This window comes from Paralichthys olivaceus, chromosome 12, assembly GCF_024713975.1.
Source record: "Paralichthys olivaceus isolate ysfri-2021 chromosome 12, ASM2471397v2, whole genome shotgun sequence".
Taxonomy (NCBI): Eukaryota; Metazoa; Chordata; class Actinopteri; order Pleuronectiformes; family Paralichthyidae; genus Paralichthys; species Paralichthys olivaceus.
In genome coordinates, this window is record NC_091104.1 from 11,473,846 (window position 1) to 11,695,691 (window position 221,846).

Consider the following 221,846-nt stretch of genomic DNA (forward strand, 5'->3'; position numbering starts at 1 on the left):
AGGGCTCCACCCCCTGATTGCCACTTTGCAGACTCTGGCTCCAAATGTGCACGATCAGGGATATGTTTGCTGTATTTCTGGATAGTGGGAGAAAGCGGAGAAGCGTCCATTTGTATATACATTCTGTGGTCTGATCCAAAATATTGAATGACATGGTTTAGTGGCCATATTACATATGCTCCTATGTCCATCACTATAAACAGCACTAATGTCCTCTATGAGTCAATTAAGAGTTTATTGTCTAAAACAGGTTTTATGTCCCTCACACAAACATCTGTAAAACATAGACAGGAGAGTGTGTGAGGCAGCTTGTCATGTGCATGTTGGAAATGTAGTGAGGGGACGGGGCATCAAGGCTTATGGATGCTGCAAATAACAATATGGTCATAGCGTTGACTTTAACAGCATGTTAATTAGGAGAAACGTTTAGTCAATAATGCTGCTGTAAACATAATTGAGTAGATTCCCTCCCTGGAGTCCCGAGTCTGTTGATTTCAGTCTCAGTTTCCTCAGTTCTTACAGATGGTGCTACATGATGCACAAATGCTCTGTTGGTTTTTTGATTCAGTTGCACGATGTACAGGTGAAAAGATTGGTATTCCCACCAGTTGATAATCAATGAAGAGGAAACTTCATTGCATCGCAGAGTCAAGTCATTTCCCTGAAGTATTATAGGAATAAAATGTATGTATAGGTTCAAATGTTTATCAAATGTTTAAAAAAAGCAGCAGCTAGACGTTGTGTTTTACTCCAGGGTCATTTTTCACATCAAATCTTGTAATCCCACAAAATAACTTTGTTGATTCAACTATTTTCTTTTTTCATCAAAGAGTCAGTAAAGAGTGTTACTCTTCTGACAGATATTCTGATTAGGTGCAGTTTGTTCAGGTGTAAAAAGGCAGGGCACTTTCAGCATAAACACACAAGCACACAACTGTCAGTTTGGAAATGCTGCTAAATTCTGATTGGTGCACTGAAGTATATGGCACCTTTTTCCAACTTCAAACCACTGAGAAGAGGGAAAAACAAAACACAAATACACTGAATTTCTTTTGGAGAAAAACTTTTGGTATTAAAATTTGTTTCATGCAGAGTCTGACTGAGGGAAATATGTTTAAAACCAAAGTATAAATTAATTTGTGATTGACTCACACTGACCTGTGACTGTAATTTCCTGAATTGTCTCTACAAGATGAAATTAATTTCATTTAAACAGTCAGTTGATAGTTTAAAGAAATACCCAGCAGATTTGTGAAAGTTGTGGGAAGACATGTTAAATGTGAGCTGCAGACACCTTCACCTCCTCCACACCTCTGCCATTACTTTCTCAGTCTTACTCTCCACACACACACACACACGCACACACACACACACACACACACACACACACACACACACACACACACCTCCCTCTGGCTCTTTTTTTGCTCAGGTTGGAATCTCTCCTCTTCGCTCGCCCTTTCTGTCACACACACACACATTTTCTGTCATGGGATCAGCTTGTGATCCAAACCCCTCTCCTGTTCTCTTCAGCTACATAAATGCCACATACTGTTGGAGTCCTAAACAGTATTTTTAGACTGGCAAAGATAGGGCCGATAATGATGCCAGCCATCAACAGTACCATTACATAACAAGGAGGGAAGAGAAAGGGGGAGCAACCTCATGGCACTTTTTCCGTGTCTGGCAGGCTCACTTCAGGACATGTTGGAGCTTATAAACACTGAGCTGTGATACTGTACGTCATGTGGTGCATCCATACTTGTTGTCGGAAGAAATGCAGTGTGAAAAATGATGTTTCTACAACCTGTCACATGCTCTGTTGTCTGGCAACAGAACCCAACTTTTTAGTTGTTGCCTATCTTTTCTTTTCACAAATCAGTTTTAAAGAAATGTTTTGTTGAATATAACACTTGAAAAGCTGCTGCAGAAGATTCCCAAATCAATTTTAAAGAACTTGGAAAGCAAGTCTTGCCGTAGCTGTTTACCCCCGACACTTTATAGTGAGGATTTTAGTGCTGCTGTCCATTCAACCAATCACCTGTAGCCTGTCTTTGCCACGGAAAACATCAGACTGGTGCCGCTTTTTCTTCTGGACCCCGTTTACTTTTCCTCCATCTTCAAGATGTTTCGGAACAGAAATAGAATCAGATCAAGTTTTCTGAGTGTTGCTCAGACAGAGAGTAAAAGAGACAGAAAACCACTGACTAAAACCATCTGAGGTTCAGCAGCTGTCTGTGTCGTTGTAGGGACAATAACTTAGCAGAACGTCTTGCTCTATGTATTAATGAAGTTTAATTTGAACCATTTGATTTATAGAAGATAGTTGTGATGGTTTGCTAGAGGCAAAATGAACGGATCAAGAACATTATGACGATTCATCCTCAGCTAAACATGCAGGATGGGAACTGTCATTGCAATCCACCGAGCAGCTGTTGAAATATTTCACTCCAAACCACAATTTGTTGTTGTTGCCATAAGAATAGTCAGGGGATCAGCAGAGTCAGTTGGGCTGAACCTCTGGAGAACATGAACGTCTGTACAAACTTAATGGCAATGTAACCCAGTAGGTTTCATCATATTTCAGTCTGGACCAAAGCAGTGGTCAGAAAGACCAACATATATTCAACCTAACAAATAATTTGCATCAAGTGTTTTGTGTTTTTTAAGGTTTTATTTCGCAAACTGTTTCTAACACACTATTGCAAACACACAAAGTCACTCACAGCAGCAACATAAGGGATTTCCAGAGACCGGGTGCGCTACGGCTTTATCATCACACACTGCTTCCACGTCAACGCTGGAGCTAGGGCTTGACTGAGGCAATGCTTCACAGTAACTTGCTTTAATCCACATGACGCACTGTCTGCCAAAGGAGGTATGTGGAATTCCAGCAGAAAAAAATGCCCTAAACAAAGGAGAAGCATTTACAACAGAGTGTTGTGAGTGCAGAACCAGGTTAGTGCATAGCCTGTGGGGACAACACTGGTGATATGAGCCTGAGGAGTGAACCCTGATATCCTGTCAAGTTACGAGTTTGGATAAAAATAGAGGAAAAAGCACAACAAACATTAAAAATGATAGACTACACAATAAAATGCAAGTAGAGGAAGAGTTAATCAGAGAGAATTGAGTAGAGCAGACCTGACACTTCCAATCTGACACATTAGGATGCTGACAAACAAGTCAAGTATAATGCAAGGATTGATTGCTGTGAGTTTCTCTCCAAATGAAGCCTCTTACCTAGTAGGTAATTAGGAAGTGAGCAGATGCTGGTATTGAGCGCTCTGAGTGCCGGAGAGAGGCAGTAATTGTTTTCTGTTGATTACATGGCCTTTTGACAGAAAAATGGGCCACTGAAGTAAGGACCACAACCTTGGTAGAGTAGACCTACCACTACATGGTGTTACAACAAATACAGAAGCAAGTGGAAGCGTGGGGAAGTGGATGAAAATCCAATCAAAGGCCTGAAACTGTTCTTTGGCTTCACCTTCAAACGCAGGATTGTATTCATGGTGAAACGGTTATAGCCCCTAGAAGATGAGGACAGTGTTTGTTAGTTGAAATTTTAAATAATAACATATGGCAATGAGACAACCATGTGAAAGGAGTTGCCCACAGTGATGAACTTATGAATCATCACCTCAATCTGCAGCAAACAAAAATTCAAAATTACTAACACTATTAAACTTCTAAAGAAAACCTCATAGAAGCATTTTGATTAAAATAAGCTTGGCAGAGCTGTCGTCACATATTCATTGTACAAATTAAAGTCATTGCTGAAGATGTGTTGTCCCTGTTGTCCTGTAGCAGAACCTTCAGTTTCCCTTCCCATTGACTGACATCAATAAGGAAGATTCAGTCTAATTTACTTCTATTGAACACTGGCGCCATCTCCTGGTTACATTAACACTCCCTTCACCACATGCTGTGTGGGAGGTCAGAACCTAATATCTGCTCCAACAAGCTGTAGCAACAAAGTAGCCTATGTCATTGTTCATGTGATGACACGGAACAAAAGATTTGTGGTGAGCACCGACAAAGTTTCCCCCAAACTTCATTCCAGAGGTCACGAGTTCGTCTCTGTGACGTAGTTTCAACGTCAACACAACGGCAAAGGCCTTAATTTACATTTGGTAATCTAGCAGATTAAGAGGGATAGCTCAAAGATAAATAGGGCTGCCCCCGGTTCTCTTTCTACAGTTGAACTCCTCTTGGCTGTACTGAATGTTGCCCTGACAACCTTATGTCACTGTGTCAGAGTTACAATATCCCTCTGTCTCCGCTCCGCTCATCTGTTCGGTCGATTACGTCTCGATGGATCGTCTCTCTGGAGATGTTTGTGTTTTGCTGTTCAGTGTGTAAATGTAATCTTGTTTTTGTTGCTGCTAAGTTTGTAAAAAAACTATATCCTCCAATACACTCTCTCTCTTTCTCTCACACACACACTAGCAAACTCTTTATTAAAAATAGTTAAAGGTTATACACCGCATGCATTCATGTGACTGACTGATGTTTTTAAAATATCTCTTACTTTGATGATATTTAAAATAAGCCTGTTGAAGTGTTTTAATATATTTTAACTGTGTTGTTTAACTCATACAAAGTTTGACAAAGTTCAGTCCGACACTGTAACTGCAGAAAATGTGTGACTTATACATACATGCATGTCAGACCAAGAATCTTCTCTGTATACAGTTCTATGTTGTTATAAACTCATATTATTATTCAAGTTAGGACAACTACAGCTCATTGATGAAATCCTTTAATTCACCACTGTGAACATCAATTTTATATATAAAAGTTAACATTAAAACTGTGGTACAAGGATACACATATATTATGTGGACTTTTCCCCGTACTGGAATAAAAGCTGGTTTCAACAGTCCACATTAAAGAAAAAACTCGTTAAAGTTAACCAAGACTTAACATTTTACATATCCTTGTTATTTATAAACTGGTTTGTCAAAATGTATGTGTGTGTGTGTCTGTGTGTGTGTGTGTGTGTGTGTGTGTGTGTGTGTGTGTGTGTGTGTGTGTGTGTGTGTGTGTGTGTGTGTGTGTCTGTGTTTTCCCTCTTGACCCTGTCGTGCTCATGTTTGTGTACCTGACAGACTAAGAGGCCCAGACAGTTTTACTGGAATGCCTATCAGTGGGCAGCTGTCTTGTTAAATACTCTCCAGAGATTTGGTTTCACCGGACGTACAGGAGAAACGTCTTTTGGCTCAAAAGCCGCCACTACAGTTTGATTTGTTGCCTTTTAAATGGAGCAGTTGAGTCATGATAATTAATCTGACTCATGCTCTCCTGCTGTTTGGAGGAAACAAAAGTATCCACATCCCACCAGTCATTGTACAGGAAACAATACGATTCACTTAGTTTTTGAAGAACGACGGTTGTGCAGAACTTTCACAGAGTCTCTCAAGCTTCAGTCCACGCTGGAGGAATATTCTTGCAGCGGGGAGAAACTCAGAGAAACCACAGATATGTTGAGAGCTGGGCTGTGGCCTCCGTCCTGCAGCAGATCCTCCTCCCCCTCGTCTGGAAGCTGTTGAGTTCTTCTCCAGATGTGACCGCCTGATCTTTTTAATGATACACTGGCCCAGGCAGAGCGTGACAGAAATGGGGACCGAAAACAACACAAACAAGGCTGCAGGAGAAGCGGGGGGTGGTGAGACAAGCTCGCTCATGTGCTTGAATTTTTATGTACAAGATATAATGAGCAATTCAACTTTCACCTATAAGTGGGGTTTATTGCACCTATGGAGAGGGAAAGGAAACTGCAGGATATGATTATGCTGTTATTGCACAAACAGGAGGATGTGCCTGTTACTCTGAGTTTTCCAAGATGATACCATCTTCGAAGTGAATTAAAGAGAGACTGGAGATATTGGTAGTGAAATGGTTAAGATCAGAGAGACACACATGTATAACTGCAAATGTGGGTTGTTGCAAAACAGCTATTTTTGTAGTTTCACATAAACATTTGCAGCTTTAGAATGTCAAGGGGCGGAATCCTCGTCTTTTCCTCTTTGATGAAATAACATCTACGAATGTTCTCTAAAATTCAGCCAGTAAAGCAGGAATGTTCTTGAGACATCTGGATCTTGCGGGCTGATCCCCCCCCCCCCTCTTCACAGTTGGAAACTTGCCGGTTGTTCAACCAGCAGGTGTCTTTGACTTGGTCATCCTCCAGAGAGAACAGGTTGCACAGCTGTCTGCCGCACACACAAATGTTTGCACACACACAAGCGAGGGAGAGAGGGGCCAAAGACCTGCTTAATGAACAATGGCAAACAAGGTCTTCGCTCGAGTTGGACTCTGGGTTTTCTTGTGGGGACAGCTCTGGCAGGGAGATGCCCCCGCTCTGTCTTTTGTACGTGCAAGTGGACCAAACAAAAGCTTATTGAGGAATCTCTGGGAAGCCCGGGCTGTTGGAAAGGAATGCCCCCTCTGTCTTGTGACTCAGTGCTTCAGTCTTAATCAGTCACCAGAGGGGCTGGTGAGCTGGGGGCCTCTCGGGCCCTGGCGGGCGGACAGGAACTCACTCACTCTTGACCTCTCTTGGCACAATAAAAATTTGTTAGCTGTGCACAGACGGGCAAAAGGCTGGTGATTGTTGCTGATAAATCAAACTAACTGCTCCTATTAGCCTTTTCATCCTCATACTGTCTAAATCCTTATGTAACCTCTTTGTCAGGTCAGGAAATGGCTACGTATCAGTTTTCTTTTTCTTCAAACAGAAATCATTTAAACTCGGCGGCACACGAGAGACTCAACAGTCCAGCTTCTACAGAGAGAGTTGCTTTTGTTCTGCAGAAATAATGGAAACATAAAGGGTGAGTGTTTCCCACTATATGAAGGCGGAGCTTTTTCCCCAAGGTCCTGAGCCAAACTGGTGTTATGTAACTGATTCACTGCTTCTCACCCTGACGTTGAATTACTCCAAAGTTTACAGCCAGTCAGAGCATGGGATAATATCATCAGAGCTCAGTTCTGCAGATGAGGAGGAGAGGAGTTTAGGGAAATTGGCATTAAGAGCAGATTTTCAGCCAAAGATCTGTCTCACAAATTGAAAACTGACCTTAAACACTGCCAAGGATCAAGTTCTTGTTGGTTAATATTCAACTCTGGCAGATTTCTCACTGCGCCTGAAGGGGGATTTGGAAATGGCACTTTAGATTTTGGGAGCAGTCAGACACACTGAACATGGGCAGCGGTCCGAGCCGAGGGAAGAAGGTCGCTCCTGCTTGTATGAGCGAGGTGAACGTGACCAAAACTACCGCCGGGGTCCCGTCACCCAAACAGGACAGCCGCATATTCAAACCCCTGAAGATCCACGCGGTTTTACGCAACGCGCGCAACAGTGCGCAACCGGACTGCCACAGCCAGGGGCCCGACTCCGACTTCTCCGGGGAAGACGATGACATCGACGCAGAGCTGGACACGGTTCTCGCGGACTATGAGGAGCGAGAGACGATCCCCGTTAAGAAACAACCTCCCAAGAAGACTTTTATGAAATCCAAAACATACGGACTGTGCCACTTCGGCCGGGAGGACACCGAGGACGAAGTCAGCGCGGCTCCTCGGCTCAGCGCTTCGGGAAGAGACGAGGAGCCACGTGGCTCCCGCGGAGGATCCGAAGATGTAAACAAGAGGAGCAATGATGCCTTCACACACTTAAAACACCACACAGTGTGCACCAGTCAGCATCATGTAAGGACTTTCATTTTCTAGTATTTTATTCTATTTATTATTGGATTACGCACAACTTCTACGATTTTTAACCCAGTTCGTTGTAGATCAAAAAAGGAGGATCGTTTTAAATTCCTGGATAAATGATCAGATTGTTTTCTTTTGTCTCTGGTTTGTGTCAGTCCTCGTCCTCTTCCTCCTCACGGGGCTTCTTGACAAGAGGGTCTCTGCTGGACTCAGTGCCCACATCAGAAAAACAATCGTAAGTAGACAACTCTGATCAATAATGGATTGATTGAGCTCAGTGGAGTAGTAAAAACCGAGCAGGGCCCAGATCGAGTTTAACTCAGAGGGATCCAAATACCAAGTCTTTGTTGTCAGTGCAGATCAGATTAGTCAGACGTCTGCAAACAGGACAGAGACAAACACGAGTTGGAGCTAAGTGTGAAAACTGGAAGCACGACTGTGAAATATGAATTTATAAAACCTAGGGCGTAGATTTCATACCACAGGCCTTTACTCCACTATGCCTTTCTTTGCAACAGCGCAGAATCACCATTTGATTGTTTAAATGTGGTTTTTACTCGATAAATGAGGCCATGTGTGGTTTAAAAGATAACAAATGTCATTTTAGTTTTCCTGTCCTTATCCGGCCTCTTGTTGACATGCTTCCAAACTCTCCCCAGGACTTTTGGCAGCTGCCACAGCTCCTCTCTCACCATGCCAGTCATCCTGTACGATGGATCTGAAGAGGAGCTGATGGACACTATTGAGCGAGAGTTTAGTTGACCCCCAGCTGAGGAGCTACTGTACCGAGGATTATGTCTTTATATGGGATACATCGGTTTGAGAGAGGGAACCAGGGTTGATTCAGACAAACTCACTGCGTCACAGGGAAGGTTACACTTCACTGTATTCATGCAGGGCTTCCTGGGTAAATTTGACGCACGCAGCTGAACCCCCCCACACCTTTGAATTTACACAAGTCTTACTTAACAACAAGAGACAGTGTAATTCCAGAGTTAATACAACAGCAGCCTGAACACATGCCAGGAGGTTTTTCCTCTCAGACACCAGAGCTGTTGACTGACAGAGGCCTGCTTGGTTTGTTGTCTGCAGTGGTGAGGTTTCACCTTCTCAGTCCCGCCGGCCTCCCACAGAGCATGCACCTTATTACTTAACCTTACTTTAACTTGTCTGTTAATAGGTGAAGGAGTGAACGCAGACATTTTTCTATTCGCTCAAACTGCACTTCTGCACATTTGAGCACATTCTTAAGGACCTTATATATGCAAAGATAACATTTTCCACCAGCAGCAAAGTTTAGGGTTATATTTTTTCATGAGTGGCAGCGACCCATGCAAAGGTATGAGCCGACATTGTTTATTTAAGGTTTCCTTCCTGACCACAGTTCCTGCTTTTCTCCACCCTAAAGAAGAAGGAATGTGTGGCAACACAGAGACTCTGAGTCAGACTCAGTTTGACACATTGAAGCATAAAGGCCTGCTGCCCCCCAGTGGTGGAACACGACCGAGGTTGACATGCATGAAAGATTCTGTAAAATCTTCATCATCAACATGTCACTGTTTAAGGAAATAGGAATTTCAACCAGGAGAATTTTGTAATTTTTGGTTTATATTGCAATAAAAAATTTACTAGATCATGTGATCGTGGTGGAGAGAAACTGTGTGTGTGTGACAACGTGTCCAACCAGGAAAAAGCAGCTTTTTTAAAATGTTCTTTTGAATGTAAGGCAGCGTAAAGTCTCTAAAGTTGACCTATGCCATTGTGTGTGTGTGTGTGTTGTGTGTGTGTGTTGTGTGTGTGTGTCCTTTCCAAAAATGCACATCAGACAAAAGAATTCTTTCCACTGTGTTATTTGATCATACAGTCATCACATGAACACCATAAAATATATTAACACCATAAAATATTTTAAAATACTGCCCCGCAGTGTGAGATAGATATTCTCACTGAAGGGAGAACCATACATACATAAAAATTGCATTGATATTGCATTGTTGTTGGCATTTAGGTACAAGTTGTTCACTTAGGTACGTTTTTGCTTCTTTGAAGGTCTGTAGAACGACATCCTCCTCTTCACTGCTGCGAGGAGTTTAGGAGGCAGGAGCGGAAACTGGTTTCTGAGCATTTCATGGTCCTTCACGTTCTTTGCAATGAAGTCTTCACAAATCCTGTCAAAAGATTTAACAAAAACAGACGTCATTATTACATCATTAGATTATTTTTAACATGAGCTATAAATAAAGCACTATTTCTGTCGGGAGACTCATGTTATTAATTGAACTTGTATGTGACAAGTCAGAGAGTCTTACTCTGTTTACTACTTTGTTTCGTTTTTCTGGTGTAAGTAAAAATGTCTTTTTCATGAAAGAAAAAATACAGAAAATAATTACCTGAATAGAGGATACGGCTGCATCTGGAAAACGAGTGCATCATTGCAGTGACCCTAAAGCAAAATATAAGGTTATGAGGTTTGATCTGCAATTACAGAGACTATGAATATTAAACACAAACTGCATAACATGTGCATGCAAAACGTTTATTTTTCTGTTAACATAGTTTTGTGCCTGTGTTCATGTGTCAGGACAGAAAGGACAAAACAGCAACTCCCATGTCAGGATGATTTTCAACGAGTTTTTAAAATTTATTTCACATCTATTATTTACTTAAGGTTCAGTTGTTTGTCTCTCAGTGATACTAACAGTGTCAACAAGGAGGATGTAGTCACAACTTCCACCAAACACAATGACGTCAGAGTCTTTCCCTGGACACGCTGTGTGCCACAACCTAGAGTCGGAGAAAACAGAAAAGACACAAACTTAACATCTGCTCATATTCTTACAAAAACATTATGTTAGCATCTGTCAACAAGTGATAAATATACCAGACAACACATTCATAAATGCACCATGGCAACAGAGTAGTGATGTGTTGCTACCTTGGCTTATCCTTATAGGGATGTTCCACTTCTCTCCATGTTTTTGTTTCAACATCAAGCAGCCACCCGTCACCTGATGGAGGAAAATGTGTTTTCTTTAACAAAAATCATAAAACTTAGAAAAAAACACTTATGTGCGTTTTCTTACTCATTGGTTTGCAGTCTGAGCTGAGACCTCCGAACAGGAACAAGGTGCTGTCTGATACTGCTGTGAGTGTATGCCACGATCTGCCCACCGGAGCCGCGGACATCGGATTTCTGGAAAACATGTTTTACACAACGCGGTCAAAGAAAAACGTATTACATACCACACATTTATAAACATTGAATTTTAATAGCTCCTCACTGTCTAAAAAAAAATATGTCTAATGAATATGGAATAGTTTCCTTGGTCTCTCATACACACACTCACATTTCTGACCAGGTCCATGATTCAAAGTCCAGACAGTGAATGTCAGTTGTTCTGGTTTCCTGTATTTAAACAAGGTACAGTTATGAATGGCAGACTTTGACTGGTGTTCTGTGTGTATTAATGACTGAATGCAGCGTGTCGAGATCTCACCATGACTCTGCCTCCACACACGTATCCTCTGTGACCAGCGGTGGCGCAGGCGTGGGCAGCCCTGGGGGCGGGAGCACGGCCCTGCCACACAAAAACTGTCATTATAAATCTTGTAGCGTATTTCTATTTTCTATAAAATACATAAATGTTGCTAAACCAAATCATTGTATAGAAGCATGTGACCTTACATGGGTTTGTGGTTCACTCCAGCTGGCTTGCCTGGGGTCAAATATATGAACCTCATTGTTCCATCCCCAGAAAACATCCTCCACCTGACAACAACAAGAGAGTCACATGATCAGAGAGAGAACAATTGGATTTCTAACATTTTATTATTGACGCCAATAAAACAAAAAAATTTTACCCATGCTGCTTCATCTACAATGAAGCTTCTGTTCCTGCTGTCGACATCACTCAGGAGTTTGTGACCATATCCTCCAAAGTAGATTAACCTGGATTATGAGAAAAGAAAGGTCATCAGAAGTTGATTAGAACTGAAATAAACAACGAATACATAAATAAAAATACACAACTTGAACCAAAAAACATAGATAGTAAATAAAAATTGAAAAATATGAGAAAGAAAATATTGAAAAGCAAAAGACTAAGCTCCCCAAACGTTACATGTATCAAACTGTGAAGTGTGTGAGGTATTGACATGTTACCGATTATAAGTTAGTTCATGAACATTACAGTTGTATTTTCTAACAGTACTGGAATCACTGATCGTCCTCGCACTGCTCACCGTCCTTCATAAACCCAGCAGGACAATTTGTCTCGAGGGGACGGAGCAGAGCCTGTCTCGTGTACGGTCTTCTTCCACCTGTATTTACCGTCCGTCAGGTTGACACAGTAGAGCTGTTGGAAGGCAAACACTGGTCACTTCCTCATGTAAACCTTTTACAGAAGCTGTGACCTCTGGATGACTGAAGCGCTGATGTACATTTGTTTCTGTTTTTGCAGTGAGGAATTTCTACTGTCTGAGGCATGAGTCCATTTTTATGGTCCGAAAAAATTGGAGGCTAGAATTTAAATATGCAAACTGATAGAATTTTATAGAAAATAGAAGTGATGTCTTGAATCGAGGGGTCCAGCCTCACCTCATTGGTCTGTCTGTTGTCATCACACCCTCCAAATATGTACATGTGTCCGTTCAGGGAGCAGCCGCAACTCCCAGACATGGAGGGAGGCACGTCACCTGTCATATGAAACACTCGCCTTCAGAAACAAGAGCAGAGACAAAACAATATATGAGACGCAAAACTTAACTTCACGTGTTTCATCCAACAGTTTCTAACAATAGAGGCGACAGCAGAACGCTCTGATGCTGAGTCTTTTCTTACCAGACACCTTGTTGTAAGTCATACTCCCAGATTTCATCGCTGGGTAGGAAAACTTCATCCTCAGCAATTGACTGTAGAGAATGAAATGTGTCTATTAGAATTAAATATGTATGTACTGACAGCAGATCATGTCTTAAATCGTTTTATTGCAATGTAGATTCAGTTATTGGTTATATCTTTGATATGAAATGAAATACAAATGCTAAATTCAAAACCATGCAAAAATCTATATACTGTACAGATTTTCTTGAAACTTGTCAGGATAAGGAAGTCTTCAAGGAACAACCAGAAACTTTTAGAGCTGATTCTATGAAGGGGGCAGATCCAGGATTGTTTTCTTTCACATTCTGATATAAGGTATATTTTTAAACATCTTTGTGAATTTCTCACAAAACAATGCTGTGATCAGGCATATTTCAAGAGCTAATACCTATGAGCAGGTGAAATGAGGAGCAAAACCAGATAATAACTCTCTTTATCGACTCTTGTTGTATTTATTTGCTGGTTAAGGATGTCCTCAGTTCTCAATGAGCCTCATTAAATAAAGTCTGTGTATGGTCTGTGTATGGTCTGTCTGTCTGTCTGTCTGTCTGTCTGTCTGTCTGTGTATGGTCTGTGTATGGTCTGTCTGTCTGTCTGTCTGTCTGTGTATTGTCTGTGTATGGTCTGTCTGTCTGTCTGTCTGTCTGTCTGTCTGTGTTTGGTCTGTCTGTCTGTCTGTGTTTGGTCTGTCTGTCTGTCTGTCTGTGTTTGGTCTGTCTGTCTGTCTGTCTGTCTGTGTATTGTCTGTGTATGGTCTGTCTGTCTGTCTGTCTGTCTGTCTGTGTTTGGTCTGTCTGTCTGTCTGTGTATGGTCTGTGTATGGTCTGTCTGTCTGTCTGTCTGTCTGTCTGTCTGTCTGTCTGTGTTTGGTCTGTCTGTCTGTGTATGGTCTGTCTGTCTGTCCGTTTCGTTATTGTCTGTCTGTGTGTTTTTCTCACCACGTAGCCCCCCCACACATACAGCAGGTTGTCCTCCACCACAGCCGTATGTCCGCTCCTCTCTCGGGCCACCAGCTCGGAGCAGTGGGTCTCGAACTCTGGATCCATGACTGTAAGAAGAAAAGAGAAGACGGAGACGTGTCCTCGAGGTTGAGATGATCCAGAAGAAACTAAACATGTCACATGTGAAATCCAACATGCATGTAGTTGGGGGTTAGTGTTCCTGCTGCATGTTTTTCAGTCTGTGTTCGTATCGTGACGCTGATCTGAGGTTTCAACACTGAAACATTTGTGCAGAAATCAAACCAAACCAAACCCACTCACAGACCACAGGACGATGCTCAGTCCCTCCGAGCTTCTTCCTATGTTGTGAAAACTAAAACGTCCATTTGACGTGAAACCAGCAGGACGTCGCTCCTCCTGACGTGAAGCTGCCGAAGTGACCCGAAAATACACTTCCGGTTCTTTATGTTTCAAAATAAAACCCCACTGAATGCTGTGTTTATTAACAGCATGAGTCATAAGCGTTGGTGTCAATTTAAATATGATTAGGCTAAATAGTTCAGTTAAATTAGATATATTAAACAATCGTGAAAAACCCCATATGTTTTTGTTTGTTTTAACACAGTCTGTGGGGAATGGTCAAACATCAGTCAGGTCTGTACATGAGGGAACAGCTGTTTGGTTTTCACCACGTGGTGTTCACACAAATGGTCAAACTACAGACTCTATTTATTTAAAAATAGTCATCTTATATGTGTGTTTCCTTTTGGTTTGGTACCTCTTTCTCTCATTATGGCTTTTTGGCTGTAAAATGTAACGTTATATTAAATCAGACCAGCATCATGGCTGTAAAGTAACCTTTTTATTTTAGGTACATGCTCTTCACACAAAATGGAAAGTGTCTTGTTATAATATGGTTCATTATCATGTAGTTACACTCAGTGACCACTGTATTAGTTACACCTTTTCAATCTAATGCAAACTAATCCAGCCCTGACATCAACTTTATAAACCAAGTTGGGTTTTAGTCAGAATTGTGTAAATTAATTGATATGTTTATTATTAAGGTGGTGTTGTGCTGGACTTCATTATATTGAGTGTATATTATATACTACATATTTAATACAGGTCAACATTTGTATGATGTCTTTATTAATAGACTGAAACTGTGTGTTTGTTCTAAAATTTAAAAAGAATTGACAAAATGAAATACATTGGCTGAGGTTTAAATAATTAGGTCCAATGATGGCACATACTAATCAGTTCTTTCGGTGTCAAATACACAGTAGTGTAAAACACTGGTTAAAATGGATAAGAGTACTTGTATGAAGTGTATTGTTCCAGCTCAAGAGAGCATTGTCTATACAATAGTCTACAACTGGGAACAGCATGATACACACAGGGACAAACAGGAAACTGCAGGACTGGATCGACTTGTCAGGGGACCCAGGGTCAATAAAAACCTGGTTGTACCTTCAAGAGCCTCTGACCATTTGTAACTGCAGACTGGGTTTCATGTTCATTCCAACTTCCCTTTAACTTCAGTGCATCCAGCAGATTACACAAGGCAGTTCAATCTTTTTGTCCACAAACAAACAAGTATGGCAGAATTAAAATCCTTGGTTCTTTGTGTGTGTTAGTTTGAGGTAAATTTAAAAAACACATTTATTAAGAAAAAAAAAACCTAATGAACATATCATATCTTATCAGATTCTTTATTTATAATCATACTGTTTATTTATTTATTAAATTAAATTTTACTTTAAAGTGCTATGTATGTATAAATTAGATGATAACGAGGATTAATATTGTTGCTGTTTTTCCTCGAGTCTTCAGCGGAAGTGATGAAATACATGCGGAAGTAGCCATTTAGCGCCAAAGCTTGAGTCGGACATAGAGACACAAACAGAAATGGATGTTGCTCGGAAAATAAAGACCAAAGTGTCCGCTGGCTTCAAGATGCGGGGACTCATGCTGCGACCGTATGTATTATAGTAATGTTTAAATGTTGTTTAAAGGTATTACACTGAAAGTTAAAGCTGGAAGAACGCGGGGCGATACTTTGTGATCTTCTGTTGTGTTCCAGTGAAGACAAGGACTTGACACTTAACTGTGTTAAATTAAACGAGTTTCAACCCCTGATCTTTAAAGTAGCTCCCATCAATTTCACCTCAGCTAACACAGAAGCTGATTTGAGCATTTTCACTTCAACGTCAGATGGTTTCAATGGTGGAAGAGGACGATTAACTTCTTAGTGTCACTATATTAAATGCAAGTAAATACAGATAAAGACATGAACATCACAATATACTTCAGCAGAATTATACATATTCTATAACTGCATTATAAGCAGTGTTATGTCTCCATCAACTTAATGTAAATAACTGTATCTCCTGTCACCTGTTTCAGTACACGTGTATTTTTTACAGAAGCAAACACACATTTTCTTGAAGTGTTGTAATAGTCTGTAGTTTTTTAGCATCAGTCAAAAGAACTAATAACATGTCCATGTTTTCTTGCACCAGTGACGCCAGCAAATACTTCGTCGAGGTGCTGGAGTCCGTCGATCCTTCTGAGCTGGATGATGTTATTGAAAGGGTCCTGGATGCAGTGGAGAAGCAGCCATGTATGTACAGTAAAGTAATACAGTCTCCACAGATCACAGTGTGTTTAATGCTGCAGTACGTGTGCACAATATGTGATCGTGTGTTTTAACTGCAGTGTTCATGTTGTGACTACAGTGTGTGTTTCCCAACAGTGTCCTCTAGTATGATAGAACGGCCTGTGGTGGAAATTGCCGTGCAGGACTGCACTCAGTCTTGTGATGAAAACATGTAAGTGGGGCAACAACCAATTAATGTTTCATGTGGTATATTATTTGATGTCTATATTTTCAATGATTTTATTCTGGTGTAAGTTACAGTATGTTGTCAATCAAAATAGTAGTCGTATGCTCTAATATCCACTTTTAAAAATGAATCTGAAAACATGCATAAATGTGGCACATTAAGTGTTTTATGTAACCATCACATAACGTACGTTTCAGTCTCTTGACTAATAATTATTTGTAGTCGTGTAATCACCTTTATTGGGCTGTAGAGAAAATCTTATGATACTGTCTTCCAGAGATAATGTCTTCAACATCATTGGAGCCTTCCATGTGCCCAGATACATTTACAATGTGGAGCGGAAGAAATTTGTACCGTGAGTAAAGGGGCAGCTTCTGTCATTTTTTAAATATTACTCCAAGCGAAGTTTTAAAAGCTTTATCATCTTTTTTTATTCTGTTCTTCCATTCAGTATCAGTATGACCAGACATCCAACCCCCAGTCTATGTGGCGTGGCCAAAGACAAAGCTGAACTCTTCAGGGAGCGCTACACAATATTACAACAGGTCAGTGATGATGGGCTTCCCTGGCTGCTCTCGCTGCTATTTACAATCTGTGCAGTTTGTATGTTGTATTAAATAAGACATATTTTTTGTAGCGTACACATCGGCACGAGCTCTTCACCCCACCTGCGATCGGAGCTGCTGTTGAGGAGGGTCAAAACAAATTTCAGGTATCAAATAATCATCATTTTAATCATCATCCTCACTTTTGAGGGAAAATAATTCCACTTACAGGTTGTTTTGCTGTGATTTGTCTTTAGCTGAAGACAATTGAAGCATTGCTCGGTAGCACAGCTAAACTCGGAGAGGTGATTGTACTTGGGATGATCACACAACTGAAAGAGGTGAGTTAGATAAGTTTATACATTTCTGTTTAAGTTCACACAGAGAAAAATGTCTTTAACTTCTTCTAGCTCCTTGATGAAATTCTGAATTTTCCTGTCTGTCCGATCTTTAAAAAAATTGAGTGTCTAAAATATTTTTTAGGGTAAATTCTACCTGGAGGACCCAAGTGGAACAGTGCAGCTGGACATGTCCAAAGCAATATCCTTTAACCTGGTTGTTTCAGCCTGTCAATAATAACTGGTTTATATTCTCTTTTTATTTGTGGCTTTTAAAATGGATGAATTCCTTAATGACATTCTCACCAGTTTCATAATGGCCTGTACACAGAATCCTGCTTTGTGCTGGCAGAGGGTAAGAAAACTACTCCTTGTTATTTAAGACAAAATATGCATTTAGATGAAAACAATGAAATGTCATGTGACGTATCTTATTAGACGTTTTTTGCCTTTTCTTGGTGAAGGTTGGTACGAGGACTCGGTTTTCCACATCAATGGTTTTGGGTTTCCGCCAACAGAGCCATCATCAGCCACAAGGTCAGTGGGTTTGAAGATAAGTGTTGAGGCAAACTCTCATTGGAGGTTGAAGTAGTGAGCGGTCTGTGGGGATTGATCCAGTCTCATGTTAGATAACGGGGTGAGTCAGAGGCTGTGAAGTAATTTGATTTCTGTTGTTTGGTTTGCAGTGAAATTGTCTCTGAAGTATTTGATCCTTTGTTCCTGTTGTAAACCAGTGGCTTAACCTAGCAAATATCTTTCAATAGCTGAGTATGGAAACTGTCTTTAGTTACAGTATGATGATTTCATTAAATAAATTATTTGTATTTCAAGTTTAGTATTAGGTTGGATAGTTCAATATCTTAAGGTGAATCCTGCAATGACACATGAGTTTGTTGTTGTTCTCTCATCACATGATCCTTGCTTCATCTCCAGGGCGTACTATGGCAACATTAACTTCTTCGGGGGTCCATCCACCACATCGGTGAAGGCTTCTGCCAAGCTGAAGCAGCTGGAGGAGGAGAATGAGGATGCCATGTTGGTAATTGTTTCTGACGTGTGGCTGGACAGCGTTGAAGTGATGGAAAAGCTCAACCTCATGTTCTCAGGTCTGCTATTGCACCATAGTCATAAACTTCTGAGAATACATCCATGAGAAGCCAGTCGCATTAATATTTACTTTGTTTATTTCAGGCTATGCGGCAATGCCTCCTACATGTTTTATTTTGTGTGGGAACTTTTCTTCTGCTCCATATGGAAAAACACAGATCAAGTCACTCAAAGGTGAAACTCACCACTCATAATCTATTGTACTTATTAAGATCTGTTTGTGTAAATAAGGGAAACATTACCACGTTTCATAATTTCATTATTTTTCTATTTTTAGAGTCACTGAAAGCTCTCGCTGATACCATATGTTCCTACCCCAGCATTCACAGCAGGTAAGATGAGATTTGTACTCTGTTGTATTGTTAACTATTCTAGTTTCCAAACGTTTGACTGAAGTCTGTTCATCCTAAACCTGCAGAAGTCGCTTTGTGTTTGTTCCTGGTCCTGAAGACCCTGGTCCAGGCACCATCCTGCCCAGGTAAACACAGACATCTGGTATTTGACATGATGATGTGAGACGTGTACATTATTTTGGGATAAATGTGAATACCATGAATTTGTTTCCCACAGGCCTCCCTTGGCAGACCACATCACAGACGAGTTCAAAGAGAGGGTGCCGTTTTCAGTGTTCACGACTAACCCATGCAGGTGAAACCAATATGTGACTATTATCACATGTGGACATGTTGTCTGATCAGGGTTTGAATTGTTGAAGACAATCAGTCATTTTACAAGTAACATACTTTGATATGTAAGGCCTTTACGAGAAATGTTCCTCATTGTCATGTTGTGTTTTTCCTGTCAGGATCCAGTACTGCAGCCAGGAGATCGTCATTATCAGAGAAGACCTGGTCAATAAGATGTGCAGGAACTGTGTGAGGTTGCCCAACAACAACCTTGACATTCCAAACCATGTGAGTTTCAGCTTCTCAAACAGATCTCTTCTTACTTAGTGACATTTCTGACTTGTACACACACACAGGGACAAATATAAGTCTTATTTCCCTTCATACACAGTGTTCAAAAGTCAGCAATTCTCTCTAAGTGTTCTCGGAGCAATGAGTGGTTGCTGCAAAGATTTCCGAACACGTCAGTTCTTGTCGTTTATATGAATTGTGATTCTTTTTCCTCTCTCTTTAGTTTGTTAAGACCATCCTATCTCAGGGTCACCTGACTCCACTGCCTCTGTATGTCAGTCCTGTGTTCTGGGCGTATGACTATTCCCTGCGTGTCTATCCGGTCCCTGACGTCATCGTCTTCGCAGACAAATACGACCCCTTCAGCATCACTAACACAGACTGCCTCTGCGTCAACCCGGTATGAAACAAATGTACTTTAAATGAGTTTAGCGGATAGATTGTTTTTTTTACAAGTGTTAGTGATTTAATTTATATAATTTTGTTCCTACAGCCAATAAGCCTCACTTACATGTTTTGATACCAATGTGTGATTTTGACAGGGCTCATTCCCGAGAAGTGGCTTCACATTTAAGGTGTACTACCCATCCAACAAAACCGTTGAGGACAGGTACGTTCTCCTTAAATTTAAATTTTCACATCATTCACTACAGATAACTGTGTTTTCAACATTCACTAATGTACTCACTTATCTGTTACAGCAAACTTCAAGGGCTCTAAAGAAAATCATGGATCCACAAGTGCTGCTGTTTTCATTCGTCTTTGTACATTGTCTTTGTATGATACTGTGTGTTTAAATGGACTAGTAATAACCCATTGGTTTTTTTTAAGCGTGTATGATTTCTGTATGTATGTGTATCGTCATGCAAAATAAAGATTTTACTCTTGATACTGAAAACGGTGACATCTTTCTGTTGGCACAACAATCGGCTCTGATTTGAAAATGCACTTTATCAGAAGGTTTACACATACAAGGAATTTGGTGTGCTTGAGCTGAGCTAAATATAGAAATAGAAAACCGTGTAGAAATATAAAGACCTATGCACTTTATTGGCCACAAAAAAATTGTTTTGACAGCATTGTGCAATTTGCTCAAGGTAGACTGGATTTTTTGGGGACAGAATTACACTCAGAATAAAGTTTTTGTGAAATAAGGATATTATTAATTCAAATTCTTGACATCTGCAAGAAATGGGGTATTTCTCTTTCCAAACTTGATAATGAAGTTAAGTTTACCTTTCAGCTTAAGAAGACTTTTATTTTATAACTGTTTGGGATTCTTTATGGATTATTTAAGTGTATGTGGCACACAGACACGTGTACGTGCAAAAGTTCAGGTTTTATTGTTTACAACCACCAGGCAGGAAGTGGAAATTGGTGCGTACCGCTTTAAATTTGACCTTATCAAGATGGCGGATGTGACAAGTCTCCAGTTTCCGGTCGTGCCCCCAGAATTCTTGTGATGACCTCACACGAATGGCGAACTACTTTTGAATTTTGCAGCAAACAAACATCTGACGAGTTGAAATAACGACAGGTACGAACGTGTTTTCCTCGTGGCTTCACGTCCACGTCTGTGATCCGAGTCACCGACGTGTCGAGTGGGAATTCACGCGTCTTCCTCCGAGTCGCTGTTTTGTTTACAAGTTTGCAAAAGCTCTGGAGCTAGTGGGCACATTCACTTATGCTAGCTCGGGGAGAAGCTAAGTGATTCAAGGCTTTATAATCAGATATATTTGCGTTGCTAAATCTTCAGTTCGCTTCTTTTAGATGCAGATGCTAAGCTAACCGCAGGAACAGTTCAGTAAGCAAACTAGATCAGCAGTAATCGTGCTGCGAGCTATGCTAACGTGTCTGGGCCTGAATTCACTGAAACGAAAGTGAAGTGGACTGAAGTGTTTTAGGTTTCACTCCATGAGAATCTGCTCATCACAGAGACATAAACAATACTGTGCTAATGTGTCCTGTTGTCTTAGCTGGGACCGTCACTTCCGGTGTTTTGAATGTTGTTATGTTAGCCTGTTTTTAGTTTATTGCTAAAACGAATCTTCTACTAAATAAATCCCATCAGCACTAACTTCATGATTTCTCGGCCTCTCTCTGCCTGGACAGGCAGGAGGAGACAGGAGAGAGTGACATGGCAGAGATGGAGGAAGACGTTGGGGATCTGCCAGCCAGGGAGGATGACAACGATTCAGACAGAGATGAAGATGACAGGCTGTTCGCTTGGATGGTCAATGACGACATGGATGAGGACGAGGAGGAGGAGGAGGAGGAAGACGAGGTGGAGGAGGAGGTGGAGGACGAACAGCCCTTAGACACAGAGGCGTCTGAGTCGTTTGAGCTGGACACACCGGCTGAGCGCAGTGGTCACATAGCAGTTGTGGACAGAAATGTCATGTACGTGTGGGGTGGATACAAGGTGAGACCTGTCCTAAAACTCCACTCCATTACATTTATTTATTCAAGTCTCACATATGTCTGTAAAAACATGTTTTAAACCTTATTTTCAAATACCCCCCCCATAGAATGCCCAAAACCATGGATTCTTTGACTTGTATCTGCCGAGAAGTGAAATCTGGACGTACAACATGGAGTCAGGTGTATGGTGAGTATTAACATATACATTGCATATTACTACCGTAGTTTATCAGCACTGAATTTAGACTTGAAGGAGTCAAACTTAACAAAACAACTTATGTTCACAGGACAAAGCATGTAGCTGGAGGTAACCTACACACGTCCATGTCAGGCAGCTGCGGGGTGTGTGTCGATGGAGTCCTCTACCTGTTTGGGGGTCATCATGCCAGGGGAAACACAAACAGGGTACAACAGTTTGTGTGTTTTTTTTCAAAGATCTGCGTCATGCTTGCTCATCAGAGCCTGAAACATGTCAGTCACTGTTTCTTCATAGATCTACCGCCTGCCCCTGAGAGCTCCCAGTCTTGTGTGGGAGGAAATGGCCGATCTTAAAGGCTTCCCTCCGTCGTCCAAGGACAAGTTAGGCTGCTGGGTTCAGAAGAACAGGTGAAGGAGGACTGCGTTTTTTTTCTTCTCAGGGTTCTGATGTGAAACATGGTGATAAACAGCTTATTCAAATTGCAATATTCAAGTTCCAGGTATTAATGTTACGGAGGGATGAATCTTAGAAAGTTGCTCCCAGATCCCCAGCAGGAAACTTCAAGATCCTTGTTTTGCTCCATTTTAATTACACGGCTAATTACAACATTGGTGAGGAAATGAAAGCTTAGACACAAAATATTATTTTAAATGTGTTTTACTAAAGAAAGGAAAATCTTCAAGCCTCCACTAGAAGTAGATCAGCAGGAGGGCCAGGACACATCAGATTGGTCTCCGTGTCTTTTTGCCACAAAAATTCAGAAATAGGTGAAATTCCTGACATGCTTCAAAACCTGTTCTTGTGCCCAGCGGGTCTTTTTTGAAGTGATATTTTACACTCGGTTGTTCATTGCTTTAACAGGCTCATATTCTTTGGGGGCTATGGCTACGTCGTACAGGGACCTCATCGAGGGACGTTTGAATACGATGAATCGTCTTCTCTCGTGGTTTGTAGAAACTTTAGATACTTGTCCCACTGAACAATGAACATTGTTTAATTTGTGTATATCCTGAAATTCTGTAAAACACAAAGAACATTTCCAATATTCACCTGTGTATGTTTGCTGCAGTGGGACAGCCCCGGGCGAGGTTGGAACAATCACATTCATATCTTGGACCTGGAGACATCGACATGGAGTCAGCCCATAACCACGGTAAAGAACATACCAGCAGCGTTACACACCATGGTTCAGGTCGTGACCCCTCCACATTCACTTTTTTTATTATTTCAGAAATATGTGACATCCTTTGAGTATTTACCAGAGCAAAATATTTGACATGATTCTTTTCCTCTCCTGCCTGATGTAGGGGAACACTCCATCACCCAGAGCAGCTCATGCCTGTGCCACAGTTGGGAACAGAGGTTATGTGTTCGGGGGAAGATTCAAGGTAATTAATCTCCGTCAACAACACAATATTGTTTTCAGGGGTCACAGGTTTACATGTTTGCCAAATGCAACACATGGATATATTTGTCATCCAATCATAACTTATTTTCTTTGTTTAACAGAACTACCGACTAAACGACCTGTACTACATTGATCTGGACACGTGGGAGTGGCATGAAATGTGAGTGCTGTCCATCACTGTATCTGCTGTGATTTGTGTCTGGCACCTGAAGAGTCATGTTTCAGGTGGTGTTGTTGTTTCCAGTCAACTCAGCTCCCATTTGATGGTCTGATAATTCACGTTCAAGTGTAAATAATTAGCTTGAATTTGAAAAAAGGTTTTTATTACAAGCTCATGGGACCTGCAGGTTTGTCCAGTTGTAATAAACTTGACTTTGAATTATAAAGAGAGTCTGCAGGGGAATCATACAGAAGAGTATTTGAGGGAAAAAATAAGGAGGAAGATTGTTTTTCCTTTTGCACTTGAGAATAAAGTGGAAAATTGTTAATTTGGCATTGTACTTGTCAAGAAAAATCGAAACATTTGTGTAATGTAGTTTGACTTAATACTCTTAAAATAACACTTTGACTTTATTCTTGAAAAACAAAACTTCCTCTTTTTACTCTTATGCTTAGCCCTAATACTCATAATTGGCCTATTATTGTGTGTTATAACCACAGACTGTAGGTAACTAGGTTATAACTCATCCTCTACCTTCCAGGATTCTCTCAATTCTCTCAATCTTGTTCAAATATTCCCGACTGACTCCCCTGTCCGTCCTGCAGGAACGTTCCCCAGCAGTGTCCCGTGGGCCGGTCCTGGCACTCCTTCACTCCTGTGTCATCGGACCACATCTTCCTATTCGGAGGCTTCACCACAGAGAGAGAGACACTGAGTAAAATCTCACTCTTGACTTTCAGTAGGGAGATAATAATGATTTCCTGAAAACGATGCCTGATCTCACTGAGCCGCTCATCTCTTGATTTTCAGGTGACGCTTGGCTGTACTCTGTGAGCAAGAACGAATGGAAGCCTTTCAAACACAATCACGCACAAAGTCCCAGGTGATGACCTCCTCTTGACTGCATTCATGTGGTTGTGTGTTTGTGAGAATGTGAAGTACTGAATGTATATTGTGTTTGTTTCAGGCTGTGGCACACGGCATGCTCAGGTCCTGATGGGGAGGTGTTTGTGTTTGGAGGTTGTGCCAACAACCTGTTGTCTCATCACAGAGCTGTAAGCAATTTACTCTTCAAATAACTCTGTTTATTCACGTTTTGTCCTTCTAACCTCTTGATTTTCACTCGACAGGCTCACAGCAACGAGCTACTGGTTTTCAATGTTCAACCCAAATCGCTAGTTGGGTGAGTTCGTACAGAACAAAAACAATACTCTACAACATTTTAAATATCTGAAACTGATCATTGTTTCTTGCTCACATGCACATCTTACCCCCCCTCAGGTTCTGTATGGAGGCCATTCTGCAGCACAGGGAGCGTTTATCTAGTTACTGGGACTGTCTGCCTAAACCCATCCTGCACAGCCTCAAACAGAGAATGGCACGCGTCAACACACTGGGCTCTTAGAGGAAGAGGAGGCTGACAATCGAATCCAGAGCATTACAAGAGGAAGTGTATGTATGTATGGAAGAGATGCTTGTTTCTTTCAAAGCAGGTAGTCCTACCTGAACATTAGTTTAATGTGTGTTTGGATACTTGCGTACATGAAACTAAATCTTAAAGCAATAGTGAGCAGCTGTGGACTTGCACACTAAGGTTTCACAGGTCTGAGCTTCTTCTGTTTATTGTCCTGTAACTCTCATGAAGCCAGTAGAACCGTCACTGGAGGAGCAGAGCTGGTGACGTTCAGTGCAGCATGAACTGTTCTGTTTTCTGTGGTCGTCAACATTTCATCACTTCAACAAGAGGCTAAATATTGACTTAATATTCTGTCCATATTATTACATAAGTGTCTCTACTACTGTAGTGGATGAGTAAATGTTAAAAAAGATCATCCCATTGTAGCCAACCACTACAACGACCATTTTTATACAGAGGTGTTGGTGTTGAATATTAAGAAAAATCATGTTTTTATTTTGAAATAATGTTTTTAGCCTGATTGAGATTTTTGAGGGTGATACTGATATTTGGGAGAGAAAAAAATCCAATATTTTGGCGGACATAGATTTGAAAAGATGAGCAATGATTCCCAAGATTCTAACAAAGAAATTTAACTACAGCTTGTTTGACCATAAACATGATTATAAATAACTAATTAAAAAGAAAGAGCAAATAAATCAAACTTGAATTAAGAAATATCATCAATATAAAATATAAACATCTTTTCTGCATTCAGTTAAACTAAAGTTTTCATCTAACAAACGCAGATACTGATGTGTCTATAAGGCTCATATTGGCCAAATGATAAGTCAGTCAGGCTTTGTAGTAGAAGATAATTTTATCTAATAATACGGACAGAAGACGACTCATGTTTGAATGTTTTCAGAAAGATCACTGGGAGAAAGAGTAAAATGCATTGTTCTGACAGAGTGAAGAAAAATATAGTTTGTAAGAGGCAGAACTTCAGCTTTGGTTCAGAAACGTTCTCCTGAAAGTCAACGTGCATGTTGCAGTTCACCCGAGAACCTGATTCTTTATATAAACAACACAGCCGGTCCAATTTTAAAACAGTGACTTTCACTGGTCTTTCTCTGAAGCCAATTAAAAAGGCTCCATTGTCTAAACACTACTTTCTGTGGCGCAAACAATGAAACAGTTTTGCTTTGAGTATTTTTTTTTTTTTTTTTTTTTGAAAGGTCTGTTTCTTAAATGATTCCTAAAACTAATGTCTGGCACAGTGTTCAGTACTTACAGACCTAAAACTACTGCTTTGTGCAACACAAGCTCATCTACTCTGGGTGTTAACTTTTAGTTTCTATTTGTATATACAGCTATTTATAAAATTGTGAGGAAGTGTATTGGTTCTGTGTTCTGAAAATGGCTTTCCAAAGCCTGTCAATCAAGTGGCTCCTGTAGCGTTGAATCTTATTAAAATCAATAACTTAAATACTGAACGTACAGTGGATGTTTCGCCACGTTGCACTGAAATGCCTCTTGTCAGTAGGGCTGTGTATTCGCCCAGTTTGCACAATGTTCCCTTTGTGTGTGTGTGTGTTTTTTTTTTATTGTAGGTTTAAATGAAGAGTGTTAACTTTGTATTCAAAGAAATAAACACAAAAGGTTGGTTTCTGTTACTCATCTTTGTTAATTTACAGGTTTTCATTTCAAACATTGTTGGGCAACAAATACAATCAATTTAAAAAATAAAATTATTCATATTGAAACAAGGTCACTGCAGATTTTAACCAGTAAACCCTCACACTGATGATGTCGGCAGAGTTTTACTGAAATAAGTCAAAGTGTGAAGTTCTGTGTCGATGAAATACTTGAAACCTCATCACGTCTGTTCACCTCTCATTTCTTCTTAGCAGCCAACAGGTTTGGAGCAGACACTTTAACTTTCCCAGGCATGTTCCTGAAGAGGTCCGAGTCCTGCAGCACAGAAGGATTGAGTTTGAATTGCAAGAAAGCTAAAGCGACTATGATTAATACTGAAACCGATGACTAGTGATAATTAACACAAAGCACTATTGCTGCAGAAAAAAGACTCACTATGGATGACTATCAGTGTGCCACAATGCTTATGTGCATTTTTTTAAATCTTTGTCTTGCCTCAGCCTCGTCGATAAAGTTTTTTCAGACTTTGTTTTTCGAAACAGATGCTCCTTGCCCTTGTTTTGCCTTTCCTGGTTGACTATACAGCATTACCATTAATACATTTATTTCTATAAAAACACGCAGCTTCACAGAGCTCAAGGTGATGACATATACAACCTTTTTTGTTTTAAAGTCAAAATCTAAAAGATATAATATATAAAACAAGCTAATCCAGATACTGCATGTTTATCGTTCTTAATAAATCGCTTATTTGATTTGTCTAATTGCTGTAAATCAACTCTTGATGTAACTAAGCATGAGTTCAACCTTACAAATGAATCTGGAGTTACTTTAAACAGATCACTAAAACACAGTGGCCGTTTTTACCTTGACACTGCGGAACAGGTCCTTTTCTCTGGTTGAGGCCTCTTTGGCTTTCATGAAGCTCAGAACAGCCGTACGTGCAGCTGGTCCGAAGAAAATAGCACAACTGTTATTTCTACAAGCACAAGTTCACTCGAAAAGTACAGAGAATAGATCATCACTTGTTACCTTTTCCTTTCTTCTGAGAACCTGGTGTCAGTTTAACCTTGTGTCTGTGGAAAACAAATTCAAGTTAGCTGGTGCGCTCTTCACACTGCTACACGCTCAAAGGTTTCATTGCACATACTTGTAGTTGGAGAGGGCGGTGTACGGCGCACAGACGGGGACAGCAAACAGCAGCACGTCCTCAGGATGGGGCTGCCCTGACAGAGAGGTGAGCAGAGTCTCTGCTTCCTGGGAAAACAGAAATAAAGGATTGAAAGTAACCGAGGATGTTGGAAAAAGAATAAATGTCTTTCTGATAAAGACTCGATTTATCTGCTGTTACGGTTTTACTTAAAGAACCCACCTCAGCTCCAGGGTTGTCCTGGTCTGCCTCATCCTCCTGAAAGAAAGGACAGCATAGATATGAAGATGCACTAAAATACAGATGCAACAGGGAGCACAAAGCTGGCAGATGAAGTCCACTCAGCAAAGACCAGCAACAATTTTATACATGACATTTTATACGAAATCCAAACTGAAAAGCGACGGAGGCACAATTTCAAAATGTGTCTCTGGCAGGTAACGTGTACAGGTCAGTGTGCAGCGCTGTCATCTACCTTGTCTTCCTGTTCAGCAGGACCTCCCTCCTCTCCGCGCTGCCTGTCGTCCCCGCCCTCCTCTCCTCCCGCCTGCTCTGGTTTCTTTGCAGCCGTTTCCGTGTTACGAGGTTTCTGAGGTTGTTTCGGAGGCGGCGGTTTCTTTATGGGTTCGTCTTTACCTTTCCCCTTCTTTCCTTTCTTCCCTTTATCCTTCTCCTCCTTAGCAGAACCGGCGGACTAAAGGAGGGAGGATGTTACATTGTACAACTCAAAACTGCAACAATGAAAATTCAGCAGGTGTTGTCATGGCAATGTCAGCGAGTACAGTAACAACTGTGTTTCTCATCCTCACCCCAAGCAGCTGCATCATCAGCTCCCTGTCCTCCTCATCCTGGTCTTTGTACTTTTCTTTTATCTTCTTCAGTTTGTTCTGAAGGAGCAACACACACACACACACACACACACACACACACACACACACACACACACACACACACACACACACACACACACACACACACACACACACACACACACACACACACACACACACACACACACACACACACACACACCAAAATAAAACAGGAATCAGATGAGGTTCCAGATTCATCCATCAAATAATAAAAATGTCGACAGATCAAACAAGTTTCCCTCAACAATAAAAAAACTAAATACACAACATCCTCATCAGAATACTTAATACTTTACTGGATAACTCAGATGTTGAAGCATCATTTCATGCACACTGATGTTCACGATCAACAATTCTTAATAAATTTCATGTAGGTTTTGTTCTGGCTAGAGTTGTATTTTCTAAACTCATGCCATCATTTAATGGTTTCAAGCTAAATTTAACCACGAGCTCAACAAAGAAAACAGACTTCTCTCTTTCTCACCTTCTGACCTCTCTTCAGCGGCGGCTGTGAGGGGCCTCCTGCAGCTTTGGGCCCCTGGTCGGCTGCTGATCCACCATGTGGAGTGTCGGTCTTCTCCTCGACATCACAACCCTCTTGTTTCTGTTTCTTCTTCTTCTCTTCTCTGTGGGTGAAGTCACAAACAGAACTTGACTGCTAAAGACAGACATCAAAAAAAAAAGATATTCATCCATTTCCCAGGCTCCTGCTCGAAAATGACTTCCCGAAATGAATAATGTATAGCTCTGCAACTACAGGGTCTATATGAATAATCTTGGTATCTATATGTAGGTAACACTTGTGAGATGTTAGCGCCAGTAAAGATGTTAATGGGTCAGATTAAATAAAGGATGCAAAATAAACGAAAGAGAAACAGAAATATACAATTTTAGAGTGTATATCCTGAAATCATCATGTCTCATACTTTAAGTGGTTTGTAAAATTCTCTTTCTACAGTAAACTTGTCAGTAATTCTACATCTTTATGTTGAAAATGTCAGATTCATCCATTAACTCACCTCCTCTGCTTGGCCGTCACGTGTTTCTTCACCTGTGAGTCCACCTCAGCCTGAGTAGAAGTGAATGATTTAATGACAAGCAGTTTACAAATGTATCTGACTTTGATGGAATTGCTTAAAATGTCACAGACGATTTACCTGAGAGGTTGTTTCCTTTTTGAAGCCAGGGTTCTGAACACTTCTAGAAATAAGGAGGGATTGAATTTAATCTTGTAGAAAGTAGAAAGCGGAGAAAGGCGTTTTTACTTCAAACGTGGGTGAAGTTACCTGCTGGGCTGCAAGTGAGTGAGGGAGATGGTCGTATCCGGAAAGCTGAATTCCTCCCCCTCTCCGTCCTCCGTCTCCTTTTCCATCCCCTCTTCATCATCCCTGCCTTCCTCCTCTTCCTCCACGTCTGCTTCTCCCTCCTCCTTTTTCACCTCCTTGTTCCCTCCGTCTCTTTCCTCCCCCTGATCTTCGTTGCTGCTGTCGTCACCTGCAAAAGGCAACAGAAATTTAGTTTCAAAACTATTGATCGTCATCTTTACAAACATGAGTCATCTTGTGTCCTCCCACCTATCAGCTCCTCCCCCTCCTCTAACAGCTCGGCAGTTCTGGACGTGACTTCCTCCATATCTTCCTCTACAGTTTTCACCTTTCTCTCCCCTTTGTGCCGAAACACGCTCTGTTCATCCACCTGCAACAATTAAACATTATTATTAGAGGAGGAAAAAGAGTTTAAATGTTCAAGCTCTGGAAAGTTTTTACCTTGAAGAGGAATCCGAAGCCCATGATCAGGTACGAAGGAGGCAGAAAGTTTTTCTTCCCTGGAGAGAAACATAACAAAAGATAAGTTCTCATAACAGTTCTCCTTCTTTTGTTCTGATGCCAAATAAAAATCATGTGCTTTACATTATACCTCTGATCATGAAGCTTCCAGTGGTCAGGTATTCTCCAGAGGGAGCTGTCTTAGACACCTGAATTATCAAAATATATATTTATGTTAGACATAACTCTCCTGATTAAAAAAGTATAATGTCACATTTTAATTATTTTGCTGCTTTTAGTGGTTTTTTATTTCCTTATGTTTGACGACACACAAGTTAAACCTGCTGAGTTCTTGGCAGCAGGTACCGTTAATCAGCAATGATTTTAGTGGGTCGCCATTTTGATTTGTATATACAGAGTTTCTGCAGGTGTCAACTACTCACACATAACTGAAGATCGGGTGAGGTGGAGAACAAACCTTGTAACGCCACGTTATCTCACAACTACAGGCTGAGACAGTGAGTATCCGAAGTCTTTCCCCAAGTCGAGAGTGTGCAGAGATAAATCAGTTATCAGTTCCACATTGGGCTAGTTTGTATTTTTATTACAGCGTGCAGATAGAACTAGAACACACAGATTATACAAACTACATGCTGGAAAACATTTCTCTTAAAAAAAATGTTTGAAGTACAGCGACAGTGGCGTTAAATTAACTTAAATTAACATAATCAACCTACCTTAACATATTAAAGACCTGGTACTTAATATTTAAGTGTATCTAAGACTTCAGTTTAAAATTTAGATGAAATATTTGACTTTTCTAGACTTTTAAAGACCCTGCAGAAACCCTGTGTAGAACATGTCTAGACATGTAAACGTGCACCACCAAAGATTAAGTAAAATCAATTGTACTTAATAATAATGATCACATCATGTAAAATACACAATTCCCAATGTTTTATCAAATTGTAAAAACTGGTGTCTGAGAAATGAAACTGAACAGAAAAAGAGAAAGATCCCATGAACTCTAAAAATCAGTATTCAGTAACATACAAAACCAGTATAAAGATGAAGAAGTGCCCAGTTTAAGAGTCTAATACTGATGACTAACCTGATGATGATGGACCCACCAAGCGCTGGTGATGATCTTTGCGTCCCAGGCAGCACTGTAGCACACGGACATAGTTCCGGCCTCTGTCAGGGTGCGAGGAGGGATGGGATCACCTGAAGTGGACAAATAAAAAGTAGTACAATGAACTAACATCACAAAACAGGACAAATTAAGTCGAACAGTGGAGAGAAAGGAAAAGAAAACCACGTGTATATGTACCTGAAGTGTTTTTGATAACACAGCTCGTCGCTCCGTGGAGGTCAGCATGAACGTAGATATCACCTGACAAAGTAAAAACACACATTATGAGCTGAACCAGCTCAGTTTACATTTTTTTTAAATCTTTTTAAAAAAGTGTTAGAGCTTGTGTGTGGGAGTTTCTCCATTACCGGCCCGGAGGTAGCGTTTGACGATCATCTCGTTTTGCTGCTGGTCCCTTCCTGCGATGATGAGGTAATTCTCTGAGCTGATGAACCAGAGGAACTTCTCAAACCTGCCACAAGGGGAAAGGGCACCAGTACTTAGAACACACGCTGAATCAAAACAAAGTCAGGATATGTTTCCAACACGTGGTGAAGTGGGACTCACCAGTAGACTTTCCTGGCCTTCTGAATGGTGGTCACTGTCTGGACCTCCTTCAAGGTTTGCTGGGTTTTTTTCTCTGCAGATTTCATGGCCTGAAATGATTTCATCAGTCAATTTTTAATCAAAGTGCAAAAGCATCCAACTTCTGTCTTGTGCTAATGGATTATCTTTAGAATTATCGTTGCCAAGATCATAAACTATGTTCACAAATATTTAAACAGAAATCACAGCTTTCTCACCTTGCCCACTGCCTCCATGGTTTTCTGTTCTTTCTTTTCAGCAGTGCGTTTGTAGTCATAGTACCTAAGAAAAGCACAAGGACACAATCCATCAACTGTAAAACCAAACGCAGCTCTCCTCATATACTGTCTAATTCTATGTTTAAAGTTAACATGTACATTTACCGTTTGGCATTGGCATACGCCGACAGGCCGAGATCCACGTCCACCAACATGGGCTTGTTCTTCTGCAGCTTCTTACTCTGTCCTTTGTCTTTGTTCTTGTTTTTCTTCCCTTTCTCCTCCACCACCTTGATCTTCTCTTCCTCTTCCTGGTCTTCCTCAGAAATATATGGATTCCTAAAGGGAAAAGTACACATGAGCCAAACGGTGTCGGCAGAATGGTTGTTCTAATGTTTCTGTATGAGCGATGGTCTCACTTCAAAAGCATAGTGATATGGTTGGTCTGCAGCTTCAGCTCCTTGATGGCACATGCCACCGGGTCTCCAGCATCCTGCGCTTCCTTGACGATAGTGCCGATCTCAGTCCAGTCCACCTGATTGGCCAATGCACTGCGCACCACCTGCAGCGCCCTCTCCACCACGGGCAGGTTCATCTCCACCAGTTCCCCTTTCACTCTGTCCACCTCCTGCAACATCGGATAATGAAGAGCAGGAGTTGTTACGTGCAACATTGGTTTATGGCAGAAAAAGGTAAAAGCTGCATGTTGCTAACCTGCGCTTGGTGCAAAGCCTCCAGCCTCTGCTCGTGGTCTCTTTTCACATTTTCCAACTTCTTCATAGCCTGTTTCTCCTGGTGTAAGGCCTTCATGTCGATCTTCTGGCTCTCCATCTTAGAGAAGAACTCATCCACTGCCTGAGTGAGAGCATCACACAGGATTTATATCACATTCTTGCAAAAAGTCTTTAACTGTATTTAAATTGCGGAAAAAATAAGCAGTGATGCAACTTTTCACCTTGTCAAACGTGTCAAACTCCAAGTAATGGCTCTTTGAATGCTGGGCAAAGAGGAATGGATGGAATTCATCATATCTGTTAACAGAAAACATCATCATATATTAATAAACCATATGATAAATAACCAAACAAAACGGCATGTATAATATTAATCTATTTTATGGACAGGACGTACGTGAGCAGTTCCTCGCTGGGTTTGTCGGGAGTTAAGCTTGGCTTCTTCTCACTCTTTTGAACGATGTAACCCTGGATTTAAACAAAAAGGAACTTGTGAATGTACCACATTTATAACTGGATCTCAAATGCACTGTTGCCACTAAATAAAGATTATTTACTTTGCCGCTGAAGTTCTTAGTTTTTTCCATGTAGGTTTCTGCAACCTGCAGGGCCCCCAGGATTTTCGGTGCAACTGAAAAGCAGACAGAAAACATTAACAGCCATTATCAAAGAAAATCTCAAATAGCAAACTTGTCTCCAGCTGCTCCACTTTACCTTCGGCAACGTCAACTTTGTTGTCAACTTTGACGGAGCCCAGCAGTCCCACTTCTATCAAGCTGTGTTCTATCAGAGTGGCTCCGTAAGCTGGAGAGGTGATTGGAAAAGAGACAAAACACAGTTCAGTGTAGGATCTCACTTAGTAGAGCACATACCATCACAGAGTCATACCAATACTATGATCATCTACTTCTTATAGTAGTAATATAAAACCAAAAAACTAAATGACAATGTAATAAATATTTACTCTTAGCTATGAGTATCTGGTGTTGGTAATAGTATTATATCAATATCCTATGTTAGATTGTTTAAGATGATTCCTGAATCCACCCCTTAATCCACATCCGCCCCAAAATTGAATGGCTTCTTCTCTGGCCCAGGTCTCATTCCTCCATTGGTGAAAATCAGTTTAATGGTTCCTGCGTATTCCTGCTAACAAACAAATAAATAAACAGATGCAGGTGACAGAGTACTTTCTGCCTGGTTACTTACGAAGGTGAGGATTCAGGACCTTTTTCACTTGCTCCCCATGTGTTGCATTGCTGAGAATTTCACTGAGTCTACATTAAAAAAAAACAAAAAACAATATATATCACAGAAACAGTAATGATTAATGTTCACTGAAGTCAACAGGCAGGTGTAAAAATGTGGTTACCGCTCCAGACTGATGAGAGGTTCAGGAGGCCTGGCATTCTCCACAGGGTACCGCTCTCTCACAGCAATCTTTACATCTTCTGCGTCCGCAGTGCGAAAGCGCAGCAGGTTCAGGATGGTGTACTCGTTGTCAGCTAGTATGACATTTCCCTGAAAATGGATACAGACAGGTCTACGTTGAACTTATACACAAACAAGTAGCATCTGAAAAGAAAAACCCAAAGGGGGATATTCTAACCCTGTCGTATAGTTCAACAATCAGGTGGTAGGCGGCTTCATCTGAACCAAACTGGAGGTCCACGATCCTGTCGATGCCGAGCTGCTTAACGTGGGTCAGCCGACGTGTCTTCAGGTGCTTTCGGCACTAAAGAGAAAAAGAAAGTTGCTTTAACTTTCAACTTCATCACAACAACCAACCAATAAATATATAAATGAGTTTCAATCTTTAAAAATCAGTGATTGCAAACAACCAGTAGCCTTAACACTGACATGTATAAATCAATTTGTGTAGGGATGAAATTAACATATCAAACTCTGTGATGTTCAGTACAGATAACAACAATGTTAAAAGATCATTTAATATAAGAGTATTAAAAGGGTATTAGTTATTTGTTCATAGTGATACTTTAGACAACAGTTACTCTTTAATAATCAATACACAAAACATCAATCAGATCTTTAGTGGAAGTTCCAGGATCTAAGTTCTTACTTTCATTGCAAAGCCTGAAGGCATCATGTTCTTGGGCCATTCGAAGTCTGTCGAGTGAATCCGAGTCCCAGATTCAATGAGAAGAACCGCTTTGCTCTCAGGCCTGAACCAAAAACATGACACATGGTTACACACTGACTGATACACTGTTTACTGGTTAGAGTGTTGTTGTTATTATTAGCAGTAGCGCTAGATGTAGAGGCCAATATGAGGAAACTTTGGAGACAACTTTTCAAACAGTGCTCACTTCTGCAGCCGGATGAGATACGTCTTGTTGTCGATGTCATACACGTTGTTTACTCTCATGCCGATGTAGCTGTGAAGGAAGAGGAAACAGTGAATGAATGAATGGATCAACACATGCAAACAAATCAGCGATAGCATTAGCACAGCCAGAGGTTAGCACAGCCAGCTGGAGGAACAGAAACCCTACTTGGTGTTGATCTCGGCAATCACCGCTCTGATGTCCACGGTGGTGAACCTCGTCTTCATGGTGACTTTAAGGAGAGGCTACAAACACTAAAGAAAAAAGAAAGAAATGGGAACGCTGAGTGTAAACGATCACATCTCTACTGCAGCAACATCAGCACTGAGGGGCAACATGCAGGAGGGGAGTGCGCATGCGCGGAAATGACAAGCCCTACGGAAGCCGACGTGGAGCAGAAACACACATGCACACACAATGCAACACCAGGGAATACAGTGCACAGATTGAGTGGTTGTGTGCAGTGAGAGGAAGAGGAGCAGTGACTTCATCCACACATCGATCCGCCCCATGTTACGTCACTCAGAAACCATCGTGCACTCATGATGCGCTACTCAAACTGGCTGATCGGCGTGAAACACAGGGCGAGCCTCCGAAATGCGTGTAAAGCAGCCGCGCACACGGACTGTGGGAACAGAGGGAGTCACGTGGAGGCGAGGATCAACAACCCGCAGCAAACCGTCCACATCTGGAGGAAAGGTACCAAACATCTGGGCCTGCGGCGATTCAAATGTGCTTGACGGACATGTTTTATTTTCAGGGCGTATCCAGCTGCATTGTTGTCGTTGAATGTGATTATTCTTCTGCGTTTCTCGGGTTTTTTTGAGGAGAACAACTGAGAGTCTCCAGTTTCCTCCTCAGGTCAGAGCGCAGGGCGAAGGCGTGCTCCGTTACCAAGGCGACTGTCAGCTAACAGGGCACGCTAGCGAGGCTAAGCTAGCAGCCGTGCCACAGCGGTTTACCGACGTGTCCGGACGCTGCGACGCTTAAATAAGAGTTCGATTTTCCAGCGGAAGATTCAAACGTGTCGCCCAGATGCTGTGGATCATCTCTGCACACGCGGCGGCTGAGAATCCGAGGAATGAAGCGTAAGTCGAGAGTGGACGGCGGAGCGGGGACGAGACTTTTGACAGGAGGTCGCTGATGTTTCTCTCACCAGGGTCCAGTCACTTTGCTCGCTGGTTTTAGCTTCAAACGAGCCTCGTTGTGTCTCCGAGCAGATAATAAGTGTTTTTTAAATCTAAATATCTTTCATGATCTTGTTTTCTATCCATCGTCTCTCTGATTTAGGCCTTTTTTTGACGCATTTTATTGGTTGGTGTAATTGAAAATGGTGACCGTAATGATTTTTGACAGTTTAACCAGTTTAACCCAGACATCGGTTTATAAATAATATTTAACTTTACATTAATTCTACATTCATCAATTAATCGATCAGTCGAAACACAATGGATTGATCGATTCTAGAGCTGCAATGATTTGTGGGATAAACAATGAGTCCATCGACAGAAAAATAATTGTAAACTTCAAGTAAATAAAAACTAAGTCAAATATTTTCTGATTCCAGCTTATAAAGTATGAGGACTTGCTGCTTTGAAACTGGAGAAGTTTCAAATATTTTACACAAAGGAATGAATTAAAAACTGAAAAACAAAACAGATTGAGTTATTTCTATATCTTGCAGTGTAAACAATTAATTGAGAAAGTTATAAGAAGACTAATGAATCCCAGAAAATCTTAAATACTTATCTGTAAAAATGATCATGCAGCTTTTATGTCCAGTGGAGTTTTGTATTATACATGCAGCACATGATTTCCCTCTAGATTATCCAGATTTATCTTTATTTGATATATTTAATTTCTACTGATCTTCATTAGCAATATGACAGAGATGTGTTTTTGACCAATGTTCCATTTGATCGGTCCATGTCTTTGTTTATGATCCTTCTGCAGGCTACAAAACAATCAAGAAAATCGGAGAGGGCACTTTTTCAGAGGTGTTAAAAACCCAGAGCCTGAAAGATGGGAAGTTCTACGCATGCAAAACCATGAAGCAGACGATTAACAGGTAAATATTCAGCCCCACACTGATGTCCTGTACACAAGCATCAGCGGAGCAGTTTTCCTATGGACCCTTGAAACTTGAGTCAGCGGTTTCACACCAGCTTTGACTTAAGTGCCCTATTAGATGTCAGCCAACTCTGCTTTTGACCTTGTAGTGATGAGGTAACAATGGATGTCAGTACTTGAAATGTGAGTTAGGTGCACACACTGTAGTGAAATAATGCTGCTGTCAAATGAAGCTGGGCTGAACACTTCAACAGCTTTAGACCACTTCCCTCAAACTAATCACACAAAATCCTAGATATAGAAAGCATATATTGTTATACTGTGTCGTGACATGTGTAAATCTGGTCTGCTCTCTGTTGTTAAGTCTGGAACAGGCTCACAACCTGCGGGAGGTCCAGGCGATGAAGAGACTGAGCCCGCATGCAAATATCATCCAGCTACATGAGCTGATTTTGTGAGTGCTGGAGTGTTTTTAATTGACTGTGCTGCTTCAAGCTAGTGTGGTGTCTTTACTCTAATTCAATGTTTCAGCGACAAAGAAACTGGGACAGTGTCTTTGATTTGTGAGCTGATGGAGATGAACATCTATGAGTATATACTGGGTAAGTCTTGTGTCAAGTAGAGCTTGAAGATGTGATGATTTGAGAAGAATTATGGGCTGATACTGATTCTTTATTCTTTGCAGGGAGACACACTCCACTGCCGGACCACACAGTAAAGAATTACATGTACCAGTTGTGCAAGTCCCTTGAACACATGCACAGGTGATTATAAAGATATAACTTATTTTACTAGTAGACTCAGTAGAGTGCATACCTCGGCCCAGGCCCAGTAGTCATCAAGATCTATAAATGATTCTCTTTTTTACTGGGTTATTTGGGAAATTCAAATAAGTCGTTTTTGAGTAATAATGCAAACAAACAAGCAAACCAACCAACAAAGAAAAAAATAGACAGGGTCGTATACATAACCTCTTTGGTGGAGGTAATTAATAAACATTAAAAAAAATTCTACATCATATAATTTGACTTTCTTCCCTTTGTCTTTGTTACAGCTGTGGGATCTTTCACAGAGACGTGAAGCCAGAAAACATTTTCATCAAAGTGAGCTCCGTCATTATCATACATTTGCTTTACAAACATCTAACTGTGAATTTTCTTAGCCACATTTCTGAAAATTCTTGTTTAACTTGCAGCAAAATGTCCTGAAGCTCGGGGACTTTGGCTCCTGTCGGAGTGTGTACTCCAAGCCGCCGCACACAGAGTACATCTCCACGCGCTGGTACAGAGCTCCAGAGTGCCTCCTCACTGACGGATACTACAGCCTGAAGATGGACATCTGGAGCGCTGGCTGTGTTTTCTTCGAGATCATGAGGTATCATTTGTAAAATTTAAACAGGCACCATAAAGACGTTATGCATCAGTCATTTTAAAGTTGTTCTTTTTAATCTTGTCCACCACCACAAACAAATGTCAAACAAACACATGAGGCTCTCAGGTTGATGTACTGCATACCTGTGTTTTCAGCTTGAATCCACTCTTCCCTGGAGCAAATGAGTTGGACCAAGTCACCAAGATCCACGACGTGCTGGGAACGCCAGATCAAGCTCTTCTCCAAAAGTTCAAGCAGTAGGTTTTCCTTCAGATAATGTTGTTTGTTGAGTTTGTCTTGCGACTGCAGCAGGACACATAGAATCTGAACTTGAAAAAGAAGAATTCTCATGGTCTCTTCTTGTCTGGCAGATCAAAAGCGATGCACTTCAACTTCCCTCCCAAAAAAGGCACCGGTATCTCACGATTGATCCCCAACTGCCCAGCGCCGGCTCTGTCACTGCTCTATCAGATGCTCGCCTATGACCCCAATGAACGCATCTCTGCAGAAACAGCCCTGCGGCACACATATTTCAGAGAAATCAGGTAGTGTGATAGTTTGTGGTGTTCACACAGACAGAAAACACTACTTCAATTTTAAATCATTTATATTCAAGTAAATTTGACTTTGTTTGCTGTTTTCTTTTCTCCCAGGCTGGCAGAGAAGAACGCCGACTCTCTCCACAGAGTTTCTGCGGCTATCGATGGAGTAGAGAGTAGTGGGACACACAGCTCCATAGAGCACATATGGCGCCCGACCAAATTTGGCAAACAGCTGAGGGGAAGACATGTACGACAAACACCGTTAATGAGTGTAAGTTCAAACTCTACTCACCAAATTTAGCCTTGTTAAACACATCTTCAGTGAAACGTACAAGAGCCATGAGTCCAGATCAGTGAGAATTCAGTTTCTTCCATGCACTGTTTTCTCTCTCCCATAGAACAACATGAAACATGTAGCAGAGCCCCTCATCAAACGCAACATCCCTCATTACACCACAGAGTTGCCCAAGCTCAACGTGGTCGTCCCGCGGCCACAGATCCCCTTCCCCGTCTCCACCATGCCTGCGTTCACCGTCACTCACCGAGGCACACTGCCAGCCCTCACCTCTAAGAAGTGCCAGTCACAGTTGGCCAAGGTAAACGCAGGAGCACAACACAGACATCAGGCTTTTTCATTTATGAATCATTCACATCAGAGCAAGGGCACCGAAGAAATTCAAATACAGCTGACAGGTTCGTTTTTACATATCAGAAGATAAATCCCGATGTTGTATAAAGGAAAAGGGAAGGATGCATGGTTAATATAGACAAACAAGCGCCTTGTAATGTTTTCGAAGACGGCCTTGAGTTTGCATTCATCCTGCGTTTTCTCTCTCTGCAGCCCCGGGATGAGTCACACCACGCAGCTTTGAAGACCCACTACATGCCACCTCTGGACAGGAAACACAGAGGCTACTGAGCCAAAACACGTCAGCTTCAGATTTAAACTCTGAGCCTCTTACTGTACTGAGAAAACAGAGGACGGGCCTGATGTTGAGATGTGTGAAGCGACGCAAAGATGTGTGAGAAGGATATGCAATGAAGAAGAATGCAGAGTCTTTCAACTTACCAATAACAACTGCGACACCCAACAGTTCAGTGTGATCTCTACACAGACAGTAATAGATTCTGTCATATTATGTTGGACTGAGGACGGGTTCGTTTAGTTTGACTTAGTCAGGTGATACATTTTTACGACAGTGGAGACTTCAGTCTGAGCCTGTTACACAAGCTGAGCAATAAGATATTTGATAACAAGTCAAGGAACTTAAATGGTGCAACATGATCAACTTCAAAAATAATAGTAGTTTTAAAAAGGTGTCCCGCCGTTTGGATCTGCTCCAGTTGTTATTTCATAACTTTTAAACACAAACTATTAGATAAGCATATTATGTCCAAAGTAAGTCACTTAAATGTAAAGTCTCTACAATCTGTAGAAGTATTTCTCACCTTCTGCTGTGACAAACCTAAAATACTCTCAGACTTTGAAGGAAGCATAAAAAAATTAAATTACACACAGCAGCTTTAATCAATAAGCTGTGAGTCAAAGTTGTCAAGCAATGAAACATGAGGAAGTCCAGGGGCAGGGATGAAAACGTGTCACAGGTAAAATATAAGGTCATATATATTGGAAGAGAGTCCTTCCAGTAACAATGAATCAGTTCCTCCAGAGAAACTGATTAAAGCGGCAGAAGTCTTCCTGTGCAAAAGTAAACAGCAAAAACATTCACAGTAAGTGCTTCACAATGATTCTACACTATCAGAAGTAATTTAAGGCACATTTTGTCACCCAGCTGTAAATAAAATAAAAAAAACAATGCAAACCACAAAAAAAAACACAATTGGAAGTTAATAACTAAATAATTACTTTTTAGATCAGGACATGAAAACTGTATTTGTTACAGGCTTTTAGAAAGAAACATAACATTGCAGGTTGTGATTTAAAAAAAAGCCCAAATCAGATTTTTTTTTTTGCTATGTTCAGAATGTAGCTTCACTAATCCCCTCGTACCCCCTCACTTACAACAATGTGGCTTTAAAAAGCTGTGAGCTCATAAATAATGAACCGTGACAAAATCTGCACTTTATTGTGATGGATTATCACAGTAAAAAGAAGAAGGAATCAAGTATTGTTTGTATGTTGTTATTAACCTAAAATAATTAATAATTTAATCTCTGACGTGTCTGAAACAACTCGACACACACGTGCTGAAATTAATGAAGTGTGATTATTTTGTAATGTTTAATAAAGAGGGAAATGTAAAATGAATTCCTGAATGTCTTTAATGTTTGAACTCTTCACTGCGTCTACGATGACTGGTTAAAGCACACAAATACAGTAATGTTGTTACTCCTCCATTCACGTGGCTAAAATCCTTCTGAGACATGTCGGAGGATATCGAGCTCCATGTTTTCTTCTAAAAATATTTTTTTGACTGAGTCTTTTGAGATTCTACCATTTTCTGTGAAGCTTCCTGAGTCTTCCGTACTTGACAGCTCATTCTTCATGACCTCGTAAGCTGTTTTCACGCCAGAGGCATTACAGCTTTGTTGTGTCAACACAGTAAATGTGGGTGGAAAAAAAAAAGAACAGTAAACCGTGTATTCAAGATTATTTTAATATTATTATGTATACTTTAGGCTTTAGAAATATAACTATCAATGACAAAACTTCCACTGCCGTAATGGTAGTTTGCTTAGGCCCCCATCAGATCAATTTATTACAATATACACATTATGATACAGAGCAGATTTGAATCTGAAATAATATTAAAATAAATGCTAAATAGATAAAGGTTTTAATATGTTTTTTTTTTTTTTAAATCATTTTCTTCACCTACTGTATTAGCCATCAGTGAGTTCTGAGCACACCCAAAAATGTAAAGCCATTTTCTCTTCTAATAAACTAATTTAAGTGCAAACAATTTTTTTTCTTTAAAAAGACTATGATTGCAGCATCAAGCTTTATAGATTCAGATTTCAAGACTGAGGATGTTAAAGCCGAGTGTGACAAGGCGATCCTCAACCCTCTCTCTCTTTTTTTGTTCCATTAGAGAAGTTATAAAAACAAACAATGAAATAACTAACAAAATCAGTGCAAAGTCATCGATGGGGAGATTCTACTCGAGAGAAGACAGAAGTGGAGAGTGAATGTGGATGGATGCAAAATTTTCAGATGCTCACGCACTTGGTCATAAAAGGATAGTTCACTCAAAGCCCATCGGAGTCGGTAACCTCCCCTGAGCCACGACCGGGCTACGTCACAAGGTTAACACCGATCATGAAAATGAAATGAACTATCCCTTTAATCTCAAGCCACAGTTTGTCTGGTTTGCATCTAGCAAAAGCCAAGCCTGAATTCCAGAGGGGACAACAGTCCGATGAGATGTGACGTGAAAGAAATACATTTTTTTTAAAAGAATCTAAAATGTGTTAAAACTCCAGGAAAAAAAGTACATAGTGAGTAGTCCACAAATGCAGCACTTTTTCTTACTTCAATCCTCTAGGTCAAGTGAGCGATTAACAAAAAACAAACAAACAGAAAAGCCATAAACAAAAAAATCGGGAGGTAGGAGGGGTGTAAAAGAAAAGGAAAACTTGCAATGCTTGCAGGGTGAAGAGCAGCATCAGACTCTGGGTTGCAGGGTTCTTTAGCAGCAGAAATATTGTGGCTATACTACTGTTCCACTGGGAGAGCTGGCTTGGTTTTGGGATGACAATAAACCCTGGAAAAAGGAAAACAAGGAGATTTGCATTGGGAAAGTTCACATACTGTAGCAAAAAAACTAAAAGGAAATAAAAGAAAAAAACCAAGCAACAAATAGCTCTTTAAAAAAAGGAAATCAGCCTCTAGCCTCCCCATCACAGTCCCCTGCGCTTGATTAAAAGGCTGTGCACAGCAGTCAAAGTGGATGCAGAGTGTACGCTGGAGGACTAACGCTGTTTCTGAGAGGTTTGCTTGATCAAGGCACTTCTCTTGGACTCGTGATTGGACCATTGACTTGTTTTTTAACGTCCTAGTCTGAGGATATTTTCAAGCACATATGGACTAAAGTCAGCTATTACAGTTTTATCGCTTTCCTCCTCTTCAGCACCAAATCCCTATATAACACATCAAATATAAAATAAAGTTTGTTTGAATCTCTTTCCGATTGTTCAATACTCATCACACTCATTTTTCTGCCAGGACTGACCTCAAACACTGCCTCTTCCACTTCCCCTGTTTGTGTTTCGTATTCACTGATCAGCAACAGCATCACAACTGGTTTTAATGTTGTGGTTTATCTTTGTGGAAAATAACTTAAACTACAAAAAAAAGTTTAAATCCCATTACTGATGATTTTTTTTTTTAAACAAGTCCAATATTCAGAGGAAACTTTAAATATATGAAGAATTCTAAACATAGTTTGTTTTTTTGTTTTACCAGCAGCTCTTCTGGTTCAGGAAGCCGGGGATCATGGGTATACCCCCCCTTCAGTTGTGTTTCAGTGGGTCTACATCATCATCACATTGATAGACTTTGTTTTGTTCTCTCTACATAAAAAAACACTTCATTGCTCAGACATGGAGCCCAACATCATGGTCACTGTGTGGCTGCAGACGGCTGTTGCTTTAAAACCAGTTTCAATGTTGTGGCTGAACATTTTTTACCCCAAACTGAGTGTGAGGTTATTTTTCACTGTATTTGCTCCATTTTTTTCCCAAGACGACATTAAAAACAATACTTTAGTCCAAAAGTCCCACAAGTGAGTGTGATCCTGATCCATAGACATCAGCCTGAAAAAGACTGGGCCGCACACTGTTTATCATGGTGTTGTTCTTAATTTCACTTCGGACACATTTGCTGAATGCTCCGAGCGTCTGTTTACGTCCGACTGGTTAAAAGTAACCCCCTCACTGGACTAATCAACCTTCACACTGCTGGTTGGGTTCAAAATGTTGACTACTGTGTGTCTGGTTCTGTCAAAAGCTCTTAAAACACAGACAAAAGCAAACACTATTCAGGGATGTATACACATTAAGGTGTAAGCATGCGAGTGACTGCAGAGATTCTGAGGGCAAAGTAGTAATTTGCATAAAAGCTGAAACATGAGAGTGGAGGCAGATGACTTCTCGGCTGTGCTGCTATGCATCGTGGAATGATTATGATGAACCAATGAACACGCTTCTTATGGATTTACATATTTCTCCTCTCAGCTCTACACAGGAAGTCTTTCTTATCAGAATGTATTAAATAACCAGACTTTAAATTTGTCGTAGCGTTGGTTATATCTTAAAGTTAGAAATAACAGGCCTTTAACTGGAAAGCAGCTGAACACTAAAGTGTGATATGTTATTCGCCTGCCTGCAGAGACTCACATTCTGACTATAAAAGCTAAAAATGCTCTTCCAAATGTTTATTTTAAGCTTTGAGAAGACGTCTTGACTTTTAGTTACAGCCCATCAATTGGTTTTTGGACGGCTAAAGATTGACAAACAACATCACTTCTAATTCTTCCACATTTTCCTACATTAAAAAGAACTTACCACTTTGCCTGGCCTCGCCCATGTGCAAATAAATCCCTCCTGACAAGCAGTCACTAAACAGTCCTCTAAAAATATGAGTACAGTCAGTCTCTCGTGTGCTATCTTTTTACAGATGAGGGGCTCGAGGAGGGGCACGTCCTCCATGCGCGGGCACAGCAGAGTGCCCAGAGTCTTAGCAGGGTCCGTTTTGGTTTTTGTCAGCAGGTTGAGCTTGTCGCTGCTCTTACTGCTGATGTGACCCATGCTGTGGTTGCGTTTGTGGTCCTTCTCTTGGTGTCGCTCCTTCCTATCGTGGAGTGACAGTGTGGCAAACTTGCTCACACCCGTGGCGATCGCACTGTCCATAATTCCGCTGCCGATTCCACCACCGCTGCCGGCCTTGTTGGTATTGTTTGTCGTCGTCGTTGTCGTGGTGGCGGCCGAATGGGGTAGGCTATTGGAGCGTGGTAATGCAGTTGAGAGAGAGTTAATGCCAGGAGTATTGGCACCACTGTTGTTTCCATTAGTAGTGTTACTAGAGGTGTTAGTGATTATTGTCGCGCCCGCAGGAGGAGGGCTGGTTGCATTCATCACGTTAGTATGTGTCCGTGTCCGTGAGAGCGGAAGATGCGGGAAAAGGATATCCTCAGTGAGGTCCCATAGGCACAGCTGAGTGTCCTGGCCCACTGAGCCAAACCGGTATGTCACACTAACAGGCCGGCTGTCCGTGGAGTTGCGCTTGGAGAGACGAGACTGCGTGCTGTTGGCCCGGTCTCGTCCAAAATGGATCATCTGATCCTGGAAGTCCTCATCACTGCCACTGAACTCCATTGGGTCACTCTCTTCCACGCTGGTGGTGTAATGATCAAACGCCACCACACTCACCCACGACTTGTGCCCATGACCTCGGGCGATGACTCTACAGTCCAAGAACGACCACACAGTCACTAGATCGTCCTCCCCACCTGCAACTATGTACTTTCCATCAGGGCTCCAGCACACACACAACAAGCCACCGAAGTAGCTCTTCATGGTGCCGTGAAGCTCAACAGCGTCAAAGTTGAAAACCCGTAGGAAGCCGTCTTGGCTTACACAGGCCAGGAACTTCCCGTCTGGAGAGAAGGCAAACTCATTCAGAGCTCCCTCGCCCACTGTCCATTTGAGGAGAGGGTTCCGCGTGGATTTACTCTTACACGTGTGTACAGAGTAGTTCTCCCCCTGTTTGAGCAGCTGGTAGTGCGGTGCTGTGGTGCCACAGGTATGCTCCACGTTGTACAGGTACATATTTCCACTGGCGTGAGACACGAGGAACAGGCTCTCGGAGCCCGGCACCCATTTCACACATGTGACTCTGGACTTGTCTATTAGTCTCTGGCAGGAGAGAGGGAAGGTGGAAGTGTCAGGGGCAGAAAGGAGGGAGAGAACAGAGGGAGAGAACAGAGGGAGAGGGAATGACAATGTCAGTAAAGTGCTGCTCAGGTAAAACACAGTAGTAGCTTTAGAAAATTCTCTGAAAACATGGAACCTTTTGTCAACATAAGAACAAGAACAAATAGAAATTACCTTTGAGTTCAAGAGGAAGTAAAACAACAATCAATTAGTTGGGAAATTAAACGTCTCTATTGATGAGCACCTTGTAATAAACACTGTACACAAAACTCCACCGTCCGTCCTTCAGACACCCACCTCCTCGTTGAAGAGCTTGCTCGTCTCCTTCTTGATGGGGTCAATGAGCTGTACCTGTCCCGCTGAGAAACCCACCAGGAGGGACACGCTCTCTGCCGTCGCCGTGAGGTGGTTGAAGTCATGGCAGGTGGGCTGCGTTCCCTTGTAGATGCGCTTGTCGATGGGCTTGCTCAGGTCAGCAGCCTGACAAGAAATAGGCGTGAAAACACACACGGGTTGAGTGTTTCAATCCTTGAAAACTAAAAACAAGTATGTGCACTTTGTTGCATGACGAAGGCTTTCACATGACTGTGCAATCATGTGTTTTTCCTGTGCTTATCTTAAAACATCATAACACTGAATTTATAGCAGCTGAGCTATCGTTATTTACTTAAACTGAGTGGTAAGAAGTGTGAGAAATAACTCAGAGTAAAAGACTTAGCAACAGATCAAAGTGCACAGATATATTTTTTCCTCTGTTGATGGTTATGTGCCCACCATCTTGTTACGGTGCAGAATTAGTTTTTAACATCAGGAAACAGGATTTTACAGCTGTGAACTAGACAACCTGAATATAAACCACAGAGAATCAGTAGTTCCCCCTGTTAATGAGTTACAGCTCAGACTGCTGGTAGAACGGAAAATTCTATGAGTGGAAGAAGATGATTCAGTGGTTGCTCCTCTGCTGGTAGATGTGACTCTGAGTTGTTTATGTCTCACCTCGGAGACACAAAATGTCAAAGCCTTTCCAAAAGGTTCAAATAAAACTGCTCTTGCACCTTTTTATAGCCAGGATGGTATCGATATTATCTCCTGAAGTCATAAATAACAAGCCTGTGATGACGATGGTGAAGACTCTTTTTCAGTAAGAAAGTTGTGGACGTACACAAAAAAGAAATAGCAGCAACATCACAAGCTGTATGAGTCAGCCCTACTATTCTTTAAGCTTTAAACCTGCAGCTATCTCCGGCAAAACACACGTCAGAGAAACGAAACAGCCAATCCACCCAAGGAATCAATAAAATGATGGATTGAGAATAAAATGTATAACCTTCCATTTTCTGTCAAGCTGCTGATCGACATGTCTGAGGTTATTTCCACGCTCTGCTTTGTGGCAGTTCAGGATTTGAATCCAGCTGTTGATGTGATCTCACACATGACAGCCACATGTTTCTGTGTCAGCTGCTTCCAGTTTGTGGCTCAAACCAGTGGAGGCAGTGACAGAAGCCACGATTTTAATCCAAGTTAACATGTGTCAGAGGCAGTTTTCTATCAGGACACTCCAACAAGGCACCTGGACACTGGAGGCAACTCATCATAACAAGTTCTCATGTGATTCCTCCACCTTCTGTTTAACTAGGAAACCATCAGACTGTCATGAGTCACGAGTTAGTGGATGACGTGTTGGTGACACAACAGCCACGCAGAGATGACACTGAAAATGGTGGAGTTACACCTCGTTCCCAACAAGCAGAGCAAGTTAGCTCAGGTCGATCAGACACGCTAGGAGCTAACTGTCGTTAAATGAAGGTGGTGACGTTAGCAGTTAGCCTGTTAGCCCAACGACTGTCCGAGCACCACTGGATCTCCATAACCGTGATGTGTCCACACCTGTCAGTCAAAGGGCGTCGACAGGTGTCAGATTCCACCATCACAGCAGCACCCACAGCCCCGACAGCTTCAGTTCAATCAAAATGTCAACTGCACCCGGAAGAGCCTCACGACCCAGCCGAACTCAAACACTGTTGACGGGGGCGAGGGAGCGGACTTTAGCCGCTGGCCTCGGAGTAGCCGCTGGCTTGCTAGCGTTAGCAAGTAGCGCTGGTTAGCTTACACCCTAGCTTCGAGCTAACAAGCTAATTTGAAAGTCAAGCACCGGCCAGAGTCGCTCAACGCGGCCGACTGTACCCCGGACACCCGGACTAGCAGCCGGTGTGCCCCGACATGTATCACGGATCCCCCGCTGACATTAGCACGCTACCTTCCGGACGCCTTTGTAGATGTAGAAGTAGAGCTCTCGGCCCACATTGAAGCAGATCCGGTCGCCGTTGCCCGACTGGTCGTTGACGTTGACGAAGGAGACCTTGACGGGGTTGGAGCCCTGCGAGTTGAAAGGCACCCGGTTCGGGCGGCTGTATTCGGAGTGCGTGAGGAGCTTGTAGACGCCTTCCCGGGTGGTGAACTGAGTTTTGATCTCGTTCATCTCCTTCCCTCCTCCCTCCGCCGCCATCTTTGAAATTAACATTCACCCCCCCTCCAGGCCGGATCTTACGCACGGACGGAGGGGGAGCGTGGAACCGAGAGGCCGGTGCTCCTCTGCCTGTCTCCCGGTCCCCCCCTACGGTTCACCGGGGAAGTGGTGGAGGTGGAGGAGGCTGTAATGAACTGTCACAACTTTACTTTACTCTAAGATCAAAATGAATCAGTAATAATAATAATAATATATTATTATTAAAATCCCTGACTCAAGCTGAACCAAGTTACAAAAATAAAGCAACGAGGTCACTGCAGGTCAATGAGAATTCTATTTTATTTTGTAATTGTTTGTATTTATTTCCAACATGTCAATTAAAGAAAGAGAAATTATACAAACAAGTGAAAAATATAAACAGAAACAAGTATTATTTACAAACTGATGAGGAAAACAAATGAAACGCTTAATGATTGAATCTACATAATGGAAAAGGAGTACAAACTTCTCCAAGCAACATTAATCAATAATTATTTTGTACTTAATCCAGCTTCCTATACATCTTTATGTATGTATATATGTACCTTTACCTATATTGCATATAATGCAATATAAATAATACAAAATAAGGATATAAATATATTTTATTTTGAAAAAGGAAACACCCGACGTTTTATTTTGTTAAAATGTCTGAATGAGTGTTTTCCAGCTCGTGCTCTCACCTGTGGGAACACATGGTCTCCCATCAGGCACCTGGAGGTAAACGAACACACAACCACGACTTTATTCACACTCAGTGTTTGATTTCACTTAATTCAAACTTGAAGTCCCATGTGCTAAATGTCCTGACATGCAGAAGACAACTCTCACTTCCAGGTGGGTATCAGGTCCTTTTTAGTTTAGAGTGATTCCAAACTAAAGTTAAATGTTGAAACATGAGCTGTGAGATATTTATTTTATTGGGATTTTGCTACTGCTTGAGTATAATTTGATTTAACACCGTCTGTGTAACATTCTTCAACAAAACATCCACCTGCAGTTTGTGTTTTTGCGGCGTTTGAATGTGCTCAGATGCTTTTTCATTGCAGATCACACTGAGAGACACGCGCCCAACAACATGGAGCAACTTGCTTTCAAATACATGGTGAGATTAGTTCAGCTCAAGTCAGAGAATCATGTCAGAGACTGATCTGAATCATTTAACCCACATGCATGTGCACTGTAGTGACCTGTGTTTCCTGTCAGGACATGTGCAAAGTGGAGTCCAGCACTGACACTGACTCAGAAATCAGTCCCAGATGGTCGGACACCAGCACCATGGTATGGTCCGGATTTTTATTCGGTTGAGAACAAGTGGGGACGTGGCGATGTATATTTTAAATGGCTTAAAAAGATGTTAAGCCCAGTTTCAGATGAAACATTCTACATTGTATGTCTCAAGCAAATGTCTTTTGAAATGGGGTCATATTTTATTTCCCTCCCCAGAGACTGATCCTGTATATCTGTTACCTCCAACATTGCAACAGAAAAGTACTGAGCTTTTGCATTTGAAAATGAACTCAGTAGAGAACAACAGTCTCCTTAAATTCAATCAAGCTGCAGCAAATCCCTCACATTCATAAGTATCAGGTCCCCATCCATTTTCCAGGTGAAGCGGTGATAGTGTCCAAAAACACCACATCTCACTCTGTAAAAGAAAGTGAAAAAAATCCCTGGACACTAAAGTTTAATATCTTCTTTCCTGACCCACACCACATCCTTCCACCAAGTTTCATGGTGATCCATTCTGTTGTTTTTGTGCCACCTTGCTCACAAACAAACAAACAAACCAATAATCGTTGACGTCCTCCTTGAACAGGGACTTGTGAGCAGTGCACCGGAGAGTGGAACATTGCGTCGGACACTGAAGCCTGCTGCAAGACATGGCTGCTCTTCTTTGGTAATTCAATTCACTTTTATTTGCATGGCGCTGAATCACATACATTAATTACCTCAAGGTTCTTTATAGTAAGGTGATTTAGACCTCAAGGAGCAAACGCTTTGTGACTGTGGAGCAAAGAAAAGTACATGTTTCACAGGAAGAAACCAGAACTGGACTCAGTGTGGGGCGGCCATCTGCCTCGATTGGTTGGGGTGAGGAGAAAAATGGGGGAGAGAGAGGAGAGGTGGAGTGAAGGAGAGAGAAAGACCAGGAGCACTTGTCAGACAGTTTGTTAAAATGACAACATTAGTTTAATTAATATTATAACACTCCTTTCATGAATCAAAAATCTGGCTGCTCTCCTACGTGTTCATGTAAATGTCTGTGTGCTTATAATTGTAGTTTTTGGACCCGTATGACGGCAGCTCTGAGGATTCAGATGAGTCACACTTCGATGCTGGTGTCTCCAGGCGAACACGGCAGCAGGGAGGAGGAGGAGGTGGGCGTCGGTTCTTGGGCCGCAGCAGGAGATTTATCCTTCACCACCCTGCTCCTGTTGCCCTCAGAGATGTGATGAAAGATGGGACGAGAGATCCCGTGGATGTCCAGATGAAATGTGGGAGTGACTCTGAGCTGTGGGTCTATGAGCTCGACACTCTGCCCTCCCACGGCGACAAGGACGTCTGTGGAAATCTTGTAGCAAACGATTTCACAGCATGCGCCCAAACCATGGATATCGAGTTGCAACTTCATGATTCAGGCCTGCTCGCTTCGAGATCCTCAACTCCTCACACACCAGGACCCCTCACCCCAGCGGGAGGGGGCTCATCCTGGATGCTGGACAGCTCCTCGGAGAGATCTCCCAGCCCCTGTGACCTCAGATCTCTTTACAAGAGAAAGCTCGGCCCCCCTGGAGCTGAAGTGGCACAAAGGAAGAGGCAGTGTGTCGTCAACATGGAGGAGGAAGAGGCGGGGGACTCTGCATCCGAACCATGTTAGACCCCTCTGATGACGGACTGACAGAATGATGTTCTTGTTATATTAAACACTTTAAAATGAGGTGTATGGTGGAATGACATACTGTAAATAGTTCATTTAAAATGCATTTGGAGTTCTACCTTGAGTAATTGCAAAATTACTCAGGCGATAAGTCTCTTTTTGAACATGTTTTTGTTTGGTTAGGAGGAATTACCATAGTGACCTGATCCTAATGACAGACCCGACATACATGACGCACCCTGTCAATGAAGACACATTCAGTATGAGCCCCTCCTGATTTGGAGGACATTCAGCAATAACAGCTCCTCCGAAATGTTGTCAAAGATGTGCTCAAAAACCTGGATAAGCATTTCTGACAACTTCATTCTGAGAGGGAAGCTGAACTAAATGAGAACGCATCACATTCACAAATTGTTTTAACACCATTTCTGTCATTTTGGCTGTGTGTGTGTGGTTTCTTTCTGGAAAATAAATTGTTCATGTCAGTTCTCTTGCAGACAAGAGTCTTATAAATTTCTACAGCCAACCTCAGACTCTAAATAACTCTTAGAAATCAACATCCATAAAAAGCTACAACTTCATTAGTCCTATTCAGTGTTGATGAACATAGTGTGATGTTTGTTGTAGACAAAATCTTATTTCCTGTTATTAGATGTGTTGTCAATCAAGTGTTGGGACCTCCTCTCCAATTTCATCCTGACCAACAGGTGGCAGCAACACATTGACATTGAAGTCAAGCTTCAACAGTGGAGCCTCCAGAAAGTTCAAAAAATATTTAAATAATACAAATTGAAAGAATTCTACAATCATAACAAAAACAGTGTCAAACAGGAACTAGCATTTGTTAAGTTAGAAGATCTTTTCTGTTAATTTGGTTGCATTCTCCTGTTGACTGGAAAAGTGCATTTGTGGTAGTCGTAAAAAAAATAAACATCTTTTCTTCAAATGTATCATAAGGTCAATGGGTATTTACAAGATGTACAGAATATATAAATAGGACAACAATGTGATTCCCCATAGAAAAGTGTTTTGAAGAGATGCGAAGACCTAAATCCCTTATTACCATTATAAGTAATGACAGTAAATATTAAAAATGACACTGAAGTCGTCATTGCAGTTCATCTTCCTTCCATTGTGGCTTTATTCAATCTAAAAACATACAGCTTCCTTCATAAAACAACTTTTTCCCTTCAACTCTTTTTCCACATTTCATTTTCCTCATCATTTTCCATCTGTCAACATTCCCTCGACCTTCTGAGACACTTTCCAAAAACATTAAGAATGAGTACATGTGTGTTACTGCTCCACAAATATCTAACTACATTTTATACTGACTAAACTACTTTATAAATGGTGGTTAATAGGTACGTGATTAAGTGTACTTAATAAGCAAGACTCTCTGGTCTTAAGGAACGACTTGTGTTGTTTACTCGGTGCACAGGATAGCGACTCCGCGCTCATAGAAACTATGAGGATCCTCCTTGGTGGCGATGTCGAAGTCAACGGTGAAGATGAGATCAGACCTGGTGAAGTTCAGGTAAACGGGCAGAGTCACCTGTGGTGGGAGGAAGGAAAACAATTAGATGGACAGCAAAACATGTTTTTCAAAATGCTTTAAGAATATACACTTCATAGAAACATGAGTTGTGTGTCTATATTCATACCATGTGTCTCTTCTCAGTGCTGCACTGCTTGATCCAGCGGAGCTGAGTGAGAGGCAGCTCGGTGGAGATGGTGTTGGACAGAGACAGCTTGTTGTTGGCACAGGTAGCTCCCTGCAGTTTCAGACCTGAGAGAAACAGTGAGCATGTTAGACATTAAAAATAATAGAATAATACGACTCATCTTGTGGTGACAATCTGGATTCTTATTTTAAGTAAGTATTTATAGGAGCTTTCCTTCCTTTAGTTACCTCCGCCAAGGAGAATGTCCTGTTTTTCCAGCATGATTACACAAAAAACTACTTCACAGATTTTCTGGATTATTGATGGGAGTGTGGGACATGGGCCCCTTCAATTTTTAGGCAGTTCCAGGACCCCCCCCCCACTACATTTAACATTGTGAGATAGGCCAGTGCTCTACTGAGTGCCATCTACTTTCATAGGTATTTATGAAGAAAATCTGGACCCTTAACAGCAGTGTAAAATGTGGTATCACTTTGAGCTTTGTTATTCTGACCTTTGATGCCGAAGCTGCAGGCGTCCAGTGGAGTGCCCTGGGCAGTGGTGACATTCACCTCGAGACACAGCTCTTCCAGAGACCAGCTGTTTGCCTGAGCCACATACTGGCGGGTTGCGGTGATGTAAGCCTCTGGTACAAACAGGCTGCCGAGGCACACGTGGATGTTCTGGTGAAACAGAGACGGAAAGAGAACGGGAATATAACAGTACAGTAAGTGCCTCTGTCAGTTTTCCAGAATCTATCACACTATTTTAAGATCCTGTGGATGAACAGTTAACCAAACTACCTTCAGCTCCTTTGCACCCCCACTGGCAGCTCCCTGGGAGATGTGCTGCAGCTGTTTGATCCTCTCACTGAAGTCGGCCACCCACTGGATCACAGTCATGGCAGTTGGGACTGTGTAGCGACACCAGCTGCGAGGGAGGATTCCTACAGAGACAGACAAACAGATATTTTCACATTTGTTATTCACTCAAAGCAAAATCTGTCCAGGAATAGCTCACCTGTTAAGACAAAGAGAGAACATAAGAAATTGTAATTGTGCAGATATATCCCCATTCGATTACATTTTTTAAATATGTTAAATCTATTTAAAAACATAAACAAAGAGGAGTAACCTTTAACAAGGTCGCTGATGAGCGTGCGCAGGTCGTTGGTCTGCTTCTTCTTGCCCTCGCACACTTGCACCACATCGGACAGATCCTGACGGACCTCCTGCAGCATCTTGCAGCCCATCTTCACCTCACGCTCAAAGAACCTGAACAGTGGGTCCTGGTGGTTGTGGTGGATGAAGAAGATAATTCATCAAATACAGTGGAACTCGTGACACACAAGGCCGAGTAAGTAACTAAACCTGTCGTTACCTCGTTAGTCAAGCACAAAAAATCTTAAACACAACACCGAACATAAGTTATTTTCAATGATGTTGCGCAGCAGCTTGCTTATTTTAGGTTTGTCTCTAGAAGTCTGTTCCCCAACCAACATTCCTGTTATTTCAGCCATTACCTTGATGTTCTCTACTGTGCGTTTGAGCAGATTGACTGTTTGCGGCATGAGCTGCAGCCAGTTGCAGGCAGTGGTGTGAAGGGTCCTCATCCAGGCCGGCTGGGTGTCAGATGTGGATGTGGTGCGCTCCTTCTTCTCCGTCTCATAGGCAAGGTCATCCTCATCCTCCAACATCTGCATTTTCAGCATCTTACCCATCATGTCAGTGCCTGCGCAGCCCGGCAGAGGGAGCATGTGAGCGGGGAGGGAGGTGGAAAAACAAGGCCATGGTGGGAGGTAGGAGGAGAAGAAATTAATTGTGGTACAAAGAAACATGAAGCTTACCAAGAAAAAGAAATAGTGTCAGAAAAAGAAATTAGGACTACACTGGGTCGGATTAAACACACAAGGAATAAGGCAGCATTTCCAACAAACACATAAATCCCAAATGCAGAAATAACCGCATTCATGACTGGACCTGTAAAAGAAATGAATGTAACTAATGTAGGGAGTCAGGTTTTGAGGGAGAAACTAAGGGACGGGAGTGACGATAGGGGAGGGAGGTACAAATGGAAGGAGGAGTGTGTTGGAGGTGTGGAAATCAATCTGACAGGAATGGAGGATTTGACGAGGAGCAAAGGGGAGGTGGAGATGTGTGGCAGGTTTGAATCCTGACATGGTGGTGGGATGGGAATGGTATCTTAGCAAAGCGACATGATGGCTGTGAAATACAGCTGCTGGAGGGTGAGGACACGCACACCCTTCCTTTGGGCAGAGCACCTTCTAAAGCATGATGGCTGTGAGCTACAGCTAAACTGAAATGCAGGACTATGACACACAAAACTACAACTAGGGGATACTTGTGAAACCCTATAAAGCTAACTAGTGAAGTTAACTTATGAGAAGATGAGAGATTAGCGGGAGAAGAACCCTGAACATTTTCTTTGCCACCACAAACAGTGTTCTGCCCAAAGCAGATGTGAATATGAGATCTTGACCATTTCACTGCACCGTGACAGCCTGTCAAAGTAAGAGTTAAAACACTAGAACAGAGAGAGGGAGAGATAGTTAATGGTTCATCTGTCCAACAGACTGAGGAAGAAGAGTGGTGATGTGCTGTGTTTCGCTTGCTGTGACAAAACACAACAGTACAGACGATGAAGAAGGCCAGCTGCAGCTTCATACCCTGTGTGGTGAGCAGGACCTTCTCAGCATTGCTAGGCAACCCAAGCCAAGATGGAGTTTGAGTGTCGGGAAGCATCTCAACCCAGTGCATGAACTCCTCACGCCTGAAACAAATCAACAAGACATGAAACTTTACTGGTTAAGTTCATCTGAATGTGTCTTTAAATCGAACAAAAGTTCAAATAAAACTCACCGAATGCCATCGGGCATCTTGATATCCTTGTGTCCGTCAACCTTGAGAGCCAGTTTGAACTCGCTGTCGAAGCTTCCCTTGGTGAAGATGCGATCCAGGAAGGTGATGAGCAGGCGCTGATCGAACTCGTTGTCGATTCGTCCGCCATAGATGGACTGAGCCATCAGGGTTTTCAGAGCCGCCCAGGGGATCTTGTCTGGTGCGATGTTCTGACGACCCTGTGTGTTTGGAAGGTGGATGGAGTTTTACATCAATGAGTCAAAACTTGTAGATCAGTGATTTGATTATTTTGGTCAATCAGGCAGTAAGTAAAACATGAATTCATGGATTGTTGATGCAAGTTTCCATTGACAGCAAAAAAAATTTTATGCGGACAAATTTAAAGCAGTTTGTATAATAACCTTAGCAGTGTCGTCCAGCCAGGTGTCAACGGTGTCACAGGCAGAGCGGAGGTCAGACTCTCCGAACTCGTATTTTTTGGACCATCCCAGAGGTGCATAGCGCAGACGCTCCTGAATGACTGCGTGGAACCAAGCCAGCAGAAAGTACAGACGTGCACGCTCATTGGGAGCCTGAAGAAACATAACAAGTTATTTAGGTAGTAAATGTAGAGGAAGCATGTAGGTGATTGGCGATTTAACTTATAAACTGTGAGACTATTTCTATTCACCTTGCACATGCGAGCCACAGGGATGCTGCTGAAAGTCCTGAGCATGTTGGCCTTTACACCAGGAGGAGGCTCAAACACAAAGATCCGACCTGCACGGAGCAGATTCACAGGCACCTGGCAGGAAAACAAAGTGATGACAATTAAACAAAGGTCAAAGAACAAGGAGTTTGGGATAGAGCTACATCAGCACAGACATTATACAATTTTTAAAATATTTTTATGAGTGATTTACCTTGGGGTTGATCTCCATAGTCAGGAAAAGCCTGAAGCTGGCATGAGGCTGCATAGAGTGGAGCTTCTTCTCCAGCTGCATCAGCCACCCAGGGGCAAGATGAACGTTCTCCAACATCACCCACCTGCAGGATGAAAACAGACAGGACATAAGTACAACAAAATGTGTGTTCAGTGGTCACCCTTACAAATACACATCAACAACACAACTCACCTGCCAGACTTGACAGCTGTGTTGATATCTCTGTCGGCCTTGTTGAAGCCCTCAGCAGAACCTATGCGCAGGAGAAAAACAAAACATTTTCGTCACTTATGCCTTTGACTTAGGAAACACCAAAAATCTGAGCTGATTCCTTCCTTACCAATAGAGATGGAAGTGATTTGTTTGTTCTGCTCAGCAGCGAGATCTCTGACCAGCCCGCTGGCATCATAACCTGGTACAGAGCACATCAACACTGGGGTGCTGGGCTTCACCTACAGACACAAGAAAAACTACGTCAGCGACATGCAACAGCAAAGGTCCCTTGACAAAAAATGATCAAAAGAAATATTTGACGTTACCTCACTGTCCACGATATTACCCAGGTCAAGAGGCTGCTCGATGATGTTCATGAATGTCTCTCCCAGAACCTTTGAGACGAAGATGTGGGACATGGCCAACAGACGGTCAGGGCGGAAGGACTCAATCAGTAGCAGCTGATGCACTGCCTGGCCAATGTTGGCTGAAACGGAAGATAAGACACGTCAAACAACAGCATGTTACGTATTCTTAAAACTATTTAAATTCCACACCAGTTTGTCATTAAAGATATAACTGTATATACTTACTGGACTGCTTCTCCTCTGACCACAGATAAGGAACTGCCAGCTCTGGAGTGTTGCTCTCAATCCACATGAAGAATTGCTGAAATAGCAACACAAAGCGATAATGATCACTGATGCAGCTCATATTAAAAAAAAAGTAATTTATTAGCAGGTTTGATCAGATTATCAGTGAGCTCAGATTTTGTGTAATTGGACCAACGGATCTGTAAATACTCACATCATCAGCCTCAACTTTGGCCACCAAGTCTTTGAATGCTGGCAGGCGGCTGAGACGGACCATGGCCTCACTCTGCTCAGTGGTCAAACCCTTCACCTTGGGCAGTGACATGCCCGTCAGAACAATCTCCTTACTGCGCAGGAAGTGCTGGAACTCTGTATCATATGATGGCTCACTGAAAGAGATAGGTTTCAAATGGTTCAGATTTGTGCTTGTGGATGTTAACTGAAACTTCAGCTTTAATTTTGTTATAGGTTTTGCAATAATTTTGGTGTATTACCTGGTAATGCCCTTCAGGCTGATCTTACCCAGCAGCATGGCAAAGGTAATGTGGTCGTGGTGCAGCATACCTCTGGCTACCCTGTTAAATGCCACCTACATTCAAGAAAACAGACAAATTGATGTCCATTGTATTCACATCACCAAAGAGAATGGGCCTCTTGTTTTTAAAACGAGTGGTTCAAACCTGGAAGAGGTCCTTGGTGATGACAGCGAGTCTCTGTGAGTGGTCACTGATGTTCTTGAGGTTGGCGTTCTCATACAGCACTGTGTGGTATGTGTCCAGGAAAAAGTGAAGAGAGTACTGGTACAGGAAGTGCATCTGGAGCAAGACAGTTAAAAAACAGTTAGCTTGATATTGAGATATGTTTGCAGATGAATGATACTGAAACAAGTTGAGATGTATCCAGACCTGGTTGAGAGCCTCCATGGTGAAGTAGATGCTGCTGCAGGCAGACGACAGAGACAGGTACTGCTGTGACACAGCCTCCACCTCTGCCATGACGATGTCTGTCTCCTCCACCTTTCTCGTCACCTCGGCCGCCTCCTTTTTCAAGTTCTCCAGTGTGGTGATGATAGTGTCATCATCAAGGATACGGCCCTTGACCTCATTGAGGGCCTGCAGCAGGGATTTTTCCAGCTGACGCAGGCGAAGCTGGAACTCGCCTAAAAGAGAGAGGAGTCATTTGGTATTCTGATTTCAGTCCAATCTTTTACCACAGAGACTCAAGTTGGAATTATCATCATCAATCTAAGGCTTAATAATCATCATCCCCAGATTTGTCTCGTCAATGTGTTGGAGCCTCTACCCCTTGGTGTCTCACCTTGCAGTTTGAGGAGGTCAGAGCGTTTCTCATCCACATCAGGCCTCTCAGCCTTTAGGACCTCGTTGAGACACTGGCTCTGGAGGCTGCTGCGTGTCACCGTGAAGTTGACAAATGTCACACGAGAACACAAGTCTGGTGCGAACTCCACCTGCATACAAAAGAAACACCACATTAAAAAACTGAACAACAAGAAAGTGTCCTAAATTTATGGACGAGTGTCTGATAAGTTTAAATAATGTACAAAGGAAAGCTGAATGTTATTCTACTCACAGTTGGGTCTCTTGTGGAAAGGAAGATGACAAATGAAGGTGACAGATCGATGTCCTGGTCTCCAAGCGTTATGAGGACACGTCCTCCAGTTCTGCGGACCTCTCTGTTCAGCACTGGGTTCAGGATAGGGTCGTAGCTTTCTACATCCTACAGGGCAAAAAAACAGTGAATAACCAAATCCAGGTGACAGCAATCGAATAAAGAGTGCTCAATAAATGCAATTCTGTGTTAAGCAACTGCTCTTACCTGGACCAGCAGTGGGTTTCCAAAACGCAAGGCGCTCTCCAGGTTCTTCCTGAAGGCATCATCCAGGAAACTGGTTCTGGTGATCTTGCGATCTTTGTACTCATTCATAATGAACTCTGTGGCTTGGCCTGATGGGTCGATGATGAGCGGGTACCTAAAAAAAACAATGGTATAGAATAATCAGCCAATTAGAAATAAGAAACACTGAAGACAACATTACAATTCCAGAAAATGAAGATACTGACCTGTTGAAGCGCTTAAGCATGATGGCATTCTCAGTGCACAGGTCGTCAGCTGGGAGGGAGTTGGCCTGCCAACGTAGCCTCTCGTCGGCATTCGACAGGTACTCAGTTCTAGCGATATCTGTACGGAACTGTGGTAGACATTTAGAAAACCTGGAGTTAGGAACCTTATATTAGATTACAGGAAATGCAAAAATTTGTGATTGTGGCTGGTTGTAAGCACTAAGAATATGTAGTTGGCCACTGGAAATAAAAAAAACCTAACTTTGCTATATTCTCTTATATAATTATAACATCTTCATTCTGAGGAATTAAAAAAAAGATATTAACATTTCATATCAACATCTATTATGTTTCTCTTAACGTAAATACGGCTGAGATTTGTAGATGCAAATATGTTTCATCAGAGCTTCAAGTACCTGAATGTTTGCCTGCTGCAGATGATGAGACCAAGTAGTGAACAGGTTCTGTCTCATCTGTTGTTCAAAGTAGCCAGCGTAGGTAATGAATGCTGCAGAGAGCAAACAGTCTCCAGCGATGGTGGACATCTGGTTCTTGAAGGTCTCACTGGTCTTCTCCCAGCGTTCCCTTTCAGCCGACAGACTCTTCAGAAGGGCTGTGCTACGATTCACCTGAGAGAAAAGAACAATATTTCAGTTTGAAGTGGAATAAAATGGAGAGAAAAATTGGAAGCAAAACATTTATCCGATGTTACCTTCGCCTCAACTGCAGCGAGGTCGGCCTTAATGGCCTGGGCCTCTGAGATGAGGACGGCGTACTCCTCCTTGTAGCGAGCGATGCTGGCCTCCAGGTCTCTGATCATTTGCTCAACCTCCTCTGCCTTGGTCTTGTTGTCTGTGGCATCATCCTCAAGCTTCTGCAGTTCACTGCGCAGAGGCTCCACACGCTTCAGCATGTCGGCATAATTGAGCTAACGGAGTGAAAGAACATGACATAAATTAAAAGAAGAATCCTTTTCACCCTTTTATCATAATCTTAACATTATTTTTGTCTTCTTACTTGAGCAATTGCCCATTTCACCATAGGCCCACAGGCCAGAGAGGCTCTGTTGACACCCTCATAGTTGTAGCCTGGGTTGGAGAGATAGTTCTTCTTCATCTTCTCACGGATGGAATCACTGGATAAAGGAGAAACAGTCCAAGAAGTTAGAAAACAGCAGTACTATAAACAGTCTGTTTTAACTTATATGTGAGGGGGGGAGAAATTATCATAAATCAATGGAAAGTAAATATTAATTAATAGTATTGGGCTAAAGTAATGTACTGTTTGTTTGGGATAAAAATTTCTATCATCTTCCAGGGAGAAATGCAAAATCATGACACTGACGATGATCCAGGATTGTTTCCAGTTAGTCAACCACACGTTACCATCAGTTCATGTTCTATTTCTACAAAATCAACCACTGAGACTGTTCCAGAAACCTACAATGAAATGATAATGACAGATGTTGGTTGATTAATATACTGATTAAATATAATTTGAGTTTACATTAGATTAAGACTAAACAGACACTGATGACGCTGGTACCTCATTTCCTCAGAGGAAAAGTTGATTATGCTGCTGATGAAATTGTCCCTGATAATAACTTGTCTGATTTTTTTCCAGTCATTGGTCTCCTCGCCCAGCATAAGGCAGATAGACTCCAGGGCCAGTTTGACTGCAGCTGGGGGATTGGTCATAGCCCGCACTTCTACTAGGTGCTGTCGCTTAATAGAACTCACAGCTAGTCAGGTGGAAGCAGGACAGTGTTTGAAAGAAAGGACGAGTAAGAGGGAGGGGAGAAGTTTGGAGAAACAAGAAAGAGGGAGAGGGGGCTCTTTAGTGAACAATTGCAGAGTGCATTTTCTCTCATTTCACCTGATCTCCTCTGCGGAGAAGTTAACAATGGTGGGGATGAAGTTCTCCCTCATGATGATGGATCGGATCTGCTTCCAGTCAGTCGTACTCTCCCCAAGGAGCAAGCAGATGGACTCCAGAGCCAGCTTCACGGCTGCAGGGGGATTGGCCATGGAACGCACCTCCACCAGGTGCTGCTTCTTAATGGACTTAACAGCTATTAACATCAGGTGAAGAAGGATTATGATAAAGGAAGGGGCGGTGATGGGAGGATGTGAGCAGAGATAGAGTTGTTAACAAAAATCACTTTGACCAGATGTGACTGAAATAGCATTGTAATAAAAAAAAGGTAAAAACAAAAAAGCAAGAGGGATTAATAACTATTGGATAAAGAAGCTTGGAAAAACATCCTCTATCTTAACAGTACTAAAATGCAAATCTTAATTAAACACTAAGAAAACAGACATGAGTAAACAAACAACTGTACCATTCTGAGCCTCAATGACAGCAGGCTCCACCTGCTCCAGGTCCTCTTGGACTCTCAGCTGTTTGTCCTTGATCACCTCCTGCTGCTTGTACACAGATTCCTGGATCTCCTGGCTCATCACCTGGAATCACAGCAGTAAAAGTATAAGTATATAAATCAAAGTGGAGGACGCCTGTAGCTGTACAAAATATTATAAAATCAAAAAGCTGTTTGTCTTCTAGGAAAAACATTTCTTGCTGCCTACCTTTTTCTTCTCAGCCTCCTGCTGGTCTTTGACCATCTTCTTCAGCTTGTCATTGGCAGCAGCATTCTTTGCTTCCAACTCCTGGCTCTTGATTCTCAAGTCACGGCGAAGCTCTTCCACCTTATTGAGGAGTTATAAGAACAATCAGAAAGTGGGACAAGGACAAGCACTGGCAAATTGACACCTTGCTGGTTTGTGAGTACCAAGTCAAATCTTTACACATCCAAATGAAGAAAAATACTCCATAATTATACCTGATCGACAGTCTCCTTGATTTTGCGGAGGCCGACGTTAAGGTGCATCTGCTGCTCCTCCAACTCACTGCGTTTCTCATTGAACAGGTTGGCATACTGGTTGATGAAGTCCAGGTAGTGGCGAGGAGTAATAGCCATGGTATGACCACCTCGCTTGGCCAGTCGGTTGTTGGCCTGTAACAAGTTGATTACACGGTTTAGGAACATATATGAAGTATTCATTAGGAAAAGATAAACATAGACTTTTTTTTTTTTTTTTTAAATGCATCAATCACATCTTATATCTTTACCTGGTGAAGCGTCTGGTGTACAAACACACAGCCGTTGACGATAGCCTCGCGATGAGATGGTATCTGGGGCAGTTTGTCATAGACGATGGGCATGTAGTCTGGAACCTTGTAGTTTGGTTTCTCCAGATCCATCTTGCTTGTGAACTCCTTACCGACCTGATAAAGGGCTTCTGTGGACCAGTCTCCAAACCAGTTCAGCACACACCTGGCATAGAGGAATGAGCGTTTTAATTTAACACAAACTCCACATTTTACAGAATCTCCCTAGATTCTCTCATGGCATACATCAATAATGTTCCCGTACCTGTTGAATAGGGCAGGAGATGTGGCAGCCCTGTCCTTCAGGCCCTCTGATGAGGGGTTCATGGTGAAAACCACATGGAGGTTTCGGATGACCTGACTAGTGAACCACTTGTAAAGCTCTTCGTGTGTGTCAAGCATCAGGCCCTCTTTCTGGGCTCCCTCCTTACACTGCGTCATCAGGGTGGCATACTCATCTCCCTCAAACAGACCAGGAACCTACAAAACAGGCGACATTAAAAAAATTGAGAACCTGAAAAGTACATGCCCACTACCCAATGAGTACAGACTGCCAAAAATACTTATCAAGTGGTGCTCTATATCATGATACTGAGGTCAGCAGGTTACCTCTCCATTGGCCAGCAGTGTGTTCATTCTCTCAAGGAAACCAGAATCCAGCACATTGGACTCATCCATGATAAAGGCAATCTTCTCATTCTTGCAGCCAGAACGACGCAGCACTGTCCGCAAGTCCTCATCAAAGTCCTCTCCAGTGTATTTCCTGTGTACCTGAAAAAACACACAAACAAATACATAAATACATGAAAACAATTGTATGACTTCACTTCACATAGGTTAACATGTATTTGACAAACCTTGATCTGGTAGACACTGAGTCCGTTCATCCAGGCTACGAAGCGAGATAGAGTGGTCTTTCCTGCTCCACTCACACCGATCAACAGGAGATGGCCCTGAGGCTGACGGAAAATTCTAGAGAAGCATATACCACCTTCAAAACCTTGCTCATAAAGCAAATGTACCAATTAAAAAATTCTTAAGAAGCACTGAGCTATAAAATCGCAGAGGCTTTTACTAACCGGTCAATCCTGAGGACGTGGTCCAACACCTCGTTGAAGAGCACCAGAGGGACATCAAGCTCCTCTTCATAGAAGACCTTCAGACGGGCCTTCACGTAGTCCCTCAGCTCCTCCTGTTCCACTGGGATGTAGTCCTGCAACCACATACAAGAATATCAGTGTCAATTAAAACGAAAACGATATTGACTTGAGTAGAATTCTTACAATTTCAACAACTAAAGCAGAAATCCCAGTATAGTCAAAATATGTCTAATTTACCTTGGAGAGCCAGTTGCTGTAGAGGATAGGCCTGTTGAGAGCCTTGTCCTTATCGATGTTGGGGAAGTGTTTGAGAGCAACCATGTCAATGTTTTCATCTGTCCACCTTCTCTCCTCATCACCAACCAGCCTGGAAAGGTACAAGACCAACCACTTAGTCACTAAAGGTGATCAGTCTTCAATTCAGTTTGTTAAAAAATGACACCTCTTAGTTCACACTGTGACTAATAGACCTTAACCTCTCAGTAACTAATGCTCACCTGTCCTGGAAGAGGCGGAGAGCCTCATGGGCCCAGATGCGGATGAGCCCCTCAACAGGCAGAGTCTCGAGTGGGCGCAGGGCCTCAAATATCCCCCTCACCCAGCGAGTCATCTCTCTGGGAGAGTAGATGTAGTGAGGCTGGGTGTCCTGAGTGAAACGCTCCTGGGGGGTTAAAGAAAAGAAAGAGATCGAACTGTGAAAAAAATACTATTAAAAAACACTCCTCTTCAGTCTGTACAATGTTTTGTGTATAAATGCGTAGTAAATTATTTTTTCGTTATGTTGCTCCTTTACCTGAGACATGGTGTAGAACTCAACCATAGCAGCAGTGAGAGGCTCAGCATAGGTACGTAGTGAGGGAATGAGGCGCAGCATGGCGCGGTTGAAGGTTCCATAAATCTGGGTGAGAGAGGCCGGGCCTGGATAGTCCACATAAACCACAGGGACATGGCGCAGGAACCTGAAAACCGAACACCATGTTGGGACTTCTCATACACAATATATTTTCCAGTTATTTCAGGAGTTGTGAAATAAAAATAGAATTCATATTTTGATATGTAATGCTCTACTCTGTCTAATTAATGTACCTGTGTGTAAGTGGCTTTCTGCCAGGGTCAGTAGGAGGATTACAGGCACCAACAAATTGGATCCTCTCTAGTTTGACCCAGGTCTGGTCTGAGGTGCGATAGAAACCTCCATGTTCCACCATCTGCAATGAAACAGGACAAATGAGCTTTCAAACATACAATACAAATTAATGTTTTTTAAATAATTCTGCATCTACAACTTAAAAACATGCATCATACCTGTCTGAGGAAAGAGATGACTCTCTGTGTGCCATATTTGTCCATGTCTGGCAGATTAATTTCATCACAGAACAACACCAGCCATTTGCCCAGCTGGACGGGGGCCAGAACCACACCGTTGGGGGTACGCCGGTACTCACAGTAGTGGTCAAAGGTCTTAAGCAGTAGCTCTGGAGTGGTGGCACTGGAGAAGTTCAGACCTACAACCTGATGGAGAGTAGGAGGAAATTTAAAAAATGTAGTTTAAGTATAACAGATTTTTATAATTTCCAGTTAATTCTACAATGCTTTGATAATGTCTCTTACTTCCATATCAGGCAAAGCCCTGAGAGCGCTGAACAGGGTCATCGTTTTTCCAGAGCCAGGAGGTCCACACAGCACCAGTGGTTTGTGCTCTGCCAGCCATGTGTAAAGCAAAGCCTCGTGACGAACAGTGTCCAGAGTGGGAACCACGACATCAGGGGATGCCACCTTGTGGGTCTCTACCTCAATCTGGGGCACCTTGCCCTGCCAGGACTGCCATTCACCTGAGATGCACACCTGAGTGGAGAAGAAATATGTTTAGCTTGCCTCCTCGACTTCTAGATACAGAGAAACTTCTGCTTTACTCAGAACAATCAATAGTTGACAAACTCAGAGTTGTACCTCGTAGTCAATGATGGGAACGTTGGGAGCAGAGGGGAGGGGAACAGTGGTGATACGACGAATATATTCTCCAAGCTCAGCCCTCATCTTCAGCCGTCCATCACCAGAGAAGGACCAAAGCACGGCGTAGATTAGGTACCTCTGTATAAAGATAAAATCACAAAATGAATCAGTTGTAAAGTGGTGTAAGGTAAAAAATGATACGACGTCTGTGCTTCTTTAACATAAACAGAGAATACAGAATCTTACCTGCATGTATCTCTCTAGCTGCTCAATGGGCATCGGGAAGTCGGGGTGGTTGTTGTTGTAGAGAGCCACATTACGGCAGGCCTGGTGCAGCATAGAGCACAGGGAACCTAAGCAGCGCAGGCGGGTGAAGTCCATGATGTGCTCCATCTTGGAGGCATGTTCCAAGGCCTTGATGACCAGGCCTGTAGAGGTGAAGTAGGGCTGAAGGATCGCTGCAACGTCACGCTGGATCTAGTGTGAAACACACAGCAGGAAATCAGTGAAGAAGAAATGTTTGAATCTTATGTAAGTTATTTTTTGTATTTTCATCCTTTTACCTGCAACATCGGGGATGCAGCCTCGTCCTCATCCTCTATGCCCTTCCTCTTTCGCTGAGCCTCATCCTCTCCCTCATCCAGTGGGATACTGCGGATGCGAGCCAGGAAGTTGTTGAAGATCATGTCAGTGCTGAGGACATCCTCACTGAACCAGACCATACCACAGCGAGACACGGTGGCCAGGGTGGCGTACTTCAGGTCCTGCACTTCAAACATCACACGCACCTGTGAAGAAAGAGACGCTCAGGGTAAATAACAAACAAGCTAAGTACAGACAGGATTAAAAATGAGCCAATCGTGGTTGAAGTGCTGTGCTTTTACATTTGGTGGCAAGCTGAGACGCTCTCCGTTGGGCAGGGTGAGCAGTTTGTTGTCATCCAGGACAGAGTTGAGATTTTCAACCCACTCAGGGTCAACATCACCATCAAAGATGATCCACTGGCGCTTCTGCAGTTCACCTCGAACGTTGTCAATGATCCTAGAGTTAAAAGAAAAGCATCTTGCATGACTTTTTTCCTTAAAGAAAGGGCCACATTACATGATCAAGATTCAGCCCAGTTGACTTTTACTCTTGATAACAAAATTTAACTCACTTCCTGAGGATGTGTGTGAACAAGCCATCAGTCCATTCACGAGTGTTAGGGTCCAGGGTTCCATACAGGTGATCCTTGCTGATGGCCTTGGGGTCGATGATGTGGGCCACGCCCTCAACACCTTCCAGCCTCTCCAGGGCCTTGAGCAGCACCCTCCATGCCATGGTCTTTCCACTACCCGAAGGTCCAACCATCATCAGGCCGTGGTTGATCTGTGTGATCTGATACAGCTGGAGCACCTGGAAGATGTTGAGACAAAGTTTCAGAAAATGAAGTCACCTGGATACTGTGGAATTTATCCTAGAACTCAGGATCCTGAGAACAGAGAATTCAATAACCATTTCTAAAAGCAGCAAATGAACATAAAAAAATCTATTTAACTGCATACCTTCTCAACCCACATGGTGCCCACATCATCACCATCTCCATAGGTGAGGTACATCTCCGCACAGACCTTCTTCAGCTCCTCCCTCAGTGCAGTCATCTCTCCTCTGTGGTACTGGACACCAGGGAAGACATCTGACAGAAGGCTGAACAGCAGAGGGATGTCCTCTGCCACCAGCTTGGGAACCATTGTCTCACACACACTCTGGATCAGAATCTACAGTAAAAAGGACAAACATTGTATCATTCACGTTCACCTAGCTAGATTCTAAAAATGTCATAATAAAGCAATACAGACACTTAATTTCAAGTCCTGTAATGTATTTAACTGTACCTCCTGTTCAGGAAGGTTCTCAGCGATATCATTTTCGTCAACGACCTCTCCACGCTCAAGCTTCTCCCTCTTGATCCTCTGGATGCGCTCACGCTTGACATTACCGGCACTAATCAGCACACTCTTCAGGGCTCGAAGGCCAAAATCGTAGTGACTCTGAGATGACAGCTGCTCGTCGCACAGCCTGAAATAAAGACGAGGGGTTAAGTCAGAGAAGAAAAACTTAAAATCCTTCCAAAGCTATTTAAACTTTTCTTAGAAAAACATGTACATACTTAAAGAAGGGCACAATCTTTTTAGCCAGGATCTCAGCAGTGCGGAAACCTTGAGAGTAGAGCATGACTTGTGCGATGAGTTGGCGGTCAGGCTTGGTCATGGCCAAGCTGCGGAACAGCTTCTTCAGATTGTCAGGCAGGTTGGACCGGCCAGCGTAGCCAGGGTTCATGGTGATGAAGATGGCCATGTCTGGGCTCACCTTCACCTGCTTGTTCAGGAGCTCTGTGGTGACGGGCACACCTGAGAGGAGAGCAGATGAATAAATCATTTACACTGTAGAATAATAAGGTTGGTGAATAAAGCAAAGACATTGATTTTCTGCATCTCATCTGAATTACATGCTTTAAAAATGTTGCCCTGTACTGTGGATTTTTGTAGAAAGCCAAATTGTTAAAACCTCATTATCTGGACGTTTTACTTAACATTACTGCTCCTGTTCATATAACACTTACTCCTGTCTCTGTTTGGGTTGCTGTGCTCTCTCAAGGCCACCTGGATGTACTGGACCTGCTGGGAGACGGCAGACAGCATTCTTTCCTCCAGACGATTGAACTCATCGAAGCAGCCCCAGGCTCCAACCTGACACAGACCAACGAAGATACGACCCATGGCCTGAAAAAAAGATCAACAAAAGAGATGAGCAAGTTATATAACCAACATGAGAACTAAATCCTGTATCTGTATTGTCTTACAGCTAGAGAGTGGTCTGAACACAAAGAATCAAAAAACAGTTTTGCACCTGGAAGTCAAATGTCTCATCACAGTTGAAGACCAGTACAAAGCGGCCGAGCTGGTGACCAAGAGCTTTCACAGACTCAGTCTTTCCTGTGCCAGCAGGACCTAGATGAGAAGAAAAACTCAGTGAAGTTCAGTGTTTTTTTTTAATGTAAAACTCATTATATGAAAACTTAATTCTCCATTTCTTGTGTGCAAGAAAATAGGCCACATTTAATTTTCATACCAAATGGTGATCCACCAAGACGGGCCTCCAGAGCCTGCGTCATGGTCAGATAGCAGCGGTCTGTCAGAGGTGTTTGGACAAGCTTGTCCTGGACACCCAAGTACTCAAAGCCGTAGTTGAACTTGGCATTGGCCATCTGAATGGATAGCTGTTGCAGGACGTCTGTCTGCTTGGGGTCAAAGTAGAACCGCATCTGGCTGAGCCACTCAAAGGACTTGGCGTTGTCAATCTTGTTCTTCATCAGAGTCCTGGTCACATCACGCTGGTGCACCAGCTCGGTGATCTAAGGGAGAGTAGGAGGGATTTTAGAGAGTTTACATCACACAAACATTCTTAAAAAAAAAAAGGGGGAAAAAAATCCCACTTACCAAGTGCTCCAGTTTCCTCCTGCGGATGGGAGGCTGTTCCATCAGCACGGTGTCGGCCAACACATTGAGGGTGGCCTCCACATTTGACAGCACACCCTGCATGGGCGTCATGTCCACACCACCAGAGATGGTGGTCAAAGCAGACTCAATGTTCTCAGACCAGGCAATCTGGGCAGAGAGGACCACCAGTTGGGCCTGTGGAAAGACGCAGATAAGTGAAATTCTGCAACCAATTTTTATATGTCTAGAATATTAAATGATTGCTCTCTATGCCGACCTGGTAACGATCAATCCAGTTGATGTACTGGCTCAAGTCGATGGCTGTGCCCTTGTTAAAGGCTACGACTTCTGTGACAGACTCAGCCAGCAGCTTTGCCAGCGTCACCCTCATCTCCTTCTCTACCAGCGTCAGCCACTCGTTGATCTTAGGGTGATCTGTGATGGAGACCGGGGTCTTGTAGAGAATCTCTTCACCCTCGCGGGAGGAGATTCCCAGAACCACAGTGTTGTCCTCGTTCAGCAAGATGCTTGAGACACCAGCAAACATCTTTTTGAAATGTTTCTGCAGTTTGGCCACATTCTTGCTGTTACCAATGATCTCAAGCAGGTCCTCGTCTCCCACGAAGTAGAACCTGTGAAGAAAAAAAATATTAATTAATTTATTTCACTTTTTAAGATAGAAACAAAGCATATTCCCTCTTTCAGCTCGATCTGCCTCAGTGTTATCTTCATACCTGGGGAATGAGGATCTCTCTCTCTCCAGGTATTCTCCCAGGGCTTTCTGGATTTTTCCCAGAAGGTCAGCCAAACGCTCCAGAGACCTCTGTACTCCCTGAATGTTCAGCACGTCCATTACTAAAGGAGACTTTGTTACCTTCTTCATCAGTGCCAAGAACTCTGTGCTGATACTGTGGAATAAAGACAGGGAGAGATTACATTAGGCTTATAGATAAAAATAAGTAATTAATTAACTGCTTCCTTCAAATGTGGGTCCTTTATTTACCTCTGGAATCTCTGGGTTTCTACTGGCAGCAGATGTTTGATGTCAGCACTGCCTGTAAAGATGCCTTCCAGGTAAACCCAGCGACGCTGGACGTCAATCCAAACATCAAACAGAGCCATGATACGATTGAGCTTGTCCTCCCAGCTCAGGGCATCTTCCTCAAACACCTGGGGGAAAGAACGCACTTACAAAATTAAATATTCGTACAATATTGAATTGTTGTTAGAATGAAGAGAATATGTAACTGTTTACCTTGTAGTATGGAGACAACTTCATGGCAGACACGCTGTTTATGTGTTCTTTGACCTTGTTGAAGAGGTCATCCCAGCCTCTGATCAGACGACACTTGTTCTGATAGTTCACCAGATCGAGCTCGTACGAGTTCCACACTTCACGGATCTGAGAACCAGCAAGCACAGACAATTATAAAGTTTTGAGAGAGATTTTATTTTCTGTCAAGGAAGCTGTAGATAAAAAAACATATTACTCTGTAAGCATTATAAAAACACTGCATCAAGTCTAATGGATCCTCCCTCTTCACCTGTTTGAGGAACTCCTCCAAAGCCATCTCTCCCTGGGCCACCAGGAGAACATCCTTCACCACCATCTCGTTCTTCTGCAGATCTATATCCCAGATCTGCCCCAGGGTCAGCTCGGAGAGGACCCAGTTCACATGCAAACGTTTCATCAGCTGCTTCCAGTGGCGGTCCTTCAGAGCCTCTGATTTCAGCTCGATCACCAACATGTTGACCTGGAGAGAGAAAGTAATATGCAGAGACTTTAATAACCCTGAATAACATTTTTATCTTTTGGCTAATTTTGTGCTCAGTGGGGAAAGAAACTTGCTGCCTGACCTTCAGGTATCCTTTAAGCAGCCTCTGGACGAACTCGTACGAAGCATACTGTCTCAGTCGTGCTTGGAAGTTCTTCAGCTGGTTCAGAAGAGCATCTAGACTCTGACGAAGCTTCAAACACACAACAGTAACAAGAGAACTGTTAAATTAAAGAAATTTGAAGAATAAACAGAGAGCTTCATGAATATGAATGACTACTGTGTATTTTACCTTGCGAGGCTGCACAGACACCCATGGCTGCTCTTTCATCTGGTCGATTTGCTCCCAAACCTTTGACAGCTCAGACCACACCTCCTTCAGGTCATGCAGCTCCTCCAGTGCAACCTACAAGTCACCACAAGATTAAGATTTATTTGGTCATCTATTTTGTCTTGGAATAAGTCTATTCATAGTCTGATCTTTTATGTGAATGTGTGCAGGAATTACCTGCACCCTCTCTTCGCTGCCGCTAAGCAGGCCAGTGTCTGTGAGCTCCAGGGCTTCTTTGGCACGGGCGCACTTCTCCCTTTCAACCTTCAGACGGCCAAAGTTGCCTTCGTAGATGGTCAAGGACTGAATAGCTTCCTCTGGACGCAGGTTACCCTGTTGGAACAGGTTATCCATTACACATTGAAGACATTTGATGAAATTATCTGAATGAAGGTCACATAAAGGTGTGTCTTCATTCTACATAAAAAAATTGAAAACATATGAATCTCTTCTAGGTGTGACTGTATTTCAATAATAAGATGACTCTATTTCTCTTACAGCAACTGGTTTGGTCTTTTCCCATTCATTGAGCAAGTCAGTGGTGCGGTTTTCCACAGCTTTGTCCTCCTGAACAATCTTCATTTGCAGGTTGGCCACCTGCTGCTGGATTGCAGTATCTTTACGCTTCATGATGTCACTGAAGGCCCCCCATTCACCCTCAATGTTGTCGATGTAGAGCCAAGATGGTGGGAACTGGAATCTCTGCTTCTCCAGCAAACGCTGCCCATTGCGGAACAACTGGAGGTGAAGGGGGAAGAATCTCATTAGACTGTATAATTGTCTTTAAAGCATGCTGTTATTTAAAGGAATGGATGAAAAGGATACAGAATGTTTTCGAAGTACTTACGTCCACATTTTTCTCAAACTGTTTGATCTTGCGCTTCAAGGTCTGGACATATGTGATGAAGTTAACAGCATCTGAAGTGCTGGCTGTGTCCACAGAGTGTTGCTCCAGATCTTGACGGGACTTGGTGATGGAACAGAAAAGAGGGATTTAATTGTAGTTCACAGAATAACCTTTTAATTTTCTAATATCAATAATATAATTTATTACCTTGGAGATCTGGGCATGGAAGTCCTGCATGTTCTGGCCAAGCATCTGTCCAAACTTGCTGAGGACTTCTTTGTGCCAGGAGTCATACTTCAAGTTAACCTTGGACTGGACCTGTTTTCGGGGTCAAAGAAAAATGTAGTAAAAATTCAATTTGATTATGATTGATTTAAGTTAAAAATAACATTGCGGTGGGATGGTCATTTTTGTAAGAGCTCTCAAATATAACACCTACAACAGTGAGTCATCATTACCTTGCCATAGTCTATGACCGCAGGTCCAAACTCTTTCCGTGTCTCTGCATTGTCAAATGTTCCTCGTGCTTTCCGGATTTGGACTAGCAGGGCCTGCCACTTGGTGAGATCTTCACCCAGACGGTTGTAGATGTTCTCTGCTTGCATGTCCCACAAGCACTGGTACTGCAGCCACACCTGGACAGGGCCAACCGAGACAAGTCAATGGTTAAAAGTGGAATGTAAAGATTTGATATTTGCCACGGACACATCAAGCTGTCTAATCAGCAGTAAGATTAAAGTGTGATGAAAATGTTTTATTTCTTGTTATCTAAGCCAACGGGGCTCTTACCTTGACATACTGCTCCACCTCACTGACAATGTCTTCAACTGCATTGTAGGCCTCCTCTAAGGCTGCAGGGCCATCTGGCATTCTGGTCAGAGCATTTCTGTAGAACTTCTCCTCTTCTGACAACTCGTAGTGGACGCCCACCTGGAGATGAAGTTCAGACTTGTTTAGATAAAAGCAACTGCATAAGATCTATTTTTCTCTCACTAAATCATATCTGAGCTACAGGATACCACGGACAAGCTGAGACTCACATCTCAACCACAAAGTGTGTACCTGGTATCTCTGGCTCTGGATCCTGGGCAGAGAAAGGATCACCATCTTCCAGGCAAACATCTCCTGGTAAAGCTTGTAGCGACAGTCTTCAATCGGGGGATTCAGATAGATGACCTGGTTAGTTATCCTCAGCTCGTGGACAACATTCTGGGGATAAAAATATAAGCGAGTCAATTCTGCCGACGTATGCAACATTTCCCAGGTTTTAAAATGAATGTATAAACGTAAAAAAACACGGCATAAGGCAATACAAGGTCACCAGTTGTAATGCTTACCTTAATCTTGGGCTCGCCTCCAGGTTTGTGGCTCACTTGCGGAGCCTCTGTGTCCATGTCCACATCAGCCTTGTCCTCTACCTGGCCACGGAGCACCTGAGTCCAGGCTTTAAGGCCAGCCTGCAAACGCACTCCCAGGATGCGTTCAATCTATGGAAACAGATCAAAATAACAAAATCAGTGCCATTTGAAACCAAACCACATGTGAAGCATAAAAATGTCAGCAACTCTTCATTTTGATATCAAATTGAATGAGAGTGACAATTAGTCTTTGGCTAATCTGTGGTACCAACCTCAATGTCAAGCTTGTTGACCCAGATGGGCAGGTTGGAGTAGGAGTGCAAATTTAGGTCATCCACTGCCTTCTGGACTCGGTTGAGGATGTCAGAGAAGGTCTTGTGGTCAAACATGCAAGTCTCCAGAGAGCGAACCTCCAAGTCTATTTTCTCCTCAATCAGTAAGAGGTCATCAACCTGGAAATCACAAACAGCGACAAATATGTTTGTTAGTGATGATTTAATATCTGTCGTTTGAATCTTAAAAGACAACATGAAGTCCATATTCCTGCAGAGTGTACACTACTGAATATCAATGTCTCCACGCTGACCTTTTCCTGGAAGTTGAACACTGTCTCAGCCAGCCTCTGAACATAAGGATCCAGCTTGTAGGACTCCCAGACCAGAGTGATGCCTTCAGTAACGAGAGCCTGAACCTCTTTCTTCAGCCCAGCCACCAGCAGGGAGATAGAAGACCTCTCCTCCACCTTCTCACAAGTGCGCTCGTAGGTGCGAACACTCTCGATCAAAGAGATGGCGAACGGGTACAGCTGGTTAGCTTGGTGGGCTTTGTTGACGATGGCCAAAGGAACACGGAAGCTCAGCCACTTGAGGTTGCGGACCTCTTTGGACAAGGTGATGATCTCTGGGAGGAAGTTGACTTTAAGCTTGAGCATGTTTCCTGTACGTCCCCGGGCACGAGTACTCTCAATGGTGAAGATGCGGCCAGATACACCGAGGTTACGCTGCTGTACCTGATTTACAATAGAAAGAATTGGCAATTTATTAAAACCAGAGTAATATTTGAAAAAGGAAATAAGAATGGTCAGTACATAAGATTAATTATGATCAAATCCATACCTTACGAGCCCAATCGTCAAATATCTCTTGAGTGTTGAGTTTGGCCCTGAAACTATCTCCATCCTGCTTTAGCTTCAGCCCCTCCACATGGTTCTCCCAGCCCTTTCCCAGAACATCCTCCACTCTCTTCATGTATGCAGTCAGCTGACGGTCAATCTGCTTGGCCCAGATGATGGATCCAGACACAGGTGGCAGGTCGCGGACGTGGCTCATCTTACAGGCCTGGCTCTGAGGATACTGCACTTTGAACTTGTCATGCAGGGACTCAATGTCGTCTTTCACGCGCTGGATGAGCTGCGTCTGGTACTCCCGGATGGCACCGCGGATGTGGGGGCGCACAAACAGAGCATTGAAGCGGGAGAAGATGCGGAACATCTCGTTGGCGTTCTTGGCAGTTCCCAGCTGATCACGCAGGCGGGCAGTGATGCGGGTCTCCACGCGGTCGATGCGCTCATCGTAACGCTTCATGGCAGCTTCCCAGGCTTCCATGCCTTCCTTAGACACATCCAGGCCGTCAACCTCTTTGACGTTCTCATATGCCAGGTTGACCTCCTCAATAGCGTTGGCATCGGCGGCATCAAAAAGAACTCCAGCTACCTTCATATCTTGAGGTTCAACTGTCTCCCCAGGGGCATGCTGAGGCACAGCAGAGACCTGGAGACAAAGGTGCATAAAACAGACAGACATCAATCTCTACAATGTAAGACTCTACATAAAGAGAACAATTACACACTCAGAATCTAATTAATGGAAACTTCTCAGTTAAAGCGAAGCAACTGTGAACTGTATAAAAATTATAGTCTCAATTTTACCTGAGGCCTCAGCACACGGACGATGACAGCCCTCAGCTGCTCGTGCTGCCTTCTGAAACGTCTCATGTGGTCCAGTCGGGATTGGAGCTTCCTGTGTGCTGGGCTAAGACGCCACACCATCTTCAGGTTCTCCTCTCTCTTTCTCTTCACAATATCCCTCAGAAGCACCTGGAGTTTCTCATACTCATCCTCCCAGGTCTGGAACACCTCAAAGCAAGCCACCATCACCTGCACACAGAATTTTAAAAGTACATTTAGTTAAGATTTTCATTTCTAAGGAGCTGTAGTAAGCGTGTACTTCGAAAAACCTAACTAACCTTTTCAAATTCCTCGTAGGCAACATGCATTAGTTTCCTGGTGCCCAAAACCTTGAGGAGCTGGGAGCTCAAGTCCCTGGAAATGGCCTCTACAAGACGCAATGCTCTCTGGATAGGGTACTTGGTGTTTCTAATCTTTTTCAGGTGAGTGAAAATGGCCATCAGTGCCTGGCGGATCTTATCAAGCTCTGAGGCAGAGAGCAGGTCATTGAGTGGGAAATCCTTCATCAGAGGATTGTAGTCATTGACAGTCTCCACAGCCTGTTTCAGACCTGTGTTAAGTAGAGCAGGCACAAACAATTGTAAGAAAAGGAATCTGGGTAAACAATTTTACATTCTGATTGGCCGTTACTCACCAGTGTCAGTGTCAAAGCTGACAGTAGCATGGAAACGTTTGCCATGTTTAAGGATGTCCAGTGTGAGCAGAACCTCTGGGCTTTCTCTCTTCTCTTGGATCCTGTTGAGGGCTCGTTCCAGATTCAACCAGAAACTGATCTCCTGCAAGGCTGTGCCTGAAGCGGGGTCACGATCGAGCTTTGTCACCTAATAAAAGGGTATTGGCAGAGACAAATAAACTTGGTGGTTGGCATCACGCATGAATATTTCTCCATACACCTTTTGTTTAAATTTGCAACACGGGAAAGCCCCTTACCTTTTGGATCTCCCTGATCCAGCGGTTGACTCCAGATTGCAGCTGGTTAAGGAAAGTTGGGTCCTCCACTTTGTCGCCAAAGTCGGTGACCTTAGGCTTCTCTCCACGCTCATAGCACTGCTTGGCGATGTTTGCGATGATGGGGTGGATGAGCAGGCTGATCTCAGGGATCTCAATGTTCTGCTGCAGGTGGAGAAGTCCCATCTCCAGCTCTGCAATCTTTTTCTCAACTGAGGGAGCCATCTTATCGCCATCTCTAGAAGGTGATTACAGAGATTTAAGGGCTTTGAAGGAATTTTATAGAGTGACCTATACTACAAGATTCAAAGTTTGTGATGCAGTTAATTTCATAGGTTTTGAAACTTTCAAAAATGACATAAATCCCTAGAAATTACCTGTCAGCCTTGCCAGACTCACGGATGTAAGACTTGAAGAAAGGCGCAACGGCATTGCTGATGAAAGAGTGAAGTGTCTCATAGGGAGAATCCTCACTCAAGGTCAGAACTCGAACTTGGGTTGATATCGGCTTGTCTGCATCAATGACTACTGTCCTCTTGATTAAAGCCAAGCTGCAGGGGAATATTCACAGTTCAGAATAAACAGAAGTGAAAGCTGAGTGTCATGCCTTTTCTCCGTGTAATGTTAAAATTGGAAATAGATGTTATGGCACATTATGACTTCTTTTCATGATTTAGATGCATAATTTACCTGTTGGACTTGATCCCGTAGTGTATATCAATGCTGATGTTATAAGTGATGCACTCTTTCTCCTCCTCACCTTCGTCTCCAACATCCTCTGTGTGAAGAAAACGTTAATATAAATGTGTTATCTGGACAAATAAATAGACATTTCAAGTAAGCATCAACAGTTGTTTGCTCGAGGCCCAGAAAACTGCTCTGCTACTGATGGTGAACTCTGAGTTAATCTGTGTGTAGAGGGCCATTTTACAGCAGGATGACAGTGCAATCTAACTGTTTGGTCTGACTCATCCATCTTTGTCCCCTCCCTTTCTTTTGCAAACAAGGCCATGGCGCGTGGGAAGAGATAGCCATCTGCAGACAATGCACTCTCTTTGCAGCATCATTTTTCTCAGTGCAAAAACATGAACAGGCTGGAAAAGTGATTATTGAGGCTGGGAATCCAAAACCTCCAGGCTCAGCCACTGCGTCTGGTTGGTCATGTGCAGTATCAAGGGACCAAGGTTCAGTGCTCATAACACATTAGTGAGGGCAGGAAGCTCTGGAGCACAGGATTTATTTTCCGGAGGGGGAAATGAACATAATGAGTTCATTGACACAAGCTGGTTCACATGATAAAACCCCGAGAAGGTGGAGAAAACCTGACTGGTGGATCTGACAATGGTTTCCTTATGTTTTTAATAGCACTGTGTGTTTGTTTTATTCTCTTTGGCACACCCACATTTCAACTTTTGTCATCCTCTTCAGAAATAAACTGCACTTGGACATAAGTGAGACAATGCTAATGCTAACTTGCACTGAACACAACACTACATTAGCAAAACATGTAATGAACTAAAGCTCAATTTAATAGGTGTTACACCTTCAACAGATTAGACACCTGCCACTGAGCACAAGACATTTGCTGTGAAAGAATCCTGTGAAAGGATCCTGCGCTGAACTGCGTTTCAGTCCACACCCATTGTGGCGTAGTTCTCTTTTAATGTAATGTGCTGATGGAGGTAGCGGGCTAGCTTAGTGCTGTTATCATGGCTGTCACACAACACCGGCCCACATTCAACGTCTATCCAGCAACACTGGTGGATTGAAAACTATTGCTGTTGCGTTCATGGTGTTTAATGCTGCTGCTGCTGAGTGTACCTTTGAGAGCGCTCCTCTCCACCAGGATGGTTTGAACTTGGGGATCAGCCAGAAATTTCCTCATCTGCTCCACGGCGCTCTTCTCCTCCAGGGCGGTTTCCAGAGAGGCCGGGGCCTCGCCGCCATCTTCCAGGAGCAGCGGTATCAGTTTGCGGATGTGCTTCTGCAGAACCGACGTGTCGGCGACCGTCTGAACGGCGGACACCTCCATGGTGCCGGAGTTCTCCTCCGTCCCTCCGCCGTCAGACATTCTGTCAGAGACGCCGGGATCAGTCGTGTCGCGGGCTGAGACTTGAACAAAGGCCGGGGTGACGTTAGGAAGCAGGCTGCAGTGTCTGGGTGGACGCTGACTGCTGCTCTGTCAAAGCGCCGCAACGCTGCCCAATACAGATTTATCCGCGCAAGGGATTGTGGTACTTGATGTTCAATGGGAGGGTATTTCACTGGGCTGTAGCCGCTCATAACTCCAATTCCCATAAGGCATTGCGCTCTTCCTTTCTCTCCATCTATCTTTCTGTCTGTCGATAGGGGGCGAAAGGGAGTCGTCTCCAATGATGCAGCTGAAAATCATCTGCGACTAAAACTTCAAAATCAAAGAGACAAAGCTTTATATATATTTAAATATAACTTCACTAATCCGTTAGTTATATAATAAAAAGGTATTAAAATAACTATCAACTAATGATAATCACAATCTGACATATATGAGCATAAGTACACTTTTGCTGACTCACATGCTCAATAATGAATGAGTGGCTTGAATTTGTTACACAAATCATTTCAACTCAACAGAGCTTTCCTGCAAGTTCCCCACACGTATAACCAGAGAAAAAATGTCTTGAATCACCTTGAATAGTGTAGTTTGGATTTGAGTCAGCTCAGCAGACACACCTATAAGGTCAATAACGCTTAAACATTGAACTCCAGTAGCAAACAGCCAGGACCCATTAAAGTTTGGTTCATTTATTAATATACACTGGATGTGGTGCATGGAATAGAGCTTTTAAGGAAGGCCTGTGCAGAAATGCATCCATGGTTTGAACAATTAGAGCTTCTGAAGTCATATTAAAGTGGTTGGAGCTAAAAACAACTCTCATTTATGAGAAAACCCCACATTTCCAAAGGGGATATTACGATTTCTAAAAAAACAATGGCACTGTTGCCAATAAAAGTGTCCGAATGAGGGAAGTAGTGGGACATAATGTTTTGGTGCAGTTTTATTAAATAAATACAAGCATGAAGAGTAAAAATGTAGTTAGGTAAAACTGAGCTGAACAGCTTGTAACCATTTCCCTGAGATAGCAGAGCAACAAATACAATTACACTACACACAGCATACACAAAGTAAAATGTAACTACTTTTCCAGAGTCAAGTAGCTTATCAAATGATTTATGGCTTTGACATTATTTTTGACATCTCAGGCAGTCCATGAGCTGATTTTGTAATGATGAAAAACAAGGTTTAAGAAATACGACACACCCTGCTGTACCCCTAACCTGTGGTAAAATAATTAACCAGAGGTATATAAACTGCTTAAACTGGAAAATCCTCAGTTTATAATTTACACAGGAGCATATGTACAATAAGTCTCAATTTAAGTCTTATCTCACAAAAATAACTGCCAGGTTCGGTGGTCTCAGTTCATAAGTGGAGTCTAGTTGTATACTCCTCTTTATGTCAGCACTGAACTGTGCTGTCATCATCTAAATGAGTAAAAAAATTGTTGGAAAAGTATTTAAACTCAATTAAAGTCCATGACCAGGGGATTATTCATCTTCAGGGAACTTGAATTTGGCGTAGACGATGAGCATGACAATGGACATGAAGACACACAATGAACCAATCACGAGGTAGGCAATACCCAGGAACTCGTTCTTGCCACCCATCCAGGACACGTTGCTGAACACCACCGTCTTTCTACCACCGAAACCCAGAACAGGATAATCTGAAGGTCAAGATGTTAAGGAAATGCAGCAAGAACGGAAATACAAAGAAAAATAAATTATTAGCTTCATGCTAATAATTTTACTGATGAGAATTACATGCATGAAAATATGAACCATTACACTGATTTTGCACATTTTAGCAAATTGGAATAAAAGATTCATGTTCTTTTTAACTACTACTACAAATTAGTGAACCTGTTATATTTTTTGACTGTTCAAACTCAGAGAAATCCCCTATTTGATTCAAGATAGTAGGACATTTTATTTGGATTTCTCCATCTCTCCTATAACTTTAGGGGCATTAGACGTATGACGAAGGAAAAAATTTGCACTATTAGCCGGTCAGCTGTTTTTTCCTTCCAATGTTTTTACTGGTAACTCGTCATGGATCATGATTATTCATTGCTGTTTGCTGCACTTTCTCTCACCAAAGTTTAAAAAGTAGTGGTGGTGAAGACAACATCTCCCATGATCCCCTGCTGCTTCACAACATCATCACATACTACATTAAATATTGTATGTTTAACTTACATTAATTACAAAACGTTGACTATCAATTAACAGTCTGAAAACTTTCTTGACTTGTATAAAATCTACAACTATGTTGCTTGCATTGGTAATGATCTGCAAAAATACACATGAGTTATAGTTAAACACTTCAAACGTGGGGAAACAGTGCTGTGTTCCTTCAAGTAAAATAAAAGACTTTAAGAACTTTACATAGGCTTTGCCAAGAGAATCTATCGTGTAAAAAATAATTTGTCTCTCATTTGCCTGTCTTTTTTCTACTACACTCACTGTGTTGACTCTGCTCAGTTGAAACCAGAAACACACCTCGACTGGTAAAACAAGTTCGACCAAATTGCAGTGGTTGTAATGTGACACAGAACATGAGGCCATTTCAATGCCTGACCTCTTTTAGGTGATATGGAGGTCTGGGAATCTCAAATGTCACCAAATTATTGTTTTAAACCAGTGTTCTTCTTCATGGTCTCCACAGCTAAAGGCACAAGTGTGTTTAACAATGAGACAAAGTCTGTGACAGTAATGTGTGTGGATTATCATCCCTTGCATGCACAAACCTTCTCTCTTTATCGATAAGATTAAAGTGGATTTTGTTTCCCCCTCTTTTATCAAAGATTCTGATTATACTCAATTGTTGTGCAAAACATCTATTATATATACATTTGAATGGTTTTAAGTTTAATTTGTATCAAGATAGAAATGAGAGTTAGGGCTGCTGCTTTTGGCTACTGAAAGATCTTACACAAGAACAATATCAAATGCAAGATTTTTTTGTTACAGAATGTGTTTTTGATTGAGATGTTCAGTCGTCTCATTAACAACTTGTTAAATGAAAAAGGATTAAATTGGGTCGACATGAAAAATATAAGTCATATTCGTTATGCACAGGATTCAAACTATACCAACATAAATGCTAAAAACTCCTCAAACGGCCCTTCAACTCACAACTGCACCTGTAAGGATACTGTAGGCAACTTCAAGAGAGTAGTTCCCAGCTGGCAGACCCTTTGCATAATCGCCCTCTGTGATCCGTCGATACAGCTTTCTAAAATTCGGCAGGGCTGCCGTCCTCATCCACACCAGGAAGTCCTGGTTGATGAAGCCGTTGTTGGCTGGGTCCGTGGGGTCCAGCTCGTAAGCAGGCTTGGGCCAATACGGGGGTTTCGTAGTACCTGAAAGTTAAACTCTGAGTCAGCTATCATGATTTCTAAATGTAACATTAATTACAATGCGAGTTATAATGTGACGTTTCCTCTAAACAGCCCTGGAGCCCACTATTTACTATAGTAAGCTAAATTACTGCTTTTGTACTCAGCTTTGCTAGTACCTTATACACACTCACTGAATTACTCAGACAGTGAACCACAGTAAACTGAACAACAGTTACTACCGTTGAAGGCGTTTTTCAGAGGGGTCACCGAGGGGTTTCTGAATTTGACATTGTAGTCCGTCCACCAAGCGATCCCCTTTCCATCCAGGGTCACCGGCTTTTTCGTCCCTTTGATCATCTGATACAGCTTGAAGGTGTCTTCAAAACCACAAAGAAAAAAAATAAAGAATTACTACTTCCTTAAAGGTCCAGTGTGTAAGATTTAGGTGAAAGGGATCTATTGGCAGAAATTTAATGTAGAATAATCCTCATGATGTTTTCACTAGTTTGTTTCATCTAAATTGTATGAATTGTAGTTTTCTTTAGCCCAGAAAGGGCCTTTATATTCAAATACTTTATATTCAAATACTTTATATTTAAATACTTTATATTTACATCCAGACTGGACAAACTAAACACCTTTTGAGAGTTTATGACAATTAAAGGCTACCACAGTTTCTTTTTCATGTTTGGAAAGAGAGGGTGAGGTGAGGGGTGTTCAGATGCAACATGCAATTTCAACAATCGATGTCATAAAATTCTACACACTGTACCTTTAAGTATATACAGTTTATTCCAGTTTGATCGCAGTCATTACCTCCGCCAAGGGGGGTTATGTTTTCACCCCAGTCCATTTGTTCTGACTGCTTGCCTGTTCCTAAGATTTTGATCAGGAACAGGGGGCGGATCCAGGAATTTCTTTTATCACTTTCTTTAACATTGTGAGATAGGATGTTTTTTTGTCATTTTGCCATAAAAGAAGTCTGGTACAGTATTAAAGGGACTGATATCTATAAGTTTGTAAAATTTCGTGCAGCCTGATTGAATCTAAGGGGACTGTTGGGCTTTGGCACAGGTATGCGCATTACTTTGAGCCATTCAAGTTTAAAATGTTTTTACTTACCATTGAACATACTGTTTGCTATTGCTCCACATGGGACAATTGGTTTTTTGTTGTCATAAGCATATGGAGCACATTCATCAGTGGGATCCTTCAAGAGAGATAGAAAACAGTGATTTTGTTGAGTGAATCGTCTGAGATCTTTATTTGTATGTCAGATGTGAAAGTACCACTACTGCAGCTTCTTTCCACTGATAAATACATGAACCGCACCCATATGTTTGACCAATGTGCTGTTACAGATCATTTTTAAAAGTGGGAACATATGGATTTAGCTTTACTTTTTAATTAAAAACAGAGCGTTTGTTGTGTGTGTATCCTTCAATACCCTATGCAGTTAACTCACATTAAAATTTTGCAGGTCTCCAGACAGCTGGGAGAGATCTTTAGACGCACCGTACTTTCTGTAGTTCTGGAAGTAGTTGGACAAGCCATAATAAAAGAACAAGGGGCCCTGAGGAGGAAAACAAAATCACAAAGACACAGCAGAGGGTCAGAGACAGGAGTCTGGCTCAACTTGACACATTTTTTAAAAGGTACTGTTTGTGTGCAATTGGGTGCAAAGTGCCATGGCAACCTCAAAGAGCTTGTCAATGGAGAATTCCACTTTGCACACACAGTTCTTGACATCTGTGTTGGAGCACTGGAAGCATGGCGAGTTTTTCTCAACCCCAGTGTAGTCGATCTGTAAAGAAGAAGAAAGGTCATTATTAATTATTGATCAGCACAACACCTTTCTCTATTGTCTGTTAGAGACGCCACACCTCTTTAAAACCACAAGCACATATCACTCCCCAGATAGCATACGGAGGTGGGCTAATGCAGCACTTCTTGTGGCCCGGACAAAATGTATGTGAGCCTGAAGTGGCCTAATTTAAAATGAGCAAATGTGGCCAAAATATGCCAAAACAAACGTGAGACTTTTTTCGCAGACATGCAGTGCCAAAGGCAAAGCGTAATCTGGATGTGAACCTACAGTGGCCCATGTGGTAAGTTGCTGTGGCACAGATCTGGCAAATAGGAGCAGACCGCCTAAGTGTCATCATGCCACACGGAATGTGGGCAGACTGTGTGTCTAATCTGGGTCAAAACTATTTTGCTATGTGGGTTAAAAGCAGCAACGACAGAAATGTACTATAAACACCGAAAACAGTTTTGCCATTGACTGAACGTTTGTCCTCTCCTTCCTCTTTTATCTAGTGACATTTGAGCCTTAATTTTCACACAAGACTCACTCATACCTCCAACACTGTGATGCTCCGTGAAGTGACGAAGAGGGCGACGCCAATGCCGATGAACACCAGGCCAATGATGACAAAACCTGGGATGACAATGCCAGCAGAGAGCATGGGCTGCCATGCAGGAAGCCTCTGCTGAGTGAAGGCGGTGTTGTCAGGCCGGTTGGCTGACTCCTCCTCTTGATTCACCATTTTCCTTTTGTTTCTGGATAGAAAGTTAAACATCTCACTTGGTTTTTACTGTTTAATAGTATGTACTATACTTCATTTCAAGTTCTTTGTATAACAGCTATGCCAAACATGAGAAAAGCCCCCTATTATAGACGGATTCTCTTTTTCTTTTCTTGCTCTGAACATTGCAAACTGATTTAATGTGGAATGATGCATACAGCTAGAACCATTACAATAAAATACCATATTTAAAACCCACCCCTCACCCTTCCACCCCCTGAAAGGCCTCATACCACATGCATCTTGAATCCTAACAAACCAGCAACACCCAGATTAGCCAAGATCAAAACATCGATCCCAGATCAGATTCACTTCCCCACTTTTAAACCCTCTGTTTACAGGAGCTGTGAGTGAATCAAGAGTGAAGCGTTAATATTGTCATCTTGAATCAGATTGTAAATGTTACTCACACGCAGTTGGCTCAAAAATGGAGAAAAACAAAGGGAGTCGCCGGCACCTCGGAGCGTTTCCTGAGGAGGAGACACGACGGGACAGATCACCTTTACCTGTGCACCCCCCCTCCCTCTTCCTCCCCCTCCCTCCCCCAGCCTGCTCCTTTCCCCAGCCTGCTCCTTTCCCTCTGACGTCACTTTGTCTGCAGCGCCGATCTGAGATCAGTTTTGTTTCGTAAAACAATGAATGGAGGAGGAAATGGGGCGGAGGCGCTGAACCGCGATCATCAACGAATGATTTACTAAAACGCAAAACATTTTTTTGAAGAAAACAACGTAGACATGATTTTGTAATTCATTGTGTAACATTAGACGAGGAGAGGAACAATACAATCGACCAATCGCAGCGGTAGAATGAGCAATACATCCCCGCCCTCTCTTGGATTGACAGTTATCTGCGGCCAATCGTTTTGCAGGGTGGTGTTGAGTAACGTTTCCCATCCACCAATCGCCTTGATTGAGAGGCGTGGTCCTGCTGCTGTGCCGTCTTTGTGTTGACATCTTCGGGGGATCGAGAGGTAATATTCACATTTATATCAAATCTGTTCCACCTTGTACTCGCTAAAACAGTTGTTCTCACCGCAGGGACGTTACCCAACAACCACAGAGTCTATTTTATTAAACATTTCTCTTTGCGAGCGAAGCCAGCGCTTTCCTTTCCCCCAGCTCGCACCTGCTACTGTGTCACAGTTGGTGCTAGCTTAGTCTATTGTTAGCGGTGCTAGCTAACGTAGCATGGTCTCGTAACAAACATTAGAAAGAAGGTATTTGTAGAAGCGATTCAGATCCTTGTTTGCAACACAGCTCGTGTTACGGTTATGTTAAAGCACCGTGGAGCTGAGCTACATGCACGAGGCTGTAAAGAACAAACCGCTAGCGAACGCAAGCTTATGGTTGTAGCTTTAGCATGTTGCTGCTAGCGTTGTAGTTAACTAGCTAGTCAACGTTACGACGTACGGTTAAGATGGAAATGAAAGAAATATTTATAGTATGAGTAAAATGAAGGTTCCTGACTAAACTTTCCGCAGTTGTGGGTTTTCTACAGCTTCTCATTCGGCTAACTTGAGAAGCTATTAAATGAATGAGCCACAGTGAATTATATGTAATCAAATGATCTCGTGTTATTCACTGGGTATTTCTAGATCTGTGTCTGCAAAGTAAATAACAGGCCAACGTTTCTGTCCAGCTGGTCCTCATAGTAACTGTATTTCTGGTTGTGTCTTCATCTCTTAGTGTTTGAATGGATATTACCAGGTGCACGGAGAAATGGGTAAAACAAGACAAGGTTACTGTACCACGGAGCCCTCATTTCATTAAAACCATGACATTCATGCACAGTTTATATGATTTTAACAATCCAGTGACACAGATGGGACATTTTTGACCAACAGTAATTGGTGTTTGGTGGCCTGTTGTATCAACAGCAATGAGACCAGTTGACGAAGTGGTTTTCATGCTCGATAGTTTTTAATGTGTTAATCTGGCCACTAAGTGAGTATAATAACAATTCGTCATGCATTTTGGAGGTTTCATGTGTTGTAAACCATTTTTATACCCACTTGTGTTTTTCAAGTGTTCTTGACTCAAAGTGGGATGACAAACATAATTTTTTTTTCTTATGGTTTGTTTTTTCCCCCCAACACAAACAAACCACACTATTTCATTCTCATCAAATATTTTGCAAAAGTCTTGTATCTGTTTCACTTTAATTTAAAAGTTATTGTACCTTGGACATGTGTGTGTTTCATTTTCAAGGGTTTCATATCATTCCTCTTTCCCACCTGTGCAGGAGAGGCCTCCAACATCCTCCATAATGCTGTCTAGCAAGAAGTCAGATGCTGGCTCCTCTTCCTCCTCCTCTTCATCCTCTGCTGTTGCAGCAGGAGGTGAAAGGGCCCCAATGTCGGATGCCCAGACTGGTACCTCAGCCTCAGCTGCAGGAGCTATGGATGTTAAAAAGAAGGAGAGGTCATCCCCTAGTGGGGAATCTGGAGGAGCCCCTTTGCCCCACCAGGCAGGCCCTGGGGGGGCAGATCCGGACTCAGCTGAAGTCCGAAGGACAAGTCGACGAAAGCGAGCAAAAGTAAACATCATATGAGTCTGGATGCTTCGTGATCAAATAAATTTGGCACTGGCAGAAGTCACTATGTTCATAATTTAAACTTTTCCAATATTACTCTGTATCTTACCAGAGTGTTCCCTAAGCACTGGTTGTCTGCAAGATGACCAGATATTCAAATATTTCAAGTTGCAATACTGATTTAGTTATTGGACGTCTGAATCTTAAATTAACAGAGAAACAAGCTGAGCAAACAGACCCTCTCGAAGCCTCAGCTTGTGTCCTGTGTATGCTGAAGACCATTGGAGAAACACAGATTTTTAATATGAAACTGGTTTATTCAGTGTTTTACAGGTTTGAATCAACAAGTCCATTTGTTTTGGAGGGGTGGAGACCTCTCAAGCAATTCGGGTCTCAGTAAAAGCCTCCAGAGCAATGAACAGTGAAGGACTCCCATTGAATCCACCAGTGGAAAACCCAGTGTTAAGTCACAGGTTCTCCCTTCCATGCATGTCTTAGTTCAAGTTAGAAACAGAAATAATTTGTTGTAGTTTGTGTGACGTTTTTTTCTTTCTTCCAGAAAGGTATTGGTAAGTTTAAATTAAAACGGGACCACCTCAACAAATCCGACACCACAATGCTGGTTTTAATGATGCTTTTATTGTGCCTACTGTTGCAGGTGGAGTACCGCGAGATGGACGAAAGCCTGGCCAATCTGTCGGAAGACGAATATTACTCTGAGGAGGAGAGAAACGCCAAGGCAGAGAAAGAGAGGAAGCAAGTGATCCCTCCTCCACCTCCACCAGTAGAGGAGGAGAATGAGAGTGAACCAGAGGAGCCATCTGGTGAGTCTGAAAACTTAGGTAGTGAAATCTTTACAGTGGAAAGACACTTAAAAAGCTCAGGTAAAAATAAAAGTGATATAAAGAAGTTTTTGAATAAGTACCCTGCGTCAAAGATATGTTGCATATATTGCATTACTGTTAGGTGTAGAAGGAGCTGCTTTCCAGAGTCGCCATCCTCACGACCGCATGACATCCCAGGAGGCCGCCTGCTTCCCTGACATCATCAGTGGTCCCCAGCAGACCCAGAAGGTTTTCCTCTACATTCGCAACCGCACAGTAAGTGCCAATATAAACACATTATTTTGGGTTCAAAGACAACAGGCTACAAGATAATATTTTTCAGCATATTTACTATTGTATTTTAATTCATTCACCCTCATTCAGCTCCAACTGTGGCTGGACAACCCTAAGATCCAGCTGACCTTTGAGGCCACAGCACAGCAGCTTGAAGCTCCATACAACAGTGAGACCTCATCATTCCTTTTGTTTGTCTATCCTTTGATTCCCTATAGTTGTCATGTGTAAGTTGAGATTTAATGTACTCTTGTCTTTTTAGGTGACGCTGTGCTGGTTCACAGGATACACAGTTACTTGGAAAGGCATGGCCTCATCAACTTTGGCATTTACAAGAGGGTCAAGCCTTTACCCAGTGAGTTCCCTCCATTCATTTCACTGATAAAATAAAACAAGCCATTTGTCAAGTGGTGTGCGGCTAACTAATGAATGCACCTTATGCTTGTTGTCGCAGCTAAGAAGACTGGGAAGGTTATAGTTATTGGTGGAGGTGTGTCCGGCCTCGCTGCAGCCAGGCAGCTGCAGAGCTTTGGGATGGATGTAACAGTATTAGAGGCCAGGGTGAGTCACCAACAGGCTTTTTGTTGATCTGTTATTTCAGATATGTTTGGTATTTTGTCACAGTTCTGTTACTCAGCTTTCAGCACAGATTATTTGAGGATTGTAAAACATGTACGATGTTGTGACATTGTGGCCACCAGTTACCCTCTATTTAGTATTCTATACATTTTTTCGTTTTCTCAGAGTTAAGTTCATAACCAATCAAGTGAGTTAAGCAAACCCTGCTTTTTATAATTTGACAACAGCCTCAAGTTTTCCATCTCATTATATATTTACTTACTTTTTTCATACAGGACCGTGTTGGAGGCAGAGTGGCCACGTTTAGGAAGGGAAACTACGTTGCAGATCTGGGAGCCATGGTGGTGACTGGCCTGGGTATGAATCCACTTATTTCCTTTAATGTGAAAACTTAAGAACTTCACAGCATCCTATACATGTTTAGTGTCCAGTTAGTTGCATGCTGCTGGAGGTTTAACTGTTTTAACAGTTTTATTCAACATGAATACTACATCAGTGATTATTCTGTGTCATTTCTGGTTGGATTGAAAACATTGATCTTGGTAGCACATGATCAGAGTTCGCTGGATGTACAGCCAGATAATGGTCTTTTCTATCTGCTGTTACTTCAATGTCCCTGTAGAGGGTGATATTGCTTGTGTATATGCTGTGTCGCCTTCAATTATGTGTGTTTGCTTGTTCAGGAGGGAACCCCATGGCAGTGATCAGTAAGCAGGTTAACATGGAGCTGGCCAAGATCAAGCAGAAGTGTCCGCTGTATGAAGCCAATGGCCAGGCTGTGAGTATAATGAAATACCTTAATAAGTAAACTGAGTTGCCTCTCGTCCATTATCCTGCCACAGTCAGGCTCCTCAGGGTATTCTCACATTTAACAAGTAGAATCCTGGGATACCTTATGGGTAATTAAATATTTACAGAAGTTGTAAAAAGGCTCCACTTTCTGTCGATTGTCATTTTGTAACAATTCCAGGTTTTCTCATAAAGCCAAGAAATAACTTCACAGCTTGATAAATGGCAAGAGGCTAATGGCAGCAGAGGCATGCATGTGATTTCCTTTCTGCAGCTGATGCTTGACAAATACATGCTTGCTTTCAGTCGCACCGACATTTTCAAGATCTCTTACAAAGCACATTAATACACACTATGTATCCCGATTACATTTATCAAACAAGGACCATTTGTTGTTGACTTCCTTCAACAGGAGATGTTTATATATGTGCATGGTTTTCCAGCGTGCTCTGTGTCTACAGCTGCTCTCTGAGTCTGTTGTTGCCCTGAGGCAAGGATCTGGCTTTGTACGATCCACTAAAACACAATAAGCGGTGGATGCATTTAACTGCTTACCATCGCGTGTCATCAACAACAGCTCCTGTTCTTTCAGAGCAGAACAGAAAACGGATACAGCCTAATGTCATTAAATTGGAAGCAAACCCATTTTTTCCCCCTTCTCTGTCCGTCAAGTGGCAGCAATAGTAGTAGGATGTTTAGGTTCATGTTCAGGGCACGTCTTTTGAAGTAGAGACCCAACCAGTGGGATTCTTGAAACATCATGTGTAACTGGTTTCTTCCCCCTGCAGGAAAAGGCCGATTAAATGTACATGTTTTACTTTGTGCAAACCTGTATGAGGTTAAAGTTGTGTTTACTTAATATTTTCTCTCTCTCTCTCCCCTCCCCTCCCCTCTTGTCTCAACCTCTCCCATGTTCATCTTTTGGTGAACTACTAAAGGGTGAACGGTGCACAAGTGTATGTATTGGTTTATTTACATAATACATTCCTTCCCTAATTATGAATCACTTTCAAGCTCCATTCATTTTGATCTGACTATGTAACTCACCATTTCACATTCATGAGCAGCCCGTGTTAATCTTTGTAAGGAGAAGAAGTAGTTTCCTTATGAAAATGTTGGACGGTAGATTTGTGTAAAACTCTTTGTGTCTAACGAGACATTTCCGTCATATAAGAACAATATCCGGCACTGTTTGAACTGTTGCTATGTTAGCATGGTGTAGACAGTCCGTCATCTTGCAAGCATGTTTTGATTCTGTTACTGCATGTTCATCAAGACGTGGAAATGTGTTTATATGGGTCAATGACTATATCAATTATGCTGCTGCTGCTTTTATACAGTAAGTCAATCAATAACTTAAATTACTTAAAGACTGAATAATGAGTTACAAGTAGATGTCATCAAGGCAAAACATGTTTAGTGAAATTCTCCTTATTAGATTAGTCAAAATGTGCCTTTAGTTGTAGTGAGTCATGTATGCATTCTTTAACTTTAAAAGAAGATTCAGTCACTGCTGCGTTGACTTATTGTTGTGCACTTGTGTGTCCAGGTGCCAAAAGAAAAAGATGAAATGGTCGAGCAAGAGTTCAACCGACTTCTGGAGGCCACTTCCTACCTCAGCCACCAACTGGACTTCAACTTCCTCAACAACAAACCAGTTTCTCTGGGACAGGCCCTGGAGGTGGTCATACAGTGAGTAGGAAGTACACCACACAAGCTTTCACATAAAGAAAAGTTGTATATAAATGTACACTAACTCTATTACTTACGTCTCTGTGTGTGCAGGCTGCAGGAGAAACACGTAAAAGACGAGCAAATCGAACACTGGAAGAAGATTGTAAAGACTCAGGAAGACCTCCGGGATCTTCTCAACAAGGTGAGAATAAGATGAGTTGTTTTCGTGACAGCGGAAGCCCTAAAACAACTTTCAGTCCTCTGTGCCACAAGTGCCACTTTTGAAACAAAGTTGCCAAGACGATGACATTCATTTCCACGAGCATAGGGATACCCTGCATTGTCATTTTCTGCTTTCTAGGTCAAAAATGTATTTTAAAACTTGAAAAATAGTTTAGTAAAGAAATCTGACTGTCGGAAGGTTATTAAAACATTACAGCCATTAACTGCCTTGCTGGCTTAGAGCTGCAGTAGCAGTAAGTTTCAGACAGATCTGTTGGCAGCTTGAATTTGCTATGGTGATAAGAACATAGATGAGCATGAAGATTGAGGCAATATTTGTGAAAATCCTCTGTCTGGTTAAGTTCATTTAACCATTTTACAGAATAAAGTGACCCCATTGTTTCAAGATTTTTTTCTCCCTTCCTGTCATCCTCAGATTTTCTGATTATCATCCTTATCCCTCTTTCACCTTCTTTTTCTTTAAGATGGTGACAGCTAAGGAACGGGTGAAGGAGCTCCATCAGCAGTATAAAGAAGCCAGTGAAGTCAAACCACCCAGAGACATCACAGCAGAGTTCCTAGTGAAGAGCAAACACCGGGACCTCACCTCGCTCTGCAAAGTGAGCTCAAACTCTGTTTCTGTGGTCGTGACATAGGAGAAAGTAACAATAAAACCAATCTTCCTACAGATAGTTTCAGGCAGCAGTTATCTAGATAGTTTTTTGTCCAGAACAGATTCCTCTGTGACACTTTCAAGACTTCAGATGTCTTGGAACAGGCAGGAATCATTTCAAGCAGTTCATTTTAAGAAGCTAACTGTTCCCACCTGTGTTTTGTGGTCTGGTGGATAACGTATTGTCTCTGTGTTTTCACTTACTTTGCTTTGAAGCACTTTGAAGCAGTATTAGATTTTCTAGGTGGATGTTTAGCTGTATCAAAAGGGTCAACCACTACAATTTCAAGGACTGAATTGCTCAAGAATCAAGTATTAGTACGCTGAGGAAGTTAGAGCATGTAAAAGTGATATTTAATGGACTGTGGGGTCAGGGTGCTGTGCAGAAATTCAATGCCGTGCGATCTAAGTAAACAAGACGGGCTATGTTTAAGTGGTTAAATCCTTTGGTAGGATGTATTATTACGGCGAGTGCTGCTGTTTTATTTTTGGTGCGGACAAATCACCTCCACTACTGTGATGTGTATATTTTAGTAGGAGGTTTTAGTTGGTTTAAACACAGCTGGTGTCTCGAGCTGGATTTGTCTGCAACTCATCCGCTGTCTGAGAAACCACTTCAAGGCTTTGAATCATGGTCTGACTGTCTGTATGTCTGCTGGTGCAAACACACACATTTTCAGCATGAGAGTTAAGAGTGTGTGTATACATGACATGCATGACTACACCGTATACCAAGATTTTAGGGGTAATAAGGCGATGGCTGTAGCATGCACATGTAGATCAGATGTTATAGACTTGACTGAGTGGAGCTGTGTCCTGCTGCCTGGCGTGGTAGGTGGTATGGCCAGACTCTGCTTTGCTGTCATAGTTGATTCTGTTGTGGTGAACTGATGAATAGGTGGAGTCGGCCCTTTCTGTCAGGACTGCTTGTCCTTTCTACATGACCTGAAACCCTCTGGGTGTGCACCTGGTACACACTCATACACACACACGCACACACACGTATGCCATGCACACTCTCACCTAGTTAAAATCTGACTCATAGACTTGAAGAACTGGTTATATCTTTATATATTTATAACTTAAAAATATAAAGTTATATATATATATATATTTCTGAGCTTTCTCATCGTAACATTCTAATTGTGCATCCTCCATGCAACACCCCCATTGTTAATGAAATGAACATGTACGGTATATATGTGTTTCTGCCTTGTCTGTGTAGGAGTACGATGAGTTGGTGGAGATGCAGGCTAAAATGGAGGAGAAGCTGCAGGAGCTGGAGGCCAATCCACCGAGGTAACTCATCCTGTGGAAGTTTCAGCACAATCTCTTTAACCGCTCCCAAAACGTGGGAGTCTGTCAATTCAGGGCCTGTCAATTCATTCTCTGCACAGGGTGGCATCATTCCACTATATCTTTACATAGCAAATATGTTCATCTTGTTTAAAAACCTTTAAATGGTTACAAAATACACTTTCTTGTTGTTATGCTGCAGCACATGCATCACAATGTTCCTATTTTAAACGTGTTATTATGTTGGTAGCAGATTTTCTCACCTGTGCGTGAGTAAACCTGTTTCAATGATGTCAGCATTCAACAGCGTCTCTTTCCCCCCTTTGTTTCCCACAGTGATGTTTACTTGTCGTCCAGGGATCGGCAGATCCTTGACTGGCACTTTGCCAACCTGGAGTTTGCTAACGCTACACCCCTCTCCACCCTCTCTCTCAAGCACTGGGATCAGGTATGTACATGTACCCATTCAGAAATGTCCTCACCATGAAGCCCTGATAATGGACCTGTAAAGCAAAGACACTCGATCCTCTTTCGGTCCCATGTGTGTAATGTGCTTCACTAGTTTGATTATGAGATGTTCCTGTTCTGTTTCGTTACATTAGGAAGTTAATGCTGCTGGGATGATATATTTTTCTTTTATCCACAGGATGATGACTTTGAGTTCACCGGCAGCCACCTGACGGTGAGGAACGGCTACTCGTGTGTTCCCGTGGCCCTGGCCGAAGGCTTGGACATCAAACTGAACACAGCAGTGCGGCAGGTCCGATACACAGCATCTGGTATGTGTTCACAACTGTGATTGTGTGTTTTCTTTTACAGATTTCATCCTTGACGTGCAGTGTGTGTTTACCAGTTTTATATCTGTCTGCACTCCAGGCTGTGAGGTGATAGCAGTCAACACTCGCTCCACGACCCAGACCTTCATCTACAAGTGCGATGCTGTTCTGTGCACCCTGCCCCTTGGAGTGTTGAAGCAGCAGCCCCCCGCTGTGCAGTTTGTTCCCCCGTTGCCCGAGTGGAAAACATCGGCCATACAGAGGATGGGCTTCGGCAACCTCAACAAGGTCAGGCTCCTCAACGAGCTAAGTGCCAATACGGTGCTTAGGCTTTATTAGAACACGCCTCCTTCATTTCCTCCAAAACCAAAGCAAACTACTGGATCACATTCACATTTTAGTGAAAAGTAAAATCATCATCTGACGTTCAACCGTAGAGATTTGAATCATAAACTCAATCACTACAGGATAACATTTCTCCCCTGTCGATCCTCAGTCTTGACTGAGTCAGCATGTCTAAAGTAAATCATGCAGTGGGTCCTGTTAGTGTGTTTCCAACAGGACGGAGGATTCAGTTCCTCAGGGACTCCTCCTGCTGCTATTTCTGCTGCAGTGTCCTTATGCTGGCAACTTGACCTTCAGCTTCTAGAGAGGCTCCTGCAGCCAGAACACAATGAGCTCAGCATTTCTTTGTCTCTGTACTTGCAGGTTTATGTGTCATTTTCTTGTTGGCTTTCCAGATCAGCACCTCTTCTGTATTCAACCTGTTCCCTCCCTCCGCTCGTCTGTCGAATGTTCTTTGATAAAGTGTACGGTTGATCGTGAACAGCTCGGAGAACAAGGATTCCCCTCTTGATATTTTATGATTCCATCTCGGTTCTTTGCTCAGATGAAGAATTAGAGTACGAGTCTGTTGCGTGCAAGCGGCTGACAGTTTATGCCAGCGTGTCAGTAATCCGATCAGAGTGCTCATTCTGCGTCGCTCCTGACCCACCAGCTCTTTCACTCTCTCCCTCTGTAGCCGAGCATCATCTGCAGCAGAGCAGTTTATCTCCTAATGCTGCTGCAGCACAGACAGACACTGCATGATTATGCAATCTGAGCTGCTAGCAAACTCCATTACCAGCAGGGGGAGCGCTACCATTCACCCGGCAGTGACTAGTGTTTGCAGTCAATGTGCTGAATGAGTTGAGTTTTTGATTGTTGTGCTCCTCCCCTCCTACAGGTGGTGTTGTGTTTTGACCGTGTGTTCTGGGACCCGAGTGTCAACCTGTTTGGTCACGTCGGCTCCACCACAGCAAGTCGGGGCGAGCTCTTCCTCTTCTGGAACCTCTACAAAGGTTATTTCAGTCACACTATTTCATTTAGATGATTCATGATTCTCAACTGTGCGGCACTTTCTTGAAAAACCATTACTGTCAATTGATGCCCTTTATTTATCTAGGCTAATAAATGAAACAACAGTGTCTGAAACAAAGTGTGACTTTTCCCTCGTCAGCCCCGATCCTACTCGCTCTGATGGCTGGCGAAGCCGCCGGCATCATGGAGAACATCAGTGATGATGTCATTGTCGGACGCTGCCTGGCAATTCTCAAAGGAATATTTGGAAGCAGTGCCGTACCACAGGTTTGTACATCTGTCTATTCATTCTAGAAACCTCTCTGTCTGTATGTGGCTCGCAAATCTCCAGAAACATCGACCTTAACAGCTTCACACTTGTCATGTGTATAAAAGACCCAAGGGCAGCACAAGTCATCGATGACAGACAGAGACCCGGACACTTTGCTGTTATAGTCAGTGTTCTATACGGTGCATGTTTGTCCTTATAGAACATTATTGTCCATCCTTCTTTCACTTCTGCCACCAAAATGTTCTTAAAAGCAATTGTGGCAGTTTTGATCCAGTACAGCTTCATTTTGTTTGTTGTTTACAGAACAACAGGGCTGAATCTCAACCATCGGCGTTTTCTCTGGTTTTTCCAGTACTTAAAGTGGAATGTCTCTTCGTTCCTGAAGCGAGACCCCCGTAACCAGCACAATTTGACAGCGAGCACATGTGAAAGGCCCTTGCTAGTGTAGTCACATCCAAACCACCCGTCATTATAAATGATTGGCTTATGGTTTCAAATTGGATAAAATCATATGCATGAAGGCCAGAATTTGAGCCGGTCGCCATCCAGCTGTTTACAGGTTCTTCTTAATATCATCATGGAAACTCCTAACAAGTATGTGTTGTTTGTTGCCATGGCAGCCAAAGGAGACTGTGGTCACTCGTTGGCGTGCCGACCCCTGGGCGCGAGGTTCCTACTCGTACGTTGCGGCAGGTTCTTCTGGTAACGACTACGACCTGATGGCACAACCCATCACACCTGGGCCGGCCATACCTGGAGCCTCACAGGTAAACAAACACAGAGCTGGTGCTGGTGGGAGCGTCAAGTTTGTGTTTGGGTGAGAACGAAAGTGTTTGTGTGTGAGAATGAGGAAGAGGAGGCCTCCCACAATATTCACCCAAACCAAACCAGAGGATTTTATCCCCGATGCAGATGTTTTCTTGGCTCTTTTAAAGTTGGCGCGCTGATTAATGTGAACAAGTCATATTTATGTGTTGACTGATGACTTCTGGCAGTTCATCACCACAACCCCCTCCGTCTCTCTGTCTCTCCAGGCCCCCATTTTCCTTTTATTATGTTGAGACAATCCAACATCCATCTCAGTGTGGTTTTTCTTTTTCCCTTCTCAGCCTGTCCCTCGTCTGTTCTTCGCCGGCGAGCACACCATCAGGAATTACCCGGCCACGGTTCACGGCGCCCTCCTCAGCGGGCTCCGCGAGGCTGGACGCATCGCCGACCAGTTCCTCGGTGCCATGTACACGCTCCCCCGACAGGCCACTCCGACGGCCGCCAGCAACCCTCCGCAGGCTCAGCCCACCCCCAGCGTCTGAAATGGATCCTGCCGCATCGGGACTGTTTGTGAAAAAAGATAAAGGTTTACCCATAAACTGTTGATGTGAAAGATTTCGAAAGTCCAGGAAACAACTTTGCCTCTTTGCCTTCCGACTGAAATAACGACACTTCTACACTTCATTTTCAGCTTGTATGTATAACATGGAAAAGAGATTCTTTCACTGGACCATTTCAATTCCTCAGACTTGTGATATACATTCAGTTGACCTACATGTAACTAACAGAGACAGACGTATCCCACTACAAAGACTGGGCTGTGAGTAAATCTCAGTTTTATTACACTCTGATGTAATAATCCATCTTAAACTCAGTCTTAAAAGTGAAGCATGGCATTACCTTCGGTCTTCAGAGTGTTTGTGATCCAATGTTGGAGTGTGCTTGCAGAACGCAGCATCTATTTATGTGCCCCTGTCTGAACGTCAAAGAATGTCTGGAAAGTATTTACTACAACCTAAACCCAGATATTGTACAAGTTGTAAATGACCAGTTCAGTAGCACTGTGTCTATCCTCAAGCAAACTAAACCTAGAGCAAAATACATTATTTCCCTCTGTGGTGATCCCAGAGGCCTTGTCTTGGTCGTCTTAAAAACATTGCCATGAACTGTAGCTCGTACATTGGATTTCTGTTATTTAGGTTGCAGAGTAGAAAGGAAATAGTTTGTATTGAAAGCTAAAATATGGATATGTTTAAAGAAGATTTGTGAATGTTTCTTTTGTTTTCTTTTTGCCGTAGTATTTTATTATGGTTGTCATCACACTTTTATATTGTCAACTGTTTTGTTATTAAAAGAAGAGAGAAATTTCAGCTTGAAATCAGCGTGTTTGTTTCTGGGAGAATTTTTAAATAAGTAAAGTTTATTTATTAATATAGCATCTTTTTTTCTGGAACCAAAATCCCAAACTGCTTGAAATTGATAAAATGACACCAGAAAATAATTATTATCAATAAAAAACGTTGGTACAAATAACTTAGACACAGATTAACTGATCAGATTCAGATTCAGATGATAAAGTCACTGACGTCTCTTGAACAAATCTCAAGTCAAATGTAACCTGGTGTCACGTGGACTTTAAGGTGGAATAGATTTCAGTGATCTCATGAAGACTGAAGCAGCTCTGCTGAACACGAGCTTACAACCGCAGGATGGTAAATTTAGTTATACTCGTGTACAAAACTAACATGGCTGCTCTGACCCTCCAGTGACCCTCCGTGCTTTCAGCTCTGGCTGCTTCCCAGTGTCTGTGGTACTGTATGGGGGGGGGCAGACGAGGACCTACTGGCAGCGGCTCCTTCATAGTGGGGGATCCGATGAATGATGGAGGGGGGCGGGGGATTAAAATGGTCTACCATGAGCTATGGGTTGTATTCCAGTGCCCCTCTGTTTCCATGCACTCTCGAGCGTCACAGGTCTTGTTTTCCCCCGGAGCTGCAGTTATTATTATCGTGACCAGAGGAGATGTTTGATGTAACAACAGTAATTTGAGCTGGGGTTTTGGACGGCAGCACTCGGGTATTTTCACCTCCCTGGTAAACCATCGGCTCAGTGCAGCGTGTGTAACTGTTGACTGGTGAGGTTATTTTTCATAAAAGCCTCCAGCCCACATCAACTGATTACTTTACAGACGCAGGATAGGGGGGGGGGGGTTATGAAGCGTCTGGGATGAGAGGTCCCAGCGTGCCCGAGCACATTTCATGTGATTCATAGGTGTGGGGTGGAATGTGCACAGGTCCACAGGTACAAACACCTCCCACATGCTGTGATGTGTACTGAGTTAATCATCCATCCTAATCAGATTTACTGTGAATCCAGAATAAAACTTAGTAGAGCACATACCTCCGACCAAGGCCCAACAGTCGTATTAAATTTAACACTCACAGACTTTCATCAAGATTCATGAATGATTTCCTGGGAAAATGGTGAAAATATAAGAAAAAGTGATAAAAAAAAAAGTTCCTGGTTTATCTCTGACCTCAGTAACCCTCTGGATGCACTCACACATTCAACATATCCCTCAGTTTCCACCTGTCGTGGGCAGTAAACCTCTTCCTCCCTCTCACCCTGCCACTGACTCATTTCTCTGGTTGACTTCACCGCTCTCATTCAGGTCAGGCAGCAGCAGCGCGGCTCAGGGGTACCAGGGTCCACACGGGCACCAGCGTGTCAGGGCAGCAGCTTCCTGCATGTGAACTCAGGGCAGATTAAGCCGTTAACCCGTGAAGAACGTCATCAGCGAGAGGCCATTCCTCTCTCTGAGCACTGATGGACTAATAGTTAGTTTATAACCAGCAGGTTTGACTTTACTGTGACGCTCGGCTTTCTGTTCGATTTCCAAGGAACACAATCGACTAAACTTCACTCAGAAACTGCTGCACGACTAAAATGAGAGCACACAACACATTTGTAAATGTTTCCACTGTATCTGTGAGTTTCACTGATTTAAACATTCATCATTAGTGTATAAGGCCCCACATGGACTAACATCACACTTCTGATCAGATGTGCTTGTGTTTCATGGACGGGGACAATGGGACCACTCCTCAGACCCTCAAGAGCAAAACATTTGCTGCTTTCGTTTGATTAGCCGTGATCATTTTTATTTTATTTATTTGTCGTCTTATCTTTTATTGATTGCATTTGTCTCTGAATCGGATGTTTTCAATGCATTTCTTTGAATTTCCTTTGGATTGTTTGAAAAGTGCGACACAGTTAAATAAAGTTTGATTGATTGATTGATGACTCACAGCCACGTTGACACATGACATCACAGGAACAAACTGGAGCCTGATTCCCTGCAGCACAACTTCTGATGTTTTCTTCTTCTTTGTCTCTTTGGTTGATTCATTCCTTTTCAAACTGTCTGGAGACCGAAACTATTCACAGCAGTCGATGTGTTTTTACAGCAGACATGTTGACTCTCAGGAGGAGGAGTGCAGGTGTTACTAATAACCTTCAGAGTCGCTGCGTCGGATTGGACGTGAAACAGGAACTGAAGCAGCCAATTGGAATCCAGCCACTCACCCATTTTATTTTATACACCTGACTTTATATGGAAATGAACTCATTCATTACAACAGTTGTTCGACAGCTCAAGAGCCATTCAGTTAAGAGTGAAATTATACTCACACACAGATTTATCATTATTTAAATTCTACTAATGAAGAGACAAACTATTTATAGAGAAAATGAGTACTTTTACTTCAGTATCATACTGATAATTCTGACTGTTATCAAGTACTAATACATATTCTTTAAGGATCTTAGTGCTTCTTTATATGAGATACAACTAATCTGTTACTACATAAAAATGGCTGAACAAAAACGTGAGAAGATAAAATGTATCATGTATTTTATTGCTGTATATTTTTCCACTTTCTTTATATTACTTGAGCATATTTATCTTTATATATGTATTTTTCACTTTTCGTCCACTTCTAATATCAGCAAATATATGTACTTTCTACTGCACTTCATTTTTTACAAAGCATTGCAAGAACTTTTACTTTTAATAATTTCACCATATTTAAAAGCAAGTACTTACTTTCAAGTTGAAAAGTTAATGTTGTACTTTTCCTTGAGGGCATGTTTGCTTATGATTTGTACTTTTCTTAAGTTAACTTTGGTCAAATCAATAGTTTAACCTAATTGGTAGAACATTTCTGTGTCAATGTTATATCAGGAATGAGTTTTCTAAAAGCCTTTACTCTTTTCCAGAGAATTGTCTAGTTTCAATCTTTTGCTCTCGTCTGCATCTGAAAACCTCTCAGTTCAGTTCAACACGTTCAGACTCGTGAGGAAACTTCTCCCCTGAGATGAACTGACTGACGATAAAGGAACCAGTCTGGTTATTCTCACGTGAGGTTTATCACACTGGATTGTGCAGATTATTTAAAGTGAGCGACGGCAGCAGGAGCAGAGGTTCTGTCGCACACAAGGTGAGGAGCAGCGAGGTGAAACCCTTTAAGGGAAAAGCTGCGTGTGCTGACTCTGCATTCCACAGCAGCTTGTGGTTTTCCTCTTTGTACCTGAACAATTTGCCTCATTTGTCTGCCTGCTTATTTCGCATACCGTCAGCTGTTGTTCCGTCTCTCTCTTTTCCACACACACACACACACACACACACACACACACACACACGAAAATAAAAAAACTTGCTGAGCTTGTTCAGCAAAATGTATAAAAAGACACAGCTTCACCGACACAGGTTCCGACAAGGAGGCGTGTTACAAACAGGTTGGTTTTTATTTTTATTGGAATACATATGGTCTGCTGTACAGTTGGCAGCTTTGAGAGACCTACATGCAGAGTGCGCCAGCCACAGTAAGGTTAAAACATGCACAATGTATTAAGTCTAAAAACAGGAGAAAAAAAAAAAGATGAAGAAAAGAAACGAACAGCCTCCCCGACAACAACACAGTCCATCTGGCATCGCTGACACGCTGAGAGAAGCATTAACAAATCATATGTGACAACACGTTTGCGTTTGACACCTCTGTCTGTCGGTCTCCTTCCTCTGCACGAACATTTATACACATTAAAAACTGTTGATTGTACAGGCCTCAAATCCTCTGTCTGTGCATGTGTGTGTGAGAGATCCAGTTATACACGTCGTCTTGTTTCCTATCAGATTATTCGATTATTTATGTGTTTATATATACACGTGTGTGTGTGAGTGTGTGAGTGTGTGTGTGTGTGTGTGTGGGGCCTGTGTGCATCTTTCTTTGGCAGCACGTACAAACATACAGCACAGACCATGTACAAACCCTGAATTTATGAGCGAGGGAGAACAGAGCAGCGGAGAGGCCGGACCAATGAATGGGCCCCGATTAAAAAAACAAAACACACACACATGGTGAAGCACTCAGCACTGCAGACCTGTTCAGCTCTGATAAAACGCACATAGCTTCTCTCTTCAATGACTATGACACAACCCTGGCTTCTCTCCCTCTCTCCCTCCCTCTATTGTAAATGGTCTCATCCCGTGGCGTCTCATTGTGTCTCCAGGTCGTGAGAAACATTACAACAACAAAAACACAAAATGCAGGAAGAAGAAGAAGAAGAACTCTCCAGGAGTGTAATAACAACGAGGAACAACGACAAAAAATACCATTCTTAAAATCAAGATGGACAAATACTTAATATATTTTTCGATAATAAGGCCCACTTTACAAAAGTACGAGATTTTCCTTAAATAAAATCTATCCGATATAGCTTCCAAAATAAGACATCTTTTGTTTAACAAAGAAATTAAAACATACATAAGCAGAAAACAACAACAAAAAAAACCCTCAAACTGAATATTTCCCCTTTTATTTCAGTATTGATGAGACACACGCTGGCACCGTCTCTCACTGTAAACTGGAAATACTGTGGAATGATTTTGGCACTACGTTAGAAGGCGGAGATGCAGGCCATCAACAAATATGATTCCATAATCAATTGCACGCCAAATTTCCTTTTTCTTTAAGCCATGAGATGATTCTTAAAACCTCTTGTAATCTGGCTGGTGCAAAAACGCATCCCGGACCGGTACGCCCAGCTCCTGCAAACAGATTTAAAAGTACAATCCCGGGACACAGAGGAGGAAGCTTTTTGACAAAAGGGGGACTAAAGGGGGCATTAGTCGTTTGAGGTCTTAAAGTTAAGTGCTGGTTAAGTGCAGATTACAGCCTACGCCACCCAACGACACCATGACCCCGGCTTCACAATGGAGGCCTTTGAGGGAAACGGGCCCGTTTCACTGCCCGGGAGCCATTTCTGCCGAGCCACTCCAATCTCCACTAAGTACATTCTAGTCTACTTTACAAAAGGGAAAAAACAATGACTTGTAAATTAAGGATGTTTATACAAACACCAAAGAAGCTTTAGAGGGTTTCTGTCTGTATTTCAGTGGGCGAGGAGAAGTGGCCTCCTTCCTCTCCGCTGCTCAACCACCTCCTCTCAACCACATCGACCGCAGCCATATCTGAATACTCTGCTACTACTTATGAATTTCTGATTCAACAAATGGTTTTTGTAACTGCCGTCACTCACGGGTCAGAGCGACTGGCGAACTCTGACACAGCTGCTTCTTTACGGCGCCACAAGAGCCTCACAAGTCTCAAGACCTGTAAAGTCTTCGCTCCGGTCCCAGATGACCAGTCAGTGGATTCCACCACGTCAACACAGGCTCTCGCCGCATGAAGCAACGAATAAGACCTGAAGCATGTGAGCACGGTGTCACGACGCCCCCGAGAGTCACAACGGGCGACTGGTGGTGGATTCTGGAGGAGTCCAGCTTGGTTTCAATGGACAGAGCGGTCAGTCGGGTGTGCAGTGGCCTTCGTGTTCTTCAGGGCCTTGTGAGGAAGAAAGGCGGCATGCGTAGCAGAGGATAGAGTTTCAACTCTGCCCTTTAAAAAGCCCCACTTTCTTTGAAGCCCCCCAACAACTCATAAAACCTACAGGTTCCAACAGGTGGCCACTTCCGAGGACCCCCCCCGACTCCAGTGCTCTCCAGATGGAGGAAAAAAGAAGACAAGAGAGGTAGAAGAATGAAGGAGGCTACAGAGACACAGATATGGCGGAGGTTGCACAGTTTGGTTGTGATGTGATGGAGGAAACTGTAACGTCTGCATAGTGAAGAATGATTTATCGGGTGCAGGAAGGGAAAGTGACATGGGATCATTTATGGAGGCGTCGGGGGCAGGGTGAGGGTCGATGAGGGCATCGGTGTGAGAAGCTGCATTACCGAGTTGCTATGTACAGTAACACTAACCCACGGTGATGTCAGCCATGAAGATAAATAAAAAACAAACACATGAGTGCTGGCCGACATATTAATTACAACACACACCGACGAGCCAGCACGTGCATCTCTGGCAGAGCCGGACACGCGATACCCTCGTCTGTTTTAATTATCCCTGAAGTGCACGTCACCGCCGAGTCGTCTTCCTCCCTCCTGTATTTAGAAGCCCTGAGCCAAGACGGAGAGACAGGATTAGATGCAGCCCTGACCTCTGACCTTTCAGCTACCCGGGGAGCTGCCCATCACTATCTGGTGACAGGTTGCTGGCCTTCAATAAAACAGCCCTACCCCCCACCCCCAGAACAAAATGGCACATATCACGGCTGTTTAGGGAAAATGAGAATCCAAGCAAGATGCAGAGAAACAGAGAAGGAAGAGAGGAAGGGGAGATTTGGAGTCTCTGGAAATAGTAAAAGGAAAATTGGAACTGTTTACAAAGACGAGAGATCGGGGGAAGAGCTGGCAATTCCTCTCGGTAAATGAGAAGAGTGGAAGTAGAAACAATAACAGAGAGAGCACAGGACTATATGATCATCACGTCTTGGCATGAGCACCGAGAGCTCCGAACAGCGCGTCTGGTCTGTTTCTGCTCCATCATAGAGCCAAGAGAAGCGGCCACATGGCAGCCGACAGACAGATCCACAGGACGTAGCTTTTGGGGCCGTTGTGGGTCTACGTTCTTTAAAATTGGACTTTAAAAGTCGAGTTAGAAAAAAATAGCTTCCAGGGGAACGTTGCGTTGACCTCAATCTTCCCTCCGAGAACGTTGTTTACAATGTTCCGTGTTACAATCACTCAGAATGTATAAAAATATATACGATCAGTTCTACAGGTCATTTAACTGCTCAGCGAGTGGAGAAACGTGGTGTGAGTCTATACTTGTTAGAAGAATCAACTTTTCTTATTATATCTCAAGGCACAGATGAATATACTGTTGATATTTATAGCTGATGGTAATGGAACTTTAACAGTTGTGAAAAATGGTAAACAACCAGAGGAGAAGTCAGACGGATCATCCCCAGCAGGGTCTGACTCAACAGTGGAGATGTTCCGAAACCAGCATCACAAGTACAATCTGATACCTGCAAAGTAAATTAGATCTGTTGCGCTGCACTGCCACTGGCAAGTCTTGTTTTTAGAGCAGTGAGGATGAAGTGATTTCTGATCGTGTAGCTAAAATGTCAGCAATTTGGAAATATTTCAGTCCCACAAGTGAAACGGCATCTGCAACGTCAGCGGGACCTCAGATTCGAGGGATTGGCACAAGTTTTGCAAGTTACAACACTATCTCATGAAACACAATCTAATAAAGACCTTTTATTTTTATTAACGGGGGCTGCACTCTTGTTTTTCTAGATTTATTTATCTGTGTTTGTTTTCACTTGCGACTGTCGTACTAGATAAAAGAAGTTCTATGGTTAATTTTCAGTGTATTTGTTTTGGGTTATTAGATAAGAGCTGCTAAAATACATTATATGAGATGTTGTTTATATCAAATTCACTGGTATCTGATCGCTACTCGGTATCGGCCGATACACCAGGTATCGGTCTCATGAAGGGAAAATGGTATCGGAACATCTCCATTCAACAGCTCTTAGACACAGAACAGCAGAGCAGCACAAGCAGATGGAGAGAGGGAACGTTCTTCAGCAGGTTCCACGTGTTCAGAGCTGACACAGTTACAGTTACTGCGTCTGCCGTTCAGGACACTCAGGAGAAAGACGACGCTGCCGTGATGGGTCGGTGCATTCAGCTGCGTTCCTTTGCATTGTTCATACATTTTGTTCTAGGATCAAAGTTTATATCATCTCTCGATCTAAAATCCAGCAGGAGCGCGATGAAAGACTCAAACTCTAAAAGGTCAGTGAGGTTTCCTTGAAGAACACAACTTATTTAATTACTGGCCACTATGAAATCTGTTTCTGTGGCCACCCATTGCTGCTTTGGCCCGCCCCCCCCCTCCCCACCAATGAGCGACTGCTCCAAAATACAAACCATGGCTGACATTATCATGACATAGCAAAATAATAAACCTCTCGTTTATTTAGATGTAAGAAAGCTGGGACGATTCGCACGGCGAACCCAGTCACACACACGCGAGCCAGACCATCAGTTCCTTGATGTTCAGTCTGACCCTCTTGTGTTTCTCCTTTGACTGGCAGGCGTGTTCACACAGTATTTACAGCAGCACTGAATAAAAAGGTCCGACCTGCCAGGCCAGGTTTGCTGGTAATCCACAGTCCAATGTTCACTTTTAAACAGCCGCTTTACTGCGGCCCTCTCCAAACACACGGAGCAGGACAAGTTGTGAATCAAAGCACCATGGAAACTGTAGCATGATTCAAGGTTATAAACAATGCCCCTCCCCCTGTTTCTCATTTCCCACCCGCAATCATTCCTTTTTTTCTACATGTGCGTTGCATTTTATTACGTGCAAACTACTTATCTTGTTATGATTAAGCAGACAATGAGGAAAAGGACGATGCACAACAGGAAGCGAATTACAAAGAATAAAAACAACTGGTGAAAATGGATAAAAGCATAAGTAAGGTCCCGGCCTGTCAGAAATTGTGTGTGTGGCAGAGAAGCAGAGTGTAATGTATGCCAAGTCACAATCTCTCAAGTGCTCTTCATTTTTTTACTTTAGAAATATGCAAGTGTTCACTCAACATCTAAGAAACCAGATTGAATCCAGTTTGAGGTCACTGCATGCCAGAAAAATGATTAAAATAACCCTAATGTTAGAAATGAGCATGTGTTTGTATGGTTTGAATGTAAAATAAAATCATAAAAAGAAAGTAGATGGTCTGACTGAACTATCGAAGCAAAAAAACTGAGCCCAGAGAGAAAATGTGAATCTTGCGATATGGGTCTGCAAAGAGGGTAATTCGCTTTCTGTTTTTGGTCACAGTTAAAGTAGAGATCCTTTAGTTTGTGAAGTGTTCAGCATGAAGATCCCAGCCTCTTTGAGATGAAGATGCGTCTTTAACATGTTACTGCTGACAACTGCAGTTTGGGGGTTGCTGTTCAAAAAGGTTGAAGTTGTGATTTCAAAGAGACACATCCAGTTGTGATGGTCCTCTGAGAAAGGTTTTCTCAATGCTGTGAGTCCTTCTTCCTCTGACGCTCTTTAAACTCTCTCTGGAACGCAAAACCAAAAAAAGAATCTCCAGCCGTCCCCCAGCATGCCAGCCTCTCCCTTGTCAAATTCGGGGATTACACTATAATACATCCAAGGCAAGGAGCAGAAGAGGATACGTGGGCTGGTGAGGCGACCTCCGAAACGCTGTACAGGCACAGGTCTTTCCATTTATGCCTCTTTGGGGACGGAGAAAGTTCCGGATAGGAAGAGCCAGTCACGTCTCTGTATGTGCTCAGGGTCAAATCCGTGGTTTGTTGCTTTATACGGCTGCAACTTTTTTTATGTCTTTGCTTTTTATAAAAGCTGCAGATGTCGTCTGTGGGAGATGGTGGTAATAGGTGTAGCCATTAGTTGATGGGAGACTGGTGTTTGGCTCTGCTTTTGCCAGTGGGAGCTTAATGGAGTGCTGTTAAGGGAAAAATACATAAAAAGGACCTTATTTAAACTTTTAGATTTCACCACAGCTATTCATCTTCCTTTGAAACTATTTCCACAATTTCATAGCAAGACTGCCAGAAGCAACAAGATCATTTAGCACTAATTAGGGAGGAAATGGAGACTGTGTTCAACTGGTACATTTACACTTCAAATTATTACAGTTCATTTCCAGAGATCCTTTTAATTGATGCATGAATAATTAAGTTTACCTAAATTAGTATAAATTGAGCTTTTTCTTCCATGGAATTTGTAGTTTTGCCGATCACACACGATTAAAGTGAAACATTACCATGGATTTGTCTTTATAGCTGATTTCAGACATGCACTCAAGAAATTTTAAGTGTTCACAAAATCTCATGATTTCCTCAGCAGAATGTCTTGTCCTGCCTGTAGCATGTTCTACCCCTCGCCTGCATTCTCCAGACATTGTGCTGTTGTCATGAACGTGTCTGACCTGCACAATCCCCTGCTGCTCGTCATATTTGAAAGACAAACTTTCTGGAAAAGTTTGTCAGACTCAGGACATTTTCTGGAGTTCATGTCTGCTTAGGTTTGCTGGGGGTCACTCTACACTGCTGCACCATGAAAGCCTCTTAGGAGAAGTGACATAATTACAACAAGGGTAATTAACATTGGCTTCCTTTAATTGTCGAGTTTCAGGAGTCAGGCGAGAGAGGGGAGAAACGAGACAAAAAAAAAAAAACCGCCGACCTGTCCTTCCTGCTGCAGTCCTGTTCAGACCCAGGCGGTCTAATGATACTCAGGCTGACGATGGCTCCACGGTCGGCTCCCTGCTACACTCCTCCCCTCTGCTCTGGCCCCTGTCCCTTGACCTCGACTGGACCACAGCTCCCCTCCTCTGGAGGAGGCTCCTGCTGTCTTGGACGCCCGGTCGTAAGAACTCCCCAGGTGGTGCGGGTCGCTGCTGGGTAGTTGTCGTCTCCAGGAGGCCGGGCTGTGGATGGAGTTCGGAGTGGGATCTATGCTATCAGCAGCCTAGAAGGGTTAGAATAGAAGGAAAGTAGATGAAGCCCTTGTTGGCATCGGTTTGGTCAGAAATGCAAACAGAGCTCAGTTCTTTCAATCCCATATCCTGGATCTATGTATGGGAGCTCTGGGCATTTTGTTTAGATGGTTTGGGGACGTGTTTGGACTTTTCTGTATCATGTGGGCATTAAGTACATGCTGTTTATGTTAACTGGTGTGTGACAAGGAAAGTCTGCCATGTGGTCTTCTGCCAGGGGAAAAATCCCCAACCAAAAGCCCCAAACATACCCCAAACTGAGAGATTTATAATTTGGTGGGCTGACTAGAAAACAAACCCCATGTTACTAGTCTGTGGTGACTACAACAGCACGTCCTCCTCTCACAACCTCAGTAACCCTGCGCTGAGAAAGTGAGAGTTAGATGACGATGCAGTTCCTACGGTGCACAGAAACAGCACCCTGCTCCTGTAATTTCAGCTTTTTAAAAAAAAACGCACCATAATTAGTGACATTTGGTGGGTTGGAGTTGGCTTCTGGTGCAGTTTTTTCAAATGCATTTTCGCTAATTGGCTTTAATGGAGCCCTGCTGGACTGCCTTCCTCAGTCTCCTGGGGTAACAGACAGGAAATCAGTCACCGGCGAACGCTGCCAAAGGGGCGTGTTCAGTGTGGTCACTTCCTGCTCCCGTCACTGTGGGAGGAAATGGGAGAGTGGCATATTCTCCTTCTATGGTAAGCTGCTGCTGCTAGAGCATGGGCTTTCAGAGGGGTTGCCATATAATGCGCTGGCAGTGCTCCTCTTACCCTCGAGAGGCGGCCTGTACATTCTTCTACACATTGTAACAGCCCTAATGGAAGAAATGCTGCCATCATCAGTAAATCATCTCTGGCAGCACAGAGTGATGATCTGACAACATGAGAGACAGGTGGGACTAAGAGGTACATTACTTTCACATAGACAAACAGTAGTCATGTTAAATGAATCTTGGGAAATAGACTTAGATAAGAAAATAAGAGATTATTACCTCTTCTACACTGAATATGAATTATGAATAAGCATAAATGCGGAAATGAGGGAAAAAACTGATTGGAGCGACAGTTTGTTATGCATTTTTTATTTTCCTCTTCATTTTCTAAGCTTCTTTGAAGCATTCAATGTGCTTTCACATTTTTCACAATATATTCAATGATGTGTGGCTTGGCTCAAAGCTATAGAGCGAACAGTAAACTAGAAATGAATTAAACGTGTACATTACTGAATCAGAAATTGTACATGGATGTTGGACATGTAATTGACCCTTCTCTCTGTGTAAACTGTGGACCTTTAAGGCCCCTGTTTCATAAAAATCCTTGATCCGCGACTGTCTGCATCTAATCTCCAGTGATAATGTGTGACTAGTACTTCTGGGTGTGTAATATTTACTGTACACACATCCAGTATAACTGGTTTCAATCTCTCAGAAAGAAAATGAATAAGCTTCTTTTCCAAAATTGTCAAACACTTCTTGGAGGATGTTTTACTCTTTATGTGTAGATACTTAAATCCTTCATTCATTCAGCCCATGCACTCAGGCTTTAGACAAAAAAAACTACTAAAGCTACTAAATAAAGGTCAGTTTAAGAATGACCAACAAAAGTTTTTCAATAGTTCACTTGGAAAACCAAAACAGAAACTGTGAGAGGACTCCATTTTACGATGCAGAACTAAGGCCAGCCAATTTGAGAAATAACACAAGTAGCATGTCAGAACAAATTATATCCCTGCTCTAAATCTGTCTGCCCTTGGTCTCACGCCCTATTTTCAGGAATCATGTTGTCTTGCCAACCCCAGCTCTTAAATCTGCTCTCCAGAAAGACAGTGCCCTCGACTCTCCAGGTGAAACGTTTCAGAAAAGGTGAAATATGTGTGTGTGTGTTTTTTGACGATCTGTCTATAGTTATTATTCATAAAAGCCTTTTATTTATTGCTTTTCATATAGCACTGTTATTCCAGAGGGTTTTTTTCATGTCTGGGTCACATCAGGCTAATGGTGAACAGTAGAGTAACTCTAATCCCACACTTTACCTTGCTGGTCTTTGATTCAACAAAGGATGTTTTGGTATCTTGCTCATCAGCCATTTCGGCCCCGCTGTCGTCAGCCAAACATAAGTTCACAGCTCATTCATGTACGGGCTGAGGTTTCCTACAGCTACAGCAGGGAGGAAGTACTACAATGCTGTTCTGTTCTGCACTCTGAGGTGTGGAGTGACCACTAGAGAAAGCAAGAAATCCCCATTTTAACACCGACCTGTTTGGTTTATTCATTTCTGAATTAGGTTTTCAGTGTGTTTCTCTGCTACCAGTTCTATCAGAGCCTTAACAAGAGTCTATGTGTCTGTACCACAGAGTGTGTAAAGATGGACGACCTGACTGCTCCCCAAAAGTGAAGCCAAATCATCTTGATTGCCTCCTGGTGACTGACTGCACTATAGGTCATAAATTCTGCCTCCTCCGTGTAAGTAAATGGGACATTGACCAAAAATGTTTTGAATGGTTATTCTGATTTGTTCTTATCACACCGCCCTTATTTCAATTGTTCATTTTTTCAGTGAGTTTGATTATATTTAGTTATTTAGTGCATGTATCGGTGGGGCCTTGATACCGTGGCTGCACACCTCGATCGCTTCAGCACAGACTAGCTCCAAAGGCCGTCAAAAAGAAAAGCCGGCGGCACCTGTACGTGGAACATTTTGGCTTGATTTTTGTACAATGGGAGGAAGTGGAATCTATGTACCAATAAGGATCAACTTTCTAATCACCATGATTATACGTATCGGTTTTCATGACAATCAATCCAATACAAATTTTCTGTGAAGAGACAAATGATCAAGTGATCACCAGAGTCTTAGGCTTCATCCTCTGGGGAACATGAACATCTGTACAAAATTGGATGGCAATCTATCTGATGTGGCTAACATGTCCAAAGATAAAGTCAAGGTTAAACGGCATCTATGGATTCAGGTCATGATGACAAGATCATGACCTTTCAATAATTTTTCTCAGTCTCATAAAGTGTTGAATAAATAACATCCTAATAATCTATACACTGGGATAAAAAAAGACAGATCAATCAATAAGCTAGTTAGCCCAGGCTGCTCCGGGGTACTTAAAGGAATTGGGAGTGTTGTCTCTTCCTTAATGACAATTGAAGGATAGTGTCTTTCTGCTCTGGACAGTAAGCTGACTTCAGTCTCTCTACTCTCTGCTGCGGAGCGTTTGATGTGAAAGGTCAGGGGCACCTCCTCAAACAATATTCCAAAAGTCTAACACAATAATTACATATCATCGTAGCAGACATTTAAATTCAAACAAACTTTGAAGGATTGTGCTTCGGCCAAAGTCAGGAGTTTAGATACCTTGTGAAAAAATGATCAGTGGGATGTTAGTTAATGATGATTGGCTACGTTCCCCTCCCATCATATTAAACGTTTCCATCTGGAAAACTTGTAATAATACAACCCTTTTCTCTCAACCTCTGACACAGCAATCACAAAGTAATCCCAACCTCCCACCGTCCTAACTACAGCTGTATCCAGACCTCTTGAGAATGGACTCCGTTCAGACCACTGAAATGTTCTGAAAGTCCAAACCAAAAAGATGATCGGCTGTGCTCCAAGGAATGCTTCAGAGCCCAATTATGATCTGAGGTATGTTTTGTTTTTGCCCTGTAGCAAATTTTGCTCATGATTTCTATCTGACTGAAGCGGTTAGTTCTTGCATCCAGCATCAGGATGAACGAGGTTTTACGGTACCACAGAGTCGACCAAGTGGGCTTAGGAAATCCCCATAATAAAGTACAAAAAAGGGTGACTGAAAAAAACCACTTAGGGAGTGACAAGAAACATGGAGTTCATCAGACCACTGCTGATTTACCACATCAGCTGCAGGGCAGGGGTTGGTTTGATAGGCTAGTTCCAGGGTAAGCAGGGATATCGGGGTGAGTCATGTGGGACAGGGACAGAAAAAAGATTGGAGGACACTGAGCTAATAAAAATAACATGTGGTCAATGCCCTGCAAAGCAGAGCCATGGTCAAAGCCATGTGTTGGACAGACGTTGGGGTAACTCAGACAGGAGCTACTTAAATGCACCATTATAAGTCAGTTTTTTCTTAACAGGCCATGGAGGACAAATTCAATAGGGGGATTGCAGAATGGTAGAAAAGTGAAGGAAGAGAAGAGTCAGAGACAAATGTAGCTGTTGCCTCATTCTACCAGTCGATATCAGTGCTTAGGGGGTGCAAGGGTAGAAACATCTGATCAAGCACATTGAAGCTAATGAGTTGGATGGAGCCATTTTAGTTGCATTAATTTCATACAGTGGCTCAGCTGACTGTGAAGCAGTGTGAAAGGACAGAGGTTCATTCCAGCCTCAGCAGGCTGTTACAGTGTTATAGAGTAAAAGTAGAGCTGGCTAAAGGTTGAAATATTTTTATCTTAGAGTTCATATGTTACCGATACCAAGATCTTTGTAAAATTAGAAGGGGACTAGGAGAGGAGATACCTCCGCTAAAGCTGATTGGCCACTTTGTATAACACTGTATACGTTTATTGACATCATACATTTGGATCGGATTAGCTTTCTACACATGCCTGATCTTTTTCATTAAGATCTCTAATCCTGCTAAAAGACAAATGCCAATGAAAACATAATCTCCTTGGCTGAGGTAAATCTAAAATAATAACACGCTTTTAACAAAAATGCCAAAATTCTTAAATGTTGACTGTAAGATGTGAATAAATTTAAAACACCAGCAGCTGCAGGAATATCTGCATGAATAAAAGTCTGAAACAGTGATTTAAAGCAGTAATATAAATTTGACCTGGAATTTGATGTCAGACTTTTGTACTTTGGGATAAATTTTAGAACAAAAACAATGTTGAGGATTAATAGTCAGCATTGAGCTGGATAAGAGGGAAGTCCTCTATGGTGAATCTCAAACGGAATACCTTACCTTTAAGTAGCTTTATTGCCCTACTGAGACCAAATATGATAGATGAGACCACAGACACGTTGCATGTGTGTGTGTGTGTGTGTGTGTGTGTGTGTGTGTGTGTGTGTGTGTGTGTGTGCCCTTTGGCAACATGCAGTTTATTTATAGGGGGATTTTACCCAAAGGCCTGAAGTCCACTCTAGTTAGTCAAAGTGACAGACTGGCATGTTATTGTAGCCATGGAGCCGTCTTTGTCCATCTGACAATATATCATACGTCAATAGACAAGTGAGTTAATACTGCAGCCCATTAGTAGTTTTCACCTCATCTTTCTGAGGTCTTGTATAAACGTTCCCACTCCATTAATTAAGTCCTACATATATACACACTCTCACATGTGAATACATGTGAACATGTACATGCAGTCACTAGGAATCAATCCTGCCCATGTGTTGATTTTAAATAGAGCCTGACTGATATGGACTTTAAGTATCAATGCACCTAAATAATTGATTAAAACATTTGAAATATGGAAATATTGGACGATATGTTTACTGTGGACACTAGTATAAAGTACACAGGAAAAGCTGCAGAATCTTATGTGAGAACACAGCAGAGGATCCCCCGCTGGATTCATCGCAAGCAAGTGGGTGGACTGGTAACATGTAACTGACACAAAAAGGAAAAAAGATATCTCCGGGTGAAAAATTTGGAGCCAATGTCGATGTGCTGTCAACAAAGTCATGTGATTTCTGCAGCTGAATTAATACATTACTTCCTACCTCTGCACGACCCCTCACCTGAATCCTGCGGAGGATTTGTTGTTGTTGTGAACGCGTTAGAGCAGAGAACCCCCCCCACTGTGTTGCGCATGTGTCAAAAGAAAACTGCAGCAAAAGTCTGGACCCAATTCTCCTGAGTTCCTCCAAAGGTCCTGTCTGAAAACAGCTATAAGCGGTGATACCTGTTTGTCAGAAAAAGGCTCATAGCAGCCAATATTATCAGCCAATCAATGTATCAGTCAGACTCTCTAAGCAACTTCACAATCACAGTGTTAGAGAAGATAAATGTCAGGTTGGCCTGACAGTGTTGCCATGTTAGATGTGAAGAGAAAATATCTTAGTTTTATTAATTGCAGGTACAAACATAAATTCAAAGCTCTTGCAAAGTGATGGATTAACATGTGTGTGCAAAAAAGAGCCGTATATGGAACAATACACAAAACACAAGTAAGTATTAGTTCCTCAGTAATGTTTGTGTTGAACAGAAATGCAGCCTGGCAGCGGCACAGACTATAATGTGGTTGCACATTTAAATACAAGAAAGCTATTTTCTTCTCAGTGAGGTTTTCCGAACCTTCTTTTCCCCCTGTTGAGGTCTTTTTCAATTCCATCCTCCCTCTTCTGTTTTTTGTCCCACCCTTTTCTCTTTGTCCTTACTGGGGCAGCAGGAGTGGGGCCTACAGAAGTGCTGTGCTAAGCTTGAAGTTGCAGAGCCTGGCGTCAGGGAAAAATACAAGCTGAGCTTGCATGCAAAGTGGACACACCAGGAACTGAGCCCTGCGGCTGCACTTTCTGACCTTTTATCTTCAAGACAAAACTACTTGCAGACGGTTACACATCACAACCACCACCTGTGCGGAAATTCTTATCTGGCAGAGACTTTTTCTAGAAGCCACATATACAGTTATAGCTTAAGAGCATGTTTGCCTTTGGCAAGAAATGTTTGAGAAGTTTACAATGAATGAGAAGGGCAAGACAATACTATCAGTGAATTGCACTTGCGTTCGATATAAACAAAAGCGTAAATATGTTTGTCATAATAAAGATGACAGATATGTTATGGACAACCATGACTATTCTTAGAGGGATAAACATTTTTTGTGGTAGCTGCTGTTGGTGTGTTATTAATAGGACAAGTTTCCCATCCTTATAGTCAAATAAAAAAAATTAAAAGTTGCATTCTACTTTAAACAAATGTTGCTTTTGTAATGAAAAATTCATATTAAAAATGTTTCTGTGTGAAACAAAGACTATTTAGATTGAGCTAGTGTTTCAACTAGTGTTCAACTTTACTTAACAAGAGCAGAAAAGAGCACAAACTTTAAATTGGTTGTCTTACCGGTGGTTGTTGGGTGTACGATCGTCCCCAGGACTGAGAGGTGACAGGAGCGTGGGGTATAGTCCTTCCCATGCCTCCTGTTTCCAAAGCAGGAGACTGGGAGTGCTTCCCTCTGCGCATCAGTGGTTCCTCTGATTCTTTAGTGTTTGGAACCCCACTGTTGATCCTCTGCATGTAGACCTGGGATAGGGGGCAACACGAAGAGCCACATTGTGCATCGATGTAATAGAACATACCTTTTCTTTTCGAATTTAACATTGTCTCATAAAAATCTTTCTCTCACCTCTGCAGGAGATGGCTTGCCTCCCTTCTGTGCTGCAGCATTCCCAACAGCACACGCTTCTTCCATATCAAAAGTGGTAGTTGCCCGATAAGCCCTCCATGTTGTTGCACCTTCAGCCTCGTCTTCAGAGCCAGCGTCTGCCATCACCCTAGTCGCCCCTCGTCCCATCTCATCCACTGAGGCAGGGCTTTTGTTCCTCCAGGTGCTTCTCACAGTCACATTCTTCATATCTGGTGTGCTTTCTTCTTGGGAGTGCTGGCTTTGTCTTTGGCTTCTCCAGCTGGTGACCGTGGTGGTACTGCTGTTGCTCTCGAAGCCCGACTCTGTGTCATTGAAGTCTGCGGATGTGGCATCCGGTGACTGGAGGCTGAAGTTGCTGCGTTGGCAGCACAGGTGACTGGTCTCCACTCTGGAGGTGTTGTGGAGTTTGGACTTTGATGAGGAATCACTGTGGTCGTCTGATCCGTAGTCCGGGTCCTGGCACGGCCGCAAAGCGATCTCACTCTTGGGGATGGAGAATTCATATGGGACGGAAATACTGCCAAGGTGCTCATTGCTGGGACCTGGCAATTAGTAAAATATATTTAATATTTTCTCAGCAAAACATTTTAAAGACATGAGTACTGTAATATCCTTCATATTACCACATTCAAGCCATCCCAGTGATGTGGTTCTATATATGACAAAGTGAGTCAGTATTTTGTTCTCTATGCTCCTGGAGTTTTCTATTAAATGTCAACATAATAAGTATTACTGTGAGCATATAAGCAAGCTGACATTGGCAGCGTGTTCGGGTCCATCCTCACTGAGCTGTGAGTTTTCATACAACACCTAATATTCTAATATATTTGTAAGTTACAGTTTTTCATAGCACTGATACAGAAACATTAAATATAAGTCACCATTTGGTACTTTAATGATCCCAGTAAATGGAAAATAACCCCTTTTTTAATCTTTCTTATACTCAATACAGTAAGTAACTATGAAAGTAGAGCCAAATGTGATGCAATTTGCTTCCAGTTATTCCATTATAAATGTACTGCTCCAGTTAAACATGGCACATTGTGTGAACTGAAGTGTTGAATTATGGAATTCACAAAATACCAGGTCAGGATTTCTGACAATAAAAGGCTTCATACAGGTTTTATGTGTGTCAGGAACTCTGGTGTTCACTGAAGCAACACTATTTAATGAATCGTCAAAACGTACCTATGAGGATGTTACTGGTGGAGGTGTGTCGCTCTTTCACAGGCATGGGTTCACTGCACACGCTGCTGCTGCGGCTGCTGGTTCTGGAAGAGCTCGGGTCATTGGGGTAGATGGTTATACTACTGGTCATTTTACTAGTCGTGGTCACAACTGGTTTGGTAGAGATTTTGGGTTTGCCGTTGGTAGACAAAGGTTCCGAAATCATCATTTCTTTCCTATCAATCTCAACAATAGCAGGCTTGATGACAGCTCTTGACCTCAGTGCCTCACGTGGGCTGCACACTCGCTGGATCTCAATCCCTGACGGAGTATGCGTTGGCCCCTGGTGGCCCCCCTCTGCAAACTGTGTCCTGCTGTGGAGCTCCTCATCAAATGAACTCCTGGAGGAAGAGCCCTCTGAATATGAGTCATGGACATGGGAATATCTAGGATATCTGGAGGTTGTGGTCCTGCTGCTTATGGTTGTAGCAGCTGTCTCAGTCACAGGCTCCGGTTCAGAGGGTCTTGAACCGGTGGATTCTGTTTCCGAGGCAGAAGAATGACCCTCCGACCCATGGTCACTGGTCAGCAGAGGAGTGACTTGAGATCTGTAGGCTGTGTACGATCCATTGGCTTTGGACAGTGTGGAAGCTCCAGAGACCGATTCCTGAACTTGGTCTATTGATTCCTGATCTGAGGCAGACGCTGTGTCCTTCTCTTGTGCAGAGAGACTGTTGATGTTACTTGAGCTTTCAGGCACTACATCCGAGTTATTTGATTCACTATCACTACCAACGTACAACTTCGAAGATTTTTCTACTCTGCTCTTTTTTGTCTCCCCATCAGTCTGTTTGTTAGTTGTCCTCAGTGGCTTCTGGGCATTAGCAGCTGGAGGGTAACGACTAAGAACAGACACCTTTTTAATATCACTAGAAGGTGTATTTACAGAGCTAAATGTGGCTCCTCTTGACTTATCCTCGGTTCCTCGTCCTGTGTCCCGTATTCCGTTATCGGATGACATTGCAGTAGTTAAGGTTTTGGGTGTCCTCCTGCTCTTGGAAGCAGGACTAAGGGCTCTCCTCGCAGACTTAGGAGAGCTTTCCTCAGAGTGGCTCAGCTCTTTGCTCCTCAGCTTAGTCTCTCTTTTATGCTGAGGAGAGAGCTCCCTGTTCCTGTGTTTAGGGGAGCTTGGTTCTGAGACAGCTGCAGCACTCCTATTTTTAGGCTTCTCTTGTCTGAAACCACCCTTGACAATAATCTCTTCAGTCTCAGCTTTGCCATTCTCCAGGACATTAGGGGGGCAAATGTTACTGCTTCCATTTCCATGCTTATCTATATTGCTGGTTCCATTTCCTCCAATCCCACCTTTTCCACACAGCTGTGTCCTGAGCTGTTCCACCTGCTCATTCAATTGGCGAGCCCGGTTTCGTTCCATCTGGAACTTCTCATGAAGTTCTCTATTTTTGGACTCTGAGTTTTTCAAATCCTCCTCCACTATCTCCAGCTGTTTAAGGCGATTCTTCAGTCTCCCAACTTCCTGCGTCAACTCTTTCACTTTGTTGTCCTCTTCCTGTGAACCTTCAATACCACTGTTCTTCTCATTTTCGGATTTGTTCACAAGACTGATATTGTCATCTGGCAACTTGAAGTAGTCAAGGCTCTTCTTGTGACTGCCCAGTTTACTTGAGAGCAGCCCTGTGGATGACAGCTCATCCTCAATTCGTGACCGCATTAAATCCGTCCGGCCAGGATTTGTAGACATGCCAAGGCGATTTTTCTGGTGCTCCAGTTTTTCTGTCAGCTTTAGAATGATCTTCTCATCCTCTCTCTGTTTCTCTAGTAGCCTCTTACGCTCACTCACAAAGGTCTGGCTGAATCCCTTGAGCTTCTCAAGCTCTGAAGACAAAGCCTTCTCTGCTCTATCAAGCTTTGTCTCAGAACCCTCCATCTCCTTTAAACGGGCTTTGAGAGTCTCCAACTCAGACGAGAGCTTCTTGGTCAAGTTCTTCTCCTCGTTTAGGCTGAGGCAGAGCTGGCTGCAGTCAGACTTGCTTTTCCCAAAGGCTTCTTCCAGTTTCTCCAGTTCGGCCATTCGCCGTTGTAGACGTTCGATATCGGCCTTTAGCTCCTTGGTAAGACTTTCCTCCTCTTCCAGTTTCTCCCTGACAGTGCGACAGAGGTCCTCAGCTTTGCGCACCTCCTCATCTTTACCCTGGATCTTCAAGAGACGTTTCCTCAGGGCCTCCACATCGCCAAGCAGGGAGGAGTTGCTGCCCTCTGCCTGGATGATCTTGTCCTGTGCAAGAGAAAGAGTTCAGTCAGTCATTAATCTATTCTTGCATTGCATTTCTGTTCTACCTCACTTAACTCAATGAACCACTACTGACCTGGAGGTCAAGAAGCTCATCTTCGGACTTCTGCAGCTTGTTGGTGGCTTCTTCAAGTTCATCCAGTCTGCGGCCAAGACTCTGTAGCTTGTGCCGCAAGTGGCGATGTGTCATGTCTTTACAATCAGACATGGCGACACAGATATGTTTAATCAGTTATATATATTTTGTTACTCAGACTATTTGATGACACCGTTTTGGGTGGTCCACATTTGTGTGGTAGTGACAGCAAGTCCTTTTCTCTTGATGTTCTGCCTTGTTTTCTTTTAGTGCCTGTCGCTTTAAAACTCTGAAGATCCCTTGGGTCTGTGTTCAGAAGAGGAATCTGTCATCTGTAGGAGGGACAGAGGAAGCAGCAGTTAGTCATCTCTAATTTGTCAATGACAGTCATTTGCATTCTCAAAATGTGGCTTGGTAAGTGAAGAAAAGGAGAGAGAGGGAAGACAGAGATTAGCTGACAGCACGGTGTAGCAGATAAGTGCAGTCAGCATACTGTATGGTTTTACAGTTCAGTGTAATTGCTATGACACAAAGCACAAGACAAAATGAGGCCAAACACCAACGCATGGAGTATAAAAACACACTTCAACACAATCTGGCCCATACACAATCTTTGTCTGACAACATTACAAATAGGACCGAGAATCGGTTTCTCAAATACCACGAACTGCACCACTCTTCCTTTTTACCTTTGAACCACCTTGTATTTCACCTTGTCGTCCTTTAACAGAGCTGGGGGGGATGGTACAGCTCAGTGTGAATGTGGGGGTTTACAAATGAATGCATGCACGCACGCACACACACACACTTTGACATCTCACCACTGTTGAATCCAGCATCGATTTCTGCTTGCCTGCCCACTTCTGCTGACAGCAGCACATCTCAATAACACCAGTCTCCTTCATGTGTCCCATCTGCTCATATACACGGCCGTCACCCTGGTAACCACATTACTATTAATGGTCCCTCAAGATAGATGCAATGATAAAAGCTGAAAACTGTTTCACTTTGCAGGACTATTAGCCCCTTTAAGGAATAAATACATGAGCTTTAATACTAGCTTTAAAACTCAGTCCCACCATTGCCACATATTGAAGCTGTGTTGTCCTAAACCTTAGTAGTCAGTACAATTAGGCCTCAGAGGTTGGACCATATTTAGGTTTCTACAGCCAGCTCCCATCAGTGGACCCAGCATGGATCTATGTAATGAGAAGATAAATTATTAGCACACAGCAGTGTCCCTGTCAGCATGGCCTCCATTAATCAATGCAGATGCTTTTGTCTCATGTATAAGTCAGGTAGCAGGCATTCCTGTTCCTCCTAAATCCCATCACTCCCCTTCATTCTGCAGAGCTTCCCCCACTGATCAAGAGGGGAAACAATTGACCCATGGGGTTAGAACATAATCAACATCTGCACACATCATCACTTATCGACCTCCACGACAGCCAGCCAACACTATGTGTCTCCTCTTTCTATTCCCATACACCATGTTCAAAGACTGCCTTCCTTAAAAGCTACAAACCACGACACATAAAGACAACTGGTAGTTTTCTCTCACATTAAATAACTTAAAACACTGTAAAAACATCAATCAGAGCCGTAAATTTACCAACTCTTTTTATCTACATGAACTATGTGTGTACATGGTATATATAACAAGGTATAACTGGCCATTACGGTTTACTTCGACAGAGCTTCATATATTTTCTATCGTTTAATTTGGTGCAAAAAGCCCAACCCACTCTTCCCATAATTTATTAAAGGTCTTGTTAAACATAAACCAAGGCAATAAGCTTTGAGAGTTAATGTGGCGACGATAACTTTATGAAGAAGTACAATCTGAACTCAAAGCGTTTAGCTATAGCATTTTAATTATTCTTTACTTTCATGAGGTCTGGTGGTTTGGTGCAGTGCAAGACTGGAAATAAAGAACGTGGGTTGAAGAGGGAGCTGGAGAAAAGATAAATGGGGAAGAATGTTGGAGAGAAAACTGCTAGCATAGCTGTCCACTTGAATGCCAGAACACCTTAGTCAATAAAGTGATTTTGTGCTGCATTTACTTTGCCCAGCTGTGGCTTGTTAAGTGAGCTGTAGTTCAATTTTTGTCTGTTGTCTTGAGGTGGTCGCCGTGGTCCAAACCTGTGCTGATGGATGGTCCTGCTCCAGAGGAGTAAAAATACTTTGAAAAATTCCCATATATTCATTTAAAACAGAAAACGTTGGAAACAAATAAAATTAAATAGCCAAGGCTCAATTCTTTATGACAGGTCTTCAGAGTGCACTATGCAGCACAGGGAAAATATCACCACTGAAAATGAGAATTTTATTGTGAGAGCTACTTTTAGACATGCACTGAACTCCGGATATTCTCCTGAAATTATCCGAAAGAGCTGTATGTGAGAATGCAAATGTCCATATCAGTCCAGACAATTTTTTTCTTGCCAGCCCCTCGCAAAAACTCTAGATAATGTCCAAGTGAGCCTATGTGAGAATAAGGCAGGATATGGTCCAGGACACCAATCTGAACTGATGTTTCTCCATCTGCTGGTCCTACTGTCCTGTCCCACTAAATAATGAAATATCCTTTGAGTTAGATTTTTATAAATTTGGCTTTATATGGCTATCCATATGATTTTTTAAAAAGTTTTAGCATGGTGTTTCGTTAGGTCCGGCTACTCCTGTCTTGGCAGGCTGCCTACCCCTCCTCTCATTCTCCTTTTATTTCTTTGCCAACTCTCTACCCCCTTTCCCTCCCTCATCTCTCCTTTCCATCTCTGTCTCCGACACGCACACCAGCAGTGCAAAGTGGCCGCTTTAAAGGGGTGGCAGTGCGTGCAAAGCGACTCTGGCAAGGGTCCACTTCTGCCTGACCAATCAACATACCTGATTCACTTATCACAGGGGATGGGGCCTCATTAGCTTCAGTCAGGACAGCACCAGAAGGAATTTGAACTATGGTAGGTGAGAAGGAAAAGATGACGGACGAAACCAGTGGAGGAAAAGGGGAGAGGTAAGAGATCACAGTTAAAGAAATGATGGAGAAATGAAGACCATGAGTATTGAGTCAAAAAATGAATTCCATTTAGAATCATGACCCATGACAAGTGCTCATCAACACTAATATTCCTGTTCTTCATCCACATATGTATATTCACAAATAAGTTTGACATTCAGCCTCAAGACTGAAGCATGAAAAGTTGTTTGGCCAAGAACGAAAAAAGTTGTTGAAGAAAATAAGGTACGAGTGGGCTGTTGAGGTTTTCTGAAGTTGGCTCATAAGAAACACAAGAGTTTCATTCCCCCTGTTCTGTGCTTTGTTCGACAATCGTGGAAAACCTGAAGGGGGGTAGGGGCTGTGAGGCAGCGAAACTGACCCCTTTTATGCAGACACATTCCTAATGACAGAATAACCAGGGCACTGCCAGTCCCTCGCTGTGCCTTGAATACTCTTAACCAGGCCACTGGCTGAAACTCATTCCAAACCAGGACACTGTCCAGGTTTGATAGTTAGGACTCAGAGAATATGTAGGAATGTTTCTAAGAGTTTTCTTTATTTTGATTTTAGCATTAAATGGATCTCGACAATCAGGTCGATCAGGTGCTTACATTATAAATCTGTGCTTAATAACAACAAAGTTTAAGTTTAGTTTAAAACTGTGAGTATAAAAGTAACAGCATTTCAGACCTAGAAGTACAACAGGTATATACAGTAGGTGGATGTAAATTTTAACCGAATATGAATAAATGCTCATTTCCATCAATTGCTGTTATGTTGATATTAGATTGTCTTGCTTAACAAGCAATTGTCTTGATTGTCTTGTTTCTACACAACACATACTTTGACATTTTATTTATATATTCTGTGTTAAAGTTGTGTGAAATAAACAAACAAAAGACAACATGATGGTACGAATAAAGGAGAGTTAGTCAAAGCTCAAGAGGAGGGGAAGCAGAGAGGGAGGAGGGACGAGGCTTCAATCTGCCTTCAATGACCAATACCAAGAGACTTGTGAGTAAAACTCTGTTGAAGAGGTTCATCCATTCTGCTTGCTTCTATTACACACACACGCACACACACACCAAGGTTACAATCATATACCATATCATTAGGGCTTTAGCCACTCTCTTCCTGCTGCCTGCTGCCTTCAGTACATTCTGTTCCCTCCATGAAAGAGAGAAAGAAGGCAGGAAAGAAAATCTCCCCCTTTTTTTTTGCACTTGACGTTCGGGTGTAAGTTGGAAGTTATGGGTCCGAAGCTCTTCTGCCTCATAAACTGTAGTTAATAAAGGGCCAGAGGCCAATCAAAATGCCTCAACCACATCTTCATGTTGGGTTACTGCTAGTTTGCGTATGTGAATGTGTAACAAGTACTCTCTGTGTGTGTGTGTGTGTGTGTGTGTGTGTGTGCGTGTGACTGCAGAGGATGGATGCTGGCGCAGCACTGGAAGCCACAAGATGGTGGAGACCTGATGCTTGGCCTAACTTTTTTTCCCGTTTTTCCAAGAAAAAGAAAACCGGCATCCCATAATGTTCGGTTTGTCGTTTCCTGTGCTGTCATGTTACTTTTTTCCCAGTTTCTTTTTAGTTTTGCACCACTTCTGGAAAAATGGGTAAAGAAACGAGGGGCAGTGCTGCATTTCAGCAGAACAGTGGATAAGGAACTAGGGTTGAGTAGCCGGTTCATTAATGGGATGGGAATACCTGCTCTCACCTGCTCTCACCTCTTACAGTGCAAATGTGGTGAAAAAGTGTGTCAACAGATTGTTGTGTTCTTCCTGTCATTTGTAAACAGTCTGAACTTTTTAGATGGAACGAGTAGCTCCTTGTGGTTTTGAGCTTTTGCAGGAGGTCAAAAAACACAATAAGAGAGAGAGAGAAAATGAACAGAGCAAAACCTCTATTGCTTCATAAGAAAGCGGCTCTTCAACACCTGAAAACACAACTAATTGAATGACACAAAATGAATCACCAACAATTTTCACCCCACCGGATGGATGGAAAAGTCTGGGGATGTGATCACCTGTCTGTGGGAATTTCTGCAGCGTATGTATAAATCTTTTTATTCTGCTCCACCTATTACAGTTATAGGTTTAATAATCAATATATTAATGCTATGAAAAGTCAGGTTTAACCATCTGCGACACAGACAACAAAACTTAATTTGCCAATTTAAATGACTGATGACTCACAGGTTAACTTAATTTACAATCTCACTTTTAAATAAGACCTGAGACACTTGTAGATGAGTCATTGAAGTCAAAGGTTACGCTTAGGGAGGTGAGTGATTCTCCTCATGATAAACGTTTATGTGAATATCATGGTAAGTTTCATGTTGAAAATCTGGGCTGTAAAATAACAACCCTCCGTCTCCCGTCGTAGCCCAGTAACCCACAGCCTTTTCTAGCTCTCTCCTAACCAGCCCGTCTCCCTACATCAAGAGCCCTGTTGCCGGGGCTTAAAACACTCTGCCTGTACAAGAGGGCACGATAAGAAGCGAGAGGGAAATGTGGGGGAGGGGGGTGAGAAATGCCAGAGACAGGAGGAAGGAAGGGTGAGACGGGCACGGCAGGATGAGAGAGAGAGAATCCAGAGGAGTTACAGTAGCTGACCTGTCTGTGGATCTACGCATACACAAAATGTCCGTTTTCTCTGTTTATGACCTGATTGCAGATGTGACTTTGAAGCCTGACTCGAAGCCAAATCAAAGCTTTGCAGCTCCGCTCCTGATCTTAGCGGCTGAACAGTGAATTAGAGCATGTTCTCCATCAGGGAGCAGCTCTACACACACACACGGAGGCACTGTTACTGTGATCAAAACGCAGAAGCAAGGGAAAGATATTAGATGCTCTATTTTAAAACAGCAGCACCCGAAAATACCGGCCAGTCAGTTGATAGCTGGCCCTCGGGCAGGACCGCAGCCAAGAGGAGATCTGGAGAAGGTTAAATCCAGTCAGTTCAATGAAAACACAGCATGTAAAATAACGCAGGCAAGGAGGGATTCGGAATCTCGCTCGGAGAAAAACCTGAGCCAAATGGATGCTCACCAGAGCAGAGAGAGGGTTGCAGCGCTCTCTACATTCCCCTGTTACAGCGAATATCTCCCCAGCACCTCTCTGTTTCAGCGCTCACCCGAAATGACACAAAAACCAGCTGAATCGATTATAGCGTGTTTGTAGTTATTGGCACGGCAGGTGATGCTACAGATTATAGAGGCCTTCCAGGGTCTCATCCACGTCTAGTAACTTACACCAGTAATCATCTAAATTACAGAGAATTTAATCAGGTCAGGTAAGGCTAGACTGAAAAATTGGACAGGATGATGAATTGACCAATTTAGTCCTACTGCAGATATCCTGTGTCATATCAGCATATATGTCAGTTCATAAAGGAAACCGCAGTGTTTATACAGTGAATGTCAAAGATACTGAATGTTTGGAAGAAAGTGAGCAGCATGTGCATTACTCTGTTTCTCCTCCACAGAAAACTGACTTTTGACTGTTATTTAAAGAATGTTTGTCAAACAAAACGATCTTGTATCATAAAAATATCAAGCCTCAATTATATTTCTTTGTCATAAGTGTTTAATAAAGACATTTTAGGAATCACTGCGATTTTTCAGATTTGGTATTAGAAATTTCTCACTACCTAATATTAGCCAATAAAAGTCATGCTCTAACTAATACATCTACAAACACTAAGGTAAGTTTGGGCGATCCTCAAATTTATGTCCCGTGTGACTTGCCATCAACTTTCCATTAAATATTTCCCAACTCTTCTCCGGCATGTCCTCACACTGCTGCCCTCTGTGTCCGGGGGGTCAGAGGTCACTGACACTCTAAACATGTGAAACACTCCACCAGAGACACAGGGGCGAACAGGACGGAGGCCCTGATCAGGAGAGCAGATTGTGTGGGTTCATACTTGAGCTAAAGCAAACGGAGCTAAGCTTAACTGCAACAGAACTCAAATTATATTCTGGGTTTTTAAATGACATGTATACTAGAAAATAAAATGATCATCATTTTATTAGCAAAATAATATGTTAGTTACATAGGGAGAAAAATATAACAACAACATGCTCAGTGAGTAATGAATACACGTCATATGTAAATAAAATCTACGTAAAAGCAGAGGCAATTAATAAAAATGCTTTGACATATTGTACACAGATATAAAACAAACTAAAAATAATAAAAATCCTTCATGACACTGAATTATGAGTTTAAGAATTTCACATGTTAAGGGTTGACAGACTCTGGGTTTGTGAATGGGTTTATGTGTATGTCTGTTTGTCATTTGCCGTCTGAGTGAAACCACAGGACGTCCCAGCTGTGAAGTGAGACAGGACGACTCCAGCAGGAGACGTAACTGTCCCACCACGCTGACATGACATTAACATGAGTCGTGATTAGAACGTGTGACTGTGTGAGACGACCCTAAAAAAGACAAGTGGCGTTTTCCTCTTCGACTTCCTACTGACTCAGAACCTGCTGGTGCGCAGACATGTACAGACACACACACGTATCCTTGCTCATGTCTACATGTCCCTCTGACTTACAAACAGACTCACACTGACCCTGATCTGACCTCATAAAGAAACACACACATGAACTTCCCTATTGAGTGAGTGTGTGTGTGTGTGTGTGTGTGTGTGTGTGTGTGTGTGTGTGTGTGTGTGTGTGTGTGTGTGTGTGTGTGTGTGTGTGTGTGTGGGACTGAATCAGTATGACTTTGATCGTTTCGAGAACTTGTGACGAATTTCTTACTGTTTTTAGATTATTGCAAAATAAACTATTCATCAAGCAAATGAGCTCAACATTAACCAAGTAACCAAAGTTCTGCTTTTATATTAACCCGCGAGTATAAATGATCTAATGATACATGATATGGTCACATATGGTCATTTATGGTGGAATAATAATTCATGAAACAAAACGGGATCACCATGAAGAAGTCCATGTGTTGAACACTGAATCCAGAAAATACAAACAGAAACAAATCAGATCAAACTCACAAACTCCAACAATTAAGACTAAATCAGACTGAGGGGAAACTCTTTGCGTTTGTGTCAGGACCAGAAGCGTGTACCTATTTAAAGCTATGCTGCACAGCTATTCTGACACTCTCAGGTGTCAGCAGACGTCAGCTTAAAACCTGCTATGACTCAATGAGAGCACACGGATATGTGGAGTAGTGCAATGACGAAGTGCTCCAGAGGGACTGTGTGTACATGTGTGTCCATATATGTGTGAATGTGTAGGTGTGTGTGTGTGTGTGTGAGAGCGTTTAACACTGATAAGAGAACATGAAAACATCACAACATGATGACATTCATTAAAGTAACACTGAATGACTGACAGTCTGAGTGTCTGTGTGAGTAAGTGTGAGTCAGACTGTGAGAGAGAATGAGACAAGAGAGACAGAGAGATCTGAATACTGATAAACACAGAGTGACAGATGGATCATTTTTCCATTTACTCATTAATTACCTGATCCCAATGAGGTCATGTTTTCCATTCTGTTCTATTTACCATCACCAAAGAGGTTACGCTTTCTTTGTTTTTTGTTTTGTTAGTCAGCATGATAACGCAAAAACTAATACGCCAATTTCTGTGAATATTTGCGGAGACGTGGGGCATGATCCCCAAGAAGAACCGATTGAATTCCAGAGCGTATCTGGATAAACGGGTGGATCCAGAATTTTTTAACACCGTGAGATCGGGCGTTGGCCTTGGTGTAGGTGTGATTTCTCCAATGCCCTTGTAGTTTGCCTCTTTGTTAGTTTGAGTTAGTGATCTCAGAAACCAGATATCATGGAAAACATACATCTATGATATCTGGTGACCAGTTAGGCCAGAGAACAAATTATAAAGTTTTAGTGTGATCAGTTTCAAGGTATAAAAAACACAAAAAACATTGTGTTTTCAACATTTTCTGACTTAAAAGATGTCATGTTTAAGCAGAGATTTCTAGTTACATTAGCCAGAGCACACAGAAGCATCAACAAAGCTGAGATTTATGATGAAAACTCGACCTCATGTCCGTTATTCACATATTCACCCCACATAGACTGGGATAAGGAATCTAAAAGAGCTATGGCGGAACACAGGCACATGTCTCCTATTTTCACAAGAAGATATTTGGAAATCATGCCGTCAATGATAATTGCTTGTGTGAAACTGAAGTGTAAGGTCGGTGATTATGTGTTTAGTCATTTCCTCCATCAAAGGTCACAACATCAGCATCACGTCACTATTCATCCCCCAACGTCTTTATATCCCAAGCACCCAAGAGAGGAGGTGACAACCCAACACTCCACCAACAACTGCCTTCAAATACTGTCAATTCATAGAAACATCAATGGCTCTTAACATGCAGCCCTTCAACCTTCTGCCTGGCTCATTCACTAACACAAACACCCACACACACACCCCCACACACACACCCCCAAACACACACACACAGTTTGGCTGGCAGGGCTTCATCAGCCTGAGCCTTGGCATTAACAGCCTGCTGCGGCTGAATGGAGACCTCAGAGGCTCTCTGATGAAAAAGAAAGAGGAGGAGAGAGAGAGAGAAAGAGAGAGAGAGGGGCTGCAGCAGCAGAAAAGCTCAGACGAAGCAAAATGTGTAAATCAAAAAGTGCGTAATAATGTGAGGTAAGCAAAAGAAGATGGAGAGAAACAGACACGGAGGGGGGAGAGACAGAGAGCGAGGGGAGAGATGAGGGGAGTGACTCCACAGAATGCAGAGCAGGTAGTTGCCACAGTGGATTACTGCAGCAGGAATGCAGCACTGGCTGCAGGATGGAGGGAGGGAAGAGGAGGCGTTGAGAGCAGGAGGTAAAATGATGACGTTGTATATTGGAGAGATGCGAGCATCCTGAGTCACATGGTTAGAGCAGATTATGTTGTTCAGTAAACAATGTGAATGTTAAGGAAAGAAACTGTTAAGCTGAGCTGCTTTTTATATTTCACATCAAGCATATAAAAACTACTTTCTCTGGAGTTTGCCTTTCACATGAGCAATGCCAAAGATTATTTTTTCAGTTTTGCGTCCGTTCAACACGCTGACTCACAAGCTGAGAATTCTGTGGACAATATCCTGTTGTATTCTCACATGGGAAAAATCATTATTATTATCTTATTAGGGAGCAGGCAAGAAAAACTGTGTTGAGAACAACTGACTCGTACGTTTGTGTTATAACAAACAGGCCGTCAGGATAATGCCTGGACTTCAGTGCATTTCTGAAAGCAGCTTGTGTGTTTGCCCTGTGATACACTGGTGACCTGTACAGGGTGAACCCTGCCTCTCACCCAGTGGCAGCTGGGATTGGCTCCAGCCCCCCTGCGACCCTTAAAGAATAAGCAGTATTGATAATGGATAATGTTTTATTTCTTGAAATGACCTCTAGTGGTCAGGAAGTGAGTAATATTGATTTGTTGTTGTTGTTTTTCCAACATGGCTGAACGACAACAAGAAGTGGTCCAGCAATAGGATTTACAGGCCACTCTGTCTGATGCCTGCTTAATATGAAGCTTCAGCACACACACAGACACACCCACACATTGAACGTAATGTTTATATGCATTGACCCATATGCTGCAGAGTATACACAATACAGTATATATATATATATATATATATATATATATATATATGTTTGTGTGCCACTCCTGTGTGACTACAGGCTACAGGGAAGGAAGTGCGGCGCCGGCGTTTGTGCCCAACAGGAAACAGACTCACAAAGAGCAGAGGAGGGGCGGAAGAGGCTAGGAGGAGAAAGAGGAGGGGGAGAGTAAGGGAGGGAAAGGTGGGTAAAGGAGGAGGATGAGGTGGAGAAGAGAGGTGGAGGAAGAAGGGCTGGAGGAACAATATCGATGCTGTGGATCAACTCTGTCTGACCACTGTCTTTTTTTGTTGCCCTTTTTGTTGTAGTTTTTCAGGGGCAACACTTAGAAGACTGCACTGAATCACCTTGCCTCGACTGTAAGTACGAAAGTACGAAGTTCGAAATGGAAAGGGCGTTGTGTTGATGTCACAGTTGGCGCATGTGATGACCAATCCATGTAGATATTTACTTCTTTTAAGTGAGAATTTGGTCGGACGAGAGCATATGGACCAAGCAATCAACCTGTCGAACACTTCAGCCCTAATTTCTTCATTTTAATTCAATTTGATGACATTGTAGACTTTCAGTGACACTGGTTATGATCACGAACAGATTGTAGTGCAAATAAATCAACATTATCCAAAAAACATGAAGGAGTAACTTACATTTCAGATGTAGCCGTAAGTCTGCGGTCATTAAGCTCCACTCTGGGAAGTCTCCATCCTGTGGTTAAAAACACACAAGCAGGGCATGAGGTTAATAAAAGTGGACTCACTGGTCATCATAATATCAGGACACACACACTAATGCCATCTCTCTCCATTATTATGTTTGGCAGTTGGCGAGGCCCGGAGCCTGCGGCCGGGCTGACAATGCAGTCACTGTAGGGGAGATCGTTCGCAGTTATGCTAACGGGCTAAGGATGAGCTAACTGCTCAGTTATGGGACGCATTTGGAGGCTTTGCAGCAGACTCATGCATGAGCAGACAAGCAGTGTGTTTGGCCACGACAACAGAAGGCCCCATTCAGTTCTCAGGGGAGGCACTGGTACACACACAAACACACACGCACCATTATCATAATCATCATCATCCGAGGAGCTCTCATCTGCTCTACACACACTCACACACGCACACAGTTACACACACACACAACAGCCCAGACTTGGAGCATTCCACTACAGTAGCATTCCATATGTTTGGTTAAGCACAGAGAATCCAGATTTAAGACTTGAGTCTGGATTGAATTTAAAGGATGAGAGAGGGAAGTGGAGGGAGGGGGAGAACTGAAGAAGAGGAGGAGGAGGAGAGGAGGGGGCTTAAAGAAAGAGAGCGGGAACATTCCTGAGGACTAAAAGCAGCAACAGGACGCTGTATGTACAGACCTGTGCATTGGAATAAAAAAATACATTCTCAGCAAATATGTTTAGAATGAATGAAATGTTTGAGCATCCATGAAAAACTGAACAAACTCTGAAAAGACTTTAACACTGAGCAGGCGCTGTGTAGAGAACTATGTAAAAACTGACGTACAAGCACATGAGCTTGTTGAGAACCAACAATGTCATCAGATATTATTTTAACAGAGCTGAACATATACAGATGTACCTGCCTAAATCAATTGTTTGCCTATAAATGATCAGAAAGTAGGGGAAAGTGCAACCCGCATCTAATTTCCGAGCATGGATAGAGAATTAAATCTATAAAATGTATTTGATTGGATAATCAGAACTGATTATTTGACTTTTAATTTCAGCTCTAAAAGAATATAATCGAATAAAATCAGAAAGAAATGACTGTTGACCGATTCTAAACTAGGGATGCAAGTGATGTGCTCCCCAACACTTTGACCATGAAAGCGGTTCCTGATGGACAGGAGACTGATGTCTTTCAGTCGCTCCTGTCACTCTCAGCTCGGCTCTGTGTCATCCTCTCTGTTTGTTCCCACACATTCTTTCCTTCACAGGAAGGAGATGACCCTGCAGCTCTGCTCTCAGCTGCATCATGTTAGATTCATGAAGCCAGCAGCATAACATCACCACAAAGGTTTTGCTGAATCATCCGACGCTCTCACACAACACGATATTTCTACACTGCACGAAACCGAATGGTTGTTCTGCTGAGTTTAAAAAAACAGAGATTTCCTACCCAGACATCTTTTGTATTTCTGTCTGTCTGCACTCCGATTTTCTCAATATCCGCTCATCCAATCAACCTCAAACTTGGTGGATGTGCTGCTGAGGACCCTGGGAAATGCAGTGGGACTGTGAAGTGTTTTGAAAGTGTGACACGCCAACCCAAATTTTAAACTGCACCTGCTGTGATGTGACTTTAATGTTTAAATTGAAGCTATTGTATAATGTTAACATCCGTTGAAAATGTGCCTGGTGTAATGAGATAACTTTACAAACTCACAAAGCAACATCAACGCACTGTCGTGTCCCTGTGATCGCACCCCGTCATCAGCAGTCATCAATGACCTGAGTGAGTGCTATTTAAAGTGAATGGGGGAACCACTCATCAAGGAACTAAGATTTGCAGTAGACCTGAAGTCCTCTCAAAGCTTGCTCCACAAATGCGGAGCATAGAGACTGACTGCTGCTTCTCCATGTTTAGTTTTGACTCTGGGGACAGAAAGCAGACCTGTTCCAGACGACCTGAGGGGTCTGGACGGTTCATAACATTGCAGTAGATCAGAAATATATTTTGGCCCTAAACCATTCAGGGCTTTATTAACCAACAGCAGGATTTTGAAGTGAATACTTTGACAGACAGGGAGCCAGTGTAATGATCTCAGAACTGGATGCGATTAGACAGACAGATGGATTTCTGTACTTATTAGCAGGAAGTGTAACTTTGCAAATGACAGGATATGTCAAATATCCTTGAGACTAAAAAACATGTTTGTCTTTGTTTGTTTGTGTGTGTGTGTGTGTGTGTGTGTGTGTGTGTGTGCGTGTTTGGGAAGTGGGGGGGGTTGGAGCTATTAATTCAGACAGTTAGCCAACCCATAACCAAGCAAAACCGAAAACAGCTGTCTTCTGTCTCATCCCTTGCTCCTGCTTGCTTTTCCCTCACGCACACAGCATGTCAGGTTGGGAAAGATTTATTATGTTGCTCAGTAGAATTCACTGGATCAGTGTGAGGTGGCATTTCCTCCAGGGCCTGTCTCTGTGTCTGAACAACTAGTCATCACATCGGAAGCCATTAATAGCACACTGAACATTTGTGTTAACTCTACATAGAATCAGCAAAATGTCAAAATTTGAATCTCATAGTACTGGACTTAAAATCTTCATAATGGTAAATGGTTGGCTCTTTATTTGAGATGAATGTATTGCATATAGAGATATGATCAATGTCTGCAAAAATTGCATACAGCATACAAACTGATGCTTGAAACAATTGGGACCTCGGAAACTTCTTGTGTGAATCTGATTTTCTAACTACATCTGGCATGAATTTGGAACACAGAAATTAGTTGAATAGCAGCGTCTTTATTATACACACACATATGTAAACACATGTATTTAAAGACTCAAATTTGGCACCGAGTCTTGCGAGAGATGCTTGTTAATGTGTCCATTAGCTGGTATGATTGGCAATGTTTCACAGGAGAGGGGATGCATTCAAATGTAGAGTGGAGAAAAAAAGTGCCAAAAGAAAAAGGACACAGAGGAACCACGGTGGGTAAAACAAGAGAGGGAGCGAAAAAGAACGAAACAAAGGGGAGAGTTCGTTTTCAGTTTCCTTCACTGAAGAACTTCTCAAGAACTGAAACTTCATCCTGGGTTCCACTGGCCAGGCGGGCCTCGTTTGCATGGGAGCCCATTTCCTGTGAGTGATTAGCAGAAGGGAGTGTGTGTGTGTGTGTGTGTGTGCGTGCACTAAGGGCTGAAGTTCAGAGAGGTCTGGGGTTGTTTTGTCTGCTTGGGGAGGAAAGGAATGCCCAAATCAAACACAGTGAACAGGATGCCTAGAGAGAGGGGGGGGTAGACAGAAAGAGAGCAGAGAGAGAGAAAGAGAGAGGGTGGAGGACAAGGAAAAGAGACAGAAGCAGAGAGAACAAGCAGATAGACAGAGGAGAAAGACAGCGACAGGAAGCAGAGATCCAAAAAGTAGCAGACAGAAGGAGCTGACAAAAGAAAGGCAGAGCGAGAACACTGACGAGTGGTTGATTTTTCACTTGCTGTGAACAACATTCCTCCTGCTGCGATTTGCATTCCAGCAGAGCGGCAAGGTGGAGTAAGAATGTATGATGGGAAACCATCCACCTCTTAAACTTCACCGTGAACCTGCAGAACCTGTCCTAATATCTAATGACTTACAGCCCTGCAGCCTTCCCGGTTCCACAAATAACAGGAGGCTTTCACACACTCCTGCTGATTAGAGACATGAGTGCGGACTATTATTCCTTTATACAATAAAAGCAATATCACAAGTAGCGATGTCACAGAACAGCTTTGTAGGGTTTACATTATTGTACTGAATATGAGGGAAACAAATGCTACAACATCCCTGCTTACAGCTCATGGCAGATGAGCAAAGACTGATACATGTCTTGTGGCTTGTCTTGGAGATTACATATAGTATAGAGATATTAAAACATGATCTTTTTGCTAATTGGAAGGCAAATTAATTATAATTAACTAAATTGAATGATTTATTTAACACAAGAGCAGGTCATACAAGCTGTAAAACGTCAAGTGTGATGGTGTCTGGTGTAAAGGTTGATGTTTAAAACGGAAAAGGTCCCAAAGAGAAAATAAAACTAAGATTTCTTTTTGGCTCCTTTCACTCAGTGAATGAAGAATTCAGTACTTTCCAGAAGCACAGTAGCTGCTTGTGGGGAAAACCTTCAAATACTTTGAGACTTCATGTAGGTCAATAAAAAATTAAGATATAATCTAAATTTCTGCTAAAAAGGTATCCTGATGTGGGTGTGGATATCTTGTGAGGATTCACACTCAATGTACATTGGTAGTTCTAAAATCTGGTTGCAGCACCGAACATGCAGTTAATGACATTAAAGAAGAAAAAACTTTATTCTGCGTGTTCTCATTTCCCAGCAGTTTCAAAGTTCATTTCCTAAACACGTCCTTGTGCTGCCTGTGTGAGCCGGACTCTGCCCATGCGAGAGTGAACCATTCCTTAACTGGCAGAGCAGAATTGATAGGCCGCTATTGTTTCCTTTTAAGGTCAATTGTGTCTCAAATGCCTGGCATGGCTGGGAGTAGAGAAACAGCTGGCTGGCAGGAGAGATAAAACACTAATTTAACTGCATTCCTCAGTGCGAGTCCACACCTAGAGAGAAAGTAGCAGCGAGGGAGACTGAGTGAGAGAGTGGGTGAGAGTCATTAAAGACACGCAGGGAGAGAGACCAAGTGGGTGGGCGAGAGTTGATCTTTGCCACGGGCATGAAGCTCTGCTGTACCCTTGTTTGACCAGACAGTCAAAACAGTCCTAACACATCATCACATGTGGTGGACCTGTTTGTCAAGAACACAAGATGAGGGTATACATACACATACAGTATGTATACATACACCCCTACTCACATTGAGACCTTTTCACAGGGTGACAATTCATCCCACAGTCGCAAGTTCAAGTCTGTATTCTGAGCCAATGAGTTTCGCCTGGGCAGCACACTCACTGTGTGTAACTCTGAGTAAAACTTAATGTCTAAAATGAAATGTTTTAAGTATTCTGCTCCAGAGGGAAGGAGAAGGGAGGAGGGGGGCCGGATGGCCAGACTGGCTTAGCTTCACAAATAAACCCAGACAGGGGGAGAAAGAGAGGGAGCCGGCTGAGGGTTGGATCATAAAATATGCCTGGTATTCCACAATGTTCCACAGTGCACAAATGAGCCACTCAGGGACTTAGGAGTGTTATGGGATTCTTGCGAGGCCCTTATGTTCTAAAATGTGTCCACATGTTCTCACACATATATACACAAACAACTTATCACTACCCATCACAACTGACTTAGAAAGCAAAGACTTTCAGGTACAATGTGCAGCTTTAGCCGGTGAGGGTCTCTGAATCAGAACAATGGCAAGAGACTTTGTTCCACGACACTGTCAAGCAGGTTGGGATCATGGGAGTTGGTGTCTTCACCAACATTGCAGAAAATCTACCCAACGCAACTCAGGTGCAAGTAATGTTCACTAATGTGGTAATGTATTAAAGTTGGATTCACATTGTACAGCAAACAGCAAAGAATAATTGTGATGCAATACAAACAGAGGCTAGCTGTGTGTTTCCTTCGTCATATGTCGTTTGCCCTGGATGTTATAGATACTATTAAAAAGCGACCAAAATGAAACTTCCCTTCACCTTGGATAAAATTGGGTCTTTCTCTGAGTTTGAAGATTTTTGGAAATATTTTGGATATTGTAAGTACACAAGTCCAATAATGACCGGAGGGAAGCTGATGACTTGCTCATTGTCTCAGTCGCTCAGTCTAGTCTCCACTCTAAGCAAACAGGGGAGTATGTGTGTAAGCAGACCAATTAATTGTTCCAAGTCATTTATCAAGTAAAGGCCGGAACATTCTTTGGTTTTAGTTTCTTGAATGTGGAAATTTTTCTTCTTTTCTCTCTTTGATGACACCGTCAATTAAATATATTTTGGTTTTGGATCATTGTCCAGACAAGGAAAGCAATTTAATGTTGAGTTGTAATGATTCATCAGAAAATATATCTTTGAAGACTCATTAGATGAGTCGAGAGTTGTATATGTAGGCAACCAGACTTGCTTCTGTTCACAAAATGTGAAGCAATCGATCACTGAAACAACAGCAATCATATCAAAATAATTAAATCAGCATTAATAATACTGAAAAGAACCAATAATTGCAGCTCTAAGTTAAAGTAATCACATCAGACTGTTGATATTTATCTACATGTTTGGACATTTCAGCAATTAAAACTTTGATTAAACTAATCAAAAAGACAATATACAAACTAATCACTTCAATTAACCAGTAGCGAGGCAACTGGGAAGCCAAACAATTTCTGGCAACCATAGCTGAGGACTGTAGTTGCATGTCTTCCCAACTCCCCTCCTCTCTCCTGGTTTCCTGTCTGTCTTTAAATACCATGAGATGTCCAATAAAAGCGAAAAATGCAAAAAAGATTAGTGTCAGCTCTGCTCGGTCTATTTTTTTTCGTCTTCATTTGCTACTACTACATAAAACCTTGGACATAAAAGGGTTTCATGTCTCTTAAAAGCAGAATCTGTGCTCCAGCCAGTATGTTTTTATTGCCTTGCCAGGGCTCGCATTGTGCCGCTTCACTTCCCCTGGTCGAGACAGTTAGCATGAGAAGGAGCTCAAGAAAAGCAATGTTGGCATGGAGGGGAAAACCAGCCGACCCAGCCCTCAGCTGCCCTTTACAAAATGCAGCAGTGCAGAGATTTCCTCCACAATAAAAACCAAAGCAGAGAGAAGAGGGGGGAAAAAGGGTAGAGAGGAGGGGAAAGAGGCTGAAAATAGCCAAACAGTCGGGGTCCGCATGCATCAGCACCACAATGATGAAAGCTCCTAAAGGCAGACTTGCTAACACATGAATGGTCTGACAAATAGGAGGGATGCCTGTGGGCTGTGCACGCCAAAGCAGAGACAAGATGATTAAAGTATATTACATTACCAAAACTATTATAATTTTTCTAAAAAGGAACAAAACAAGAAAGTTGAGGAGAAACAGAGCACGGAAGACAAAATACAGAGGATGATAGAAACAGAAGGGGGGGGGGGGGGGGGGGGGGTGAGCAATCGCCAGGTTGCCTTGGCGTCCGAACATTCCTCTCACTGAGAACATGTATATTTTCTAATCACAAGAAAAATAATCTGCAGGAGGAATTTTATTTTGAGAGCCGCCCCTGTAAATCCAAGGCTCTGAGCGGGACAGACAGGCGTGTGTGGGTGAGTTCTTCAGTCTGTGTGGAGCTTTTCATACAGTAGAGGTGGAAGTAGAATAGAAACTCTACTCCCTGTGCCAGGCAGATCATTTGCCAAGGAGGAGCATGTGAGGATCCAAATCCAGAGTGTTCAAGTCACACATGATCAAATGGGCAAACATCCGCACCCACACATATCCAGTGCGACAACGAATTTGGCTTCTGAACACCACTTGTTGAAAATGTTGAGTGAGTCTGTTTTTTTTTATCTTTCTCACCTTCACATTCTGTTCCTTCATGTTTTATTACTCAGTTTCCTTTCATCTCCTTGTTGAAATGAGAGAAAAAAGGAAATGACAAAGGCAGCAAGAGGAGCTCGGTAATAGGGAGACTGATGTTGACAAGAGCTGCCCTTAGCCCGAATTACTTAATGTCAGATTGTGAGAAAAGATACCGATTTACCTCCCTCTTTGTATTCTCTCCCTTCTTCTTCTCTCAATGAACACAACAGATACATCTCAGCTTGTGATCATTATAAAAGTCATGTTTTACAGGTGGCCTGCTGCTTCTCGTTCCCTCTCTCTCCCCCTGAGCACTTTACACTCAACTGTTTTCCACTCGGCTCTCTCACCCACTCACCCACTCACGACTACAGAGCAGAGTCTTGCTGTGTGAGGAATCTGATACACAAATAGAGCCGGTATGGAACAAGTTAAAGGGGACAGAGCAACATATAAATATTTCACAGGATTGTGAAGCATTCAGAGAATATGGGGATGCAAAATGGAACAAAATGTTGAAGTCCAGTTGACTACTAATAACACTACACATGTTAAATATGTTTTATATGAAGCTAAAGCAGCACTGTCGCTTCACAGCAAGAAGCTTCCTGGTTCGAATCTCAGCTTGGGGCCTTTCTGTGCGGAGTTTGCATGTTCTCCTTGTGTGTGGGGGGGTTTTCTCCAGGTACTCACGCTTCCTCCCACAGTTCAAAAAATGTTTTTTGATAAATTGGGACTATAAATTGAGTGTAGGTGTGAAAGTTAAGGTAAATGGTTGTTCCTCTCTGTATGTTGGCCCTGCAACACGCTAGGGATCTGTCAAGGGTTTACCTGGGCTCTCACCCAATATCATCTGGGATTGGATCCAGTCGCCCCACCACCCTCAAAAGGATAAGTAGTATAAATAATAGATGGAGATCAAGCTTAAAGTTGTCAAAGACACAGGTGAAAACATGACCTTGTTGGCAGTCATCATGGAAGACAACAGGATTGAAGATAGGGAACAACGCCAGTGTCGATAAGCTGTAAACAAAACACTGTGATTTCCACAGCACAATTTTAACATCATGTCCTGCTCTACCCAGGTGCCCCCCCTTCGCTTGAATGTTACAGAAATTTCCCTTTTGTTGTGAATGCATCTGATCCAAACTATTTCCAGCTAGTTCATGTCTGAAAACAGAATATAAGCCACTTTCAGGGACAATGATTTAAATCTGGGCCTGTTAATTACTCGACTGTCCACTCTGCATCAAACGGGCCTTCAACATTGACATGACTGACCTCATGCTGAACCCTACCTCTGCTGAGCCCTGGACCGGTGCTGACACACCGCACTTCTGCCAACAACAGACACATCAGTCAGTAGCCATCCGACTGCAAAGAACTGTGACTAAAACATCATAAATTCTCGGGGAGAGAGCTGTAACTATAATGCCACAGACGAGGGCTTGAAAGAGACATATTACAGGTCTCAGCACATAAACACTCATCAAATTGCAGTGATGGTACCCAAAACACACAAACCCTGCTGCTGGGTGAAAGACTTTGGTTCAACGTTTAGCCTTTTAAGGATATTACTGAGGGTATAGACGTGTGGAGTAGTTCCACATCTGTAGGTGGCATGAGGTGGTATTTTTATATCTTTTTACCACCTGTTTTAGCATCTTCTTAGCTTTGGCTTGGTATGAGTAGTCTGCGCCATCTTCCACCACTGGCATCATGAGACTGATAGGAAGTAGAGTGTGATGTTCACCTTTCCTCCCCTCCCTTGATCGCTGTCTGTCTGGCTGCTCAGCCTCATCTCCAGGACGAGGAATGCATCTTGAACCAGACTGCAATGGCTCCTGAAATATGCCAAATATGCCCCTGACCCCCTCCTCTCCAGAGGACGTAGGCCTGCTTGCTAACCCACCATCCTTCCTTTCTACCCCCCCCCCCCCCCCCCCCCCCCCCAGCCCACAGCATTCCTTCACTGTACACAGCACTGAACATACACATATACTCGTAATCACAGATGACCCAGTCACATAGAAAATGTTAAGGGCATTAATAACACAAGTTTCCATCCAGCTGACCCAGACATGCCTTTTAAGGGTAAACGGTTCAGATTTCCCTTTTCATAAACTTCCAAAAATACTCCTGGACGAGGCAGGAGGAGGAGGAGTGACGGGAACAAAAAAGGAGGAGGGGGACACCTCTTTAGCATGGCAAAAAGAGAGGGAGAGCGTGAGTGAGACAAGATAACAATCAGAAGGAGAGAGAGAGGGTAAAATTGGGCGTCTGAGGAGGAGAACACCTACAAAAATAAGAGTGTGGCTGAGGAATTTACAAGAAATGTCTTAACTTTAGCTCTCCCTTGTTAAAACGCCTTAGTTCCTTTCTACTCTCCCTCCCTCTCCCTGACTTGCTGTGCCTCCTACATGCTTTTGAAGTTATGTTTCCTTTGCACGTCTTTCCTCTCTTCTTCAAGGGTCGACGAGGTAGCCATTTTTTTTAGGAGCCTAAACAGTGCAGGAAACAAAACAGGCACACAAGGGGACTTCTGTAAAACAACTTGTTGGAACCTCACAGAAAATTCCACACAAGAACCAGTTGGGAAAAACAGGGAAAACCAAAAAGTGGAAACTCTGAAACTGAAAGCATGCAAAACACAAACAGAGTAGAAGAGTGACCCACATTATTAGTCAGTCTGGTCCAAACTCCAGCCGTGTGGGGTGGCTGTCCTGGCCCGGCTACAGATTAAACATTACAGGACTTGCTACCTGCAGCCATCAGGATATATCAAACAGACACCAACACAAGAAAGATAGGAGATGTCCTGATTCCCAGGTAAGAACGTCAAAACAAATTGGAAGAGCAAGATAAAGAGACACATTAGATTTCAAAGGATGATTCTGCCTGAAGACTAAACTTAAGCTACTTTCATCCATTTAAGTCTGGACACTTTCCTGAATCTTCTGGAGGGGCTGTATGTGAGAACGCAAATGTCCAAGTCTGGACAATTTCAGCAACTTTCCCTGTTACCCCACTAGTGAAAACACTTAACCCATGTAAAACTGGAAGAGTAGCCTCTATATCCTGGTGGAAAATAGGTGCCATACACTTTGAAGAGGCCAGTGAAGATGTCAACTTGGAAAGACAAAGAAATTCTAGCACTTTTGGTGATCAATGTGCTGTAAACAACAACATGTGATTTTTGCAGCCTAAAATCTATACGTCATGCCCTGCGTCCTGTAAGCTCTTCCCAGATGCTGTCACTTGTCTGAATACTCCAGGCATTTTCACTTTGTAAACAAATGTAACAGGGAAATGGAAATGTGTCAGACTGCAGCAGGGAGCAGACGTCTGAGTGAAGTTTCTGTAAATGATTCTCAAACTTGATGGCTTATTGTTGTCAGGCTCTCGATGGCAGAGCTGTGATACGTACAGTAGAAATTATTAACCACTGATTTAGTTCTGACCACATGTTTGTATGAAGTTAATCATTCTACAGAAGCTTGATTTGCAAATCTCATTTAAGTACTTGTACTTATATCTTGCATTTTGATAAGATTTAACCAATTAAAATTGGAAGATGTTATCATCTCATCCAAGATTTTTCCAAATTTGAATAGTTAATAGTTCATTACCATGGACATCTCCTGCAAGGTACTGGACACACTCACATGCACTTGCAGCCTTTTCTTCGATAAAACTGTTCACAGAGAGTCACCTGCGGCCGCAGCATGTACGGAGCAGTGAGGCCTCAGCGAGTGACCACGCCACCACAGGACAGAGAGCCTACCAGAGCGGCTGGTAATGAGGAGGCCGTTTGGCACGCTTTGCAGGACTAATGAGGGGGATTCATTCACACTCACACACACGCAGAAGAGGTTGTATGAACAGAATCCTTTCTTGCTGTGACATGGAATTCTTACAGAGCGAGACATATCTGTCACTCTGCGTGTCAGTGTATGTGTTAATGAGAGCTCTAATGAGGCATGTGAACACTTGGAGCTGCGATGTGCTCCTGGCTACGACTCGCTGAGTGACTGACACACTCAAACCTCTAGTATCTGATGACACATCTACACGGCTTGGGGCAGCAGCGCCGAGATATGTGTGAACACACACACACCACAAACCTGTGAATACACACAAAGTTCAAGTAGTTTGAACTCCAGCTGAAATCACAGTGCTCTGCCCCGTCACTGGCCCAACACTGATAAAGAAAGCTGGTATGGAGGGCAGAAGGGAAGAGGGTTGAGAAGAGTGGAGGGATGGCTGGGAAAAAGGTCTGGAAAGGAGGAATATTGTTATGTGCAGTGGAGGAGAGAGAAACAAGAGCACAGGTGAAGACACAAAAACATAGTGCTGCGACTAATATATATTTTCATTATTGATGAATACTTCTGTGTATACAATGACCAGAAATACTGATATGCTCATCACAAATTCCCAGAATGCCCTATGATCTTTTCATGTCACTAATTTCCTTGAATAAAAGGCAAAAACCCAAATTGTCTAGTTTATATTGATGTGCTGCTAAATTACGACAAGTAACTCTTGAAATCTGACAACATGTCAGGCATCTTTTTGCTTGATTAAGACAACTTACTCATTGTTTAACAGAATAAGGATTAACTATCATTGATCAATTTTCTGTTGATTGACTAATCTGTTGATTGACTAATCACTTCAGTCAAAATATGTGAAGATACAGTATGTAGACAGTACACAAGCAGTTGACATGCTGGGGCAGCGAACAAAATCTATCTAAATGATTGATTACATATTCAACTGATCAAATCATTTTGTCTTTAAGGTCAAAAGTCCAAAACCCGAAAATGGTCTGTTCACAATCAAAACAAAGACAAGCAGATATTTTGTCCAAACGAGAAGCTGAAAGAAGAAGTTTTGGAATTTGTGCTGAAAGAAATTACACACACACTACAGCATGTACAAGCACAGTCTCACACAATCAACATTATGGCATTAACCCATCTCCCTGCGAGCCTGCTAACACGCAGACGGCAACTCCAGCTGGCCTGGGTATTGTCAACAGAAGCCTCTGTCCCAGATACTGAGCCCATTATTGCATTATATGGAAACACACATTTGCAAAGGACATACACTCACAGAATGTGTGTGGGCTTTAATACGAGCCTCTCAGAGACCATGATTCAGCGCTGCTATTTCAAGGAGGCCTCGGTTTTGTAACACCTGCAACATCACTCTTGCGTCCTGTGTGTGCATCATCCGCCAAATCTGGTCCCGAGCAAGAGGGTTACCGAGGCTGAAAGTGAGAGTCTACCACTAATAATAACCGACAGCAACACCACCCGGTCCTAATTCTATCTGAGCTATCAATTACAGCTTATTAGGATGTATAGGGTTAGGGTTAGACACACGTGTCTTCGTGTGGGTTCTGACTTTCCTTTTCACATTTATTCCTTTGGGAATGAAGTTGCCACACTGATGTTTTAAATAGTTTGTTTTCCTATGGTTACTTACACTGAAACAATCAGACAATCGATAGAAAATTACTCTTCTATCTTTACAGTTAAGCAAACATTTGAAGATTTGATGGCTTTCCTTTGTTATACAAGATAGTAAATTGAATAGATCTGGGTTTCGGATGTTTGCTCCTACTAAACAAGCATTTTACATAAGTCACCTTGGTCTCTGGGAACCTTTAATGCTGAGCTAATGATTTAATCTTGTCTAACTATCATCCCACTGTGTTTAATCTTCTCGTGGTTTTTCATAATCATATAGGTTGATGGCTTGAGTAATGTTAGGTCCAGCTAAACATTAAAACATTCCATTCTCATTTGCATGCACTTGCAACAGATGATGTCAACGTGTTGTAATTCCACACTGATGTGATCGAAATACACTAACAGGAGGGGCCCTGAGCATCAAACCTTGATGTGAGTGGCAGTACCACCACCGACAGGCCCGGTTTGACATTCCCGGCGGTTTGATTCTCCTAAGGAGAAACCTCAATTTTTAATTTAATCCCCAGAGCCGTCATTTAGCCACTCTGTAATCCCCAGGTCCAGTGCTAAATCTGATAATTACCCTTATTGGACACCCATAATGATTAGTTTTGGGTTTCACCCAAAGCAGTACAGGCTGTTTCATAAGGCCGTCGTGGCAGAGTGGAAAACCAATCATGCGCGGTATAGCCCAGGTCATAAAGGAGGAGAAATAGGGTGTGATTATTACATTGCATAGCAGGCGACAACTCTTCAACAAGACACAGTGCAAACTCTGTCTTTGTGTAACTTTCGCTTCTCGCCATCAGCAGTGTTTAAAGATCATAAAGCAGGTATTGGTGGCACTCCCACTGTGTCAGCACACTTAGCAATCATGTTCAGTTACAGGAACAAAGGTCAAAGGGAGAATCTGCAGGGAATCATCTGTCATGAGCGAGGGCAACCAAACCAAATTCAGAACATAATTTCCCAAGACTGTAAATCCATGGATCAAGCAGTAATCAGGGAAAATGTAGACATCTCACTCTTCGCTTTACTGCTACTCTCATTTGATTTTCCCTTTGCAGCTCTCCCAACATTCCCTCCACATGCGGTGTAATAAGTAATGACCCCCCTACCAAAAAATACCAAAGGAAACCATTTTCACACTTCTACCTCCAGGACAAGCTGCCATGCGAGTTCCAGGAGCAAAGTGGATTCACAGCAGCACACGCTGGTTAGCTCAGCTGGTATAATCTACAGCTGGCTCGGAGGGTGAGCCTTACTGGAAAGTCATCAGCATTTTTTTTTCTCTCCTTCATGTCTGAAACAGGTCAAGGCAGGTCCCCCTCCATCTCCTTCCCTCCCCATGCTGCTCTTTACGAGCCCCACCTGGCAGATAAGTATTCCACCACTACAGCTACCTTTTCTGCTGTTGATACATGTGCACACACTGTCCTCTGTTACTGTTCTGATGAGGCAGCACAGTGCGCACACTGTTCAGACTTTGGGCTCTACCACCTTGTTTTAATACATGTATGTGTGTAGCCTATGCCGCACAACACATGCCATCACACGAGTAGGAAAACAGACAAATGCTCAAACAGAACAAGCATGTCTTATAGATTAAATAAGTCAGTTAGGGCTGTGATGAACTGATATTTTAGTCATTACCTCCGATCTCAAAAAGATTATGTTTTAGCCCCTGTCCATTTGTTTTTTATTGTTTCTTTTCAGCAGGATTGCGCAAAAACTACGAAACGGATTACCATGACACCTGGTGGAAGGATGGGATGTAGAAAAGAAAAAACCCAATTACATTTTGGTGCAGATTCGCACAAATAAGTGGATCTAAGAATTATTTTTCACTTTCTTTTACCTTGCGAGAATGGGCATGTTTGGCATGTTCACCTATTTCCCAATCATTTATCTTGATTGAGAAAATCAGGCATATTTATAGGACTGATGTCTATGAGAATGTGTACTTTGGTGTAGCATGATTGAATTTTAGGGGACTGTTACCTTGGCAGAGGTATGCAGAGTAACATTTTCGTTTTTCATAGCTTTCTAAATTTTGTAAATTTCATCTTCAAATTGCTTGTTTTGTCTGAGGAGCAATCCTCAAACCCAAAATGTTGATATCACAGACAAAAGCTCCAAATCTCTACATTTGAAAAGCTGGAAACTGAGTATTTGCCATTTTTCCTTGATAAACTACAAAATAATTAAGTCTTTTCCTTTCGTTTTCTGTCCATTGGCAACAAATTTTCAGAGCAGGTTTTCAAACTAACTTTCAGCACTACATCCAAGGCTGATTCAGCTCTTTTGCGATTGCACTATAGTTGTCTACCATCCAAAAACTTGTCCAGTGCACACAGGAACATGTGCACAACTCATTTTGTCATTACGGGTCCACAGTGTCGTCTGGCTGCTGTCAAAATGGCTTGAACTCATTCAACAGATGAAAGACTTAAGTACAAGTTGTGTTCAATATGCCTTCGTACTGTAAACTCAATATACTGTGACATTCATTCAGTTATTTCTGTAAATTCCCCATAGGTTTGTGCACGAGTAAATAAAATAGAGTGACGTTGGTGCTCAATTATGATTTCACGGCGCTTAAACTTTTTCCACATCTCCTCCCTAAATATTTTGCCTTTTGCGAATCCCCCCTTATATGAACTGCACTATACACATTTTCCACATACAATACAGCTTTTCCTTTCTTTAAACACATAAAGTGTAGGAGATGTATAAAAATAGTTCATGTGAATGGGTAAACCCAGTGTTCCTGCTTTTTGTCCTTAAGGGACAACACTGGCCCTGTAGTCTGGTACAAAGTCTAGAAATGCAGTAGCTTATCTGGCTGATAGTGAGTGTCAACAACAGAAACTGAAACCTTACAAGAAAATACCCTAAAACTCCTGATGACTTCATAAAGTTTGGGAGACAAAGTACAGGCAAGGCCCAACCAGCTCATAGGAAGATAACATCCAGACCAAAACATCTAACTCTAGCATTGGTTCAGGAAATATGCACTTACATTTTTCGTATGTTTTCAACATTGTGTTTGAACTGTAGCTTGTTATTCTGTAGTAGGGCTGAGCAATGAAACAATATCAATAATTATTGAAGCATTTAACGATAAAAAAGGTCCAACATATATATATATAGCGATACATTGCTTATTCATTGTGCAGGTACAGTGAGGAGGTAGAACATAAAAATGTCCGATGCGTTTGTCGCTCATAAAGAAGAGTTTAAAACCACATTCTTCACTCTGGAGTAAAAATTTGAAAGCATTAATACAGTGACATTTCTAGCGGTATTGATAAATATCAACTTTTTTGCCATATTGTCCAACCCAGAGATATATATATGTACAAGTATTTTAAAAGTGGCTTGAGAATAAGTTTTCATACATCTACCACCTCCCCAGAGATTGATCTGAGCTTTTTAATCTAAAAAATGAATCTCTGTCTTGTTGGGATCTGCGATTAAACAATATTAATCGCGATATTTAATCAATTGTTCGGTATAGTGCTAATGTACGGTTGGAGCGCTTTGAGGAGGTATAACACAAAATCGATCGACCTTAGATTCGTAAAATATTGTGTCAAATTTCACAAAGAGAAAAATCAGACTTTAAAGTTCAAAAGAAATAATTATGTAATGTTGATCGCGATAATTATCGATATCGACGATATGAGGGGGGGGGGGGGGGGGGGGGGGTGACGTGACAATGTGCGCAGACACAAGGTGAACGCGAACATGTAACTAACAAATGCGTAGAAATGAGACACGAATGTCTCAAATGAGGTGCGTTTGAAAAGCACCTGAGGTTTTCGCCGCAGTCCTGGATGCTTCACTTTGGCCACAGACCGAGCAGAGGAGGAGGAAGAGGAGGAAGAGGAGGAGGGTTGAAAAACTTGCCGCAGTTCAGACTCCTGCAGTCCCGACTCAGGAAGCCGCTGCACGGAGCCTGAAACACGACCCCCGTGTTCCCACAAACACCGAGAAAACACACCAACACAAGAGGCTAACTTTACCTTAGCGGCTCCGGCGCCGGGTCACACACAAACACCCGCTACGGTAAAATCCACACAACTTCCCACGGTGCGAGCTCATGCGGACGGTCGGACTCGCTGCTGCCGACTCGGCGCGGACAAGTTCATCCGCACATTCTCAGACTCGCCCCGGACACTTGGAGGCGACAGAGGCGGGCTCTGCCTTCGCGGTAACGCCGGCTCCCGAGTGCGGCTTTCGTCGGTGCTTTTCCCCCGCGGATATTTCCTCGGTCGTTTGCCCGCTGCTGGAGATCAAACCATCACATTCCACCACCGCGTCCGTAACAATGAAAAAAGGTGGGTTTTCCTTCTGGGCTGCCGGAGGACCCACCCCTCGGGATGACTCTGCCCGGTCTGACCGCAAAGAGAACGCCCTTCCCGGCTTCGAGGTCCCGCCTCTCTCCCCCACATCACCCAGGCGAGTGTGGCCGGCGAGGAGGAAAGAAAACCAGGCTGAGGCTGTGGAGAGTCCGAGAGATTCTGATCCACTCACAGATAATGTCTCTCTCTCTCTCTCTCTCTCTCTCTATCACACACACACACACACACACACACACACACACACACACACACACACACACACGCACACGCACACACAATCATAAACAACAGTGTCATTGTCACAGCAGAGCAGTAAATTAACTTTCCAGTTTGTAGACTTATTATAAATCTGTATGTTATGATTGTGATCATTCTGGATTATGACAATAAATGTGCAGATGTCACAAATATATCTGCGATGACACATAAACTGAGTTCGATCTTTGTTAAAGAAACCCTCAGGTTTTGTGAAAGTGGCTTGTACTCATCTAAACAACTGGTTTTGTGTAAAGTGTGACAGTGACCTGTGTAGAAATGAATGAGAACAAAGAGTTGTATCCTGTAAAGTTTGTTCAATAAACTATAAGTAAACTATAGTTTTCCTTCATGATTTAGATCCCAAGAACCTTGACTGTATTTACGGAGATTTATTTTAGGCTGGTTGTTGTGGCAGCAGTAACACCACAACCACCACTACTACTACGTAGTGTACTTTTCTGTGATAATGTTGTTCGTTTTTTGAATAGTTTTCTTCCCCTGAGTCCAAACCCAGAGCAGCTCAGATGGTTCAGCCCTCAGTACAGACACATGGATGAGTCTGTGTTGTCCCTCAGTGCAGCGTCTCTCTGTCGCTGCACATACACACACTCCCTGGGTTCAACTGGTGCCAGTGTGCTAACTTCAAGTGCACTGCAGTGATACAGCATAATAAGTACAACTCATGTGTACAGTGCACTCTGTTATTACAGCGTGATTATGGCGGGGCAGTAAATTCTTCATCGTGCGTTCATTATGTCTTAGCTATGTAACCGTGGAAATGATTTCAGTGTGATGATAAAATACCTTCTAATTGTTGTGAATGACACAGACAGCGAAACCAGGTGAAGTCAAACACACACACACAGATACATGGGAACTACTTAGACACATTCTTGTGAAACACTCCTTAATTTGGGGGCAGAGGAGGTCATAAACACTGCTGTCATTTGAGCACTTTGCTCTATTATCAAAAACAAAATCTGTGCTGCCTTGGTTTCCATTTAAATGTAACATCAACAGGACTCTGGGTCTGTCTGAAGACGTTACAGGACTTTCAAAACCCCACACATCTATCTGTGACCTTGACGATTGTGCAATTAAAACCGTCCTTTGTCAAGATTCCCACAGTCAAATCCTTTGTTTCCGCCTTGTTGAACATGCCCACAGTACTTGTGCAACAACCATACCATTCTAATCATATCTTTTGACATAATGGGAAAGGTGAGGTATGAATGATGTAACCGGGATGATCTCTCCAGGTGGGGGAAAAGGCCAAAAACACCAAAGTTATCAAAGTTAAAATTAAATCCTTTAGAAGCTGCTGCATTAGTGGGCAAGCCTGTGCAAACACCTGAGCGCCACAACAGGAAATCCCAGCACAGGTGAATGTGAATGTGTGACTGCCTACATGTCTCTAGTCCAATTTAACCCTGTGAGACCTCTGAGATCACTGGGGAGTGGTCTGCTGGCAGTACGCAGAGCAAGGACCAAACATGGAGAAACAGCTTTTAGTCGCTATGCAGCACAGCATCCATTGCAGTTTTCAGAACTTTATTTATAAGTGCCTTTAACTAAGCTATTCACAAGGTCATACCATCATTGAATTTTATTCTATTTTTATATTCTTATTTTACACAGTTCTATCTTTTTATTTGAGCATTTTTTCTCTTTCAACTTGTTTTTACATGTTCATACAGATTCATGCTTTTTATTTATTCTACCACTTTAACTTGTTTTACCTCTTTTATTCTACACTTTTTAATCTGTTATTTTGCTTGAATTGTTTTTACTGTCCCTGTACAGCGTCTTGAATCTACCGCTGTGTATGAAACGTGCTATTAAACAAAGTGGCCTTGCCTTGTGTGTCCCTATATTTCCATGTTGCTATAAAATATTGGGTTTTCTCCTATTTTCCAGAGATACTGGGTTGATCTCTGAAGAAGAAAAGCCCAAAACATCCGTCAGGGCTCTGGGAGCAGTGAGATGAAATAAAAGTAAAGACGAGCGTGGAAAGAGCCTCTTTTTTATGTTCATTGGTATGTTTCATCTGTCCCGAGAGGTTTGGCTCATGCTCAGACAGGTTCCTGTCATTTGGAGAATTTGCCTTAATACGTCAAACGATTTAAATGCAAATGCGCACGCGATCTAATGCATGCATAAGGACAAGGTCTGAGTGAAAGTAATCTCCTACAGTAGATATACTGTGGGACACACTGGACAAGCTGATTCAGGAAGAGCCATGTTCTGGCCAGCATCCTTCCTAATCACAAACATCCTTCACCAGCCAGAAACGTCAGCTTGTTTGTCCCAAATAAGAATAAACAGCACATCATGATCAATTTTTCTAACAGATAAAAAGTCTTTTTAAGCCCTCGTGATTTTTTTCTGCTGTTTGCGTTTCACATTGTAGGTATTTTATCTTATCCAGAGAGAGTTGCGGAGGCTGAAACAACAGACTAATCTCTAATAATCCTGTGCAGATCACCAAAATCACAAGCAGCCGATAGGACAGAGTGCAAGGATCGGGTCAATAGTCACCTGACAATATTATTTTGAACATCCAAAATGAGAACGTAGGACTAAAACGAGACCAAAGTAGGAGGATTTGATGCCACAATATGGCTCATACTGGAGCTTTCCTACATTATGTCCTTTTTACAGCGATTATAAGGATTAACGTGCTTAATTCACTGTGCTCTCAGGGCGAGTTTTGACCAGTATTTAAACAGATGTAACCCTGATGGATTAAAATGTGGGGCAGCTAGTCATGTAGGGAAACGTGCACTTATCCGATGTTATCAAGCGCCATGACAACATTGTGCATCATTGTGTAACCTTCCATGTCACATGAACGCTAAATGTAGAGCTGCTTTTTACAAACAACCTCACTTGTACAATCATGTCCAATTAATTTTAGTTGCATAACATCTTGACACCCTTTCTTGCCAAGAGCTTGATGTTTGAAGTTTTTATGTCCCTAATAGACAGAATGTCCCACGAGAGGGAGAGAGCTTCAAATCCTTTGATAAGGTTGGAATAAAGTCCCTGTCTGTCTGTTAGGTCTTATATTATCTTGAAGTACAGATCCCTCAGCCTATCTCACTCAGCCTCACGTGGCTCTCTCTCTCTCTCTCTCTCTCTCTCTCTCTCTCTCTCTCTCTCTCTCGACTCACTGCAGGGGGACATTCCTCAAACCTCAGCCTCTGGCATGCAGTGAATTTGCCTGAGAGACCTGCACACCCTGGTTCTGCCACGAACCCACTGCCAGGCAAGACGTGCAGTCAAACACTACACTCATTTATCAATTCTCAACCGCGGTGTCCTTGCCTTTCCACTGAAGCGGCCTTGAACACCTACCCGTCTGCATCTCACTGGGGCTTTTCAATGTCGAAGGGCCAGAGGCAACGAGCCATGCATCAATATCAAGTGAAGGAGCGACTGTGAAAAGGTGTTAATGGGACAAGAAAAGGTCCACACAGGCAGCTCCCTCCCTTCCTGCCTCCCTGAGGAATGCATGACTCTGACTTCTGACTGTAGCTTAGCTATCCCATAAAAAAAGCTGTTGAGGTCCTGGCAGCTTTCCCTCTCAGTGTCTCTGCACACCTGGACTGAAACTACAACCATTCTTTGAGAGGAAAAGTACCTCGGTCCGCCCCATGAGGCAGCAGCAGTGTAGAACATCAGGGATGACCTGAATCAATCTTTTCAAAAACTTTCAGGGCCATTTAGAAACAGAAAACCGTGTGTAAGTGAAGGAATCGAGTGGCATGCAGACAGGAGCCAGGTGCAAGAGTAAAGCCCACAGAAATATTTGTGAAGCATGAAACTACAGCCATCATGGCATGTGAAGAAGTCAACTAAAACATAAGGAAAAGTTTGCAACTGGGGGAAAGAGTCAGATATTTCCTTAAGGAGTCGGTGGGGACCAAAACTGAGGTAAAAGTAAATGGATATAGTATTTAAATATGACAGATATCCAGAAACAATGTCACTGGTGACAATGATGATGATGATGATAATGTTATTCCAATATCCACCGAATGCTAAAACGGTTCTCCCCTGTAACCAAGTCGCAAAAGATAACAAGTGAAGAGCTATTTATTCCTTTGTCAAATATGAATTCCTTTGCAATAGGCTGTCTCATTACTTGGACACATTGCATCATTAATTAATCAGTTCATTTCAAAGGGGCTTTTGGACTGAAACAGACATTTATCTTCACCGTGGTTAACCCTTGTTTTCACTCGGAGACAGCTGTGACTTAGCTTAAAGCCTGATACTACTTTCTACATTATATAAACAAAGCCACGGCCAGAAGCTGTTTAGCTTAGCTTAACTTAGATTAGCACAAGGATAGAAAACTAGAGTAAACAACCAGACTGAAAGATTTTGTTACAGTCTGTTTCATAGAGACAGGCAGGTTCACATCGATTCTAGTGTTTGTGCAACTTTATCAAAACTGACTGTTAGCTTTCAACTAATATTTACCATCCACATGTGGAATTGGTGTTGATACCGATAGCAAAAAAAAGCTAATATTTTCAAAAAATGTCCAACTTTTCCGATAATTACATGAAAGATTCTCTTGGAAAAAATTGCAAACTACCATTTTTGAGTCAAAGTAACTTGAAATATTTATTTGAGCTCATGTAGGGTGACAATAAAAGATGAGCTGTCTCAGTTCAATTGATGTCGTACTGTGTACAGTCTACGATACGTTTAATATCTCATACCAAGCTTTGAACCAAACCACATCCCTCATACGCTGCTCTCCATTTCATGACCAAAACAAATCTCAGCGTCTTGCTGTGGAATCTTTTGAATCCACACCCAAACCACGAGCAATAAGATGTATATGTGAAACGTTTTTTTTTTTTCAAACACTGTAGCCCTGTATACCAAGCAATGGCACAGCATGTCTGGCAGTCATGCAGGGCACAACCACCAGAGAGCTCTTGTCTTGTTCCGCTGCCAAACCATAATAACAGCCATAAGGTCGGGGAGGCTGGTTAACCTTAATCTAGGAATTATACTGTGGCACCAGGGAGAGGAGGACGTGTTGCGTTGTGCTTCTACATAGGAGCTGGAATCTAATTTTTACGTTGCAGGGGGGAAGGGGCTGTTTAAACTACACACTCAGAGGAGAGGTTTGTGGAGTTGTGCTGTGTGTTGACTACTGTCCCTCCACCACTGTGCACTGTGTGAGGGACAACAGAGGCCTTCCCTCTTTTTACAGGCCTCTTCCTCCCCCACGTGGTAAAAATGCATTAGTACACATTTGGCTCAACTGCTGATGAGCCAGAATCACAGGCCAGAGTAAGAGGCAGTCTAACCTCTTGTCATTATAACATGCAATCAGGATAATGTTGATGAAAGTGTGGTTTTATTGGCCCCATCCCTACAAGAGATCTTTAGTGGGTAGATACATAAAAAACAACATGAAACAGATGATTTGAAAACAGACTTTAAATCATTTCTTCATCATGAGTGCTTCTTCTTTTTTTTTTTAAGTCTGGCTCCAAACCACATCAAGAACTTATTGACCCCCTATGTCCCTGGACTCCATCTGAACGCAGCTCTGAAGGCTTTTCCTAAAATATATCAACTACCTAGGTTGACTTGATCTTTGCTGTTAGAAACCTTAAACTGTTGAGCAGTTGTACCATCAAGATCACAACAGCCTTCTTTTTATTTGTTTTGGAAACTGATCTTTCTCTTTTTGTAGTAGCTGTTCTTGTAATTTCCCCTTTTCTGTCTGTTAACTTTGCCAAGAACAGTTCTATATAAATAAAGTTTAAATGAAGATAAATTGTATCTTTGAGGATAACTAAAGTTCTTTCTTCTATTGTCTTATGTTGTGTCATCTTATCGCATCTTTTATTATCTTATTGCTTCAGTAACCTCTGTTTTGTGTGAAAATTACAAATTACACACAAAATAAGAAATATAGAGGACATGTTTAAAGAAGGTGGAATCTGGAGGATGGGAAATAATAATATAAGTTAAATATATTGGAATGTATACGTGCTTAAAATTTGATCACATACAAAAACACAAAGGCCTATGTGTGCATGTATGAGAAGAACTGTATATATGGGAGAACATACAGAAAACTCCCAGATTGCTCCAAGGTGGACATTTCTCTTTCATTTTGACGGACAGGAACGATTACTATGTTACAACACCTAGGATTTCCCCGTGAAGACTGACAGACGTCCACTCCTCCTTCAGATTCAGGCCAACACACCCACTGATAGTGAGACACACCCAGTCAAGACACAACCACTGCACTCACTCCTCAGAGATCTTGAGGCGTTCACAGTGTTGAGAGCTATTAGAGGAGGAAAAGAAACTGTCTGGTAAATCCACTGCTTTTTACTCTTTTATTCTCTTTCTTTATGTGTCTGTGAAAAGTGTAGTTAAAAAAAGGACATAGACATTTTCCTTCTAGCTACATTTGATGCTCTCTATCTTTTTTCCTTCACTACCATAGCGTATTATTTTTCTTTTATCCTGTTGTACAAATGTAAATATAAGATGATTTGATGTCATTATAATTTTAATTTCTCATCAAAGAATATTCTTATCAACACCATTATCACTACTAGTAAATCATTGATTCAATATCAGTAAAGTCATAGTTTATAATATCTTATAAAGGGGTGTCTCATTAGAAAATGGCACCAAAACAGTAACAAAGGTGAAGTGTCACTATTTTGAGTTTTATCATGTGGTATGTTACAGTCTACGGTGTCTTGTATTGTAAGAATTTAGAAAATATATCAATATCCATTCAATGTGCACTTAGTTAAGATCAGAAAGAGAGAGAGAGCTGTGATCTGGTTTAATACAGAGAAAAAAGAATCACTGATTTCCTAATCTTACCCAAACCACCTCTGATGTCTCAACCTAGATGAGATAACTAAGAATAGGTACAACGTGTGCTAAAAGGGAGACATGTGTATATTTATATATCATTTGTGCCAAAAGAAAGATGGTCATAATCACCAAATTAATCAAACTGTATGGATTCATTTCAGAGTTTGTTGGTTGGTAGCTGGTGGGGCTGGTTTTGCTTTGTTATTCATTGTCAGTTTGTTTTTTTCATGGATGCTCTCTGTGGAATATTTGTCAAGATCCATGAGATTAATTTAAAAAAGGGACGCAGAGGGTAATCCATTAAGAGTTCTTTAGAAAGAGAAATACATTCGTAGTCAGTGACGCAAACACTCTTGCATATAAGTCTCACTGTTTTCCACAATAAAGTAAAAGTAGTAATGATTATGTTGATATAAATAATTCAGGAAATTATGTTTTTCTGCAGAAATCTAAGTAAATCACTCTGTTTAGACACAGTGGCACCAAAATATCTGCAGGAAGAAGATTTAGGATAAAGAAAAAGAAAAATCCTTCTGTTTTGGATTTCCTCATCACACCAGGGACGTGTACCTACAGAAAAATATTCAGACAATATGGTCATTTATGTTAGACTCAGACGTTTGTCTGATATCATGGTGAAATATTCACTTCCATTTTTCCAAAATCATTCCAAATGTTGAAATAGACCATTTAAGACAAAACCACAGTGGAATAACATTTCTTCTCTTGTCTGAGTGTGTGGTTTGGAAACAGAAGTGTACACGCAACTGAGCTCTAAAACAAATTGAACTGTACATTTTGAAGAATTATTCAGGCAGTTCATTCACAGTTTGTTTGTCCTACCAGTCAAATTGAGCTTTCTGTTGAAATACTGGCATCAGTTTTACCTCGACACTTATTGTGAAAACATCCTCTTTCTGACTAAATAACCACATCTCTTTCAGAATGCGCCTCTGGGCTCTGCACCTCAGCTCTAAATCTTTATGCTGGTGGTGAATCATACATTGCTCACAGGATCTTTCGTATTATTTGTCTGTGACCTTGTGGTGCGTTTACTTCCTGGAAGTGATGCTGTGGATCTAAATTGAGGGAAAAAAGTGTCAGAAGAAATTTCAAATAAAAATTTGGGCCCACTCTTGAAACTGGTGGTAGGATTTCTTTATGATCTCATTTTGATGTGTTTCCTCTGATTTGCTTTGACACATTTGTATTAGATGGTGGACTTTAATTCCTTTTTCTTTTCTTGCATGTTTTTGTGTGTATATTGAAAATTCATTGTGTACAAATACTCTACATCCTGATCTAAATATCAATGTGACCCTTTGGCTAAGTTACACTGAACTTCATATGCTCTGTCTCTCACAGACAGATATGGTGGCGTCAACCACAGAAGGAACTGCTGTGACAAGAATGTTTGGTCAGGGTGCTACAACCAGTAATGCCTCAACCTTCCTAGACTCTGAGTTTCGTTACGTCCTTTTCCCGGTCGCCTATGGCATTATCTTCATCCTCGGCCTTTTCGCCAACATCTATGTGCTGTTTGTTGTGCAGCACCTCCGTGAAGCCAGGTCGATGGGTGAAATCCGCATCTACATGACCAACTTGACCATTGCTGACCTCCTGTTCGTGTCCGCCCTTCCCTTCTGGATTGGCTACTACAGTCGCCATGGTGAATGGGTGTATGGAGACTTCATGTGCCGGCTGACGGGGTGGTTCTTCTTCGTCAACACCTACTGCTCCATCCTCTTTCTTGGAGCCATCAGTGTCAACAGGTACTGGGCAGTCACCCGACCTCTGGACGCGGCCTCCTCAGACCACAGGACTCGTGGCATCATCGTGTGCATCATCATCTGGGCGTTGACCATACCGATGGTGATTACTTCACCAGGAATCAGCACTGACGAGAACGTCACTCGCTGCTTTGAGGGATATCAAAATGTAACTGATGAAAAGAAGACACTAATAGCTGCCACACATTTTGCTATAATTGGAATGTTCTTTCTTGTCTTTTTTCTTATTATGGTGTGCAATTGCCTTATTGCTCAAGCATTGCTGTCTCAAAATTCTCCCCAGTCTGAAATCAGATCTGCAACAACTATGTCCAGAAATTCCAAAAGGCCCAGGGGGGTGAAACGCAGGGCTCTCCAGATGTTGCTGGCAGTGGTGGGAGTGTTCGCTCTGTGTTTCGTGCCCCACCATATCATCCAAGGCCCCTGGACACTGGCGGTGTTGCAGATCGAACAGGGCTGGGGCCAAGTGAACTGGGACCAGGGCACTCGCCAGGTGCTCAACGACGCTCATCAGATCACCTTGGCTCTCATGGGCCTCAACTGCATCCTGGATCCTGTCGTTTATTTTTTCGCCACGAGGAAATTTAGAAGGTTCATCTTGGCTCACATAAAAATGATCGGAAAGGGAGAAGGGTGCTCGGCCTCCTCTCAGATCTCTATGGACAGCAAGAATCAAAGCCACCAACTTCAGAGTGAGATCCAACAACCTCACAAGGATTGATGCAGACATTTTTAATAGTTGTGTAAAAAAACAGTATTTATTACACGGAGCGCAAGGCTGATAGGAGGGTTCGTGCTTGGTATGTTAAAGTGTCCCTGGTGTGTTGTGGTCTTTTGTTGCGACTCATCAAACATTACGCAACACGCAGTATTTTGTGAATTTCTGCATTTGCTGTGAGAGCCGACGGTTTGAATTGCATCAGTCCACCTGCTCTTCCTGTCGTCAGTGGAAACTAAAAAGCAGAAGTTTTTCAAGCAGAAGTGATAAAACCTGACTAATGTACGACTCTAAGAGGAGAGCACTTTAGCAGTTTGTTAAATTAACTGAAGAGACACCAGACACATCTCACACTGGCGTCTCACTAGATTATACACACACACAAAGTAGTACAGGCCCAATTAACCCGATATTTTATCAGTAAAATAAAAAAAAGAAATCAAAGAAATCTCACAATGTTTTTGAGAAAAACTATTTTTGGGTTCTTCCATGGGTCATGCCCAGTGTTACCAGATGTACGATAATTATCATATTTGTAAGATAAATTTGCCTTCTGTACCATAAACGATCAATTAAGCATGTGTGTTTACGCATCTCATCTTGTGTGACGTCTTTTCATCCAAACAAGCTCGTGATGATGAGCGTGACCGCCACGTCTGGTATCTGGTATTGTGAAACCAGGGAACAGAAGTTATAAGGCTTGATTTGTGTTTTCCCTCGGGCATCAAATATTGTGACATTTTGCGTTGTTGTTTCGTGGTAAAAGAAAAACATCAAATGATCGACTGTGACAAAGAAAGCTTTACATATCTGTATGTTTTATTAGCATGTAGTTAAGAAAAAGCAGAAAGATGAACGCTACATGCTGATATTGACTCATAAAAATACCCTTTGTGTCATTCTTCCTCTTTTTATTGCACCATCCCATGAGTTTTCATGACAAACTTGAATACGCGTTGTCCCCTGTCATACTTGCGGGGTCCAGATTACTGTAGGCTGGGTTGGTGTTTGTGTAATTCATGTACACACCTCCGTCACCTTCAGTCTGTGGGAAACATCCCCTGGTGTGATAAAAGCAAAGAAAAGCACTCTGTTAATAGTGGCTTACAGCACATCACCAAATACAAACAACATAAATGTAAGTGTGTACATCATCACTGACTTTGGTGCTTTTTCAGGTCCAGGAAAACCTTGAAGAAAACCAAGAATTTAAAATGAATCATTGAAGATATTTGCTCAAACAGTAAAACTGCACTGTGGTGTTCTTTACCTTTAGCTGCAGTGTTCAAGGGAGTAAGTGTGCCACCAAATCTTTGCCAGGACAGCCAACACAGAATAGTCAGAGTGGCGATCAAGGCCAGGAGAGAAAGGACGAAGCCTATGATTCCTAATTTCTCAGCCACTTTTTCAAGTTGGGGAAACAGCAGAGAATGGCAGGTTTAACTCAGTCCGCAGACCATTCACACACCTGCTACAAAACACTGGTCACTTGTTTATTCAGTTTTTATTAATATTAATCATATTGTGTGTCGGCCCTGCACTTCCCTGTGCAATAAGCAATACACATGCCAAGACAACATTATGCTTAGATATAAAATATCATATACACATTTTCTATTGGTTTCCTTTCTGTAATATATAATAAATTACAATAAAATTATACCAATCACTGTTTAGAGCAATTAAGTAATAGTTGATAATGCATTCTTAACATCTCACAAGAAAGGTCACAATTTGTCATTAATGTCCTGACATTAAACCACCAGTCATTAGCACTGAAAACAAACAACATGCAAGAGTGAACCGCCAACATCTTCACAAAGTTTTCTTTCAGATATGCAACAAATCAAAATGGCCCACCAACCTGTTGGCTGCGTGGCGATGATGTAGACTGTGATAACATTGCTCTCTTTTTGGTAATACTGGTTCTCAGCTCTGCAGCGGTACAGCCCGCTTTGCTTTGGTTCGTTGAGTGTCAGGCGCAAACCCTGAGCCACCTCTCGCCAGGTCTGACTTTCTAGCCGCTGCCAGGAAAAGCGGAAGTGGGGCGCTATGGTAGTATTGCAGTACAGTTCGACTGTTTGTCCTGCTACACCTGGGTAGTCCGGTGTGGCCACCAGCTGCAAATGAGGTAAATTGTCTAGAAAGGAGGAGGTAAAAGATACAGAATGGAAGGTAGTGGAGGAGGAATAAAGCAGTCGAGAAACAATGGATTGGTGGAAAGTGTTTGTACAGACATTCATGTGTTAATGTCTCTCAATGTTAAAGAAAGTGAAAAACAATTCCTGGATCAGCCCCCTGATCCGGATCCCAACCCAAAATGTAACGGCTTCTTTCCTGACACATACTGCATCCTTCCAACAAGTTGTGTGGAAATCTGTCCAGTGGTTTTTGTGTAATCCTGCTAACTATCAGACAGACAACTAAACAAGCACTGATGTGTTTACCTGTCTCTGTAGAAGTGTCCAAGGTGCTATATGGAGGCCAGTTTGTGAAATAGGATTTAACTGCAATGACAACAAGACGCACAGATAAAATGAAACAGTGAATTTAAAACCAATATTCTGGATTAGACAGATACACAGTGTCTCCTTACCTGTGCTCGCAGAGGAAAATAACAGCAGAAAAGTACCAAGCAGCATTTTGTGTAGAGAAGATGACAATCACTAACAAGAACAAGAATAAATGTGGAGTGAAAATCACAGAACAGGTGAGAATGAAGGAAGTGTTGGGGCGGGAAATAGACAGAAAGGGAAGTTTCAAGTTCCTGTTTCCAAATATGAAACAAAACAGCAGCATAAAATTGATAGAATAACATTCCACCATTTTATTTAAAAAAGCAAGCGGCAGCATCCTATGTGTCTGAAATCTTGGCGTGATATTAAAACAACAAACGAGGTATGAATAGGAAACAATCAATAAAAAATACACAGCACCAGCTCAAGAATAATTATAATTAATCGAGAATAATTAGAGTTACATGAAAACAAATGCACACGTTTGCACAAAGATAATCACAAATGCACATAATCTCAACCATGAGAGCCTTCAATTTATAAAATTTAAAATCCATTAATCAGTTTAGGACCCACAGGAAAAACAGGCAACCAGACTCCACCAAACTTAAAGAGTTTGAAGCGTTTCATATCTCCGACAGTGGTCACCTTCAGGCTCAGGCTGTGATGACAGCGCAGATTGTTGCTTTTGGACAGTTTGACACTGAACCTCTGGCTTCAGGCAAATTGTTCACTGGCTGCCAGAGCAGGTCAGAAGGAGGAAGTGGATTTCATATGTTTTGGGTAAAAGTATAGAAATGAAAAGTCAATATGTCAGGGTTTATGTGCAAATAAAAAAAGAAAAACAACAGCATGCAAGGTGGACACAACAATATCATTATATCTGCATTAAAAAACTACTGTAACTGTGTGCTACTGTGATTATATATGTATTTATTGATAATGAGTCAGAGAAAAATGAGAAATGGTGAAGTATAAAGTAACAGGATGGAAAACAAACTAAAAGTTACAAGAATCCTCCAGACACGACTCCTTTCATTAAACTCCCAGCTGTGTGTCGGGAGCAGCTCTATAACCCGTCTGTCTGTTATAGTCTGTGATACATCCTGCATCAAAGCATCAACTCACCATGAGCCGTACATTAGTCACTTAACCCTGTGAGTTTTACTCTATTTTAAAGCGTGCATACAACTAGGATCCACAAATATCCGAATAAATCTTACTTTCCCTGTGTATTAAAACCACAGATGGAATTCTCCACTTTCTCCCACGGTCCAGAAATGAAGCCAAAAGATACCAGGCGTCTACACAGTGGCAATCAGGGTATGAAGCTGTGTCTCTGTTGTCAATCATGACAATTAACCTTATAATAATATTAAAAACAAAACATACTGGAAAAATAAACAGTATGATAAGAACAGCCTAAAATTACTGAGACTACCTTTGAGAATTTTCTTTTTTTTTTTTTTAACTTTTGGTCCATGTCCCATCCACAAACTTGGAGGAGGCAGGATTTAATCAAGGACATCAAGATGCTTTGGCTTCACTTCAGGGGAGCAGTCATGTCGTCCATCTTGAAACACAGTCTATGGCTAAAGCCCACTTTGCAATAATCAATCAAATAAAGTAGGTTTGTTAGTTACAAACAACAATTCCTGTTATTTTTTATCTTCCTTTATGAACAACAAAAATCCACATTATTATTGGGGTTGCATATTATATACAATGCGCAGAAGAAAATATTCATATAGGTCACACAGCTGGGAGCTAAAGCTAAAACGCTTCGGCTATTGTCTGATGACAAATTCGCAACTGCCAATATTTTGTGGCTCCTGGTGTAGCCAGTTCATTTGCTGACATCACTTTGACTAATCTCCATTATTAGCTATGTGCTTATGTATGCAGATAAATTAAAAACCAGATGGCCAATGCATTTCGGTCAATGTGTTCCTCCTCTTTTGCTCTCCACACAGACTGGTTACCTGCATGCAACAAAAGCTGCTCAAACAGGATTGGTTGAACAAGAAACAGAAAAAAACCAAATCTTCAGAATCTGAGAAGTAATGATCTCAGAGAAGCATTGGATGTGTGCGTTGATGATTTTGAGTAATTGTGATATTTATCATTTGGAGGGGGACCTCGTGCTAATGTGGTCTGACCTTTCAGTGCAGCAACTTTTTACTAATGTCATCTACACTCCGATTTGCCAGAAGTGTTTTTGCTGCAGATGAGAGAAATGGTAAGAGTGAGATTCTCCACATGCCCTGCAGCCGTCTGTGACTCCTTCTTAATGGAGTTGTGTTCTCCAATGGGGACAGAGGAACCTCTCTCTCGGTCTCTGAGACAAAAAGATAAATGATGATGCTGTATAATCATCCATGTCTGTCCCCATGTGTGCGTATGAGTGTGTGTACATGTGTCCCCCTCCGAAGTCATTATTCTTCATTATTCTTGTATTATTCATTACTCATTCATTATTCTGTGCGTACCGCTGGCTAACGTCAGTCCCTGCTTCTCACCACAGACGCCACCGTGGCCCTCCTGCTATCATCAGACGAAGAGGATAAAGTTTATGTGATGGGAGTGTGAAGTTAATCTTTGTGTTTCCCTTCTTGGATAAGTGTGAAAAACATATTTCATGAAGAAGTCAGTTGAAGGGTGACTACAGATCTCTAGGGGGCAGCATCGACCCAATAGTTGAGGACAGGGTTTAAGGAGAACTGGATTCCTCTGGACTAAGCAGCTCTAACGGTCAGAATCAGAAAGTTTCCTTAGAATAAAAAATATCTAATCTTTACTTCCTCATACGTGTGTCGCACAGATATGTGAGATTAATAGCTTAATATTTCACCAAAAGTATTTTTTTGGTTTGGGGAGCTTTTATTTTGTTCAATGTATTCTTGTGACTTTTGACCTTTTGGTGATGTCACTTCCTGTGACCTGGCGCTGTATCCCTCAGTGGACACAGATGCTGGTGCAATAATTGTTTCCCACAATGCATTGTGAAAAGTAGCGTTCAACTGATGGTCACTAACCGAGCAATATCTACCATCATGCATTGCGCTCATGTCAGAGAGATGAGAGGAGAGAGGGCAGCAGCAGGAACAGCCCGACCCGTCGATCAAATGTGAAAACGAGACACAAGACAAACAAGTTTATTTCTACATTTAAACATCGACAGTCAACATGTTTTCCACCCAAAAGTATAAAGTGTAAAATAAACATTTTAAATTTACTGTCAGATTTTCCACCGACCGATGTAGATGTTGTCGTTCTACGGCATAATCCTGTGACAATAATGTAATGAAAATGTACTACATAGAGTAGTGTGTGGAAAAGTTGTTTATTTTCAGACAAGCCCTCTACATAGAAGACCCTGTATAGTAAAGTAGAGGTTTGTGAATGAGTGGGTGAGTTCAGACACATCAGAGACTTAACTGATGATTGAACACAGGTGAAACACATGAGGACAGGTGCAGACAATCACAAGGGGCGGGTAACACAGGAAGTAAAGTGACTTATTTCAAAACACAGGTGGGAGTGAGATGAATCTCAAAATAAAACAGGAACCAAGACAAAGTACACGAGGCATCCGAAGAAAGTAAGAACTGAGGCAGAGACACACGAGGAGGGTTTGGGCCTGATGGCATCCGCTCCACGCTCCTCAACTCCTGCGCTGACCAGCTGTGCAGGATTATGGAGCACATCTTCGATATGAGCATGACTGGGGAGAAATCCACAACCCTGGAAGAGCTCCTGAATGGTACCAGTGCCTAAGACTACACTCCCCAGTACAGGGGCGCTCCTGAAGACCTTCTATGACACTGTTGGGATCGGCCATCTTCTTTGGACTCGGCCGAGGCAGCATCATTTTAACCGCCGACAGGAAGAGACTGGATAGACTGGTTAGGAGGGCCAACCCGGTCCTGGGATACCTGCTTGACCCAGTGGAGGTGGTGAGACAGAGGAGGATTGATAACCAGTCCCACCCTCTGCAGGACACCATCACAGCACTGGGCAGCTCCTTCAGCGACAGACGGAGAGGTGTTGCCGGTCGCTCCTTCCTGCAGCAGTAAGACTGTACAACCAGCTCTTGCTCCCAGTGAACCACATGCACCTTTAATGGACTTCTGCACTTCAACTCAGGTTCCACTTTTTAACTTTGCAATATTCATTTATGTCTTTGAATTTCAATGTTCAATTTTTACTCCATTTATATTTTTTCATTTAAAAAAATATCATCTTACATTATAAATATTGCATCATACTACTTATTATAACGTTGCAAATTTCCCCACTGTGGGACTAATGGATTATTTTATTTTATGTTAAATCAAAGATTATAACATAAAATAAACATAAAGAAATCCATAAAGATAAACCCCAATCAAAGAGTTGTTTGCGTTCTTATACCTGGGCAGAATATGTGTATCCCCTTAGTTCTATGTCATCATGTAAAATACATACCAGCTTCATGCATTTGCATTGCATTACCATTTTCCTGAGCACCAACAGGACTGAACAAATGACCAACCACTGGGTGGTGCTCAGTACCCATAGTTTCCAGCTCTTTCTATTTGTTCATGCCCCAAAGCCTCAGAACGCACAATTGATCTTTTGTGATCCCCAACCATCAGTCTGCAATTTTAGCTCCTTGATACGGGGTGACTACCAGGTGTGTTCCTAAAACTAGACCGTTAATGAAAAATCCATCAGGCAGGTTTTGCAGCAAACTGGAAGATTAAAAAGAAATTGTTAGTTTACAGCAGAAATACTTACCTTGCAGAAATATTTAGATATGTACAGCACAACAAGCGTTTTTGATTTTTAATTAAGCTGAGTGATATTAATCCAGTTTTAGTCACAGTCAGCATCTTTGCTTAAGTGTTATAAAATCTCTACATTTTCGATGATTAAGACTATTTTCTGCTTTATAGGTTAATTTCCTTATTCAAATAAATTCACGCTTTTGTCTCCAGCTAAAACCAGACACTTGCTTCCAGCGTCAGTGAGACAGTCTGGCTCTGGGGTGTGTTTTTTTTTTGTGTGTGTCACACTTGAATTGCTGTTCTCCATCCTCCAGTGCTTTCAGTTTGTTTGTGTGCTTTAAACATTAGCCCTATGGGGGGTTACGCTCACTTCATTATGAGGAAAGTACATTATTATGTCGCTGAGTGGAGAAAGCATCAGATTCAGTGAGAGATTTTCTCTCTGCTTTTGATGACCCAATGAAATATGAAGGAAGTGTGTGCACAGAAAGACGACTAAGTGCACTCATCCCTGCATCATTTCTTGATGGATACGTTTCCTCCCTCCTCTTGTCACGCGTTGGTTGTCACGGTGATGACGAGTGGCTTCCTTCTGCTTTTCTGGCGGCGAGGATGTGACAGTTGTACGGGCAGCTGCCAGCATGCATCTCACTGCTCTTCCTCCTATAGACTCTATTACTGTCCCAGTTTAAATGACATACTCCTCACGTATTGCACTTATTGTCCCTTTTTTACCAGTTCTCTCCTCAGACGCCGTCCAACTATGAATATTTCTTTTCCCTCCTCTCAGCTGACCTGTGGGGGCCTCTCGGTGCTTCAGAAATAATAACGGCACTGAGAACGGCAACAGCAGTGACAAGAGCTATTACAATGTCGCCCGACACAGCAACAGAGGACAGACAGCACTCAACTCCAGATGGGCGCTTCCTGTGCCAGGCAGGAAATGGCACCGTGCTCCCTCGCCATCATATTTCATTTTAGCAGGGACGGGAGATGATCATCACTTCATCTTCGGCACATCCATCCCTCCCAACGGGTGAGCTGTATATCCATTTTAGTCTTTTTGTTCTCCTTGTCTGCATGGATCCCTCTGGGGTTGTTGTCATCATCGGTGAGAAATACTGGTCGTTTAAGTTCCAATATTTAGCCCCAGAGCCTTTCCTCTCTACACCGCCCCTGCACGACCTGTCTGACCATGGACAGATGTGTGTAAACATGTGTGCTCATGTGCAGAGGAACACTCACTTAAATGCACAATGAAATAACAGCAAATCCCTGCAAACAAAATAAACTGTAATGAGATTATGCTCATTAAATAGCCACTGATTTTACAAATGAAGATGTATTCTGCAACTGTAGAGAAGTTTTTTCTTCAAAACAAATGTCAGTGTACTTATGCTGAGTGCTTCCCAGCCTGTGAAAACGCTTGTATAGTTTCTTCTGGCCCTGGAGGAGCTTTCCAAAGTCCTAAAAAAATAATATTAATTATCTCGAGGAATGCTCGAAATATCTATGTGAAATCTGAGTCATAGTCTGGAGGCGTTGAGTTTGAGAGATGGGTCTAATACATCCACCCTTTCATTATCCTATTAACTTATCTTTTTGAGGGTCGCAGGGGGGCCATGAGGCGGAGCAAACTCTGGACGAGTCATCGCAGGGCCAGCATATAGAGACCTAGCCCCCTTACTCTCACACATACAATTTGGAATGTTGACTCATACTGGGAACTAAATGTTATGATACTAAGTTCTAAGTTTTAAAGCAGTAAATTGCTGGAGTTGTTTATAGCATTTTCAACCCATTGGATCATTACATCCTTCAGATTTAACAAATGGCTTCGGGTAAAAACAGAGACAGATTATATGAAACAAAGGTTCCTGGCCTGAGTTGAAACTTTGTGTCCTTCTCCGACCTACATACCTCACCCTGCAAAAATCTGTCCAGTCCTCCTTAGTGGACATAGAACACACCAATTTCATGTGTATAAGCTAACTGTGTACCTTACAAATATAAAAAGTGTGTGTGTGTGCATGTGTTTTGTGCAGAGCATGTGCTCAGATCTGCTGTATAGACCCCGTGTTGAACAGATGTCGCAGACACTGATACCGTCCCTGCGCTGAGCAGGGACAAATTACAGGCCCATACATGTACACGAGCATGTTGATACACACACGCCACAAATATAACCTTCAGATTACAGATGGCCCCTATCAGAGTCTGCCCACTGGATTTGCAAGATGTAAATACTGAAGGGGTAATCCAGCACAGGGGGGGGTAAAACAGGAGGCAGGACAGGGACCAAATGGTGTGTGTGTGTGTGTGTGTGTGTGTGTGTGTGTGTGTGTGTGTGTGTGTGTGTGTGTGTGTGTGTGTGTGTGTGTGTGTGTGTGTGTGTGTGTGTGTGTGTGTGTGTCACTGACATGAGGATTATGTCTGTTATACGTATCTCTGATGTTTTGTTGTCAATAGAAAGTGCAGGTGGGTCACAGCCCTCAAGAAACAGCCGGGCTTCAGCTCCCCCTTTTTCTCACACTCTTGCAATTGCTTGTGAACGTCCATTATTAGTTAATGGAGACCTACTCTCAGACTGACCTTGAGTAGTACGTGAGCGGTAAGAGAATGTGACCATCACTGCTCCGAGTTTCAACCTGGATTTCCCTGTGGTTGTGTTTGGTGAGTAACGTCAGACAGGGAGGAAGAGAGAAAGAAACACGAACTGAAAGACAGAAAGTCAGGACTCGTTTAATTCTTTGACTCGCAGAGGTCACAAGCCAATCGAGCTGCCATGCCGTGATATGATGTTGCATCCTGGGGAACATTTTCGCCCCCACATCCTTTTCCCCCCCCCTTTTAATTCCATCTCTTCCTTCCTCTCCTTCCTCTTCCTACCACGCGCCTTTTGTCCTTGCAAATTCATCTCTTTGCACGTCATTAGCAAGCTGGCGCCTAATGAATTTCTTATCTCTCCGAATTCAGTGGCTGTCGTGATAACATTTATTGTTTTCAGTTTTACTATTCTGCGCACTGGAGGCAGGGTGAGTGTGCAGCACAGAGGGAAAAAACCAGAAAGAATGAGACGGGCAGGAAGGAGAGAAAAAAACCGAGGTGTCAGCAGTAGTGTGAATATGACTGTATATTTAAGTTTAAAATGTGAACATAAATGAAGGTATTTAAATGTGTGTGCTGTAGAGGCGGATGGCATCACACTGGGAGGGAAACAGTACACGGAGAGGCGTCAAGAAGAACAGGTGGCGAGAATGACAGAATGAGGAGATGAGGAAATAGAAAAAAAAGGAAGAGAAACTAACGAGTGGATGAATCTTTTAGGAAAGAAAGAAAAAACAAAACACATCCATAACTACAAAAATAGATGCCACTGATTGTAAACTGCCAGGGGATGGAGGAGAAGAAGCTTAGAGATGATTAAACAAGGAGAGAGAAAAGGCTCGGAGTCGAAGGACAGAGCAGTGGCAGATGGGAGTGTTCTGGTCTGTTACTGATGTTCCTCGGAAGAATTAAAGTCCAGGAAGAGGGTACACACACACACACACACACACACACACACACACCATCAATTCAGTATAGGTGTCAGCGAGGACCCCTGTAAACATCAGCAACCCCCTGCTGGCTCTCCCTCAGCAGTACTTAGTGACTTACTGACCCATGCAACCCCTCACACACACCGGCATCAGCCCCTGTAGTAGCGCATGGTCGATCCAAAGTGTCACCTCGCTAAATAGTGGAACACACACCACATACTAACGCTGTAAGTGTTCAGCACACTCTTCTCACGCCTTCCCCGATAACAGAATGCATGTGCGGTGTGATGTGAGGGGGCGATGGAGGGATGGAGTTAGGAAATGAGGAAAAGGAAGGGTAGGAAGCTAATGGCAGCTGTGTCAAATCAAGTCGAGCACTTGAGTTTTGTTTTAAGGTACAAAGAGAACAGGAGCACTATTGTGATGTGTTTTTATCTGTAGAATAACTCAATGATGAATGCATTTTACTTGGAATAGTTAGAAGCTGTAAAAATCTTTTTAAAGATAGAGTACGTAAGAATCATTCATTAAAATATGTTGAAATTTTACATTTACATTATCCAACAATGTTTCCAACAAACCCAGAGAAATCCCTTATTTTATTCAAAGTAACAGGACGTTTCATTTTAGTCGACTATTAATTGTGTCATACCTGCAGCATCTGATCTCTGATAACAAAGAGAGGTACCCTACAGCCCTCACAATACCCTGACAGCAGTGTGAGGGTACACTCCAACTTATTGTATCTAATAGACAACACTGCAGAGGTCACTGGACACAATATCAGTGCTTTATTTAGAGTGTAAAAGTATTAACCTGCTCTGTGCTCTGACCTGTTTCAAGCGAAGAAAGAAAGAAAACGTAACTCCAAGATCGATAAGTTGAAGGACAAGTGGCAATGAGTGTGAAGAGATGTGGCAGATACACACACACACACACACACACACACACACACACCATGGACTGTATATGAAGACAGATGACATAGCAGCTTCCCAAAAGTAAAGCATCTCGATCACCTGGTGGCTGGCTGAAGTAGAGGCTTTAAACCCCACCTCTTCCATGTTAACAGATGGGACATGAATCAAACTATTGTTAGTTAGCCATCCCCTGATCGCACACATATATAAAAAAGAATAAAAATGATTTTAATGAGGAAAGGATTCATTTGTAATTCATTGGTAATCGTACAGAAATTCCTCAATAATCACAACAACACAGGCTGTCCTAGCTAACCTGTATGAAAATCTTTATGACTTATCATCGTAGTCCTGCACACCTCTCCCGTTCTGCACCAGCAACTCCGACAGCCATTGTACACGGAGCAGCGAGACTACACAAGGACCCAGAAGCTTCATTACACTCCCAGTCTCAGTACACCCAGCCAGAAAGCAGCCACCATGTTGCTCAGCACTGCTGTGCCTGCCAACTGTCCACATGTCCTGGGCATGGCTGGAGTGGGTGCAGGCTACAGAGAGACACTTAACTGCCTCAGCAGGAACATCAGGAGCACAATTCTGCTCGCCGTCCCTGCGCATATGGCGCTGTTTTTCATTTTTAGGTGTATGCAGCGTAAATGGGAAGAGAGAGAGACAACGAGATATGTCGAGGCGAGGAATGGATGAGGAGAAATCGAGGGAAAGACAGAAGCAAGATGGAGGGTTTTGTAGAAAGAGAGAGATGGCCAAAGTGAGAAAGACTGAGAGACAGAGATGGAAAACCGGAGTGGCAAGAAATGAGTAATTGAGGGAGATAGAGAGAAAAGGGTTGAGAGGGTGTGAAATGCGAGAAGAGAGTTTAATTTGTTTTCTGGCAGTGTCGTGCCGTCACAGAAATGTGTTTACCAGCCCCTACTTTGCCATTAGTGACACTCGGGCGCTCCTGTAGAAGAAACCAAATAGGTTCATAACTGCCTCATGTATCCTCCAAATGTCCCCATAGCTCTCCGTCTGTTGGACTGTGTCCGTCCGTATGTCTCCTCTCCTCTCGTCATCCATCCCCCTCTCTGTCTCCCTCTGTCTTCCATCTCTCTCTTTTGCATGTGTGTTTTAGTTTTTTCCTTGTGCTGCTGTCTCTTCCTTCCTTGTGTTTTCGGCCTTTCTCCAAGTTTGAACCGCTGCCTGTTGTCGTGATGGGAGGCTGACCCAGAAGTGCCACAGTGCAATGGAGGGCGGAGGAGTGGAGGACATGCAAATGAGAGACAGCAGGACGCATACAGATGCTGTGTCCCATTTTAGAGACTGCCTCCTTTGACAGATGATGCCTACCAGGGTGTAGCCTACCAGAACGAGACGACCTGCGGAAGAATCATCATAGCGTCAAGAGTTTCCTCTCACAAACCGAAACCTGTCCGTGGCAGTTTGAAAGAAAATGTTACTCACTAGTGTAAGAGTTTAAGCTTGCAGTTTTATGAGAATCTACTTAGACACACTTTGAGCAAAATCGCAAAGACAATAATAACTTGGTGATGTACAGCAGCTACACAGTTCAACCTGTATATGAGCATCTCCACGTCCTCCCATTATCCAGAAAAAAAAACACAATTTGTCAGAGACTAACGCTGCCATTTTGCGCATGTGAATCCTGAGTCTGTGCAGTAACAATAGGGGGATGAAGCTGTAATATTGATATCCTGCCCATACACCAATATAGAATCAAATGAGTCAGTGTGATTGAACTAAAATTAACCAGGTCATCCATTTTTATATACAGTCTATGGGTTTAACACAGTAACATCGAGGTTAGCATGCTAACCTTTGCCAATTTGCACTAAACTTAACTATAGCAGAAGTCATTGCAATCCATCTAATGGAGATTTTTCAGTCTGGACCAAAGTGATGAACACATATTGACTCACTGACCAAGACAGTGACATTGACATATAGAGCCTTGGCTAAACCTAGAGGTAATATCAAAGGTCCCATATTTTACACTTTTCCTGTGTTTCATTTGAAGTTTCAATATCTTTAAAGCGATATATTTGTATTGTTATGTACCGAAAACTATCTCAGTTGAGTTTTACACCCTCTCTCATGCTGTCTAGAGCTCTACAAGGCGTTTTGTGTCTGTCAGCCAATCAGAAGTGAGGCTTAGACAAAGCTGTGAAGCAGCTTATCCTTTTTTTTTTTTTTCAGGGCTTCAACTCCCAGCAGTGGATATCATCCCTTAACTGTGAGTAAGCAAGTTTGCAGCTGACACAGGATGGCTGGTTTTCACTTTTAATGTAACTTAGAAAACAACATGAATAATCCAATGTGACGCTTAAAACTAAGGAAAAGTAACAAGATGGAACAACAGCATTAAAAGGTTAAAACGCTGTTGGAGAAGCCGAACAAAACTCTAATTAGAGTGTTTAATAAAGATCACATAAAAATAGAGCCAAATCCTGTAAGGTTGGACAGTGGGCCTGGCCGGTAGTATGGCTGAGGGCGGAGAATGATAAGTAGTGATATCTTAAAGTTCACAAAAATTCTGAAAGCTTGTTAAAGGCTCAGTTTCAGGTTGTGAGCCATTTCACTTTTGATTGAGCATCTTGATACTTAAACAGTTTTTTCTAAAGCACCTAGACCTGCTTCATAATTACATAAGATATGGAAATATTGCTTTCTACAAAAAAGGATATTCAAGCAAGTGCAGCCTGGACAAAAAGGCAAAAAATAAACCACTTTCGTAAAATCTGGGACAGAGTTTTAGTCTGGAGGAGCAGAAACTGAGATGTTTGGAAACACTCACAATCGCTTGCCGATTGAGTCTTTTTGGTCACGACATAGCCTTCGCTGATTCTTCAGGCTCCTACAACATGACGCCCTTCCGGAAATAAAAACAGACTATATTTAGTTTGAAAACACAGAAGCCATAGTCTTATGTTCACCACTGAGAGCCGTCCTGTCAAAAGCCGCCTGGAGAGGAGAGGTGTGACCACACTTACACTGTGGCTGTTACTAAACTCTTTAAAGGTGTTAACTTCCGCTCATAATCTGGTGTGAGATCTGTCACCGAGCACCACTCAAAGAGCAACACAGAAAATACCTTCCGTTAATATTTTAACAGCTCAAACAGCTGGAGATAAGGTAGCGTGACAAATACAGGTAAGCCAGAGTGAATCCGAGGGTCAATACAGGAGAGGAGAGTGGAGCCAGCGAGTGCAACTCTGAGGTCTTTTTTGAGTCAACATTCTGCATCGGCAGTGTTGACTTAAAGCTGTTGACTCAAGAGATGGAGATGAAATGAAGGAAGACAGAGAAAGACAAAGGAGAGCGTAAAAAAGTATGAAATATGGTGCAAACTTGTTAATGAAACTGTATCGAGATGGTATGAGGCCATCTGCATCTCTGCATATGAGTTTGCTTATGTGCCTTGGCGTACGTTTGTGCGTGCGTGTGTGTGCGTGTGTGTGCTTGTGTGTGTGCTGAGCAGCTTGTGAATGGGAGGATTTAAGGAGGAAAAGTTGGAGCAGAAAGCTGCCGGAGGTAATCTTGTGGCCTACAGCTGATAACAGCTTTCCACCTGGAGCCTCTTAACAAAACGCCTGGACCACCATCAATCAGCCAAATGTCCTTCACAGAGAGGGGGAGGGAGGGAGAGAGAGAGGGAGGGAGGGAGCGAAACAAATATGGCTGAAGTTTAGAGAAAAGAATAATACTGCGTGTGCTGTAGAAGACAATATCTAGCGATGGAAAAATGTGTTGACATTCTTGGGGAACACCTTAACATGTTTGAAGCTGCATGCCAATGATTTCAATTTATCAGGAGCCTTTGCACAGCATGTTAGGATATCTAGGTAACCCTAAAGCCTAGTTTATGCTTCTGCGTCACGTCTACGCCGTACCTACGCCGTAGGTCGTTGAGCATTCGAAGTTCTGCGTCGAGGGAACGCGTTGCTCTGCAATTCACCGCCATGCCGCTAGGGGGTGTAGTGGTGTGTTTGTGTGGTTATCGCCGAATCCTCGCCTTTTCTTCCGTAAAGTAAACAACAGTAAACAATGGCGACCGAGGTGGAGCAGCTGTATTTGTTGTTGGAGCTCATCAATATTGAAGAACAAATGCTTATATTGCAAATGTTGAAGCGCAAGCTACAAAGAAAACGTTTGCGGAGCTGGTTTTTACGACGAGGAAGAAAGACCGGAAAAGCAACTGCCGGAACTTACGTTCTGAGCGGACCAATCACAGCGCTTACGGTCCGCGTCGACGTCCGCGTAGTTAGGATTTTTGGGAGGCGCACGTCAGGCTACGGCGTAGGGGTCTGCGTCTACGCCGTAGCTACGGCGTCGACGTGACGCAGAAGCATAAACTAGGCTTAACCCTGGGTGGTCCACAAGGGACCTTTATCAAGTCTAAGAAAATTACTCAAGTGACTCCCTGGCTTCCCTTTAGGTATCTCAGATTGGGCTTCAAAATTACTAAGCACTGACACGAAGCCTGTTAAAAATTTGGTGTGTGGAGAATATAATAACCTCTCAAAACTCACAACCTGATAATAACGCAGTGATTGATCAGATTAGAGCACAGCTTGAGCTGCAATTGTCTTTGCAAACCCGAAAACACCTGAGAGAAAAACTAACTAAACCCGACAGGCATTTTGTTTCTTGTGTTTGAATCGAAACTGAGTCCAAAGTCTATTCATCATTCTTCACACAGCTACTTTTATATTTTGATTCCTTACAGAAGAGATGGTCTGAAGAAGTGGGCTATTATTTCTCTCACTAAGACAGAGCAGTGTTTTGCCCCACTTGTCCATGTGTGTCCATTAGGGACCGCTACAAATACTTTTGCCAATTGATGTTATCAGAAGCCACTTTGTCTTGAACTTGTTCATTACAAGAAACAAACGGCACTGTGGTGCAGTGGTAAGCACCGTTTTCTCTGGGTACCCTGGCTTCCTCCCACAGTCCAAAGAGATGCAGATTAAGTTGGTGGAATTAGTGGAATCTCTGAATTGACCTGAGCTGTGAATTTGAGAGTGAATGGTTGTTTGTCTCTTTTTGTCGACCCTGCGATACACTGGCAGGTTGTACCCCGCCTCTCGCCCTAGGCCTGCTGTGATTGGCTCCACCCTTAAAAAAGGATTAACAACATAGGTTATGCATGGATGACGGTCTTGTTTGCTGATCTCCGGTGGTTAAACCTCTCACCTTGCTGCAGTGACTAAGAACAGTTGTGGTATATATCATATGTCGTATGGGTTAGGTAGAAAACAACTTGAAACTAAATTGCTGCCGACTTCTGACTCTGGTTTTCTGCTGCAACATTGAAAATGCAAGAAGAAAAATCTTTTGGCTGCAACAGTTTATTTGAATGCATGTCGTGAAACATCAAATGGCATAACTTTGTCCGTGTTAGGTTGTGTGTGTGTGTATGTGTTAGCATCTGTCCATCTGTCTGGTCCTGGACTAATGGGCCTTCAGCCTTTTCATTGCTGACAGGAAATCAATGACCCACTGGGTAGGCCCAATACTGGTACCTCTGGTGCATAGAGAGCGGGAGAGAGAGGGGGTTGGGAAAGAAAACTGGTTGACCCACTGTAAAAATTGTGCTTTCATGTCCGTGCCGTATGAGAAAGTCATCACTCATCTCTGTTCGCCAAATGTTGATTTCAATTGTGTGCTCTAATCTTCCTGGTGGCTCTTACTCACACACAACTGCACGGTCAACGCACAGATTAGTGCACCACATGCACAATGCCATTTGTGTTTCTGAAAAGCATCAGGCCGGAGACTTGACTCTCTACAATGGGGTCAGGTTAACCAGATTACACACAACTTCGGAGTCATTAGAGGACTGTCAGGCAACAGATGGAAATGGAAAGAAGAGATCAACAGAAAGTGCAGATTGTGCACAGGCTCACGATACATTCTGGCAGTCATACGTGGTTCCTTCTAAATCTGAGACAAGAAACGTGGGAGCTGTGTGAATATCTGCAGTGAAGGCGTGAGCACACAAGTTAAATCTGAATTTCAGGTTCAGGAAAAAAGATGAAACTTTAATGATACCTGTGGGGGAACGCGTTTGGTGCAAAGTAGCAAAAGTAATGATTCAACAGCAAAACTGGCTACACAGAACATACAAAATAAGCAATAATTGAGCAGAGAAAATAGAAGACGAAAAAAGCAGGACTATTATTACTTCTAGTTTTCATATAGACAACAAAGACGTTTTATGTAAAGTAGATATGATTAGAGAGATTATACAGGTTTAATGTTTTCAGTCATCTTTCGTGGCAACTTTGCAATCCCACTCTGACAACGAGGAACGAGACAAAAATCTCTTACAGTATTGTCACACTTTAATACTCAGAGCATGGTACACAAGACAAAGGTTGGTTTGTAATATGCACCTTGGTGGGAAGCTGTTCTTTCTCTCTATACATCTGGCTCGTTCCTCCCCCCTGTTGGTTGTTTCTGAGCCAAAGGTCAGGATCTTCTGATGACATCAGGGCAACAATGCCTTAGTTTAGACAATCAGGTCAAGATTCAATCAGTTGCACAGGATTCAGCATGATCAAGGTAGCATTGTAAAGATTCAATCGTGATCATTCTTAGGGGAAATGAACATGAGCACATTCTGCATAATCACAATGTTACATTTCCCTTACACATCTTTATCTGCAGAAGAAATAAAACATGGAAACTTAAGCAAATATAATTAGATCAGACAGTTTTGACCATTCAAACAGTATTTTGCCAAAAAACCCAACTCCATGTCAATTTACTAACTTTCACTTCCGCCATCTCCCTCTGCTGAGGAACAGTGTGAGAGTGTGTCCAGCAGCCAGGTCATTTCAGGAGATGTTATCTACCTGACTTTCTCTCGGCCAGGAGCATAACGTGTCACATTTTCCGCACTGGTTGCCTGGTGACATGACTTTATCTACCAAACACACAGCTAAATACTCCAGGACAATTGTGGTGGGTGGATTTAATAAAGTTGGACAGAGCCATGCCTCCTCGTAAAGCCATGTTTATTTGGCTCTGGTTAAATATTTACTGTATTGCCACATTTTTGTAGTGGTGATAATTTTGATCACACAAACTGATGGTATAGTCTGCCTTAAATGATTAATTAATTGATTAATGGAACTAAATTTGATAAACGTGATAATAAAATATAATTAAAACAAAGACAGCAATTGAAGAGAATGAATGAAATGAACCCAACACGACTGGAATCAAACAGACGGCGTTCAGAAGGGTCAGTGGTCTCCCTCTGGTCGCTCTGCCTCGCACTGCTGTGTGGTTTTCGATGCGAAATGCTGGATCACATGATAATCTCAGTTTAATACACAAATCCCCAACCGCAATCCAATCAAACCTAATACCTCCAGTGGGCCGCCAGGCAGCACAGGGCTCAACCACTGTCCGTCAGCATGTCCCTACGCGTCGTCTCATCAAACGCCACCATCGCCAAACTTTAGTTGAAACCTCCTCGTCAACTAGCGTGTGGAAGGATGTAGCTGTTTAACACACGAGAGAGAAGCATGTAAATCAAAAAGATTTGGTGGAAATGATTCACTCTTAAAAATAATCCCTTTTTATTAAGAGATCTGGGTGAGAGGGGTGTGAACATTCAATACTGCTACACTGAGATCAGAAGACAAAAGCAGGACCAGAATTTAGAGATTTATTTTCATTGTGGTAAATGATGTGCAGGCAGAGAAATCATGTAATCTTTAAAACACACACGCACACACAAAGGAGGAGAACCACTGGAGATTGTGTGTGTGTGTGTACGTGTAATGCCCAGCTGGCGGTGGTTAATGCTGTCCCAGAGGGTTTTAATCCAGATTATCAGGAGTATAAAGTCACTGAGTCTCCCTCTCAGCTCGGCCTAGCCTACCCCTTTAGTCCACACATACACACACAACCACACACACACACGCATGTTTTGTCTCATCCTCTAGGGGGTGCTGTGTATCCAGACAGAGAGCATGGTCCAGTTGGTGTGTTATATATATTTTTTTCTCAGATCAGACTCAGCCGCCTCACGGCTGCAGCTCACCCCGCTGCGTAAAGACATCACATCAGCTGCACTCAGTTTGACCTATTTCAACGTATTCACAACGTTACTGTTGCCTCATTTGACATTTACATGACGCCTTCTCCCTCCTTTGTCTTACACCGTATGAACACTTGACGCTGTGATGTGCAATCAGCGCAGACATCTACATCTGCACCGTGTCTGTCGACAGCCATTTCGGACAGAAAAACTCACAACACACACACAGCTGAGTTCCCCATCCACCTCAGAGACGGCTGCGCCATCATTTACATACAGCAGTGTGATCTGCATATTGCCCAGTTGGTCTGGATTAATTTCAGTGTGTTTAATCTGATAGTGGAGATTGATGCTTGCAGCATGGTAGGCTGGTGTGTGTACGTTTTCTCATATTCGCTCGCTCACTCTCATGTCCCGGTGACAGGCGATCTGATTGGATCACAACCGGTCATTTTTCACTCAAACAGACGTCTCTGCCACATGCAGAGGTGCAGCCAGGTCAGTATCCAGGAGGATCTGTGGCCTGTCCCCTGTTTTCTCCTCATCTTTTGCTCTAATTTGACTCCCTCTACGATCACACACCACCTCTGCCTCGTGTCTCTCCCTATTTCGCATTCTCCCCGCATGCATGTTTCCCGGTGCTCTGTAAATTAGGCTGAAAATGGAAGATTAACCTCTGGAGATGAGAAGCTTCCTTAATGCGCTCTGTTCCTCCCGCTCCTGTTCTCTTTTCAGTAAACCACTGCAATGTTATTTAATGGGAGCATCTAATTGGAATCAGCTGGAAAGCAGTGAAACTGGGTGGCCAAACCTTTCACAAGGCAGCAAGATTCAAACATGGGGGATTATGTTCATTAAAAGACTGCGACGCAGAAGCTATTTCGTCTCCAAATGCGTTAAGAAAGACAAGTGTGTTTCCTGAGGAGGAGGGACTCACTGTGAGTGTCCTTCGTGTCCAAGTATGTCTTTCTGGGAGTTTGATCACCATAAAAAAGCATCAACCCATAATTTGATGAATTTCTAACCAACACAAAAAGCACAAAGCACTTTAGCACAAAGCACTATATGCTGCATCAGTGTATCATCATTTGATGGTCCTGTATTTCGTATTTCCTCCCACGTCAGTGAATTTGTCGAAGGCTGAAACAAAGCTTTGCCAGTTAATTTGTGGTTTACTGGCACACATGCCTCACCATGGTTTCCACTGACAACAGGATGAGTAAATGCGGCGTGTCCACTTTTGCTTTAAACAATTACAAAGGAAGTGTTTTTAGCAGATGTGGGCGGCCTCTGCTGTTTCTTCTTTTTCTTTGAACATTGCATCGCATTTCCACAGTAAATGTTTCAGTGCTTAAATCAGTGTGTGAAACCTTCCTTTGTCTTTGTCTCTTTACTGTAATGTTTGACTAAAAGGCAGGACAGTGGTTCATAAACATGGAGAGGACATGTGTAAGTTATATTGCTTCTCTGCATTGGCCCTCTGTAAAACCCAGAATATAATGTACACGTAGAACAGAATATAAAATCCTCTTAATGGTCAGACTGTTGCATCTTAAAGAGCTCATAGAACATTATTACTCCATCGAACATTCGGAATTCAAGGTTACTTTCAACTTTTCTTTGAGATAAATCTTGTTACTCAATGATTTTCGTTTTAGGTGAAACATAATTGAATTAATTTTGTTGTGGACATTGATCTCCCCCTCAACTTTTCCATTTTTACCACGTCTACAACGTCTCGTGTCAATGGTGATGTTTCACCTTGTTTTTATAGCTAATAAATAACCAATAAAACCAAACTTATTGAAGACAATTAACACCTACATACATCAGTGTGATAAGAACAACCTAAAATCAGAGTTTGGCCCATGTCCCATCTGCTAACATGGAGGATGGGAGGTTTATGACTTATACAGCCACCAGGGGGCAATCAGGATAATAATTTTCTTCACTTTTGGGAAAAGTCGTCCATCTTTATATACAGACTAGATCTTAACTTTTGTGTTAAGTTTAAAAGGTCCGGTTGGGTTTTTTTGCTTTCTGAAATTCAATAAAGTACACACTTTATTTACACCTGTGCTTCAACAGTGACATGAGAATGTAGCTATTCTGGTTGGTTTGTTCAATGAAATGCTTAAAATAATGGGTAAGTTGTCTCCCATCAATTTATTGTACTGTACGTGCAGAAGCAAACCTTCGGGTATCAACACACAAACACCCACACACACACTCACACACGCACTCACACACTGCTCTCAGGTTATTACGGGCTGTCATTGTTTAATTCTTGCTCATTAAATGCTCCAGACAATGACAAAGCGCCTCAGTCTCTGACAGCCTCTTTGTTAACCCTCTCCCTCTTATCTCTTTCCGCCTACCGTTCTCGCCCCTCTCTACTCCGCTTTGTGTCTATTGTATGACACTCAAGGACGATTTGACGGCGTCCCGAGCCACCACTTAAACATCCCTATTCATCTCAAACTAAAACTTGCCAGAGAGAGAGAGAGCATGAGGGAGAGAAATACCAACTGGCAACAGCCAAGAGAACAATTTGCAAAAGCCTTGGAATGTCAGATAGCACTTTCCACTTACTGGTAATATAAAACTTCCTCTGATGGAGCCGGTGCTGATGGCATTGGCGGCAGCGACACTGGTGATATAAGATGTCATAACCTTGCGTCCTTGCACCGAATGTTTTAGAACCATCAATCGCTTTGACCTTTTTTTTTTTTCAGGACTTGCGCCCATCAGACTCAGATCCTTTCTCTCTATTTCTTTAACTCTCTCCAGATCTGCCCTGACAATTATTTCTGTGTGTGCGTGTGTGCGTGTGTGCGTGTGTGTGACTGAGGAAGATGGAGAGACAGAAAGAGGCGGCCCCTGAGTGCATCCACATAAGAACTGGGGCCACCTGAGAGCAACGGAGCACAGAATAGTGAAGATGAGAGAAAATGAAGAGACAAAAGCACTTCCCCGGTGTAATTATGCTTTCATTTCATGGTTAAGTATCTGCATGATGTGCCCTGCATGTAGAGACGCTCATTAGAGCTATTGCATATCAGAAAATATAACTGGCAGCTGTCTGTACACAGAACGAGTGAATGGAATGTGAGGTTAAAACTGCAGAAAACGACTTTGGCAAAAAGATGTGGAGGCTGCAAATGAGTGCAGTGGTCTTGCTCATAGGTGAACTGTGACGTTTGCAGGTCTTTCTCCTTTTCTAAAAACACAAAAACACAATAAGCACTTGTTTTGGAACCAATAAATCGAATGTGTTAATAATAATGATTTACTTTTGATGATTCCCTTTATACCAGCGGTTGTTTCGTTTGAAAGAAAATTCTTTCAGGCAGTAAATATCTCCTTTTTTGATCAGAACAGTCGCCCCTGTGATGCTCATGAAAGAAAAACACGGCAGCAAACACACAAAAAAAAAACATTCTCAAAGCATCACCGCAAATAAAAGCAAAGCTCAGAGCGAATCCGCACAATAACTGAAGTACTTTGGTGCACGATTCCCCCTGCATCCCCTCTGCCAGTAAAGCAGCAGCATCCTGATGCTTTGGATCAATGTTGCAACAAATAACTGAAACACGTCTGACTGTGAGCGCTGTCATGCCCTACCTGACGCACTGTGGAGGAGGGATGGGATGCTAATGTAGTTAAATCTGCGCACTCATTACTGCAGCAGGGACTCACCTCATTAACAGTCCCCTGCTAATGTGCCACTTTACTTTTTTAGTTGTTTGTGTGTGTGTGTGTGTGTGTGTGTGTGTGTGTGTGTTTGCCACCTTTCCATTAAGTTTTCCATTAAGTCATTGAGGCAGAGGTGGAGAGATGATTTTTGTGTGTGTGAATAAATGTTTTTCTGATGTGCAAGTGTTTAAATGCAGACTTTAAGGGGCTGCTTGATATTTTTCAAACTGGGCTGTATCTTTATCAATGTTGATGTGTAAACGAACGCAAAACCTTTTGGCATCAGTCCTGCGGATCGCCTGCAACTAGCAGCTGCAACATGGCAGCAGTTTTTTTAAGTACTACTTCTTTACACACCCACATTTATTAACATAGGGACCAGGTTGAATAATACAAGAATTCCCCTTTAAGATGAGGCACGATGCACACACACACACCTGCGGGCCGGTGGTTTTGCAGCAGGAGACATGAGCATTAACTTGATGTGGAAAAACATAAAACTCCCTGAAACTGATCAATCCACATTCCAACTCTCACAATTCAAAAGATCCTCCTCTAACCTCTCCTGCTTTATGACTCATGGAGATTAAATAAGGAGAATTGATGAGGAATAATGGTTTCTACCTGAATTCATCTCATCAATACACTTTATGGAAAGACTAAGGGCGGGTAATATTTCGTATATGCTGTATCTAGTGTCTATGTGGCGTTTCTTTTTCTCAGCGAGGCCCCAGAGTGAATTTTTTACAGCACATGGAGGAGCTTTACTGCCAGTGACACATCCTGGGTACAGCTTCTGTGCCTCAACTTACACTGCTGCTACTGGCAAACACACACACACACACACACACACACACACACACACACCTCACACCTCACCAGTGTCTGGGATTTCAGCAATTAATGGGGTGGTAAATGAGATTGTTACTGATGTGTGGTAGCGAGGTGAACGAAGGTGTGGGGGTGATGGAGGGAGACAGGAGGAAGACAGAGGAGAGCCAGAGGGAGGCATAACGCTGTGAAGATGTTGTGATGCAAATTAGAAATTTTGCATGATTTAAATTTAGGTTAAAGTCCTGAAAATAGACTTTTGATTTAACTTCCTCATCCTGGGAAAAAAAGAAAAAGAAAACAGGTTTGAAGTTAAAAATACTTGCAGAGAGCAGCAACATTAACACTTTGAAAGTGGAAAACAGTTTTGTGTACATCAGCTCTTCGTGGTCTGAAATTTTGAACGACAAAGAATCAACAGAAATACGTTTGCATCGGATGTGTAATTCTTGCTGATGTTTTATTTGTTGGATTTAAGATGCGTATCGTTCATCCATGATGTTAAAGGCTTATCATAAATAATTTGTCTGGTTTCCTGCTGGATCCACTTTCCCTCAGCTGCTGAATTCTGCTCCAGTTAGTGATTTCCAAAAACATCTTTTGCTTCTACATGTAGAGGCTGCAGAACGTGTTATGGCTGCATTTTCTTTCCACTGAAGTAAACTCAGAATGCAAGAAGTGACTCATTTTATGTTTTAAGAGGAGAAATCCATGTCTTCTGTAGTGGTTTTCTTCATGAGGGAGAGATTTTACAGTTAGATCCACATGTTTATACTACTTGTGTGAAACTCCTCCCATGATGTCATTACAGCATGTAGACAGTTGTCCAATAAAATACACCACTGAATGAAGGATAAACTTAATTCCCTTAAAATTCAAATAGAAGGAAAGATTTATTTCTGTCTAATTGGGTTAATTGCAATATAGAAACCTGTGTGACGACCTAAATCTGTTTACACTGTCACATTATGAAGATATGCTTTAGCTAGGTTAAGTTTAGGTTTAGGGTTCGGCAAGTACTAACTATGGTTGAGGTTAAAGTTAGTCCCCATGAAATCAATGTAAGTCAGTGTAATGAACTCTGAAGTCAGGAAAACAACCGTGTGTGTATTGATGGAGTGTTTTTGTGCTTTTGCTTGATTTACTTAATATTTTAGTAATAATTTGTACTTCATGTCTTCTGTACACGTTGTGCCTCTGTCATTTGTTTTATGTCATACAGTCTGAATTATTTACGTGTGTGTGTGTGTGTGTTTTCTTCTGTGTGCTTTCTACATGTCTGCATGTTATTTGTATGTTTTTTTTTTTACCATCAACCTTTCAGGGACTGCAGAAGAAAACTGTCACTCAGCTAAATCTGGCCCTTGTTGCACTTAGTAGCTTTTACTGAGCAACAGCGTCACATCTGCAGAAACAAGTAGTGACTAATTCCTTTGGGCTCCCTGTCTGAGCGATTAGAAGTTTATTATTTGTTCTCTACTTTCATGTTGAGCAGAAATCAAATCGATGTGTTGACCGGAGCCCTGACTTCCACTTCCTGAATAAAACACAACTGAACAATGGCTATTTCCCATGATCCTCAGCTTACTGAAGCAGAAGAGCTGCCACTAAAACAAATACACCAAACTGTGTTAAAGATTCTTGATATTTTAAAAGTTTCCTCACTGAATATTTAGTTTTTAATGACTTCTAAGTCTTTTTAATGGATCTAGAGTTTGGGCCTGATTCTGACAGCTGAAGCTGCGTCAGTTCCTCCCGTCTCACATGAGATCGAACCCACTCACCAAAGTTCCATAGAGCGAGAACAGACATTCAGGGCGAGGAGTGAGAATGAAAGCAGCCACATTCTCCTTGATCCACGTCAGTGAAACTAATGTTGAAGCTGCTGTTTTAAGGTAAAAATAGTAGCTTTAAATATGCATGTTAATGAATGTGTTTCTTTCCCTTTTTAACAAACTAAACTTCTTCACTGGGAGGTTTTCTATTACTCCCTCTTGCTGGAACATCCTATTGTCCCTTTACACAGATACGCATTATGACCTACATCCTCTGACAGCGAGACTGATCTGAATTGCTGATTGCCTCCACGTCTCCATTTGTCTCCTCTTCCTCGTTGCTGATCCTCGGCGACGGCCCTGGAATCCCGTGCTCCAGAGGGGGAGATAATAAGGGAGGGTTTGCCCTGTGGGAGGCCTATTTTTCCTGCAGGTGGATGGTGCATCAGGAGGAAAAGTTATCCATCTATATCACTTAATCCAGAGGACATGCTATTAGAGCTCGCGACGTGGGAGGAAAACACACGTAGGTGCCTGGGCATTGACAACAGATTACACAAAGAGATACAAACACACACACACACACACACACACACACACATGCAGATGCAAACAAGCATTAGCTTATGCGCAGTATACGTTGATCTGTCATGGACAGCTCATTCTTGTAAGTCCTATTAATGCACGCGTGTGAGTGTGAATTGGTGTGTATGTTAATGTCGTGCAGACATGTAATTTTCACGTCAGTATAGATTTGCATAATCTACCTCAGCTCCATCCTTTCGCAGCTTACCCAACTTATTTGAACATATCTTATGTATCTGTGTCATCTGTGAAGGTGGCGTACAGTTTTCAAAACAAATTCATCAGCCTTTATGGTGAGATCTGAAACTGCAACATGTGCTTTCTATCATGACTGTGCAGCAGAGTACAACCCCCTCCCCCATTCTCTCCTCCCGGTGCTCTCACCCCCTTTGCATGCAAATCTGGCAGTGCTGTTCCTTTTTTTTTTGTCACTGTGTGTCTCAGTAATCTGTGGGGACGGCTCACAACAAATGTCTTCAATCTGCTGTCTAATCACGGCTCAAACCCGGGGAACAATAACATGCTGACATCATACAGCAGATTACGGCGAATCTGTTCTGTTTTCACAGGGCTCCGGCGAATCTGTTCCACCACCGCCACTGTTGACTCACTGGAGGGCAGAGGATAAAATAGAACAGGATTAAAACAAGAAAGATTTCTCAGGTCTTCTTGTTTTAAAACTAGTTTTTCATGTTTACTTGATAAACCTTCACTGTTATACCCATCGACAGAAAATGAAGCAACTTTTAGAAACCGCAGCTTCATATTTCACAAATAGCATTTATAATTAGCTGGGTCTCATTCCAGAGACGCAATTTAGGATGAAAAACAGCCATAAAACGAGTCTCAAAATAATTTTCACCCACTGCTTTTGTCATCGCTCCCAGAGAGATGTTCGTTTGACGTTCCATTTACAACGGGCTCCCGCTGTAGCAGAGACTACAGTTCATTTACATGCACTTATCAAACTTGAACATGTGCAAAATGAATGAGAGCCTTCCATGCATAATACATTTAATATTTCAAATGACTGGAACCATATTTTATCTATATGACCACGCCTTCAGCATATAACAACCTTTCCAATCTGAGCCGGGAGGACGCTAGCTGTCACTCAAACCATATTATTGCAGCCTACCTTCAAAAATATCAAGCTCGCTGTATGAATCAATTGGATGTGCTGCATATGGTTATGATGTAATCAATATGCACCATGCTCTGTGTTTTAGATATGACATCTAATCAGACTAATGACTATTCTTTAAAGTGAGTAAATGAAGCACAATGACACATTTCAAATGCAACGCTTGTCCCCCTCATTCTGTTCTGGCTTGTGCAAAGAATTAAATCTCTTCAACTGAACAAATTGACTGTATGCAGCGAGCGAGGCGGCACTGTGACCTTTTCCCAAACCCGCTCCACAGTACAGCGGCGCTCCGGTCTGATATCTACTGTGTACAATTGAAAAAGATACCGGTTGAATAGGCAGCCCATTCCTCTGACTCTACTGTGAATAAATCTGTACGTCTTCTCTCCTGCCCCTCTCATACCTTCCCTGAATCCACTCCTAGGAGACCCCGACCAATAAAACCTGATCTTCACAAGTCTTGAGGGGGAGAGTCAGGCTAAGTTTGGGGAAATTGCTGCATGGGAAAAAAAGCAATATATGGCTTAAAGATAAGAGAGAGCAGAGAGACTGGCTGAGGATATTGCCTGCTTAAGGCTCTGATTTACACTCGGGATACAGAGACAGGAGAGACGGAGGAGAGGCCTTGACCTAAACGGCTTTTGGCTGCAGACGTCGGGATATGGTTGGTAATTTAGAAATCTCCATATTATAATGACGTATTGGTAAGATGAAGGCTAGCTGATTGATTGTGTTTCAAATTATCCTAAAACATAAAGACAGCGCACCTTAAAATGATAGTTACCAGGCAGACAAGCCTTAAAGGTATCATTTCTTCATATGTCAGTTTCCTCTATTCCTCCTCTATCTCCATCCACCTGTCCATATTTCCTTCATCACCATCCCCCCAGGTTGGAGCTCCTGTCCCCGTCCTCTCTCAGAGATGGAGCGGAACTCGATGTGACATCCAGTGATGAGAAAAATGAAAAGAAATGAGGAACAAAATGGTTTTGTGCTCTGGTTCCGGGCCTAAAACGCTGGTTTGGTGAGGTGTCATGTTTGGTTCCTCAGCCCTCAACAAATTTCTCACCGTCTCCTTTTCTCTGCTGTGTTCACATTAATAACAAATGACACGACATTTAATCAGCATATTTCTACATCCCCATGATGTGTGCATTTGTGTGTGCATGTGTTCTCTGCGTCCGTGTACATATATGTTGCAAAGTTGATTGATGGATGGATGATGACAGGGCTGTCATGCAAGAGTTGTCATGCACATTTTCATATTTGTCTGCCTAGAAAATGATGCAAGCCTCAAAGTCCTTCTTTCTCTCTCTCTCTCTCTCACACACACACACACACACACACACACACACACACACACACACACACACACACACAGACACACACACACCCCCCACAAAGACATAAACTGTTTTGCATTTGAAAAATCTGCTTTTTTCAAGTATCCTGGGGTCTTGTTCATGAGCGAGGGGGCGATGGAATGAGAGATGGAGGCAAGTCAGTGTGGCGTCAACAGTATTGCAGTCATTGTACTGGACCATTGTGTCGAAGGAGCGAAGCAACAAGGCAAAGCTTTCAATTTACTAGTTGATACATCTCGACCCTCACTCGTGGTCAAGAGCTGTGGGGTAGTGACCCGAAAGAACGAGATCATGAATGAAAATGGCTGAAATGAGTTTTCTCCGTCGTGTGTCTGGGCTCAGCCTGAGAGATAGGGTGAGGAGTTCAGAGTATAACCACTGCTCCTTCACCTCAAAGGGATACGGCTGAGATGGTTCAGGCATCTTATTAGGGATCCTACTGGGCACCTTCCATTGGAGGTTTATTGGATACACCAAACTGGGAAGAGACCCAGTGGTAGACCCCGACATGGAGGGACTACATGTCCCATCAGGCCTAGGAACGCCTCGGAATCCCACAGGAAGAGCTAGACAATGTGGTCAGGGAGAGGGATGTCTGGAACAATGTGCTCGTTATGATAGAGCTTCAAATATCTTGACATGAGAACCTGCATTAAAGGGTTAATCAAGTTTCACTTCAATTAAATGAGTTCTACTTGTGAGCGATTGATAATCCTACAATCCCCATCATGCATCGCTTTAGCATCTTACTAAAGGCAAATGTCCACATCTTCCATATTCCTCATAACCACTTTGTAACACTTGCTTTCTGTTTGCTCCCCCCAGAACCCCAAAAGACATTATGAAACTGTTCTCAGGGGGTGGCTGGTGTTTCTTGTGATGAGTACATTAATCTTCATGTGTTAAAATGCTGGACTGCCCCTTTAGTGAAAAGAAAGCAACAAATCCTAGTGAGAGGCCTCTGTTTATCTCTCGAACCGATAGGTAAACACAGCTGCCAATCACAGCCTCGCTCGGTGCAACCGCATCACTGTGAAGCAATCTGGCTCGGCTCAGCGCGGTCAGGAGGTGTGTGCGCCGGAACACCGTGTTCAGAGAACTGTGAGCTTTACGCTGCGTATCGCCGAAAACACATCAGCATCCCAGACACCTCATTACAAGGCTCTCTCTCTCTCTCCCTCTCTCTCTCCCTGCTCCTCTTGGAACACACACAGATAAAAACACACACACACACGAATCGACTGCTCATTACAGCCATCCTCATTGTCCAGGAAGTGGAAGCAATAGCTTTTTTCCTACTTATTTCCATCGGCCCTCTTCTTTGCCTGCTCTTGGCCTCCTCTAAGATAATACCCATTTATCCCCCAGGGTGTTTACACGAGCGACTCAGGTTAAGTGACTTGCCGAGAGGAATGACAGACAGCAGCTTTGCTTTATTCAAGGTAGATTGGATTCATCAACCACTGCTTAATGGTTGCATTCAAGCTTTTGCCTCCTCTCCATCTGACACATAAGTAGACGTTTGTGGTCTATTTATCCACGCGCTTCCTCTCATACATGCTCAAATAAATACCTAAACCTTATGATCTCAATGAGCAGAACCATATTAACAAAAAGATGCGATTGGTTTTTGGCTATCTGTGTTGCACAACCATAAAGCCTGAAGCCTTCACATCCCTGTGCCTTGTAAAAATCACTGTCCCGGTTCTCCATCACAAACTAGAGCAATAAACAGCCCCTTTTCCACGATGCTAATACGCAGCCTTTTTTGCATGTTTCCAACTATTTGCCTGATTTTAATGTATTTCAAAGGGGCAGCAGAACTCGAGGTCATTGAATAGCATATTTTAATGTTGCTGCTGTTTAAATTACTGCAGCATACTTGTGTCCTCAGTTCGTTCGTTTTCGTTGCATTTCTGGTCCTGATAAATAAATCACATGTGAAATGCTCCATTTCTTTTTTAAATAACCTGCGATTTCAAAAACAGAAGGTAAGGTTAAGTACGTTTTTAAGAGTGCATTATTGGGCTATTAAATATGTGGTTAATTGACAGGAAAGAAAGAAATAATATGAGCCGAGTGCACCCAGGTGACACGAGTGAAGCACTGAGGGAATAAAATACTATTACAAAGGTTTCACTGAATGACTTTTTTAACCTCTGAAGCTTTTACAAACATCCAACCACACAAACAACAGATTACACTGAATATTATTAATGTTAAAACGACAGGAAGATAAGGACCAATCAGAAAGCACATACCTCTTCCAAGGCTGATTGCCACAGAATATATATTTATGCGTAGTGCAAATAGCCTCCGAGATCTGCACCAAATTTCACCTTCAACATTATAGAGCTCTGCATTATTTCCTCAGGATTTCACAAACATTTAAAAACCACCAAACAAAATTATCAATGTATAAGAAAGGAAAGAAAATCCTGGAATTTATTCGTTTTTGTGTCCTCTTCCATTTTTGGAGTGTGTGTGTGCAGGAAAACTAAAAGAAAGGAAAGTGGTGAAAGTGTTAACTCTCCGTGGGTCCAGCAGCACCAGAGACCTTTTCATATTAGACTCAGTTACAGTAACTTCAGCATTGGAAATATTACTTCATAGAACTTTAAAGATCAGATCCGGAGAGATTTGTTGAGTTTGCTTCAGCTTCATTTTAAATGGGAAACAGCTTTCACTTAGTTTTCGGATCCTTTTTTAGATTTTATGGAAATATGCTGTTTATTGATATTTTCTATTATTAAACAGATAGATGGCCTGTTTTTGTGTTGAATCTCTGTAGCTTTAACTCCAGAGGTTTGAGATTAATCTCGAACTTGGACAACATCAGCGAAATGTAGATTCACCCAGCACAAGCAGCTGAAACCCCACAAACAGTTTAAGGTTCTCCAAACAGCCTGTGAAGCACTATCCAGGTGAATTGTTATATTGCAGATGGTTGCATTCAGGGTCCAAAAACTCCAATATTTACCTCTTGATCTTGCCTTTGTGTTGGTTGTCTTTGAAACCTGCTCGGTCAGCGCGGGAAATACAGAGGATGATGAAGAAGATAATGAGTTTTGGACCCACACCTCAATCGTTTACGTTCATAGCTCCATAGATGGATGTTTGATTCTTTAAGGTGGAAGGGAAAATCTTGGTGAACACAGAGGAAGGTGCTATTGTGTTTAGAGATAGTACAAGTTGAAAATAAATGTTGGGGCGGACTTGCAACTTACATCTCATGAATAGATAATACAGTTTTCACACTAGACTGCACTCCACAGAAGGAATGTGATTAAAGGGAATTAAAATGTTTCTATACAGGATAGTAATAAGAAAGCCACCTCACAGCTGAATCCCTCTGCAGTCTTCTACATATGCTTTCTAACCTGCCCACCTATCTGGTGTGTGTTGGATGGCGAAGTGTTTTATTCCGGTTTGTTTCAGCGGTGGAAAGGGCTCTCTCATTGTAATTAGTTTCTGTGGGACAACAAAGCGTCAGAAGTGTGTGCCTTGTTTCTGATTTATGAAGCATTTAAAAGGTTGCGGGGGGGTGGGCACACAAAAGGCTCCAGACGAAATACTGAGGGCCTTAGCCAAGCTCTTAAAGCCCATGTCTGGAAGAGAGAGGAGAGGAGAGGGAGAAAGTGAGAGAGTGAGACAGAGGATTCGTGATTAACTTTCATTTCCTATGCCTTATTATTCTTCCCCCAAATGAAATTTCAGAGGAGGAGATAAATCTTCCGGCAGTGCCCGGTTTTGTGCACCTAACGTCCAGGAATAGCTTCTGCTCGCCACTCCCTCAGCTTATCACTTTAAATTCACAGCAAACTAGCTGTCGAGCTTTCCCCGGCAATATGAAGGCCTGCGTTACCTCAGTGTGTGTGTGTGTGTGTGTGTGTGTGTGTGTGTGGCAGGGGGTTAAGGGTGTGAGGGAGAGGAAATAAGGTCGTCAGTCAGTTGATATTTATAGATATGGATGGCACATTAATGTGTGTGTGTGTGTATATGTGTCAGTGTCCGCTGGCTTGTGTGTGTGTCTAGATGTAATGTGTGTGTGTTTCTTTGTTCGCTGGCCTGTGTGTGTGTGTGTCTAGATGTGTGTCTCTGTGTCTGCTGGCCTGTGTGTGTGTGTGTGTGTGTCCACATGTGATACGTATATGTGTGTGTTTCTGTGTGCGCTGCCTTTGTGTGTGTGTGTGTGTGCATATGTGATACGTGTGTGTGTGTGTGTGTGTGTGTGTGAGTCTCCAGTAATGGTTTGTATAAGGAGATCAATAGAATTGAAAGCATGAATCACGCAGCCTTTTAATCACAGTCCTCTCGGCCGATTTCCAGATGGACACATGGATAAGTAGATATTGATGTCATGGCTCAACCATCCATCCTGCTCATAATTCTATTGTGGAGGAGAGGCCCGACTGTCCACCGACTTCTATCGGCTCTCGTCACCTCTACAGCCAACAGGTAACGACCACTTTCCTATTTCTCATTTATTCCAACCAAAGAGCCGAACTTCTACTGACAGCAGGTCTGCAGGCTGTAAAGTCATTAATGCTTTTCCATTAGATTTGCTAGATGAGCACATTTAATATATATGATATTGCAAATGTGGTTTTGAGCGATCAACTTTAAATTCAACTTTAATCTAAGAAAAGTTTCTCACCTTTCTTCACCTGGCCCCCGAGTACGAAGTCAGCAGAAAGTCCGCAGATAATCCACAGGCTCTCACTCAGTTCAGTGCGTGTCTGAAAGCAGCTTTGATTATTTGATATGTGCTATTTTTGTGGCTTGTTTGAATTAATGGAACTGTTGGGCCTTGGCAGCGATACTCGCTCCACTGAGAGACATTCCTGTTTCCTTCACTGAGGAGTTTGTGTTTTTATCTGTGTTTTTCAGTCAGTTAGCACGATTATGCAAAAACTACCCAACAGATTGTCGGGAAGCTTGGTTGAAGGACGCGGCACGGGTCGGGGAAGAACTCGATAAACTTTGGTGTAAATTCAGGAATTCATTTTTCACTTTCCTGAACATTGCGAGATTTCTGAGTGAATAATTCATGATCTTGATTAAAAAATCTGAAATATTTCGGGGCCTAACAAGAGTCTGTCTGATTAGGTGCAGATTCAAATGAAAATCTGAATTAAGTGAATTACAATAGGGTTCCACAAGAGGAGTGTTGGGCCTTGGCAGAAGTACTTACTCTCCTCAGAGACTTTCTAGTTTTTCATCTGGGTTTTTTCATAGGTTACGGTCGCTCATGGACTTTGTCACTTTGGTGAGGACAGTTTCTACCTATAACCCTCGGTGATTGAATATCTTGCTCTTAATGGAAGTGTAGTAGAGATCTAATGAAAATACTACATCAAACATCATTATTAAACATCAATATATCAGTGTCAAATTAATTATGATACATTGGTGCAACTGTTGCAGGAATAGAACTGTGGCCTGGATGATTGATGATCTTGATTTAGCAGCAAAATTCAGAAAAACTCAACGTTTATCACACATACTGCATGTCAGCTCTGTCTGAAGAGGGTAAACAGATACACCAGGTAGGATGAGCACAAAGTTTTCTAACTCTGTACACAACTCGTCTGAACAAATACCAAAACTGATGTGGAGCAACCTTCACTGTCTTGGTTGAGATTGCCAACAGTAACTAACTTGGTGAAATCACTATGCTAACCAATGTTCTGGTTTGTATTTTCAGCTGGTTTCTGTTCTCTGACATTGTGCAGCTGATAAACTTTTAAGCCGTTAAGTCGTTAGGAGTAATGCTACCATTCCGCACCACACAATCCATCCCTGAAGTCAGCATGGTGCTGATTAGGTCTTCAAAGTCTTCACATTTTAATAGGTCAATTGTCAACTTTGTGAAAAACATCATCACGGCGCCGCAGCGAATGAAACGGGACAGTCATCGCAAGCCCTGGGAAATTTCATTACGGTTCGAAAGTGCTGGAGATTTGTTTGCCCAGTCGCTGCTTCGCCAGGACCGTCGTGTTCCCCCATCTTTCATTGATATTCATGATGCCTGAGACTGAGCCATTTGCTCACTTTATGTGCCAACCGCCGTCCACCCACCAGTTATGAAAATTTATGGGTATGTTTGGAGACCACAGAGACTCATTACAATATCAAGGAGAACCAGTGGACCAAGCGCGTGTGTCCTCTCCTTGTATCTTTGAATTATCTATCTCGCTTCATCCTCTAATTCTGGCCCGTGTGTAATGTAAACTGTTTTGCGCGCTCGCTCAGACTCCAGCTCCAGCAGCGAGTGGACGGCGCTCACACCAACACGCACCTCAATCAAACACGCGGCAGAACGCCGCTGCTTAGCATTACTCTTCTGTAATTACAGGTATATGGAGCGGAGCTGTACACGAACAGTGCTGCAGGCGATAAATATTCCTCTCATGCTATAGGTGCAAATGATTGACAGGCGATGATGGACATGCAGAAATAATAAAACACCTCCATCTTAATTATTGTTCATTTGCATCAGATTTTTGTACCTGACGGGGGAGTGTAATGATGGACTGATTTTTCTTGTCACATGTCCCAACACTTTTCTACTTACTGCTTATTTATTCTGTGTTTGCTTGAATCATATATAATGAATCGTATGTATATATATATACATAATGAATAAAACATAGATTATGTTGACTCTACTGTAAAAATGAATGTATTTAACTTACAGACACCTCCAGTTCATGTGGGGTTACGTGCTGCTGTACGTCACTGGGCTGTTTGTTCCTGTGACTGTGTGCATATATAATTTGTGTGTGGGCGCGTGCATTTTACATATGGGCCCAGTCAGACCGTGGGCAGTGCACGCACAGTGGGTCCCTGTGGCTTGGCGCATGTGTTGTATTCTGTGCGACCGCGTGCCGTCCATCCACTGTGATGCTAATTATTCCCACAGTAATGCCACTTCAAATTCACCCACGTTTGCAAACGCTTTCAGAGGTTCCCTCTGTCTGACTTTCTTCATCTTGATTAATGATTCAAACATACACTCTAATACCATGTGTGCTAACACGCAGTGCGGACATGGAGACGTGCTGGCATGAGCCGTGAGCGAGTAATTGTCGTCAGACTTGGATCAAACAAATCTGCAGATTCTGGGAAGATGAACTTGTTGACGGCGCACGTGTGCTGGCAGCCGCCGGCTCATCCGAGAGTGGATTTGAAAATCAGCCTAAACTGAGCAGAAGAGATGAGCGGAGCGGAAAAAAAGCCTTTAAGGCCCCGTGTTCTCAGGCCATTAGGCTTTTGTCTAGTTCTTTTTTTGTCTTCTGCTTCTTGGTTCCTGTTGGTGGCACGGTCAATAGTTAATTAAAGACTGATACAGAAGAAGGGCCTTCATACCGCCGCAGAGTGGAACCGGTCTTCTCTGGTTTATTTCATTTAGAAAAGCTCTTCTCTTCTCTTCTCTTCTATTTTCTTTTCTCTTCTCTTCTTGTTCTGCTGTGTTTTCACCCGTCTGTTTGATTGTTGGTTTCCATGTAAATTTGTAAGCAAGATTACGCATGAAACAGATTCCCATGAAACTTGGTGGAATGATGTGTTATGGATCAGGAGAGAAATCTTACAATTTCAGATCAGGATGAGAGGACGTATTAAGGAACTATTTTCACTTCCTCTAACTTAAAACTTAAAAAAGGGCATTTTGACATTTTCCTTGATTTCCCAGGGACTCGTTCATGTATCTTGATGAAACAAATCTGGCATATTTATTGGACAGATTTCAGTTTAATTAAATTCAAGGAGGCTATAGGGCCTTGGTGAAGTTATACACATTACTGAATAACATTCTAGTTTTTGTTTGTAGTGACTTACAACAGCTCATCTCTCTCATCTGCCAGACATTGTACTTCCAGAGTTAATTGGCCCACTTTCTCAATTAACAGCCATAGTTGATAATTCCTCATCCATGATTCCCTTCAAGTGCCGACATTTAGTGCCGGTGCAGGACGCAGTGCGCAGCCAGGTAGAAAGTAAGGTGGTAGAGGTTTGTCTGACTTTCATGCAGCAGAGCAGAATTTGAGTTCTATCACAGATGTGCAATTAATGTTTTATTAAGCATAACCACGATCTTCCCCCAAGTGTTTTAGTTGTCAAACTCCAGCCACATCATATTAATGGTTTATCTGCCATAACCACAATCTTCCTCTAATGTTAACTAAACTCTAGCTGTCATATTTGAGCAAGAAAACGTTGACGTATGAAAACAATAGTATTGCCATTGTCATTTCTATGTCATATCATTTGTAGTGCTCATCGTTTCTGCAGAATTGTGCAGAATTAATGTTCCCGTCAGTTTTTATAACAGCAGACATTTTAACTTGTCATAGCAGGAGAAGAACAGATGTAAATAATGAGTCTTATAGTGTCTCTGCTCCATATGCGTGTCCCAGTAAACCACACCAATGAGCCAGCACACTCAATCGCACGAAAATGGAACACCTGAATGAAATCAGCCGTCATTAATGTTATTAATTATACCTGTGCTTTTTCTGCCGTGACAAATCCAAGTGTCTTGAAAATGGCCTATTAAATGTACTTTTCCTGCGTCGTGGTAAGCGCCCTGTGTGTTTTCTCTGTGCCGACGCCTCCTCTCCTCTGTGATCAGGTTTATTTATCTAAAGAACGCGGGGGAACCTCATGGGAAATAAATGCAATTAGGCCTCTGGCTGTCAGATCCTTTGATATTTACTTTTGATGATCTGCCCCCCCATATATGTACTTTGTTTGATCAGCTCACAGCCTGCTGGCCGCTGCGTTGCACTGGAAATTAAACCATTGTTTGCCTCAGTCAAATCGACAGGAAAACAGTAATGGCATTTTCGTGCCAGTTCATCCTCCGCCGGCCACGTGCCTGATGAATATCTCAGCGGTCAGTGACCACAGAGCAATCTAGGGTGCCCTTTTGTTTGCTTGCCACACCAGCTCCCCTCCGACGAGGGAGCACACATCTTTCAACTAATGATCTACTTTACATTTGTTTTAATTAGGTGTATTTAAATAGCTCAGAGCAATAATTAACTAGCTGGAGCATCGAAGTGGGAGCGAGCGAGTCTTTTCTGTGGTGGTGTGTTGTTGTTTTCCTTCTGCAGCTACTTCCAGCAGCCAGGGCACTGTGCCAAAGCTGCATTAAGGAAGAGCTTGTTCAGTCGCCCCCTCTTCTTCTCCACTGAACATCTCCAGAGGGAAGAGGGTTTACCTCTGGTTGCCACACATCGCCTGCGAGATAACAAACAACCCGCCATGACAGGTGCAGGATAAAAGGGCATAGGGTTTTGCGATATGAGCCTGTATATTGTATTTGTTATCACACTCAAGGACTCTGACCAACCACTGCAAAACAAGAAGCTTGTACCTGAAAGAACAGCTACTTCTGTCGTATGGATGCGGTTCAGGCGAGTTCCTGAGATTGGCATCAATGTTAAAAAGAATTGTATACAAACTAAATTCATCTGTGTGTTAGTATCAAGTTGGTCCAACAATTTTCTTTTTTCAGTGTCGTCTGGGTATGAACTTACCTAATCAGGATGTAAGACTGATGACAGCCCTATAAGAGAAGAAGTATAATTCTATGGACAAACACAATCGAGAAGAGACGGGAGAGATAGAAGGAAAAATGGAGGAAGAATATATGGAGAGGAAGGGGAGAGGGAAGTGTGGGTGAGAGTGGGTGGTTGCTTCCTGGGCACATCTCAAGATGGTGTTTGAAGTGCTCCGGGGGTCTTTTCCCTTTACTGTCTCTCTTAATGAGCTTTTTATGTTCTTGTGTTTTTACACACCATGCGATAGTCGCTGAACTCCTCCTTTGTGGCCTCCTGATGGATCTGTTCTTTTCCATCCGGCTATTCACCACTGCATGTAAATTTAATTATTAGCATCTGGTTAGTGAATAAGACTAATTAGCGGATAGGGGCTGGAACATCAGGTCAGAGGCTCTCCTCTCCTTCCCCATGTCCTCACCCTCTCCCCTCCACTCCTCAGGCAGAGATTATGCCTTATGTCCTCTTTTGGAGTGTTCATGCTTCTGGTTTTCAGGTCTTTGGGACAGAATGATTTCTGTAAGAAAGCAAAATAAAGTTAGGATTATGTGTCAGGAAACCAAGATGGATCATCTTTGCAGAATAACATTCAGATTTCAAATGCACAACTGGGCTGGGAGGAAAACAAACAGCCGATAACTAGAGGACAGTTGTGAATCCCATAACCTGTGAAGGGGACTATGCAGAAAAGGGAGGTTTCTGAAACTCCAAAAAACACTTATGTTTGCTTTCAAAGATTCTGTGTGATATAAAACACTGTACTCTCTGAGCCAGGAGCTGCTCCCTGGGCATGTTTTCCACCAAAATACAGTCTGTAATAATTCAGCCTGCGGGTTGTAGAGGTTTCACTACAGACTTTAAAATGAAGGCCTGTCTCTTCACTCTCAGAACTCAGAAAACTTAAAAGAAACCCTCCATCAGCGAGATACGTCTGTTCATTTAGCCTTTAGATAGTAGCTCCAGCAACAGTTTGCCTTTTTTTTGTAAGATCTTAGCCAAGGTTATTTGTCTTTCCTAAAGTGGCAAAGACGGCTTGACTGTGAAAGTGAGAGATTGATTCATTCATTTGTTCCATGGTATTTAAAAGCTCACAGGAAGAGGAAATGTGCTCTGGGTTTCTCTGGTCCATGAAACGATCTGACAGCTGATGTTTAAATGCTGATGCTGTTATTCTGTCTTAGTCGTGTGATGGAAAGCTTCTATTTGCCCCATTTCCACAATCATCACAGCATATAACAGTGGGTCGAACTTAACTTGTCTATTGATCCTTTAATACCAGCTGCTCTTGGAGTCTTTTACTTGTGTTTAACCTGTGATGTAATTGTTATGTCTATGAGCCAGGAAAAACCAGCGGCCGGATAAACTGATTATAATATGAGGTCAAAGGTCACTCTCACCCAACACGTTTTTGGTCTTGGGAGAACATCTCAGGAACACCTCGAGGGAGTTTCTTTAAACTTGGTAGAAATGTTCACTTGGACTCGAAGATGGACTCATTACATTGTGATGGTTGAAGGTCAAAGGTCAAGGTCTCGGTGACCTCATGTTCTTGTGAATCTGACATGGCCTTAAAAACTCCTTTATCTTAAGTTCGAATCGAAATAATTCTGCACAACTTTTCACTCAGAATCACGGATCAACTAATTACATTTAGGCCGTCAAACGTCATGTTGGTGTCACAAAACATATTTTTGGCCATGATATTTCAAGTCTACCTTTAGAAAATTTATTTAGTTGTCACTTGGATACAAAGATTAATTGATTAGATTTCAGTGGTCAAAGGTCAAAGGTCACGGTTACTTCAAATGAATCCGAAGAAAAAATGATGTAGACTGAAACTACGCTGGTTGGCGGAGTCATAGAACCACAGTGTGATATTTCAGCATAAAACCAGCCATTAGTGGCTCATGAACATTAGCCGGTCTCTCCTCTCTGCCTCAGGGAGGAGTTGGACGTTATAGCATTGGTCAAAACATAACAATGCACAGTACAATATGTCACCAAATGGGAAAGAGAACGGGACATCCTTGTCAAAGAGATGGAAGGAAAAGGAGGATGTGCTCTCTTACCTCGGAGGAGGACACGAGTTGTTTAATTGTGCTGTAATGGAGGTCAGCGCTCACATGCTCTCTTGGCAGTCAGCAACCCTTTGGTCCCCCGGCCAGCCCCGCAGTCTCCGAGGCTCCGTGGCGAAGTGTCTGATGTCTGTAAACGAGATGAAGAGTGATGGTGAAGGAGGATGAAACAGAAGACAACATGGAGGACCTCTAAGGCCTTGTTTCATTTAGTCCGCTGGTCACAGGGGGGAGTGGTGACTGACAGTAGAGGTGACTCGCCTGTCTACTCAGCTGATTGCTGCACTGACTGACTCTCCCTCTCTCCCGCTGTCTTTCTCATTTTATCTACCTCCGTTGCAGTCACAGACTTTTCTCCTGCTTTATCTTTTCCTTCCTCCTCCTTCTTTTTCTTCCCTCTCTCTCTCTCCTGTGTATATCTGTCATCTGAAAGCTTTAGTTTGGGACTAAACATGATAATGGAGTGGGATGAACCAATGACAAAATGTCAGACAAGTTAAAAAAGGAGGTCCAGTCTCTTGTCTTTTCTTTGACGATGGCAGGTCAGAGCATTGACTTAACAATTTTATTTCTTTGCAACAAAGCTACAAACAGTTCGGGTCAGCTTCATTTTGGCAGGGGGCAGCTCTACAGAGGTAGATATACTTCTGTGGCAACTGTGGTCTAAAACTTTAAACTGAACTTATACTGAAGGGTTACTCGGGTCAGCAGTGTTCATTTTCTGTAGTTTGATCATTTGGAACAACCATGCAGCTGCAGCTAATAACTGCATTTATACATAGACACCATACAAAAGCATTTTACTATTGTCCGCCTGCTGTAATGTCAGAGTTTAAAGAGTAGAAGACATAACAGTGTTTTTCATGACTGCTGTGGTCACATGACTGACCAGTAACCTTAGCCATGCATCTGTGCCCATTGAGTCTATATAGTGTATAGAGTCTATGCAGGAGCAAATCCTCAACCAATGGGTTAGTCATAGCTGTCAATTGTGAGTTTTTATAGCTGCTTCAAATAATATATAATACACTTTATTATGTAGCATCTTATGTAACCCGAAATCCATGAAACCCGCCTTGTAGGATGTCCAAATCTTAGAACATTATATATATTATTGAAAGTCCTTTAACAATTAACAAATTAGTCATTTTAACAGAATGCAGAATGTTTCCAGTTGTTTTTGTGCCACAACTTAACAAAACCTTGAACGATAACACATCATTGAAATGTTCCAGAACCATGTCTATACATCTGTACATGAACGACACTGTCAGGGTAATAATCACTTCCACATTTGCCAGAAAAAGGGAAAATTTAACACAACACATCTCTTTGGACCAGATGGAGTTGACGAAAAGTTTAACAGGAAGAAAAGAAAAAACAGTTACTTGGTTTTTAAAGGGTTTGTCCTCATAAAAGAAATGATTAAAATGTTTTTGTGCAATGGGATGTAACATTGTTTGGGTCGTGAAACTTTGATATAGTCAAAGCAACACTCCGTAGCTCGGAGCTTATCTTCTAAATGGCTATTAAAAGAAGTGTTTGTGGACTAAATGTTTATTTGGTTTATTGAGAAGGAATTGTGTGACATTAACCTTTTTTTTCCTGCTGGTAAACACAACAGAAGCGCGGAGGCCTCAAACAGGAGGCGAGAGGGAAGAATGAGAAAAGGAAAATGGAGGGAGAAGCATAAACAAGCCGGGTCTGGCTGAGTGAGCAAGCTAATTAACTTGAAAAACTATAAAAATGTAAATTGCAATTTGCTACCGTGGGCATCTAATTAAAGCCACTGGAATGTTAAGGACCAAATTGAATTTGCTTAAGAAGAGGAAAAATATATGATTTTGCCATATTGTCAGGTATCGATCGCCTACAGTGGCTTTCCCACGGCCATATGGAGACACACAGAGAGGGTGGTGGTGGTGGTGGGAGTGTGAAGGGGAAGCAAAGAGAGAGAAAGAGAGAGATGACGCCAGCGAGATGATGTTGAAATGTTCGAGCGGCAGAGAGGACGTGACAACACAACACAAAGCTCGCTTGAGACTGAGAACGTAACCAGAGCCAAACGCTCCTAATACTCCACAGGTGCACGGCACAGACGGCTACATGATACCTGGAAGAAATGAAATGAAATGAGGATTGACTAGGAGCCTGCTACAAATCCTCGTAAGGTTCCCCAAGCCTCCGAGATCCTCCACGGCCCTGGAGTTAATTACGCTAGCTTAATTGGTGCGGTGTACGTATGATATTTCGGTGTAATTATTGAGCATGCAGAATTGTTGCAGTTTATCTCGTTACATCACGTCCTGTGGGTGCGCGGCCGGTGTGCACATGCAGAGAAACTTGCTGCTGTTGTAGTCATTGTTTGAGTGTGTGTGTTCAAGCATGAAGGTAAACAAGGAAAAAGGAAATCCTCATGCATCGTTATTGAAGAGCTAAGCCGTTGCTTTTTAAATGTTGGCTCATTTCTCAATCCAAAACTGGAGGTGTATGAAATAAATTTTAAAAAAACACAAACCTGGTGGGAAAGCTCGCCAGCTACTACACACACTTATTTTTACTCTTTCTGTTTTTACTTTACGGCCTCACAGCTCTGAATATTTAAGCTGTCATTATACCAGATGGGCACAGCAAGGCTGAGGATTCTATGGCTTTTATTGGAGTAATAAACAATAATCACTAGCTCCCCAACAAACAGAGCATCTCTGATTGAATGCTTCGGCTTTCTCCGTCCTGATGTTATATTCATAAAGCTATAATGCGACGGGAAGGTTAGCGCTTTTGTATCTTTCATAAATTCTCATCTCTTTTCCTCCATTCCCTCTCACTTAACCCTCCTCGTCCTCGACCCATGTGGAACAGGATCCATCCGCTAATGAAAGGTGTTTAGGAGGATGGAAAACACATAATTTCTTTTATTTCCTCACCTCTCCCAGAAATAAAACGGCTTTTCACTTTGAGTTGGATGTTCCGCGTTTGACGGGTGGAATTGATCTCGTTTGGAGCTGAGACAGGCTCATTGTGGAGTGGAGAGAGCAAAGGTAGCTGATAAGAAAGACAGCTCTGATGGACAAATTTACAAGCAGCCATAAATCCCTCCTCTCCTTTCCTGCCGTTTCCTCCATCCCCTCCCCGGCCGACCGACGTCCCTGTCGACGGGTGCAGTTTGTTAGCCCAGTAAAAGTTTTTTATGGGCAGAAGAGAGGAATAGTCTGTCTCTGGCTGGCATGAGTTATGGGCTGCAGTAAACAAACTTGAAAAAGGCGATAAATAGACTGAATCAGGATGGCAGCTCCAATAACGCATTAACAAGAGTTGCTAGGCTGCTCAAGATGCTACTGTGGGAGTACAGTATTAGTGTAATGTTCGCATGTGCCTGCATGTACGCCCTGCTGTTTTCTTTAATAACTGGAATAATGACTTATACTCTGCTCCTCGTCCTGTTTTAGATATGTGCAAATAGTCTTTTCAGTGAAATGGAAGTAGAAAATACAACAGGTAGCTATTGCAACATAGTAGCATTCAAAAAGTTTGATATATTGTGTAGTTGCATCTGTCGACAGACAAAATACTTAGCTCTTTTAAAGGTTTTTTTTAATGAGATGGTCAGATTGGCAGTGAGGTGAACAAACTTTATACGGAGATGGACCATAGAGTTTGCAAAGTAACCCAATGACTATTTAATTAATAAGTTCGGGAAATGTGATTAATCAATAATGAAAATGATTTTATCTACAGCCCTATCAGCTCTAATAAGCTTATTTATCTTCAATATTTTATGAAATATTATTTTTGTTTGATCTACTCCCTGTATGTACGAGCTTTGATTAAACAAAGCCATATTGACTGTTTGACACCTCCACTAAGCAGCGTGTTGTTTGTATTAATTCAGCCTCATTTAAATGTATTGTATCGATGGTATGTCATTGTTTATTATGAGGACACACACACACACACACACACACATGCATATTGACCAGGAGTAAATCAGTCAGGGAGCAAACACTCAGTGAGAATGACGATGTACATTTATGATTTGTAAAATATGACAGTTAACGATTAACTCAGCATCGTGTTTTTTATCAAATGAATAACACATTCATATTTTTCCTCTCTGCTGGTTGTGTCACCCAGGGCCATTTTTTTCCCTACGCACCAACTGCATTCCAACTTTACATATCCATTGCCTTAAGAACAAAATCATTTATTACAAAAAAACAACCTGATGATAAAGAATCAATATCAGACTCCCAGAAGTGTTTTGCGCAAAATGTTAATGCATTTTTAAAAACCTCTTAGGTGAAACAAATTGAACTGAAGTGAGGAAAGTAAGAGGGGGGTGGATGCCTGACACGGACTAGATGAGGTAAAGGACATGAAATAAACAACCACATGTTTTATTATCTTATTTGCATTCAGTACTAATGATGGAATCATTTTAAGCGTCAATGTGAGACTGTGGGTGAGAAAAGTCTGAAAGCCAAAAAGAAAAACAATGTCCTCCTGAGAGGGGCAAAGCCATTAAACAGCTTATTTATTGCTCCCCACATATCATTTTAATTTACATTTATGGGGTCGTTGATATCTGTTAAACGTGAATTAACGCGTTGAGAGTTTGTGTTTCACATTGCCAGCCTCATTTCCTTTTATTCGACCTCCATGTGCCTTTAGTCTTATGTCTTTATTTACTTCATGTATTTCATTCCTTGATTAATATTCAATGGTGGCCAATTGTAGCTGCTTTTACAGACCTGCAGACTTGAAACCTGAACAAAGAGAGAAGCAAAAACTCGCAGGTAGAACATGCACACTTGAGAAATAGCACACTGAGAACGAGATGCTGCAGCTTCTAAAATTTCTGTGTTTGCATTGCAGGGGATCAGGCCCCATGCAGCCCTGTGTGTGTCATATGTGTCTAGGTGAATCGTCTCTCTCTCCTCTCTCTCTCTGTCTCTCTCCTCTCTCTCTCTTTCTCTCTCCTCTCTCTCTCCTCTCTCTCCCCTCTCTCTCTCAGAGCCTTGGTACGGAAGGACACAATGAGGTAGCAGCTCTGCTTGGCTAGCCAGCCATAGCGGGAACAGGAAGAGAGATTTCCTCCCAGAGGGTGTCGGAGGTTGTGTGTGTGTGTGTGTGTGTGTGTGTGTGTGTGAGACATCCTTTTCCAATTAGGAACACATTCGCCTCTTTGCCACCAGGGTCAACAGTGCAATATCTAGCTCCTGGAAAACACTCCTGTATCTCTACACAGAGTCTAAACAGTTGGCCAAACCACCCGGCACAATGATATTGCTGCATTGTTAATCATATTTAGTTATATTTAGAGTTTAGAGTTTCAGGGCTGCAACTGCATGTGTGCACATGTATTTGACTTACACAAAGAGTGGAGTTGGCTTTTCCTTCCGTTCATCCATTAACTATACCTGCTTGTCATGGAGGGGGTGGGGGTGAGCTGGAACCTATCCCAGCATGCATTATGCATCGGTGGGGTATGCATTGAACAGGTTGCTTGCAGAATAAATGCATAATGCTTCTCCAGCATGTAAGATTTTTTTTCCCATCCTTGTTACACTTATGCAGCTACAAGGTGGCCCGGTTTGCTCATAGTTTCCATGTAGTTGTTGTTGAAAGTTGAAAGTTTTTCCCATTAGCACTGAGCAGTTCTTCGGTGCACAGACAGGTGCCATTATACTTTCCCAGGGTGTGATAGGCAGAGAAGCTTATACCATAAGTTTTCAACTTAATATAGAACAAAAAAAGAGTTTGTGCTTAAATGTTAGAGTGAGCAAAGATCCTCAGAGCCATTTCTGTAATTCTGTAAGGACTTTAACCTAATTTCACCTACTGACGACAAACTGTCAAGAGAGGGAGAAATCCCAATGAGTAACTGCACTGCTGTATAAGGTTTGCAAAAGCATCCACGGAAAGGGTTTTATTGAAAATATGGACACTACCTCCTATTAGTTTATTTTTGTGCATTTCTCTGACATTTTCTATGAGCGACTGATACTCATCAGAAACTGCCTCCTCACCCGTCCTTTAGCCCCTTCACATGCTGTAAGGTGTAGTTATACAGTTGGTTGAATTATAACCAGACTGTGTATTTATGTCATGTAGCCTCATGGCCTTGACTGCACCTCAACTGATATTTTTTTCTCCATCAACAAGACTTTTATTTTACAAAATATCCCCGTTCAGACGAAACTACAAAAAACGACTAAAGACAATTCTCAAGTAAGCATGCCAGACCAGTAGGTGGCGATAAAGTAATTGACATCGATGATTTGTCAAATAGCAAAAAAGAACATTGTGAGCCAAAGAGCTTCTTCTTCTGTCAACTGATGTATATCCACCATTGTTGTTGTTGTTGCTGGTCCATGTTCATTACACAAAGCAACAGTGGGCATGTGCAAAGACACCTGCCCACTGTTGCAGAGAGTTTTTCAAAATATGGACTTCGGTAAGTGTTAAAACGCCTTTTGTGTTTGGTCGAGAGGCCCAGAGGAAAACAATAGTGTGGACAGAGGATTATTGTTTTGTTCTGCCTGCTCCCTTCTTGGACTTGTTGCCTCCATCGACAACCCATCTGTTGCTGTCCATGTTTTATTTATTTTTTTATCTTACCTGCCAATCCTCTGTGTCATGCATTTGGTTCTCGACCAAACGATCAAAGTTGCATTCTGTTGTTTACTTCTTCAGTGTATGGATGAAAAACTCATCATAACCTCAAGTCAAGTCAAAGACGAAGATGAGACATTGACACATACAGTGTGGGAGTCGTGCTGTCAGAGAATATTAGCTACTCTTTAGGTCTTTTTTTCCCCCACGAAATACATCCAAGGGCTAGATAACGCATTTCTTGCTAACTAGAGTTTCACGATCCTGAATGTACATTTATGAGAAAGATGCAGACAAACAGACAGATAGACAGAGAGAGAGAGAGAGGCAAACAGACGGGACATGTATCCGGAGGGGAGAGTGGTATTCTGTGAGGATTGATAGACTCCATATTGTGAGCTAATGATCTCCCTAGGGCGCCGGGGAGAAACGATGAAACCAGCCTGCATGACACTGTCACACTCCCTGTGTCACGCTGCCACCTTCATCTCTCAGTCTTTTCTCTCCCTCCCTGCCTTGCACTCCCTTCTTCTTCTCAGCCTCTTTTTGTCTCTTCCTTGGGGAAATGCATTGATTCACCTTTGTTTGTACTGTCACCCACACATATTCAACTGTCACAGCGAGGAACATAGTTCACTGAACTGATGGAGCTGATTTAGAGTAAGAGTCATACGCTGTTCTCGTTTCCCAAAAAAACGAAACTCCCTGACATCCATTCTCATTTAGTTTAATCCTGACGAAAAATGCGGGATGTGTTTGAAAGTTACTGGAGAGGTGGATGAGAATAGGTGGGAGATAGCATCATACTCCAGGCTTTGCAGGCATAATAGGAAAAAGATCTTTTTAAAGCAATTGTCAGCGCTCTAACAATCGCAGGCACAATGAATGCATTCACTGGTTGTGTTGATGGGAAAGCACAATCATCTCCTGATCTGATTCTCATCACTGCGCGAAGCTGTCACCATTTCGAGACGAGACGAGGCAGGAGAGGACGTAAAGACGCAGAGGTGTATAGGTTTGATCTCGCCTGTAGGTGGAACGTTTACTGTTTTCACTCTGCTGGGAAATGGAGCTGACATGTTGCTGCTGAAACAATATTTTCCAACAAAGGAAAAGTTTTGTTTGTGTGACTACTGTGCCCATAGATGGATTACGAGGCCCCTTGGCACTGACAAGTAGAACACCTCACCCCCTCCCACTTAGGAGCAAGACGTCTTTGTTGTCTTTAGATTGACTTTCCAACAGAGATGTTATGAATCACGTCTGAGGGGCTGTAGCTCAGGGACTCCCTGACCCCTTGGGCCCCTTGTAGGTCCAGTCACTAATCCATCCATGGCCGTGCCTGTGCTTGTCCTGAAGACAGCGGAACTAGAAATAGACTATAAATAAAGACAGACAACACGTCTCCACTTTCTCCCACATGAAGCCAAAATATCCCGATGCAAACGCTACCATCTTGCCCATCTGAGCTACAAGAAAAACAATTACTGACGGAAACAATCTCTGAGAAAAACCATGACGATGAGGAAAGAGACACCTGAACAACAGAAACACAACTGAATAAAGTTACCCTCTGTACAGGAGAGCCAACAAAAAACAACCCAACTAGCTCCGGTGCGACTGATAGAACTGATTCCTCACATCTTATCCACAAGTTTTGCTCCTGTCAGTGTCTGAGCCTTTGTGAAACGCTGTCATCGGTAAATGTGTGTTTATAAAAGTGCAACACACCTGCTAGTTAGCATGGATATGATAAAAGATGGTGGAACTTATGTGTGGCAGGTGACAAGTTTGGATGTGTGAATAAATGTATAAAGTACTTTTAGTCTTAATTAACACTACAGTTGACATCAACCCATTCACATACACATTCACACAGCGCCTCTATATCTAGCCCTGTTTGTCATTCAAGCATCTCACTCACACACTGCAGCTGCAGGAGAAGTTTGGTTTTCAGAGTCTTTTGCCCAAGGACCCTTCAACAGACGTACTTGACAAGTCGGGAATCGAACCACCTGTGACACAACCGCCCCTGGTCTCCCCGAGAGGTCACAGTGTGTAAAAGGGGAAAATATGCGTGTCCACCTGAGTTACCTGTTTATATCACAGTCGATCGGAGCTGGAGCAATCTCACTTTAGAAATATGGGAAGGCACACACACACACACACACACACACACACACACACACACACACACACACTATACATATCTATACTACTATTTAAAATCTTACACATCCTTTAACGTGCGACTGGTGCCTCTTCCCCTCTTCAATTTTAAAAACAAATCAAGTCTTTTTGATGCTGACACCGTGGCTCTTTCATTTTATTTCTATTTCTCCTGCAAGAAGAAGTCTTTGTGGTCTGGAATCACAGTTTTCTCGACCTCACCTCCTTCCCTTGCCCTCGGTTCTCAGGTCTTTGTTTTGGTTGCTTTGCTTTGCTCATAACTTGTTTTATAAAGAGGGATAGAGACTGAGCAGGTGAGCGTCAGCCAGTAAATGGACTGAAATGAGGTTAAATGTGGTTGAACTATGTTTGGGTTCCACTTTGAAACTGCCAAAACTCATCTGTCTGCATTACACTGCGATTTCCACCTTATCTGTGCTGCACTTAAGTGTGGATAAAAAAACAGTGCAGCATTTCAGTGGATTTATGCTCCTTACTTGTTGACAGAGTACAAACTTTCTCTGTACCTCTGACTCACCATGACATTTTCTCTTAATGGTTTGATTTCCTGAGTCATTCCCTTTGTTTTTCCTTTACCTGCATCATTAAAGAGGGAAAAAAGTTGTCATTACACATGCCATTACGAATCTCAGGGGTAAAATAACATTGATTGAAGGCCCAGGGGACTGTGAATCACTTACTGAGGCAGATTCATCCCAGCCGCTTCATCCTGACACATGCCAGCATGTTGCCCTGTTTGTGCCAAGAAAATAATGGTATTTCAGAGTATCTGGAAAGCATATTTTGTTTCATTTTCAGTGCCAAGTTATTCTGCATTGTGATGGCAAATAGCAGTAAATACCTCTGTCTTTCCCTGAGACTCAAGGTTAGCATTTCTGTATAAACTATTATATTTTATCCATAAGTGTAAATGAATGATGTTCATACTGATTTTTAAGTCTAATCTCAGAATCATATGACAGCACATCTAGTCATTATTTCTGCCTTTCAAACATGGGTTCCCTAGATTGTGCTTTAGCTCTTAATAAAATCACAACCATTTAATCTCCCACCTACTCGTGCTTTCATCTGCCAGAACATGTGGCATTTAAAGCCAATAAACTGCTGAAACAAATGAAAAGCAAAGCTCTTATCACATATTTTTGCATTTTGCTATAATATCTCTTACTTCCAAGTAACTCCAACTCAATGTAACTTCCTGTGACCCCTCTGAGTGCTCACTCAGGATTATGTAGCAGCAGGGAAACAAATCGATACAAAGGATATATGCTACACAGGGCATATCCTGTGTGTTAATGTTTCTCTAATTTGCCAGCTTTGTCATTTCTACACACGGTGCCAGACGAGATGCAGCTTCCTGCGATGATGGATGGAACAGATTCCTCTCGTTAGCATAATGCTGCTGTTACAATTGAAGCACAATTCGGATTAGCAGGGGGGGGCGGGTTTGGGGCGAGAATAAGAAAAAGAAGTATATTTAGTATTGTGATTGTGCAGTGTGATGCCACTGTGTTTGGATTCCACAGTAAAACAATAAAAGAATGAAATAAGAATGAAAGGACAGTTCTACACTGACATGGATGGATGGATGGATGGATAGATAGATAGATAGATAGATAGATAGATAGATAGATAGATAGATAGATAGATAGATCAGTGACCTCTGACTCCTCTTTCAAGGCTTTTTGGGTGGATGGATGAATAGATTGATGGATGAATGGATGCATAACACATAAGAGACCCTTTGCAGAGTCTAATCACTCGTTCTGCAACATCTTCCACCACTCAATACATTAGTATACTTCTTATGCCAGAGATCAATGTTAAATCCTCCTGATGTTACTGTAAAGTTCACCTCCTCATCTGCGAGTTTTTATTTTAAACATTTTCCCTATACCGATCTTCACGAGCATTAAATGTCAGAAACGGTTTAATTAAGCTGATGTGGTACCGAGGGCTGAGTTTCATTCCAAAATGATACGAGCACAAGAGGAACCAGGACACAAACATTCAGCCCAAAGAGGCAGATGATTACAGGTTTCACTGCATGTTAGTGTATTGAATTCTAGTCCACATCATTTACATATAACCACTTATGAACCTCTCTCTCTCTCTCTCACACACACACACCATTCATACTGCTGAAACAATTACAGGTAGTTCCCCTCCGTGTGAAGCCAGCTAGTGAGGTGTGCTTGTTCTATAATTACAATTCTCATTGTGTGCATCCCACCTCAGTGCCCCAAACCACCATATCTGCCTCAGCCACTTTGTTCAATGGATGTCAGATCGCACCGTGCGGTCTACGTTGAGAGGGACTATTTTATTTAAAGCGCTACAGGAACTTCTGAAACAACAGGGATACTCACTTCCTTTGTTCTAATTTCCTCTCACCCTCTGTTTTTGACTGCACTGCCTTTTTGTGATTGTCTTTTGTGCGTGGCGACACCTGCTCCCTTTCTTCTCTCTTTATTTCAGTTTTTCACCCCCCCCCCCCCCCCCCCCCCCCCCCCCCTACATCCCCTAGTCTTTTTATATCCCCCCCCCCAACAATCTTTATGCCTCGCATGCTTTCACACTCCATTTTCCACTCTGGCTCTGGGTATCCCCACTGTGGAGAGCTCTGCCTGTTTCATCTGGGTGTGGAAACAGTGTGCTAATATTGCCTGCTTATACCCATTGGGTGGGATAATGGCAGCCATCACTCACTGATGCAGCACAAAAGCTGACATTTCGCTCTCCTTGCGCTGACAAACAGCATATACCTCCTACTGCTTTGTCACTCTCTCTTTTGTTTCTTATTCCCTTTCCTCCCTCCCTGAATCTCTTTCTCTCTTTTATCATTTTCTCTCTTTGCCTACACGTCGTCCTGCTCGTCTGCTATTGTGCAACGAGGCAAAGGTTGTGACCCCTGAAGGATGTTTTTGCAGAAATGGAAATAGCACTTGATTCTGAAAGCTTTACAACTGATCATTTTACCCACACATAAATTATTCAGTCAAGTCCTAAACAGAGGGACACATTAAGAGTCATGGCTACTATTACAAGTCAATCATCCAACAGGGGATTGTTACTGCAGCTCAGTGATGGAATTATTGGCAGGAGAAATGTCAGCTATATGGACGATATACATAGGTTTAAAGCCAGAATTCATATCAGTTTCAATGTGTACATCCTCATCTTGAACATGCAATGTGTCATCTGACGCTAGGGGTCGCTCACAACAATAACAAAAGATGGATTTTGGTGACATGGTGCTGATGTTATGTGGAATCATTGCCATTTTTTCCTCCGGAGTCAAATTATGAACCAGAGTTCTCCTCCTCTCCAACAAAAGATATAAATCAGGAGATTGAAACCAGTAAAAAATAAAATGTTGAAGCAGTTTTCGTGTTATGCTTCTGCTTTTCACGAATGCAGAAATGAACCAGGATTTCAAAACCAAACTGTCAACCTTTTCAGATTTTAATTTCATTTTAAACGCAATGTTTTATTCCCTAATTCTTTTTATGTATTTCTTTTTCTTTGAGAACAGTTTTATGTTTATGTTTTTAACTTTTTTTTTCTCATCTTAACTTCATATTGTTACTTTTATTCAGCGGTCTTATTTCTGTCTTATTTTACATTCATGTTTTAATGCTTATTTGAATGTCTTCATACCTTTTATGTTAAACCATTGCATGTTGAGCTGCTTTTAAAGTATGAAAGACACCATTAATATGGTTTAAATAAATATAATTATCATAATAACAATAATACTTATTGATAAGTGTTATTATTATTTTATTTATTGAAATTTCAACTTATTGCCTCTGTTAGCATTTGAAAAAATGTTAAACTATTTTTGGTAACATGGGGGCAACAGAATCAATCATTAAAAAAAAGACAAATTATGACCTGAGAGTATAAAGTTGACATTTATCACTTACACATATATAAGTAGAAGTTATCCAGCAGCATTAGGATCCTCTGTAAGTAGTGTCTGTGGCCACTGGGTCTTTGTAAGTCCAATATTATCTCACTTAGCTGTCGTCACTTTCTCCATCAGGCTGTTTTGGTGCAAATTTCACTGTGATCAGCTCGTTGTTGACTTTCTCTGTTATTTGGTGCTGGACTGTGAGCGCACTGCGAGGTTTTCGAGCTCACTACTGTCGCTGCTGCTTCACGCTGGTGAGAACGGGGAGAGTGAACCAGAAAAAGTAATGAAAGCTGTAAAACCAAAACACTGGGTTGAAACCCTCCGCAGGGCTGAGGGAGCTGCAGCGTAGGTCTGCGTGGGTTCATCACTTTTTTTGAGTGAAACATTTCACATCATGCAGAGTCTTTTTCAGCTGTAGACATAAAATATTGATGATGGCACTTTGGAGTTTCAGATTTCTGCCAACTTCTGGTGACTTTATCTGACAAGACTCCGAATCAAATCAAACCAAACCAGGTCGGCATTTCTCTTCTTCTTGCATGTGTGTTCTTTACACTTCCTGGCTCTGAAAACACATAACAGCTCCATCTCTTCTATTGAAAATACAAAAGATACAATAACGAGTCACTGCAATTACATGCATTCTTGCCTTTATGTAAAATAACTAATTAAAGACAATGGAAAACCTTCACACACACTCTAGTGTTTCCATGCGAGGTTATAATTATTATTGTGGTATTTACTAGATGAATGAAAACTATGTTTGATAACAGCACATGTGAGATTTCTATCACCACAATGGCACAATACACAAACAGCTTTTGACCTTCTGCTTGTGATTAGGTTGCGTTTTTATAAAAAACACCCTCATTAATGAACTGATGCAGACACTCGGCACGAAGAACAAAACAACAGCAGTTAAACAGCAAACAGCAGGCGTTTCCTGCGAGGGGGGCCTGGAGTGGGAGGCATCGCTAAAAGGTGCGAGCCTGCCTGCAATATGCTTTTTTTAACTTTCTATTCTCTCAATTAGAATTGCGAAGGTATCTGGCACGTCTGTTCGTCTCACACAGGACTGAACTGCAGAGGATTATTTGCGTAATTGCTTTGACTTGTGGGTCAGAGCCTAGAGATGGAAACAACAGACCAGTGTGTTAGCTTGTACAGAAATAAATGTATTGGGGTGGGAATCGCAGGTTAAAGGATAGGACACAATACAGTACACACACAGTGACGATAAAATCACGATACAGCGATTCTGCGATAATTGTATATTACTAATTAAATTTTATAACAATACATCCTGATATCTCTCTAATTGAAAAAAGAAAATTGCATATCATTAATAGCAAGAGTCAGGACGACAATATATTGCTGTGTTGATATTTTGTAGTAGTCTTGATCTTTATTTTACGATGAACAGGTTTGTGTATGTTTCATGTTTTTAGTCATAATGTTTCTTTTCTGAATTTATCATTTCAAATAAAGACCTTGGATGACACGCTGCAAAAACATCATCAAGCATTATTACCTTTACAACACTGTGCAGGAGCTTTTTAAATTCCCTGTCGTCCAGTCCATTCCCCTAATGTCCTGTGCATGTGATGTTGAAACCCATACTTACTGGTGCACCACTGTGTTCCAGTGAATTGCAAGATGCAGGTTTTATTCCCTTGAGTTCTTTAATAGTCATCTTCCCTGCAGGACTCGCAACCCCACAACACTTTACACGTTGTGATTGCTGTAAATTAGCACATTACACACGTCTGAAATGTAGGTTAAATGAAATTCAAATGTGTGTGTGTGTGTCTGTGTGTGTGTGGGGGGGGGTCTTCCTCCTCTCCCAGCATGCACATTGCACAGTATGTGTTAGAGCTGCCCTTGACTCGTTTGTATTATTTGCACACCACAGGGTCACAGTGGGTTTTTAGCATCACACGTGCCTGACTGCTCGCACGCAGCAATTGCCGCAAAAGCTACACTGTAACTGACTGTACATAATTTGTGTTATTTTCACAAATGGTGAAACAAATACAAAGACTCACTCACATCTGTCACTAAATGTCATTCACTATCGTGGCGGCAGCAGCGTACTTTACAATAAAACCCAACAGATCCCGGAGCGGATATGTCTGCCCTTTCAAATTGCTTTAAGTCGTCTCCAGGGTAACTGAAGCAGTAACTCTTGCACCTGTTAAGCACTGAACAGAGCGAGCAGATGATTCACCTGGAGCCAGACTGCAATCACCGCCATTCATAGATTAATAACCTCTGCTGGTTCCAGACCCGCAGTATTTGGGCGGGTGGGTGGCGGTTAATCTCGCTATAACCGCATTGTACCCGCCAAGCAATCAGCTGAAAGTGATTGCTAATTTTTGTTGCGGGTGGTGATTTTTTTTTTGTTGTTTTTCCTGCACACCTGCTACAGACAGGCCTGCACGCACAACCCTGTGCCTCCCCGTGGTGTGGGCAGGAGTTCAGTACGTGCGGGATGAGCAGGAGATGGTTCCTGGGGCCCGGGCACTCCGGACGTTGCCAGTGGGGGTTGCTGAGTGTTGCTGAGGGTCAGTGATCTGCAGCCCCACAATCTCAGAGATGGCGACTGTTGTGTGGCAACAGCACGACAGCACCACCCGACTGCAGGGTCAGGACACCAGGGACTACCGGTGCACTCCCTTCCAATGTGACAAATAGGATGTGACATGTCAGTGCACACTCGAGAACATTGCCCTCTTTCTCTCATACTAGTAAACTATTCTTTTTTTCTTTTCTTCCCCTGTTGCTTTCTCAACGCCCCCTCACACAGACACACAGACACATAAATACAGTAAAACAGCATGTTTCTGTATTTTTCTCTCGCACAAAACCAGACAAAGAAACACAAAGATGCTCAAACAGAGAAATGCAGTTACTCACTCTTGCATGAACACAAACACACACACACACACACACAAACACACACACGCACACACACACACACATCAGTCTGCTCCCCCCATGGCGGTCATCAAAAAACCGCCACTCTACACTTGCACTATGCAAAAGTAACAGCTTTGCCTTTATTCTCCTCTGGTTTCAGTCTTCTCTCTCCCTGCCGCTCACTCCTGCCCTCCTCTGTGGTGCCTTCAAGTCATCCTCCGTCACCCCACCTCTCTGACACCTCTCCTGCCACCCAACAGTTAAGTGCATTTGCAGACCTGCTCAGATAGGCTGTCATATATATTTCAAAGGCGTTTCAAAGCACATTCAGACAGACTGAATGCACATTCACCGAGAGGCCATGCAGGGTGCACTCCTGCGCCGGGGCTTTTTGGAGTCGTTTTTCCTTCTTGAATAAGACATTTTTGGTATGTCATGCTCTCGTACTCACTCTAGCCTTAAAGTGTACCTATAATTTTCATAGTGGATCAATAAAATATTTGACATGTCTTTTGTAGATTTTAAGGGAATATTTCACATTACTGCAAAGGCATTGCTTATTTAGTACATCAAAAATGTCACACATAACATATTCTAAAATGTGAAATATTCAGAGGGATCTCTTCCAGACCGTATGTACTTAAGATCAACACAAATATTCACTACATATATTATTTACTGCTTACTATTTTACAATTATAAAATATACAGTAATATTTATGATATTTACATAATATTACTATTTATAAAATATATATACATATTCTGTAACCAGGTAATTCAAGTCATAGAACTACATGATATACTTAGGATACATGTCAGAGCAAAAGCAACCATATTCAATATTATTAAAGAGAGGCCGTCTTATTTTTGACATGTGGTTGAACATTATAGAGTCAAATACCACATTCAGAATACACACACACACACACACACACAGACACACACAGACAAGCTTCGACAGTTGGGAAAATCATCCCAATTTGTATTACGCCGTTTGATGCTGTAATGGAAATTGTGGTAATTTCACCTGCACGTCTGCTCGTCCTCACAACTGCCACCCAGGATCTTAGGATGCTGGGAAGTGTTAATAATATTTAAAGTTAATCGCCATCTGTTCCCAGGGCCTAACGTGAATACCAATACAGCGGGCAAACATTGCAATTAACAGAGCCAAGATGTCAGGAGCACGGGAGAGGCAGGCTTTCAGCCTCTTGCTCCGGGAGAAGAGAGGCAGATGTGATGTGAGCAGAGATGACTTTTCAGTTCCCGGGGAAAAAAACAAAAAACTCCTCTTGTCCCCCACTCCCTACCTCCATCTGCCCATATGTGATAGGATCCCCAGTATCAGCTTTACTTAGGGGAATGTGCTTTGAAATATATCGGCTTTATAAATGCCTGTCTCTCTCTATTTGAATGTTTTATACACAGAGCAGAGAAGCATCAGTCAGGTGAATGAGAGGCACGCTGTTTTTTTTCTTCACTCAAATGAAAGAAAATTGCATTTGCCCTGCCATACACAGTTTGTCGCTGCAGGCATATTCTGTTTATCTTTGTTGTTGTGTGTGTGAACAAGAGGCAAATGCATTGGAATAGGTTGATAAAACAAACAAACATGTAAAACAGAAACATTCACACACTGTACATACACACACTTAGACTAATGCGGATGGATTTAAAAATGTAATTTATGAGTGGAAACGTTTTTTAGATTCTTATCTAAAAGTTTTTTGTCAACAACTAAAATCTCTTCTTCTTGTTCTTGTTTTAGTTTATCAACATGTGGATTAAATTCACAATCTGCTAAAGCAAATTTAATTTTACACACAATAAAGAATATTTTTCTGAAACCATGATATATGTGTGATCTCTTCATTCCACAGTCTTCCTACAAACCACGGAGAGCCTCAGTCACTGCAACATTTCCGTATGTTTTAAGTGGGCCTAGCGTTTATGGCCGATACCACGTGGGCACTGGTTTGACTCCCATTCAGCTGGAGGCCAAAAGAATGTAAATGTCCACTGTCTCGGTCCTGGAGTTTGATCAGATCGTAATAAAACAATAAATCAATGACCTTTCAGGTTACTCCTGGGCTACATTTTAAAAGCCTCAGTCAAATCAATGTGTTTCAATTGTAAAAGCATTATATTGCATTTGCTAAAGGACACTTTGTCAACTGCACAAAAGGAACAGGGGGTCAAAGCACCAACCAATGAATATTGAAAGTACAATAAAACACAGAAAATTTGATTCTTATTATTTTTAGCAAGAAAATCAGTGTTCCTGAATCCTGAGGCATTGCCTGACTGTATAAGTTAGTGTTTTCAAAGAGCTCAGCCACACACACACACACACACACACACACACACACACACACACACACACACACACACACACACACACCATTATACTATTATAGGACAAACTAGAAGCGCAAAAGCTCTCCCTTTTTTGCCTTTACCGAATTGATAGTATTAACCACCATGTAAAAACCTGATCTTTTCAATAGGCCTCTGTTCAGCAGATACACATTTTAAAATGCCATTATCCCCACACTCTCACCTTCTTCTCTTTCCTCTCCTCTGCTTCTCTCTAACCCTAACAACATGTCCGCACTGGTTCCATGTGCAGAGAAGCCACCTTTTGTATAAGCTCCAGTGGGATCACTGGTGTCACTGTTCTCACATTCAGGTTGACGTGACATTGACCTGTGGGTGACAGGAAAGCTGAATTCTCTGGAGGGTTAGGTGTTGCCTGGGCTGCTGAAAGCATCAGCAGTGGGGTCACACAGTCAGACGAGCAGCGTGCAGTGGATCTACTTTGATGATACAGGCTGAAAAAGCCTGACAGCCCAAAGTGACACAATGGCCTGTGAAGTATTTAAGATTAAAGACACTCAGCCTCTGACAGAATGAGACACGCGCCACCCATGAATTTTAAGAGGCCAAATAAAAGTGTATTATCTATAACAAACGTAATCATGTAAACAATTATCAACCAGAGTGCTGCGATAACATAATAGATGTATCATCCATATGTTTATCATCTGGACCTGTGTCTGATTACTGCTGCTATGGTCCAGTGGGCATGTTAGAGTGTATGCTCACTGGGAGTGCAAGCTATGCCTTCTAATATCAGCTGGCCTCAAAGCTGCTTCTATAATGCATGAAGATCAATACGCTGCGGCTTTGTGAGTGAGGCCCTGCAACTCTGTGCCCATATCAAGTATTGCCGCCAACTGCCCTGCCGTTTGAAGGGATCTATGCCTTTGGATTTCATCAGGGCTCTGGGGAAAAACGACTACAGTCTGGATATCTGAACCGCTATTGTTTGGGGAGGGGAAACACACGAGGCAAGTGGTGCTATGTTTGGGCTATATCTGCCATTTGCTGTTTTTATGACAGTGTTGGATGATAAAGATTAACACTAATGGGCCATTTCAGCAATAATTCACTTCTTTTATCTCCAAACTTTATCTTCAGGGTGTTACGGATGTATTAATAACCTCCACCAAGGAGGTTAAGATTTCGTCTGCATGTTTGTTTATTAGTTTGTTAGCAAGATAACACAAAAACTACTGGACGGATTACATTAAAACTTGATGCAAGAATGTAGTATGGGTCTGGGAATTATATTTTGGTGCGGACCTGTAACGGGGGGAAACAGACATTTGTATCACTTTCTTTTGCATTGTAAGACAGGATGTTTTCCAACATTTTCTTTCTCACAGAATAATTCATGGATCTTAACAAAATCTGAAATGTTAAGTGGACCGATATTAGTGTGTGCAATTTGGAGAAGCTTGATTGAATTTAAGGAGGCGGCTGTGCCTCGGTGGAGGTATACACTCTCTGAGTGCCATTCTAGCAGGAAACATTCGTAATTTAAAGCAACACTAAGCTACTTTCACCTAAATATAGCAGCAGAAAAAATTGCACTGAGCGTCTCAGCGTAACTCTGGTGTGTAGGATCTCCTGTGAGAAGTGTGTAGCTGACTCATAGTCACAACTTAAGTCAACCGAATCAGGACCAGCAGGTTCAAAACTATCAATAAAAACCAGAGTTATCTCCAATACTCCGCAAGAAAACTTTTAAAGTATCAAGAATTCTGTATTGATGTTACAGCAGCAGATCTTCCGGTCCAGGAAGCTGGGGATCATGGGTAATATCCAATATTCAGTTGGGTTTCAGTTCAGTGAGTGGCACTACACAGTCAGAGCACAGAATGATGGCTTTGTTTTTTCTCAAAAAAACCTATTAATCACTCGGACACGGAGCCTGAGAGAATTAATCACCACATGTGGCATCAGAGGGCGCTGTTGCTCAGTGAAAGTTACATAGTGTTGCTTTAAAGGAGGAACACATAAAGGAAGCCCGGCAGTGGGAACTGTCATAATCAGTTCAATCTGCTTCTCCAACATCTAACAATCTCCACAAGCAGTTTAAGGACAATTTACATGAATTTAGTCCAGGTTGATTGTGGAATACCTCAATGTGCCATGTGGCTTTTTGGACAGGATACCTTCAAGTGATTAATATTGGTCCAGAGAAATGCTTATTTATTCATTCAATCAATCATATTTCATATTCTTCCAGTTCAGGGTCACGGGCTGGAGCTCATTCCAGGATTCACCGGACAGACGGCAGGGAAACAGCGGCGCTGCATGTTGAGAGAAACCTGCAGGTAAATGTATCAATCTGCTGCCAAAGAATCTATAATCACATTCCTCATGTATATGAAAGATGGTTGCTGATTTTGGAGAGGATCTGTACGTGAACGTTCAGCAGTCAAAGGCAGAAACAAAGGCAGTTATTCAGTGTTGCATTAGGTAACTGTTTATATGGACTCGAGTGAGGGTGAAAGGTTTTGAGCTTTTAAAGTGATGCTCGCAAATAAAACGTTTCTGGTTCAGAAAAACCTTTGTAAACCTGTGAATCATGAGGAGTTAAAGTTTGCAAAGGTAGAGAAGATTTTTATCTGTAAAAATACATCTGCGAAAAAGGATGATCTAGATTTGTATTTTTTTTAGAAATACATATCGTCTCTACAAATTTGAATTTCTGCACATTTATTTTACAGGTTGACACATGCTGGTTTACAAATACCAACTTTATAATGACCCTAACTGGATCCTGGAGGAGTCAACCAGAGAGGGAAATTCCAGACATTGTCATGTTTTAAAGCCAAACTGTTTTTAAAAACTAAACAAATTGAAAAACACATATGTTCCTTTTCTTTATTGAAATATGCATCATATAAACAGTCTTGTGACCCCCAGATATAAATATATACAATTAACAGAAAAATAATCAAGCAATTGTGATGAACTGTAGCACATGTGATGTATTCAGATCAGTGTTCCTCTTGGCAATCAAATTATTCTATTGTATCTATAAGACTCAGTAGTGTTGTTACTGGGACTTAATTGTACTTTATTGGTTTCTCAGTATTTAAACACCTCTGCTGCATTTTCTCCACAGGACACTCAATGTATTTTCGGCCACATCTTTTCAGTTGGAATTAATAGTCAAGAGAATTTGTAATATTGTTCGCAACCGCACATACAAGAATCCCGATTTGCCTTTGCATTGGATAACATTCATCACAGAGACCTTGTACATTTTTGTGTAACTTTCACAACCTGACGTACTGTTAAACCGAACAAGCCCCCAGCCGCTCTTCCTACAGCCTAATGGCCGACTCTAATGACTGTTTGTCTTGTTTCATGGTAATTGGGGGGGAAACTGACTCTGCGGCAAAGTCTCTGCAATCCTTTTTCCTGCTGAGATTCTTCTACTAGTCCCCTCTGGGTCCTCTGCTTTGTAGGTACCAGTTCCTGCTCTAATGATGTCATAATTGCTGTTTTCCCTCACAGTGGACAATGGTTGCCGAGCTTGAAGGTGGCCCAGAAAATGAGCTGTAGATCAAACCAAGCACAGTATGATGATGAAGACACAGTGTGGATGTAACAAAAAAATTGACATATTCCTCAAAGCGTGGTCTACAAAGTAATGTTTGTATTGTGGCTTCCTTTTTCGAATCATATTTTCCTCCCTTGTTCTTTCCGTACCTGCCGGACCAAATGGTTATACATGAGACATCATTAGTGGCAGAAAGTGCAGGTTAATCTTCACTGTCAAAGTCAGTTTGGACAGAATGTATGTGTTCTTTAAGCAACTGGAAGAAATAGATATTAACTTGACCCACGATACCGCTAACCTGACAAATATTCAGAATATACCTACCAACATGCATGGTCACACATGAACTCAAAATCCTCAAGAAATCGGCAAAACCAACGACATATATTTCATATTTCATGCATCACTTTTGCAAGGTTTGCTTCCATGATTCACGAGAACCAGCTTCGCGCACGCACAGCAGCGAGATAGCACAGTGCTGTTTGAACAATCATTTCTCAGTCCAGCTGAATTCATGCTGACGCTCCGGTTTGCTTTCTGAAAACTCCCCTCTTCCTCTTTTTAATCCTCCAAGGGGAGGCCGAGAGAGGGAGAGGGGGAGAGACCAGCGTCGAATGCTGACGGGAACATAACTTGCTCTCCCTGCATACCTTGTTTACAGTCTCCCTCCCCGCTGCTACACCCTCCTCTCTCAATGGAGCCATAAAAAACAAATAGGGGCTTTTAGAGAAATTGCCTGTGCACTGAAGATTAATAACAGTTGCACCAGTTCACCCAAGAAACTCTCCAGGGGCAAAAACGATATTGGAAGATTAAAAGTACCACATCCCTAAATTGGAATGATTCAGTGCCCGGGCCCCTCTCTAACCAGCTTATTGAGAGTCGAGGCCGTGGTCTACCTGCCACACAAAGAGCATCATTAAGCATTTGCTTGTGGATGAAGAAATGCTGTGTGTGTGTAAGGATGAGCTGAGCGTGTGATCAATCCTGTGTGTCTCAGACCGAAGTGTGCTGGTGGCCTGTAACTGTGGCAGGAGCAGAGGAAAAGTCAGGTCATCCAGTGTGAGGTTGGGTTATCTTTTCACTGTCTGTCCCCCATTAGTTGTGACCAGCTGGCAGAAGCACAGAGCACTATTTTTTTGTCCCATTAGTGTCATCGAACAACAGAATAAGGTGAAATACGAATCCTTTGACCTGCTGTACCGTCGTACAGCTGCACACAAGTGAAACACCTGAACCTTATGATGATTCAGAAGATTAGTAAGAAGAGTTTATATCATTGACTGTTTTGCTGC

At 42.4% G+C, this 221,846-nt stretch overlaps 14 protein-coding genes across 25 annotated transcripts; 7 read left to right on the top strand and 7 right to left on the bottom strand.

The window, feature by feature from the left end:
- The first annotated feature begins 6,919 nt into the window (after positions 1-6,919).
- On the top strand, positions 6,920-9,358 carry LOC109636229 (uncharacterized). Its single transcript, XM_020097839.2, has 3 exons — positions 6,920-7,716; positions 7,878-7,957; positions 8,382-9,358. Exons 1-3 carry the CDS (start codon positions 7,210-7,212, stop codon positions 8,482-8,484), a joined length of 690 nt encoding a protein of 229 aa, XP_019953398.1. The 5' UTR covers positions 6,920-7,209; the 3' UTR covers positions 8,485-9,358.
- Positions 9,359-9,556: 198 nt separating this feature from the next.
- On the bottom strand, positions 9,557-14,003 carry LOC109636228 (kelch domain-containing protein 1). Of its 3 annotated transcripts, none has more exons than XM_020097838.2 (14): positions 13,867-14,003; positions 13,543-13,652; positions 12,563-12,633; positions 12,320-12,437; positions 11,965-12,077; positions 11,584-11,671; positions 11,408-11,491; positions 11,220-11,300; positions 11,070-11,128; positions 10,806-10,915; positions 10,658-10,730; positions 10,422-10,506; positions 10,113-10,165; positions 9,557-9,890 (listed from the first exon to the last, which is right to left on the bottom strand). In XM_020097838.2, the coding sequence occupies exons 2-14, from the start codon at positions 13,648-13,650 to the stop codon at positions 9,746-9,748; spliced, it is 1,188 nt and encodes a 395-aa protein (XP_019953397.2). In that variant the 5' UTR covers positions 13,651-13,652; positions 13,867-14,003; the 3' UTR covers positions 9,557-9,745. The 3 variants fall into 3 exon arrangements, with proteins under 3 accessions (XP_019953397.2, XP_069392068.1, XP_069392069.1); XM_069535967.1 differs by having other exon boundaries at positions 13,863-13,987; XM_069535968.1 differs by lacking the exon at positions 13,867-14,003 and having other exon boundaries at positions 13,543-13,793.
- A 1,392-nt stretch (positions 14,004-15,395) lies between these two features.
- On the top strand, positions 15,396-20,199 carry pole2 (polymerase (DNA directed), epsilon 2). Its single transcript, XM_020097964.2, has 19 exons — positions 15,396-15,527; positions 16,071-16,171; positions 16,304-16,379; positions 16,672-16,749; positions 16,846-16,939; positions 17,032-17,106; positions 17,197-17,280; positions 17,423-17,479; positions 17,584-17,632; positions 17,742-17,814; positions 18,211-18,383; positions 18,469-18,558; positions 18,662-18,716; positions 18,803-18,862; positions 18,955-19,032; positions 19,190-19,298; positions 19,525-19,701; positions 19,844-19,911; positions 20,003-20,199. Exons 1-19 carry the CDS (start codon positions 15,457-15,459, stop codon positions 20,019-20,021), a joined length of 1,587 nt encoding a protein of 528 aa, XP_019953523.1. The 5' UTR covers positions 15,396-15,456; the 3' UTR covers positions 20,022-20,199.
- Positions 20,200-20,701: 502 nt separating this feature from the next.
- Positions 20,702-26,561, top strand: klhdc2 (kelch domain containing 2). The gene is made up of 14 exons (XM_020098071.2): positions 20,702-20,838; positions 21,414-21,723; positions 21,830-21,909; positions 22,010-22,127; positions 22,216-22,328; positions 22,783-22,867; positions 22,991-23,074; positions 23,229-23,309; positions 23,431-23,489; positions 24,095-24,204; positions 24,300-24,372; positions 24,457-24,544; positions 24,620-24,672; positions 24,771-26,561. Exons 2-14 carry the CDS (start codon positions 21,439-21,441, stop codon positions 24,892-24,894), a joined length of 1,353 nt encoding a protein of 450 aa, XP_019953630.2. The 5' UTR covers positions 20,702-20,838; positions 21,414-21,438; the 3' UTR covers positions 24,895-26,561.
- Positions 26,549-35,806, bottom strand: LOC109636396 (ribosome quality control complex subunit NEMF). 2 transcript variants are annotated; one of them, XM_020098068.2, is made up of 32 exons: positions 35,515-35,806; positions 35,329-35,397; positions 35,082-35,184; positions 34,611-34,736; positions 34,374-34,522; positions 34,211-34,278; positions 33,716-33,805; positions 33,559-33,632; positions 33,399-33,469; positions 33,223-33,298; positions 32,982-33,122; positions 32,687-32,895; positions 32,433-32,606; positions 32,268-32,331; positions 32,032-32,120; positions 31,833-31,936; positions 31,663-31,725; positions 31,444-31,556; positions 30,484-30,541; positions 30,333-30,391; positions 30,141-30,261; positions 29,853-30,060; positions 29,724-29,763; positions 29,586-29,635; positions 29,051-29,192; positions 28,504-28,581; positions 28,170-28,388; positions 27,917-27,952; positions 27,695-27,801; positions 27,577-27,620; positions 27,412-27,491; positions 26,549-26,859 (listed from the first exon to the last, which is right to left on the bottom strand). In XM_020098068.2, the coding sequence occupies exons 1-32, from the start codon at positions 35,571-35,573 to the stop codon at positions 26,782-26,784; spliced, it is 3,162 nt and encodes a 1,053-aa protein (XP_019953627.2). In that variant the 5' UTR covers positions 35,574-35,806; the 3' UTR covers positions 26,549-26,781. The 2 variants fall into 2 exon arrangements, with proteins under 2 accessions (XP_019953627.2, XP_019953624.2); XM_020098065.2 differs by having other exon boundaries at positions 29,724-29,766.
- On the top strand, positions 35,742-41,598 carry LOC109636397 (MAPK/MAK/MRK overlapping kinase). 2 transcript variants are annotated; one of them, XM_020098069.2, is made up of 12 exons: positions 35,742-36,045; positions 37,300-37,414; positions 37,781-37,870; positions 37,948-38,018; positions 38,102-38,180; positions 38,471-38,519; positions 38,612-38,790; positions 38,943-39,044; positions 39,159-39,332; positions 39,441-39,600; positions 39,728-39,925; positions 40,171-41,598. In XM_020098069.2, exons 1-12 carry the CDS (start codon positions 35,889-35,891, stop codon positions 40,246-40,248), a joined length of 1,452 nt encoding a protein of 483 aa, XP_019953628.2. In that variant the 5' UTR covers positions 35,742-35,888; the 3' UTR covers positions 40,249-41,598. The 2 variants fall into 2 exon arrangements, with proteins under 2 accessions (XP_019953628.2, XP_069392129.1); XM_069536028.1 differs by lacking the exon at positions 35,742-36,045 and adding an exon at positions 36,295-36,434.
- A 331-nt stretch (positions 41,599-41,929) lies between these two features.
- Positions 41,930-48,845, bottom strand: wdr20a (WD repeat domain 20a). The gene is made up of 4 exons (XM_020098216.2): positions 48,481-48,845; positions 46,521-46,703; positions 44,856-46,205; positions 41,930-43,054 (listed from the first exon to the last, which is right to left on the bottom strand). The coding sequence occupies exons 1-4, from the start codon at positions 48,742-48,744 to the stop codon at positions 43,001-43,003; spliced, it is 1,851 nt and encodes a 616-aa protein (XP_019953775.2). The 5' UTR covers positions 48,745-48,845; the 3' UTR covers positions 41,930-43,000.
- Positions 48,846-49,292: 447 nt separating this feature from the next.
- On the top strand, positions 49,293-51,670 carry LOC109636367 (uncharacterized). Of its 2 annotated transcripts, XM_069536029.1 has the most exons (6): positions 49,293-49,449; positions 49,547-49,566; positions 49,779-49,834; positions 49,936-50,010; positions 50,549-50,629; positions 51,014-51,670. In XM_069536029.1, exons 1-6 carry the CDS (start codon positions 49,385-49,387, stop codon positions 51,608-51,610), a joined length of 894 nt encoding a protein of 297 aa, XP_069392130.1. In that variant the 5' UTR covers positions 49,293-49,384; the 3' UTR covers positions 51,611-51,670. The 2 variants fall into 2 exon arrangements, with proteins under 2 accessions (XP_069392130.1, XP_019953566.2); XM_020098007.2 differs by lacking the exon at positions 49,547-49,566 and having other exon boundaries at positions 49,347-49,449.
- A 1,051-nt stretch (positions 51,671-52,721) lies between these two features.
- Positions 52,722-79,121, bottom strand: dync1h1 (dynein, cytoplasmic 1, heavy chain 1). The gene is made up of 78 exons (XM_020098006.2): positions 78,710-79,121; positions 77,579-77,666; positions 77,266-77,439; positions 76,871-77,126; positions 76,575-76,761; positions 76,219-76,490; positions 75,902-76,129; positions 75,090-75,743; positions 74,561-74,983; positions 74,247-74,426; positions 73,954-74,103; positions 73,679-73,825; positions 73,406-73,546; positions 73,075-73,251; positions 72,824-72,934; positions 72,617-72,736; positions 72,268-72,507; positions 71,947-72,102; positions 71,731-71,844; positions 71,521-71,631; positions 71,208-71,417; positions 70,919-71,065; positions 70,667-70,833; positions 70,398-70,571; positions 69,941-70,295; positions 69,664-69,858; positions 69,296-69,578; positions 69,074-69,174; positions 68,787-68,946; positions 68,334-68,574; positions 68,059-68,242; positions 67,729-67,941; positions 67,341-67,579; positions 67,069-67,225; positions 66,748-66,972; positions 66,431-66,661; positions 66,182-66,322; positions 65,843-66,076; positions 65,537-65,743; positions 65,318-65,439; positions 65,025-65,190; positions 64,729-64,892; positions 64,469-64,598; positions 64,211-64,344; positions 63,989-64,103; positions 63,741-63,902; positions 63,397-63,611; positions 63,093-63,297; positions 62,803-62,976; positions 62,549-62,668; positions 62,305-62,425; positions 61,839-62,034; positions 60,981-61,098; positions 60,676-60,891; positions 60,380-60,592; positions 59,964-60,091; positions 59,719-59,872; positions 59,473-59,619; positions 59,200-59,350; positions 58,788-59,041; positions 58,563-58,697; positions 58,377-58,471; positions 58,097-58,271; positions 57,883-57,958; positions 57,616-57,776; positions 57,417-57,528; positions 57,269-57,329; positions 57,056-57,179; positions 56,824-56,937; positions 56,555-56,725; positions 56,154-56,371; positions 55,961-56,064; positions 54,797-55,005; positions 54,409-54,562; positions 54,078-54,220; positions 53,789-53,957; positions 53,275-53,399; positions 52,722-53,165 (listed from the first exon to the last, which is right to left on the bottom strand). Exons 1-78 carry the CDS (start codon positions 78,957-78,959, stop codon positions 53,037-53,039), a joined length of 13,923 nt encoding a protein of 4,640 aa, XP_019953565.1. The 5' UTR covers positions 78,960-79,121; the 3' UTR covers positions 52,722-53,036.
- A 535-nt stretch (positions 79,122-79,656) lies between these two features.
- Positions 79,657-85,459, bottom strand: tmem30b (transmembrane protein 30B). The gene is made up of 8 exons (XM_020098064.2): positions 85,331-85,459; positions 84,693-84,894; positions 84,029-84,136; positions 83,798-83,905; positions 83,455-83,542; positions 82,572-82,709; positions 82,147-82,353; positions 79,657-80,655 (listed from the first exon to the last, which is right to left on the bottom strand). The coding sequence occupies exons 2-8, from the start codon at positions 84,879-84,881 to the stop codon at positions 80,477-80,479; spliced, it is 1,017 nt and encodes a 338-aa protein (XP_019953623.2). The 5' UTR covers positions 84,882-84,894; positions 85,331-85,459; the 3' UTR covers positions 79,657-80,476.
- Positions 85,460-85,760: 301 nt separating this feature from the next.
- kdm1a (lysine (K)-specific demethylase 1a) lies at positions 85,761-98,347 on the top strand. 6 transcript variants are annotated; one of them, XM_020098062.2, is made up of 22 exons: positions 85,795-85,890; positions 86,606-86,642; positions 87,162-87,455; positions 88,108-88,276; positions 88,419-88,552; positions 88,661-88,739; positions 88,833-88,925; positions 89,025-89,131; positions 89,425-89,506; positions 89,833-89,927; positions 90,877-90,894; positions 91,488-91,630; positions 91,724-91,814; positions 92,320-92,454; positions 93,733-93,806; positions 94,140-94,251; positions 94,450-94,582; positions 94,680-94,867; positions 95,805-95,919; positions 96,078-96,205; positions 96,830-96,976; positions 97,319-98,347. In XM_020098062.2, exons 2-22 carry the CDS (start codon positions 86,613-86,615, stop codon positions 97,517-97,519), a joined length of 2,568 nt encoding a protein of 855 aa, XP_019953621.1. In that variant the 5' UTR covers positions 85,795-85,890; positions 86,606-86,612; the 3' UTR covers positions 97,520-98,347. The 6 variants fall into 6 exon arrangements, with proteins under 6 accessions (XP_019953622.1, XP_069392128.1, XP_019953621.1 ...); XM_020098061.2 differs by having other exon boundaries at positions 85,802-85,890; positions 86,606-86,657; positions 88,425-88,552; XM_020098059.2 differs by having other exon boundaries at positions 85,803-85,890; positions 86,606-86,657.
- A 7,993-nt stretch (positions 98,348-106,340) lies between these two features.
- Positions 106,341-148,512, bottom strand: luzp1 (leucine zipper protein 1). Its single transcript, XM_020098102.2, has 8 exons — positions 148,148-148,512; positions 131,126-131,183; positions 119,845-120,176; positions 117,479-119,753; positions 116,270-116,832; positions 115,987-116,166; positions 108,620-108,904; positions 106,341-107,876 (listed from the first exon to the last, which is right to left on the bottom strand). The coding sequence occupies exons 3-7, from the start codon at positions 119,974-119,976 to the stop codon at positions 108,659-108,661; spliced, it is 3,396 nt and encodes a 1,131-aa protein (XP_019953661.1). The 5' UTR covers positions 119,977-120,176; positions 131,126-131,183; positions 148,148-148,512; the 3' UTR covers positions 106,341-107,876; positions 108,620-108,658.
- Positions 148,513-154,973: 6,461 nt separating this feature from the next.
- ptafr (platelet-activating factor receptor) lies at positions 154,974-159,030 on the top strand. The gene is made up of 2 exons (XM_020097981.2): positions 154,974-155,103; positions 156,989-159,030. The coding sequence occupies exon 2, from the start codon at positions 156,995-156,997 to the stop codon at positions 158,132-158,134; it is 1,140 nt and encodes a 379-aa protein (XP_019953540.1). The 5' UTR covers positions 154,974-155,103; positions 156,989-156,994; the 3' UTR covers positions 158,135-159,030.
- LOC109636340 (uncharacterized) lies at positions 158,933-160,916 on the bottom strand. 2 transcript variants are annotated; one of them, XM_020097982.2, is made up of 6 exons: positions 160,728-160,916; positions 160,579-160,638; positions 159,996-160,271; positions 159,402-159,533; positions 159,294-159,321; positions 158,933-159,192 (listed from the first exon to the last, which is right to left on the bottom strand). In XM_020097982.2, exons 1-6 carry the CDS (start codon positions 160,771-160,773, stop codon positions 159,066-159,068), a joined length of 669 nt encoding a protein of 222 aa, XP_019953541.1. In that variant the 5' UTR covers positions 160,774-160,916; the 3' UTR covers positions 158,933-159,065. The 2 variants fall into 2 exon arrangements, with proteins under 2 accessions (XP_019953541.1, XP_069392631.1); XM_069536530.1 differs by lacking the exon at positions 159,294-159,321 and having other exon boundaries at positions 159,387-159,533.
- Positions 160,917-221,846: the final 60,930 nt, after the last annotated feature.

Coding starts and splice junctions, on each gene's coding strand:
- LOC109636229 (XM_020097839.2), top strand. CDS start 7,210: ATGGGCAGCGGTCCGAGCCGAGGGAAGAAGGTCGCTCCTGCTTGTATG. Junction 7,717..7,877: donor TGTGCACCAGTCAGCATCAT/GTAAGGACTTTC, acceptor GGTTTGTGTCAG/TCCTCGTCCTCTTCCTCCTC. Junction 7,958..8,381: donor CCCACATCAGAAAAACAATC/GTAAGTAGACAA, acceptor AACTCTCCCCAG/GACTTTTGGCAGCTGCCACA.
- LOC109636228 (XM_020097838.2), bottom strand. CDS start 13,650: ATGGATCCAGAGTTCGAGACCCACTGCTCCGAGCTGGTGGCCCGAGAG. Junction 12,078..12,319: donor ACAACAGACAGACCAATGAG/GTGAGGCTGGAC, acceptor GCCTTCCAACAG/CTCTACTGTGTCAACCTGAC. Junction 11,301..11,407: donor GGAGTGAACCACAAACCCAT/GTAAGGTCACAT, acceptor TTTGTGTGGCAG/GGCCGTGCTCCCGCCCCCAG.
- pole2 (XM_020097964.2), top strand. CDS start 15,457: ATGGATGTTGCTCGGAAAATAAAGACCAAAGTGTCCGCTGGCTTCAAG. Junction 18,717..18,802: donor TACCCCAGCATTCACAGCAG/GTAAGATGAGAT, acceptor CTAAACCTGCAG/AAGTCGCTTTGTGTTTGTTC. Junction 19,299..19,524: donor ACCTTGACATTCCAAACCAT/GTGAGTTTCAGC, acceptor CTCTCTCTTTAG/TTTGTTAAGACCATCCTATC.
- klhdc2 (XM_020098071.2), top strand. CDS start 21,439: ATGGCAGAGATGGAGGAAGACGTTGGGGATCTGCCAGCCAGGGAGGAT. Junction 21,910..22,009: donor AACATGGAGTCAGGTGTATG/GTGAGTATTAAC, acceptor TTATGTTCACAG/GACAAAGCATGTAGCTGGAG. Junction 24,673..24,770: donor CAACCCAAATCGCTAGTTGG/GTGAGTTCGTAC, acceptor ACCCCCCCTCAG/GTTCTGTATGGAGGCCATTC.
- LOC109636396 (XM_020098065.2), bottom strand. CDS start 35,573: ATGAAGACGAGGTTCACCACCGTGGACATCAGAGCGGTGATTGCCGAG. Junction 28,389..28,503: donor TGATGATGCAGCTGCTTGGG/GTGAGGATGAGA, acceptor TCCCTCCTTTAG/TCCGCCGGTTCTGCTAAGGA. Junction 27,492..27,576: donor TTCTCAGAAGAAAGGAAAAG/GTAACAAGTGAT, acceptor TCTTCGGACCAG/CTGCACGTACGGCTGTTCTG.
- LOC109636397 (XM_020098069.2), top strand. CDS start 35,889: ATGATGCGCTACTCAAACTGGCTGATCGGCGTGAAACACAGGGCGAGC. Junction 38,019..38,101: donor CATCTATGAGTATATACTGG/GTAAGTCTTGTG, acceptor TATTCTTTGCAG/GGAGACACACTCCACTGCCG. Junction 38,791..38,942: donor GTTTTCTTCGAGATCATGAG/GTATCATTTGTA, acceptor CTGTGTTTTCAG/CTTGAATCCACTCTTCCCTG.
- wdr20a (XM_020098216.2), bottom strand. CDS start 48,744: ATGTTAATTTCAAAGATGGCGGCGGAGGGAGGAGGGAAGGAGATGAAC. Junction 46,206..46,520: donor GCAAGCTCTTCAACGAGGAG/GTGGGTGTCTGA, acceptor CTCTCCTGCCAG/AGACTAATAGACAAGTCCAG. Junction 43,055..44,855: donor GGGCGAGGCCAGGCAAAGTG/GTAAGTTCTTTT, acceptor TCCTTTTTCCAG/GGTTTATTGTCATCCCAAAA.
- LOC109636367 (XM_069536029.1), top strand. CDS start 49,385: ATGAGTGTTTTCCAGCTCGTGCTCTCACCTGTGGGAACACATGGTCTC. Junction 49,450..49,546: donor CTCCCATCAGGCACCTGGAG/GTAAACGAACAC, acceptor CCTGACATGCAG/AAGACAACTCTCACTTCCAG. Junction 49,835..49,935: donor AACTTGCTTTCAAATACATG/GTGAGATTAGTT, acceptor GTTTCCTGTCAG/GACATGTGCAAAGTGGAGTC.
- dync1h1 (XM_020098006.2), bottom strand. CDS start 78,959: ATGTCTGACGGCGGAGGGACGGAGGAGAACTCCGGCACCATGGAGGTG. Junction 77,440..77,578: donor TACGGGATCAAGTCCAACAG/GTAAATTATGCA, acceptor ATTCCCCTGCAG/CTTGGCTTTAATCAAGAGGA. Junction 53,958..54,077: donor GGGGTGCAAAGGAGCTGAAG/GTAGTTTGGTTA, acceptor CTGTTTCACCAG/AACATCCACGTGTGCCTCGG.
- tmem30b (XM_020098064.2), bottom strand. CDS start 84,881: ATGGTGAATCAAGAGGAGGAGTCAGCCAACCGGCCTGACAACACCGCC. Junction 83,543..83,797: donor GAGACCTGCAAAATTTTAAT/GTGAGTTAACTG, acceptor TCTCTCTTGAAG/GATCCCACTGATGAATGTGC. Junction 82,354..82,571: donor TCTGAAAAACGCCTTCAACG/GTAGTAACTGTT, acceptor TTTAACTTTCAG/GTACTACGAAACCCCCGTAT.
- kdm1a (XM_020098059.2), top strand. CDS start 86,613: ATGGATATTACCAGGTGCACGGAGAAATGGGTAAAACAAGACAAG. Junction 86,658..87,161: donor AATGGGTAAAACAAGACAAG/GTTACTGTACCA, acceptor CCACCTGTGCAG/GAGAGGCCTCCAACATCCTC. Junction 87,456..88,107: donor GTCGACGAAAGCGAGCAAAA/GTAAACATCATA, acceptor TGCCTACTGTTG/CAGGTGGAGTACCGCGAGAT.
- luzp1 (XM_020098102.2), bottom strand. CDS start 119,976: ATGTCTGATTGTAAAGACATGACACATCGCCACTTGCGGCACAAGCTA. Junction 119,754..119,844: donor ATGAGCTTCTTGACCTCCAG/GTCAGTAGTGGT, acceptor TCTCTTGCACAG/GACAAGATCATCCAGGCAGA. Junction 116,833..117,478: donor CACCAGTAACATCCTCATAG/GTACGTTTTGAC, acceptor ACTAATTGCCAG/GTCCCAGCAATGAGCACCTT.
- ptafr (XM_020097981.2), top strand. CDS start 156,995: ATGGTGGCGTCAACCACAGAAGGAACTGCTGTGACAAGAATGTTTGGT.
- LOC109636340 (XM_020097982.2), bottom strand. CDS start 160,773: ATGCTGCTTGGTACTTTTCTGCTGTTATTTTCCTCTGCGAGCACAG. Junction 160,639..160,727: donor ATTTTCCTCTGCGAGCACAG/GTAAGGAGACAC, acceptor TTGTCATTGCAG/TTAAATCCTATTTCACAAAC. Junction 159,193..159,293: donor GGACCTGAAAAAGCACCAAA/GTCAGTGATGAT, acceptor TTATCACACCAG/GGGATGTTTCCCACAGACTG.